This window comes from Amphiprion ocellaris, chromosome 19 (assembly GCF_022539595.1).
Source record: "Amphiprion ocellaris isolate individual 3 ecotype Okinawa chromosome 19, ASM2253959v1, whole genome shotgun sequence".
Taxonomy (NCBI): Eukaryota; Metazoa; Chordata; class Actinopteri; family Pomacentridae; genus Amphiprion; species Amphiprion ocellaris.
Genome location: NC_072784.1, coordinates 25,040,063 through 25,281,376, shown reverse-complemented (window position 1 = coordinate 25,281,376; position 241,314 = coordinate 25,040,063). Strand labels below are relative to the sequence as shown.

At 39.7% G+C, this 241,314-nt stretch overlaps 8 protein-coding genes and 1 long non-coding RNA gene across 11 annotated transcripts in view; 6 read left to right on the top strand and 3 right to left on the bottom strand.

Moving 5' to 3' along the window:
- The first annotated feature begins 49,758 nt into the window (after positions 1-49,758).
- LOC111584011 (rho GDP-dissociation inhibitor 1-like) lies at positions 49,759-108,114 on the top strand. The gene is made up of 6 exons (XM_023293263.3): positions 49,759-50,354; positions 72,683-72,856; positions 74,266-74,349; positions 99,101-99,177; positions 104,348-104,411; positions 105,836-108,114. Exons 1-6 carry the CDS (start codon positions 50,282-50,284, stop codon positions 106,030-106,032), a joined length of 669 nt encoding a protein of 222 aa, XP_023149031.2. The 5' UTR covers positions 49,759-50,281; the 3' UTR covers positions 106,033-108,114.
- Positions 108,115-123,393: 15,279 nt separating this feature from the next.
- Positions 123,394-127,176, top strand: rpusd1 (RNA pseudouridine synthase domain containing 1). Of its 2 annotated transcripts, none has more exons than XM_023293272.3 (6): positions 123,394-123,493; positions 124,794-125,050; positions 125,136-125,259; positions 125,416-125,518; positions 125,671-125,772; positions 126,207-127,176. In XM_023293272.3, exons 2-6 carry the CDS (start codon positions 124,833-124,835, stop codon positions 126,617-126,619), a joined length of 960 nt encoding a protein of 319 aa, XP_023149040.2. In that variant the 5' UTR covers positions 123,394-123,493; positions 124,794-124,832; the 3' UTR covers positions 126,620-127,176. The 2 variants fall into 2 exon arrangements, with proteins under 2 accessions (XP_023149040.2, XP_023149039.2); XM_023293271.3 differs by having other exon boundaries at positions 123,397-123,493; positions 124,755-125,050.
- A 1,788-nt stretch (positions 127,177-128,964) lies between these two features.
- On the top strand, positions 128,965-134,284 carry slc25a17 (solute carrier family 25 member 17). Its single transcript, XM_023293274.3, has 9 exons — positions 128,965-129,189; positions 129,543-129,603; positions 129,687-129,753; positions 130,710-130,861; positions 131,161-131,277; positions 131,827-131,975; positions 132,247-132,342; positions 132,484-132,569; positions 133,760-134,284. Exons 1-9 carry the CDS (start codon positions 129,127-129,129, stop codon positions 133,911-133,913), a joined length of 945 nt encoding a protein of 314 aa, XP_023149042.1. The 5' UTR covers positions 128,965-129,126; the 3' UTR covers positions 133,914-134,284.
- Positions 134,285-139,362: 5,078 nt separating this feature from the next.
- On the top strand, positions 139,363-154,881 carry znf598 (zinc finger protein 598). 2 transcript variants are annotated; one of them, XM_023293276.3, is made up of 12 exons: positions 139,363-139,625; positions 140,062-140,174; positions 140,976-141,105; positions 143,216-143,427; positions 143,551-143,768; positions 143,869-143,962; positions 148,406-148,605; positions 148,780-148,858; positions 148,951-149,834; positions 151,340-151,451; positions 152,368-152,515; positions 152,699-154,881. In XM_023293276.3, exons 1-12 carry the CDS (start codon positions 139,452-139,454, stop codon positions 153,071-153,073), a joined length of 2,739 nt encoding a protein of 912 aa, XP_023149044.1. In that variant the 5' UTR covers positions 139,363-139,451; the 3' UTR covers positions 153,074-154,881. The 2 variants fall into 2 exon arrangements, with proteins under 2 accessions (XP_023149044.1, XP_023149043.1); XM_023293275.3 differs by having other exon boundaries at positions 139,365-139,625; positions 151,286-151,451.
- Positions 154,882-155,593: 712 nt separating this feature from the next.
- On the bottom strand, positions 155,594-174,867 carry syngr3a (synaptogyrin 3a). Its single transcript, XM_023293265.3, has 4 exons — positions 174,663-174,867; positions 171,049-171,283; positions 169,574-169,719; positions 155,594-160,514 (listed from the first exon to the last, which is right to left on the bottom strand). The coding sequence occupies exons 1-4, from the start codon at positions 174,762-174,764 to the stop codon at positions 160,305-160,307; spliced, it is 693 nt and encodes a 230-aa protein (XP_023149033.1). The 5' UTR covers positions 174,765-174,867; the 3' UTR covers positions 155,594-160,304.
- Positions 174,868-179,924: 5,057 nt separating this feature from the next.
- Positions 179,925-183,679, bottom strand: gfer (growth factor, augmenter of liver regeneration (ERV1 homolog, S. cerevisiae)). The gene is made up of 3 exons (XM_023293257.2): positions 183,292-183,679; positions 180,608-180,822; positions 179,925-180,274 (listed from the first exon to the last, which is right to left on the bottom strand). The coding sequence occupies exons 1-3, from the start codon at positions 183,502-183,504 to the stop codon at positions 180,112-180,114; spliced, it is 591 nt and encodes a 196-aa protein (XP_023149025.1). The 5' UTR covers positions 183,505-183,679; the 3' UTR covers positions 179,925-180,111.
- Position 183,680: 1 nt separating this feature from the next.
- Positions 183,681-191,698, top strand: drg2 (developmentally regulated GTP binding protein 2). Its single transcript, XM_023293256.3, has 14 exons — positions 183,681-183,817; positions 184,028-184,120; positions 185,103-185,263; positions 185,404-185,493; positions 185,590-185,650; positions 185,903-185,993; positions 186,090-186,162; positions 186,672-186,762; positions 186,928-187,025; positions 187,205-187,281; positions 187,393-187,481; positions 187,597-187,655; positions 187,784-187,837; positions 191,337-191,698. Exons 2-14 carry the CDS (start codon positions 184,057-184,059, stop codon positions 191,421-191,423), a joined length of 1,095 nt encoding a protein of 364 aa, XP_023149024.1. The 5' UTR covers positions 183,681-183,817; positions 184,028-184,056; the 3' UTR covers positions 191,424-191,698.
- Positions 191,699-204,763: 13,065 nt separating this feature from the next.
- The window catches only part of myo15aa (myosin XVAa), a 105,687-nt gene continuing 69,136 nt past the window's right edge, over positions 204,764-241,314 (top strand). Inside the window, exons 1-14 of the mRNA XM_055005323.1 lie at positions 204,764-211,278; positions 211,671-211,753; positions 212,152-212,215; positions 212,425-212,534; positions 213,236-213,310; positions 228,522-228,612; positions 230,020-230,123; positions 230,210-230,273; positions 230,354-230,467; positions 230,576-230,737; positions 231,809-231,922; positions 236,814-236,872; positions 237,247-237,370; positions 239,895-239,990. Of these exons, the coding sequence (XP_054861298.1) occupies positions 205,654-211,278; positions 211,671-211,753; positions 212,152-212,215; positions 212,425-212,534; positions 213,236-213,310; positions 228,522-228,612; positions 230,020-230,123; positions 230,210-230,273; positions 230,354-230,467; positions 230,576-230,737; positions 231,809-231,922; positions 236,814-236,872; positions 237,247-237,370; positions 239,895-239,990 (6,885 nt within the window). The 5' untranslated portion in view covers positions 204,764-205,653. The remainder of the gene's footprint in view (positions 211,279-211,670; positions 211,754-212,151; positions 212,216-212,424; positions 212,535-213,235; positions 213,311-228,521; positions 228,613-230,019; positions 230,124-230,209; positions 230,274-230,353; positions 230,468-230,575; positions 230,738-231,808; positions 231,923-236,813; positions 236,873-237,246; positions 237,371-239,894; positions 239,991-241,314) is intronic.
- Positions 229,053-235,165, bottom strand: LOC129347612 (uncharacterized). Its single transcript, XR_008599800.1, has 3 exons — positions 233,501-235,165; positions 229,595-229,655; positions 229,053-229,485 (listed from the first exon to the last, which is right to left on the bottom strand). It is a non-coding gene; the product is annotated as an uncharacterized LOC129347612 (long non-coding RNA).

The following is a 241,314-nucleotide window of genomic DNA, read 5'->3' as shown; positions in this document are numbered from 1 at the left end:
AATGATCAGCCAACATGACAGCAAACTTTGTCCAATTAAAAGAAAAATCCTCACATCTTCCAGCTACAAGTTTCCTTCATCTTATTTTAATAAATCTTATCCACTCGACCAAACTGCTCCCATCCATCATCCAACAACAGTCCCAACACAGAGAAAACTGTCTTTTTGTCCTCCTCAAATCTCACAAATATTCTCCATGTGTCTCCTGAAGCCAAGAGGATGAAAACGTTGAGATAAAATCCAGAAAAATGAGGACAAACTTGGAGCTGCATCTGCAGTAAAGCAGATCCACTGAGGTCTCTGTCTTACTGAGGCCTGAACATTCTGAACATCACCATTATGACAATGAATGCATGAACATTCCGGAATATTTAAATACAAATAATCAAGAGTGTCATTTTAAACTTAAACACTTTAGGAGAAGAAATTACTGTGTGTAAAAATGCAGATTTTTGATGTGAACACACTATTTCACTCATTACCAAAACAGGGACAGTCTGTAAATTTACAGTTTAAGAAATAATTTCTCTCTTTTATATATGTTTTTTTCTCTTTCAAATAACAGCAAATATCAGTATTATAAAGTGTTTTGCTAATTTAGACACCTGAAAAGTGTAGCTTAACAGTCAAATATTGTCAAACAACAATTTATGTCATTTTAAATCTAAACACTTTAGGTAAAGACATTTCTATTTCTAAAAATACAGATTTTTGATGTGGATATTATTTACAGTTTGGGCCTGTTTTTTTCTTTTGTTTTTTCAGTGAACATGTAAATAATATCTTTCTCTGGAATTTCACTGAAAAGACAATCTGGAATTTCACAGGTGGAGAAATAATTCCCTACATTGAAATTCTTTACATACATACATTTTCTTTCAAATATCTGCAAATATCAGTACAACAAAATAAACCAAACAACAGCAAATAAATAAGCGTGACAGCAAAATACCTTTTTTTTAAAAAGCGTTATTTTATGTGAACTTTAGCTACTGTTCTGTCCTTCTTTGTTGTTTGTTTTGTGTTTAGATTAACATGTGAATTAATACCTTTTCTGCAAGATTCCTAGTAATTATCTGTAGTTTAACAACAAAGGGAAAATCTGTAACAATTAAAAATTATCTACTCTATAATACAACATTGAGTATTTGTCAATAGAGTTTTCATCTGAACAGTTTTTACAGCTTTTTTCAAAATTGTGTTTTCTTTGTACAGTCAATACTTAAATTAGTATTTTTGTCAGATAACGAAGCACTAATTTACATATTAACTGTAAAAAAAACAAACAACTGTGTAATTTTACAAATAAAATCAGGAAAAAATATAATTTTTCCAGTTTGAGAAATAATTTCACTATTTTGAATAAAAATCCGTGCAGTACAAATATTTTTTATTATTGAAACACAACAAAAAAAAACTAACGTTATGGTCAAAATTGTTACATAAGAAATTAGCATTTTTAACAATACAGATTTTTGATATGGATATTACGATCAGTTTTTCTTTCTTGTTTGTTTGTTTTGGTTTTACATTCATGTTTACATTTTTTTCTGTGATGTTTCTAATTATTATCTGTAATTTAAGAAAACTAAAAATCTGTCAGGAACAGTTACAAAATGATAATTAATTAATTAATACACGTGTTGCATTTTAAATAACGATAAATATATACAAATTAATGATATATGTGTAACTGTATTTAGAACAGGGAAGAATAGTGTGATTTTATGGTCAAACTGTATAACACAACAAATGAGTATTTGTAAAATTGCAGAATTTAGATTTGGACAGTATTTACAAATGTGGCCGTTTTTACATTTAGTTTGTTTTTACAATCAATATGTAAGTTAGTACTTTCTTGTTCTGTGAGTTTACTGGTTGTCTTCTTTATTTAAACAAAATGAAAAATATGTAAAGTAACAGTTCAACTATGGTTTTCCATTACTATGCATGATTTGTTTTTCAAAAGTTAAAAAATACTCTTTTTTTTATCCTCCTGCAATTTCACTCACGTCTTCTTACCATTTCTTAATGAACTACCATTTTTAAAAATACAGATTTTTTATTTACAGTTTTGCTTGTCTTTGTTGTTTATTTCGGCTTAACATTAACAAGTAAATTCATACTGTTTTCAGTGATTTTACTAGTTATTATCTGTAATTCAACAAAAAAAGTCTATAAAGGAGCAACTACAAAATGATTTAAAAATAATATCCCAATTTTTTTTTTTCAAATAAAGGCAAATACCTGAAAAATAGGGGAGACCGGGTATGGTTGTAACACTTTTTTTCAGCACTTTCAACTCACTGAATTTTTGAGTTCTCAAACTTTAATACAACATACCCACATTTGTTTACTAACAAGGCACCAAGTCAGACCTCTGCAAGAATATTACAGACCTGATGAGGTGATGTTAAATACGTGGTGATCCTTTGTTACAACCTACCCCACTACTGGGGTAAGTTGTAACACATGCTGGGGTAAGTTGTAACAAGTAGGCAAAAAAAATAAAAACAGTGGCCACACCCTATGATATGCTTCAATAAGAGGTTTACTGAAACAAAATTCAATTCTACTCTGGTCTCCAGTGACTAACCTCTCATATGCTTACCTCACGTGGAGTCAGTCCATAATACAGGTAGGCTGCCTGAGTCAAATAATCCGCTAACATTTCCTCTTGCACCTCAGAGAAAATTTTGTTGCTGCTCCTGTAACCTACACTGGGAAGATCACTGGACCCCTAGTCTCTCATCTTCTGTAGTGATCTGCAGTATCTGCTCAGTGTTACATGGCAGATCCCATGTGCCTTTGTGACTGATCTGACTGATTTGACCTTCTTTGTGACTTCATCAGATGTTCTTTTAAAAACATCTGCAGGTGTGACAGGTAAAAAAAAATCGATTTAAAATAAATAATCAAAAGTGTATTACACACAGATTAAATAGCAGAACTATACACAGGTTTAAAAGCTGATAGAAGAATTCATGAGTAGTTTAAAAACGAGTTAAAAAGGATTTATAATTCATAATTAACTTGTGGACATGATTGTTACATTAAGAACATTAAAAGTTTACAAAGCTTACAATATTTACAGATTATTGCGAGTTTGATGATGCATGATCGATTGCTTTTGTCTGGCACTGTGTTCCCGCCTGCACTGTCAAGCTCTGTGTTCTTTTGAATAAAGCCAAATGGAGGAAAGACGTGTGTCTCATCTCTCTCCGGGTTTTTATCATAAAAGTTCCACAAACCTCTCCCAGACTCGTGGAGCAGAGGGCACAACACAGGCACACCTCTGTCAGTCTTTCTGCCTATAGGCATTCTGTAACATGATTAACATCAAGAAAGTGTTCTTAGTTGTATGGAAGGGGATGGTTGTAACACTTTTTAAAGATGTGTTACAAGCCACTCCACCCCTGTCAACCATTGTTTAGCTAGCTGTATTAGCATAGTGGGTTGAAATTAGCAGGGGACAAATACATCACATTTTGCCCAAGAAACTACAATTTATTCTAAGTCACATGGCTTTATCTGCAATAGTAGACGTACTAAACAAAATATAGTCTTGGTCAAAAATGTACTTTCTTACCTCAAAATCAGTTTTTTCTCTATAGAATCTACATGCACCTGTTTCCGGCCTTGACAGTAACTGTGTGTGATGGGGGGAGGAGTGGGTAAATACTGAAATGATCATGTGACTCCTATCTTATCCCTGATTAGAGGAATTGGTGGTGTTACAACTCTCCCCATGTTACAACCATACCCGGTCTCCCCTGCTGATGAATATTTGTCTCTGATTTCCATTTCACTGTCAAATGTTGTAAGGGGACAATACGTATTTGTAAAAATAATGATTTTTGATGTGGATATAATTTACAGTTTTGCCATTCTTTGTTTTTTGTTTTAGTTTAAAATTTAAAAAGTAGTTGATTTTTTCCCCCCACGGTTTTACTAATTTACTAGTAGAGCTAATATTATCTGTAATTTAGCGAAGTAAGGAAAACTTGTTCAGAGCAAACGGCGGCCGCCATCTTGTCGGGACAGGACGATTCATGTTGTCGCCACAAGATGGCGGCCGCTCATTGCTTACAGATGTTTTCACCGAAGAAGAACCTACAGGAAATGGTGTGTTTGGCGCTACTGTCGAGTGTTTGCAGCTGTGTTTTGGTTGTACATATGTCCATGAGAGGGAAGCTTGGGCTGCTGTGTAATTTATATTGGTGTATTTATGTCTTTAAGCGATAGGCAGGATATGTAATGTGGCCTTTGCGGCAAGGAGTGTTGAAATAGCCTCATTGTTTGGTGAGTTTCTTACGACTTCCTTGTGTACTGATATTTATACTAGCTAGGTGTGCTAACAACAATGCTATTACATCTTAGTTAGGTAAAGTTGGCAAGATATTCACAGATTCGGACTTCCGGCATCAATAACTCATGAGATATACGTTGTAAAAACATAAACAATGCCTCTTTCAAATCGCTGTAAGGTAGACAATGTACTACAAGGCCAGTTTTATCAAAAGTCGCTGTCTTTCAAGCTGCAGAAATAACATTGATGTCTATGAGCAGCTGGCTGGGCAACGAGTGAACAGGGACCGTCTGCAAATAGCAAAACCGCTGCAACAGCGAAGAGAGACACTACACAAATATTCAATTACTTAACTTTTATACACTGTAGTTTCACCAAATTTACTGCAGCCATCAATTGTCTCCTGCTGGTCATACTACAACTCTTGGTTTGATACTAAATACAAAATCTGAATTTTAAGGAATTTTTATTATTTTATTATTCTTTTATTAGTCATGAAATTCAATAACTTCACTCTTATGCACTGCAGTATCACCAAAATCACTGGAGCCTTCAATTGTCTCCTGCTGGTCATACTACAACTCTTGGTTTGATACTAAATACAAAATCTGAATTTTAAGGGATTTTCATTATTTTATTATTATTTTATTAGACATAAAATTCAATAACTTCACTCTTGTTTACTGTAGTGTCACCAAAATCATTGGAGCCTTCAGTTGTCTCCCGCTGGTCATACTACAACTCTTGGTTTGATACTAAATACAAAATCTGAATTTTAAGGAATTTTTATTATTTTATTATTATTTTTATTAGTCATAAAATTCAGTAACTTCACTCTTGTTTACTGTACTATCACCAAAATCACTGGAGCCTTCAATTGTCTCCTGCTGGTCATACTACAACTCTTGGTTTGATACTAAATAAAAACATATGAATTTTAATGAATTTTCATTATTTTATTATTATTTTATTAGTCATAAAATTCGATAACATCACTCTTATGCACTGTAGTGTCACCAAAATCTCTGGAGCCATTAGTTGTCTCCTGTTGATCATACTACAACACTTGGTTTGACATTAAATTAAAAATAATAATTTTAAGGAATTTTTATTGGTTATAAAATTCAATAACTTCACTTTTATGCACTGTAGTGTCACCAAAATCACTGGAGCCATCAGTTGGCTTCTGCTGGTCACACTACAACACTTGGTTTGATATTAAGTACAAAATTTGAATTTTAAATAATTTTTATTCGGAATAAAATTCATTAACTTCACTCTTATGTACTGTAGTGTCACCAAACTCGCTCCTGCCATCACTTGTCTCCTGACTGTCATAGTACAACCCTTGGTTTGATATTAAATACAAAATCTGAATTTTAAGTGATTTAAAGTGATTTTGTTCACACTGAGATCATGAGCTCTCAGTGTGATGCGTCTGCTCCCTCTAAATAAGACAAACATGTCTTCGCTGTTTTCACAGTACGTGGTGCAGAGTTTGGGACAGAGAAGTGTCAAGTCAAGTCGCCACGAGTTATGGCTTTGATTTCCGGTTCTAGCGGCAGCTTCCAAATGGGAAAACGCTTTTTCTTTAGTTTAAACCTTAAATTTGTAAAAACACAGTTTGTTTTTTCACAGTGTTTTTCTTTCTCTACTTTTTGTTTTTTGAATTTAATTTTTAAACGAAAAAACAAAAAATAGATCGGTTATTTGTTTTTTCTCATTTTATTTTGAAACGGAAAAACGAATGAGCGAATCATACATGGATTAAAATGGAAAAGACAATGACAAAATGGAAAAATAAAAGAAAAAAAGAGAAAAGGGAAAAGCAAAGACAAAATTTTCCTTTTTATTTATTTATTTATTTATTGATGATGAACTTAACATCATACAAGCTCCTTCTGTGAGGAAGCTAAATTGTAGTGGAGGTGTACAATCAAAGTCCCAACACCAGTGCTTGATATGCCCAGTCCAATCTTTTCAGTTTGACTGCAAATTAATGTCAACTTATATATTCTGATTTTTTCACACAGATAACATTCATGAGCATGAGGTCAGTTTGCCTGTATGTGGATCATTTTTGCTTTGTTATTGTAAAAGGAGATCAGTTACATATCAGCTTGTGGACCCAAATGTGTTCATTTGACTCATTTTAAATCTTTTTTAATACCTAATTATTATCCAAAAGTGGACATTGACATCCAATTAAACTGTAACTGTTTTGCTTAGAGCTATTTATTCATCGATTAAGTTCTATAGTTTAACATTTATTCATTACTTTCAGCTTCCAATTTATATATCTGTTAAATGACAGAGCCAGCTATGATATGCTACGGTTGTCTATTTCCACTACCTATCCTTTACTTTTAGGTAACTGTTAATTTTTCTGCTTAAACCTGGTCTGATTCACTCAGTTCTTTAATTAAATAGTAATTTTAGGTTTTCACATGAGAACAGCTAATCTTTCCATGGATCTCCTGGCTACAGGCCAAGTTGACTTGTAGCCAGTAATGAACCTATTCTGAGGCATTATTCCATAGTTTAATGAAACATATATATATATATATATATATATATATATATATATATATATATATATATATATATATATATATATATATTAAAAAATATATATATATATATATATATATATATATATATATATATATATATATATATATATATATATATAATAGAGAGACAATTGAAAAAAATTGCAACAGTGGGTTTTATGGGGTTTTAGGGACAGAAAGTGCAACAAATAAATACATAATACATATAAATACAGAAATTTGCTGTTTTTTTCACTTGGACAATACAGTATTCCACTATTTTATTATTAGCGTTATTATTATTATTATTATTAGTAGTAGTATTATTATTATTAATAATAATAATAATAATAATAATAATAATAATAATAATAATAATAATAATAATACAGTAAACCACTGTGAAAATAGGTTGAAAATAGTGGAAATAACAGGAACTATCTTTGAATAGTATAAATAAAAATATAACCCTAATAATGATTATTGCATCATGTTTTCTATTTTCTGTAATACTACTACTACTACTACTAGATAACAAATGACAATTATTATTATTATTATTATTATTATTATTATTATTATTATTATATTTCTCATTATTTTTAAAAATATAAATACAGATATTTACTGTTCTTTTTCAGTTGGACAATACAGTATTCCACTATTTTTTAACAATAATAAGAATACAGTTAACCACTGTGAATATAGGTTAAAAATAGTGGAAACAACAGGAAATACCTGTGAAGTATTTAAATAAAAATAATATTAAAAAATAGCAATAATAACAAATATTGTACTATTTTTTATATTTTCTGTAATATTACTACCATTACTACTACTAGAAAACAAATAACAATTATTATTATTACTAAAATTCTTATCATTCTTCTTCTTCTTCTTCTTCTTCTTCTTATTATTATTATTATTATTATTATTATTATTATTACATTTTGAATACATTTTTAAAATATAAATACAGATATTTGCTGTGATTTTCACTCGGACAACATATTATTCCACTATTTTTAACAATAATAACAATACAGTAAACCACTGTGAATATAGATCATAAATAATGGAAATAACGGGAAGTATTTAAATAAAACTAATTTAAAAATTATAACCATAATAATAATTATTATATTATATTATATATTTTCTGTAAAACTACTACTACTACTACTACTAGATAATAAATAACTATTATTATTATTACTATTATTATTATTATTATTATTATTATTCTTTTTTTATTATTATATTTCTCATTATTTTAAAAAATATAAATACAGATATTTGCTGTTTTTTCAGTTGGACAATACAGTATTCCACTATTTTGAACAAGAATAATAACAAAGTAAACCATGGTGAATATAGGTTAAAAATAGTGGAAATAACAGGAAATATCTATGAAGTATTTCAATAAAAATAATTTTAAAATATAGCCATAATAATAATTATTGTATGATGCTTTATATTTTCTGGAATACTGCTACTACTACTAGATAACAAATAACTATTATTATTATTATTATTATTATTATTATTATTATTATTATTATTATTATTATTATTGTATTTCTAATTAATTTTAAAAATAGGAAAAAACAGATATTTGCTGTTATTTTCACTTGAACAATGCAGTAGTCCACTATTTTTAAACAATAACCAAACAGTAAAACACTGAAATAACAAGAAAAATACAGTCTAATGATTTAAACATTTGTTATTATTTTTCTTTTCTTTTACAGTCAATATGTACATGAATATTATTTTACTAGATGCTTTCTGTAACTGAAGAAAATAGGAGAAATCTGTAAAATAACCATTTTGAAATTATTTACCATTTGATTTCAATCCCCAATGCATATATTTTTCTCTTGGAGATAACAGCAAATATTAGTAAATTAACTATATTTTGCTAATTTAAATACAGTGAAAATAGCATACATTTAGTGTACATAATAATACATATTTTTGATGTCGACATGGTTTACAGTTTTTTTTGTTTTTTTTTTAAGATAAGCTGCTTCCTTTACACCTGCACGTTCTGACATCGTGACGTTTCCCCCCTGACGCTTCTGCTAATACTTCCATCGTCTCCATGGTTACCAAAGATACACATTTGGAGTATTTTATGAAAAATGGCCCAGTCGCCGTATTGTTTTTTAGATTTTTGATGCCAAATTATACAGAAATTATTTACAATTTCTCACTAAATATACAATACAAAAATGATTTTAAAAATGAGAAAAAGTCTACTTTTACGGTCAAACATTGTAAAAGAACAAATAACCATTTATAAAATACAGATCTTTGACGTTTTTTCAGTTAGCTAACACACAAATCATTCATTTTACTGCTCTCAGCACATTTAAATGAATCTCCACAATAAAATAAACAGAATTTTGCTTCAGAAAGTTTAAAAAGAGGCTCTGAGGACCTTCAGTGATTCACATATATGGGATTATATTTGGAGCATTTTACGAAACAAGGCCCAATTACCATCTTGTTTCTTAAAGTTTTTGACACCAAGTTATTCAGAAATTATTTACCCATTTTTAGTCTTTAATGTGCACAAAAAAAATTGTCTAATTTTCAAACATTGTAAAAGAACAAATAGCCATTTAAAAAATACAGATTCTTCACGTTTTTCACAGTTAACACACAAATCATTAACTTTACTGGTCTCGGCACATTTAAATCAATATCCACATCATAATAAACTGAAATTTTAATCAGAAACTTTTTTTAAAAGGCTCTGAGGACCTTCAATGCTTCACACACAACTGATTATTTTTGGAGCATTTCATGAAAAATGGACCAGCAGCCATTTTCCACCAAACTTTCCATGTTAAATTAGACTAAAATTCATGATCTCAAACAAAACAACAGTTTTATCAACACATTTGCCTGTACATTTAGACAGTGAAACGCAGTGCTCAGAGAAGAGAAAAACATGAAGTGAATCTTCTTACCTTCATGATGACGGTCGAGCTGGCCGACTTCAGGTGTTTCTTCGGGTGTTGTGGCTTATCCGGCATGAATCCGCTGAGGTCCGAAGTGTCCAAAGATTTCCAAGTTTTCCGACTCTCCAAAATTGCTAGCTTTGCAGCTGGCTTGTAGTTTTGCAAGGGGCCAAGTAAACGTCCGAATGCAAAATGGGAACGTCTGAAGGTCAGCAGGCCTTTTATAGGTGCGCATCACCTTCTGTTGCCATGACTTAAATGATGCACGCACGCGCCTGTGCTTGACCAGTTCTGATCTGGAGCTAAATCTATAATCCATTTCTGTTTCGTTTTTCCACATATGTGGACAAGTTTCCATCACCTGTCAGAAATGTGCGGAGCCTCAAAGCTATCTGAACCTTTTCTGACAAGATCCGCCTCTGATTGAAGCATCTCAGTGGGAACAAAGATGCTGAAAAGCAAATGATTGGACTAAAATCATCTTATAGTCCTTCTAGTAACACAGTTCAAGCAGTGCTGCGTAATTTTGTGCGTTATGGCCGCTTACCTTAATAAAAGTCTCCTGGCAGCACTGATGGAACTCAGGATTCACCCACAGAAGATTTAATACAAATAATTAAACCCTATAAACATAGAATCTGTGTGGAACAGAGTCTGGATATTATTGATCTTCACATCTTAATGAAGGCACCGCTGCTGTGACACCTCGTGCGTAAATGCACATATGAAGCACTGATGCTGCAGGTGTTTATTAACCCTCATGTTGTCCTGTGGGTCAAATTGACACGTTTTACAGTTTGAAAATGTGATTTAAAAAGTATGAAACTTCTAATGTCAACATTTTGGGGAAATTTTTGAAAATGTTTTGGTGGGGGAAAAAAAGTTTCTTTAGAGCATTCACAAAAGATCAACCAAAATCCAACGAATTTCGCTGGATTTTGGTTGATTTTTTTGTGAACGTTCTTAAAGAAAATATTAGAAATTTTACTGATTTGTATGTAATCACTTTAGATATTTTTACGAATTTTTTGAAAATATTTACACGAATTTTCTTGCCAAATTTGGGGGATTACATACATACATACACACACACAATTTTTTTTCAGACAAGGAAACAATATTTTTTGGTGCTCATAAATGAAGACAACAGGAGGGTTAAAGCCAGAGGAAATAATCTGACAACCAGCAGCTGTGGGCAGAAAACAGGACTGAAGGAGGTGTAAACATTTTTCTGCTAAATCCCAGAATTACAGTCAGCGAAACTGAGCATTATTGTTTCACACGTGAATCTAACACGTGTCAGATTTGAGTCTCATTATTATTTGTACTTTGACAGACATTAAATCAGTATGTTCTGTACTAGGTACCTGTAGGGGGCGCTGTGTCTGGGTGTCCTGGATGACTGAGTATGATGCTGAAAGTCCAGGGAGCATCACTGATGATGTGTTCAGGGACATCAACTGTATGTTGCACCTACTTCAGATCACTCTGGATAATAGCGTCTGTTAAATGAAATTGTGGAATTGTAGCAAACAGCATCAGGGAGAAACAAAACAGGCAACAATACATAATAGTAGGTTTGTGATGTTGCAGAGCTCAGGGTGTGAGCATCTCTGATGACTAACCACACACACCCTGAGGATTTCAAATCTGCAGATTTTATTCTGAAACAATCTCCAGGACTGAAGCACATAACCCTCCTGTTGTCTTCATTTACGGGCACCAAAAAATATTGTTTCCTTGTCTGAAAAAAAAAAAATATATGCATATATATATATATATATATATATATATATATATATATATATATATATATATATATATATATATATATATATATATATATATATATATGTATGTATATATATATATATATGCATATATATACATATGTTTATATATATATATTTATTTATAAAATATTATATATATAAGATTTTTTATATAAGAACATTCACATAAAAATCAACCAAAATCCAGCAAAATTCCACACCCACTTCAGCACCACCACCAATCCAATCCAATCCAATCCAACTTTATTTGTGATGCACTTTACAAAACAACACAGTTGACCAAAGTGCAGTACACACATAAAACATATGAGACATTAAAAAAAGAGTAAAACAAAACAGAAATAAAATTACAAGTTAAAATCAATTAAAAGCTAGGGTAAAAAGATGTGTTTTAAGAGCTGATTTAAATACAGGCAGTGAATCGATCTGTCGAAGGTGCAAAGGTAGTGCATTCCATAAGTTAGGACCAGCGACAGCAAAAGACCGAGCACCTCTCCTTCTCTTATTTGACTTTGGGGTCACCAACCATGAGAGGTCAGCTGACCTAAGGGAACGAGCAGGTACATAGGGTTGCACCAGCTCAGTCAGATACTGAGGTGCAAGGCCATGAAGGCATTTAAAAACAAATAAAAGAATTTTAAAATCAATTCTAAAACGTACAGGGAGCCAATGCAAAGACTTCAGAATAGGAGTTATGTGCTCTCTCTTTTTAGTCCCAGTCAAGAGCCGAGCTGCTGCATTTTGCACCATTTGTAGACGATGCAGAAGTTTCTCATCAAGACCGGCATACAGAGCATTGCAGTAATCAAGGCGGTTTGTGACAAATGCATGGATTAATATTTCAAAGTGTTTCATAGACAGAATAGGTTTAACTTTAGCCAGCTGTCGGATTTGAAAGAAACTTGTTTTAATCACGGAACTGACCTGGGCTTCAAGTTTGAGAGTGCAGTCAAGTTTTACACCGAGATTGGTGATCACAGGCTTAAAATACTGGCTCAGTGCACCAAAATCATCAAGGGCAGGGGTTCCACCACTCGGCCCAAACACTGTCATTTCAGTTTTACTGTCATTTAAAAACAAGAGATTTAAGGACAACCAGTTCCTGATTTCCTCAACACAGTCAAGTAGCTGTTTTGCATTGTTGCCATTTCCTTGCTTCAGTGGCATGTACATTTGCGTATCATCTGCATACAGATGAAATGCAATACCATGTTTCCTAAAAATTATTCCAAGTGGAAGGAGATACAATGAAAAAAGCAGGGGGCCAAGAATGGACCCTTGGGGCACTCCACAATTTAGAGGGGATAGTCTGGACTGAGAGGAGCCTATCCTAACACAGAATTCCCGATCAGTGAGGTAGGACCTCAGCCACTCCAATGCAGTGCCACGGATACCAACAGAGCTTTCTAAGCGGGTCAGTAGTATCTGGTGGTCTACAGTGTCAAAGGCAGCAGTTAAGTCAAGCAAAACAAGGATGACACTGTGACCACCATCGGTAGCTTGAAAGATGTCATTAACAACTCTCAATAAGGCAGTTTCAGTACTGTGCCTAGAATTGAAGCCGGACTGGAACACTTCAAAGACAAAATTCTCCTCTAAATATGCTTTTAATTGCTGGTACACAATTTTTTCAAGAAGTTTTGAGGTCAGTGCAAGCTTAGAGATCGGTCTAAAATTAGACATAATGTTGGAATCCAAGCCAGGCTTCTTAAGGAGAGGTTGCACCACTGCCCGTTTAAAACTCTTGGGCACACAACCAGAAATTAGACTGGTGTTAACAATTTCAAGCACATAAGGGGCGACTGTAGAGAACACTTCTTTAAACAAACGAGGTGGTAAGGGATCATTCGGTGATCCTGAAGGTTTCAGACTACCTACAATGTCTTCCAGAGAAGCCAAACTGACAGGCTCAAATCTGTGAAAAATCACAGAGGGCATGGCTAACACTGGAGGTTCATAAACTGGAGGGCTAATCAGAGCCCTAGTGTCCTCAACCTTATTAATGAAAAAGGTCAAAAAAGCTTCACACATTTCATCTGAGGGCTCAACAGAGACCGGCTGAGGAGCATTTAAAACATTGTTTATGGATTGAAACAACACACGAGGATTGTTAGAGTTAGAAACAATGATGTCTGAGAAGTACTTATTTTTTGCTGATTTAACATTTTTTTGGTGAGTACTCAAACTACTTCTTAATATCTGGAAGGAAACTTCAAGTTTATCTTTCTTCCACTGACGCTCAGCTCTCCTGCACTCCTGTCTCGCAGAGCGAGTGACGTCACTGAGCCAGGGCTCAGAGCGAGATTTCACACTTTTCATTTTCATGGGCGCTACAGAGTCCAAAGCAAATTGACATGCAGAATTAAAACAATTCAAGAGAGCGTCCACATCTGTGTTTGTTAAGTCTGTGCAGCAGGGCGCTACACCACAAAATACAGCCGAAAACTTAGCGGCAGTTAAGGGGTTAACTACCCGGCACAGTTTGACAGGAGCGCATGACAGGACTGGTTGACATGACAACGGAATGTCAAACACAACAGGGTGATGATCAGAGAAAGTTGCATCACAAATATTTACATCAGGAACCTTAAAACCATGGGTTAAAACCAAATCAAGTGTATGCCCAAATTTCTGTGTGGGACCAGACACAGACTGCACAAGATTAAAATGATCGATAAGTGTTAAAAAGTCATTGACATAAGGTTCATGCGGGCAACACACGTGAAAATTAAAATCACCAACAATAAGAACACGATCATACTTGGGCATCAGTCCCAATAAAAAGTCTTCAAATTCTCCCAAGAAGTCTTTTTTACTGCGTTTGGGTGGCCTGTAAATGACAGCGCACGCCACCGGGGACACAGCGCTCACCTCAAACAACTGTATCTCGCAACTGGAGTAAACAGATTCCAAGGTGAGCTGCTTACAGGTGAATTTACTCCTGTAAATAGTTGCTATTCCACCTCCACGGTGTCTAGAATTACGTGGGGAGTCCAAAAAGCAGCATTCTGGAGGCGACAGCTCATGCAGAGTGGCAGACTCACCAACGAGCAGCTTGGTCTCCGTGATGAAGAGGAAATCCAGATCGTTTGACATGAAGAAGTCCTTTAGAATGAAAGTTTTGTGGACCACCGAGCAGGCATTCACAAGGCCTATCCTGGCCGAGGCAGCGGGCAGCGGAGTCGGATTTGGCGTACGATCCAACGGCCGCAGGTTGTGGAAATTCACGCCGCGCTCGGACAGGCGAAAGCGGGGAGGGCGTAGGAATCCCCCTTCATCCGAGCCAGCCACTGGAACAAGACATCGGTGGATAGGGTCCCGGGAGCGCCACGGGACAAAGCGGCGAAGTGGCGGATCAATATGTCCCATGAAAGACGACGGTGGAGTGGGAGAGGCCGCGAAACAGCCCCTTAATCGAACCAGTCTTCCACTTCGCTTCCCTCGGCGGCGTCTGCGGCTTCTGCGTAAAGGTGCAGCGGGCCCACGAAGCAGGTAAGGCGGTATTCCAGAGAGGAGAGGGGGGCACGCTCTTTGGCCTGGATTGTGTCGTGGTTTTAACAGATTTTCAAAAGAAGGTCGCAGATCAAGCAAGGTCTGGCGATCATAAGTCAATAGGGAACTGACATCCACTGTAATAGTGCATAAAATCAACAGTAAAACGCTTAGAACACGGAGGGACAGACCGCGGGCCACACACACTGGCGCCATCTTGTCACGTGCTTCATGTAAGACCCACCCTTAGCATGGACCCACATGGGGCCTTGGGGTCACCTGTGGCCTTTGATGCCACCAGCGTAGCGTCTGAGCACCAGAAACATGAAAGCCAATGAATATGCTGCCTTCTTTTGGTTTTCTCTGGAGCCGCATAAAACTCAGTAACTAAAGTCCTTAATTTTGTTACTATGCCGTTGTAATCATTAAAGTTTCAGGAAAGAGTGAAAATGTATCCTTTTGTATGGTGTCGACATTTCTGATGTAAGAAAACCATCAACTAAATCCAGCAAATACTTATTTTTACAGATGTGAACCGAATTTCCTAGCTGTAGGTGAAATGCGGTTGCTGACTATAGGCACAATAGGGTGTCTTGTCAAACTGAAAAGTTTTTAGACAGTAATTCCCTAGTGGGTCTACAAGGCAATAATCTATTTTACTAAAGAGAACTTAATCTTTTTAACGAATGTTAGGAAAACCCAAGACTCAATTACGGATTTAAGAAGGACAGAATAGGAGGTCTTCCCACAGAAAATGTAAAATTAAACAGATAGAGATAGTTCAATGTTAAAATATCTTAAATATCTTGTTTTCCATCAGCCAATTCAACTGATACAAGAACAATGAGGTTATTTTCAAGAAGGCTCAGTAAAGACTATCCCCCTTGAGGAAATGTAAATCCTTTGATTTAGCAACAAGCTTCTTCAAATCTTTCTATCACCTTAGCTAGTTAGTCCATGGGCCAGACCAGATATTGGTACCACCTCAGGTGACCAAACCTAAGTGGTACTAAAATGTACATTGGGTTCATGTAAGTACATTAGGATGTGAGAGCCTTTCCACACTGGCAGCTTTATCACTTATTTGTGAAACTGTCACATTCACCATAACCGCTGTATTGCAATCCATTTAACTCTCTGAGGCCCACAGTTGTAAAATTGCAACATTTTTTTAAGGCTGTCTAGCTGTACCTATTTCTGACTGAATGTAGACAAACACTACATTTCCCAGCTTCCCACACTCTGAACTGCAAAACAAATAAATATTTTTGGCAGGAAAATATTAATACTATAAACAACATGTCTTCCATTGACCCCCAAGCTCTCTCTTCTGGAACAATTTCAATAATTTTCCAAGTACGTATTTGACCTGTAGTATTTTTTTCTTCATCCTTAAAGATGTTTAGTGATAGACAACTCAAATTATTTTTTAAAAGTATAAAACAGTTGAAGACAAGTATAATACAGTTGAAGACAAAATTATTAGCTCCCCTACGAAATTTTAGATTTTTTTCCCAAAAAATTCCCAAGTGCTGTGAAACAGATCAAAGAATTTTTAACACAGCTTTTCCAAACACCCTAGTTGTATTTTAGATGCTTGCATTGTTTTACTTTGCTCAAAAAACTAAATTATTCAACAAAAAACAAAAACTACCATGGTCAAAATTAGAAACTGTGTGTTGAAAAGATTCATTTATCTCAATAGTCAATTCATTTTCTGGCACCAACAAGCTGATGATAGTCTGGCTCTGTTGGCTCGCTATGGTTTTATTTTATTTTTCATTTTCCATTTGAAAAAAAATTTGACCATGTACAGTAATTTGTAAACTTGCATCAAGTTCATGAATAAAGAATTTTAAGATTATTGTGGTTTCCCTGGCTGTTATTGAAGTAACTGGATAGCAAAATAGTTTTATTAATATTACTGATGTCTTTAGTGTCAGTCGGGGTTGCTGATATATTTAATTTATTATACTTAAGATTTTATGATATAATTAATATTAAGTCATTTTGTTTATTGCTGATACAGCTTTCATTCTTATTTGTTGCTCTGGATGAAAGAATCCAGAGCAACAAACAACAAGAAAGCAGCCTGGAAGATGAAAGAAGTATCTGCAATTTAACTGTAATTTCACCTATTGTATACAATTTGTGTAAAATGTAGACTTCACTGCAAAGAACCGTGTAATTTGGTACAAACTACATGGAAAATGAGAATTTCTTTAAAGTGAATGCTCAGTTTAACCATAATCAAAATATAATTTGTTATTGAAGATGATTTTCTTTGTTCACTAACCTCTAGCGTGAGTAGAATTGTGAGAATTGTTTGAAAACTGGTTTTAAATTGTTCCTATTGACATATTGTTCTAATTGTAAATTCTAAATTACTATTTTAAAGTCCTGCTTTCAAAAAGTAAATGATTAAAAATATTACCCTCAAATTTACAATGAAATTGAAATATTGCAGTTGTGATGACCTCACCAGCCTGCATTAATGTAACTAAAAATTAAAATGTATCTGGAAACGGTACAAAATAAGTCTGTCACTTAAGTTTTCCACAAACAAATCTATTTGCATTTTTTAAAATAAAGTTTAAATATTCATTCCACAAAGCAGAATTACTATTTTCAGAGAAATCCAACTCTATTATAGAGCTGAAAATGTTTCCAATTAAATATAATCTGCATATTAACTCTTGTACAAGGACCTTAGCTGCACCTAATTACAGCACAATATTTTCCTGTTACATTACAGCAGGGATTGTCAACATTTTTCAGGCTATGCCCCTTTCATTTCATGTATTAAATTGTGTTTCGAAATCTGCTGGATATTGTGATCTGATTGTTTAATTTTCAGCTACATCGTTTGTTTTAAAAAACAAATATGAATATACAAAAAATATGAAGACAGATGAGATAAACGTTTTAGATAAGTATCAACTCAAACAAAAAAGTGCTTTCTATTCTAAAACTGTAATGTACTGTATTTAAAATTTAATAATAAGTTTACATGCAAGTTAAAGTGTCAAATGTAGCATAATTTATGGCTACACCACCTTGAGAGTGCTGATCCCATCAAATATTAGAAGCTCAGCAGGTTGTGGCTGGTTAGCACTTGGATGGGAAACTATGAGCAAAAACTAGGTGCCTGTGTGAGTGGTTTGTGGTCTTTAGTACAGCCGTACTTCAATAAGATTTTAACAGGCAAAATGAAATACATCAGAATGCAGGAAATGGGATCAATAATTTTCAAAATGTTCTGGGGGAGGGCCCCTAGACCCCCCGTCAGCATCCAGCACAAACCAAATCTCACTCTAAGGTCTGGTCACCAGTTGGCAGCCCTGGTATAGGTACTTCCAAAATATTCACAAGCCCAAACACTCTTTTTTATTTGAGTGTACCTGGTCTTAGCATTGCTCAGGCACCTGTAACAGTAGGTTATGGGCTTCCAGTGATCCCCATGTTGCTGGAGTAAGACGCCTCCCAGCCTGTAACTGCTGGCGTCTGCTGATCCCACGGTTGGCTTGGTGACATCGTAGATGGTGAGTACAGGAGCAGAGGCTAGCGCAGCTTTAAGTTTCTGGAACGCCTCCAGTTGTGCTGCCCCCCACAACCACTCCATCTTTGTTTTAAGTAAGTCATAAAGTGGATGACCCACTTTATGATTTACTTAAGTGATGGTCAACTATCTGGCACGTACCTTGCCAGATAGTTGACCATCCCCAGGAACCTTCTGAGGTCTGTCACATTGTGAGGCTGGGGAAAGTCCCAAGTTGCTGTGCTGCATTGATGCAGAAATTCATGGTAAAGGAGCCTTAACCAAGCATTGAGTGTATAAATTAAGTAACATACTTTTCAGAAGTTCAACATTTCTGCATTGTAAATGCTTTTAAAAATGTTCTTAGGGTGTATTCTAATAATCTGAGATAATTGGTTCCTGATTTCCATGAGCTGTAAGCCATAATCATCTAAATCAAAACATAAAAGACTTGAAAAATTTGAGTTCACATGTAATGCGTCTTGAATGAATTAAATGTTCACTTTATTAAATAACTGATGGACAATATTAAACTTTTTTGAGATCCATTAGTACATTAGATGTAGTAGTAAGTGAGTGACCAAGTGGACAATCTGATCATAACAGTATGCTGTCGTTCAGTGATTCGCCAAGTTCATATCCTTTCCTAAGACATCAGCTTTGAGTAAGAATGCTTATTTCAACAAGGATAACAATTGACATGTTGCTAGCATTGATGCCTATGTTCACAACTGTCTTATTTTTTACCATTGCTGTTTGTCCTTTATAATATTTTCTCAAAATAAGCTTCATTTGCATACAGGTACCTGCATGCTTAGTGTACATGAATAGTCATATGATAAGTATTTACAGGTATGTATGCATGGAGATGATTTCTAAAATGGTACTAAATGGCATTTGGATGGAAATTATTTTAAAATTAAAACGTAAGCTTTTGGTTTAGACTTTGCCTAAGACTACACGAAAAAAAACCCTCATCGGTACTGAAGAATAGGCAATAAAATCATTCCCAGTAACTAATTCAACCATACAGCCATCTGCAAGTTGTTTGGATTTTACAGCTCTTGCATTATGTGGTGGTAGCATGTTTAGTAATGTTGCCTCACAGCTAGAAGGTCCTGTGTGGAGTTTGTGTGTTCTCCCTATGTGGGTTTTCTCCTGGTACTCCAGCTTCCTCCCACAGTCTAAAAACATGCTGAGGTTAATTGGTGATTCCAAATTGTCCATAGATGTGAATGTGAGTGTGATTATTTGTCTCTGTGTAGCGCTGTGATAGACTGGTGACCTCTCCAGGGTGTCCCCTGCCTTCATGCTAAGTCAGCTGCAATAGAGTCCAGCCCCCCGCAACGCTATTGTGGATTAAGAGGTGTATAGATAACAGATGGATGGAAAATACTTTAAGAGTTAAGAAAACAATCACACACGTACTCTTCTGTTTTCACCTGCACTCAGACACGATAACTAAATAATAATAATATCTTTAATTTATAATGCACTTTACATATAAAATCTCAAAGTGCTACAATGCATTTAAAAGAGACATTTTAGAAACAGTAGTAATATGTTTAGACCTTAAATAAGAATGTCTGCATCACCAGTACTTGGATGACAGAGTTTCAGGGAATTAACTTGATCTATTAGATTTGGGGCAGTCACTGACGTTTCAGGGGTGGGAGTAGCTGTTTTCAGCAAGATCTTCAATATTTTGTCACACCTCACAGACACACAAAGTAGGCATACTTGTAACAAACTTGTAAATTGCTTCATCTGGAGCACAATAACAGGAATATATTAACAAACCTCACAAATAAACATGATCACCAGTTAATATGAAGTCTTAATGGGTTGCACATCAGTCATTACTTCATATTTAATTAGAACTAATTTTAACGCTGAATTTGTGGCCCCGAGTTCTGGACTCTGAGTTTAGCCTATCAAATTTAAGTAATCTGAATATTCATGCACTGAATTTTTCAACAAAAATTTTTTTTTTTTTTTTTTTCCTCTTTTTTTTTGTCTGCATTTGTTCTCATTGTTTAACTCCACAAAAGGGGAGTCAACATTTTATGAGATTGATGCATATTTTAGTCTTGCGGCCAAATATTTTAATATTTAGTGCATGTGTGTGACCATCACCGGCCCTCCCTGAAAGCTAAGCAGATATTCTTTATTAGAATTCCCTATTATGAGCCAGGGAGGGCAGTGCTACACCTCAGTGATGTGTGGGGGAAACAAAGACTGGACAGGACGAACAGGATGAACAGGGATAGAAAATAACAGGCGTTGCTATTGCAATTAAAGATTGTAAGGTGGTGTGTTATGCCCAACTACTAATTGCCCATCAATAAAAAAAAATAAATAAATAAATAAAAATTTGAAAAAAGAAAAGAAAACCAAACCAACACAAAAGAAAAAGAGATTCAATAATAAATGAACAAATGGTACTGAGCACCATAATTGTGGGTGTCTTGATAGTATAGAATAGAATAGAATAGGCCAGAAAAGGATACTAGTGCGAGAGAGAATGAGTTTAGGGTAGAGACTGGAGAAATTCTCAGCACATTCTGGCGGGACCCATCAATCGCTGAAATGGGACTCGGCAGTAGCTGGCAAGACCTGATCAAACATGCAAGTGTGAAGAACCCCGAAGCCCAGAACAGCAGTCACGGCAAGGCAGGGCCAAGTCAACAGGGCATCCCTTCCCCCGGGCCGTAGGAGCCACAGGGCGGGACCCCCAGAGAGCCACCGGGGCCACCGTGAACGACGCGAACCCGGAGAACAAGAGGGAGCAGCTACTGACACCCCCTGCGCGCCCAGACCGACCCAGGTGGCCCGGGGCACGAGGACCCACCCGCCACCCAAACCCTAACCCCGCCCACCCCAGTCCCCACCAAACCCCCCACCCCACCACCCGACCCGCCCACCCCCACCCCCTCTCCCTCCCCCGAGGGGGCCAACGGCCCCACACAGCCAGGAAGCCAGACACAGGGGCCGAGCGGCCCACCGAAGGGATGGCAACCAGCCCATCACAAGGCAGGCCACCACCGGGAGCCGGCCAGAGGAAATCGGAGCCGGGACCCGATGTGAGTCCAGAGGGTAAAAATGGACAGTGTGGTGGGGCCCGGCGACGCCGACAGGGAGGCACCCCGCATACCCCCCGCACCAGGCCCCAGGTGAGCGCAGTACACCCAGGGCCCCCACTCCCCGCAATGCGCCCTGACAACCCACCAGGACAGAGCCACCACATGCCACCAGCCCGCAGTACAGCCACAGCGCCCACCAGGACGGCCAATCCAGCCCCCGCAGCCCACCAAGAGCCATCGCACCTGCCCGGACCCGTCGGGCACGCAGGAGAACCCCCCCCGACCACAGCCCCCAGGTCCCGGGGACCCCCCCAGCCACAGCAACACGGATGATGGTCCACCCCCGCCACACCATAGCTATAAGGGGGCCGGGTCCCACCAGTGAGGCCATATTAGTGAGATCCCCCCATTACTCCCTGTTAATATGTCTCCCGATCCCAGACTGGAGACATTATCCCTGCACCGTGATCGTGTAACCCTGAGTGTCATGTGGTGCATTAAAAGTGGGGAGGCTGGGCGAGGCGTCCAGGGGGCGGGCCAGAGGACCACAGAGGATGGCTACTCTGCAGCCTACCCTGGCCCAAGTTCCCCGAGCCGTCCCAGACCTACCCCCAAGGTGTGAGTGTATGTGGTGCATTAAAAAGAAATTAGAGAGCAGGGGAGGCAAGCAAGAGGGTGATGGGGAAGAGACAAGGTCGTAGAGCCCTGCCATCCGCCCCACCACAGAGCCCATCATTCCTGCCCCCACCTGCTCTCGGGGCCCTAGCTGTTGTGTCCCTATATGTGCCTAAGACTAACTATATACAGTGACGTGTGGAGTGTGTGAAGTGCACAGTAAGAGGCAGTCTGGTGTGGATCCGGCCCATGAGGAGAGGGCAGCGGGGGAGACAGGTAGTAAGACCACCGGTACTGATGCAGAGGGCCCCCAGAGCCCAGAGGCAAGAGGCCAAGGTGAGCCCACACGAACCCGACCGGCCCGGCCAGCACCGAAACCCCCAGAAGTCGCAGCGCTAGAGCAGCGCCCCGGTAGGCGCCACAGCCCCACCACGGGCCAGCCGCATGCAGCACCCCGCCCCGGAGGGAGGACCAGGCCGCACCACTAGGAAGCAAGGGCCATGAGCCCCCACGCCCACCCCGGAGCCGGCACGTCCAGGATGCAGGGCGCCCACTCCGCAGCACCACCGAGACCCCACCCACCCCACCACTCCCCAGGACAGCACCGGGCCCGGACAGAAGCCCCCAGCCAGCAGAAATTTATCTCCAGTGGCGGCACACAGGCAAGTACCAAGGCCTGTGCCCGGATGAGCCAGAGCCACCCCCCCAGAGAGACCACCCGGCCCCCATGCCAGACCCCCAGGCAGCGGAGGGCCCCCAGCCCCCCCAGGGGAGGGAGAGGGACGAGGACGAGCGGCCAGGCAGGAGAGGAGGGAGGAGGAGGGAAGCAGAGCAGGAAAGGACAGGGGAGCGACCGGAGGGCCGACCCACCCCAAACCCCAGGGCCAGCCAGGGCGCCCCAGAAGAGACCAGCCGCCGCCACCCCCCAAGGCCCCAGGAGAGCGCACAAACCCAGCAGACCCAGGACTCAAAGGGAGAGACACCGGGGACACCCACCCCCAGGCAGAGGGGCCCAAGCCACGCAGGCCCCGCAGAGCCAGAGAGCAACCCCAAGAGCAATAGGGAAGGGACACCACCAGTGTATGCACACAGCCTTGAAGTCCATGGTGCCATCCTACTTAAAAAGGTAGAGGGTTAATAAGCTGAAATAAAGCAGAGAGAAGTCAGACCATACACACAGACAGAATAATAATTACAATTTTATGAGGGAAATGGCATACGCCCACATACAAGCGGAGGCTATAGATTAATATTTATTGATTTAATAAATGGAGACCATTTTTCTTTGAAGGAGTCCAAATGGTTTTTTCTGATAGCAGATATTCTCTCTAGTGAAATGTGTTCTGTGAGGAGGTTCAGCCAATGGGTGATGTTGAGGGCTTTCTTATCTTTCCAGTTAACTAAAATTGTCTTTTTGGCAATGGCGATAGCTGCAAGTGTGGGTTGGATATGAATGTCTGGAAGGGCTGTTTGCGTTAGATCACCAATTAGGCAAACGTTCGGGGAATGTGGAATCCCGCAGTCCAAAATATTGGAGAGTTTCTGCGTGATTGTTACCCAGAATTGATAGACGGGTGTACAAAGCCACAGAGCGTGAAAGTAAGTGTCAGTCATGTTTTGGGTGCATTGCGTACATGTGTCTGAGCGTGAGAAGCCCATTTTATACAGTTTATATTGCGTTATATGCGTTCTGTGAAGCACCTTAAATTGGATCAATTGTAAGTTGGTGTTTTTAGTCATTTTAAATGTGTTTTCACAGATTTGGGTCCAAAAATCAGAGTCAAAAGATTTGGATACGTCTTTTTCCCATTTTTGAGTTGGTAGGTGTATAGAGTGTGTCTTTGAGAGTAAACCATAAATTTTTGAGAGATTCTTCTTATTTCTTGGAGAGAGTTTCACAATGTAGTCGACAAATTCAGGTGGCTGTAAATCCGTTGGCTGTAAAGTAGTCTGAAGCGATGGAATTCTACTTGTAATAGTCTTCTTTACCTGTAGGTACTGAAGAAAATTTCCATTTCTTATTTCAAATGTTTGGAATAAGTTTATATATGTCCTAAATGTGTTATCATCCAGAAGGTGATGGAGGTGAGTGACTCCTCTCTCTGCCCATGTGCTGAAATAAAGAGCTATTTTGTTGTTTGCAAAATCAGGGTTGTGCCAGATTGGGGAGAGTATACTGGGTTTTAATTGGGAGCCTGTGGTTTCCAGTGCTTTCCACCAAGCAGACAAGGTGGAAGCGATCATAGGGTTCTTGAAGCAGGAGTGATGTTTAAGGGCAGAAGTGATAAAGGGAAGGTCAGAGATTTTGATCTGGTTACAATCTAACTGTTCTAGTGACATAACAATAGCTTCTTTGTTGTGGCGTTGCGTCAAAGAGATTAGATTTAGAAGTCTTCTGATGTTGTTGGTGGAGTGTCGGCCATTTATAAATCCTGTTTGATCGCTGTGAATTATTGATGGGATGATTTTCTCCAGCCTAGAGGCGAGAGCTTTTGAGATAATTTTGATGTCGGTGTTGATTAGTGACAGAGGTCGATAGCTAGAGGGAAGCGTAGGATCTTTGTCTGGTTTCAATAATAATTTAATTGCAGCTGTATTCATGTGCGGACTGATATAACCATTATTTTTAATCTCTGTCACTGTCCTGAAGAAAAGGGGTGCTAACATTGACCAAAAATGTTTAAGAAATTCAGCAGGGAAACCATCAGGACCAGGTGCCTTGCCTGCTGGCATACTGTCTAATGCACATGCACATTCAACAAAAATTTTTGAATCTGAAATTGTGAGCACTGGAAAATACTTGAAAATGAGTCATTTCGATCAGTTCAGTTGGTGGGACTGATTAGCTTCCACGCAATAAACAGTATAGGAAAAGCATGTCTGAGACTCCCATTTATTTGGCTACACTGAAACTGGATTCATGATTGTAAATACAATAAGGTCAAACTAACAATAGAAAAAAGGCCCACAAGAGGAGGAATGGAAATGGCAACACAATTGAACTCCATCTGAATGCAGCACCTGTGTCCTTTTGCAAAAGATTATACTGTGCATCTGTTGGTGTGCAGCGCATCCCGTTTTAAAAGTGCAAATGTTACGATGTGTATCACTTGCTCAAATAAAGATCCTGTCAACAAAAAATGCCAGTTTGAATGACAATTGAAACTTTTTACTAAATTTACTAAAAAGACAAAAAAAAAAAAAGATACTGCCTCTGAACCGGACAAGACACAACTGACAACCTTGTGCCTCACTCAGACTTACCGAGTTTCCACAAGACTCTCCAAGCAACTGCAACTGGCCGTCTATCACCATTTCATGGCCTGATCAAGAGGTGCAACCAAGCTTGTGATTTTAAAGCCACTTTACCAGGCGCCATAGGTAGGCCCTGTCTTACCATGTATAAAGTTATTTTTATTATAGTGCACAGTAGAGAGAGAGAGAGAGAGAGAGAGAGAGAGAGATAGGAAACATGGGGGAAAGACATGCAGCAAATGGCCATGGGTCGGACTTGAACACATGACTACTGCATCGAGACTATAGCCCCTGTTTATGGGTCGCCTGCGCAACCTATTGAGCTACAGGGGCACCCCAGGTATACATTTTTAACACCCGTCTGAAATTATGGGAAATCAATCCGTTGTCTCCGGGCAACTGTGGTGAGTGCCTATAGTGAGTAAATACCACACTTACAAACAGCGCAAGGTTTAAAACAGTTTTTAAAATCTGCTTTACAAATGTTTTATGGCTTGTACAACACATGTAAGCATAACTGTGGCACACAGTTATGTTTACTGTGTGCCACACTGTTTGAGAAACCCCTCAAGGCCCTACCAGCATGTGATGTGGACAGTTAGAGCCGCACCAATCAGTAGATTATTTTTTAAATGTATATCATTTTTAATTTTATAGATAATGTAATTTCACAGAAAATAAGTACTAGCAGCTCAAGGTAGCTGCATCTATGTTTTTTCATCTGACAGTTGATAAATAAGCAGTCTACCAGTAAGACAATTCACTTACAGAGCAAACCAAACAGGATAACTGGGCGTCTTGGTCAGTGGTGGAAGAAGTACTCAGATCTTTAGCTTCGGTGAATGTAGAATCATCAACATATTGCACTTGCTTCAATCTGTTGTTGCTGATTTTCTTCCATGATTGTGGTTGTGGTCGAATAAATGAAGAAACTGAGCTTGAACATTGTTCCACCAGCTACAGGTTTAATATCAGATCAGCAACAGTAGAAAAACAGAGGGGAAGGCTACCAGACAAAGAGTAGGAAATTCAGCATCATCCAACAGGCTCTTTAAAATAATTCCTCTGTACAGTATTTACACACTCTCACTGTCTCTCACACACACACACACACACACACACACACACACACACACACACACACACACATACACAGGGTACATAATAACTACAAACTGAGGTGGAGAAGCCTGATGCCACCTGACTCCCTGTCTGTGAGTCAGTCAGGATGAGGATACAGTATCACTCCAAATGCTTCCTGTTGATTGGTCCATCCTTCTCTGTGCACAGTATTCAATTTATTTTCCATAAAGCTGAGATACGTCCAGGTGAACCTGTGATGATGTCCAACCACTGGTTCTCAGAGAGGTCAGAGGCCACTGTAGATTAAGTCTCAGGGTCAGAAGCCGTTTCTGAAATATGAGAATGAAATAAAAAAACACTGAAAGATGACTGTGTGCCATAAAACGACACAGAATTGAAGGCTTGACTCCAAAAGACAGGAAGTGACCGTCTTTTCCTTACTACAAAAAGCCAGCGTGACTCTGGAAGCCCCCCCCCTCCCTCCCTTGCCACAGCAGCTCAGAACTGTCAGACCCACCCTATGTCCCACCAGCACCAACAACCATCAGCATCTCCTTGTGTCTCCACCCACCAGGTCCACTTTGTCCTCAGTCTTTGAGCCAAAATCTCTGCTGCCCACACACTTGAGCACCAAGAGTATGTTGTGGAAAAAATACTAGTTCAGCCTTGATCGATCGATGTATGAATAAAACTCTGATGAGTCCAGAAGTGTCTTTGTCTTTTTTATTTAAGCATCAAGAAAACAGGTGACATTGCAGCGAGAGAGGAACTGCAAGTGCGTCTCTCAAAAGGAAGTAACCCATTAAATACTTTCAGTTGCACATACACACACATAGAAAGTCGGTTATCTGTCTTAACTGCTTGCAGAGCAGTTTTTCTAAGAATTAAGGTAACAATGTCAGGATGTTCAGACAACCCCCGTCTTACCCCCCCTTGGAATGTCTCTGTGGTTTGTTCAGCCTTCGCTTGAACAATAAGTGTGAAATGCTTAGTTAGAAGAAAAGTGAGGTTCAATGAGGGGTGACATCCTTAGCTGCTGCTTCTAGCACCTCTTTCTACCGTGTAGTATGTCTGATAGGAAGGTCAGCAGACACAGCATTTTGGCTGGGTTATGCAAAGTTCAACAACATCAAAGGTTATACTGCACAGGTGTTACATTGAAGAGGCACAGGGGTCTATTTCTTCATTTATCAGTATCAAACAATAAAAATTTATATATCTTCAGATAGCAAAGCAGTTCTTAAATGATAAGGCTTCAAATAATAAAATTTCCATTACAAGTACTGCCTGGAACCAGCAGGACCAGCAGAATTAGGGCTTCAATCCTTTTGGTCCAGTCCAGTCCAGCAAAGGGCAACTGGACATCCAGGCAGAGATATCAAACATACACAAAACACCATTAAGCTGATGTTACAACAGAAATGCTTCCTCATGTGACCCATTCACATGACTTTGAGAGGGATGGAGGTCAGTCAATCAGGTGTGCCTGTATAAGGTGAGAGGACAACATTGGTCAAAAGGCACGGTTGCACAGGAGCACCTGCCAGGCACCTCTTTATATAGACAAATATATTACATTCTGCTGCTGTTAGTGTAACTTCATTTCTATATATACATTTTATTTTAACCTCACAAATCTTTTGAATACTTTGTTCAGCTGTGCTTGGTAGTAGTACTTCTTGCAAATTAAAGGCAGATTTTAGAATATAACAGATACAGTATCAGTATAAATGGTTATATACAGTATAACCATGCTTCCATTCACTTGTTTTTATGCATATTTTCAATTTCGCATAAAACGCCTCAGGTAAGGAGAGCATAACCTTCAAATGTCACATGTTCCACATGGCTTTCATGTACTTGAGTTTGACTGAAGCTCTGCTACAGACGTCATTTCATTGTGTCTTCTTCTGCAATGGTTTAAAGGGACCAACTCAACAATTAAATCTACCAGCTGTAAATTACTACTTTTATGGGATTGACAGCTACATAAATGTTTATTTTGGAATTTACTAGATGGACACCACTACAATGTGCAACTTCCTAACAATAAAGAAAATAAAGAGTTCTTGTCTCCATGTTGAAATTAGTTCCCACACACTGAATCCATTTTACCAAATTTACAAAAAATAAACAAATAAATTCCTTCCCTATTCCTGTCATAGTAATTTTGACACATTCTTGAAGTCCATGCATGAGTGAGAATAGCCATTTTTTGAGGATAAAAGTTCCAGGGAGTTCCACTTGCAAGTACATGTAACCTTGCACTGCCGTCAAATAACAACTGGAATGTCCACCAAATGTTAAAAACAATATAAGAATAATTTCACTTCCGTTTTAGTTCTGCAGAAACCTTGGTTTAATTGGCCAGAGATATGTTTAGCGTTTAAGTTACTCAGTCCAGTCCTTAGGTGTTCTTGATGTACAGTACTTGTATGCAAGTACACACAAGCAGGTTGTTTATATACGAAAACTATTTTTTCCAACAATTCCCAACAGCCAACAATATGACATACAGGCCATACTGCCACTCAGCTACACTGAGATACTGATTTCATACCCCAAGATGGTGCTATTGTACTGTAACATCGGAATAAAGGCACTCGAGTCAACTAGACCGAAGTGATACATGTCTGCTTCAGCAAATTCTGAATCACACAGATGACAAACATTTGTGGTCACTGCACTTGTTCTAACTAGATTACAGAGTTGTTTAAGTAAGATGGATAGAAATTGGAGAGGTCAGCTTTTAATGTTATAAGCATAGACAAGTTTAGGTGTGTTCGAGTGTGAATATAATAAAGTAAATTAAAATACTGTTTAAGAGTATAACAATCTAATACGAAAGTATCTTGATATATTCATGTGTTTCCCTATAGGTGCTTGCAGTATTGAATTTTGTTGGATTATACTGTAATCTGTGACACTGATAAATGCGCTGTACTTTTTCATTTATGTCCTGATTGTTTTGGGAATGATGTTCTTGCTATGAAGTAAGTGCATTGGGATCTCAGTGTTTGCTTTTTTTATCATTGTCTAGGGAAAGTGGCGTTAGGTAGGACCCAAAGTTGTTTAAGTCAATCCAACTGGACTTTAAGAAGGTTCCTTGAAGACGTTTCATCTCTCATCCAAGAGGTTTCTTCAGTTTTGGTGGTGGTTGATGTTGCTTCAGCTTATAACCTCTGTGAGGTGTGGTCAGTGTTATTCACATTCCGGCGACCATTGCCAAGGCCCATCTGGCTCCTCAGCGATGGTCGCTGGGAGCCAGGGAGTGACAAAGGGGGTCCTTGAAATGTGAGTTTCACCGAGCCCTCGTATGCTAATGATGGTCATTAGCATGAGCCACCTCACCTGAGTCATTCTGCTGAGTAGTTCTTTTGGGGAGTTTTAAAAGGACCTGATTGTACAACTTTGGGTAACCGTGACCTGGATGAATGAGAAACTACACAGACATGGTGTTAGGTAGGAGAAGATCCACTAAAAGGTGTGATGGTCGACCAGCCTGACTTTGGACATTTTTTTAATTTTATTTCTGTGATTCCCAAATGCATTTGCTTACATTTTGTTCTACAAAACTGTTAGAACATCTTTTTTTTAAAAATTGGCTTAGAGTACTATATGTGGTTGCCTGGGCCCGAGGGACCATGAGAGAGTTTTCCTGTCTTGATGGATATTATGGGAAGATAGCTACCTGACAGGTTTTTTGCTGTCACACTCTACAAATTTGCTGTATTGCTATGGTAGATGGGAGGGCAGATCATAATCATTCTGTATGTGACTTTCAATTGACCAATTGTAATCATGACTGTATATTTTTAACTTTTATCAAGACTGTGCTCGGTCTTTTGCTGTCGCTGGTCCTAACTTATGGAATGCACTACCTTTGCACCTTGGACAGATCGATTCACTGCCTGTATTTAAATCAGCTCTTAAAACACATCTTTTTACCCTAGCTTTTAATTGATTTTAAGTTGTAATTTTATTGCTGTTTTGTTTTACTCTTTTTTTAATGTCTCATATGTTTTATGTGTGTACTGCACTTTGGTCAACTGTGTTGTTTTGTAAAGTGCATTATAAATAAAGTTGGATTGGATTGGATTGGATTGTGTATTCTCAAAGGGGGGAAATATGTAGTATCTGACCTGAGACATGTTAATTACTCCATGTTCTGAATGTACAGATACTTTATTGCTGAGAGGTGCTCTTATGCCAGTCCTTTAACATTAGACCTTTATTTTATTAGAAGGGTTCTGTCACCAACGGAAGAACATAGGTTGAGGTTTCACAAGCACGATAAACCTATATATGTGAACACAGAATGTTAGTTTACAAGGTTCATATTGGCTGAATCCTTCCAGGCAGTCTCTGTCTGATCGATGCTGGTGTTCTTTATTATAAACTTATTATGAAGCAAGTCAGTGTCAACGGATGTTTCTTCTTCACCTGCACATCATGAATGTCTGAGAAACTACATACATATGTAATACACATAATACATGTAAGTGCAAACTGTTAAGTTAAGATGCAAGAAAAAACATGGTACCAGTAGACTATAACAAGTGTAGACACAGTATAGCAATAACAAAAAAGTATGCAGGAGAACTGATGGAAGAGTGGAGGAGGTGATGGGGGAGATGATATGGATGATGATGATGCGGTGTGAGTTAGGTGGGGGAGAGAGTGGCTGTTTCAGGGCCGACACTGTCAAACCCGTTGTTGGACTGTTTGAACTGTGTTGTCTGTTGTTCTTGTAGCCAGTGATGGTCTTCGTTCTCCTCCACACCTCTCTGCTGTTGTTGTGCTCCACCTTCACCTCCACCAGGTATGCATTTACTTTTTACCTTTCATATGGCAGTATAGTTAACCTTAAAAATAACATATTCACCCCTATGTTAAGTCACACTTTAGGTATAAATCCTTCTATTTTGTCACTGTGGTCAAAGTTACACATTTATATGAGCATCAACTTGGAGCGGTATTTTTATTTAATTAAAACTTCTACATTAGGCTCTTCAACTAGTTGTTGACGTAGATGTGATTTTGGACATCTTTGCTGAGCGGAGTTTAAAATGCAGTAGCTCTAGAGTGGAAGGATTTTATACTCACAATCAAGTTAACCTCCAGACATTCCTCTTTAGGGATCTGGTCTAGGGCTTCACAAGTAATACTACTAATAATTAAGATTCTGGGTGTTAAAATCCTGTACTGGAAATAGAAAGATGAAAAGGATTCTCCTAAAATAAAAAAAGAATACATCCATTACAAATATAAACAGAAAAAGATGAGTTTACTTCAACACAAAAAAGTCTTCTTAGAATTAAAGAGTTAAAATGAAAGAGAAATGTTCCAGAGACAAAGAAAAAAAGATGATATTTATAAAGTTCAGTATTGTTTTTAATTATAGCAACCTGAAAACTTACTGATTTGGTACTTGGTGTTGATGCTATCATACTCTGTAGTTGTTCTGTTTAACCATCAGATGTCAGTACAAGGAACAGTACAAATGAAACTCCTTCCTCACGGATAGAAAAACCACAGGCCTTTTATAGAGTGACACAGAAAACAGTATTATATGTGATTCCATACTATTAACTTCGTATATTTCAAATTTACAACCTAAAGCTTTGTCTCTATTGTTTTCTTTTAGTAAGTAAAGTATGCGTATATATATATATATAGGGTAAAAAAAACAACAACAAAACGAATATGTTATTATTATTATAACCAGAGACTGTCTGTCTGTTACATCAGTCTGAGATGCTTTACAGTTCAAACTTAAAGGGTGTGTGTATATGTGTATATATACCATAATAATAATAATAATAATAATAATAATAATAATAATAATAATAATAATAACAACAAGAAAAACACTCATAGAGCACAGTACTTTGCCAAGGCTGCTCATTAACCCATATGGCATTATCAGAAATGCAGCATTTTTTTAATTTTATTTTTTTTTAAAGAAATGTAGCATTTGTATATTAGTTATTGATGATCAGAAATCACGGCACTATAGAATGTGGCCATTTAATATAGATGCAACCACAAACAAAATGACCTTGCACTGAGCACAGGCATGTGTTATTCATGTGAACGTTATGTACGGATACTGAATTGCGTGACCTAAATATGTGGTGGGCAGCGGGGATTGATGGAAAGACCCCAACCATTTAATCAGATGTTCCTTGTATAATTTCCAACGGAAAAAATAATAAATAAGCCCGCAATGGTCGATTTGTAGTAGGATCGCAATCATGTGATGGTCATAATGCTAAAGGGCTGTAGCTGCTTCTGGCCAGTTTTTCCATCCAGTCCAACCAGCCCAGCCTGCAGGCTGCCTGACTCAACACCCCCACTGCATCCCAGATGTGCCTTTATACGTTGCATTACCCATCTGTTCATGGCAGCTGATAATAACCATTCATTTTATTCCAACACACAATTTTTCTCTGAGGTTTCATCCACTCGCCCACACCCCATTTAGCCAACACTAAGCCGCATGCCTCGGTCATACTTTGCAAGCTCCCGTAACACTAACTTGTCAGTCTGAAAAACAGCAATACAAGAAAACTGCCACGGAGCCTTTTAGTCAGCCATATATTTGCGCATAAATATATGGCTGCTGTTGAAATGCTCGGTAATGGTCACAGCCGTATCAAAGTGACTTCTCTGGTCTGCCAGGAAGTCTTGACATGTGGAAGCTGTTGTTGCAGTTTCAGCCTGAAAGCAGCTGCTGCATAATGGGATCATTAATTTCACTATTTACACACCCTTATTGTACTGTGCCGTTCATGTAAAACACTTTTCATCGTCTTGAAGGTAAAATCATGCAAATGAATTTAACAATTGAATTTCTTTACCATTTTTTTTGTGATTTTTATCAATTGACACATTTTGTTATCACCTGTTTTTAACCGTATATTGGTTTGTTCTACTACAGCGGAAGAATTTACTCATTGATTTTAAACCGCTTCATGGTTTGCATCCGGATTTTGTCTCTGAGTCAGTCCTCTATTTTCAGACTCCACAGTGTGAGGTCCTTGAGCAGAACCTTGCTGACTGTACCTGTGGCAAAAATTAACATTGAAGGAGACAAAACTCAGCTAGGACCAATTCAATCTTGTATAACAGCCTACGTAGAGTATTGGATAAAATACTGTTAGAGAGGTGTTGATTCAGCTTCACGCTCATTTCAGGAGCTGCAGTTTCCAGTGCACTGAGATGTGTTATGCTAACAGAATAAAACCCAGAATGGACTTGTTGCGCTCACATTAGGTGAGTTTCATCTTGAAATTACAATAATGAGATAAAATTTGTACATGAAAGCAACAATGTATGAGTCTGCTGTTCCTACATGCTGTTTACTCATTACAGTTTACACATAGAGATGACTGGCTGATGTATTCTTCTGCTAGTTGATGTTAGTTTACTATAAAATAATATCATGGCTGTGGTATTATTTTGTGTCGTTGTTATGCTGGTGCTTGGAGAGGCCTGTTACTGTGCCTGCATGGCTTCAACCACTTCCAGTGAAAATGGGGGGTCTCTGGCACTGTTACTTTGGGGATCGTGGGCTAAAATGCTTGGGTTAAATATTAGTGTCCGGATTGCTTGAATGTGTAACCTGTAGAATGGAGTCTCTGTGATTTTTGCATATATGTGTAATTTAGGGCTGCACAGTGGAGTAGTGGTCAGCACTTTTGCCTTGCAGCGAAAAGGTCCCCGGTTCGCGTCCCAGCCTTCCTGGGATCTTTCTCCATGGAGTTTGCATGTTTTCTCTGGGTGCTCTGGCTTCCTCCCACAGTCCAAAAATATGCTGAGGTTAATTGATTATTCTAAATTGCCTGTAGGTGTGAGTGCGAGTGTGATTGTTCGTCTGTATATGTAGCCCTGCGACAGACTGGCGACCTGTCAATGGTGTCCCCTGCCTTCACCCCAAGCCAGATGGGATAGACTCCAGCTCCCCCCACAACCCTAATGAGGATTGAGCGGTGTATAGATAATGGATGGATGGATGGATGTGTAATTTAAGATTTGTTATATTTTCCAATGTGTTTGTGTGAGAAAGAAGACTAACTGCAAGCGTGATCTGAGATCAGAGAGGGTTGGCAAAGGAACATCTGCTGCCAGCACAACAGTTGTAAGTATATTTCAAATATAAATAGATTTTAAAACCAAAGACTAAATCAAATATCGACAGATCCATTTTCACACTGATGATTGGCTTAACAGTATACAGTATAAGGAAATAATATGACTTGGTTTTTACTAGTGTTTGTGGAAAGAAGCTAAAGAAGTACAAAACTTGTGTTTTATGACCAAATACGTTTCAGATATTGGTCTTAATTCAAAATAATTAACAAATGGTAGTTTCGACCCTCTGCCAGTAGTAGAATGTGAACATCTATTTCAGACTTTGTGGCAATTCATCCAAGATATTTTAAGGCATTTCCCTAAAAATCACAAATATTCTTCACTTCTCTTCATCACATAAATCTGTCAATGTCAGGAAACTATAGAGTCAAGATCATCTTGAGGTTCTCCTTTTGGCTTTGTGTCTCTTTTCTTTGACTGCTGGGCAATCATCTCCTCAGACTTGGAGAAGTCTTGCTGCACAACATGTCTCCAACCTGATCATTCTGAGACTACAACTTCCCAGGTGTTCAGGTCAAGGCTCAAGGCCTTCAGGTTTCCTATAGATGCCCATATGTCAATTATCAGAGTTGGGGTCTGCCTGTAGTACATTCTGTGGAGATCCTGCCATCATGTGTTCACACCACGAGACTGACCAACACTGCAGGAAAAGCCAGCCGATCGCAAGAGTTGGTACAATTCACCTGCTGGAGGCCATGAATGTATGTACAGCTTTTCATGTCATTGCATTTGATTTTCTATGTTTCAGTATTGGGGCACTCTGTTACTAAATGGTTATGTTGCATAAGACATACCTGCAGTGTCCATCCTCTCTGCTCCCCCATGCTTTGCATTCACTGCCTGAATACAAAAAGGATCCATAGAAAATATAAGTCCAGTGGATCTGACAGGACTGATAACTTCAGATCCATATTACAAGCATAGCTAAAGGAAGATAAACCAATAAGATGATCTAGGATGTGACTGTAGATTATATACATCTAAAAAAATCTAACTGCAAGAGTGCCAGATTTTTTTTAAATGGACAGTGAAATACTGTAACTTTAAAAAATGCTAAAAATAGTGGAATCAACAAATACCTGTAAATTAATTGTATATTTTTTGCTGATTTAAAGACAGTAAAACAGTGTGATTTCACAGTCACACATTGTAAAAGAATATATTACTGTTTTGTAAAATTACAGATTTTTGATGTGCACAACATCTACAGTTTTGACCTGTTCTGTTTTCTTTCTTTTTTTTTTAACAGTCTACATATACATATTTTTCTGTGATTTTACTAGTTATTGTCTGAAATTTAACAAAACAAGTGAAAACCTGTTATACATTTTTAAAAAAATTTATTCCTTAATATACATTTTTTTCTTTCTATTCTTAGCAAATATCTATGATGTTTTTTTTTAGATTTTTTGCTGATTTAAATACTTTAAAACATTGTGCAATTTTACAATAATTTTTCTATAATTTATTTATAGTTATCTGTAATTCCACACCACAAAACAAGGAAAATATAAAATAACACTTCAAAAATAATTTATTATTTTTTTCAGTCCTCAATATATTATTTTAGGAAACATCTATAAAATAATTGTTTTTGCTGATTTAAAAAAGTATAATTTTAAAGTAAAATGCTGTAAAAGAACAAATTGCAATTTATAAACAGTTTTTTTCTGTGCTTTTACTAGTTCTTATCATAGTTTAAGAAAACAAGATAAAACCTGTAAAATAAAAGTTATGCTTTTTTTCTGATTTAAATATAATTTTAAAAAGTGTGAATTTCAAGTCAAACATTGTAAAGTAGCAAATTACAATAAAAAAAATACAAATTTTTTCTGCAATTTATTAGGGTCCGAGTACCGAATGGTGTGAAGACCCTACTGAAACCCCAGGGTTTATTATTATTATTTTCTGCTCCAGAAAATTGCATTGCTGAGGGCCTAAACATATTCAAACTCCCGTGAAAATTTGCACATGGAGAACAAAATGGCACCTTAGCGCCCCTAAACAGGTGAAAAAAGTGACACTAACCCAACTGGGAGGACGTTTCAACTACAGCTACAAAATTGGAGAGGCATATGCAGCACATAAGGACACACAAAAAAGTAAATAACAGCCATGCTCTAAACCCAACAGGAAGTCAGCCATCTTGCGTTAACTGTGAAAATTCTGTGATGAACTCCTCCTAGTGGGTAAGTCTAAGAGACCTCAAATTTTGTCAGTACATACAACAGGCCTTCCGGATGAAACACTTTCAAAAGGTTCCTCAAAAGCCAAAAGGTGTGGCCATGGTGGCCCCCTAAACTTTGATCCTTTCCCATGAAACAGAAAGTTCTGCTGTGCATGCTTCAATCTGCCTGAAATTTTACATGTATGATTATAGACCTTCCCTCATGACATCTATATAGTAATATTCTATCACAATCATAGCGCCACCTTGTGGTATCAGGGAATTTGACATTTTTTTATGGTTTGATGTACTGTCCTTAGCCCATTGACCAGATTCACCTCAAACATGGTGACATAAACCTGAACACACTGATGATGATTCACAGAGAAAATGGTGATTTATCATCAAAGGGTGTGTCTGTGGCGGCGTGGCAAATTTTGATGTTTTGCCATGAAAATTGAAGTTTTCATATGTCAGTTGCACAAGATCCAGTCTGCCCCAAACTTCATGTGCTGGACACCAGGCCCAGTGTGAAGACATCCACACTCAAAAATGTAGTCATAGTCATAGTGCCACCTATTGGCAGAGGGAAGTTTAGGCATTACATTTGTCCCTACCATTGCCCTAAATTTTGTCACATAATTCTGAAAATTGGTCAGCTGAGTCTTCACAGCTTGACAATGCCACAGTGTGAAGATTTCGACATTTCATACAATGCTCTTGCCTTGGCAACATGTTGTTGCTGTGACAAACAAAGTACATTTTGACAGGTAAAGAATGCTCATAAGCTCACCAAAGTTACCACACACATCACCGTCAGCTAAAGGAAGGACACTGTATGCCTCTTGGCACTGCATGTGCTATAGCACCCCCTGCAGTATTTTTAACAAACATCACTGCACCACCTTTCACCTACATCCACAAAATTTGGGAGGCATATAGAGCACATCAGGATGCACAGAAAAGTCTCTTGTAGCCATACCCTAAACCCAATGGGAAGTCCACCATTTTGAAATAATTGGACAAATTTTTTGTCATTTTCGAGAACAAACTCATCCTAGGGGATACCTCCAAGAGACCTCAAATTTGGCCGGTATATACAACACAACGTCATGATCAAAAGTTATCAAAAGGTTCCTCAAAAGCCGAAGGGCGTGGCCATGGCGGCCCCTGGAAATTTGATCCTTCACATGAAATAGGAAATAGTGAATATTTTTTTGACACATGAACCTACATCCATGAAATTTGGTATGCATATGTAGCACATCAGTGCAAACAAAAAAGTCTCTTGGAGTCATACTCTAAACCCAACAGGGAGTTTGCCATATTGAATTCAATATCAGATTTCTGGAGTTTTTGGTCATTTTCAGCAATTAATTCCTCACAGGTGGTAACTCTAAAACACCTGAAATTGGGACAATACATACAACACGCCTTCAGATTGAAAATTTGTGAAAATTATAAACAAAAGTCAAAGGGTGTGGCCAACTTTGATGCTTCACCATGAAACAGGAAGTCTTGTGTAAATCCCCTCTACATGCTGCAATCTACCTCAAACTTTACATCTGTGATCAGAGTCCGATCCTAATGAATTCCATAGACCAATATACAGTCACAATGATAGCACCACCTGGTGGATGGACAGGAAGTGCTGCATAAATAGCCTGTACATCGACCAATCTGCCTGAAACTTAACACGTCTGCTAAGAATCCAGCCCTCGTCACATTCATAGACCTAAATACACTCTCAGTCACAGCATCGCCTGATGGACATGCTTGAGGTTGCTGACCAGCAAGGATGCAAGGACCCGTTCAACGCTGCTTGCAGCTTTAATTTATAGTTATTAACTGTAACTTTAAAAAAACAGACAAAGCCAATACAGACCTGATCAAAATCTTCAGACCAGTTGAAAAATAGCTAGAATTTACCTTTTGCACATTTGGATCTTAATGAGGTTTTAAGTAGAGCTACAAAATGCAAAAGCAAGAAGGGGGAGTGAGACAAAAAGCACTTTGAAAAAGTAATTTATTGAAAACAACAAGTAAACTGAAATAGGCTGTTTATCAGCTGATCAAAAGTTTAAGACCATCGCTCAAAAAATGACAAAAAAGTCTCCAAACCAGAACAAAAAAATTCTCTCAGTAGGACTCAGTAATGAGTAGCTCCACCGTTCTTGTTAATCACTTCAAAAATTCATTTGGGTATGCTTGATGCGAGTGTTTCTAGGAGGCTGGTGGGAACGTTGCTCCAAGCGATGAAGATGGCTTCACGAAGGGCATCAACTGTCTGGAACTGATGGCCATTTTTATAAACTTCCCTTGCCATCCATCCCCAAATGTTCTCTATGGGATTTAAATCAGGGGAACATGCGGGATGGTCCAAAAGAGTGATGTTATTCTCCCTGAAGAAGTCCTTCGTCAAGCGAGCATTGTGAACTGCAGCGTTGTCCTGTTGAAAAACCCAGCTGTTACCACACAGACGAGGGCCCTCAGTCATGAGGGATGCCTGCTGCAACATCTGCATGTAACCAGCCGCCGTTTGACGACCTGCACCACCTGAAGCTCCTGTGTTCCACTGAATGAAAAAGCACCCAGATCATGATGGACCCCCCTCCACTGTGCCGGGTAGAAAACATCTCAGGTGGGATCTCCTTGTCATGCCAGTAACGTTGGAAGCCATCTGGACCGTCAAGGTTACATTTTTTCTCATCAGAGAATAAAACTTTTTTCCACCTTTCAGTGTCCCATGTTTGATGCTCCCTGGCAAAGTCCAAACGGGCAGTTTTGTGGCGTTGTAGGAGACGAGGTCTTTGAATTTGTTTTTTGTTTTTGAAACCCTTTTCCCACAGATGCCGTCTGATGGTTATTGCGCTGCAGTCGGCACCAGTAAGGGCCTTAACTTGGGTCGAGGACCACCCTGTGTCTTGACGGACAGCCAATCGGATCCTCCGGCTCAGCGCAGGTGTAATTTTTTTGGGTCTACCACTTGACTTTTTTGTTCCATGATGCTCAGGATCTTTCAAAAAATTTAGAATGACTGTCTTACTGCGTCCAACCTCAGCAGCAATGGCACACTGCGAGAGGCCTTGCTTATGCAGCTCTACGATCCGACCACGTTCAAGAAGAGAAAGCTTCTTAGCTTTAGCCATCAGGAGGGCATGACCGTGTGAATGCCTGACAGAAAAGGAGAATTTTGAGCAGATTTGGGCTTTTATAGCCTGTGGTCTTAAACTTTTGATCAGCTGATAAACAGCCTATTTCAGTTTACTTGTTTTCAATAAATTACTTTTTGTCTCACTCCCCCTTCTTGCTTTTGCATATTGTAGCTCTACTTAAAACCTCATTAAGATCCAAATGTGCAAAAGGTAAATTCTAGCTATTTTTCAACTGGTCTTAAGATTTTGATCAGGTCTGTATATACAGTTGAAAACTGTGAAAAAAATCCAATGTGTAGTGACAGAAAGTGAAAAGTAAAAAAAAAAAAAAACCTGTGGTTTTGTGTCGCATAGTTGCTCAGAGTACCTTCCTCTCCGTTTGATTACCTGAGACACTTTTTCCACGTAATATTCTCATCACCTGATGAGAAAAGCCTCTTTGTCATTCCTTCATCCCCGACAAACCTGATTACCACCCATGATTACCTTCATATCGTTATTATTGTTGTTTGAAAATCACCTTTGTGTTTATTCATTCATTGTCGCAATTTACCGCATCACATTATTATTCAGAGAATTACCATATGAGTGATTCAGTCACTCTCAGTCCGACTAATTCTGGTGGTTATGGATGAATAGGCTCCAAATGAGTTGGGTTATTCTCTCTGCAGTAAGAGGAGGTAAATGTTCCCACCCAGTGTGCTGTCAGGACACCATTTAAACACTGCTTATAAACACAGCCCCAGTGTATAGCTTACATACTATTTCTGTGTGTGTGTCTGTTTGAGATAGAAAGCAATTACCGCTGCTCATGTAGCCACAGCTTAATAGAATAACTTGCCTAATCAGTGCAGATTACACTTGCAAATCCATGCGATATCAAAATTCAATTTGAGGTGTGTTACAGTCTATGATAATTGTATTTCTTCTTCTCTTTTAAATTACATTTGACTGTGATTTCATAAGCAGTAAGATGGATAACTGGGACTGTTTGGTTTTGCTACAGCACGCAGGAGGAATGTGGCTTTCAAGGAAAATTAAAGAAAATTGAACAAGAATTTTGAAGATAATATAAGATCAGATAAGCCTTTCTTAATTTCACAGCAGGGAAATTTGTGGTCTTACAGCAGCAAAAGGAAACATCAATAGCGCTGTACTGTACAGATTCTTCCATATGTGGAAATTCTGATTTTGCACACATTCCTTTGGATGTGGAAAATAATAAAAATAAATAATAATAACTGTCATTACTGAAAAACAATGAAATTACACAGATTCGTACATTTTTAAAATCACTGAAAGACTGAAATTGCACACGTTAAATATATACTGAACAGATTTTTCTATTAGTAGACAATACTAATACTGCAGAAGAATCATTTTTAGTTCCATGCGTTCTTTAAAACCCACAAAGGTGCCCTAAAAGAACCATCATGAAACTATGCCTTTAGGCACCATAAATGGTTCAAATGAACTTCAGCAAAAACAGATTCTAAAATAGCCATTTTTAAGATGGTTCTTTGTGGACCCACATGGTTTTATTTTGATAATTGTTTAAGTAGGCTTTAAGCAAAAAAAAAAAAAAAGTCACATGTAAGAATTTGGTTTTGAATTATAACACATTTATTATTTTTGCTTCTGGACAGTTATTTAGAAAGAATGAAATTTTGGCAATGATGCAGCTTATAGTCTGGATCTACGGATTTGTTAAAGACTTCTGTATCATTGTGAGATAGCGGCACGGCATCACTGTAACTGATGATTGCGATCCTACTACAAAACCACCACTGTGGACTTATTGGGACTTATCTGTCTGAAGTGATACAAGGAACAATTGGTTAAATTGTGGCGGTATTTCCGAGTCCCATCAATTCCCGCTACATATTTAGGTTACGTGATTCGGTATCTGCACATAACATACACAGACATAACACAAGGCTGTGCTCAGCGCAAAGTCATTTTGTTTGTGGGTAAATCTATATTAAATGGCCACATTCTATGTTGCCATGATTTCTGATCATCAATAACTAATAAACAAATGCTGCATTTCTAGAAAAAAAAAGCTGCATTTCTGACAATGCCATGTGGGGGAATGAACAGTCTTGGCAGAGTACTGCGCTCTCTGAGTGCTTTTCTTGTTTTGTGGTGTGACAACCTCAGAACACGTATTCTCTAAAGCTTCACATGGGCCTTAAATTTCTGCATAACCTCATTTCTGCAAATTGTTATCTAATCACTTAGAAATAGAACAACAAAAAGATTCAGTTATATTTAAATACCTGTTTGACAAAAGTATTAAGCAATGGATTATATTTTTAGAGAAGCTGTGATTTCATAACTGATGGCAAAAAGTATTTATAACGCGAAGATAAGTGAGCACAAGAGTGGCTAATAGGTGGATTATGTACAAAGCTGTCCTGCTGTTTCCAGTCTTTATTCTAACATAAGCTAACCAGCTGTTGGCTGTAGCTTTATTTTTATCATACAGACATGAGAATGATATCAAACTTAAAGCAAGAAAGCAAACAAGGCAGCTTCCCAAATTGTGGAACTATAGCTCTAATCCTGATCTGCAAGCATTTGTGTTCAGTTGGTATTGGATGCATTTCATTGTTTGTCAGATTTGTTTACATCAGCTATGTGAGAAGCAGATGTTGGACAGGTCTAGTTGAGAGTTAAGCTATGTCATAATGTTATGAAGATGAAAGTGGAGCAGATCATTGGCTGGTGCCTGTTGAGCATTTTATTGGACTTTTCCTGTTTGAGGAGAATTGTGGCTATGCATGGCTAAACCCTGGGGGGCCTTTAAACTGAGACACTCTTTATGACACCATACGTAGTTCAAGCACACATTTTATGATACCGCTCTCCCCACCGGGACCACTACTGCTGCTGATTTATATTTCCATAAAGCAATATGAATATAATGAGTTTATAGCACCGCTTGCTTTAGATCGGAGGCTCAGTCACTGCTGACACTGTCAGGGGTGATTAGTAGGGCAAAGCAATGACATTAAACCAGCTTTTACTGTTGTTAGCCATTTGAAAGTGATGGATTTGAACAATGAGGCTTACGGAAGTTTAAGGGGATGTTTTTAATGGAGGGAACCACCTCAGTGATCCCATTCAGAGAGCCAAATGACTTGTACTTTTGACACATTTAGTGTTGTGGAACATGCCTCAGTTTTTCCTGTTCTTATCTCTGAAATTGATTTAAACTAAACAGAAATCATTGTGTTCATCAGTATTTTATAAGAGCCACTGGGATGCTTAGCCTTATTTGGTAAAATGTGCTGTTATGATGTATTATTCACATTCTGATATTACTTTATACAGGGTGTCCCTAAAGTCTGGAAACATTAGAAATCTCAATGACTATATATATTTTTGCCTCCACGGATTAAATATGGCTTTGCTTGAAAGAAGAAAGAATTGAATTGGTACTTCTGAGTGGACATGAAGGATGGACATATCGAAAGATAGGGTTAGGGTTAGGGAAGGGATTTTGGGGGGGGGGCTAGCATAAATTCTAGTCATAACCGATTCTTTAGGGTGATACAATTGGTCATCCAGAACGGGGTTTGTCCATGACACTGCCCGTTTCTTTCAACTTTTTAATCACCTTCACCACGGTGGAAAAGCCAAGTGGAATCCTCCTTGGATGATGTGCATTAAATTCATCTGCTCTATTTTGATATGTCCATCCTTCAATGAGAAGTACCAATTCAACTCTTTCATCTTTCAACAAAGCCATATTTAATCTGCAGAGGCAAAACAATGATAGTTAATGAGATTTCCTATGTTTCCAGACTTTAGGGACACTCTGTACAATGCTTGAGGTATATTCTGAATATTAGATTATGATCAAGTTATGTTTCTGTTTCTATTATTCTGTTTTAAAGTGGTAGAATCCTGTTATATTGTAGTAGTTTACAGGTGATACTGGACTTTTTGCAACATGGTGTTAATGAGGTACTTAGAAACCGGTGGATATTTGGATCGATACAACATTTTGACAGGGAGCAACCTCTGGAGCTGAAAAATGAAGCTAATATTCCACAGTTGTCTTTTCCTGCATCCTTATCAAATCTTCTTCCTGTCTTTTGGTGTGTATGAAAAGGCACAGCAATGCAAAACATGTAATTTTTTTTGACTTTGTGACCAAAGGACAAAGTGCAACTGAGCAAAAATGAATCCAATGCAGCAGTGCCAAAAACTGCAGTTCCCCAAATGGCCACTTGAGGCTCCAAAAGCAAGTCAAACCCCATCGATCACCATGTTAAAATGACCAACTTCACTGTATTTCTGTCACATTATATTCATGTCATGCATGCTAGATGTGGTCTGTGTGACCATTTGCAACAAGGGCTGTCACAAAATCTTTTTTTACAGCACAATTATCTTGACCAAAAGAATTCACAATAACCCATAACTAACCCACGTCAGGACAGAAGGGGAATCCGGAAACTGCGGGGGGGTAAGCTGGGTTGGGAAAACCGGGTCAGCAGGGTCGGCGATCTAGACAGGATTAGTACAAGAATTTCTCATGCAAAGGAGGCTAGAGCGAACTGACTGTAAGAGCAGAGTTTATGATCTGGCAGGGTGTGGCGTGAGACCGGCTTTTATTGTGTGGATGATTCTCTGGTGTGCCGTACCGCAGCTGCCCGGAGTTCTGTGGATGACAACAATAACTATGTCACTTATGTTATGATGTTAGTGTCCATTTTCAGTTGAATTCCTCACGAGTTGATCTCTATTGAATAACATTCAATTTCAATTCAATTTTATTTATATAGCGCCAATTACAGTCAAATTGTCTCGAGACGCTTTACAGAACCCATATGCCTGACCCCCAGAGCAAGCCAAAAGGCGACAGTGGCAAGGAAAACACCCTTTTAACAGGGAAAAAAACCTTGAGCAGAACCCGGTTCTAATGTGGGGGGACCCATCTGCCTGCTGGCCGGGCGGGTTGAGAGGGACAGAAGAAGTAGAGAGGTAGAGATAGAGGGGTAGAGGTAGAGATAGAGGGATACAGATAGAGGGGTAGAGATAGAGAGGTGGGGGGGTGGGACACAAGGACCATAAAACACAGCCACACATCTGAAGCATCCAGCATCCAGCTCTGGGACCAGGGACACTCGGAGAAAGGACACAGAAAGAAACAGAGTGAATGTAATGCAATAATGGTATATATAGTAAATACATAGGTAGTTAGAGAAGGGCTCAGTGCATCCAGAGAGGTTCCCCAGCAGCCTAGGCCTATAGCAGCATAACTAGGGGCAAACTAAAGGGACGTCAAGAGGGGAAGTCAGTTGTGCAAATGAAAACACCAGCCCACCCCGTCAGGGTCCCCCAATCAGCCCTAACTATAAGCTTTGTCGAAAAGGAAGGTTTTAAGCCTGGTCTTAAAAATAGAGAGGGTGTCCGCCTCCCGAACCCAAACTGGGAGCTGGTTCCACAGGAGAGGTGCCTGATAACTGAAGGCTCTGCCTCCCATTCTACTTTTAGAGATTCTAGGAACAACAAGTAAGCCTGCAGTCTGAGAGCGAAGAGTTCTGCTAGGGTAATATGGTACTATCAGGTCTTTAAGATATGATGGAGATTGGTTGTTAAGAGCTTTATATGTCAGAAGAAGGATTTTGAATTCTATTCTAGATTTAACAGGGAGCCAATGAAGAGAAACCAATATAGGAGAAATATGATCTCTCTTGCTAACTCCCGTCAGTACTCTGGCTGCAGCGTTTTGGATCAGCTGTAGATGTTTCAGAGAGCTATTGGGACAACCTGATAATAAGGAATTACAGTAGTCAAGCCTAGAAGTAACAAATGCATGGACTAGTTTTTCTGCATCACTCTGAGACAGGATGTTCCTGATTTTCACAATATTTCTCAGGTGGAAAAAGGAAGTCCTACAGATTTGTTTTATGTGCGAGTTAAATGACATGTCCTGGTCAAAGATAACACCGAGGTTCCTCACAGTAGTACTGGAGGCCAATGTAATGCCATCCAGAGTAACTATATGCTTTGAAAGCAATTCTCTAAGATGTTTGGGGCCAAATACAATGACTTCAGTCTTGTCTGAATTTAGTAGTAAGAAATTATGGGTCATCCAGGTCTTTATGTCCTTAAGACAATCTTGCAGTCTAGCTAGCTGATTAGTTTCATTTGGCTTCATAGATAAATACAATTGAGTGTCGTCAGCATAACAATGGAAATTAATACAGTGCTTCCTAATAATGTTGCCTAAGGGAAGCATGTATAATGTGAACAGTATTGGTCCTAAGACAGAACCTTGAGGAACTCCATGATTAACCCTAGTATGCTCAGAAGAGTCATTGTTGACATGCACAAACTGGAACCTGTCTGATAAGTAGGATTTAAACCAGTCCAGTGCTGTCCCTTTAATGCCAATAGAATGTTCTAGTCGCTGTAATAAAAGTTTGTGGTCGATTGTATCGAATGCTGCGCTAAGGTCCAACAGAATAAGTATAGAGACCAGTCCATTATCTGACGCTATGAGAAGGTCATTAGTAACTTTCACCAGAGCTGTTTCTGTGCTATGATGCACTCTGAAGCCTGACTGAAACTCTTCAAACAGGCTATTCCTTTGTAAATGTTCATATAATTGATTTGCAACTGTTCTTTCCAGAATTTTACAGAGAACTGGGAGGTTGGAAATTGGTCTATAGTTGGCTAAAACATCTGGATCTAGAGTGGGCTTTTTAAGTAAAGGTTTGATTACAGCAACCTTAAAAGCCTGTGGTACATAACCTGTTACTAGAGAGAGATTAATCAGATCTAACATTGAGGAATTAATTAAAGGTCAAGCCTCCTTGAACAGTCTAGTTGGGATAGGATCTAAAAGACATGTTGATGGTTTGGATGTAGAAACTATTGAAATGAGTTCAGAGAGATGTATGGGGGTGAAAAATTCTAAATATCCATCTGGTCTTACAGCCAATTCTAAAGTATCTGTACTCGATGATACATCTGTGACATTTGCAGGAAGGGCCAGATTAATTTTTTCTCTAATCGTAATAATTTTATTTGTAAAGAAGCTCATGAAGTTGTTACTGCTCAAAGCTAAAGGAATACAAGTTTCAACAGAGCTCTGACTCTTTGTCAGCCTGGCTACAGTGCTGAAGAGAAACCTGGGGTTGTTCTTGTTTTCCTCTATTAAAGATGAATAATATGTTGTCCTGGCATTACGAAGAGCTTTTTTATAAATTACTAGACTTTTTTTCCAAGCTACATAAACTTCCTCTAAATTAGTGGAGTACCACTTCCTTTCCAGCTTTCGGGACGCCTGCTTTAAAGTCCGCAGCTGGGAATTATACCAAGGAGCAGGTCCTCTCTGAGATAGAACTTTCTTTTTTACAGGTGCAACACTATCAAGTGTTGTACGCAGTGAGGCTGCACCATTATTAACAATATAATCCACTTCTGTGGGGGTAAAATTATAATATTTCCCTTCCATTATATCAGTAAGTGGTGCTGGACTAAATAGAGAGGGTATTATTTCCTTAAATTTAGTTACCGAATTGTGAGACAGACATCTACTGTAATGATATTTATTCTTAACTCCTATACAATCTATTGTTGTAAATTGAAATGTTATCATAAAATAGTCAGAAAGAAGAGGGTTCCGGGGAAATACTGTTAACTGTTTGATTTCTATGCCATAAGTCAGAACGAGGTCAAGGGTATGATTAAAACTATGAGTTGGTTTATTTACATGTTGAGAAAACCCAATTGAGTCTAATATTGAATTAAAAGCAGTCGTAAGGCTGTCACTGTCCACGTCAACATGAATGTTGAAGTCACCCACAATAATGACTTTATCTGAGCTGAGCACTAAATCAGATAAAAAGTCTGAGAATTGAGATAAAAACTCAGAGTAAGGAGCAGGAGGACGATATACAACAACAAATAAAACTGGTTTCTGAGCTTTTAAATCTGGATGAGAGAGACTGAGAGTAAGATTTTCAAATGAACTGTAACTAGGTTTAGGTCTCTGGTTCATTTTTAAGCTAGAGAGGTAAATTGCTGCCACTCCTCCTCCTCGGCCCGTGATTCGAGGAACATGACAGTTAGTATGACTAGTAGGAGTTGATTCATTTAGACTAACATATTCTTCCTGCTGCAACCAGGTTTCAGTCAAACAGAACAAATCAATCTGGTTATCAGTTATCAAATCATTTACTAACAGAGATTTAGACGAGAGAGATCTAATATTTAACAGACCACATTTAATTGTCCTGTTTCTTCGCTCAGTTGAAATAGTGGTATTAATTTTAATTAGATTTTTATGGTTACTATGTCTTTTGTTTATTTTTGATTTGCTTAATTTATTGAATTTTGGTGGTCGGGGGACAGACACAGTCTCAATAAAGCTAAGTGATTTACTGGAGGGTGACAGCTGAGAGGAAACTGCAGAGAGGTGTGGAAGACTACAACTCTGCATCCTGGTCTGAACTCTGGGTTGTCATGCTTTAGGAGTTCTAATAAAATCAGCCATATTTCTAGAAATGAGAGCTGCACCAGCCAAAGTGGGATGGATGCCGTCTCTCCTCATCAGACCAGGTTTTCCCCAGAAAGAGCTCCAATTGTCTATAAAGCCAACGTCGTTTGCATAACATTAATTGCATAACATTAATTGGTTTATGATAGCAGACACATGGTGTAAATCATTTGCCTAATAAAATGACAGCTGTAGGTTAATTAAAAAAAACATTTGAATTTAAGAGTGCCGGGAAATCTCTTGGCGGAATCGTGTTCAAATCATTTTTTCACAGCTTTTGACGAAATCCTGAATTGCCTCCCAGTTAAATTATCCAGATTTCAGCAAGTTTCAGCAAATTTTTAAAGTGTATTCACATTTGTGGGTGGCAGTCAACACCCTGCCGAGGTTCGCCAGAGTCTGAGAGAGTGAGAGACGGGGAAAGAGGGAAGTTGTCTCCCATAGCACGCTACATGACAGCTGGACGACCCCTGAATGACAAATTAATGAGGCGTGTGTGTGCAGACGTGTGAAAGGGAGTGTGTCTGATTGTCAGCTGGGAGAAGCAACCCCCTTTTTCCTATTCAGCCACACTTCAGTCTCTCTCATTGCTCTGGGGATATCTGAAGGAAAAAGAAAAAGAGTGAGGGGGAGAAAAAGACAGAGAAACAGCCATGATTGAAGCATGCTCGCTGACAGGGCGTGGTCACTGAAAGAACGGAGGGAGATAGAGAAGGTGAGGAGGGTGGAGGGGGAAATATAAAATAAATAGAGACGGTCGGCGTGACACAGTGATGAATAGATGGAACTGGAGAGTGGACGGCATGTGACAATTCATAGAAAGTGATGAAAAATTAAGTGGGGGGATACAAACATGAAAGAGTTGGAGGGTAGGGAGGGTGCGTGAGAAGGAAGGAATGAGGTGTGGAGAAAGGGAGGAGGAGGATGGGAGGAAGAGCGAGCGATGGGAGACAGGGAGGGAGGGGGTAAAGGATGAGCTCATTGCAGTCACTGGGCTGATGAAAGGAGGGAGGGAGAGAGGGATGCAGAAGGGGAGGGGTTCGCTGCTTGTCTGCAAATCGATAGCCAGTGTCTGAGCACACAAACACGCAACTGCAGACAGACTCTGCCGGCTGAAGCAGCGTCTGCCTTCCTTCCAGCATCCCTGCTTGCAAAAAAAGGGAAAAAAAAGCCTCTTTCTCTTTCACTAAACTCTAGTTTATGAGAGAGAAGAAGAAGAAGAAGTACTGCAGATACCCAGCTGCTGCTTCTCATGTCTGCTGCTTCTGCCTCCCTCCATCCTCTCTCTCGCTGGCTCACACACATCCCCATCACATCCACACCCACACCCACACCCAAGGATACCCTCCCTGCCTCTCTCTCTCGCACGCTGTTTCTCCAACACCAGCCCTCCCTCCTTAACCCCTCCAAATACATTTTTAAAAAATTCTCTGAGGAAGAGATGCTCGCCTGACACTTTTTAAAAAAATAAATCTCCGATCAAAGACTTTTCTTCTTGTGGATGCTCCTCTATTTCATCTCTTGCTACTTTGTTGCTACCTGTGGACATTCCTCGGTTCCCCGGTTCTTCTTCAGCCCTGCAGAGAGGCACCATGCTGGGATTGGACGTGTGTGAGTTCGGGGGTCAGGTGCTGGAGGTGCTGTGGCTGACTATGTGCTACAGAGGTGAGCCAGATGAAGAGTGTGTGTGAGAATTAGTACAAGTTCAGCAATTCGAGTTGTTACTGAGCTCTTGAATGATTTATTTTTTATGGCATTTAGTTTGAAGCTTTTATCGTGTAGAATTTAAAATAAAATGATGAGTATGTGTGTGTGTTGGTTTTTAAGGGTGTGTGTGTGTGTGTGTGTGTGTGTATGTGTGTGTGTGTATGTGTGTGTATGTGTGTGTGTATGTGCCATATGTCTCTATCCTGGCGGGTGTGGACATTTTTATGTCTAACATGAAGGGCTGCCAAGACAAGCCAAAGGTGGCAGATCAATAGCTATTGATCACATCCTACACCAAGCCTGTGTGTGTGTGTGTGTGTGTGTGTGTGCGCACACGCATGTATGTGTGCTGCTAGCTTTTTAAACTGTATTTCTGTTCATGCAAAAAGGGTATGTGTTTGTGAGAAATATTGGCAGAAAGAAAAAGATGACACAAGACACAGCGTATGCATGAGCCAAATTATGTCACCAACGTGCTCCTACTTCTAACATTACTTATTTATTTTTTGCTTTTGTATTCATAATTACAATAAAAGCAAGATAAGGCAGCTGTATGTGTGTTAGTGTGTGTCTGTTACACTGCAGCATTGTTGAGCAGTTACAGATGGTGCTGGGGTTTCCCCTCGCACAGGTGTGTGTATAAGAGTGTGTGCTTCATGAGATAAATTGAAAAAAGGAAAAGAGGGAGGGATGTGGATGCAAAAAGAGTGGGAAGTCATTTGAAAGAGAGAACCAGAAACAGGACAGACAGAGAGTAATGGTGATATAATTTAGATTTAGAGCCAAAGGTGCTGTGAATAATCTGTTCTATTAACTGTGAATTTCAAACAGCAATTTAACTCCTTCAGCAAGTGCAGATCTGTATTGCACCTTTTTTGCCTGTTACTCCTGCAGATTTAGTATCAGAGTTTTCCATTTCTTAAACTGGAGACAGTTGCCTTCTTACAATTTGTCTTAAAGTTAGAAATTTAAACTTAAATTAATCCAGAGGCTTTCAGAAATTGCCTTTTGTTGTTGTGCTAATACTCTGTCATGCTTTCATTCATGTGCTTGGAGGTATTGTAATGCCTCATTAATACCAGCCATATTAGAACCAATACAAAACTAGCAGGATTATTGTTTTAGTCAACTGAGAAACCTGTTTGAGACATTTCAAAGCCATTTTTGAAGCTGTAGCATTAATCACATTACATATGTAAATGCGAAAAATTTTGTATAATTTCATTGTCAAAAAGCTGCTTCTTACAAGAGAAATTTGAGTGATCACTGCAATTTATGTGGATTTTTATGACACATCAAATCTCATCAAAGGCTCTTGGCTGGGATAGAGTTTTGAAAAATGAGGAGGAGCGGGAGAGTTTGAGAGGAACGTGAGAGGTGACTGAATGGAAGATAAATAGCAATAGTGAGGCGCAAAGTGATGAGGCGAGGAGAAGAAGTAGAGAGGTCTGGAGGTGTGAGGAAAAGAGGAAGAGAAGAAGAAGAGTAGGTGGACTGGAAGATAGAAGAAGAAGAATTGTTTAGATTGAGAGAGGTGAAAGCAGGAGAGAGGATGAATAAAATAAAGCAAACAAAGGAAATATGTTGAGCTCCATGTGTTCTGTCTGCAGCTGTTATCAATGAATGAAATGAGAGCAGCTCAAGATGTTTAACAAAGTGTGTTTTGTGTTTGGTGGAGAGAGGGTGGGTGAGGCCCATGTGGCTGAACGCTTTTCATGATCTGTCAGTAAACAGCAGCTCACACGGCGAGCAGCAGGCCTTCAAACAGGCTAATTGAAATCTCTCTTCTCTTTTCTACCTTCTCTCCATCTTCATGTTGCATTTTCTAACCCACACAATTCACCATTCCTCCCTCTTTGTTCTCGTTCATTCTTTCGTTTTTCTCATCCTCTTACACTCTTTACCTCCTTTCTTTTCTTCTCTCCTTATGTCTGTCATTTATTCTTTCTCGCTCTATCTCCCCTCGCCAGATTAGCAAACGTAACCTCCACACTTCGCTCACTAATCCGCCCTCTCCTGCCTCGATTCCTTCTCCTCTCTTTATCTGCTCACTTCTACTCACGTCGACACTGTCAGCTTGTCAGATGAGAGCGTTTAAGGAGCCGTACTCTATCTGCTTCTCACATCAACCCTCCTCCTCCCTTTTTTTTTGTTCCAGGAGTGATAAAAGAGGTTGTATGGGTGAGCAGACACATACGAGACTAATCATGTCAGTCAATTAGACAACCTGCTGTCTCATCAGGGCTGACAGAGCAGCTGAGGACATATTACTCTGTGTGTGTGTGTGTGTGTGTGTGTGTGTGTGTGTGTGTGTGTGTGTGTGTGTGTGTGTGTGTGTGTGTGTGTGTGTGTGTGTGTGTGTGTGTGTGTGTGAAACATTAATAAAAGAGGACGCAGATGAAAGGGGTGGATGCGTATTCATTTTCTTCTATGTTCAGCCAGTGGGTTGTAGAACACGGTGGCACATTTAGGTGCATAAAAATGTTATTGTCTTGTGATTAAAGCTGCACTGAGGATGTTGGTATAAGTCCTAGTTGAGCTACAGTCACAGTGATTTAAATTGAAATATCACAACATTATTACTGTGCAGCAAAATTCAAAGCAGTAAAATTTTATTTACCAACAGTATTATATTATGCTCAGTCCAATAAATTAGTCTGTTATACTCAGACTATTTTGCTGGGCAGCCAAAAATTGGAAGTTGGGACGTTGGTTGTGGTCGAATACTCAAAAAAAAACTCCAAACATTTTGTTTTGTCTTTTTCCAAACACTTTTCCTTGACATCAATGGAAAATGCAATGAGGTCAAGGAAACATGAGGAGGAGAATTCATGTATACTCCAGAGTAGACAACTGTGATGCTATGAAAATCAAATACAGTCATGGAAAAAATCAATAGACCACCCTTGTTTTCTTCAATTTCTTGTTCATTTCAATGCCTGGTACCACTAAAGGTATATTACTTGAAGAATACAATGAACATGACAAAAAATGCAGCTGATTACATCATACTTTCTGTCTTATTTGACATGCTTAAGCTTAATTGTATTCCCAGGGTATATAAGAGGCCATTACATGTCATTAGCAGCACTGAACATGCAAAGGTCTGGAGTGGTTTCCTGCTGACATTCAAGCCGTAGCACAACTCAGAAGCTGTCAGTTCTCACATAACGCCTAAAACAAAAGAATTATGTGAAGCCACAAAAGCAGCCATCTTGGCACTGCTGGAAATTGGCATGAGTAAGAGGCAAGTAGCAAAAAAAGTGATCTCTAAGACATCCGTTCATTACAGTAAGAAAAAACAAGCCGAACATGGTATTACCAAACTGCTAGCTGGTCGCAGCAGGAAACGTCATTCTACCTCACGAGATGACCATGCACTCATCCGTTCCTGCATCAGGAATCGCTGTCAGACCTCCAAGGACCTTAAAAATGAGTCGGCACTGTTGAGAAATGTGACCTGTTCGGCAAGGACAGTTCGAAACCGACTTCTTGAAGCTGGTCTGAAGTCACACAGGGCAAGGAGGAAGTCTTTCATTAACGAAAGGCAGAGGAAAGCCCGGTTACTCTTTGCTGGAGATCACAAGGATTGGACCGTTGATGATGGGCTATGGTACTCTCCAGTGATGAATCCAATTTTCAGTTGATGCCCACTCCAGCCAACTTACTGGTTAGGAGGAAGCCTGGAGAAGTTTACAAATGTCATGGCCACAGCCTGAGGCTGTGGTCAGCAGCAGTGCACTCTCCTCCTCAAGCTCTATTCTTTCCCTCTCTCGCTCTCTCTCTCTCACTCTCAGGTGTATGCTGGTGCAGATGGCTGCTGCAGGTGTGTGTAATCATTGATTGGTGGATTCTGTGCAGGTGGGAGTCAAGCAATCAAGCTACTCCTGCTCCTCCTGATAATAAGACGCCACTCTGCTTTGGACGCTGGACCGTGAACAACGAATAGTTCGTGCTTTGCACAGTTCATAGTTTGTGCCACAGTTCTTATGCTTTCAGCAATCCTGTTCACTTTGTTTAGTTTTGACTCCTGCCTGCTTCTACTCCTGGACCTTCTGCTGGGTTTTCTTTGCCACCAATTCATGTGGGGTTCTCCTAAGAGATACACTATATTGCCAAAAGTATTCGCTCACCCATCCAAATAATCAGTATCAGGTGTTCCAATCACTTCCATGGCCACAGGTGTATAAAATCAAGCACCTAGGCATGCAGACTGCTTTTACAAACATTTGTGAAAGAATGGGTCGCTCTCAGGAGCTCAGTGAATTCCAGCATGGAACTGTGATAGGATGCCACCTGTGCAACAAATCCAGTCGTGACATTTCCTCACTCCTAAATATTCCACAGTCAATTGTCAGCTGTATTATAAGAAAGTGGAAGTGTGTGGGAACGACATCAACTCAGCCACCAAGTGGTAGGTCACGTAAACTGACGGAATGGGGTCAGCAGATGCTGAGGCACATAGTGCCAAGAGGTGGCCAACTTTCTGCTGAGTCAATCGCTACAGACCTTCAAATTTCATGTGGCCTTCAGATTAGCTCAAGAACAGTGCTTCAGCAGAGAGCTTCATGGAATGGGTTTCCATGGCCGAGCAGCTGCATCCAAGCCATACATCACCAAGTGCAATGCAAAGCGTGGGATGCAGTGGTGTAAAGCACGCCGCCACGGGACTCTAGAGCAGTGGAGACGTGTTCTCTGGAGTGACGAATGGTGCTTCTCCATCTGGCAATCTGATGGACAAGTCTGGGTTTGGCGGTTGCCAGGAGAACGATACTTGTGGGACTGCATTGTGCCAAGTGTAAAGTTTGGTGGAGGGGGGATTATGGTGTGGGGTTGTTTTCAGGAGCTGGGTTTGGCCCCTTAGTTCCAGTGAAAGGAACTCTGAATGCTTCAGCATACCAAGACATTTTGGACAATTCCATGCTCCCAACTTTGTGGGAACCGTTTGGAGCTGGCCCCTTCCTCTTCCAACATGACTGTGCACCAGTGCACAAAGCAAGGTCCATAAAGACATGGATGACAAAGTCTGGTGTGGATGAACTTGACTGGCCTGCACAGAGTCCTGACCTCAACCCGATAGAACACCTTTGGGATGAATTAGAGAGGAGACTGAGAGCCAGGCCTTGTTGTCCAACATCAGTGTGTGACCTCACAAATGTGCTTCTGGAGGAATGGTCAAAAATTCCCATAAACACACTCCTAAACCTTGTGGACAGCCTTCCCAGAAGAGTTGATGCTGTTATAGCTGCAAAGGGTGGACCGACGTCATATTGAACCCTATGGATTAGGAATGGGCTGTCACTTACGTTCATATGCGAGTCAAGGCAGGTGAGCGAATACTTTTGGCAATATAGTGTATCTGCTGCCAGCCGAGCCCAGCCACCCAAAGCCATTCTGGTGGACCATCACCTTGAGGAAGCCTGGACACCTTGTTGTCATTCCTCCACTCCAGCCGCTCCATCGCTGGCTTATACACCTGTGGATAGGATCTACTTACCTGGACTGGTCGTGCATGGCCTCCCTCCTTACTCTGAACTCTGTCCCTCTGAAGAAGTCAGCTAAGTCTGTTCCCGAGCATTACCAGATATCAGTAAACCTACGTTAGTATTTACAGTTTGTTTGTTTGCATGTATCCTGTAGTATTCTCTGGTTTAAGACCTAGTGTAGTGTAAATAATTATTCAGGTTCTGGGGTTAGTCTTTCTGGATTACTGATAGTATTAGTTCTGTTATTTTAGTTCTTTATTATTATTTGGGATTCCTGCTTTGCTGTTACCAAACGTGGGTTTTCTTCCGGTTCCGTTTCTGAGTTTCCAGTGTTTGGAATTATTTGTTATTCTGTAAATAAAGCATTCTAAAACTTCCTTTGTGTCTGTAATCTCTTCCCTGCACTTGAGCCTCTGCACTCACCGTAACAACAAACCAGACTGTTTTGCCCCTACAGTAAAGCATGGGGGTTGATCAGTGACGATCTGGGGTTGTTTCAGTATGGGTGGAACAGGGGAAATACAATTGTGTGGAGGGTGAATGAACCAGGTCATATACAGGGCTACTCTTGAAAACAGTCTTCTTTCATCAGTTGGAAAACTCTTTCCAGCCTTGAATGACTGAGATTCCCAACAAAACAATGCGCCATGCCACACAGCAAGGTCTGGATGGAGAACCAGAACATTGGAACCATGCCTTGACCTGCTCAATCACCAGATCTAAATCCAATTGAAAACCTGTGGAAAATCAAACACAAAATGGAGAACCACAAGCCCAAAATCACAGCAAATTTGTTTGAATTTGTGCAACAAGAATGGACTGCTGTGACAGTAGAACAATGTCAGAAGCTGGTAGAGAGCATGCCAAGATGCATGGCTGCAGTCATCAAAACTAATGGTTATGCAATCAAGTACTAATTCCTGTATGTATCATGTGACTAAAACAGAAAAGAAAACATGGAATGCCTAAAAGCACTGTTTTTGGCAGTACAATGCCATAGCTATTGATGTAAGAACTTAAGTGATTTGGTTGTTATCAAGAACTATGGAAAATGGCTGGATATCAGCTCTTAAATTAAACTCCTGAGCTATTTTTGTTATTATGATTATATTTGTCCAAACAAATGTACCTATAGTTACCAGGCATTAAAATGAACAAGAAATTGAAGAAAACAAGGGTGGTCTAATAATTCTTTCCATGATTGTATATATTTGTGAGCATGGACCCATCGTGGATGTTGTGTCACTTTTAATGTTGAGGCTGCAAGGAATTGTGGACCAGCATACATTTCTGGATCAGTGTATCCTATTCTAAAGGAGATAATAAAGGAAGCAGTAATTTGTGATGATCGGCGTACATTTGTCTGTTTGTCTGTTTCTCTCTGTCTGTCTGTCTGTGTTCACAACATTACTCAAAAATGGACTAACAGATTTGGATGACATTTTCAGAGAAGGTCAGAAGTGACATGCGGACCAAGTGATTAGATTTTGGCAGTGATGTAGCTTATAGTCTGGACCCACGGATTTGTTAAAGATTTCTGTATCATTGTGAGACAGCGGCATACAGCATCACTGTAACTATGACTACAAGTGAACACTATGTCAGCTGCCTGCTGATGATCATGTGATGATTTAAATCACTTGGCTTCAACTTTTGTAAATCTGACATTAGAACTTACTGTCGAAGTTTTGCTCACACAGTTATCTGAGCTGCAGTAACTGAATGGAGACTAGAGGCTTCACTGTGCACAACTGCTGAGTTAGCAGTTTAGGGAACAGTGGTAAATTTTAGTGTCTATTGATAAGCAGATGTTAAGAAAGTGAGGTGTTTTGGGTATTTCTACTTTGCCTCTAGGGATACACTGAATTCGGTTTATTTTGAAAGATTAGCAAGAATGTAGTGTAACATAATGTGAACACAGTGTTTTGTTTGTTTATGTGAAAGCACAATGAAAACATTTTGTCCCTTAAGTCAATGAAAAGTCGAGATAAATGATTAATTGTTTTGAAATATGCTGTTTTTTAACAGCTTATAAAACTGAGTTGACTGTAATTGTTAAGTCCATGCCTCAGAGACTGCAAGCTGTTATCAAAACCAGAGGTGGGGCAACAAAGTACTACTGGTGCGTTGTAGTGTTTTTTTCATGATTCCATAATTTTTCCTCAGAATTGAGTGATTCCATAATTTTTTTCTCTCTGCTTAATCTAAAAAAGCAATTATTATTGACTACCACAATTTTTTTTCTTGATTCCTTTTAGTGTTTCTTAAGGCCAGAAAGTTGCCATTTTAAATGACCTTATTGTTGTGGCATGTCTGTGATCTGCTCTTTTTCTACAAAATTAAACAACTGAATGAACATCCTCCAAGACTGGTGATTCCATAATTTTTGTCAGCAGCTGGTGTCATTTATTTGTGATCTCTGCCTTTCATCAGCATGGAAAAAAACGGAAACTGCAATTTCAATCATTTGCTTGTTAGTGCGATGAAGTGTTATAAGTGTCTCTGGTGCTGATGGGGTGTCAGCAGCTTCCCTTGGGAATCTCACAGGTGACAGATCAGTTATAGTCACATTGTGGCAGAAGCATCCAGACTCTGATGGCAGCAAACCTGTAGACCCCGGAAATGTTGTTGTGTTGATGATTCTTCTTTTACTACCCCTTTCCTTCATTGTAAAATCTGTTACTGGCTTTGCGGAGGCCGGCAGCTTCCTTTTTTTCTTCTGCTAGTCTGTGTCTTTTTGTATACAAGTGAGTGTGTGTGTGTGTGTGTGTGTGTGTGTGTGTGTGTGTGTGTGTGTGTGTGTGTGTGTGTGTGTGTGTGTGTGTGTGTGTGTGTGTGTGTGTGTGTGTGTGTGTGTGTGTGTGTCTCTTGGTGTCCCAGAGGTCTCGTTATAGTATTAGAACAGAGCAGTGACAGCAAGCCTCAAAGGACGATGAAAAAACAGTAAATCAACGCTCAGGGCACATACACATACACACACATATTGAAGAAGAAGTGTTTTTCTGACACAGTGAACAGTTATCTGGGTTAAAGGAAGAGGAGGCAGACAGGAAGCAGTTATGAAATTACAAGCAGGACAGCTGCGGAGGTAAAAGGGGAGCAGTTAAGCTTTGATTACTCACAATGAGATACAACATTTCCTTTTCCGTTCATGCCCTGTTTGTGACTCCATATTTTAAATAAATGTCAAAACAAATGCTTTTTCCTGATTCCATTTTCATCTCTTTGTGTAGACAACAACTGTACACACATAAACCATTCACTAGTCCTTAAAAAATGTTTTTTTTTTTTGGCAGAGAGTTGGGTGAGAAGATCAGTATCGCTCCTGTTTGTTAAACACATAGACTCTACAGAAGTGCAGAGAGACACAGACGAGTCGTTGGAAATAAAGGAGCAGATTTATTAGAGCAAAAACAAAACCAACTAAGGAGGCAGGCAGGTAACTCTCTACGTAACTAAGTTAGTAACTGTCGGGGAACTAACTGAACTCACAACGGAGGGGGGGTCTGTACCGGGAACCGGCAGCCCAGGAGGCGCCCTCTGTAGCGTGGGTCGGTGGCGGAGAGACGACCAGAGCGTCTCGCTCCAGTGAGGCAGGCCGAAGTTTCTTGGGGTGAGGGTGGCACAGCTGGCAGGGGGTCCAGAGGCTGACCGGGAATCCAGGAGCAGGAGAGAGTCCAGAGGTTTTGACCGGGTTGGCAGGCTGACAGAACCAGGCAGCGGGGCCAGCAGAATGCAATAGCAGAGTTTACTATCTGGCAGGGTGTGGCGCGTGAATCCGGCTTTTATGGCAGTTGATGGATGACAGGTGTACTGCACCACAGCTGCCTAGAGTTCTGCAGATGAGAATGCTGAGACTGATTAGTTATGTGCAACTGCTGTGGAAAGCAGCGCAGAGAGAACCAGCTGAGGGGACAGAGAGAGAGAGAGAGAGGAAAACAGAGGTAATAAACACATGAGGGAGAGGGGGAGAATAAGGGAGGGCAGGTGGGGGCTGATGCTGGGACCCTGACAAGAAGAAGTTGATATAGCGGCGCTCCAGCAGCTCTCTGGATTTTACTCAGTCTGAATCCTTACTGCAGAGGAGAGACTGGTGGATCTGACTCTGCATCTTCACATTCAAAAGGTAGTCAAGCCTCTACAGCTACTTAATCATTTATTTTCATCAAAATGACACCATAATTTACAAAATGAACATCATTCTGTGTTATAGGAGGCTAGAAACTAACAATTGAGACCATAAAGTCATCAGTAAAATGTTCACTGAGGTAACAAGTCATGGGAGAAGTAAGGTTATATTTCAGAGATTTCTTTACAATCTGACTTCTTTTTGCAACTGAAGGAGCTGCTCCCTGCTGGCTATTTGAGAAAATGCAGATTTTAGGTTCTTATGCTATTCACCTTTCAGACCCCGAAGCTTAACCCATCTTTTTTATACAAACAATTATTGATTTAATCATCACAATGTAAAAAACTTAGATTTATGTGACTATTTAGTTGCCATATAACCAACAACGAATAAAGAAATTTACTGCTTTAAGAAATCGACCATATCCAAAATCCTCTGCTATATATATATATATATATATATATATGTATATAAAAAATGACATGACACTTCCTGAAAGCCTCATTTCCATTTAAGGCTGTGTTGCTGTGGTAACCCAACAAACTCTTTCCTTTTTCCCTTTAATGGCAGCTGCTTGCTTCATATCAGACAAAACTGTCAACTCATAACACTCAATTTCTTTCTCAGTTGTAAATAAATCCTACTTAGATTTAAATTGAGGACTTTAGAGCAGAACTGCCTTCATCACTGTCTTTCACTGTTCATTTTGTGCATCACAGGTGCACTGCATTATGAGATATTTATGGTGGCATAGTGTCCAGTGCTCGTTTATAGTAATATTCCCAGTACCGGTACACTTCACCTACTACACGGTGGGCCATAATTTTCCATACATACGAAAAATAAACATTTTATGTTGAACAACCATTTTTATTTATATAATGTGCTCTATATGATTACCATTGTTTTGAAAAGACATATTAATAAGTGTTTTCCACTGTTGATGAACCTGCATTAGCACAGTTGAAGTTATGTTTGTAATGGCGTTGGTGATATGTTCCTTGAGATGATTTATGTCTCAGATCTTCACCTGATACACCATGGCCTTCAAGTGCCCCCAAAGATAGTGTCAAATGCATCTTCTAGGGTATCTGAAGCATAAAAAATATACATTATATATTTTCCTATGTATGGAAATTTATGGCCCACTCTGTATTGAATTCATACTAAGTTCTGAGACGTACTAAAAAATCTCATTATGTTAGTGCACTAAATATTATGTTAGTATGTTAGTATTTTCTGATATATAACTGCCCATAAAAAGACAAATATTTTTTTTCGTCAGTTTTTTTTTCAAATGAATCACTTAAAATGATCATTTAAATTTATTTTTTGAAGCCTAAAATGTACACACCTTTTTCTGACCTCAAGCATCATATTTAGAATTAGAAAATGAGCATGGAGTCCTCTTAAATCTTGATACGAAAGAATATTGTCGACGTGATCAGCTTCTAAAAACCTCTTTTTAAAAGAATGTTTTGGAAGTTTCAACCAACATGCCTTACTCATTGCAGGATTTGAGATATTCATTTAAGATTTCTTCAGATTCAGATTCTGCTGCTTAAGATCAACTGATTTCTTATATAGTATCAGAATTTACATTAAGCTGATTAAAGATTTTCACAAGAACATTATTTTCATTGGCATTACCTTCTGCCAAACTACTGACAGTGATGTCTGTGGATTATCTTAAGTGATGGCGACACTAGTAACGATTTAAATATCCAGTGATGCACTGAGCTACATTATGGATACAACCAAGGACAACAGAAGAACAACCTCAGTGTGTGTGTGTGTGTTCATGTTTGTGCCTTGTGTCTACATGAGCAAACCATGTATGCTTTGCAGATCTCATGTGATCAGTCCTCTCTGTATCCTTCTTCCCCTGAAGCCGCCTTTCTGCTGCCAAACAGATTGCTCTGTTGATTTTCACTAAATGTGTTGGTTTAGCTGTAAATGCCAGCAGATAAACACAAAGTCTGTGTCTCATGGTTTTACCTACATCTATACAGGCTGCTTCAGAAGCTACAAAAAAAAAATGCAATTTGGCTGAAGGTATGTGAAAATAAAAGTGTGGGAGAGGAATTTGACATTCTCATTTACTGATGTAAAAGCGAGGAAGAAAAATGATCATAGAGCTGTTAAACTGTTGGCTTTTAGCACTCAGAATGCAGCCAGAGGCTCCTACAAATACATATGAATAAGTAATATCTTCTCTTTATAGGGGTGGCAAGTGTCTTAGCCTTGTTTTGCAAGGATATGTTTCCGAGAAGCACTCGTGCTCTTTCTTCTATGAAAATTTAAAAGAATACGTAAACAAATAAATTATATTTGTCACCATTTATGATGTTAAACTTTGCTGCTGCAACAGAAAAAAGTGTGAACTTGCTTGTAGCGCATATTTTACAGAAAGTAGGCGCAATGAAGCAGAGGATGGTTTAAGGAGGTGACTGGAGTAATGAAGCGGTTTTACAAGCATCAAAGAAAAACCCATCAGCTATGATCACTTCACAGATGGAGGCTGAAACAGTTGGAAGACCACACTCACTGATTCACACAATATGGAGAGTTTTAGCACTGCGTGTTTAGGTTTAATGCAGCTGCTATGTCACTTTTGGGCAATAAAAAGAATGGATTTTTTTTTAACTTCCATCTGTAATGGAGATTTTTATAAAAATCAGTCAGATGCAGGATTTTACCTGCATAGAGCAAAAACATATGGAAGGATGAACAAATGCCAGCATCCCAGATGATAAGATTTGTTAGCTTTGGTTTCATTCGCATGAGTTCAATAACACAAAACTGCAAAAATTTGTGTCAAATAAGGTAAAACAGACTCATTGCCTTTACTGAAAGCACACAGATTTTCCACCAAAAGCCTATTCTGAGCCAGGAAATGCCAGATTTTCACACCTGATTTGCATGCTGGACATTAGTATCTACATCTTTTTCAACCATATCGTAATAAAAAGCCAGACTAACCGGCACAGACACAGTGTAACACCTGCTTTGGCCTGGTTAAAACAAAGGACACTTTACTGAGTTTCCACTATCAAATGATTTCAAAGAAATCCATATTACAGTTTTTCTCTATTGATAAGACACTGTTCCTGAAAAATAGCACACATTTCCCAAAACACTGCACCCTATTTTCTTTATTTGAACACAATTCACAAAGCACTGCACACTTGTGTCAAAAGCGCACTTTATTGTCAAAATTTTAACTTTGTTTTCAAAATTAAGACACACGAAGCAAAAGTATGACACTGCACTGCTAAATACAAAACACTCTTCTCTCACTGTGTTTTCACAAGAAGTGTAAGAAAATGATACAGTCCTCAAAAATGACAAGTTAAACACAAATGCACCCTATAAATGACTCAGAGGGGGCCATTGCAGTGCCTGACTGTACATTATAAAATAAAAATAATGTTAGATAAAAATACAGCACTGCATTGTACACAGTACAGTATGCAAATATTTACACCATGTCTGCATCAATTCTTTCAGCCTGGTCAGACCACAGGACCTCATCAACATCACAAGCTATGTTTTCTCTGGAAAGAAAGACCTAGTGCGTCTGATCCAACCCTGACATGCATCAACAGAAACATCACCACATGCCAAGACCACTGATTGAAGAGATTTTCCCAAAGTATGGCTGCTGCTCATATACCTTCCACCTCCATGTAGAGAAGAATTCTTCTATAGGATTCAGAAAGGGAGAATATGGTGGCAGAAAAACCACAATAACTTGAGGGTTCATATTGAATCATTCCTGAATCAATAGTCCTCTATGAAAACTAACATTGTCCCAGACAAGAACAAAAACCGTGTCTTCTTGCCAAACACACTGCTGCACTCATGTCAGTAGACCCTCTAAGTCCATCTAGGAAAGTCAACAAATGCTGGGTGTTCTATGGATCCAGAACTGCATGATGATCAATTACTCCATGATTGCTTATTGCAGCACAGAGGGTTATGTTGCCTCCACACTGACCTGGACGTTGACTATAGCCTGTTGTCCAATGATGTTCCTCCCTCTTCTCCTCCTCTTGGCCAGGTTGAAACCAGCCTCATCCACATAGATGTATTCATGTATTCATGTGTATGTATGTATGTATGTATGTATGTATTCATGTGTATCATCAGAATCCAACTGAAAAACTCTCTGGAACAAACGCACACCAAACAGAGAAAAAGTCAGTCATGTACACTTTCTGTAATTTTACTCACTTGTGAACCAGAATTATGCATTAGATTATTTACAGTATTCTCAGAATATTTCTGACTGCTTGCATTGTTCCAGTATGGACATGTAAATGAAGTGACAAACAACATTTACATACTATGTAAAGTGGTCCAGGACCAGGTCCAGGTTCTGGTTCTGGATGTGGTCTGGGTCGTCCACGTTCTCTTTTTCCAACATGACCTCTTGCTCCTCTGACATCCATTCTGAACAGCTAATTCTGTTTCCCAGCAGGTTTTATAGTGTGCAGTTCATTGGTAAAAGTGTTTTCAGTTTTGACCTGTTGTGTCTTAATTGTGACAGCAGTGTTGGAACAGTGTCCCAATTCTGCTTCCTAGTGTTCACTGTTTGAAAAATGTGTGCTATGAGTGAAAAAGTGTGTTCAAATGAGCAAAAAATGTGTTCACTGTTTTGCAAAAAGAGTGTAAGAGTTTTGGAAACTGTGTGCAAACTATGAATAGTGTTCAAGGTTTTGACAGCAAAGTCCTGTTTTTGAGAAATGTGTGCAGTCAGTTGGTGGCTGTGTGCAGTGAATGGAATTTAGTGTCTTATCAACTGAGAAAAACTGTTAAACACTCCAGACCATATCTCTGTGGACTGAACCCTGCCTTTTAAAATAAATGCTAATTGATTCAGATTGTGTGATAGGTCAGCAGTCTGCAGATCAAAGAGGAACTCTCATATGTTAGAGAGGAAGCCGGTTTTAATAGCAGCCCAGAAACGTGTTTACCCTGCAGTGCATGGACACATGTGCACGTACACGCTCATGTGGGGGAGGACTGCAGAGTTCGATATATAAATAATGTGATGTGAATCATTTATGAAGACACAAACCTTCCATATCAGACATACTACACCGTTTAATATATGGCTGTTTGAGTACGAGAGATTTTTCTGGTAATATCTGACACCAATAGGCTTGGATCAAAAAGTTTGCTCAATCTGTAATATGTCACAGTTGTCAACCAGTTTGGGCTTTTTTCAATGGCTAAAGCCAATGCTTCAGCCATACTTAGGGAGCTTAGTGGCTAATAATGCCAATATCATGTTGCTGTTGGGTTTTACATCAAATCTAAAACAATTGGATCATGTAAATTAGAGAAATATAATAAGAAACAAACCAGTGAAGTTAAACTTACATCTTCACTGTCTGCAGTGCACTGATTGTAAACTTTAAAAAAAGATATCCACTGAAGAAATGTCCACAACTAATCAAAAAACACTCATGAATGAAAATCGAACAACAGCATGTATCAACAGTAAGCAGCATCTCCTACTGCTCTGCTAAATTTATCATGTAACTTCCTGTTGCCAGCACACTGTGCTGTGCTACCATTCACAGATTTATCTTTGCTCATGTGTCTCCGCTGTCTAATGACACTAAATTTCTCTGTACAACAGCTAATTTTGAATTGTAACTTATACTTACTCTCCTCTGCTGTTTGCAAATACTTTTTATTTTTCACACTTTACCCCAATTAGTTGTCCAAACAATTAATCAATCTTATGTTAATATTTATTGCTATAATTCATGAGCAGCTAGAGACAATTTTAGGATTATAAGAAAGGTGCATTAGTTATCTTTGGTCTTGGCATGTATAAACTTTAAGTTCTTCTAAGGTCACTGATTAAAACCCAAAAAACTCATCTCCGTGTGTCAGCATTGGGTATTTATTTGAAAATAATCCTTCATATTACTTAAATATGACTCTGCATTGTTGCTTTGCTGTGGCTCTGCACACCAGCTCATGTCAAGTTGTGAAACTGAACTATTTAAGTCAAAATTGTTCAAACCACAAACACATTATAAAGAGGAGTAATGATATGGAAGGCACCAGCTGGCAAGCTGAAAGTATTGGTTGCTTAAGTTTGTTTCAAATGAAACCCCATAACGAATCTGTGTTTTTGAGACTGTCATTGCAGTTTCACAGGAAAAATGTTCAGTCGTGGCACTGAATCCAGTAGAAAACCCTACAAATTCACTCTTCCAGTCAAAGAAAAAAATATACATAATTTATGTTTGATCTTGATTTGTGTTCACGTAGACGATAACGGTTCATTCCACCTCAGTTCAGACAATTAAAAAAAAGTTCACCTCTGACCATTTCATATTTGTCAGATTTTTTTCTGTGCATATGGATGTTATTAAGTAAAATGTGTCAAATCTGGGGTTGCATTAGTTTCTAACTTAAAGATTCTTAAAGAGGGGTGGGGTCATGTCATCTTTTCTTTGTGTCAATCTGTGGAGCAATATTTAAAACCAGTTATATGAGGCGCAAATTTGCCCCAAAAATGTCCATGTTTTTTTCAGTTTCAATATTCCACCAACTATAAAAGTATTATTTTTCAGACTCGGAGGCTGAATTTTTTTCCTACGATTGGCACCAATAGGAGGTTTAAAAATATAGACTGTTTTGCCAGTCAGAGGCATGCTTTATGAGAGAAAAGCTACTGAAATTCCACTATTTGAACATGAATTAAGCAGGTATGGTAGGTGAAATCACTCTGGAAAAGTTATATGATACTGTTACTGGGCTAAAAGAAACTCATAGTGCTTAAAATATTTTTATGAAAAATGGTACCATAAGCAATCATGTGTATATGTCAGACATATATATTTTTTATTTCTTTCTGATTTCTTTCACCAGATCTGGTTTAATTCAGTATAACCTTGTTAGCAAAGAATTAGTCACATAGAAACACTGACTTGAGAAAGTTGGTGGCATTAATGAATGGTGCACTGACGCCGGCATTAAATCCTTGTTTTAAAGTTGATGCCAAAAGTCTAGTCAATCAATATTCACCCCCAACTGTCAAACTGAAGATTGTCAGGTGTGGAGCATATGGTGAATTGAGGCACAATGACCTTAATGTAAATCACAACTTGTGCCTCACTTAACTGATAATGATACATTTAATGAAATGGATGTGCTTTAAAGGTTCCTGCAGTTGGAAATCTTATGTGGTGCCACAGTCATTTAACCTTTAAATTACTCTCAAAAGGAGCTGCACAGTGGTTGGTGGTTAGCATTTTCGCCTAGAAGATCACCAGTTCGTGTTCCAGCCTTCCCAGGATCTTTCTGCATGGAGTTTGCATGTTCTCCCTGTGAATGTGTGTTTTTTCTCCGGGTTCTCCGGCTTCCTCCCACAGTCCAAAAACATGCTGAGGTTAATTGGTAACTCTAAATTGTCCGTAGGTGTGAATGTAAGTGTGCTTGTATGTCTTTATATGTTGCCCTACGATAGACTGGTGACCTGTCCAGGATGTCCCCTCCCTTCATCCTAAGTCAGCTGGGATAGACTCCAGCCCCCCGTGACCCTAATGAGGATTAAGCGGTGTATAGATAATGGATGAATGGATTACTCTCAAAAGGAGAAATCAACTAAACAGTGGGGTGCAGTAGTTAATTTCCTCAAACCAATCTGCCCAACAGGGCTGGTTTGTACTGTGTGGAATTTATATTCCACACAGTACACACAGGGGGTTTTCTCCAGCTCCTCCAGCTTCCTTCCACAGTCTCTCCACTTTGCTGGTATGTGTGAACAGGAGTGTGATGGGCTGTCAGTCTTTGTGTGTCAGCGCTGTGATTGACTGGCAGTCTGTCCAGGATGCAGCCCTCCTCTCATTCAGTGTCAGCCAGGGAATGGCTCTAGGTCGAGCAAACGGATGAATTATCACTTTCTCTCTTAATAAATGATGAGAAGTAGCTAGAGATGCCAAAATCAGTCAGAACAGTGTATTAAGGGATAGTAGACATCTCAAAAAAGGAGAAAAACTGCATGTAAAAGGTGTAGATTATGAAAAAACTCCAGTTTAAGAACAAAAATCAACAAGAAGGATACCATCTAGGTCAAGAAAGATTTGTGGAAATGTGCCTGCATGTGCCCAGGGTGCATTAAAACTGATACACTGTGAATCTCTCTCGCTGTATATTCACTCCTATAAAACAGATTCACAGCAAAGGTGATGTCACTGCGAAGGGAGTTGAAAGGGTTGCCATGGTGACAGGCGAAAGGCAGCCGTGTTTGGCCCTTACTGGGTGGGGTGCTGCTGTAAGTAACACACAAAACAGGCACAGAAGAGCGCACAGGTACACTTCTGTATCTGACTGTGTGTGTGTGTGTGTGTGTGTGTGTCTTTGTGTATTTTTGAGCTTCCCCTGTCATCCAATTACCTGTAAACGCAGTTCCGAGGTGATGTACACTGTGTCATCTCATTATAAGGAGTAAAAACAAAAGCAGACGTGATTACACCTTGCTGTTATAGCATGGCAAACAGACATCCACGGCGCAGTTTGTGTGCATTTCCCCAGATAACTGGAGTCTGGAGGTATGCATTGTGCATTTGAGTCTGTAACCATGTAACATCTTAATGTACGGCGCTACCCTCCTCTGTGTAGCTTGTATGTCTGTGAGTTGTAAATTACAGTTTTTCTCAATTGATAAGACACTAAATTCCATTCACTGCACACAGCCACCAACTGACTGCACACATTTCTCATAAACAGGACTTTGCTGTCAAAACCTTGAACACTATTCATAGTTTGCACACAGTTTCCAAAATTCTTGCACTCTTTTTGCAAAAGACTGAACACGTTTTTTACTCATTTGAACACACTTTTTCACTCATAGCACACGTTTTTCAAAAAGTGAACACTAGAAAGCAGAATTGGGACACTGTTCCAACACTGCTGTCACAATTAAGACACAACAGGTCAAAACTGAAAACACTTCTGCAATGAACTGCACACTATAAAACCTGCTGGGAAACAGAATTAGCTGTTCAGAATGGATGTCAGAGGAGCAAGAGGTCATGTTGGAAAAAGAGAACGTGGACGACCCAGACCACACCAGAACCAGAACCAGAACCTGGACCTGGTCCTGGACCACTTTACATAGTATGTAAATGTTGTTTGTCACTTCAGTGACATGTCTATACTGGAACAATGCAAGCAGTCAGAAATATTCTGAGAATACTGTAAAAACTCTAATGCATAATTCTGGTTCACAAGTGCTAGTAAAATTACAGAAAGTCTACATGACTGACTTTTTCTCTGTTTGGTGTGCGTTTGTTCCAGAGACTTTTTCAGTTGGATTCAGATGATACACATGAATACATCTGGGACAATGTTAGTTTTCATAGAGGACTATTGATTCAGGAATGATTCAATATGAACCCTCAAGTTATTGTGGTTTTTCTGCCACCATATTCTCCCTTTCTGAATCCTATAGAAGAATTCTTCTCTACATGGAGGTGGAAGGTATATGAGCAGCAGCCATACTTTGGGAAAATCTCTATCAATCATTGATCTTAGCATGTGGTGATGTTTCTGTTGATGCATGTCAGGGTTGGATCAGACGCACTAGGTTATTCTTTCCAGAGAAAACATAGCTTGTGATGTTGATGAGGTCCTGTGGTCTGATCAGGCTGAAAGAATTGATGCAGATGTGGTGTAAATATTTGCATACTGTACTGTGTACAATACAGTGCTGTATTTTTTGTCTAACATTATTTTTATTTTATAATGTACAGTCAGGCACTGCAATGGCCCCTCTGATTCATTTATAGGATACATTTGTGTTTAACTTGTCATTTTTGAGGGCTATATCATTTTTTTTACACTTCATGTGAAAACACAGTGAGAGAAGAGTGTTTTGTATTTAGCAGTGCAGTGTTCTACTTTTACTTTGTGTGTCTTAATTTTGAAAACAAATTTCAAATTTTGACAGTAAAGTGTGCTTTTGTCACAAGTGTGCTGTGCTTTGCGAATTGTGTCCTAATAAAGAAAATAGTGTGCAGTGTGTTGGGAAATGTGTGCTATTTTTCAGGAACAGTGTCTTATCTAAAATAATTTGTATATATACATTGTTATATCTTGGTAAATGCATGCACCTTTCTGTTAACATACAGTTTCACAGAAATTGTTGTTTGTCAACTAGTTTTGATGACTTTGTGGTCAAATCCTTCCAGTTACATAATTATTCCAGTCTGCAGGTATTCCCTCTCTGGAAGTGAGGATGAGACAGAGATTCTAAAATGAAATTCTGGCTTGCAGAACACATTATTGAATATCTATAAAGTTTCATATTGAATCAAAATCCCTGAAGAAATTAACCCGGATGGCTGTAACTGGCCTACATAGTCTCATACATGTCTGACAGCCGACACCCAGCAATCTGGTCTGTGCTACCCAGGTTTTCACTCGGTGAAATGACAGAAATACTTTCTCCTGATAAGCTCTGCAGCTCAAAATGTTTTTTGCCTTTTCCTGGCAGTTTCCAGGTGACTCAAAAACAGACTCGGAGAGGCAGTTTTTATTTTTTGGTTTGTTGACACTGTTACAGATACATGCACCTGTCAAACTTGTCAGATGGAAAGAAGCTGTAATAAACTTAGATGTTTTTAATATAATGTGACAACATTATACAGATATACAACAAATATTTTCTGAAGGAGAAGTTCGAACATTTGTGTTGCCATTTTTAATGTATTGTGTATCTAATGTATTATAACAGTTTTCTTGTAGCTTATAATGTAGGGAAGCACACACAGGAAGTTTGCTGCAAAAATTCATATAAAAGTAAGATTTTAAGTGGACACATGATAAACTGAAGGACATAAATGAAGCATTTTGCCATCTTTGCAAATATTTTGTTGCAGGCAAAAAAAAACCTGTATATGACTGTCAAGTCAAGTTTGAAAACAAACAGATATATTGGAACAGTGATGAATAAATGGTGCAAAACAGCTGACTAAAAATAAGTGATATTTCCAAGTACACATGGATAGACACATGGATCAACAGTTGAAACTGAAAGCCAAATAGTTTTCTAAAAATAATGGATAGTTGCCTAAAACATGTACTGAAATATGTTATATAGGGTGGGCCAAAAGCAGGCTTACACTTAGTAAGTAGGATTTCAGTAAATCAACCACCGAACCTGCACTTTCAAATTTATTTCTTATGCGAGTGTTAAAGGCTCCTTGCCATGATTTGTGCACCTAGTCTGTATTTTCACACTTCCAATACTGCTTTATTATTCACTTTCTCTGCTTGTGATTTAATTTGTTTGACATTGCTCACAATCCCTGTAAAAAATAATAAAAGACAAAACATAAAAATCGAAACCAAATTGGAAGAAATAGGTTAATAACATTTCCAGAACATGAATGAGGGATATGGAATACTGGTTTGGAATTATGATTTGGATAAATTAGATCTAAAATGTGAAACAAACAGTGAAACACCTCTAAACCTACTTTTGAACAGTCAGCTAAAAGTAATGGATTAAGAGTTGTAACAGAAAAGTAAGTGGATAAATGGTTGAAACTGTCAGGAAATAAACAATGAAACATCTACTACCTTCTGCTGCTCCAACAAATGCAACTAAGCTTCCAGCCATCCATTTTTTTTTATATTTGTCCGGGGTCGGAGGCAGCAGACGAAGCAGGTCATCCCAGACAATCCTCCCCAACTATACTTGAAAAACATTTTAAAAAGTCTTAAAATAAAAATGAACACTGACAGGCATATAGGAGGAAATATTTCATCAAAACAGACATGTTATGTGTTACATGTGAGCCGAAGTAGTATATATAATATTTAGTCCACTAAATGTGTACATTTACTAGAATGGACAAAATAATACGTTATTTCCACTACAGGAGAGACCTGATGGTCTCTGCAGTTGGGTGGAAACATATCCACATTAACTGGTATTGACATCAGCAATCAACCAAAACAATATCAAAAAACACTAACATAAAGCATATCAGAAAAAATCCAAGCCGTGCATTTCTCATGTATTATATACTGTAACTACACACACTTTTATACACTTTATACACATTTTTACAGTGTTATCCTGACTTGAAATGAATACAGGTGAGCACATTTGGAATATGATGGGTAGCTATCAATAAATAATACTTCTTTCTGGTACAAAGTCAACGCATTCATAGCCGTCAATTATGAATGTTTTGTACATTTAAAAATTCTGTTCAACATCAGTTCTTCTACTTATACTAGAATCTGTGCAACATTGTTATTTTTCTACTTACAAACAAATCTGTGCAATATTAATACCTCTCCATCAGTATTTCACACCACTGATATGTGCAATAGTATTTCCACATCCAGAGGAGTTTGGACAATCAATCTGAACCAGTAGTTATGTTTTTTTGCTGATATTTCTTAAATGTTTGCACCATCCCCTTTACTACTGTAATAATGCATATTTCTGTGGGATTAATAAAGGTTTATTGTAGTGTATTGCTTATTATACGACTTGACTTCATCTTTAAGGGGGTATGAGTGCGCATCAGTCAAAAAACAACGATCTAGAAAATCACCTGCAAACACTGCAGCATGTCAGAGTAAGAATACATAAATTTAATCGTCTCCTTCTGTCTCCCTGGAAGGTCTGATGGCTGACAAGAATGATCTGCCTATCGAGGAGGAAGAGAATGAGCGAAACCTCAACTACAATCCTCCAGCGCAGAAGTCACTGCAGGAGATTCAGGAGCTGGACAAAGATGACGAGAGTCTGGTGAAGTACAAGCAGACCCTGCTGGGACCGGAAGCAGCGATGGCAGGTGTGTTTGTGTTTGGAATTTACCTGTGGGGGAAGTGATGATTCACTCTGGTGGCTCAGTGTTACTGCAGCTTTAATACTGCCTTTCTATCAGTGTAACGATTCAGTGCAAACTTCTTCACAGTCATCAGATCAAACATGCACGCGCACGCACACACACACACACACACACACACAAACACACACACACACACACACACACACACACACACACACACACACACACACACACACACACACACACACACACACACACACACACACACACAGACTGCAGCAGACCTGCTAGCCTCAGCATCTCTAATCCAGCAGCAGCGGCAGCCGGGCTATGACAGCTGATATCAGTAAAATAGCTCACTGCTGTAACTCTACACCACTTCATCTGCAGCTTAGCAGTATTGAATTCAGTAGGAAAGGTTATAATGAGAGGATGGAAAACCAGAGAGGGGAGGTCTTTATTCTCAAACTGAGGCCATAAATCTAAGCAGTGAAAGGTGACTATGGAAATTTATGCAAGCACTATTCTGTGGTACATGTACTTAACTCGAGTATTTTAATTTTATGCTTCTTTCTGCCATGACCCAGCTGTATTTTAGAGCTTAAAAATTATACTTTTTGCTCCAATACATTTGTTTGACAGATGTGATTATTTTAAGCATATCAAAACAAATCATTATATAACTAATAATTTAAAATACAATGACTTGGGAAACAGCAAATTAGGATATCCTACAATATGAAAAAAGAATTCCAACAGCCGTACCGCGTGCAAAATGGCATCAATAACAGACTACAACATACCTAATTTTGCTGATTACATGCTTTGCACTGTGGGATTTATACTTGCAACTGAGTATTTTCAAATTGTGTTTCTTGTACTTTAGTGAAAAAAACAGAATACTTCTTCCACCTCTGCATCAAGTCTGAGTCTTGATATCAATTCTAAATATAACTGTTGGACTAAGCATTTCTTTTTCCATCGCTGAAACGTCAACTATGATAATTTTACATGTACAGATCAGAAAACAACTTGCTAGCATGATAGTTTTGGTCAGTCAGACTCTAATTTTCAGAGTCCTTTACATGGAGTAGGATAAAACTTGGTGGCGCCAAATCACAAATGGTCATCCTTTTTTAAAAATAATTTACCATCATTAGGAAAGAAATTTTATTTGTCTACTACAGCACCTATTAAAAAGGTGATATATATTTTAACTGCTTAATTTTCCCCTGCATTCTGCCTTTTTTGTTGAGCTAATCTAACAACAGATAGCTGCAAGAGTGGAAGAAACAATAATTAAAAAAAGATAAAATAAAGCAAATGTCTTCAAATGTCAAACTGAACATATATGCAATGATATGAAGGAAGAAATGAATGAATGAATGAGTGACTCTGTCTTTCTTCTCCAGACCTCTCTGAGCCCAATGTCAAGGTGACCAGACTGACCCTGCTGTGTGATGATGCTCCTGAACCAATCACGATGGACCTGACAGGTACACGATATTCCCCTCCATTACACTGATCTGTTTATTCGACTGTATTCAGTAATGTTTTTAAAATCATTTTGGTGTTGCTATTCAGTACTATTTTGACACAAATCACTGATGCACCCTGGAGCAGGCATCCCACCCCACTGCGCTGCAGTTCACGTGCAGTGAGACTGCAGTGGGTGTGCCGAGGCTTTGAGAGAGAGGAGACGGCTAAATGTTTGCTTAGTGGACAGTAGTGGCATTTTTTTCCCCTGAGTGAATGTGAAGGAAAGGAGAGTGATGTGTCTGTTAGTTTACATGCATGTCTGCCTTGCTGGTGATGGTGGTGGTGACAAAAAAAATTTAAAAATGATGTTAGTCTTCAGGAGACTAAGTTGAAGAAAGGATCGATTTGTGTGTGTGTGTGTGTGTGTGTGTGCGTGCGTGCGTGCGTGCGTGTTTGCCTGTCATTGATGGTGAGTGTGGCAGGGTGTGTCTGGCAAACCTCTCTCTCTGTGTGTGACTTTGCTGCATGCAAGATTTGCTTTGATTTCACCCTGTGTAAGGATTTCCCTGCCTACTGCAATCAGAGCCACACATGCATGCACATTGACACACAAAAAGACACAGTTACCGGCTGCTAATAGGAAAGGTCACCTGGTTGCTAGGCAATACTGACTCTGCACTATGCAGTTTATCTCTGATACAAACACAGAGCCACAGAAAGCGTCTAACAGCCTTTAATGCGCATGTTTCCGTGTTATAATGGAAGATCTGCTGAATGGCACAAAGTGGGAAGAGCACTCTGTTCTTCCACATCTACAGCTTTCAGATCTCATTTGATCTCAGTTGATAGAGGGATTGAAAGGAAAGGTGGATTACACTTGAGTAATCTCAGGTTGAGCTTGGGAGTTGCACACAAACTGGAAGTTTGGAGTTTAATGGATAAATATAATCAAGCTTAACTTACTTTAGAGATGGACAATGATATCAGCATGAGTATTGGCCGATAAAGGATTCATCAGCTGCTCAAAATGAACTGACAGAGAGACAAATTTACAGTACTGTTTGAAAATTTTATATACTTCCATACGTTACATAGAAGTCTAATTAGTTTTCTTTTTTTCCGCAGTGAACATGCACTTTGAAAAGCTTGTGTTTTAAGTCGGCCTGTCTTGGAGCCTGCACGATAACCGTTGGCATAATATTATGTTAATTCCACAACAGGAGAGACTCGGTGTTTTCTGCAATCAGCTGGATAAAATATGTACATATATATGGGAAGCAGCCAAAAAGAGTTGGAAGATGTGAGTTTATTGAACATCCCTAGTTTACTCATCAATAGAAGCACTAATCAGGATGTGAAAATAGCTGCATGATGCCTACTGTGTCTTTGGAGGAGCTGAGTCAAGTCTGAGAAAATGAGGAAGCCATGAGTCATCGGGATTATTGCAGCTTGGACTGAGGAAGCCTTTAGTATGGAGTGCTGATGTGGAGTTTAAAAGATGTGGGTGTTCATCAGGAAAAGAGAAAAGAAGATTTAATAAAGCTATGTCATGGGGAATTTAAGGTACAGTGTTTTGAGGGTTTTACTCATATCAAGTATTAAGGCCATTTAACAGGCTACGCTATCAGACGAGCCCAGGGGTCACCAACCTTTTTGAACCTGAGAGCAACTTCAAGGGTACTGAATAGTACAAATGCAACTTGTTTGACACAAACTTCCTCAATAGCAAACTTGCACCATCATGTTGTAATAATAATGATAATAATGATATGTAAAGACAGTAGCTAATCTACTGAGGCCTCTGAAGGCAGAGGGACATGGCGGACACAGCCAGGGACTCTCCACCGGACGTCTAACGCTGCGGATCGGCCGGCCTCCTCACCGGGGGCGGCTACCTCCCAGTCGCCGCTGGACGCCGGCGCAAAGACCACCTCCGCGCAAACGTGCGGTGGTCCCCGGGCTCAGCCTGGCTCCACCGGCAGGGTCACTCCTCTGCGGGCGACCGGCAGCACTCGGTCCTCCTCCGGGGAGCAACAAACCCAGTGGTCCCAAACCTGGATATCCTCCGCAACCTCCGACGTCTGCTGCGGGACGCGGTTCGCCGCCACTCCGCCGGGTCCGTCGGCAAAGATCTGGACCATCATGGCAGCTGTCTACAATGCGAGTTTGTGGACTCCTCATCGCTGCGTTTCCATCTCTCCACCATCACGTCCCCCCTCACCGACACCAAGCCACTGGGACAGCTGGCACCCACGGCGGCTCCTCTGCACACCAGCCCCGACGCAACCCCAGCTGGAAGCCCTCCACACCACCTCTCCCGTAAGTCCACAACCTCCCGTCCACTACTCGCCCCACTCTTCGCCCCCACTATGCTCATCATTGGCGACAGTATCATGAGAGGCATCAGGTTCTTTAATGCTATCACACTGTCATTCCCTGGTGCTACAGCTGCAGATATCGCTGTCAAAATTCCTTCCCTTCTCCGCTCACTCCCCTCCTCTGTACACCGCATTATCTTTCACGTCGGCTGCAATGACACAGCGCACCCCCAGTCTGAGCAGATAAAACGTGATTTTCAAAATCTGACGGACTGACTGAAAGACTGTGGAAAGTCTGTTTTTATTAGCGGGCCCCTACCAACGGTAAACAACAACTCTGAGCGCTTCAGCAGACTGCTCAGCCTGAACACCTGGATTAGCTCATTCTGCCGTGCCAGCAGAATTAACTTTATTGACAATTTTAACTGTTTCTGGAACAGGCCAGAATATTTTAACAGTGATGGCATTCATCCAAACGGGTCTGGCAGATCACATTTAATCTCAAATATCCAATACACCGTCCACACTTCGGACTGACTAGTGCCAGTGTTTACATCCATCTCCTCTTCACACTCCACTGAACCGCCTCCCAGCCACAGCGCCCCCCTCTGTCCTCAACTGGAACTCTCCCCATCGTCCCCTCCAGCACACCCACTGCCTCCCCTCTGGCTCCCCCTGCCTGTCACCCCCTCTCTACCAGAATTCAACAAGTTTCCAAATCCCCACCATCATCAGCTTCAGACCACCTCGGCAGCCCACCCTCAGAAACTGGCATTTTGCTAACCTTCGCCCACTTCCACGGACCTCACAGCCTTGTCCCCAGAAGCCCTCCCCTAATCACACATCCACACTTCACCTGAACTTTGCCCTCTTCAACACCTGCTCCGTCACCAGCAAAGGCCCCATCCTACAATTATTCATCCTGGACAATAAACTGGACTTCCTCTGTCTAACCGAAACATGGCACAAACCACTGGACTTCTACCAACTCAACCAAGCCACACCCTCCGGATACACGTACCTCAACTCACCCCGCCCAGAAGGTCGAGGAGGTGGCATCGCAGTCATCCACAAACAGGTCTTCACAACCATCCCCCCCAAGCCCCCCCCTCCCCCCCTCAGTCCTCATCCTCGGTTACTTCAACTTCCACATGGACAACATTCGCAGCAAATCTGCCTCTGACTTCTTAGACCTCCTACAATCACTCAACCTCACCCAGCATGTCAATTTCCCCACCCACAACCATGGACACATCCTCGATCTGGTTTGCTCCTCTGGTCTTACAGTCCTAAATATCTCCAGCTGTCATCTCTCCATCTCTGACCACCTAGCAATAACTATGGACATCAGCCTCCCCACCCCTCTGCTCAAGGAAAAACAGACAATCTTTTTCAGAAACACCAAATCACTCTCCCCCTCTGTATTCTCCACCTCACTGACCACTGCATTGTCTGTCTCCCCTCCCCCATCAACTGAAAACCCCACTGACCTCATCAACCACTACAATCACACTCTCTCTTCCTGTCTCGATCAGCTTGCTCCCCTCAAATCCAAATTAGTCACTTTCTCCCACTCTGCTCCATGGTACACCCCTGAACTCCACCTCATGAAAGCCCACAAACGACAGCTGGAATGTCTTGTCAAGAAAACAAACCTGACAGTTCACCACCAAGCCTACTCCGACTTCCTCCAACAATACAAAGATGCCCTGAAATCTGCACGGTCCACTTTCTACTCTAACCTGATCAATACCAGCTCCAACAACCCCAAGTCCCTCTTCTCAACTGTCAATAAACTCCTTGCTCCCCCGGATACCTTCTCTAACTCGTTCACCACTGACAAGTGCAACCTATTCCTCTCTTTTTTCCATAACGAAATCAACTCCATCCACAGCAGCCTTGTCACCTCTCCCACTTCACCTGATCCCCCTCTCCTCCACCAAATTCTCCGAACTTTCCCCCCCTGGCCCACTTCTCGCCCGTTTCCCCCCTGGACCTCCCCAAATTCATCACTGGAACTGAAAACTCCACATCGTGCCTGGACCCCATCCCCACTGCCCTCCTCAAAAACTGCCTCCCTGTCATCTCCCCCCTCATCTTTAACATCATCAACACTTCCCTCAGTACTGGCTGTGTCCCCTCTCCCCTCAAGCTCGCCTCTGTCTCGCCCATCCTCAAAAAACCTGGTTTGGATCCAACCTCCCCTCACAACTTCCGGCCCATCTCCAACCTCCCTTTCATATCCAAAACATTAGAACGTGTCGTCGCTGCCCAGTTGAAAACTCATCTCACCTCCAACAACCTGTATGAAATCTTTCAATCTGGATTCCGCTCTCATCACAGCACTGAAACTGCTCTCCTCAAGGTCACCAACGATCTCCTCCTCTCCTCAGACTCTGGACAAGTCACCATCCTCATCCTTCTCGACCTCTCTGCAGCATTTGACACAATCAATCACTCCATCCTCCTGTCCTGCCTTCAATCCTCCATCAACATCACCGGCACCGCCCTCACCTGGTTCACATCTTATCTCACTAATAGACAACAGTTCATCAAGGTCAACAACTGCACATCCTCCACCGCCCCCCTGCCCCTGACCCCTCAAGGATCAGTCCTTGGCCCCCTCCTCTTTATCCTGTACCTTCTCCCCCTCGGCAACATTATCCGCCGCCACAACCTACCCTTCTATTGCTACACCTACGATATCCAACTGTACATCTCCACCAATACCACCGCCACCACCACCCTCCCCTCTCTCTCCAGCTGCTTGGCCGACATTAAATCCTGCATGAGGAAAAATTTTCTCCTGTTTAACTGCGACAAGACTGACCTCATCTTTATTGGACCTAAATCACTCATACCATTTCCCCACTCCCCCATTACCATGGATAACACCACCCTGTCTCCTTCCGTTCACATCCCCAACCTCGGTGTGATATTTGATAGCAACCTCACTTTTGAACCCCACATTAATCAGATCACCAAAACTGCTTATTTCCATCTCCACAACATCACCCGTCTCTGCCCCTTCCTCTCCTGGCTTTGTAAATGTTAGTTTTCATAGAGGACTATTGATTCGGGAATGGTTCAATATGAACCCTCAAGTTATAGTGGTTTTTCTGCCACCATATTCTCCCTTTCTGAATCCTATAAAAGAATTCTTCTCTACATGGAGGTGGAAGGTATATGCGCGGCAGCCATACTTTGGGAAAATCTCTATCAGTCAGTGGTCTTGGCATGTGGTGATGTTTCTGCTGATGCATGTCAGGGCTGGATCAGACACACTAGGTCTTTCTTTCCACGTTGCCTGGCCAGAGAAAACATGGCTTGTGATGTTGATGAGGTCCTGTGGCCTGACCAGGCTGAAAGAATTGATGCAGATTTGGTGTAAATATTTGCATACTGTACTAGTTTTTTTTTGTCTTAATTTTGAAAACAACGTTCAAATTTTGACAACAAAGTGTGCTTTTGGCACAAGTGTGCAGTGCTTTGTGAATTGTGTTCAAATAAAGAAAATAGTGTGCAGTGTTTTGGGAAATGTGTGCTATTTTTCAGGAACAGTGTCTTATCAATTGAGAAAAACTGTAATATTAATTAATGCTAATGCATAATGAATACTGCTTCTTATTTTCTGACCTGCTTGGAGCCTATCCCAGCTGACTCGGGCGAAGGCAGGGGACACCCTAGACAGGTCGCCAGTCTGTCGCAGGGCTACATACAGAGACAAACAATCACTCTCACATTCACACCTATGGGCAATTTAGAACGATCAATTAACCTCAGCATATTTTTGGACTGTGGGAGGAAGCCGGAGTACCCGGAGAGAACCCACGCATGCACAGGGAGAACATGCAAACTCCATGCAGAAAGATCCCGGGAAAGCCGGGACGCGAACCAGGGACCTTCTTGCTGCAAGGCGAAAGTGCTAACCACTACGCCACTGTGCAGCCCTAAGTAGCTTTCCATCATAGTGTATTTTCTATTGCAAACTGGTTGTATATGAGCTTTATTTTAGCACACAGTTTGGAATACTCATACCAACATATTAATGGCATATGAATACTAATGGAGATCCTTGCCAGTCTTGGACAAAGTGATCTGACCATCTTTAGGCTGAAAGCAACTAACAAGTCATTTTCTCTCATTTCAAAAGGCTGCATGTAAGCACAGCTCACAAATTGCTTTTGTGAAACAGTCTCCTTATGATTTGAAGAAGATTAAAGGTTGGTGGAGAGTCCCTTCTGTATGTGGTATTCTGTGTTATCTGACTTCCTACAGTGAGGGAGACAAAAAGCCTTCAACCCAGTTCAGGAAATATTCTTTGACAGTGGAGGCCTTTTTTAGAAACACTTTATTTCATTATAAATCCAATGCACTGTATATGAAACTTACTCTAACTAGTGTGATAGTTGTGCCCAGTTAACGGCAAAGCTGCAGATCTTCTGTATATTTTCTGTGGAATCTGTTTAAGCAAGGATTATTTTTAATTAGAATGAATGTGTGTTGTTGAACTAAAGGGGAAAAAAGAGACGCAGTGTGAGAGGGAAAATATCTTCCATTATAAATCTGTAGAGTAACTGCAGTGTAATAATCCACCATATTGGTGTATCATGTTGCAGTAAGATAGCCAGGCCTGCTGGACTTGATGCAAAATGGACTTTCCATTATACACTATGGGCTGCTAACAGTGCAGCTGTGTGTGTGTGTGTGTGTGTGTGTGTGTGTGTGTGTGTGTGTGTGTGTGTGTGTGTGTGTGTGTGTGTGTGTGTGTGTGTGTGTGATGAAGATGAAGAAGAAGGGATGGAAAAACACAGGGAGAGATGCATTGCAGCAGAGTACAGATGATTGTTGTGGATGGAGAAGAGAAAGGAGACAGTCTCTGCATGCTTGACTTGTCCCATCACAAACCTTTCACTCCTGCAAGGTTGTTTGAGTTTCTCTCAACCTTAACTTCTCAGATCATAACTATTCCCTCGTGCACTCAGAGGGTGTGAACTATCTGTTGGATGTAACCTCTGAACATCTGTTACAACAGCAGGACAGGTGGAAAGAAGTCGAGTGCTCTGAGCTTTTGCTCTGTGGTCCAGTTTGAACAAAAAAAAAAAAATTCATATCTGTAACAAATTTAGATTTTAACTAAACTTTTATTTGATCAGTACATTTTCTCAGGATGGAAATGACATAAACAAGTGACAAAATGTATATATTTTTCCCAACATTACTAAAAATGCCATGTGTAAAATTCTTCGTACCATCTCTCAGTAATCACAGCGATCAAACTGTTCTTATAATTGCTTACAATTTTCATTCTGCTTATCTCTGCTGGGATTTTGCTCCACTTCTCTTTTGTGAGGATTTCCTCTGAGCTTTGAAGACTTCTTTGCCATCACTCTGGTCTTCAGTTTCCTCCACAGACTCTTGATGGGATTCAGCCCTGAACTCTGGCTCCAAAATGTTGATATTGTTTTCTCTTCACCTTTTCTTCACTACATTGACTGTATGTTTCCCATTATTGTCCTGTTGGAAGGTCCAGTGCTGCCCAAGGCCAAGTTTTTCTGCGGACTGCCTGATGTTTTCCTCCAGAATCTTAATGCAACCCTATTTTTTCATTTACTTTAACAAGGCTGCCTGACCCACTGAATGAAAACGCGACAAGGTTGTCACATTCTCACCACCACGTTTGATTGTGAGGATTGCGTTCTTGGGGCTGAATGCTTCTCCTAAAAGTGAATTTTGGGCATGGCATTTTTGATAAAATCATGCTGGAACATTATAGGTGATCCTTAAAATGCACATCTTACCTTCTTTTGGTCTTGCTTGTGTCATTTCCAGCCAGAAAAAACCTATTAGTCCAACTACAAACTAACTATAAATCAAAACTTGGCATGGACATGAGTAATTTTGGGCTTTTCTGTATGTCTATGGATGCATTTACACATTTGTTTTCTTAAATGGGAGTCATTCTGACCTCTTATAACTGACTCACGACTGATAAATGAATCACAGTTTTGTTGATATAAACTAAAAACAACTAATCTCAAAACCTTGACCTCGGGATAATTCCATAGTTTTTTACAGCTTTTGTTTCTTCCTGTAGTTTTGGCCCTTATTCCTCTATAATCATAGCACTATACTCACCAAGGTAATGTCTTAGATCTGGAAAAGTCATTCACTAAAATCACTGAAAAAGAATCAGATGCAACAACAAAGCCTAGCAAGCAAACTCCACGGTTTGAAACACTTACAATATGTATGCCCGAGCTTATGTGCAAGGAGGGATTATTTACAACATCCATTCTTGTCCTGTTGGATCTCATGTTGCAAAGTGCAGAAATCTTGGTTCCCTAAGCAAAAAAAAAAAAAAAAAAAAAAGGCGGCCAAATAACAATAATAAAAAATAATAAAACCCAGACAATAAACTAGCCTGAATTCCCACTTTTCTGACATAGAAACTTTCATTGCTTCATTGTATTGATCCTCATCTGTCATATGCAGTTATTTGGTGTTTCTAATTTTGAACATGTCACTCTCTGCTTTAAATCTCATCCTGCATATGCCTATTTTATCAATATCTCTTTACATGAGAGCACAGGTCTGACTATCCACAGGAACTGGCAGTGTTTCTCTGTCATTTCTGCTCTTTCTGTTTTTTGTTTCTTGCATTTAGATCAATGGGAATGAATGTTTATCCACTGAAACATGAAAAATGCTTTTTGTCAAGCTGAGCCGGCAGCACAAAAACAGCTTGTGTCTCAGTAGCTGCAGCAGTAAGAAAAGCAGGGAGAGAGATTTATTTCCAAACGTGGCCACCCATGGAAAACGTGGGCACATACAGTGACCTAGATTGGTCTAAAGAGTTTATCGTATGTCAGATTTTAAGCAGAATTACCACCAGCTACATACCTCATACTATCTCGTAGTAAGGTTTAGTACACTCTAGTAAATATACAAACTGTTGTCAGACCACACTACACAGAGCAACATCTGCCTTGACTGTGACATGTCAGTACTCTGGTGCCTAAATGCAAGTCTAACTTAGTTAAACTTTCATGCTCCCAGGATTGTTTTCGTTGAGCACTCAAGCATCATGTATATAGTCTCTACACGGCATTTAAAATAAATAAATAAATAAATAAATCATCTGTATATAATGTTATCTGCAATTTTTGCACTGTTTTTTTCTTATTTATTCTTGCACTGCCTTTATACTTTTATACTTTTGCTTTGGAGCTGCTGTAACGGTGAACTTTCCCCACTGTGGGATCAATAAATTTTATCCTTATCCTTATCCTTATACACTTGATACCAAGCAGTCTCAGTAACATTTGTCCTGCATTGTGTGTAATATGTGATCCCTTCAGTGCTACGTTGTGTGTGAAATTCATATAATAATGGGAGGGATCTTTAAAAAGTGTATTAGAGGTGAATAGGAAACATGGTAATCGATTCAAAAAAACTGGATGCTTGCCTGAATTTCCTCTGCCATTTGAGCAGCACAGGATAAAACAGTCCCTGTGCAAACAAGCAGAAGAGGAAGAGTATAAATGATTTTAGAACAGGCCAATATCTAATCTGCCTGTCTGCATATTTGCGAGATGTTAATGATTTGTTATGCTGTGATTTTAGGTCTAATCAATGCACTGAAACTGTGACAACGGGATTCCTAAACACTGCCTGTGGTGAATCAAGTGTTAAATCTTGTTAATATGTCCATATGGTGTTTTTTTTATATGCTGGATAGGCATCATGAGGGAAATAAACAACTGCAGCATGCCAATGACAATCTCAAAGACATGGATTCAGACTTCAGGGGTTTAATAACAGACTGGAAAGAGGCTTGTTCTGCCTTCACTGTTCGACATGAGCACAGCTAAGCAGACAGATAAACTCCTAGACAGAATGACAGTTGTATTGTCTTCTTTAATGAGATGTATCCTCCATAAGCCAACAGAGTAAAACTGTAAGAAAAACAAAATCACATTTTTCAGGCTCTGGGCCATAGTATAATAAGCATGAAAATAACATTTGCGTGTTTTAACTGTTTACAAATAAATATCAAGATGACATTTTCTGGGAGTTTATTTTTCCAATCTACACTGCAGGAATACGTATTACATGTGAATCAGTCATTAAACAATGTTAACGACTAAACAGCAGATTTACTGTTTTCTCCAGTTTAACTTCAGAGACTCAGCAGATATTCAGGACTACTGACAACACAGACCCTTAACCTTACTGTTTTAATCATATTTAGGTTTTCTAAACGTTACATTAATGTCTCCACTGACAGTTTTATTAACTAAATGTACCACATTACACAAGCACAACACAATTCAGCTGTTTACATGAAACTCAGCACAAACATCGTTAGCTTAATGCTATACTAGCTTTAATCAGGCTATGACTGAGCAGCTAGCTCGATTAGCATTGCTAATTCACATTAAAGCTAATATTCACTGGATACTAACTCTCTTCTCTGGTCAACACACAAATAAACTCCATCAACATCTGGAGTGTATGGTATACATTATATCTGACATTACAGATGTATATAAAGTGCAGTAAAACTGACACCAATAAGAAAATAAACATTTACTTACTGAACTATCAGAGTCCTTTCAGTGTCTGCTGGTAGAATCAGCCGAAGTGCTACGGTGACATCACTTCACTTTAGCCGTGCTAGGAGCTGGCGTCAGGCAGGAATCCTGTGATCAGGTATTGACTACTCACCCTGGACAAAAAGCCCCGCCAAGAGCCATTTGATTGACAGCTCAATCCATCAAGTAAAAGCAAAGGCAAAACGGAAAAGGCAATGACAAAAGGAAAATGCAATGACAAAAAGAAAAGGCAATGACAAAACGAAAAAGCAATGACAAAATGGAAAAATAAAAGAAAAAAAGACAAAAAAGGGAAAAGCAAAGACAAAATTTACCTTTTTATTCATTTATATATTTATTTATTCTTTTATTTATTCCCCTTTATATTTACACATTTATTTCCTTATTTTTTTTAACAGATTTATATTTTATTGTGGCACTCCTGTGACTCCATAACTCCCATCCTGTTACCTGACTAAGTCATTCTTATTGGCTGTAGCAGTGAACAAAGAATGAGCATAAAACTTCACACCACCCCCTGCTGGCAGGATCCATGTCTGCCAGCACACTCCCCGTCTGACATCTAAAAGATGTCATAATCACTTGTCCTGTGGGTTGACCGAGTGTTCCTCGGGAGGAGTACAATGTCTGTTACAGGTCTCAAGAAGTTCTTGCATGTTCCTCCATAAGAAACCTTGACTTCTACTTTCCTCACCTTTCCGCCACGACTGGGGAAGGTTTTGTCCACCACACCCAAAGGCCAGTGGTTCCGCTTAACCTGGGCATCCTTCAAAAACAAAAGGTCCCCTTCTTCCAGGTTAGGTCTCTCAAACTGCCATTTCCTGCAGCCTTGTAGGGCTGAGAGGTATTGGCTCTTCCAACGATGCCAGAAGACATTGGAGAGACTCTGTACCTGCCTCCACTGGCATTTGTACATGTCGCTTTCATCAAAGTTGTCAGGTGGAATGGATGGAACTCCAACTTTATGGGTAAGGAGGGTAGCTGGTGTCAAGATGAGAGAAAAGCTAGGGTCAGTGGATACTGGGATGAGGGGTCATGAGTTCACGACTGTAACCCCTGCCAAGAAAGTGCTTAACACTTTATGGGTCAGCTGCCTAGGTGTAATGGCCACAAGCATCGAATCAAGTATCCCTCTGGTCACACCAATTGTTCGCTCCCAGCTACCTCCCATGTGTGAAGCATGAGGTGGGTTAAACACCCATGTGCATCCATTGTCACTTAAGAACCTCTGTATGGTCGGATTGTTGCAGTGTTTTGAGTCAATACCAAGGTTTTTGCACGTGCCCAAGAAATTGGTCCCACAGTCAGAACGCAACTGCTTCACTGGGCCACGGATGGAGAGGAACTGACGCAGTGCATTAATGAAGCTTGAGCACTCCATCGACTCAATTACCTCAATGTGAATAGCTCTGGTATTCATACAGCTAAAAATGATTGCCCACCATTTACTATTGGAGCAGCCTCCTCGTGTTTGGCGAGAAGTGATTGTCCAAGGCTCAAACACATCTACCCCAACACAAGAAAATGGGGGGCTGGTGGGTGCTCAGACAGTCCGATGGTAGTTCAGCCGTTTTTTGTGTCTCTGTTCTCCATCAGAGTTTCTGGCAGGTCACACACGTGCGAATGATGGCACTGATGCACTGCTTTCCACCGATGATCCACAGACCTGCCGACCTCACCGCTCTCTCTGAAGTGACAACCTTGATGTTGCACTTGCTGGTGGTAGTGTCGAACTAGTAGGGTTGTTAGATGGTGATGATGAGGAATAACGAATGGGTTCCTTTCGTCACTTTCAAAATCAGCCTGTGACAAACAGCCCCCAACTCTGAGGCAACCTGTTTTATCCAGGTATGGACACAACTTACTGAGCTGGCACTATTTAGGGATCTCGTTCCCTACCTGAATGCATGCAAAGATTTCAGGCAAGGCTTTGTATTGAAGACAACGTATGATGACACTCTTGGCTCTGATGAGGTCTTATGGATAGAAACTTCTGCATATGTGCCAGCCTCGACGGTCACTCTTGCTATTTGCTTGCTTAAAGGAGTTAGCTATGTGGATCAGCCTGGATATAGTCCTTACAAGCAATCTCCAGGAGGAGAATGACTCAAAGCGTCTTGGATTCAAAGGAGTCTCTACAACCTGAGTGACTGAAGTTACCATAGAAGGACGGATCTCAGGGTCAGACTCAGGGTCAACTAGAGCAAAGGATGCTTTGTTGTCAGCCTCCTTTTTTTTCTGGTTTCAACAGGAAGTTTGGCCCTTTAAGCCACATGCTGGATGATAGGGTGTTTGCAGGGATCAACCGTGAAGCTTGGTTGGCAGGATTTACATATGTGGGAACATAATTCCATTGTTCCGGTAGGGGTGACTTCCTGATCCTCTGCACACGGTTACTGACATAGATGTAGAATCTCCGGGATTCATTGCGTATGTAACTGAGGACAACTTTACTGTCAGTGAAGAACCTTACAGAATGGCACTGGACACCCAGCTCCTCTGCAAGCATGTCTGCAATTTCCACAGCCAGGACGGCTGTGCAAAGTTCAAGCCTAGGTATGGTCACCTCTGGTTGGAGTGCAAGCTTGGCCTTGCCGAACACAAGTCCAATTTCACTCTTGCCTTCCGTATCCACAACTTTAATGTAGGCTACAGCTGCTATTGCCTGTGTTGATGCATCACAGAAAATGCAAAGTTCCCTGTTTGTGGAACTACTTAGGGAGAAGGAAGTGAATGTCCTTGGAATTCTAACATGCTCAAGTTCCTTTAGGGAGTCTCTCCACTCATGCCATTCATCAAGCTTTTTCTCTGGAAGTGGGTCATTCCACTCACAGACCTCTGTAGTAAGTTCTCTTAACAAGGCCCTGCCTCGAATGATGACTAGAACTGCAAAACCAAGTGGGTCATATAGACTGTTTACAGTCGACAGTACTCCTCTCCGAGAGTAAGGCTTCTGCATGGCAGACACCCGAAAAGTGAACTCGTTTGTGGCAACGTCCCAGTGTATTCCCAAACTTTGCAACATAGGTGAAAAGTCTGCTCCAAGGTCAAGGTTCTTCAGGCCCTTTGCCAGATCCTCCTAGGGAAATGCCTTCATTACGTTGACACTATTAGAAGCAAACTTGTGCAACACTAAATTGAACGCAGCCAGCGTTTCCTTTGCTTTCTTGACAACGGCAACAGCCTCTTCGTCAGATGGGAATGACATAAGACCATCGTCCACGTAGAAATGTCATTCCACAAGGTTTCTTATCTTATGGTCATCATCATCTTGATCTTGGGATTCTCTCCTGAGTCCATAGATGGCGACAGCAGGTGATGGGCTGTTCCCAAAAACATGTACTCTCATATGGTACTCCACAATAGGTTCCTCCATGTCATTGTTTTGATGCCAGAGGAAGCGCAAGAAGTTTCTGTGATCTTCCCATACCACAAAACAGTGGAACACCTTCTTGATATCAGCAGTGACTGCCAATGGCTCCTCAAGGAATCTCATGCTGAGCAAGCTGTTGTTAAGATTAGGGCCCATAAGAAGACATAATTTAGAGACATCCCATGATGCTGTGCACTTGAGTCACATACTTATATTATCCGGTCTGGCTTATGAGAGGGATAAACCCCAAAGAAAGGAAGATGTCTTGAAAACGCTTGCATTCTTGGGTTTATGAGCCCCAGCAAGACAAATGTCACCTACAATTACCAACCCCAAAGCCAACCTCTGTGCATAGGGAGCATTTGGAGGCCAGTTCTGCTGATCAACCGCCTTGTGGGCCCGAATAATATTTCTCCCAATTAGCAGTAGAATGTCAGCCTGAGGGTTGAGTGCTGGAACGTCTGGTGCAATGTCTTTGAGGTGTGGGTGAGAGTGAGCAGCTTCAGGAGTTGGGATTTCATCCCGATTATCAGGGAGCATGTCACATTCAATCAGCATAGGCAAGGGAAAACTTGATCGTCCATCAGCTGATTCCACAATGAAATTACTCGCTCTCCTCCTAGTCATCTCAGTCACCCCTGCACAAGTTTTCAGAGTGTACAGGGAAGAGTTTTTGCAATGCCAAAGATATCAAAAAAGGAAGACCTGACCAGAGACCTATTGCTTTGGTCATCCAGAATCGCATAAGCTCTAAGTCTCTTGTCGCTATGATCCTTTGGGTAAACATAGAGGAGACACATCTTGGCACGAGTGTCCACCAATCTTGTTTCCACACGTCTGCGTGCATGTGGAGGTGGCAATAGATGGAGGCGACTCCTGCTCCCCGCCATCATCAGTAACAGACTCCGTGGCAGGGTGTGTAGTCCATGCTAAATGGGAGCTTGTCCACTGTGGGATGGATTCTGCGTGCCGTGTCAAGGTAGAGTAGTCCTGGTATGTGGCCTTCATGCTTGGCAGAGTTTACTTCTGAAAGAAGGTCCCCAAGGTCACATAGTAGATGAGGGACCTTGTATGTAATTTTGGGAAAACGTTCCAGCCTATCAAACAGAGTATATTCTATGGCTTTAGGAGAACCACAACACTCTTGTAATCTCTCCCATGCTTTTGCCAGTCCAAAGAAAGGGTTGTTGATGTGCACTGCTCTGAGGCATTTCACATGTTGCGAGGATTCCTCACCTAGCCACTTGGTCAATAAGTCAAGTTCTTCACTAGCCGTTAAGTGTAAACCTCGAATAGTGTGTTTGAATGAGGATTTCCATCCCCAGTAGTCAGCTGGCTTGTCACTAAACTTGGATAAACCTCCAGAAAGCATCTCACATCTGGCTAGAAATCTGGTAACGTCAGACATATTTGAGGTGTCTTTGTGAGGGGATCTGAGGTCTGGAGAATGTAGGTGACTCATGCGCCACAAGATGCTGGAATGGTTGTGAGATACTATTGTTCTCATTCTTTATATGATTCAGTGAGCTGTTGGGTCCAATACCAGGATTGGACGCATCGACTTCCTTATTGAGTGGGAAAAACGTTGAACATTTTGACACCTCTTGAGGCCTTGTACCGTCTTGTCGAGCGAATTCCTCATTTCAGAAGAATTGGTCTTTCACGTACCGACTGGTGCGTTCCACTGAACGCAATGTCTGAAGAAAGCCGCAGCTTAAGCGATGTTCATCTATCTCACTAGCTGCAGCTTCGCATACGTTAGCTTCAGCGAGAGCTGCCTCTGCATCACGTTGCTGATGAAGTGCTTCCAATTTGGCTTCCAGATGAGTTTCTTCCACTTTAAGCTCTGCTTGTCTAATTCTCATTTCAATTTCTTTTTGAGCAAACAATTCTTTTGTCCGCGCTGCCTCTGCTTTAGCATGCGCATCAACTGCAGCAATGCTGACCGCTGACTTACTGTAGCGCTGTGATGATTTAGATGCATGACTGTGCGTCGACATGACTTTGTGATCTCATGATTGAGACATTCTGGGTTCTGGGTAAGCATGTGTATCCACGAGAGCTTTGTTGCTGTAGACGGAATATGCCTTTTTACTATTCTGCCCTCACTGTTTGACGTGAGCACAGCTAAGCAGACCGATAAACTCCTAGACAGAATGACAGTTGTATTGTCTTCTTTAATGAGATGTATCCTTCATAAGCCAACAGAGTAAAACTGTAAGAAAAACAAAATCACATTTTTCAGGCTCTGGGCCATAGTATAATAAGCATGAATATAACATTTGGGTGTTTTAACTGTTTACAAACAAATATAAAGATGACATTGCAAAATGTAGACAGCAAAACAGACACTTAGCATATCAAAAGGTTTTGTGTAATAAACATATGCTTAAACAAAACATAATCATTGCAATATCACAATAATCACTGATATAAGTGAAAATACTCACAGGCAATGCTTTCCTTAAGACAACAAAGAAGGATGGATGCAGATTTAACTGTGATAACTCTGACCTCTGTCCTTGACAGCTACAACTGAACGCATAAGCCGCTCCCATCCTGTTACCTGACTAAGTCATTCCTATTGGCTGTAGCAGTGAACAAAGAATGAACATAAAAAAACAACAGCACCCCCTACTGGCAGGTCCATGTCTGCCAGCACAAGGCTAGTGGGGTGGGACTATTGATATTCTTCTTCACAACTGGTTTCTAGCTCCAACAGGCATGGCTGAATTACTTCAATATTGCAACTTGCCATTGTAAGGAATGACAGAATCGTTTTCCGGTGTTTGAGCAGAGTTGTGGGTGAGCTGGTGTACTCAAGCTTCAGTGAGCAGGGAGGGAGGGTTTAGAGGGATCATTTTCATGCAAAAAAACCCCTTCTTAATATGTCACTTTGATATGAGGAGATGCCTTTCAAGGGGTTGAAACAACAACCAGAGAGGAATTTAAACTGTTGGCATGAACTCAGGCTGATCTGTCTGTTGTGTTTGATACTATTAACTGCCATATTCTTACACCTACCAAAAAGTACTGCTCAATTCCTTTACTTAACTAAAAAGTGTCAACATAGTTTTAAAAGAATAAAAAACAAGTCATTCAAACTTACACTACTGTTCAAACATTTGGGGTCACCCAGACAATTTCATGTTTTCCATGAAAAGTCACACTTTTATTCATGTGCTAACATAATTGTACAAGGGTTTTCTAATCATCAATTAGCTTTTCAACACGATTTGCTAACACACTGTACCATTAGAACACAGGAGTGATGGTTGCTGGAAATGGGCCTCTGTACCCCTATGTAGATATTCCATTAAAAATCAGCTGTTTCCAACTAGAATTGTCATTTACCACATTAGCAATGTCTGAAATGTATTTCTGATTCATTTAATACTATCTTCACTGAAAAAAAACTGATTTTCTTTCAAAAATCAGGTAATTTCTAAGTGACCCCAAACTTTTGAACAGGAGTGTATATTTATATGTCTGTATAAGGACAAAAGTCAGCTATTAAAAATATATTCATGTTTGACAGTTTATTGCAGCAGCATTCCTGTAGGCAGCATTTTTAGTCATGCTGGGTGCATGGCTCTAAGAATGGCAGTGTTATCAGTCCACTTTGGTAGACTGAAATGTCTCAACAACTATATAATAGATGGTCATGAAATAAGGTTCAGACATTCAGCCTCTGTCAAATATTTCCACCCTGTTACTGCGCAAAGAAAAAAAATCTGGTAACTTGTGCTGTACTTTGGTTCAAGACCAAACACCATTTTTCTCAAGACACCACTGTACAGTCAAACAAAGCACAGTCTCACAAACTGCTAATGGCTACTTTATATACTGTTGGGAGTTTAATCTGTCATAATGCATAACATAGAAACTAAGCATTAAACTTTAATAAAGTAGCTTTGACTGTCAGATAAATAGCTGGAAAGAAAAATGATATTGCTTTTCTGACATCACTACAATATGCTTTGGTTCCTGTTATTTTAATAAAATAAAGACAAACCACATCCTGACCCTTACATGGCATTTCTAATAGTCTTGCTATATTTTTTAATTCACTATGTACATAAAAAAAACCTCTGCATTGTGCAGTTGTAACTTCTATCTTTATGCAGATGATATAGACCTTGACGTTTCTATGTTCTATTCTATTTCATCCTCCATTCTGAACCTACAGCTTTCATTTAACCTCTGTAAAAACACAACTTTATAATACTATCCTGCTCTTAAATTGTGCAAAGATAAAAAAAAATTTAAAACGGATGCTGTTTTTGAACGCGAGAAATATTGACAATGGTATTCATTTCACCATTCACCATAATACAGAGGGTGCAACACTGTACATATCTAGGCATTTGGGGTAATGAAAAATGACTTCCAAAGTCTATATTTACATGCTGTTATCAAACCTGAGATCAAAACTGGGCTTTCTGTTTAGAGATAAATTATGTTTTCTGTTATTTAAGAGAAAGAGGCAGCCAGTTCCTCACTCCAGCCTTTAGTTGCAGTATATCACATACCTTAAGATTCATCACTGGAGATAGTTATTGGACTTGCAGCACTGCAGTATATCAAAAAATCTGACTTCTCTGCTCTGTGAGAGTGAAGGGATGAAGATTTAGGGGGAAATATAGTGTTCTTTTTTTTTTATTGCCGTTTGATTTTCAGTGTGTCTGCATTCAATGTATGTGACCTAAGATTAATTTGAAAAGGAAAATAGAACATTTGTGGTATATTTTGTTAACTAGATCACAAAAATAAACTTACATGGGTATTTTATTGTGGGAGAGAAATGTTTCTGCTTATTTATTATCTAGGATTTTTGGTTGTCTCAGTGCAATATTTGCCAAGAGTGCGGTTTAAGCTGGAAAAACAGTGTCTGGATTTGCCTATAAATGCACATCCTTGCAAGCATACTTGCATGTGTTCATTCCCGTGTGGCTGAGTGTGAGGAGAACAGGTAGACAGCTCTCCACGCTGACCTATTTTCTCAGTCAGACGTTCTTGGGGGAGGCCAGCATCTTTTCTCTTCTCTGTCTCCTGAGACAAGGAAGGGAGAGAAGGAGATGCATCTGGAGGAGGATGGCTGAGAGGGGAGTTACATTCTGCAATTCAAAGAGGGAGAAGGGTCGACTGAAAGAGATGGGGCCGTGAAAAATCTCCAAAATGTCAGCTACTGGGGAACAGCTTTATCAACTTAATGACGTGTTTGATTTTATCTAATAGGGATTTTAAGTGTTTCATGTGGCGGCATAAAAGCTCCCAAACTGCAGGGCGACGACCAGACATGACAGTCAACACAAGCGCGCCGAGGAGATCAACAGCAATATGTTGTTTGTCTTTGGCTTTTACTTAAAGTGCCTAAATGTGCCACAAGTGCATATATTTTTAATGTGGGGGGACAGCAAACCTCTCACCCTGTACACTGCTGTAGCACTGTTTGTGTCCTTCATCCTTTTTCATGTTTGACTCGCTTCCTTCTCACATCGGTTTTTTTATTGACCTCTTTCCACCATCTCTCCTTCATCTGCTTTCCTTCCTCTGCTTCTCTCTGTCCATTAGGAAGCACTCAGGACAGATGGTTGGGTTTAAATTGACATAAAGTGATTAGCCAATGGATGAATTTCTGATTGCTCTGTGCTTTCACAATGGACCAAGATGCTTTTCAACCCTTCAATATCAACTCATTCAACCGCACAGCACAACTATAAGACAATTTTAATGTACAATGAAGCCATTCTGGTTTTACCAATAAAAAACAAATGTAGAATTTGCACTGGGATTGAAAGTAAGTAGTTTGATATTCTTTCCTCCCGATTTAGCTGAAATGCAGTGTGTAATGCAGTGAGCACTCATGATAAGAAAATATGCAGGTGCATTTTTCCAGTGCCTTTTGTATTAAAGTTGCTGTATTGCCATATTCTGTATTTTTATAGAATGTATTTGAGTAATTTGCTCAGTCTTCTATTGCTGTGCACACAAATACAAATGTATATGAAGAGGAATGAGGAGTATATATGCGTATAAAAACAGAATAAGTGGCATAGCAAATATAGATATTTATATTGGTTACGGCTCACTAGTGAGGCTCAAGTGTAAGGGAAATGAGAAACGACACAATGTAAAAATACAAAGATTTATTTACAATAAGCGAATGACAGAGAGCAAAGATTACAAATTTAAACAAAGAACTACAAACGGAAGTGATCCAAGGTCACCGCTAACTACGGAAGTCGGAAGGACGCTAAGGCCCACTAGCGGATAATTACACAATGGCAGAAAAACACACAAGCTAACCTACAGAAGGCAAGACCCAGGCAGGGGAGACTAACAAGTTAATGAAGAGAAAATTAGCTATACAGAGAGAAGTATCAACTGGTGAGATAAACCAGGAATTACAAGAACTATTCTATCAGAATAGACTGGTGAAACAAGTCATGAAATATCCCGAACTACACTACCGGAAAAGCGACTGGTAAATTTAACCAGGAAATACACAAACTATGCTATCAGAAAGTCAACTGGAATTAAACCAGGAAATAACACGAACTATACAAGCTAATCAGACTATCGAAACAACTACAATAAACAAAGCTACAGTCTGGCTCCGGAGTGGTGGGACTTAGCTGACAGGAGGGAGATGAGGGGAAGCATGGCTCTAGTTGGGGGGTCCTGAGTCGAGGAGGGAAGGTGGCGTGGTCGAGGCAGGTGGCGGCGTGTGGAAGGCAGGTGGTTTTCCGAGGTTGGCAGGTTGTCTGGTTCACGAGGTGGAGAAGTCCAGGAGTCCAGATGGTGATGGAGGCCAACGGCCGTGGTATCGGTCCAGGGTGAGGCACGAGCAGGCGGAGACCAGACGGTGGTTGTTCACGGTCCGGCGTCGAGTACTGACTGCAACCTGCTTTTATGGTTGAAGAGTGGTGATTGGATCCACCCCCACCTGCTCATGCTGATCAGGCTGATTGGACAATGAGACACACCTGCCGCTTCCAGCGCCACCTGCACACCCCTGGTTGGAACAGAGGAAGAGGGAGGGGAGAGCACTGCCACTATCTTGAGCCCGAGGCTGCGGGCATGGCAATATTCTGATATTTTCACTCAAAGCAGACTAACCAGAGTGAGGATTATTTGTTGATTATGTATATTACAGTTTTTCTCAGTTGCTTTGGTACATTTCTCAGATCAGAATTAAAATTCTCAAAACTACTTGTTCAATCTTCACATCATTGTGTCACTTGTGCACATCAAAAAAGCAGTTTCTCATTTCTTTGAACAAGTTGCAAATGCTTTGGTACATCCATGCAAATGATTATGTACATTTCTCTGTTGTTTCCTATATTATCAATTGCTTATGTCATGTTGATCAAAATGTATTATAATGGGCCTCTGTTGAATAGTCTCACCCCCCACAATATTTAGACATTAGTTCATTGCATAAGTCTTTACATGCAACAATGGTTGAACAGTTGTCATAATATGTCAAGGATATTTCTATACATTTCCATAAGACTTTTTTCTAAATCTTTCCTGAATTTTTAAATTGCTCCCAGGTGAATCTTGACTTTCTCTAACGAAGGGAAATGTGAGAAGTGTTAGAGTTTCCTGAAATTGCTCAAAGATGCAAGAAAAGATATTCATGATGTGGATGAGAATTTGTGGCCCAACAGACAGGAACATCAGGATGTGTAGGAAGACTGCACTGTAATTCCTACAGTATGTACAGTATCTACAGTATGTTTTCCCTAAGGAGATTGTCCTATCATCACATTTCTACTTTTGTTTTTTCGTTTGTTTCTTTGTGCTATGCAGCGCTGTTTTCCTTTCGGTATCGCAATGACGTGGTCTGTCAAAAAATTACAACAGTAAAAGCGTAAATGTGAATCTTGTCCAGTCTCTTGCAATCAATCTCCCACATACACTAAGGTGTAACTTACAATTTACAATAACTGTCATCAAAAATTTAGTCATAGTTTACATCAGAACATCCCTCAAGAGTACACTGTTATAATGACAACATGACGAAGCAATTTGTTCTGTCTTATCCACACAATGACACAAGGACTTGTCATTCTGATTGTACTGACATGTTCATTGACACAGATATTTACTTTTGAGAGATGAACTAAGGATTTTGAACAAGAGACCGGCTTTTGCAGGTAATCCATGGTGTTTTGCTATTTGTACAAATTGTTCTGAGAAATGCACTTACTGTTTTGCAAATGTCAACGATGATTCGAGAAATGTACCAAAGCAACTGAGAAAAACTGTAAATGAGGGTATAGTGAACAGAAAATATTTAAATTGCAGTGAAGAAGAAGAAACTCACAGAAGGAAAATTGAGGTCAGTGTACATCAAGACAGCTAATTAATTAAACTGACACATGATTAGAATTGAACAATAATGATAACACACACTCACATCGTGTCATGATCCCTGCTCCAGCTCCTGTTTCTCTCAGTCTTCCTCCTGTTTTCTCTGTATCTGTCTATCTCTTTTGATCTGTCTCTCTTTGGCGCCCTGTCTGTCTGTCTGTCTGTCTGTCTGTCTGTCTGTCTGTCTGTCTGTCTGTCTGTCTGTCTGTCTGTCTGTCTGTCTGTCTGTCTGTCTGTCTGTCCGTCATCTCTCCCTCCTGTCTCTCACTCCCTGTCACTCGCCCTCTTGCTCTCCCTGCTTCACCTGTCTACACTCAGCTGATTACTGCAGGTGACTCACATTGCAGTAATCAGCTCAACTGCCCACAATATCACCCGCTCACTATTTAAGCCTTGTTCATTCACATACACTCCGCTGGATTATAAAGAACCACATCCCTTCCGAGACCTTGCGCCCCTTTTGGATCTTGTTCTCCCCACCGAGCCCTACTACCTCTCCACTGCTTCAGCCCCCATGGACTCTGCTCCTCTACCCTCAGATTCCCTGAGCTTGCTTCCCTGTTCCTTCCGCCTTGTTTTTTGCCTGGTTTGTGAGTACTCTGTTTGTTTAGTGTAGCTGCTAGTGTTTGGGTTTTTTTTCCTTTTGACTTTAGTGTTGGATTTGATAGTTTTGTTTGGTTTTGCATATTTATATTTAGCTAGATTTGGGTTTCCCCTCAATCCTGGTTCCCTTTGTATTGTCTTAGCTCTTGTTTAGTTTAAATAAAGTTCTTCAAAATATTCCTCCTGTCTCCCCGTATCTGTCTGCGCCTGGGTTCTCTGACCCCCCTGTAACACATCGACCCCACAATACTTTCAATTCATACATAATTCTTGGTTTTCTTGCTTACTTTTTGCTTTTTTTGAGGGTATTTTTTTCTTTGTCACTTACACAGATATCATGATGCGTCATAAAAGATTATCTTGCAATATACTGAGTATTGTAGAATTACTATATTGTAATACCATCGTAATCATAAAACCACTATAGTATATGTATTTTATCAGTATATTTTGTAAGTAACTTTAGTATAACCTAAAGCTTTCAAACATTTAGCTGCCTCAAGCAAAGAAAAATAACAAACTGTTCTGGTCTGATTACAGATCTTCCTGAATATTACACTAGAGAAAAATAAAGAAACTTTCCTTTTAAGAACCAAGCTTACAGTGTACTTTAAATTAAAAATTTGTGTTCATTTCAAAACAGCACAATTCATGAAATTGAAAGAAAACTGTATTGCGTTGCACCATTTTATATCACATTATATTGTGTAGTATTTCTTGGAAAGTCTATTAAAAAAAGACCCAAAACTGTCTGCTAAAATGTCGTACAAATACATGTGATGTTTAAGGCTGAAGATGATGCTCTTTGTGAAAAATGTGAGCTACATTTCTTTATATGCGAGTCAGACCTTTAATGACTATCTTACAATTTACTGAGTGTCATGACATTGCTGTATCGTGATACTGTCATTATCAAAGGAAATGTATTATGATTGTATCGGTCATATTGTAAATTTCTATGGTTTCTAACAATATATACTGTAAGGGACTTGAATATAACCAAAAACTTTCAAATATTTGTCTGCCTTAAGCAAATAAAACGATGGATACAGATTGCCATTATGTTACAATTGATATAAATGAAGACACAATTTCCAAATAATGATTAAGTTTCAAATGTAGTGTAAATTTAATATATGCACATTCATTTGAAAAAAATAATACCATATTGCATTGCTTCATAATATATCATATTGTATCAAATTGTATTTTATTAGTAAAATCAGATGCTACTTCTAATCTACTATCTGCTAAAATGTCATGTAACAATACATGCAGAGTTTGAGGTTAAAAATGATGCTTTGTACATGTTTGTGAACTCCTGCTATGAAAAATGTGAGCTACATTTTTGTGTGTCAGCGACAGTGTCACTCTATAATGAGTCACTGTGCATGTCATCATCATGCAGACATAGACGAAGTCATACGTGTCATTTAGAGCATGTTTTATTGTCTCTTTGTTGTTGTTTGTGCAGGAGACCTGAGTGCTCTGAAGAAGAAGAGCTTCACCTTACAGGACGGAGTGAAATACAGATTAAAGATCCTCTTCAAGGTAAGATGGATGCCGCAGACGGAGGGATTTACTGTGCATTAAACTTCAGATGGATTACTGTGTGTATGTAACAGACAATCAGGTATTTACTGTAATTGACAAAGAGACAGAAAGGGACTGTGCTGAGTAAGCCACCATCTCGTGAAGTATAAAATCAAACCACAACATCAAACACGATCGTTATCATATTTAATGAGTTTTTTCAGTGCTGTTGAATTTTATAGTGCCAGTAAGGGTTCCTGGATATGCTATTTAAGTAAGTTTCTCAGTCAGACAATTGATTATTGTTATATTTCTAAAAGCAGAAAATAATTTTTTAAAATGTTCTTGTTAGTCTTTTTTGGGGGGTTGGGTTGTCAATCGATGAGAAGTCTTTCGGTTTGTCAGTCGACTGATTTTGGTCCAGACTGAAACATCTCAACAAAGTTTGACAAATTAAGATGAAATCTGAGACAAAAATTCATCGTACAGAGGATGAAGCCTGCTGACTTTATCTCGTTCCTCTAACTTTCAGCATCACCGGTGAGTTGACATCTTTATTTTCACCCAAATATCTCAACAACCAAATTATGGATAGCAATGAATTTTGTACATCCATGCTGGCCAGATGGATGTGTCTTAATATGCAGGTTTCTACTGCAGGAACTCAAGACAAGGGCAAAATGGCACAAACATTCAATATGAATGGATCCCTAATCGGCCATTTCAGCTTTTCTGTTTCCATTGTAGTGTAGAACCCAACAGCTTTTTCATCATTAAAGTCCTGACAGCAGACGTTATTGATGAAAAAGGACACAACTGGCACAAAAAATATCACTTGCTGTTGTCATCTCTGAGTTTAACCAATCAGGATGCAGCTCTACCTGACAGTTTTCCAGTGTATTTACTTTTTTCTGCCAATAAAAGGCCCTGAAAGAGGTCATATAGGGATCCTGCAGTCTTAGCGTTCATTAAGGATATTCTAAACTGTCCTGAGAGCTCCTCCAGTGGAAAAAAAAAACAGCCTCATGACTTTGTTGATCCTCCAAATTTTCCTATAGTACCATGAAATTTCCATTTGTGGCTAAACGTCTCGGCAGCTATCAGCAGGATGCATCACTGTGAAATGTTGTGCATGACATTCATGTTCTCCTCAGAATGAACTGGAATGACTTTGAATATGACTTTTCTTTTAGGGCCATTATGATGTCAGCATTTTGTTTATGACCAAACACGGGCAGAGCTATAATTTCATTCCCCCAGATATTTGTATTTGCACACTAAAGCTAATTTTATCTAACCATGTACAATATTAAACATAAATGTTACCATTTGATGCATTGTACTAGAATTAGCCGAAAGCTCATTTTGATGTGCATTTCTTTGGAAGGTCATGATTAAAACTTGGATCACAAGGCAAATAAACACTAAGCAAATAGGACATACAAGACAAAATACATAATACAAATTACACACAATGATGCAAAAACAAACAAAACAAAAGCAGGTTGTTTAAGAACCAAACAAAACATACCAAATAATAAAAGACAAGTTCAGTTCAGTTCAAACTTTGTTAATCCCAAAGGAAATTTTTGTGTCAGATATTGCTTAGAAACCTTCCCCAAAAAGTCATAACATAAGAAATGCAGTGCCCAAAAAGTAGAAAAACAATAAGATATACACAACCATTCAAAAGTTTGGGGTCACTTATAAATGTCCTTAATTTTGAAAGAAAAGAAGTTGTTCTTTTCAATGAAGATAACATAAAATTAATCAGAAATACAGCCTAGACATTGTTAATGTGGTAAATGACTATTCTAGCTGGAAACAACTGATTTTTAATGGAATATCTAAATGGGGGTACAGAGCCTCATTTCCAGCAACCATTACTTCTGTGTTCTAATGCTACATTGTGTTAGCTAACGGTGTTGAAAGACTAACTGATGATTAGAAAACCCTTGTACAATCATGTTAGCACATGAATAAAAGTGTGGGTTTTCATTGAAAACATGAAATTGTCTGGGTGACCCCAAATGTTTAAATGGTAGTTGCATTACTAAAATAAAAATAAGTGAGCTAAAATAAGGCTAGAATAAAATGTTCTTATTGAGTTCTGGTCTTAGAAGCCTACTAGTGTCGCCTCCTATAACTACATTAAAGCTAGAATGCAGGAAGCATCCAGCAGAGTTATATTTCCTCATTCTGACAAAGGTAACAGCCTCTAATACGACTCAGTTCACGTGTGATATTTCAGTGTAACTGCTGTTTAACTGGCAACAAGGTGAGTCAGCGAGAGCTGTGACTTAATCCCAAAACACCCATTGAGGGTCTGCTGCTTCTTTCCTCTTTCTTCTCCTCTAAACAGTTTTCTATTCTAACACAACTCTACTCAGCATCTCTCTGTCCCTTCCTCTGCATCCTTTCTTCCCAGCGTCACCTTTTTTCTCACTTCATCTGTCTGTTCTCTTCTTTTTCACTCCAGTCATCACTCTCCACACTTTCTCACACCTTTTCCTTCTCATCCCCTTTTCTTTCTCTATTACAAATAAACCACCGGTTTTTGAACACATAGCAGCTTTTTTGTCACATCCACAATAAACAGATACAGACCTGGGAGTGAAGAAATGTATTCAAATGCACATGATGAGTCCTTAGAGCCTAATGTGCAGGATTTTGCAACTATTATGATATTTTTATGCTTTTCTTAAATGTATTATTTGCCCGTGTTTGCCAGAGGAATCATAAAAATGCACCAACAACAATATCAAGCCACTTACAGTGTAATTTAGGGGTGAGTTTTCAGTAGGAGCGACACATGATTCAACAGCAGAAATTCTTCATCATATTTCTAAAACTCTAAAAGTGGAGCTGCAGTGAGAAAACTCGGGATTCAGCAGAATACGTCATCTTAAGGTCATTCAACTGGTGGAAAATGTTCCTGTATTGAATGGGAAACTGATCTCTGTGAGACTGTTATGATATATAGGTTGATTTAGAGAATTTTGGCATAAATAAAATGAATCATTAGAGGCCAATTATTGCTACATTGCTTAAATTTTTGTTCTTTAAAACAAGACAATGTAGCTTTCGCAAGAAACAATGTGTTGGCCTTGAAGGTAAAGAGACTTATGGGAAGAATAACCAAACAGGTCACTGACTGCTGTGCTGTGAGGACACTTGCTGGACAAATAGCATCACTGCAGGCTGTTTAAAGTGTTCCATTCACAGATGCTTCAAATCATCATAGGGTCACGCTGAATTCACTGCCATGTATGTAAAAATAATAACAATAACAACATTTTTTTCTCCAGTTGTTCCCCCTTTGACATGTGATTCTTTTCACCTTATTAAAACCAAGGTTGGGTAGTAACGGATAAAACTGTAATCAGGATTAAATTATGAAATCAGATTAACAGAATAAGTAGCTATCAGCAGACCAGATTAGAAAAAATATCATCCAGATTATAGTTACATTGGAAGGATTGCCTCACTGCATCTGGTTTTAAAATGATAAAACTTTTTCTGAATTATAAACAATGTTAATAACTGAGAACCTAAGAGCACTACTGTATTTCAATGTACTCCACTCAGGCTGCCAGTTTTGGTAACTTAGCAAGTTTTTGATTTAGTTTTTTGATGATGGTGTTTGGATATTGAAGTTTTTATTCCTTTTTATTTGCACTAAAATGGAAGATTAACAGTTTTGAGTAAGTGCTCCTCTGGCGTTACAAGAACAGAGTCCTTCGTGTGGCCTTAACTTTTGCACCTGTAGTTGTGAGAAAGTAACTTGACTTAACCAATGGTACATTCTGAATACCAAAAATTGATTTTACTAGCAATAAAATGAAAATTCTGTGGCATCCATTTTTAGTATAAACTGCAATGGAAAGTATTCAGATTGCATTTTCTTGTAGTCCAATGGATTACATTACAGTTTCTTTCAGTCGCTTTGGTACATTTCTCAGATCAGAATTGAAATGTGAATTATGCATCTTGTCCAGTCTCTTGCAATCAATCTCCCACATACACTAAGGTGTAACTTACAATTTACAATAACGGTCATCAAAACTTTAGTCATAGTTTACATGCAAACATCCCTCCAGAGTACACTGTTATAATGACAACATGACGAAGCAATTTGTTCTGTCTTATCCACACAATGACACAAGGACTTGTCATTCTGATAGTACTGACATGTTCATTGACACAGATATTTACTTTTGAGAGATGAACTAAGGATTTTGAGCAAGAGACTGGTTTTTGCAGGTAATCCACTGTGTTTTGCTATTTGTACAAATTGTTTTGAGAAATGCACTCACTGTTTTGCAAATGTCGAGGATGATTCGAGAAATGTGCCAAAGCGACTGAGAAAAACTGTAATTTAAAGTATCGTATTTCAAAGTTATCCAACCAAACTCAGATTTAAATCTATTATGATAAATAACACTTAAGCAATAAGTAGTTAACATAAATTAAATAGAATTGTATTTAGTTTGTGTTGTTGTTGTTGTTGTTGCTGTCATATGAGCAACACATAAAGGAGTATATCTCATTTGTTTGCGAAAAACACCAAAAATGTTCCTTATATTATTCTGTTACACTTATGTCTGGGGTCAGCTAGACCCAGAGGTTGATCTCTCTCTGTTATATTTAAGGAGCAAACTGTTCGGAAATACAAATAGACTAGATTTAGAAGGAATACTACTGCATAAAAACAGCACATGAACAATTCACTTCAACAGTGTTTTTAGCTGTGGTCTAATCCGAAAAATATCATCAGCCCAAAATCTTACTTGATAGCTGTTAAAAAAGGTCTGGATGAATATGTGCAACTAAAAAATTTTTTTCTCAAGTTATTAAATGTATAATTTTGTTGTGTTGAGTTTCTGTGGGTCTAAATGTGTCTGTGGATTTAAGTTGCATTTTCCACTTTCCTCTGACAAACACCTAAACTCTCCCAAACACTTTGAAGTGAAATGGACACTAAATATGATTTAAAGGGTGTTTTTCTGTCTGTCAGCCATGTGATCAGCAGGTAAACTCTTGTATCCAACCTTTTGCCTAAAATCTATTGGGAGCAAATAAGCAGATTTGGCTTGTGGAAGGCAAACATGACCTGAAAGCATTGAAGGGAGAGTTTTATTTTCATGTCTCAACCAATCAAAATGTTCAAAACTGTGCTTGACTGCAGGTGAACAGAGAAATCGTATCTGGCCTGAAGTATCGTCATGTGACTTACAGAAAAGGAGTAAGAAGTGAGTTCAGCTCGGTCATTACACTTGCGAATGCATGATTAAATGAAATTTACCATCATGTGCACTTGTAGAGGAGAATAAGCATGTTTCTAGTTTTATGGCCAAGAAAAAAAATCATTTATTCGTCAAGATATGCCTTTTTTTCTATCACGACACATCCTTTTCAGGATCCTGTTTTTTCTGAGTAGGTGGATGATTTCTTTACGTGCAGGTATACAAGAATGAAAGCACAACAATGTAAAGACGATGTGACAGATTTTCCAAGTAAATGAGTCATAAGTTTGAGAAATCATTAGCAATTTAGTCAGCAATCTCTGTTTAAATATCTAATTTTAGTCTTTAAAAAGATTATTGTTTGTGCATTAATTCTAATTTGTCTCCAACAGCACTCCATCTAAAGCCTGACTCCTGACTGGATTTTTAGGGCCGATAGTGATACCAATTTAAGCAGTAACAAAATTCTGATATTGTTGTATCAGTAATAAGACGCCACTTGGCTCTTGCACCACTGTGTGCTCAGGTGTGATATGTACTCGGCAGCACATGCAGCCGACAGCCCCGAGAGTATTTTAAGCACAGATTTGGAGCTGCTCTGCTATAAAAAACTGCACCATTTCTAAATTATCAAAAGCATCTTTTCCTGCGTTACGTTCTGTAAAGGTAAAACTTTCACATCGATGTGTATCGGACAATATTGACACTGATATCAGAACACAACAAGCCACTATATATCTTATCTATATTGTCTTGAATTAGCTGAAATTAAAGGAAGAAGAAAAGCAAACAAGACTTCTAATGAGATCCTGTTCTATTTGCCAAAGTAGCATAAAAAATATTGCAAATGCACATCAGTGCTAGTTCCATTTGAAGTGTTTGCATCCTGAATGAATGGAGAAAAAAGTAGCAGGTAACATCCTGTCAATGTTCAAATCAAATTGCAAATAAATGAAAAAGGTTACATATTGATTCGGTGTGTTCCCACCTTTTTTGATATCTAATCTAAAACCATTTTTAACTATAAGATATGAAAAAAGCTGATTTAATTCTTATATTTAAAAGAAACAGAGATTAACATTCTACTACTATAATCTTTGAGACTCAAAAAGGACACGCCTATTTTTAAAGATAAAGATTTGGATGTCACAGTTGAAGATTTGGATGTTTTAAAAGCTAGTAGCCTCAAGCAGAGATGAGCAGCTAATTTCTTTCTAACTCTATTCACAAGTAACATTATCAGATTACATTATCTGATCATATTATCATATTTCACTCTGCTTCCTCTGGAGCAAGACAAGACTATTTTTTTCATGTATGCTGTAGTCCTCCCCAAGTCCGATAAACAGATTTGTCAGATCATTTTACATTTACTAGTATGATCATTGCAAGCTGAGGTCACTAAACCTTCATTTTGTACCCATCTTCAGTGAGCAAGGTGGTGTGCATGGTGGGAAGTTACGGCCCTCGGGCAGAGGAGCAGGAATTTCTATGCCCTGCTGATGAGGCTCCTAAAGGCCTGATGTCCCACGGCCAGTATCAGATCAAGTCCTGCTTCATCGATGACGACAAGAACGTCCACTTGTCCTGGGAGTGGAACCTCAACATCAGCAAGGACTGGAATTAATGGAGAGTGTGAGAGGGAGACGATGTTTCTCTCTTCCCTTCTTTAACACCTATCCTTCATCCCCTCTTTTCCTTCCTCTCTCTCACCCTCTTTCTCTTCATCCTATAGAGCAACCTTGCACTGGCCAAGACAGGTAGCTCTACTCCTCCTCTTCCTCCTTATTCTTCTCTTCTACCTTTTCCTCCTGGTCTGTTTAATGCACTAAATGCAGTCCTCTAAAAGTCCGACTGGGACTTTTAGAGAAGAGAATCCCCGTCTCTTTTTGCCTTTTGTCTTTGCATTATAATTACATGTGATCCAATCCATCCTGAATCATCACATACTGAAGTCTCCCCCTTCTATTACTTTCAGTTTCTTTGAGCTTTCCTCCTCATCCTGTCAGGTATACACACTGAGCTTAGTCAGTTTAGGGTGCAAAGGGAAACAGAATATCAACACAGCAAAATCATTTTTTACAGCTGAAATGAAATAAACACCTCAGCAAACTGCAGATGCTGCTGCTGCTGCTGTAGCCTGGAACATCCATTTGTTCTGATTTATTGCAACATTGTTCAGCATCCTGAAAGAAGATGCCCTGAACGGTGTGAAGCAGACATTGAATATCTGACAGGCAAAGTTTCCTAAAGAGAGGAGATTAAATATGTAAATGCAGAGTGCATTTAGAGAGTCAGGAAGAAATCTGGATTCATACATAAGCAGATTTGGTTAAAAAAGGAGGCTGCAGGGTACAGATGAGAGAAAAAAATACATGCTGGTGTTGCACAGTTAAATACTGCAGAAGGAGGCAATTAAGCTACTTCAAAACCTATTTTTTCATTCAGTGTGACATCTGCTTAGAGAATAACCATCACATCTGATGTTCAACACAAATTAACACACATAAAGCAACTTAAACATGATAGAAAAAGACTCCTCATAACTCAGGTTTTATGTTATTTTCTTCCATTTCAAGTAATGCAGTGACAGTAAATGATAAAAAATGATAATTCTGACCTAACTTGCTGAATCAAAGGCATCATTATACCTCCTGGTTAAAAGTAATGGGGCATTAGAGGATTAAAGAAACAGATAAGTAAATGCAATGTTTTTTTTACATATTTTATTTGCATCCTTCTTTCTTTTTTACTTTTTCTACATCATTTTCTCTCGCTTTCATACTATATAATGCAAACAACTTTTTTTCATGACTTCTACTAAATTCCACATTTACATGATTATTCCCATTTTACATATTAATCATCTTTTCAGAAAGTAAAAAGGAAAGTTTTAGAACACTAAAATGAAATTAGCCTCTGACTAAACCGTCATTGTGTTTTCAAACCAGAATGAAAACACCAATAACCTCTTTTTACAAAGATCTTCGACTTGTGTTTTATGGAACTTGGATGAGCTGTATTTTGAAATTTCTGTTTTCTTTCGATGCACCAGTTTTCTCAATTTTTTGTAGAGCTTTTTTCGAAAGAGCACACCAATGAACGACTGTAACTGAACTGTGTATATTGTAGAAAGAGATGCATGTGTGTCCTTTAGGATTTGATACTACTCACTCCATAACAATGAACAAAGTTAGCCCTTCCTCCTGTATCAAGGACACAAGATGGGAATAAAACTCTGCTTTGATGCTAGAAGATGCTGGAGTTGACAGAGAAGTATATCAGGGGACAAACTGAGGTCCCTTAAAAAATAAGGAATATCATTATTGTGTTTAGATATGATATTGTCATTGTAGCTGAACATATTGAACAATGAAATACCATTTGAGTGAATCGTTGTGGTCTCAGACTAACTGTAAATGTTGGCTTGTTGAGTGTTGCATGGTTTAGCAAGATTCTCTCTTTCCTTTTTTACAACTTTACTCTAAGATTTAATGTGATTAAAAAAATAAATAAAAAATACGGACGCAATATCCAGATGTCAATGGTTGCCATATGCTGGGATAGTTTTAAAAATACCGATGGCTGGAAGAAGCTGTGTGTATTTCAAGCCTCAGCCTGTAACAATTAAATGCTGCATCTTCAAATATTGGTGTCGAATCTGGTATTCTATATCTTTTAATAAAGACAATTCAAGCAACCAGTAAAACGCCTCCTTTGGGGTATTTATTTCGCAGAATCAAGAAGCTTTGCAAAACGGGTAACTTTTTTTTTTTCATGGCCTATTAGTGATTGAAGAAATATATTACATTATTTACTTAGATAAAAGTGCAAATACCACACTGTAAAGGCACTTTATTACAAGTATATGTTCTGAATTTAAATTGTTTTAGGTAAAAACAAAGTATTAAAAGCACAATAACTCAATACAGAAAAATGCCTCTGACTGTTATCCCATTATATATTAGATAAAACCTTTATTGATCCCGCAGTGGGGAAATTTACAGTGTAACAGCAGCAAATAGAACAGTTTGAAAAAAAAAGAGAGAGAGAGAGCAGCACACAGTGTATAGATATAAATATTTTCTTCTAGAAGAAAAAATACATTTACAGCAAAATTTCTATGAAATTGCACAGCATAATTATTTACATTTTTTATTGCACAGTTTGTAAGTGGGTGAAATGAAACTACTGGGAGCAGATTCAGATACAGAAAACTTTATTTGTCCCCAGGGGGCAATTAAAAAGGTACATAGAGCAGGCAGTGCAACAATGATGTAATATTCAAGAAATAGGGATAAATATATATACACAAATCTATAGCAAGTAGTATAGGAATAAAAAAAAAGAGAAATAAGAAAAAAAACACAGCTTGGTGACATATTAATGCAAATACATCATAAATCGTGCAAATATGAATGAAAAGTAGGTGCTATATGGCAATGAGGTAGATACAAGAATATATCAGGTCGATATAAATTGCAGAGTGCAAAATTGCAGAGTTCAGAGGTCCATGTTAAAGTCCATGTGTGGTGGTGGTGGTAGGTGTTATGGTTTGAGTTGAGGAGTTGGACTGCCCCAGGTACAAAGGTAGCCCTTCTCTGTCCTGCATGCAGGGCAGCGAAGCAGTCGATCAGAAGGAAGCCACTCAAACAAGAAGAGATAAGATGAACTTTATTGATCCCACAGTGGGGAAAGTTCTGTTACGGTGCATGCAGAGGCTCAAGTGCAGGAAATAAGATTGCAATTAAGGAAGATTCACAAAAAGTATTTATTACAAAGAATCCTAAATTTACACAACTACAATTCCCAACCCGGAAGTGACTGGCAAACCAAAGTCAACAAAACCACTTCTAGTGGACTAACTCAAGGAACCCCCTGGTGAACAGGAGGTGAACTACACGAAGTAACAAAATCTAAAATCTCGCAAACCCACATATGGTATCACCAAGGTGAGAATACAGTGCATAAAGTAATAAAACAGAACCCAACCTACAGTAATCCCATTTAGTCAGAAACCCAAAGCTAGAACGGACTTTTCACTGAACTGAATCTACAAGTGCTGACAAACTGTAACAACTAACAGACTATCAAGACTCTAAACACAGACTAAAAAATACGACACAAAATTAGAAGTCTGGTACTGCTTGGGTCTAGGGACTTAGCTGATGGGCCTCCTTGGAAGACCAGAATCTTGCCACTTCCTCAACAGTCCTGGAGCAGCTGGTACTCTCTGAGAGCTCTGCTGTGTTGGTGCGGCTGGCGTCTATAGGGAACGGTGGCTTTTTCCCCAGAGGACAGAAACAGCAAGCATCTCGTTAGGCATCCGTGGCGGAGGGACAGAGGATTTGGGCCAACCTCTTCATCGAGGACGTCCAGAACTGGGACGATGGAGAAGGTAGGTCAATAGATAGGTCCAGATGGCACAAACAGCGGATAATCTGAACAAAGAGAAACAGGATTACTTGGTGGCACAGGAGAAACGAACAGCTCAAACAGAAGCATGCATAGCACTAACTGTTGATGTTCCTTGGTCCAGCTCCGAGTAGCGTGTGGAGTCTGAATATATGGAAAGATGAATGAACACCGAACACCTGTCTCTGCTCTGACTCCACTGATTATCATCCAAAACACCTGCCGCCCGGCCTCTGTGCACAACGCACACCTAGAGAGGAGAGGAGTGGGCACCATCACTGGCCACAGCCAGAGGGTGTGACCATAACAAGTTCACCATTACAGCAGCTCCAAGTAGAAAAAAAATCCAGAGAAGAGAGCATGTGAGGGGTCACGGATGATCCAGTTTGTCAGTCTACTTGTTAACTGTTCATACACTGCAGACAGATTTCTGAGAGGCAGTCTTTGATTTTTGAGCAGACAGTGACAGTCCTCTGCAGGGGGTTTCTGTTCTGGAGGCTGATAGAGTAGAACCAACAGGTGATGGAGAAGGTGATGATGCTCTCTATGAAGGAATAATAGAATGTCTGGAGAATGTTCTTATTTACTCCAAAAGAGTTGAGCTTCCTTAGGAGATACTGCCTCTGGTGACATTTCCTGATAATCTCCTCTGTGTTAGAGGAGAATTTCAGCTGGCTGTCAAAGATGGTACCCAGATATTTGTACTCCTCCACAAGCTCAGCAGGCATTCCACAGATGGTGGTGGTGACAGCTGTAGCCAGCGCCATCTGCTTGTTGGAAAAGGTCACCACCATCTCCTTGGTTTTTTTTAACATTCAGCTCCACACAAGAGTTGTCACACCAGTCCACAAACTCCTGGAGGACTGAGCTGTGGGACTGAGAAGGTCCTGACAGTAGAGACAGGAGGACTGTCGTCTGCATATTTGACCAGGGGGGAATTGGGCTGTGTGGATCTGCAGTCATCCGTTTATAGGATGACGAGTAGCGGAGAAAAGGACACAGCCCTGAGGAGAACCAGTGGAGGTGTGTTACAGATCAGAGAAGGTGTTGTTGACCTGTACCCTCTGTGATCTGTGGGTTAAAAAGTCCAATAACCACAGGATGAGCTGATCATCCAGGTGGAAGCGGGAGGAGAGTTTGTGAGCCAGAATGTGAGGCTGGAGGGTGTTAAATGCCGAGGAGAATTTGGCAAACAGGAGTCTTGCTGAGGTGTTTGGGTGTTCCAGGTGACTGTGTAAAGTGTCCAGAATGAATATTTTGGCATCATCAACACCTCTGCTCAAATGATATGCAAATTGGAGAGTGTCAATCTGTGAGTTAGTAACTCAGATGACGTGTTGTTTCACAATTCTCTCCATTGCCTTCATCACGAGGGAGGTGAGAGCCACAGGTCTGAAATCATTGAGTACTTTGGTTGTACTCTTCTTGGGGATGGGGATGACTGTGAAATGTTTCCACAACTGAGGAACTGTACAGCTGTCCAGAGAGTTTTGAAAGAGGGCCTGAAAAACACTTCCCGGCTGTTCCGCACAGTGCCTGAGCACACGACCACTGATGTTGTCCGGGCCGGGTGAGCTGGTCTCTCTAGTTCTCCTCAGGGCTCTCGTCACATCCTCTATGTTGAAGGTGAGTGTGCAGTCAGCGGGTTGAAGTGTGGTCTTAATCTCCTCCAGCTGTGCGGTGTTGTCTCATTCAAATCTGGTATAAAAAAAGTTGAGGTCATTGGGAAGAGATGCAGGGCTGCTACCGTTCACATGGATGGTGTTTTGGTAGTTGGTAGCAGTGTTCACAGCAGCCATGTTCTTCAGGCCTTGCCATGCTGAGCGGAGGTTCCCCTGTGTGAATTTATCCTCAACTTTGCTTTTGTACGTCAGCTTGGCTGCTTTTATGGCACGCTTAACTTCCCTGTTGACCTCTTTCTTCTCTTGTTCAGAACCAGCGAAAAAGACCCTTTTCTTCTTGTTAAGGATTTCTTTGAGTTCCTTGGTAATCCATGGTTTATTGTTGGGAAAAATTGTGACAGTTTTGGAGGGGATAATGCTGTCCACACAGAAAGAGATATAGGAAGAGATGGTGTCGACCTGCTCATTGATGTTGTTGGAGGGAGTTAAAAGGTTATTCCAGTCTGTGGCCTCAAAGCATCCTTGTAGGGCTAGAATGCTGTCTTTGGTTCACTGCTTGATGTTACGGATGACTTTATTGGCTTTCAGTATAATGGGAATGTATGCTGGAACGAGTAGCACAGTGCTGTGGTCAGCAGAGCCTAGAGGAGGGAGAGCAACAGACCTGTATTCATCTGGAACTGATCCGTAGCATTTGTCCAGCATCTTCCCCAAGCATGTGGTAGATGTAATATATTGTTGAAAACCTTTTTAGGCTTTCCCAGGGGAGCAGTGGTTGAAATCACCTAGGATAAACTTTGGTGAGTCGGGGGAGATACGTTCCAGATTGTCCAGTGAGTTCATGATATGTTCAGTGGCAGTGGTAGCATTAGCTTTGGGACTGATGTAAACCAGAATGACAAAAAGCTGTGGAAACTCCCTGGGTAGATAGTAAGGGCGAAGCGAGACAACCAAGAGTTCAATGTCTGTGGTGCACAGTTTCTCCTTCACAACAACAGTGGAGCACCAGCGTGTGTTTAAGTACAGACAGACACCACCCCCATGTTGTTTACCGGTGAGCTCTCTGTCCCTGTCCAGTCTCAGAGGGGGAAAAAAGCCATCGATATGCAGCAGGCTGTTAAGGTCGTTCTTATTTAACCATGTCTCTGTGAAAGCTAGAATCAAGGCAGTCCTGTACTCATGCAGGTGATTGATGTTAGCTTGTAGCTCATCTAGCTTGTTACGGAGCGAGCGCCCGTCAGGGAAATTCAACCTGTACGTGGGGACAAAGTCCCACAGGAGAAGAAAGTGCAACAGAAGTAGTGCCCAGAGAAGTTGTTGTGTGTCCATGGTGAGGAGAATGTTCCGAGAAAAAAAACAAAGTAGAATCCGTGGTCGTAGTGTTAGCGGAAGGTGGCTACAAGCTAGTGCTAGCGGGTCTACTGCGGTGGCGAGAGTGTGTTCTCGTCGTGTGTTCGCGGAGTTAAAAAAAAGTTTTCCAAGTTATTAAAGGTTGAAAAACACATATGATACTATGTACTGACTACTCCGACTAGACAAAGACGCGAATAACAGCACAACACTATAAAAACACTATAAAACACTACAAAAACTGCTCTACGAGCCGACCAGTCAGCCACATGAGCAGTGACCCAGAACTGGAGGCAGGCTTGATTGTATAGTCTGACTGCAGCAGGAAGGAAGGACCTGCGCTATCTCTCCTTTAGACACTGCAGGTGAAGCAGTCTGTCACTGAAGCAGCTGCCCAGTGATGTTACTGTTTCTTGCAGGGGGTGGGAGGTGTCCCTCCATGATAGATAACAGCTTTGTCATCATCCTCCTGTCTCCCACCACCTCCACAGGATCAAGGGGGCAGCCGCAGAGCTGACTTTCTTCACCAGTTTGTTTAGTCTCTTCCTGTCTGCAGCCATGATGCTGCTGCTCCAGCAGACCACTCCATACATGATGGCTGATGCCACCGCACAATCATAAAAGGTCCTCAGAAGTGCTCCCTGTACCCCGAAGGACCTCAGTCTGAGCAGGTGGAGTCTGCTCTGGCCTTTCTTGTAAAGTGCATTGATGTTAGTAGTCCAGTCCAGTTTATGGTTCAAATGAAATCCAGGTACCTGAAGAGTCCACAAAATCTCAATGTCCGTTCCTTGGATGTTCACTGGTGAAGAAGTGTGTCTGTTCCTGCTGAAGTCCACCACCATTTCCTTGGTTTTCACCGCATTGGTCTGGAGGCAGTTCAGCAGGCACCAGTCCACAAAGTCCCAATTAAGTTCTCTGTACTTTTCCTCATCTCCGTCTGTGATGAGGCCGATGATGGCGGAGTCGTCAGAGAACTTCTGAAGATGGCAGTTTGTGGTGGTCGTCCGGTCTGCTTGCAGCAACTGAAAGCCGTCCAACACAACATTAAGGCTGGGTTAAGCCTGTTTGATGCTTACCGCGTCCACAAGGTCTGTACGGCTCCGTGCGGACAAATTGCGTCATTTTAGCAGCTACGCCCCCTCAAGCGGCTCTTCTCACGTGGAAAATTTCCACGCGATGCACCTCCACATTTTTCTAACTACGTGGACAGAGCCGCACGGAAAAACATGGCAGAGGACCAGGACCTATACTACTCGTAGCTGAAGTCTAGAAATACGGGCACTTACACAATTCATCACACAGAGATCACCGTGACAACCGGGTTATGAACAATTCATAGTGTGAAATTAAAACTAACTGCTGAAACGCAACTATTCGGTAAAATGCCATTTTGTAAGTGGTGTAAACAATGGCAAACTTCTTCTACTCTTGTTTAGTACTAAAGTAGACTAGGTAGACGTATGTTTGCGATACACTGCCCCCCTCGAGCGGCCGTTCTCACGCGGAAAAGTTCTGCGCCGTGCGCCTCCACATTTTTCTAACTACGCGGACAGAGCCATGCAGAAAAACGCATAAAACAGGCTTTAGAGTCCGTTGTTACCTCCGTTAGCCAGGTCTCCATCAATAGCATGATGCTACACTGCCGGTATTCCCGCTTGTGTCGTGTTAGCGCTGAAAGCTCATCCATCTTGTTGCCGATGGATCTTACGTTCCCGGTGATGACTGAGGGCAGGACGGGTTTGTACCGTCTCCTCCTGTTGCGGCGTTCTCCCCCCGTACGGCTTCCCCTTCTCCTCCTCTTAAGCTCGCAGGGGTCATCAGGCCTCTCACCAGTTAGCCTCGCAGTGCTACGGAGGGCTAACAGCTGGTCTCGAGAGTATATATCATTTATATCATTAGAATATTACTTTACTTTACTGTTGTAGTTGGTTGAGGTTGAACTACATTTCATATCCAACTACAACAAATTCTTATTTACATTTTTTGCTTAATCTGCTAGTTATCCATTGATTTCTTACTAATTGAATGCTTTAATATATAAACATTCTGTAAATAATGATCAATTCTGTCGCAAGTGTTTTAAAAGATTTTCAAAAGTTGCCAATTTTCTGTTTATCAATTAATATATCAATTGATTAACCATTAAACTGTATTCATTGTTGGGTAATTTAATTTACCAGAAAACAAGTTTCTAGATTCTGTGTACATCTAAATTTGCAAAGTAGGTAATAACTAAAGCTGACACATAAATGTAGTACTGTAAAAAGTACATTTTTTCTCTCTCAAATGTACTGGAGAAGAGGTAGAAAAGAAAAGACAGAAGTAAAGTAAAAGTAAAAGTGCCTCATAAAGCCTTGGCATGGAGGATAAATTCACTCTGATGCACTTGTGAAATTTCTATTTGTAATGGAAAGAAAATCAGAGGAAACTACCATTTTATTGTCTGCCTTATTTTATCACATTGTCATAATGTGAAATATGAAGACAATCACTACTTAAACTACACAGTATAAGTATACTATATATATATATATATATATATATATATATATATATATATATATATATATATATATATATATATATAATCAGACAGTCAAGAAATTCATATAATTCATGTATTGCAGTGAGATAGTTTTGTGAATTATGCATTAAGGCATTTAAAGGAAACAATATCGCCGGTTCGACCTCAAGAAACTGTCCTACCTTTAAAACTTATATATATTCAATCAATTAATCAAACTTTATTTATACAGCACATTTCATACAATTAAAATGCAACACAAAGTGCTTTACAACATTTAAAAACATTAAAAACAAGAAAATCCCTCCCTCCCTCCCTCCATATATACACACAGCTACACATGCACACACACACACACACACACACGCATGCCCACACATACACACACATACACACAAACATGTACACACACACACGTACGCTCATCACTGACAGTAGGGAGACATGGCATGGCACTGACGATTGTGAAAAACGCCGCCATTGGGGCCGTCCACACCGGGAGGAGTTGCAGGTCATGCCCGCCAAGGGGAGCTGGCACCTGGACCCGCCTGATCCCGACAGACAGGGGGACCCCCACACCGAGGTGGGGAGCCCCCCAACCAGCCGGGCCAAAGGGACCCACGGACAGCACCCCCAGCAGCAGACCGGATAGAGCCCCCACTGTAGAGGACCCCACTGAGGAAACACTGGAGTTAAAAACTAAAAATTTTAAAATATAGGATAGAATAAAAGGCCTGATGTAAGAAAAGTAAAAAGGTGAAAAGTTGAAAGACAAAAATAATATAAGATAATATAATGACATAATGATAAGAACATAAGAAGGATTTAAAAGGTCAGTTAAAAGCCTGATTAAAAAGATGCGTCTTTAACCTTCTTTTAAAAACATCGCCAGTCTCTGCAGTCCTGAGGGTCTCCGGCAGGCTGTTCCACAGGCGGGGGCCATAGTGGCTAAATGCCGCCTCACTGTGGGTTTTAGTTTTGGCTTTTGGTATGGATAAAAGACTGCTGCCGGAGGACCTCAGGATCCGCGAGGGTCGATATGTTAAAAGAAGATCAGATAAATAAGAGGGCGCAAGGCCGTTAGGATTTTTAAAAACTAATAAAAGAAGGAACACGTATCCATACTTACATAAAAACATCGGTCTGTGAGGTAAGAATTGAACCAGTTGAAAACAGTACCCGAGAGGCCGACCAGGTGTCTGAGTCTGTTTAATATGTATGTAAAATGTCATGGTCTACTGTGTCAAAAGCGGCACCTAGAGCCAGTAGAACCAACACTGAGTTTTTTATTATCCAAATTCCACCTGATGTCGTTTAAAATCTTTAAAAGTGCTGTCTCTGTACTGTGGTTCATCCTAAAACCAGACTGATGTCTTTCTAAAATGTTAATTCTATTTAATAAGTCATTGACTTGGTCAAAAACCAGTTTTTCTAAAATTTTACTTAAAAACAGTAAGATGGATACATATTGTTCTCATTCTCTGACTAACTCACTTTGCATGTTCGCAGCTCCAAGTTTTACAGTACAGATGTTTCCCTCCTGCCTGCCAGTTTTCAATCCAGAAAGGTTTCTGTACGTACATTTCCTATCTATTAAGGCAGTCTTAATGAAAATTCACACTTGGAATCGAGATGATCCACAGTATTTACTCTATGATAGTCTGTGCAGGAGGCAGCTGTTCTTGTCCACCAACAAAGCATCTGTCAGTATTTCCATCTGTGAGTCAGTCAGTCGCAGCAGTGGTGTTGTTGCTGCTGAGCGCCTGCTCCAGCAGCGCTCGCTGGGTTGCGGCCGGCAGGTAGATGAAGGAGTAGATCAGAGCCAGAACCAGCAGAGCCAGAAGCAGAGGGACACCCCAGTCCGAAGTCATTATCGGCTCCTCACAACGAGCCTGCAGGTATGATTTATTATCCAGGGTGGACAGACAGTTTACAAAGCGTCTGCTGAGACAACGGTCTGTTGAGAGATGCAACATCTTGCCAAAATGAAGGTGTTCCAAAGGGCTTTCTGGTTTTTCATGAAATTAATAATTCTTCTAGAGCCTGTATCACCAACCAAACTAGGTATAATTCACTCTAATTAAATACACTCTAAATAGACAACCTCAATCCACCTGAAGTCACATCTGTTGAGGGAGCAGACCACAGCAGTTTCAAATGAGATCTCCCAAAAAGCTGCTACTGCTGACACATTCAGACTGGTTCCAGTCTGCATCAAGACCTCCAAACTTGCAACAAGTGCAAAAGATAAATCCAAGGTGGAAAAAGTTGGTTTAGAACACATGGAGTCTGCAACATCCAGAGTAATAAAAAATCCACACAAGTCTTTATTCACGTGGACCAAACAAAAAGCTGAAAAACCCATGTACGTGGACCAAAGAGAATATAATATATCCACTAATAGCTTAATTTGAATGTATCTATCCTTCTGCAGAATCGACCAGTTCAGCCCATAACCTCTTCATCTTCTTCCTCCTCCATCATCTGACTGAAACATTTTTCCTGAATCCTTTTTTGTGGTAACATCTGACACATTAATACGCACACACGGGGGGCAGATTGGCTTATGAAATGCTACTTATGTAAGAGTAATAGAAATTCCAGGTAGGTCTCAGCTTAATTCCTGATCTTCTTAGCTCCAGACAGATTTATACCAGGTGGTGTTTGGGGATTACCTATTGGATGAGTCTGCACCAACGTGACACCAGCATGATTTTGCACAATATGTTCCAAACAGTTGTCACGAAATGTTTTAGCTTTGACCTAGGTCATAATATGACAAGGAATTAGTTTGGAGAAATGATTAATGTTGGGAATAGACATTGTTGCAGAAGTGTTTTGGGGAGCTTCAGTTGACATTTTAATGCTTTCTTTGGCTTCACTCTGAACGTGCATTCAAGTTTTCCATCGCCACCTCAGGGATTTTGTGTTTAGAGGGAACGTGGTAGTGAGTTTAGCAGAAGGGTAAAGAAAGTGTTTACTGGTCCTGTGATGTATGTGCACAAATTGTCTTAAGTTGAATTGATAAGTAGGATTGTGGCCCAAAGAGTTAAAGAAATAGAGAAATGGCCAAAGAGAAAATAAGAGAGGGCCTGTGAATAAAGAATAAATAAAGAGATATAAATATGGCCCAAAGAGTTAAAGCGGTAGAGAAATGGCCAAATAGAAAATAAGAGAGGGCCTGTGAAAAGCAAATATCAAAACACAAAGCAAAACTAGCACAATTTCAGCCATACAACACAACGCAGAGCAAAGACAAGTCTTCTGGAAGAGCTAAGGTAATCAGAAATCATTGAATAAACATCTTAAATTTAAATGATCAAATTGATCTCATTTATGGTTTTGTAAGTTTTTTTCATTATATGGGTGGTTGCCTATTTACCTATTGTTAGGTGGCATTTAATGTTTTCAGTGTTCTATTAATGAAGACAACATGTAACGTGAGAGTTTAGATAGTAATATTTGTCTGAGTATCTCACTACACAGGTGAAGCAAAGCTGAGGACAAAGTGGCAGAGGAGCCTTCAGAGGAGGAAGTGAGGCCAAGTCTGAGATCTCACACCACCAGAAGACACACTTCACCCTTCTTAAACAAAGGCTTTGAGAACTGCACTGAATGGGATAATCCAAATCAATGGGTAAGAAACTGCCCGTGAAAATTTACCAAAACTGAACTAAACCCTGCCTATGGCACCTCCATTAAGCAGTCAGAAGGAAAACCAACAATCTCCACAGCACAATCTTTAGAGCTGCTAGGACAGTAACCAAATTGAAACACTTGTGAATTAAGGTCCACTATTTCATTTGGAAAAAATAAATGAAGAACTGCATTGTTTCCTTAAAGTGAAATCTCATTGATCTGAAATCATCCAAGGAAACTAATAGCTGTGGGAGTTGGAGGCATTTCCATGTGTTAACTTGTCCCTGCCTTTGATGATCTGTTTGATGGCTCTCTGCTGGATCGCTGATGGCTTCTCAAACCGTCGCGTAGACGTAGGTGTAGATGCCGTGGAGCAGGTCCTCCCGGAGCCCCATAGTGTTGAACGTGGGGGCGACGTCCACCTCCTCTGGCCATAGACAGGGTATGCAATTTCTGTTAATTTCCAAATTATTCAAAGTGCCACCCTGCCACTCTCCAACTCCACCCAAGTAGCTGAGTTGTTCTCTGATGAGAACCTTTCGCCTAGCAGAAGGTAAAACTGTTGCCATCTAGACAAACCTTACAGACATCAGGCATTGACTGGCCTTGTTTATTCTACTGAGGTTGCCCTCACACAAGAGAGCACTGATGTAGAAGGGAACAGGTTAGGGATCCTCCATGCATATATCTAAATAGTTGGTGTCTGCAATGTTAGCCTTATTGTGGACCCCACATTTTAGATGACGTAGTTTCTTAATTTTTGTTACGGCCTTGGGCCGCTGCGCTGCTCCTCCTATTTTGATTTCTATCGTGAACAGCTGTGAGCAGTCTGCCGTCGACCATCCTAGACAGTCAGGTTGTAACAATTTTACTATTATTTTTGTATGAATTTTTCATGTCATATATTTGTTTTTTATTATTTATTTTTTTGTTTTTTTAAAAGGATAACACAAGTCAAAAGACAATATAACACAAACTGTTTACAGAACTCTGTTGCCTCCAGTCACTGACAATATCACCAAGATCTATTCCAATAAGGTAAAAGCTGTCCAGTCTTTTTCCAGTGACAGACTGTACCATGATATCCAGCTAGAAGACTGGAACCTAATCAGAGAATTCCATCACAAGACATCCTGAATTCCTGCTGGTCTAAACCATGCAACATCCTTCTCACCACCAACACAGTGTCAAGTATAACAGGACACACCTGACCACAGAGGACTTCAAGAGGACAGCTTCCCCACCTTCACCAGAGATCAGCAGGAGGGCTCATCACCACACGGGTCCTCTTCCTCATCACCTTTGGAGACCTAGAATGCTGGGTCCACCCTTCAATAGAGCTTTGCCTACAGAGGAGCAGTGCAGGCACAAAGTCCCAGAAGCAGACGCAGGACATCTACAGCTGACAGAACAACAGGGGAGCAGCACGGACACTGGAGTCCCAGAAGCAGAAGCAGGACACCTACAGCTGACAGAATAACAGCGGAGTAGGGAAGCCTACAGGCTACTACGCCTGGGGGATAAAAATAACTACAACAATCAGAAAACACGACTTGGTATCAACAGGGGAGAATAGAGGAGTAGGTACTGTGACCATAAAGTGTAAATCATCTCCGTACTACGGTGGCCGAGAGGTGCAAACCAAATTTACATAATGCAAAACACTTTTACAACCTCCAAGACAAATTTACAAGCGACAAAACACTTTTACAAGTCTAAAAACACTTTTACAAGTCTAAAAACACTTTTACAAATCCAAAAACACTTTTACATAATGCAAAACACTTTTACAATCTCCAAGACAAATTTACAAGCGACAAAACACTTTTACAAGTTCGAAAACACTTTTACAAGTCCGAAAACACTTTTACAAATCAAAATGTAACCGGAAAGGGAATGTCCCAACTCCAGGGCTGAAGCGGAAGTGACGACGAGGAGCGGCTAATGCAACGGACAACGAGCGGGTGATGTTTTGCCCGTTTTGTGGGGAACATATAAACCGATTGACGCGGTTTTGTTTTTCGTGTGGTCGGTCTTTAGAGTGTTTAAATGGCGCAGATCAGACCGACAGAGTGCATTAGCCGCTCCTCGTCGTCACTTCCGCTTCAGCCCCGGAGTTGGGACATTCCCTTTCCGGTTACATTTGGCTTTGTAAAAGTGTTTTCGGACTTGTAAAAGTGTTTTCGAACTTGTAAAAGTGTTTTGTCGCTTGTAAATTTGTCTTGGAGGTTGTAAAAGTGTTTTGAATTATGTAAAAGTGTTTTTAGATTTGTAAAAGTGTTTTTGGACTTGTAAAAGTGTTTTGTCGCTTGTAAATTTGTCTTGGAGGTTGTAAAAGTGTTTTGCATTATGTAAATTTGGTTTGCACCTCTCGGCCACCGTACAGTACTGGATAAAATACATGAACAAAATTCTAAATACATTAGAACTTCATCATTATCTCAAATATCACATGCTCATAATACCAGGTTGTCTCTGGAGCCGTTGACCCCAGTCAGACAGAAGTGTTGAGGTGAGGTCGAGGTGAGGGATTATTACCATCACAATTATGGGTGAGTCACCTGGAGCGGTACTGACAGAGCGGAAACAAATAACACAAATTCAATAAACATAATCCCCTTTGTCAAAATGATGAACTGTTACATTTCAGGTTGCCATAATCCCAAAAGCTCATTATAGTCCATAAAGAAGATTAGGATTTAGGTTTTCAAAATACTGTCATTGAAGGCAAAGTAAATGGTTGGTCAGGTTTGTAACTGTATGTATATCCCGGACACTCCCAATTTGTTGCAGGACTGAAGATAAAACACATTCACAGCTACAGACACACAGTCTTTCTAGTGTGTCACTTAGCTTTTGATAGAGCTCTGACCAAAGTCCAAATGCCACACAAGATAGTCAGCGATAGCAGAGCCCTTTAACTGGGTATCTAAATGCAATGCACGCACTAATCAGTGGTGGAGGAAGTAGTTAGATGATTACTCAAGTAAAATTAATAATACTGCACTGTAAAAGTTTTTTTTTTTTTTACAAGGTCTGGCATTAAAAGCTACTTAGTCTGATCAGGGAAGCAAAATTAAACTACTGTAAAATAAAAGTACTTACTACTATTATAGATATACTTCAGTATTGAAATACTCTTAGTCATGTCTTATTGAAAAAGATTTTACTGTTGTAGTTGGATGAGGTTGAGCTCATTTTGAACTATTCTATATAGAACTACAACTAATGATTATTTTCATTATTGATTAATCTGCTACTTGAGTGATTGTCTGGTTTGTAAAAAAAAAAAGAAAAATCTTAAAATATATGAAATGACATCACAGTTACCCAGAGCCAGAAATGACACCTTTGCAATGCTTGTCTGGTCCAAACCTTAAATTTATACAACATAATTAAAATATCTAAATAATTACATATGAAAACAACAAATGTTCTCATCTATGAAGCTGGAACCATAAAAAATTGTAGTTTACAAGATAGGAAGTATGAAAAAAACCATATCCAAGTGAAATAAACTTAAGTGGAAAAATCACTCTAGTGTTGAAATCTCCACAAAGCATATAACATAGACAGCATGTGGTGAGAGGCTACACTGCATAAATTGTTTTATTTTGAGGGATATTGAGGTGAAAAAGTCGGAAACCTACATTAATTTAATTTATTATTTGTCAAATTTCTAAATAGGGCTGCACAGTGGCTTGGTGGTTAGTACTTTCACCTTGCATCTAGAAGATCCCCGGTTCGCACCTCGGCTTTCCCGGGATCTTTCTGCATGGAGTTTGCATGTTCTCCCTGTGCATGTGGGGGTTTTCTCCAGGTACTCTGGCTTCCTCCCACACTCCAAAAACATGCTGAGGTTAATTGGTAACTCTAAATTGTCTGTGATTGTTTGTCTGTATATGTCGCCATGCAATGGGCTGGTAACCTGTCCAGGGTGTCCCCTGCCTTCGCCCTAAGTCAGCTGGGATAGACACTAGCCCCCCGCGACCCTATTGAGGATTAAGCGGTGTATAATGGATGGATTGATGAAGTTTGTAAATAAGTAAATATGTCAATTTTTAATTTGTTTGGAATAGCTTCCTTGTTTAAAACTCAGAAACCCTTCATATCTGATAATATTGACTGATCTTTTAAAAAAAAAATATATATATATATATAAAATTCTTTTGTGGATAATATTCTTTTTCTGCTTCAAAGGAATTTCCATAGACTGTACACTACACAGCCTATTGTTGTCCTCCATACACAAGGATTTGCTATTTATATTTTTATTGCAGGCTAGCTGAATGAAGACATTTCAAGAGTATTCTACAATTAAGTCGGAAGACAACTCTTTCCTACTTCTTGGAATAGAAATAAACAAAGTTGTTGTGATACACCCTCCAGTAATGTGGTGGCGCTGTTTACCGTCCACTTTACTATTTTACTAGAAGAAGAAGAAAGTTGCGACTGCGCAGTTCACTGTATCACTCGTGGATTTGTTTACATCTGCCAAAAATTATATTTCATAAATTCGTTTTGGCTCCTTATTCGAGGTAAGTTCTCCGGGTAACTGAAATTATTCATAATTAGGTATATTACTCAAATAGTCCCAATATTCGATAGCCACAACGAGTTATTTTATGATGTTAGCATATGGAAGCTAGCAAACCAATGGTGCTAACTAGTTAGTATATTATTTGTTGTACTTAACACATTCATGACAGTTTGCTGCCACAAAACCAACAAGCGTCCGAAAAAGCCACAAACATGGTGGTGTCACTTTGTAGAAGTCATTTATTTCTTAGATTTAGAGACACGAAAATGTTCTGTTCTGTTCCACTCACAGTCTGGAACAAATTGACGCACTGCGGTGAGACAGTTAAACTAGTTTTGCTGAGCTGGGACACCTTGTTGTCCTCTATGTTGGTGGATTTCCAGTGATTGAACTGAGCGCATTTTCTCTTTATACTTTTAGAAATAGCATTGGAACTACATTTCATAGAGCAGTATTTTACTTTTCACCTCACGGCATTTCTTTAACACTTTTGACATGCCAGATTAATTTTTTTTTAAACAATGTGGTCATTTTATAAAACATAACACGTTGTTATAGTTTGAACTGTACTTTAGCATATCAGCAATAGTAAGACAACATACTCTACTAAATAATACAACAGTATGAAAGAGGCCATGAGGTATTGTAAATTCTTATACTTTACCTACTTTATGTATGTAGGAGTTTTGCATGAATGTAGTATTTTCATATTATAGAATTTAAACCTTTATTTCAGATTCAAAGCTTCTACCCTGCCAGATTGCTCAAAGTGACAGAAAATAGAGTCAGTTGCTTGCTTGACTTATACACCATATAAAGTACTGTGCAAGTTTTACGTACTAAATTACAGACAGACACCTCAAATATAGTGTGGTGGAAAAAAGCTACGACTGTGAGCACAAAATACACTTTACTGGTCCTTAGTAAGTTTAATATTGTGTGCTAAATGGAGAGTAACAGAGTTCAGGCAAGTAAGCAAAAAGCACAAATGTGACAGCTGTAATAGTGTACAGAAACACAAGACTTCCTTTCAATTGATTGGTAGTATATACTTCTGTAAATTTAACCTGTGGTAGCCTCTAATTAGATGGAGCTGGAGCCTTTTGATCCATTTTCTTGGATTTTTATGTAACATACACTGAGTAGGTTTAAAGACACTCCACTCAAATCAAGCAGCAAACCTACCTCCAAATTTGCATAAATATGTAATAAGGAAACAGATAATCAAAAAATGTAAAAGATGACTTTTGTTTCCACAGTGATGTGGCTTGACGGATAATGTTCTAAACCTTGTGCAGAGAAATATCAACACAACCACGTTGTCCCTACGGGCCTGTATGAGTTGTGTTAGTTTATCGCTGCACATGATGACCACAGAGCCTGCTAGCTTGGAGAGCCTGCGTGTGCTGTACCAGAGTGATGACTACATTGTGGTGGACAAACATTGGGACATCCGCATTGACAGCAAGATGTGGTACGAGAAACAGACTGTGCAGGCACAGCTTCGGCACCACTTCCCTCAGCTGGCAGACCCTAGCACCTACTATGGATTTAGGTCAGAATCACATTAATTTATGTACTCAAATACATCATAAAGAACAGTAGTCTCATTATCTTTTTTTTCCCCCTTCCTTCTCCAGGTTCTGTCATCAGCTGGATTTCTCCACCAGCGGGGCTCTTTGTGTTGCCCTCAATAAGGCTGCTGCCGGCCGGGCTTACTGCTGCTTCAAGGATCGCACTGTCACCAAAGTCTACCTTGCTCTGGTATGGAACCCAAACATAGTGACCTGCAGCAGTGTTATTACCATCATCTCTCATGATACTATCTGTATGTGACACTGTAATGAACATTTTTTCTAACTTGTATGTTCATATAAATGTCTCAAATAATGAGTTTTGATTTTTTATATTACTTTCCAGCTACGTGGGTGGATTGAAGAGGAGACACAAACTCTGGACTTCTCCATTGGCAAGAACTCCACAGAGGGACAAACACATATGATGTGTATTGAGGGAACAGAAGGTACACTGGTTCGCACTTCTTTGGTGGCAATTCAGTAAACTGTGATGCTTTACATTTTAGAATTGGATAGCAAACTGTGAAATTTATTAAATCATTTTTCATTCTTCCAAGAAACTTAAATGTGCTCATCTTTCCCATCCTTCTCTCCTCAGGTTGTGAGAACCCTAAGCCTTGCCAAACTGAGCTGACAGCGCTGGAATATGGGATGTATGATGGAGATCCTGTCACTAAGGTGCTTCTGCAGCCACTTACTGGTAAGTGCCCTCATTTGGTCACTTTTATATTAGAAAAAATTAAGAATTTCTCTTCACGATGAAATATTTAAACTGCAATGAAAAGAAACTTATTGCACTGACTATTTTTCACCATGACATTTATTTAGAAACAATCAGTACTAAAGACACTCTTCTTCCTGAACAGTTAAACCTATTTGGTTTGGAATTCATCTATCAAAATAAGCCAAAAAAAGTATCGTAACATGAATCTGATAGATGAATAATCCGTCACTGTTTAGTGAAGAGTTACACAAATGTAACATGTTGCTCTGTATGCTAACAGATTCATACTTACAATCAAGGGACTGTAGGGGATTATCTAGACCTCTAGGTACTTTGTTTATTTCATGAAAATGCTGTCACAGTTGTGAAACATCTGTCTCCCTCTCTCTCTCTCTGGTGGGTTTTCTCAGGCCGAACCCACCAGTTAAGGGTCCACTGCAGTGCTATAGGTCACCCCATCGTCGGGGACTTTACCTACAGCTCGGGAACAGACGACGCTCCGTACCGCATGATGCTGCACGCTCACCTCCTCCACATTCCCCTGGAACACCAGCCCGTGCACGTCACTGCTGGAGACCCCTTTGTCCCCACAACAGATCCCAAGTGGGTACCAGAGCATTCCTTACGGACACTGACAGCTACTGTGGAGAGTCTGCTGGAGCGCAGGGTGGAACAGGACAGGAAGAGTAAAGAGGAGGAGAGAAAGAGAGCGAGGAGAGAGGGGGAGAGGAGGAAACAAAGCAAGGAGCAGAGGACTGAGGAGGAGAACGATGAGCAGAGGAGGCGGTGTCAGGAGTGGCTGACCGAATGGGCTGGAGACTGATGGCTTTTTCATTTTTTGTGTTATTTATTTATTTTAGCTGTCTATTCATTCAAGCCCTGTTCAGCATGCACACTCTCTGTCACCACATTTGTTACATTTAAGTGCAAGGAAGTGGGTTAGCACCTTAATTCCCTCACAATCCCTCCCCCAAGTTATATGTGAGGATATTATGTGTGACTCTGCAAACACTTATTTATACTTTGCCCCTGAGCATCTCCATTGCAACAGCTGAGGAATAAGTGCCTTGCTAAAAGTCATGTTAACAAGTCAGATGTTCAGTTTATGTTGTTTCTCTAATTCTCCTGAGAGCTTTTAATTAACAACTTTTTGTCTTATATTTTAAAATCAACTAACAAAACATAGTGTCTACAAATAATTTTAGGTTAATGTGCCAAATTTGTGACATATTTGCCTCTGATGTGAACAGCAGCAGTTGTTGTGCTCTGTGTCACTAAGTCTATGTGTGCTGCATGGCACTGACGTACATGAAACCTTATGCAAAGCATATTTTTCCTTACCGTTTAACTTACTGTGTCTATTAAAAAGTATTCATTCCCCTTCTTGGTCTTTCTCATGCTAGAGGACATTTGTACAGCTTTGAAATATGCCAACTGATGTGAAAAAGCATTTATTTAAATCTTAGTTTAGTATTATTGTAAGATGGTTGTTTATAGAGAAGTGCAATATGTTGAATGTAGAATAAATATGTGTAATCAAAGATTTTAGGCTGCATATAGCTGCATTTGGAAACTGCTGGTTTGTCAATTTCTTGTCAAAAACTACATCACAAGATGAAGAAGCTCTCCAAACAAATTTGTGGTAAGTCTGCTGAAACATATCAGTCAGGAGCAGGGATGCAGGGACAATTCCAGAACACTAAATATCATTTAGAGCACAATAACAGCAGTTTGAATAAAACTGTCTGCAGTTTATCTCTCAACAACAGGCTGCCCTCAAAAAGAAGTAGTCAGGCTTAACAGAGGGAACCAACTGTTCCTGATAACAGATACTACATGTTGCTGCAGTCACAAAACCATCACTTCAATGCAATAGACTGGTTTTGCAAGCAGATGTGTTTGTTAAACTACCCAAGACAGATGCTTCTGCTTAGCTTGTGTGGTTTCTCAGACATCAAGGGTGTGAAGATGTTGAAGAAAATGTCCGTTGACACTGATTTGTTTGTTTAAAAATACGTTTATTACAAAGAAGATCAGGATCAATCAGGCACCATGGATACCCGGGAGCATTCTCAGCCAATATGAACAACTCAGCTTGAAACAGAGAAAACTCACATATAGGTTTGTGTATGGGAACATAGCATAACATACGGCTTCCTTCAGTGACAGACCCCACTTCACTAATCTCCCAGGCACAGAAGCCTCTTCAACATAAACATTCTCCAAACTAAAATAGAAAAACACATATCAGTCACTACCTGTTTACTTAGAAAGAGGAACTCTGTGATTTCCACATATCGCTGGTCTGATACTATACTTGCCACACACATCATCCCTGCTACCTGTTGTAGTGCATCACATTAGGTAGCAATGACATACATCTCAAAAGTTATAAAATTATTTTGTGAAGTGACTTAATTCTGCATTGCAGTTTGATGCCCTTCTGATATTGCCCCGAGTTCCAACTTTTTAAAAAGCCCCAATTAATGCTTCTTTACCCTCTACATATGCACTAAGGAGTCTTTAAGATGTCCAACATGGGAGTGCTCAAAACTGACAATAATCACATTTTATTGCAACAGATGCATTGTTGCTGTTGCATGTACCTGTGCAGCAATTATGTAGTGACATATAAGTGAAAGTGACATGACTGGATATCTGCAAAAAATAAAAGAGTAGATTTTCTTGCCGAAATAGCACTTTTTTCACGGCTTAAAGATTTCAGGGGAGGACCAAGATTCTTTTCTGTCCAATATGACTGCTATACCTCTAGGAGAATGAAATAAAAGCAGAATGAAGTGAGAGGGAGAAAAATACAAACCATGAATCACAGTGTGAAGGTGTGGAATAACAGTTGTACAGATTACAAACAATAAAAAAAATCAAAGGCACAGAAAAGTGCATATATAAGGAAAATCAATCTGAAAGTGACATTATTTATTATTTTAAACCATTTTATTATTTTTAAGTTTTTTATAAACCTCCTCCCAGAATTACTGCATATGCTGATCCTGTAAATATTCCAAAATGTTAAACAGTAAGGAACTGCAGGAATTAAAAGACATATTGATTGCTGAACTGAAAGTGGATTTGAAGCTCAAACTAACGCCAGTGTTGTGTGGAAGAGAACTACATTACCCATGATGCCTTAGCGGCAGTAAGCCACAAGCCACAAGGAAGCGAGGGCTTAAAAACCCGAACAGCTAACCGCAGCAGACAGGAGAAACGAGAGAGAAGGAGGGCAAAGAAACTGTTTTCATGAGATTTTCATGAGAAAGAAGAGTTTTTATTCTTGTCGCGCAATATCTCGGACACACACACAAAATAACAATGACAATGGCCTCCGAGGTTTTTTCATATGAGAGCTTGGTTCATGCTGTATCAGGAGCAGTGGTAAGTAAGTTTTAATGTCACTACTTATTTCTGTAAAAGAATAGTGAAACTATATAAACGGCAGTAGCTATAACATTAGTTCTAGTGTCAGTGTTTGTATCTATCAAGAGAAAGTTAGTTCAAAATTGATCGTGCACTCGTGTTTTGAACATAATGGACCAGATGCTGCTTATAACACCTGAACAGTTTGAAATGTTAGCTTTAACCTTTCAGTAAGGCAATAATGGAGTTTCTCTTTCTCTCTCTGTCTCTCTCTCACACACACACACACACATTTTCTATATGGAATGAAAGTGCAAAAGTGCATATACAGGCTTGGTCTTTCCAATGAATTATGACTAACCTTTTTTTAGGGAAGTGTGACTGCAATGACAGTATTCTTCCCTCTTGATACTGCCAGACTAAGACTTCAAGGTAAGACAAGTTTTATTAGCAGTAGTTTAAGAAATCAGTGAAATGTATTTGCCTGAAACAGCTTCTCCTTTGTTTGCATTCAGTGGATGAAAACAGGAAGGCCAAATCAACTCCAGCCATCCTGGCAGAAATTATCAAAGAGGAAGGACTGTAAGTAAAATGAAGAAATTGCTGATTTAATGTGTTTGCTTTCCTGGCAGATGCATGTCAGAGCGTGTGTTTTTGCATGTGTTTGCTGGGAATTTGGAAATAATATTGGGTTGCACCAGAAATATTACATGATTAATTGTGCCATTAAGTCATGGTTTAACTCCAAATTATGCTGACCTTTTCTCCAAACAAATCTGTCTTTAAAGTTCAGTTTAGTTTTTATTCTAAACCTACATTAAATAGTATTATTTTGCTCCAAAACATTAAACCCCAATTTAAAATGTGATCCAGTATTAACTTTAAACTTAGACTTGAAGTTGTTACTTTGTGGAGTAAATTGAGCAAAAAATAATGAAAATTCTCAAAGAAAGTTAGGGAACAGACTCGAACCAATTGAGTTTTAAGATGCTGCTGAATTTCTCTCATGATATCAGTTAAGCAAGAAAACTGTTAAGGAGCTGCAGGATAATTGGATCATTTGGGAAACGTGGAAGTGGAAGAAATACAGCTGTACCATTAATGCTCCAACTCATGTTGGCCCTGAGATTTTGTACCACTGGATGTTTCCAGTGCGTGGATGAGGATCTCTTTGGCCAAACACAGCTCTACTGTCAGCAAAGTGTTTAGGGGAATGAAGGTCTGCTTAATTTTAAATCATGATTTAATAATTTTAAACCTAGTTTTGCTTAATCGTGACTAGAACACATCTTAGAATAAATACATTTTTGTTGGTGCAACGGAACCTTTGTTAGTTTAATCCTTTTTCTTTTTTTGGACCACATATTATTATTGCTGACAGATTGTTAGTGCTGACACATTTTAGGCCAGTACTATTGACGTAGTTGTCAAAGTCATTCATTAGAAGTTATATATTTTTCACTCACAAATCATAATAGAGTGTAGCGAGCAGGGGAAGGGCTCTAAGCTGTGTCCCTGTGTTTGTTTCCCCCCCACAGACTTGCTCCCTACAGAGGATGGTTCCCGGTCATCTGCAGCCTCTGCTGCTCCAACTTTATCTACTTCTACTGCTTCCACTGCCTAAAGGCCAGCTGGCAGAAGGGAAACCAGTCAACACCCAGAACTGACTTAATCACAGGCATCGCTGCAGGTGAGAAGGTCACTGTCCAGATCAAAAAACACACTTTGTGTTACTTAGTCAGGACAAGAAAATCTATCTAATTGGAGATTTAACTCCCACATTTCTTTTCCCATGACTGAGCATCATAAGACAGTGTATCGTATTAAATCTTGCAATTTTAGCTCCTAATCACTCTTGTATATGTAATGATCATGTCAAAAGATTGATGCCATACATCTTAATTTTGTCTTCCACATTTCCTTGTGAATGCTACAAGATGTGCAAATGTTAAAAATAGCCACCATTGATTTTCCTCCTTGTCTCTTCAGGTATTGTGAATGTATTAGTGACCACCCCTCTGTGGGTGGTCAATACCAGACTGAAGCTTCAGGGCTCCAACTTTCGCAATGCAGACATCCGGCCCACCAACTACTCTGGCATTCTTGGTAATTGAACATTATTTACATTAGCTTCTGTCTATATTTTTATTGGTACTTACTCACATATCTGCACATACAGTAGCATTCAAAAGTTTGGGGTCACCCAGACAATTTCATGTTTTCCATGAAAACTTACACTTTTATTCATGTGCTAACATAACTGCACAAGGGTTTTCTAACCATCAGTTAGCCTTTCAACACGATTAGCTAACACAATGTAGCATTAGAACACTGGAGTGATGGTTGCTGGAAATGTTCCTCTGTACCCCTATGGAGATATTCCATTAAAAATCAGCCATTTCCAGCTAGAATACTCATTTACCAATTAACAATGTCAAGACTGGATTTATGATTAATTTAATGTCATCTTCATTGAAAAAAAAAATTTCTTTCAAAAATAAGGACATTTCTAAGTGACCCCAAACTTTTGAACGGTAGAGTTCATGACAGATGCAGTAATATATTATTTAATAGCAAGCAATGCTTGGATGCCCATAGCATATGATCTCCTTCACTTTCTCTTTTTTAAAGTTATTTTATTTTTTGTTTTTGCAGATGCATTTGTGCAGATCATCCGTGATGAGGGTGTGGGAGCGCTGTGGAATGGGACCTTCCCATCCCTGCTGCTGGTGCTGAATCCTGCCATCCAGTTCATGATTTACGAAGGCCTGAAGAGACAGCTAAGAAAAGGAGTTCCCAGAGAGGTGAGTGAGAAACAGAGAGGTGAAAGAGTTGTAAGAGTATACAGACATTATTTGGATGAAAAGACACTCGGTATGCCGACACTTGGTAATTCTGTTCACATGACTTTTTGCGTGGATTAGGGAGAGGTTAGAGGTTAGCCTCCACATGTGCACCTGCTCTATTTCACACCTCATGCACTTTGGCATTTTGCAGTCTGCCAAAGACTTGGCACCACATCTCAGGATTTTTGCCAGAACAAAATGTGCTAAGTTTTCTTCCGTCTCTTCAAAGCTGTCATCTCTGGAGGTCTTCTTGATCGGTGCTGTTGCCAAAGCTGTTGCCACCTCTGTTACGTACCCACTGCAGACGATACAGTCAGTTCTCAGGGTAGGTTTTGTGTCTTTGTCATGTGTTGTTCACGTCTTAAAATTTAGATGAATACATTTATGTGCATGTACTGTATAAATTTGTATGCAAATGCTGTAACCCTATTTTAATATTTTTCATACATTTTTAAATTTACCACAGTTTGGTCAGTACAACATGTCAACAGAGAAGTCAAAGCTACTGTCCGGTCTCAGGGCTGTCAAATGTCTGCTGCTCAATAGGGCGAGGTGAGTATATACACACACAAACTGCATGTTGAGTTTTCATATTTGATTGTAATTGTCTAATTCTATGGCTCCATTTAAGCTCCTCTATTTAGATATCGGGTATAATGCAATGTCAGAGCATTCATTTGACTTAGAGTGCTTGTAGCATGCAAATTACAAGGAATCAAATTTGAAAAAGGAGTGGCAAGCCAACTTTGGCTAGCAGGCCAAATCTAGTTTGGGCATAACTTTATCAGAATCTCTGTGTCTTTGGGTAATTGGGATGACAACTACCAAATAGAATATTTTATTTTTAACCACTCATAACAGAGCATATCTCTGTATTGCTCTCAAACCATGCTGTATATTTAAAAAGACACATACAGTAACTTAGAGTACAATTAGTCAGTATGACTTTGTATCTATTAAATACATCTCTATTTTCTAACCAGCAATGTTTTTTTATTTGAAAATCTCATGTTGGAATGTGTAAATGCTGTATGTCCATGTTGCTACCAGAGAAGCCATTGCACTTGCCTGAATCCATTAATCTTCCCTGATTACATGCAATTAACTCGAGACTTAAACTTGAGGAACTCATTTAAAAATCAATTTTTAACCATTATATTACTTATATCAATGGCCATATATATATATATATATATATATATATATATATATATATATATATAGAGAGAGAGAGAGAGAGAGAGAGAGAGAGAGAGAGAGAGAGAGAGAGAGAGATATAATCATACACTCGATTATGCATGTCATTATCTTTTCTATGTGCATTAGTTAATTTAACCTACACTCTAATAAAAGCATCTACAACACAGATAAAAAACATGGGCAGTTCATAAAATACAGTGAGAACCACTATAATACACCTGAAAACACTGATATATTATGAGCGTAATCTTGTTAAAGTTGGAAGAACACAGCATCATGGTCAACAATGGGGACCCAATAACTTATTTCTTAAAAATGCTTAAATACACAATAAAATGAGGACTGTCAAAGTGACTGTGGTATTAAAATCCACTGATGTGATGCTCTGAAGGACAACATAAGATTCAATATTGTAACATGTAATCTATATTAATTTGTACCAACAAGCGTTTACTCTTTTGCTTACTATAAACTACACTTCCTGAGAGTCATGTGTCTATTTAACACAGTTTTGATGTTCTGATCCTGATTTTCTGCTGTAGGAGGTACGGCATGTTGGGTCTGTTTAAAGGCCTGGAGGCCAAGCTGCTGCAGACAGTGCTGACTGCTGCCCTCATGTTTCTTCTCTATGAGAAGATTGCCAGCTGTACCTTCAGAGCCATGGGACTGAGCAGCAACCACTACAAGAAACGTTAGCTGGCAAAACATTTTACAACCCAAGACACTTGAGAGCATTAAAGCACTGATGATCTATAAAAATCACTGCTGACCCCCATGATACAGGCTTCAATTCTGTGCAAACCTCTCACTTTCTTCCAAACAGTGAATCTTTAATGGTGACCTCATATTGTAAATACTCCGTCCAATAAAGCGTTCCATTCATAAAGCGTCCAACATAAACCTTTGTGTGTAATTACACCGATTCCAGTTCTTTGGGAAGTTTTTTCTGTAAAAATGTGTCTGGTTGTGTGGCAGCTGACATCTGAATCTCAAATTAGATTCCTGGATTGTTTCCACCACAGTTGGCTTTTCCTCTGCACTCATATAAAAGTCCAGCTCAATGTTGATTTGTCTCTCTTGGTTCTGTCTTCAAATTGCCTGAAGAAACAAGGCAGTGGGTTAATGCATCACACATCTCTTTAGTTAAATATGCACAGACAGCCTGACCTTACTGGACCTTATTGGACCGGTGCAAAAATAAAAAGTATCCTGACAGAGATTCACTGTTATCACAAAGTCATGAGTACAACATTCCTGTTACTCCTAAACCTTAGTGGCTTCCTAAAACCACAAATTTTAATATCCACGTATTTGTTTCAAATACAGGTCGTGGTTTTAGGAACAACCCACAGACAAAAAACTGTTTTAGACTGACTTCTCAACACACTTAGGATAACCTCAAAATAACTGGTAAATTTATGAAACTTATCTTGAGTTTCATTTGGTATAAACTGGTGCCAAGGTGGAAAAAGATCCTTTATGTGAGTCAATGTGCTACTACATCAATGTAGAAATACTCCATTATATGTAAAACCCCAGTATGAAAAATCCCACTTCAGCAAAAGTATATAAATATTAGCAGCAAAGTGTAGTATATGGTAGTATAAGTGGTGGTTTGGTCCCTTTGACTGATATGTTATTTTATATGACATAATGAGATTATTAATAGTGATACATCAGTGTGTCAGCAGCATGTTACTCTTGTGGCTTCTGCAGGTGGAACTAGATACTAGATATACATACGTGGACAAAATTGTTGGTACCCCTCGGTTAATGAAAGAAAAACCCACAATGGTCACAGAAATAACTTGAATCTGACAGAAGTAATAATAAATAAAAATTCAATGAAACTTAACCAATGAAAATCAGACATTGCTTTTGAACCGTGGTTCAACAGAATTATTTTAAAAAATAAACTCAGCAAACAGGCCTGGACAAAAATGATGGTACCCCTAGAAAACACTGAAAATGATGTGACCATAGGGACATGTTCAATCAAGGTGTGTCCTCTAATTAGCATCACAGGTGTCTACAAACTTGTAATCAGTCAGTCGTCCTATTTATAGGGTTACAGTAGTCACTGTGCTGTTTGGTGACATGGTGTGTACCACACTAAACATGGACCAGAGGAAGCCAAGGAGAGAGTTGTCTCAGGAGATTAGAAAGAAAATTACAGACAAGCATGTTAAAGTTAAGGCTATAAGACCATCTCCAAGCAGCTTGATGTTCCTGTGACTACAGTTGCACATATTATTCAGAAATTTAAGATCCATGGGACTGTAGCTAACCTCCCTGGACGTGGCCGCAGGAGGAATAATTGATGACAAATGGAAGAGATGGATAATAGGAATGGTAATAAAAGAGCCCAGAACAACCTCTAAAGACATTAAAGGTGAACTCCAATGTCAAGGTCCATCAGTGTCAGATTGCACCATCCGTGGTTGTTTGAGCCAAAGTGGACTTCATGGGAGAAGACCAAGGAGGACACCATTGTTGAAAACAAATCCTATAAAAGCCAGAATGGAATTTGCCAAACTGCATGTTGACAAGCCACAAAGCTTCTGGGAGAATGTCCTATGGACAGACGAGATGAAACTGGAACTTTTTGGCACATCAGCTCTATGTTTACAGATGCAAAAATGAAGCATATCAAGAAAAGAACACTGTCCCTACTGTGGAACATGGAGGAGGCTCTGTTATGTTTTGGGGCTGCTTTGCTGCATCTGTCACAGGGTGTCTTGAATCTGTGCAGGGTACAATGAAATCTCATGACTATCAAGGTATTCTAGAGAGAAATGTGCTGCCCAGTGTCAGGAAGCTTGGTCTCAGTCGCAGGTTATGGGTCTTGCAACAGGATAATGACCCAAAACACACAGCTAAAAACAGCCAAGAATGGCCAAGAGGAAACATTGGACTATTCTGAAGTGGCCTTCTATGAGCCCTGATCTAAATCCTATTGAACATCTGTGGAAGGAGCTGAAACATGTCATCTGGAGAAGGAACCCTTCAAACCTGAGACAACTGGAGCAGTCTGCTGATGAGGAGTGGACCAGAATACCTGCTGAGAGGTGCAGAAGTCTCACTGACAGTTACAGAAATTGTTTGCCGTGATTGCCTCAAAAGGTTGTGCAACAAAATATTAAGTTAAGGGTACCATCATATTAAGTTAAGGGTACTCTTTATTGCTATGCAGTGTATGAATGCTCTGAACAAAATGTCGTTGTTTTATTGACAATGACAATAAAAGATTGAATTGAATTGAATTTTTGTCCAGGCCTGTTTCATGAGTTTATTTTTTAAAATAATTCTGTTAAACCATGGTTCAAAAGCAATGTCTGATTTTCATTGGTCAATCTTCATTGAATTTTTATTTATTATTATTTTTGTCAGATTTAAGTTATTTCTGTGACCATTGTGGGTTTTTCTTTCATTAACCGAGGGGTACCAACAATTTTGTCCACGTGTGTTTATACACCGTTCAAAAGTTTGGGGTCATGTAGAAATGTCCTTATTTTTGAAAGAAAAGCTGTTTTTTTTTCCAATGAAGATAACATTAATCAGAAATACAGTCTATTGTTAATGTGGTAAATGACTATTCTAGCTGGAAACAGCTGATTTTTAATGGAATATCTCCATAGGGGTACAGAGGAACATTTCCAGCAACCATCACTCCTGTGTTCTAATGCTACATTGTGTTAGCTAATCGTGTTAAAAGGCTAATTGACGATTAGAAAACCCTTGTGCAATTATGTTAGTACATGAATAAAAGTGTGAAGTTTAATGAAAAACATGAAATGACCTGGGTGACCCCAAACTTTTGAACAGTAGTGTATGATCACATGATATATTTTAGAAGAAAGAAGAGAATACTAAGTCCTGATTCATACATCTGTTTCCGATTATTGGATCATCTGAACAACTTCTTACATGAAGTCGTATAAAAATATAGAGAGAAAAACACTATGTCATGGAACTGCTAACAACACAAACGTTTGAAATGTGACCCCAACAACATACTGCTTTCTGTAAACCATCGGAGGCCAAAAAGCTTGATATATTTACATTTTAAAATAGGAGTATTTTCTCTTAGTTGATTAAATACTCGCTGCATCAGACAGCAGTAAGATCCATATGAATGTCTCCAAAAAGAAAGAGGTGATGTCTTTTATGAACAACACAGCACAGCAGCAACTTCATTAATTATTTCTAGTTCAAAATTAACCGTAAATAACACTGTGTACTTTTTCTTCATCTCTGACAACTGAGCTGTCACACAGAGTTTCAGTTTATTAGTTAAGTCATTAGTTGCACAGTTGAATCCTGAGCTCCATCACAACTGCATATGATCCAGTTACTAAACTAAAAACATTTTTTTGTAATATAAAGCTGTTTTATTCTTTTTAAAAATGTTGTTGTTTTTTTTTAAATTAGGGATATTTTGTCACTTGACAGCAGTGACATTAATGTGTTTATGGATCCAGTTAAGAATCTCTAATCATTAAAGTAACTACCAAAAATATGGCAACCTTGCCTAGTAACAATGAAAACACATTTTATTGTACCATAAGTTGCTGTCATTAGATAAATTATCATCACACACGGACACAATTTTAAGCATTGAAATCACAAATAAACTATAGATGTTTAGCCTGTAGGTGGACTTTCATCCCTCAAATAGACCAGTATCTTTATTCCTGGATGATTCTAAACCAGGAGTTTCAAACTCATTTTAGTTCTGGGGCCACATTCAGCCCAGTTTGAGCTTAAGTGGGCCAGACCAGTAAAATTACAGCATACTAACCTATAAATAATGACAATTCCAAATATTTCCCTTTGTTTTAGTGCAAAATAGTCCATTCTAAAAATGTTCACATTTACTGAACTATCGTTTTTACAAAACATTATGAACAACGTGAATTTTTAAAAGAAAAATAAGTGCAATTTCAACAATATTATGCCTCAATTTATCATTTACATATTACAACTTACAGATCACAGCGTATCTACAAAGGCACAAAAGATTTAGTCGCACATATCTGGAACTGAATGATGTAGTATTTTACTTTAAGGTCAAAATGACAAAAGTCAGATAAAAAAGATAAAAAAACAAAAACAAGACAAAATATTACAAAAATGAGACACAAAATGACAAAAGCGAGAAACAAAATGAGACAAATGACACGAAACAAAACAGACAAAAAAATTGATAAAAAGTTATAAAGCCACAAAAAATTACACAAATGACACAAACGAGACAAAAAATGACAAAAGCAAGAAACAAAACAAAAAAGTAGACAGACAAGCGAGACAAAAAACAAAATGACAAAAACGTGAGAGAATCGACAAAGGTCAGACAGAAGTCAGACAAAAACAACTAAAACAAGGCAAAATATTACAAAAACGAGACAGAATACTACAATGAGCAACATAGTATTTTATTTTATGATCAAAACAACTTGTCAAGGTATACAAATTATTTTAAATTTACAGTTTTACAAATTTACAATTTCCAGTTCATGTCTTCTCTGTAATTTTTACACTTTAGAAAATCTTCCTGCGCGCTGGACTGGACCCTCTGGTGGGCCGTTTTCGGGCCGTGGGCCGCATGTTTGACACCCCTGCTCTAAACAGTGGTCACTGTAGTAAACAACACGAGAACTGAACCTGTATTAGACTATGCACATCAGATAATTCGTAATGTTCACTGTAAAACCTGAAAACAAGGTGAATATATCAGTATGTGATCCCTTAACTCTCACACTGACATGGTTTTTAAATAACCTTAGTACAACAACAGCATTATTGCAATTCCTGAAATTCAGTGGACCCATGTGGCCACTAATATGAGACAATTCTATTCTTAAAATGTTATATATAAGCTTATCTAACGTTGACCTATGTGTGGCTTGCACTCAAGGAATCTACCAGTACACACCTACTTTCTCGGCACATGTGACTATTTTTCAAAGTACAGTACCTGCTATCAGCACAGACACCGGTTACGTTCACACGTGAAACACTCACGATCACCTGCGTAGATCGCCACCTGTGTGATGGGAATAATCGCCCATGTGGTGAGTCCGTGTCGGTACATCCTCATGTTTTACACGTCGGAGCTCCACCAGTGACGTGACGCGGCAGTGGCTTTCAGACTTTCATTATTACGTAACCACTTCAGCGGCTGTGGCTCTTCCAAATAGTATTAACGTTCATTATTTGTGCCTTTACGCCGACATGGATTCAACACCCACTAAAGATACCGAGAAGAACTGCGTCCTGTGCTGCCAAGAAGTCGACATCTTCGCCTTAGGGAAATGCGACCACCCGGTTTGTTACCGCTGCTCAACCAAAATGAGGGTGCTGTGCGACCAGAAGTACTGCGCCGTCTGCCGGGAGGAGCTCGACAAGGTGCGCGTTGCTCCGCTACTGTAGCCCGAGGATTGAGCCAGGTGGAGCTACCTAGGCCGCAATGCCCTGGTAGTCATATTGTAGGGGGAAATGAGCATAAACTGTATTATTTTATTAAGGTCTCTTAGTTGGGGTCATAATGAATTAAAAGTGTTACTTGGGGAAAAACAGACAGTAACGAACTTTGTCTACTCACTGCTTGGACTACTTTTTACTCGCTGTCATTAGCTTAGCTAAGCTAGCTGTCGTTAACGTTAGCAAGTCCCTCAGTGTAGATTAGCTTGTCAACTCTACCTGAAGTCAGGAAGAGTTAAGAATCTTGTACATCATTCATGCACTACAACCGTTTACGTCGACTTTTCTCCCGAATCTGAGCGTTTCTGTGCCTGTTATGGTTGTCAGGTTGTTATGATCTGACTTGACATGTTGTTCTCAGGTGGTGTTTGTGAAAAAACTGGAGGCCTTTCAGACTCTGCCCTATCAGCAGTTCCCCTGTGAGAAGAAGCATGACATCTATTTCGGTGACGAGAAGATTTATGCCCAGTACAGGTACTGGACGACTTTCTTTATGATTGTGTTGCCCGTTTATTGTTGTTGCGGAATCATTAAGGACTATAAAACTTTACTATTGCTAGACCTTCAAAAATGAGTTATTAAGTAATCAGAAACCCTTGCAATATATGTACTTAACCACGATTACGGTAACTAAGGCTGCAGCCCTTGTCATCATAGCAAACAGCAACCTGATTAGTTACTCATGGTGGAAATGTATACAACAACCATGTACATAAATGAGAAGGCTGGTAAATTCAGTTAAGTTTCATTTTCCATTCTAGTGGTGCTGTGTGCTTGTTTTTCCCAATTACTCTTCAATATCCCACTTCTTCATGTTTATAGTAAAATTAGTATGTAATGACCAATGATATGGTTAAGATAGTGAGTTTGTTTTATGTGAAAATCTGTTGATTAAATCAACAAACAATAGTATGAAAAGATTGGTAAATTCAGAAAAAGCCTGGAGTTTTATTTTCCTTTCCAGTCATGCTGTAATCTTGTTGTTTTGCCTACTTCACATTCTGTTTCCTACTTTTTAAAGCTTAATGTTCATAGTAAAGTAAGTGTGTGATGATCAGTGAGATGGTTCAGGGCGTGAGTTTGTTCTATGTGCAAATCTTATGATTAAATCAGCAATAGAGCCTTTATCTTAGCTATGAGTAAGCTAAGCTGGAAAATAATGAGTACAATTGTTGTTTGATTGGTAGTGTGTATATAACACGCTTTACTGCCCTTAGTGATGTCTTTATTTTCCTTGACTCAAGCTGAAATTTCTCCTGGTGTGTGTCTCACCAGGCATTTGCTCTTGGCAACATGTCCGCGCTGTGCAGAGCCGAAAGTTTTCTCCAAATTTGAGGAGCTCGAGCAGCACATGAGGAAGCAGCATGAGCTGTTCTGTTGCAAACTCTGCACAAAGCATCTCAAGGTATGCTCATCCCTAACTGGTCCATCCAGGGGTTTAACAGTCACAGTATCACATGATCGCTATAATACCACAGATATACAGTAGGGCTTTCCATAAGATATGGAGTAGCCAGCGAATGGTGTCAGGAGGCAAATCTGGTGCCCTGTGGTACGTCTTAATGCCACTGTTCCATTAGTATTATTATTTTGTATTTATTGACACAGTCACTATAACATTTATCAATATATGCCACCGTGATGGTATTTGTATTGTTTTACTATAAACATGAATGTATTGTTATCCCAAAAAACTAAACATGGTTAATCTTAAAGGTGGGGGCATCTTTTTAATCCCATGTCTTATCCAGCCTCTGTATGGGTTTCAGATTAAATGAGGTACAAAATGAACCTTTTATAATTAAAACATGTAATTCCACTCACTCACTGGAACTTCTAGTCATGTTCTGCTGGAAAAAGCACAATGTAAATAAAGATATTTCATTCATTTCTGGAAAGCTGTTGGTGGGCTTTATAATACTGACTGCACAATCAAATGTCAGCTGTCTGTGTGATTAATGCAATTCTTAATGTGTTTTGTTATTAGTTTTTTTGTGAATATTTATCAAACACTTAAGATAACTGTGGGCTGCACAGTGGCGTAGTGGTTAGCACTTTCGCCTTGCAGCGAGAAGGTCCCTGGTTCGCGTCCCGGCTTTCCCGGGATCTTTCTGCATGGAGTTTGCATGTTCTCCCTGTGCATGCGTGGGTTTTCTCCGGGTACTCCGGCTTCCTCCCACAGTCCAAAAATATGCTGAGGTTAATTGATTATTCTAAATTGCCCGTAGGTGTGAATGTGAGAGTGCTTGTTTGTCTTTGTATGTGGCCCTGCGACAGACTGGCGATCTGTCCAGGGTGTCCCCTGCCTTCGCCCGAGTCAGCTGGGATAGGCTCCAGCCCCCCCCGCGACCCTAGTGAGGATTAAGCGGTGTATAGATAATGGATGGATTAAGATAACTGTCTACTCCTTACTCAGCAGGACACAAACACAGGTTTATATAAAGCATGTGGGGCCTATACTGATGCACAGACAGAGGCACATTTCTCTATCATCATGTTTGCATTATTTCTGAATTCAAGATAGTGTGTGTACGTGCTCTAGCACTCTAGCAAATTGGAACCAAAACATTATCAGAATCCAAATTTAATACAATACTGTAGCCATCTGCACTTCAGTGAGTAGTTGGCTGCTTGGCCAGAGACATACTTTGTGGAAAGTTGTCATATGCAGCCCTTGTAGCACAAGCAGTTCACTTCATTTGCCACCTGAGGGCATCAAAACATTGTTCTTGTCAGTAGTATTTTGCTAAGCCATGACAAAAGTTCTTTCACAGTACAGTTCCATCTTGGATTATAATATATGCTGCAAAACCAAGTCCCTTTCTTTGTCCAGTATTTAATTATGATGATAGTAGCTGTGATGCAATGAAAGAGAAATCCTCACACAACCGTTGCAGACAAGGAAAGGTTTTCTTCACATTGATATTTCAGTATTAAGAGCAAATATTGATACAGTAATGGTTAAAAGTTTTAGAACATACGCACATTTTCCTTTTCTTTTTCAACAGTAAAGTCAAGTCCAGTGAATAAGCTACAATGGATTAAACTGGTAGAAGATAAAAACAAAACATTTAGGTCACTGAAAACAAAATAATGGCAAGCTCAAAGTTATAAAGAAAAAAATAACTTTTTTCAAGGAACAAGTAATGGGTTAACAACTTACAGCTTTTCTCCAGCAGTTAAATATTTACAACATTTATTTACGGACAGATCTATCACAAAACAAAAACAATCCAGGAAATTGTCACACATAGGAACAGAAAGTATGACATATTTATTAGAAGTTACTTGCACATTTGAAAGAGCTTTTGTCTAGATGATGCTCATTCTAAAAAACATTTTGTCTTTCCAGGTATTATTGATATTGAAAGCTCACTTTTCAGTACTCTGAAGCAAGCCAGATGCAAAGCAAACTGTTTATATTGTGACGAGGACTTTTGTTAGCCCATCCTCTTAATAACAGCAATACAGGAAATCAAGCTCACGGGGTATCACCTTTTCATCTCTCTCACCAGATCTTCTCCCATGAGCGGAAGTGGTATAATCGAAAGGAACTGGCACGTCACAGAGCGCACGGAGACCCAGATGACACCAGTCACAGAGGACACCCACTGTGCAAATTCTGCGATGACCGTTACCTTGACAATGACGAGCTGCTTAAACACTTGCGCAGGGACCACTATTTCTGCCATTTCTGTGACGCAGACGGGTCACAGGAATACTACAGGTGTGGATAGTCATTTATATAGTCCTTTTTGTTATCGCATCATCATTTTTGTAGTCGCTGCAAAGTTTTCTGTTCCATTAAACCAGATGATTACATTTTTCTCCCAACCCCTGCTGTCAACAGTGATTACCAGTATCTAAGCGAGCACTTCAGAGCGAGTCACTATCTGTGCGAGGAAGGTCGCTGTGCCACAGAACAGTTCACTCATGCATTCCGCACCGAGATCGACTACAAGGCCCACAAGGCTGCAGCACACAGTAAGAATAGAGCAGAGGCTCGACAGAACCGCCACATCGACCTGCAGTTTAACTACGCCCCAAGACAGCAGAGGAGAAATGAAGGTCAGTGCAGTTTCATGTTGCCATGCCACTCAGATTACTGTTAATATAACTGTTGTTTCAAGGTAGGTATTGTGAATAAAATGTGTGTGTGTGTCCTTAGGTATGGTTTCAGGTGAGGACTATGAGGAGGTTCGTCACAATCGAGGTGGAAAGGGAAGGCCCCAGGGGGGACAGAAGAGCTGGAGATACTCCAGGTGAGTCAAAATGACCAGTAACATTAATAATAAGTTAAACTTCATCCTGTTCATTTTCAGGTGTTATTTTAGGTTTTGGAGTTGGTTTGGTTATTTTTGTTTTGTTTTTTTTGTCTTCTGTGTTTTACTTTCTCTTTAGCCTTTATGATTGTGTGGCATGTCTGAAATACAGCAGATAAATAAATAAGATTGGAAGGGAAATTATACTGCGTTTCTCTAAGTGTCAGAATTAGAAGTGGTGACTAAACGGAAAATTTTTATGTGGTAGAGCTGCTTACGCAAAAGCAATAATAAGCCTAATAACTGGACTGCAGTGCAACCAATGCTATCACTAAGGATTGAACATGAAGAATACCTTATAAGTATCTGTGTGATTATGTCAAAACTCAATGCGCCATAAGCTTGTTCTGTTATTGTGTATATTGCTTGTGTATGTGTATATGACATTTATGTGCAGTTTTAGTTAGGGATGGGGCTGATTTGATCCAGTGTCGGTATTGGGTTCCGATACCAGTGTAATTCACGGATCGGAAATTTCCGATCCAACCTGCAGACATTTCCGATCCATGAGCCACGTCTGTGTTTTAATGTTGTCTGCTGAAATGAGTCCACGAGTGATTCCCTGCCTAGTCCTTCCAGAATTTCATGGGCGTTTTTCGAGATTGTTACAGCCGAAAATGCCTGAATTCGTGGCAGCTTTTCTAAAAAAAATTGCGATGTAAGTTGCAATGTTTTAAGCATATTTGTTGCGATGAAATTGCAGGAGACAGTGACTGTTGCTAAAAAGTTGCATTTTTTTCAGCTTTTAGAACATGTTTCAACATTGTAATTGACAATATTTATTCCAAAATTAATTATTTAACACTCAAACCCATTTATACAAAAGCTGGCATACCATGGTGGGAAATTAGCAGCAGCCAGATACTGGTTTGACATGAAGTGGTTGTTAGATTTAAGGCACAAAATGATAATTTACTATTGAATGAATCACATTTGGATGTATCTGTCAGTGGCCTTAAAAGTTAATTTCACTTCCTGGCACACAAGTATTCACGCACATGTACTCACGGCTTGTCACGTCAATTAACAAGAAAAGCATTCAGAGAGCACAGTACTCCACCAAGACTGTTCATTACCTGACCTTGTGCTGAACACAGGCGTGTGTTATGCATGTGTACGTACCGAATCGCGTGACATAAATATATAGCAGGCGGTGGGAATTGATGGGACTCAGAAACACCCCCAAAATTCAATCACTTGTTCCTTGTATCATTTCTGATACGTCCACAGTGGTGGATTTGTAGTAAGACCGCAAGGATGTGATCATCAGCAGGCTGCTGAGGTAGCGTTCACTTATTGCCGTGGTTACCGTGCCGCTATCAGACGGCATGCCGCTATCTCAATGGGAAATCCTTAACAAATCAGTGGATCCAGACTTTAAGCCGCATCACTGCCAAAATTGAATTACTTGGTCCTTGTGTCATTTCTGACCTTCCCTGAAAAATTCATCCAAATCCCTTAGTCCGTTTTTGAGTAATGTTGCGAACAGAGGAATGATTCATGCATGCTGATCGTCACATAACTCCGCCATGTTCCTTGGCGGAATAATTAATCTAACTTCCCTTCATTCTTTCAGTACTCCAAGAGATCTGGATACAACAGTTTCCATCACGGTGATTTGTCTGGTCTGTGGTCCGCTCGTTTCAGCCATTCTCCTAATATGTTTTGTTTTAGAAAAGTGTTTATCAATCAATGTTTTTTTTTTTTTTTTTTTTTTTTTTCTTGTATTTCACCACAATATTGCATGGGTCTAAAAACAGTTTATTTCCGCTTTGGTGAAGAACATCAGGGAATTAATTGTTTTGCACAGTCTTCAGCAGAAATTTTTGTTGGTAACTGAGAGACATTAGTATCACACATGTCTGCATCTTCAAACCAAAAACAAGGAAGTGAATTCGGTGACGCACGTGCATTACGTTTGTGCTGGGGACTGCTATGATTGATAGAACTCAAGGGGGGCTGGCCAAAATTGCGGAAAAGTTGCCGTGATTGGACAAAATAGCTAGGTCGCACAGAATTCGCGGAGATTGAATTCGCGCAATCGCAACATCATGAATTCCTGGAGGGACTGCCTACCGGTTGTTCTGCTAGCTGGCTGCAAAATGTGGAATGGATTTACTGAATGGAGGCGTGTCTCAATGAGATGTGGAGTAATGAGACACATGCCTCCATTCAGGAAATCCATTCCACAGTTTGCAGCCAGCTCACAGGCGAGCATTGGGCAGCACTGTGGCTAACCAACTTTTCATCACAACGTGTCTACTGTGTGGAAACATTTTACACCAGAAACACCGAAAAGCAAGACAGCAACGTGCAATGTTTGCAAAGCCATTGTACTGAGAGACAGAAGCTCCGTCGCGACCTACAATACAGCGAACTAGGGCTGGACATGTTGTGGTGGTATCCGAATATTAATTTTGAGATACGAATACTCGGCTCCCCCGCCACCGTCAAGTAGCTGCTTTACTGCCATGAAGCATTGGTATATGTGCGTCTTGTGGACTGCAGTGACGTCTGGGGTCAGCATTACTTTTGAGTGGTCAGTTGGCTCACGTAGACCTACTAAAGCTTGTTTGATGCTTGCCGCGTCCGCGAGGTCCATGCGGCTCCGTGCAGACAAATTATATAATTTTAGCAGCCACGCCCCCTCAAGCGGCTGTTCTCACGCGGAAAATTTCCGTGTCGTGCACCTCCACATTTTTCTAACTACGCGGACGGAGTCGTGCGGGAAAACATGGCAGAGGACCAAGACCTACTCATAGCTGAAGTCTAGAAATATGGGCACTTACACGATTCATCACACAGAGATCACCGTGACAACCGAGTTATGAACAATTCATAGTGTGAAATTAAAACTAACTGCTGAAATGCAACTAATCGGTAAAATGCCATTTTGTAAGTGGTGTAAACAATGGCAAACTTCTACTCTAGTTTAGTACTAGACTAGGTAGTGTATTTGCGATACACTGTCCCCTGCAGTTTGGGAGCAGACGCTGCATGGAGTAAAAGCCACACACATTCTCTCGCGCGGATTTCCACGTGGCTCGTTCATGCGGAAAGCATAACCCAGCCTTAACCCAGCCTTGAGTCTGACATCACGCTTCACTTTGTCCGTGTGTGTAAAGAAACACCAACAAACAAGTTGCTCCGGAGTATAAGTCGCACCAGTCAAAAAATGCATCATGAAGAAGAAAAACATATATAAGTCGCATTGGACTATAAGTCGCTTTTTTTGGGGAAATTTATTTTACAAAATCCAAGACCAAGAACAGACATTTCATCTTGAAAGGCAAGTTGTAATAATAACAATAGAATAAAGAACAGCAGGCTGAATAGGTGTACAGTATGTTAATGTAACACATTAATGGTCATTCAGCTACTTGAAGCATAAACCACAAACTGAATAGGTGTCTGGTATGTTACCGTAACATATTAAATTATTCAGATACACTATAGCATAAAGAACATAACAGTGAGGATGAATAGGAGGAATAAAAATAACAAAGTCATGAGTCCAAAAAGCAAGTTTACCAAACTCTCGATCTCACTCCAAATCACTAAATCCATTGAAGTCTTCATCCTTGGTGTCACTTCTGAACAACTCCGCCGCGTCTTCTTCTGCGTGGCTGTTGTCAGGCTCAGCATCAGTTCCAGTTCCAATTAATTTGGCCTTTCTGAATCCCGACAGGATGGTTTCGGTTGTCACTGAAGTCCATACTTTGTCGATCCATCCAATGACCTACAGGAAAGTTGCATGGCGCATCCTCCTGGTTGCCGTGAAGTAATGTTTACTCCTTGGTCATGTCGGTCAGTGTGAAATAACATTTAAGAACAGGTGAAATTATATATTTCAGTATATACAAGTCGCACCTAAGTATAAGTGGCAGGACCAGCCTAACTATGAAAAAAAAATGAGACTTATAATTGGGAAAATACGGTATATTAATGTTGTTAATATAATTCATTAGATAAGTGTGTCATTTTCTAAATTGGTATTTAATTTGTATTTGAGTATGTTTAAATGCCCTTTACCATGTTAATAAATAAAGAAACAATATAAATAAATGAACAACATTCTGTTATTATGCCGCCCCTCCCTTCCCCAAACAGCAAATAGAGCTGTGGTATCGAAATAGTATCGGTATCGGCAGATATCCAAATTCGGGTATTGGAATTGGATCGGATCAGAAGTGAAAAAATGTGGATCAATGCATCCCTAGTTTTAGTACCGAAATGTAGCATTTGGCAGTCTGTGAAGGCTTGTTGCTGTTTAAAAGTAATCAATTTAAGTAGCAGACAAAATCTATTCTATCCGCATTTGTGGTTCTTTTTTGTCATGCTGTGAGTTTCTTCTTGCTTTTGACTGTTTGCTTGACCATGCAGAGAAGAAGAGGACAGGCAGATGGAAGCTGCTATGAGGGCATCTATTGCGATGCGTAGACAGGAGGAGAGAGGAGCAGTGCAGGAGAGGAGCGCTCCCAAACACTGCAGAGAGGAGAGGACAGAGAGAGCAGAACCAGAAGAGCCCAGACACCGGACAGGACATGTTAAACCAGCAAGCAAACCAGTAAACAAACCTCCAGGTAAATAAGCTGCTAATGTGTTGCCAGATATCATGCATGTGTTGTATTTTTGTTTGTTTTACATTTGGTTTTGTTACACCGCTTAATTGCATCATTAATTCCAGTAATTTGGCAAGACGGATATAAAAGAGATCATAGTCAGTTCCGATGTTTTTATTGTCACCTCTTTAACAGTAAGAACAATGAAGAGCACTAATCCAGGGGACGAAGAGGATGACTTCCCAGCTTTAGGAGCCACAGCTGCTGCACCCATGTAAGCTTCAGCACATGGTACAAACAAAACCTCTCACCACATAGTCTGATGTGTGCAGAAATGTTTGATTGTTTTTTTTTTTTTTTTTAAAGCCCCTCCAGTGTAAAGTCAGCTCCTGTGGCGGCTACAGCAGTACATGCAGCACTAAAAGAAGATGACTTCCCCAGCCTCTCAACTGCAGCAGTTTCATCCCCCATAACCCCAGCTTACTCTGCCCAAACCAGGAAGACTTCTTCTTTTCAAGAGGAGGATTTCCCTGCTCTTGTCTCCAAAATCCGACCCCTCAAACCTACAGCGGGCGCTAGCTCTGCTTGGTCCAACCATACTGCTGTAGCTAAACCCACCGCTCATCCTCCTCCTTCCTCCAGATCTGCCCCTCCTCTCTCATCCTCTGGCCCTCAGCTCCTGTCCTCTTCAACCTCGTCGTCTTCACGGAGGAAAAAGAAAGTAGGGGACAATGGAAAAGCAGCATCTAGTCACTCTCCTGCTCTTTCTGATGATGAGAGTGGAGGAATGACACAGCAGGAGTTCCGCTCGGTGCCCACCATGTTGGATATCTCTTCTCTGCTCACTGTTAAAGGAGGTGACAGCAAAGCTTCCACTGCGCCCTCCAGCTCTTCAAATCCAACCCCCAACACTGATCTCTCTACCTCTAAAGCCAACAAGAAGAAAAAACAGAAGAACACCACTGCGCCCTCTACATCTCTGTCTATGGCGTCAGGGACATCAGTAACTGTAAATACAATCTCAGTGGAAACAGCAGCACAAAAGGAAAATGTCCCAGAGAAAACTTTGAACAAACCGCTTTCCAATTCCATCTCAGCAGCACTGACAAGCGAATTGGCTAATGGCTACTCTGAGAAATCGCCTCCTGTTAGCAAAGATACGGCTGTGGTAACCCCTAGTCCCATTGCAGAACCCACTCTTGAGCCAGAGGAGGAATTCCCTGCGCTCATGACCAAGAAACCACCACCAGGTACAGCACAGCAGGACTTTTCCTCTATTCTTTCATGCTCATTTCTTTTCTCCTTAGAACTGTTTTTGTATATTGTAATGCTATTAATTCTCAGTCATAGTATACTGTCATTTTTGGCGACATAATTCACAATAAGTTGACATCCAAGCAGAAACAGTAGGGACTTCCTCACAAGTAGTCCCTGTACAGCAGGGCAGGCACTATATTTGACACAAAGAATTAAAGCTGAATGTACAGCTGCTTTAATGGCTCATAGATGTTACAGCAAGGGAAAAAAAACACTTTCTGGAAGTTATTTGGAAACCTTTCAACTTGCTTCTCAAAATCTTTAGTCAATAAGTATCAAAGAAAGTCGGGAGGCTCCATAGCTAATCTTACTTTTCCGCTATGTGGCTGTTTTGAAATGTATTGCTCCATCAATATTGCATTTTAGAGAGGTCTGTGATTGCTGAATATGCAGCTGACTGGCATACAGACAGGCAGCATAGTACAAAGTAGTGAACCCAGCTTCTCCCACCATCCTCTGTGAAGTTACAGACACTGCATTCAGAACAGTCTGTGGCTTAATGGTGTAAACACAAGGTGTGAAAAGCTTTGATGCATTTTGTTCTCTTGGGGGAAGAAACAACACATGATGTTGCTAATAAATTGTGGACAATGGTTTAGCAGTCAAATTATGCAGTGTGAAAATTTTGAAAAAGCTGGAATTGCAGCTGCGGTACACCGTGGTGACACAATTAGAGGTCGACGGATATATCGGCCGGCCGATATTTTGGGCCGATATATGGACCTTTTTCAATATCGGCCATCGGCCGATATTTACAAATAAAAAGCCGATTTGTGATCAGGCACCCGTACGGGCAGCTGCCGCGATCGCTTTTCCCTTAGAAGGACCCCCGGCACTCAGAGAGCGGAGCATGAGCGGAGCCAGTGAGCCAGGCAACAACAAGCCTAACCCTAACCACTTTCAGGTTACTTTTTAATTGTATTTTTTGTAAATTTTAAGTATTTTTTTTATGTTACTGTAGTTTTTCACTTTTTGTGTTCAATAAATGTTAGAGTTCTACTAGTGTATTTAATTTGTAATATATACATGTATATACTTTTAGTGTTTAAATTTCCTTTTGTAATCTATGTGCTTTTAAAAAAAAAAAAGGATATCGGCCTTAAAAATCGGCTTCTACGATTGGCTTTAGATATCGGCCATCGGCTGAAAATTTTTTTAAAAATCGGTATCGGCATCGGCCTTTGAAAATCCCATATTGGTCGACCTCTAGACACAATATCTCACTTCGTGGTGTTTACATAATAGTTGCTATTTTGTTTGCCTAGGCACAACAGATGTGATATTGTTGGCTGTAGCAGGCCAGCAGACCTTTTTTTCAGAATTAATAGCGCCTTTTCAAGTTTACTGCTGAAGTGGGAGGTTTCACACTTTGTTTATCTCTCAGGCTTCAAGACTTCTTTCCCACTGAAGGCCTCAACTTCTGCCCCATCCTCCACAGTGCCCCCTCCTCCACCGGGCCTGGGGATCTCTGCCCCTAAGCCTCCACCAGGATTCACAGGGATCCCTCTCAACAGCAATGTGGTAGAGCCTTCACCATCTGCAGTCAACCCGTGAGCAGATCTCACTTTTCATACAGTATATGTAGGGCTAGGCGATCTGACTAGAAGGTCATATGATAAAATTTTGGGATACAATCACTGAATCCAATTAATTCTGAAAGTTATAACTGGGGGTGGTGGTTTGTGTTTCCACTTCTTTGATGCTTGCTCAGTTTCTGTCCTGTAAGGCTGGCTGGGTAATCAGTATTGATTGCTACAGAGCTCCAAACAGAGAGAACAGAGTCCCCATATGATGTTTAGCTTCTTGACAGGAGAAAGAATCCGAGGTGGTTGCTTGATGATACATCGCTGTGGTAGCTTGTAAAATTAGCCCACAAAGAAAGGGAACATGAAAACTGCCTCCTCTGAAGTTGCAGCATTTCTGGATGAACATCTGACAATATCCAGATGTTGGTAAATTGCTGCTTTCAAATGCACAGCCCAAACTAACCCCGTATATTCAAACAAGCTTTAGAAACAATGACAGCACTATACTGTACATCAAGCTAAATTAGATATTAAGCTTGCCAGTGTATGAAGAAAAGACAGTTTAACCAAAAATAAACACTTACACACCACGAAGAAACCTTACACTGTCTCTGACCTCTGCATCATGAATCTATCAGCGGATTAAGCAGAATGCTGACAAGGTACCAGAGACAGAGCTCACATGATTACCTCATGCACCTCTGGTAAGCAGTAGTTATGTGTGTTCACAGTCCATACAGTTTCTAAAATGAAGAATTCACAACAACACTACTTTCAGGTTGCTGGTCCACTTGCTGCTATTCTTCATCCACCTGCTATGTTATAAAAACGAAATCATGCTTCAAAGTAGATTAAAGATTGTGAGGTCAAATTTAGTTGTTTTCCTTGTCTAGTAGTCACTGTTGGTGTTTTTAAAAAATATATACATATTCCTTTTCAGCCCCTCCAAGGTGTGGAGTAGTGGTTACCTGGTGCCAGAGGATTTCCACCAGAGGAACCTGGACCTAATCCAGTCCATCAGAAAGTACCTCCACAATGATGAGTCAAAGTTCAACCAGTTCAAAAACTACTCTGCCCAGTTCAGACAGGTACTCGCCACACAGAGGCTAAATGTTGTGTTTGAACCGAGTACTTTCTTCTTCTAATAAGTGGAACAGCAGCTGCAACTTTGTGTTATTTAAACGCTTGAGTACAATACAGAAGAAATGATGTTGCTAGTATGACACTCTTACTGCTCACTTACTTTGTTCATCCTCACTCTTTCTTTCCAGGGTGTGATATCAGCAGCCCACTACCACCGCAGCTGCAAGGACCTTCTCGGTGATGATTTTAACCGCATCTTTAACGAGCTGCTGGTGCTCTTACCGGACACCGGCAAGCAGCAGGAGCTCCTGACTGCTCACGGAGACTGTAAGGCACGAGAGAAGCAGTCTGGGGCTGGAGGGGGAAAGAAAAACAAGAACAAGAAGAACGCCTGGCAGATGCCTGCTACAGTGGTGAATGCAGTAGCTGAGCTGGACTGCCAGGTCTGCCCCACCTGCAGACAGGTACTGGCCCCCAAAGACTTCAGCTCTCACAAAACCATGCACATCGGCGAGAGCGAGGAGTTCCCTTCCCTGCAGTCAATTAGTCGTATCATCAGCTAGCCCCCCTCACTCTTCTTCTGCTCCGTTGGCCATTTTGGGGCAAATCTTCAGTTGCCCCTGCAGTTTGGTCAAAGCCCTGCAGCACCCAGTGTGGGGAAACAGCTGCCTGTTTCCTGATTGAACACATCCCAGAGGAGTCTGAGGCCTTTATCCCATAACACAGGAAGGTGGTTTATGGTGTTAGTAATTTCGAAGGAGGATTATATTGATAGGATTGTGTGAATGGTTTTACAGTTTAGACACACAGGGTCACTCCAACTTAACTCTTCTTTCAACTCATATCCTTTGAGGACGTCTCCAGCTGGCACTGGCAACATCTAATTAGAGTTCCCAATTTATTTAATGAAAGTGGAGAGTCAAGCTGAGGATTTACTTGAAGAATTCGTTGCTCCCTAACACAGATATTACGTTGATTTTACATTTCTACCTTGCTTTGGGCTTTCACTTTATCAGATCACACAATGTCTTGTTAACATCAAAGTTAATAAAGAATGCATGATTCTCCAGCAGTGCTGCTTGCTTAAATAACAAAATAAACACGTTCAATTCAAATATTTAGCACCATTATTTATTTAAGTCTAGTTCTTTAATCACTTTTAATTGTGCATTGCCTCATGCAGAGGAAGGCCCGGTAACATCTGAGAGAATGGATCGTCTGAGGCTTCATGTAGGAGGATAGTGACAGAAAGTAAGCTACTGCTGAAATTAGAACTAATTTTGTTTCACAGTTTGGATGTTTTTCCTGGGTTTCAAGGCATTATAAAGCATTAATAGTCATTAAATTGATTTTGTGAAAATTAAGGCCTTAAATGGCATTAAAAATCATTAAATTTGATTCTCAGTGGCATTAAAAGTTCTTTCTGCAGTTTTCAAGAAAAATATTTGATGATAATAATATAATAATATGTAATTGTAGACTGCGATTCATCAGATACGTGCATCTGTGTAAACATGCCGAAGCATTGTGATAATTGTTCCGGCTGGTCGGGTACAATTGCCAAAACCTGCATGTTTGGAAGGTGGCCGGCAGGTTGGACCAGGTGGAGGATAGCAGTGAAATGGGGAAATGAATATTCCAGCAAAAATAGCTAGAAAACGTGGAATTCAGAGAATGACTACAGCCCATGGGTGGTCAAGGGTGGTTTCCGGATTCAGAAATAGTGAACTAAAGGGACAGTTTTCATATAAAAATCATCTTTTACAAAAAAGCAAACCTGTGTAATTTGTTGTGTTCACAGCCATGGCAGTAAATTTTTACTGTCTAGCATTAAAAAGCATTACATTTGACTGGCTGATTTCTGCAGAAACCCTGTTTTCAATAAATAGTTCTCCTTTATTCCATTCACATCACTCATCAGTAGATTTGGTTTGCTGATTGATGGACTGGTTAATCAGGGCTGTGGTGTTGCACAACGGTTCAAATGGAAACTAAAACAACAACGAGAGTGTCTTCCCGTGTGTTACGTTTAATATTTATAGCCTTTTAAGGATCAGTGTCGGTAAACACTAAGGTCAGGGGTAGCTGCGTTTGTATTTCCAAATTTTATTAGAGTAAACATTTAGTCCTAATTAAGAAACTCTAAGGCCATGTTTATTCTATTTGTTCGGGGTGACTGGTTACATCTCATCAAAATCAGTTCATAGTCTCTCTCAGGACCCTTAGCTTGCACTGCGGCCCACCTGGGTGTCCATCTGTCCTGTGTTGTCTGCTTGAGTCGGTGTGTGTTTGTATATAGAGTCGGTCTACACATCATACAGCAGCTTACTCCATTTTCTGTCGGCCTTCAATAAAGCGTTTTCTGTCTGCACTGTGCGTCCTCCATCGTTTGTGGGCACGTATTTCATACTTCTTACAGCACTTCTACATCTTCATTACAAAAATAGTGATTGAGAAATAATTCAAATTCGGCTCATAATTTGGATTTTTCTTGTCCTTAAATTATTGTAATCCATAACTTGTAAATGTCATTCCAAATCTGGCTCAGCATTTTATGTGATTTAAACCTGCAATAAAAGATTTGTGGCCCCTTGAGATGGTAAACACAAGACTCAGGTGAAAAAACTTGCTCATTTACAAATCCAGCAGTTACGGTGAAAAAGTCTGAATTTTAGAATTGTGTTTCTAGTGAGTGTAAGTCACTCACTCTTCTTTAGTTATGTTTTTGGTCTTTACCAACTCCAGAGAGAAATATTTTGCTTTGTCGTTTTCCACTATGCTCCCCAGCTTGTTTGTTGTTTATCTGTTGTTTGGTGCTGACCAGATGTGCAGTGAATTTTTCGAGCTTTTTCCACTGAAACCTGCTTCATACTGCTGCTGAAAATGAGTTGTAGAGGGTGAACCAAAACTGTAAATGTGTTGGCCAGACAACTTATACTGCAAAAAGCTCCTTAAAGCCAAGAGATGCTGCAGATTTGGGTGAGTGTTCTTTCTTCTCATTTTCATTTGATATTGTGCTTCTACAAGAGTAATTGGTATAGCAACTTTTAAAATGATACAAACGCAGGGACAGAAACAGGCAGTCCAAAACATGTTTTCTTTTTTATTGAAGTGACAGTCAGACTGCAGTCCAGAGACATTCAGGTAATAGACAGTGACACACATCTCTGTACACAGCGTTTTTACACTGAAGAGGTCAAACACCTTCAGAACAGGAAGAAACAACTCAGAAGAAACATGTTGAAGGGGTAGCACGCTACAAAATTAATGTTTGCTTGTTCATTGGTTGATGGGGGTTCAATTTTTATCATCAGTATTTTTGGGGAAGGGGAATATTATAACATCCATGCAATGTATCGTACTGGAAACCACACAACTGATGGTGCCAGCGTTACTACATATCATAGCCTTTGTATGAAGAAAAGCATGATGGCATAAAACTTTGATTTTGGCCCCTTTTTAGAATGGTTGAACAAAGTGTTTCCAACAAAGAGTGCATTCTATTTTAATAAATAATCATTATTGATATTTTTTTTATTCAGTAGTACAGGACAAACCAGACCCTGGACAGCATCACACACAAGTTCCATTTACTTCAATAACATACTGAATTTTACAATCAACCAATACCACGGTAGTGTACGTGGGCCAGAGCACAAAACACAGAGAATGCTTGTATTATTATTTTTATCTACCACACTGAAGAAGAGACTGAAGCACTGAGAACAATAATACAACCTGACCTGACAACACCCCAAACTACTTAACAATACCCCAACAGGACCTAATGCCACCATCAATACCCACAGCCTCACTCAGTTACCTGCCCTGGAAATGATACTGAAGACTTAAAGGACTGCATAGTGCATTTTATTGTACTGGCCATTTTCCAAAGCATGCCATAAGTGGATATCCTTATTTTAAGACTTCATTTTATATATATTTTTATACATAATCTTAACATGTCAAAGTTTTATGATGATGGGTTGTAATCTAACATTTGTAAGCAGGGGCTAAAGTACTGCATGTTGTCACACAGTTAAACCTGAAAAGTACCACTATATTTGCATCATTTTAGAATTAAGAATAACCAGTGGCTGTGCAAAAGCTAGGAAATCACTGAAAAAGCATCGCATGCTTCAGAAAATAGAGATTTTCACTGTGCACAACTTGCAACCGATGAGGTAAAAGACAGACAAAACACACTGCGTTGTCCTTTAACTTCAACAAATAGGCTTAATGGTACCCCACCCGTATTATCTCCATGTATCCGTCCCATCCCCTGTAACAGTCCAGCACCCGACGGTGCTGCACCCTCTCCCAGAATAAAATCCCATGACTGGATCATCATCTCAGTTTTAAACAAATACTCAACAAATCACACGCTGACAGACAGTCTGGTGAATAAAATGTAAATAAAAAAAATAAACCATGCAAACGGTTAAATTTGTATTCTTGGCTCTGTTTTATAAGACTACTTTGAAATAGTTCTGTGCTTTTCAGCACAGGAACAAAGGACAAACAGAAATTCTATTAAGGGCTTCATTTCTATTTGCCTTAACTTGCAGAATAACAGTTTTATATATCAAATCATCAAAATCAGACATTACTTAAACACTCAATGTTTTTTTGTGTGAATAGATGTGTTTTGATTTAATTTTATAAAGTAGATAACTTCACTTTTTAACATTAAACCCTCTTTAGAACTGGAACACGTTAAAATTTTCAGTCCGTTACCATTCTGTAACTCCAGTCCTTGAAATCTATGATCAGATTCAGATTTTTTTTTCACAACTGGTTAAAGGTTTTTGGCGCAGAAAAATCTGACCTCTGAAACGATTTTATCCTGAAGCTTTGAGATTCGCACACACTTGTATACGAGTGATCACCAGGATCATGTGAGTTAAATAACACTGAGGAAACAAAGCTGTTTGTTCCCATTTCTGAAAATGAAGAGTTATTAACAGAATACAGCTGCACTGATGGCCGTCAAGTCTCTGCAAAACATCTTGGAGTGAACTTAAGAATTACATAGTATTCAGTATATAATGAATTCTACACAACAAATTCATGCATTGCTATCATGAGAACTTCTAAAAACTCTGAGAGTCCCAGTTGTCCTGCTGCTTGTCCTACCATCTCTAGTCTGCAGAGGTAACTGATTAAATCCATTAGAAGAGTAGAAGAGCAGGCAAGGCATTCTACAGGTCAATTATATTACTTTTTATATTTGACTCTGTTCATTACAAAGACAAAAAAAAACTCCTAACTTCATACTTTTCTTTCTGATATCTCAACAGTGATACTGATAATACATTTAGCTGAAAGACTTTTTTTATATTGGGGGGTAAATTATTAAGTGACATAACAGATTTCCTCCTCCTGCGCATCAACATATACATGTTCAAGAAAATAACTTTTATGCAGCACAAAACTTAAACTACACACACTCACACCTTTTGCACACGGACACGCAGACCTACACTTCTCTCATGCACGCCAACCCACGTGCACATGTACAGAACGTTGCACGTGGACGCACTCGCTTGCACGCTCACCAAAAGAACAGATTCACTGATGCCGAGCGTACGTGAACCACAACACAGAGATACTGCTACACACTGACATCGTTGGCATGGTTACTATCTACATCAGGGCCCTCGGTGACCCACATCCGCCAAACCCTGTCCCTGTCGCCATGGCAACTAATTCTGACCTCCACCCCTCACCCCTCACCTCACCCTGCCACCCTCTCCCTCAATGACAGGATTGCAGGATTAATTAATTAGCCAGCTAGCAATCCTTAGCATCCCACAACTAGATTTTTCTGTTTTGCCTGAGGCTGAACTGAATCTTAAATCCACCCGACCTCCCTCACTTAACAAGAGCTCATTGCCCCCCCTGAAAATTAACGACATAGTGGTAACGTGGTAATTGGAATACCGCAATAAGAACACAGGGCAGTTTGGCAGCTTCTAAAACGTAAACATAAAACAGACTTAATTTATCCAAAATATCCCCACTCGCCTCGTTTTGTACACACAACACTCAACAGTGGACACTGTCTCAAATAACACACTACATACATTCCCTGGCACTGGGGATGGATTATGAAACAGTTCTGTTACAGGCCCTGCTAAGACCTCCAGGTTGTGTCTTTTTTTATGTAGTCTTTTTATAGTCGGGTAATTGACTTTTGAGCAAGGAACTGGAGACTAACTGATAGATTGGTTGTCCAATATACACAGATATAACATCATAATACAGAAATAGATGCTTTGAGTAATTTTGAAATGTTTTTCTAACAGCAGTTTCGACTCCATTCTTTGCATCACTCAGCACTGTCTGCAGCACATGTAGCAGATAACGTATCACAGCTGAGCAGACGGCACTGGAGATGCTGGCTAGTTTGTGAAATGGAGTGCTGCGGGAAAGTTAAGACAATAACCCTATAACTTTGCCATTTTTAGTATAACATACTATATGTATATGTAGTACATAAGCAATACTGGACGATAAATTTATGTCTGAATTTGGTACAACCTAGTATCGGCCCAAGAAATCCAATATCGATCGAGAAATATTAATCACTTCCCAACCTGCTAGGCCTGTTTAACAATCCATCCTTGCCTGAAAAGCGATTCACTGCAGATTAAGGTTTCCCCAGTGAATTTTAAGTGTCAACTGACCTGTATTCATGAATGAACCAAATATAGATTCTTGTGCTGAAGGTATATTTTGCATTGTGACAATGATTTCCTTTAAAATAATGAACACCATTCTGGACATCAAGGAAGACCCAAAAAATGCCTGAAAAGATTAGCTTATTGAACCATACTGATTATATTGAAATTCTGTAGAGGAGAGTTTCTGTCTGGAGCTGTGTGATCATCTCGTACAACTTTCATGTCTTGCAAAACTTGCAAAGAAGTCCGATCAACAATTTAATCCTGGAAATTTGCCTGAGATTTATTTGGACAATTCGAAGACTTGTATGTAATTTGAGACAGTGCCTAAAAGTCACCTAATCTGCTGCTATAACTAGCCTATCTACAGTACAGTACATACCTATAAGAATGTGAGATATTGCACTTGGTCACAAAACATTGTCGTCGTTTTTTTGTGTGTTTTTTTACAGCATGTGGAAATCTACTAAATTAAGTCACTGTCTGAAACACACAGTACAGTATGGCACTTAAGTTTGGAAACATGCAGATTCAATGCAAATGATCACTTTTAACTGCAGCAGGGAACAAAGGGAGGAACAACCAGACCGGATTGTAGCTAAAGAAGAAAAACTCCCCACTGTGTTTGCCATGAAAGGGAATTCTATCACCTAAATGAATGAAAATAATACGATGAAGGTGCTGTATGAGAGTGCCTCCTGCACTATTTTTATTAATCTTATGCTGCTTTGTTGTCATGGAATCACTCACTTGTTGATCCCTTTGTCTCTTTTTCTGTCAGAATAGTGTTTGAATACTACAAGGCGGCCTCCTCTTTTACATTTCCTCCTCTTGTTTTTCTTATGTTTTATCTGTACTGATGCCAAGACACTGGATTTGCTAAAGTACACACAGGTCTAGAAGAGTGCAGATAAAGCTGGAATGTTAAGGAAGAAAAAAAAGGGAACGAGAGGAGGAAACAAAAGAAGCAGAGACCTTTTTTTTTTCAATGATTACTGAAAACTCAGCCCAGATCGACACATTAACAACTGCACGTGTAACATCACAGAAAGCAATTTCCTCTCATCTGTATCTCCACCTTCCTCTTCCACCAGCGGCTCTATCTCTCTCAGTAAATGGGAACCTGGTATGTGGGTGCTGCGTTGTTCTCGGTGAACGGCGGGCTCTGGTACTTCTCTGTGGTCTCGGTGGTGCCGGCTCCTGGCGAGTTGGAGGGGTACGGCTGGGTGGGGGCGCCGCCATCCATGTGCTCGGTGGTGAACAGGGTCATGTCTGTACCGAGCAGATACTTCTGGACCGCACGCACTGTTAGACCAGCCTGCAGAGAGGAGGGCAAAACATGGAGCAGGTTAGAATAAATGACAAACTAAGCTGGAAGCTGATCTAAAGGTCATTTCAACCACACATGGCTTAGAAAAACATTTGCACAAGCAGGATTTAATCGTTTGTTTTACATTCTCGAAGATAAATCAGTGACATTATCAGGAAAAAGTACTAGCAGCTCATTTTTTGTCCCCGTAACTAAATAAAAAAATAGACATTTTCAGTTAACTACCAGTGTCCACACTGAAGACAGTAAAGTAAAAAAAAAAAAGGCACATTTCCTATATTTTAATGATGAGTCTATTGTAAAAAAAAAAATTACAAATCTTATATTTTTTAATAGTGTTTCTATTGTGAAAAAAACATTTTCTGTAAATTCATGGTCCACCAACAATAAATTTTTTTTTTTTTTTAAAGTTTGTAATTTATGATGAATTTATAATAAAAAAGTGACATTTGCTGTTATTTATTGGTGTAGCTATAGTGAAAAATTGGACATTTTCTGTCATGTAATGGTCTACAGTGTAAAAACTGCAAATGTTAAATAAACCCATAAAATAACAGAAAATGTCCTGGTAGCTCATTACCTGGATTTTGTCCCCATAATTTAAAAAAAGGAGATTTTTTTGGTTAAATACCAGAGTGTCCACTGTAAAAATAAAATAAAATAAAATTAAAAAAAAAAAAGTCTGGACATTTTCTAATTTTTATTCTATTATAAGAAAAACTAGAAATGTTCTATTTTTAATCGTGCAACTATTGTGAAAAAACTGGGCATTTCATGTCAATTAATAGCGCATGAACACTAAAAGACGACATTTTGATATATATATATATATATATATATATATATATATATATATATATATATATATATATATATATATATATATATATATATATATATATACACATGTATTTTTTTAACGAACATTTACTATTATTTATTATGGTTAATAATATTATATATATATATATATATATTATACCACTACGTCCACAATAAAACAAACAAACAAAAAAGGACATTTTCTATATTTTATTTTATTATAAGAAAAACTAGAAATGTTCTGTTTTTAGTAGTGCAACTGTTGTCAAAACTAGTGGCCATTTCATGTAAATTAATAGAGCATGAAAACTAAAAAAAATTGTCATTTTGTTCTTATTTGATGGTAAGCACAATATTTTTAAAAAAATTATAAATGAACATTTCCTATTATTTATTGGTGTGTCATTAGTTTTAAACATAGCATGTTCTATAAATTGATGGTGTACCAACAGTAAAAAAGAAAACAACATAACTTTAACTTTGTAATTTATGATAACTCTAGAATACAATGTAAAAACATCCATCCATCCATCCATTATCTATACACCGCTTAATCCTCACTAGGGTCATGGGGGGGGCTGGAGCCTATCCCAGCTGACTCAGGCGAAGGCAGGGGACACCCTAGACAGGTCGCCAGTCTGTCGCAGGGCTACATATATAGACAAACAATCACTCACACATTCACACCTACGGGCAATTTAGAGTAATCAATTAACCTCAGCATATTTTTGGACTGTGGGAGGAAGCCGGAGTACCCGGAGAGAACCCACGCATGCACAGGGAGAACATGCAAACTCCATGCAGAAAGATCCCGGGAAAGCCGGGACGCGAACCAGGGATCTTCTCGCTGCAAGGCGAAAGTGCTTACCACTACGCCACTGTGCAGCCCCAATGTAAAAACAGCATATGTTAAATAAATCTCATGTGTGCGTGCGTGTGTGCATGTGTTACATGTGTGTGTGAAATTTTCTGTTAATTTGTTTTTCATCTGGTGTAATTTTGTTTTTAAAAGCCAAAGAAAGTCAATATTATACCTGCAGCAAAATGTAAGTTTTCTGTTAGTGAATGATGTACCTACAGTAATAATAAATATTCTGTGCTAAAAGCACTTTTTTTTTTTACAACATAGATGTCTTTTTGTCACATTTAAAAATAAAATTAATTCATAATTATACATCTACGTTTCACATGCTATGAACAATTCCTATTAAAATACAGTCATATATACTTGATGTAATAGAAATGATAATCTCTCAACCGTGCCATAAAGGAAATATGCAAATTTTCTTTATGGCAGGAGGCAAAATGAAAAGTTTAACTGTATTTCTACACTAAATGCAAAATTGCAGCCAACAGCTGGTTAGGTTAGCTTAGCTTAGCGCAAAGCCTGGAAGATGGAAATAAGTAGCTTGGCTCTGTCTGAAAGTCAGTAAATGCTCCCATCTGGCAGCCAGAGGAAACTTCAGGAAATTACTGCTTCCAGCCAAGACCCATTCCAGAAGACAAGCCCCATAAATTATTAATAAAAACTATAACAGATAAATCAGGGAGCTTTAGAAGTGCTAGTAAGCAGATTTAGTCAGAGCCAAAGAAGTGGTGCCTCCACTGTTTGCCCTGTTTGTCTTTGAGTCAGAGACATGACTGTGGTTTAAATTTTCTCCTCTAATTCTCTGACAAAAAGCAAATTTTGTGCCGAAATATTTCTTAAAAACAAGTGCCAGAAAATTGCAATAAGCCTATGTATTTATGATGTATTTTTTAATATCATGCATTCTGTTTTATTGTGTTGCAGTGCAGCTCGATGTCTTGCCTTGTCTAATTCAATTCAATTCAATTTTATTTATATAGCGCCAATTACAGTCAAATTGTCTCGAGACGCTTTACAGAACCCATATGCCTGACCTGATGTCTAAGACAAATTTCTCCCATGGGAGACAAATAAAGTGAACTTTAAACTTTGAACTAATCAAAGTGGGTTGGTGTAACAGGCCAGGTTAATCCTCTGGCCAAAGTATACCCCAGGGGCTGCCCAGAATATACCTCTTCAAGCCAAAATATACCACATGTACAACAAGATTACATCACATATTTAGGCAAAAATACAAAGACATATTAAGCTGATATAAGGACTGATTTATGTAGCACAAATTAAGTTAATCTTAATGTAAGCACAAATCAAAGACAATACAAAGACATACTGAAATCTATTATACAGAAACAATTGAAAGTAACACCAGCCAATGTGGAGGTTCTTTGATAATGTTTTGCTTACAGCATGGATTTTTCTTGGTTTTCAATTCAGTTTTTCCTTTGATTTGAACTTTTTCAATTGTAACTAGCTCAAGGACATTCTAGATATGTTCTTTCATAATGATTTGCTTGCAGAGCAGGGGTGAACTGGCCATCTGGCATACCGGGCAGTGTCCCGGTCAGCCGGTGTCTAGCGGGGCTGGTCAACAGGTCCAGTAATCAGTAAATTGGGATTTTAAATTTGACGGCTCACTTCTATTTTACCGGCGCAGCTTTTCCAGTGTTTATGGCATTGGTTATCAGCTCAGGAAACACACAGACCAATTACGTATGAGTTCAGCCATCCCACATGACACTACTCAGCCAATGAAGTCTTACCACTGCAGCTGCTAAACATCGCAGTTCTGCATTCAGAAAACTGTTGAGAAGCGAGGGACAGACAAAAGGAGGACAGACAAAATAGAAAAATTAGTAACGCAACACCGAGAAGAAAGTAGCCCTGCACATGCTGACCATGTTTGTCTCAACATACAGCTGCGAGGCAGCTTTCTCAACCATGAACATAATCAAAACTAAATATCGTTCCAGACTGACCAGTGAGCACCTCCAAATGTGTTTGAGAACGACCCTGGCACAATTCAGGCCACAATTCAAAATAAAGTACTGGCAGGGCAATCTGCAGCTCAGTTCCCCCATTAAGCAGCAAGGATATCAGGGGAATGATAAAAGACAGGAAAAATGTAAAAGTGTTTAATTTTTTTTTAGATTTAGGTATTGTTAAATATGTATATACGTTGGTTCAGGTTGTTCAGTCATAATTTTTTCAAGTTCTGCACTTTATGTTAAGATATACAGTTATATCAAAAGTTATTTATTAATAAATGTTGTCAAAATGTTTTTGAACCGTACTGACTTTATTTGATTTCACGGTCAGTTATTATACGGAGACGCTACTAAAACTACTAATCACACTAATTCAAGTTAGACATTATGATGTTCTGGACCTTTGCTTTAATAAATTTTCTCTGACTGGACCTCTTTGAAATTTAGTTGAATACCCCTGCGCTACTGGATTGCAATTTTTTTCCAACTTGTCAACAAGTTTGTCTAGGTCTCTAAAAATGTTTTTGAATTTTTGTTCCGAAAATCTGACCTTTCTGTCATTTTTTGTCCTTGCATTCAAAAATCAGTGCTTGATTCCACCAACTGATAATGTTGTGGGCCGGTCTGTGCCAAAAATGCCAGGGCTGATTTTTTTGCTCCAGTCCACCCCTGTTGCTGAATATGCCTCTTTGTAAAAACAAACAAACAAACAAACAACAAAATAACTATATATATACTTTGGCCAGGGGGTTAACCTGGCATTTCACACCGGGATCATTTGAACAAGGATGACGATGCATCTAAACTTGCAATCTTTGTGGATAATTAAAGTAATTCAAATGTAGCACTATTCAGTCTATGCACGGTCCGTTTCCTGTCTTAAATTTCATCAGAAATGGATCAGTGTTTATAGCTCAGGTCACGGATGGATTATCAAAAGAGCCCACTGTGCAAATGTGCTACAAGTAGCCGGGAGTCCATTACTTCTGAGTCTCTGTTTGAAGTGACTCTTATTAATTTTTCTGTTTGGAAACCCAAAGTGTGGGTGTCCTGATCATACAGACAATTTCCCCCCCAACACAACCCCCACCCCCCTTGCCCCACCCCCATTTCACAATTTCTATCATAGTGAATTATTGAGTTTCTGCAGGCTGCGCAGAAACTCCAGCTGGTCTGGATATCAAGACTCATTTTTCCACGTTTGTGTTTTGTGTTTTGACAAGGGAATTGTGATCCAGGATGGAATGTTGAAACCAAAAGTGCTTGGTTCTGTGATCAAAAACAAGTTCTGGTACTAATGGTGCTGGAACAAAATTGTAAAAAAAAAAAATTGTAAATTGTGCACTGTCTTCTTTCATGTTTGAAAACTTCTAAACTGGTTAGTCGTCTCCTATGTGGCTCTATGGGACGTACCATCATTAGACAAGCGAGATTTGACTGATACCAGCTGATCATTAGTGTCTGTTATGTTTAGTATCAACACTCCAGAGTTATCTGTATTAGTGGTGTTATATCCACATATGTGATATTTATTTAAACTTTACAGAACAGGGATGTGAACACATTAGCTTTTGTTATCAAATGTTATCACGTCGGCTACATAGATAGCATAGTACAGGGGTATTGTACATATATAGTATAGTACAGGAGTACTGTACATATATGGTATAGTATGAGGGTATTGTACATATTTAGTACAGTACAGGGGTATTGTACATATATAGTATAGTACAGTGGTATTGTACATGCATAGTAGAGTATAGTACAGGAGTATCGTACATATATAGTATTGCACATATATAGTATAGTAAGAGGGTGTTATACATATATAGTATAGTACAGGGGCATTGTACATACATAGTACAGTACAGGGGTATTGTACATGTATAGTACAGTACAGGGGTATAGTACAAATATATAGTATAGTACAGGGGTATTGTACATACACTATATTGCCAAAAGTATTCGTTCACCTGCCTTGACTCGCATATGAACGTAAGTGACATCCCATTCCTAATCCATAGGGTTCAATATGACCACCCTTTGCAGCTATAACAGCTTCAACTCTTCTGGGAAGGCTGTCCACAAGGTTTAGGAGTGTTTATGGGAATTTTTGACCATTCCTCCAGAAGCACATTTGTGAGGTCACACACTGATGTTGGACCAGAAGGCAAAGAAAGCTGAAAACCACCTTCATACCTGTTAACTGTGACTGAGGTTTTGTTTTTTGTCGAGCCGACTCACACAAAGAAAGTCTGATTATGTCAAACTGCCTACATAGTTCAGCCTCTGATCTGCTAAACCAACATTGTAAACACTAGAAAAGCTACTCCAGTTAAAATAGAAATGTCCCGTCAAATTTAAAATCCCCTTATATTTATTGATTATAGGCCCAGGTTCTTATAGGATGAAGTCTGGGTCCGCCAGTTAGCGACCTGACGTCTAGTATATAGTGGAATAAACAATGCCTCAATTCAGAGAATTTTGCCTCGAGGAATTTTAGTCATCAAATTACTGGAATAACTCAAGGAATCATTTCAGCCCTATATATGAATACACATTTGTCAAAACCGTTGTCAGATCTATATTTCTTATTGTTATACCTGATCTAGTTTGGCTATTTTACAACCTAGTTTTGTTTTTGAGGCATGTTTTTTTTAAAAAGTTGCTCTGAATGATACTGTATTGGACAAATAAATATATATTCTTTGAAAAACTTATTTCTCACTTTATTAATTCACCTGCAAGCTGCTCTTTAAGTTTCTATTTGAAATCCTCAGGACTAACTGCTCCTTTTATAGACTTGTTGAACTGATTCAAGGGATTTGGTGAGAGTTTCTCAAGATCAGTGTCAACATACTGATCCTAAAATCATGCTGTGATGCAATTTAAATATTTTGCACATTAATGCAGCGCTTAAGGAAAATGTAGCACTCGTTTCTTGTATTGTGTCTCATCGCATTTATTAAATCTTTAGAGAAGAGCAGTAAGAAGGTTGTCAGACAGCCTCACTATCTCTTGGGGCTTGTGTTGTTAGGTGTGAGGGGAGCCTTTCAGGATTCTGTTCTCTATTTCATAATACTATGAAATCTTACTGTCTAAACCTCCAAACCCACCAGCTGGTTTGAGAGGCTCTCTGTGTTTTAGAAATCAATAGAATTACGCCATTTCTTAGAGTCAGAAACTGTAAAAACTGAAAGGATAATTGGATATTCAACTTTTGGTCCTCACTGTTCCTCAACTACGGTACTCACCCGTATTGTGCCATACTGGAAGTTTAAAATCATCAAAGTCTTCAAAATCACTATATTCTAAGTGTTTCCATTTTTTTAAAAAATGGTCAAAACTGATTTAGTAACAATCTAAAACTATGCACTGCACATCTAATAAGCCATTAGCCAAAAGTTACATGAAACCAACAGTTATGTGACAAAAATTCAGTGGTTTTTCAGTTGAACTGCAGGCTGTGTTTATATGAATCAGATAGCAGACAAAAATGTAAAAAAAAATCAATAAATAAAATGGCAGTAAAACATCTATCATATTTATAGTCACCATTTTCACTCAGTACTGGTAACACCTCTGAGAATTTTTTTTTTTTTCAGTTTTTGTAAAATAAATAATCAAAGAAATACAACTTAAATTTATGGCTTTATAACTTTGTCATACTGCAAAAAGACATGTTTGAGTTTTGGCTACTTCTAGCCACTTATAATTGTGTATCTCTGAGGGTTTTTGTGTCTCTTTTAGTCTGTTTGTGCCTTTTTGAGGCTGTTTTGTGCCAATGTTAGACTGTTTTGTGGCTCAGGTCATTTTGCATCTCTTTTAGGCTGTTGGTGATCTTTTGAGACCATTTTGTGTCTTTTCAAGGTAGTTTTGGGTCTTTTTTAGGCAGTTTGTGCCCATTTGAGGCTGTTTGTATCCTTTTGAGGCTGTTTTGTGACTTTTCAAGGCTGTTTTGTGTCTTTTTTAGGCAGTTCATGCCCTTTTGAGTGTTTTGTGTCTCTTTTAGTCTGTTTGTGCCCTTTTGAGGCTATTTTGTGACTCTTCAAGGCAGCTTTGTGTCTTTTTTAGTCTGTTTGTACCTCTAGATTTTTTATTGCATGGAAAAATGAGCCCACAGTGAATAAAAATATGACAGGATTTCCTCCAGTCATATTTTTATTCACTGCGGGCTCACAAGCAGCCAGAAATTGCTTGGGGTGGTGGTGAAAGGTTTAAGTAATATTTTACATTTACTCAAAAGATGAAGGCTTTGATTTTTTATTGATTTGAGTCTCAAAGTATTTGTGTTACTATTTTGTGTTAAACTTTTATTCTATGCATTTTTGATTCAGATTCAGATAACTTTATTTATCCCCTAGGGGCAATTCAGTTTGCAGACATGGGTCGCAGCAGGACAGGACATGAAACACACATTCCACATACATTTGACTTGGATCTGTCAATAGTCAGGGTTCAGCAATAAAGTGCAACAGTGACAAAGTGCAACAATATCAATATATACCTCACTACATTTAAAACTACATGTAGAACTACAAAGCAACACGGTCACTGTCATTTAAAAGCCTAATGGCGGAAGGAATAAAAGAGTTGCCGTATCGGTTTATTTTCCTCGTGGGAGCGAGATAGCGCCTCCCAGAGGGCATCAACGCAAACCTGTGTTTCAGTACATGGTCAGGATGTGCAATAATGCTCTTAGCTTTGTGGAGCACCTGCCTGCTCCATAGAGAGTGTAGGTCAGTAGTCTGCACACCCATGACTCTAGCACAAGTCCCAACTATGCTGGACAACGTGTTTTTGTTTTTTACTGACAGCCCATGAAACCATGATATAAAGGAAAAAGTTAAAAGACTCTCAATAAAAGAACGATAAAAAACAGATAAAATGGGTTTAGATACATTAAAAGAGTTCAGTTTCCGCAGCAGGTAAATACGTTGTTGGCCTTTTTTTGAAATGACCTCCATGTTTTTGTCAAACTTGAGGTTGGAGTCAAATGTTGTGCCCAAGTATCTGTAGGTGTCTACAATTTCGACCTCTTGTTTGTTTATGATGCTGACTTCCTGTTTTGAAGGTTTTTTCCTGAAGTCAATTATCATGTCTTTTGTTTTTGTAACGTTAAGATCAAGATAATTGTCTTCGCACCATGTGATAAAATCAGACAGGGCTCTGCCATGCCCTGATTCAGAGTCCTGTAGAAGGGACAACAGAACAACAGAAGTACCTGCCCTGCTGACTGGTTCTGCAGGCGTCTGTATACATGATGTACAGCAAGGGCGAGAGAACACAGCCCTGGGGTGAACCAGTGTTTTTGCACCTGTGTTGTGAGTTTGTACGCCTGTGTATGTGTTGGCGAGTGTTCATGTTCTTACCCAGGTGATTATGGAGAAGAAAGAGAAGGCAATTGCTGCTCGAGCTGCATCTGCCCCCTGGTTGAGCGGCAAATCGGCAGTTTCGGTCCGAGACCACTGACTGGCCAGGAAGCAGAAACTGACAAAGTACAGAAAGGCCCAGAAACCTGCAAGAAACCAGCGGAACAATGAGTCGTTATTTTTCAAGTTAACTTTTCACACAGTTGAGGCAAATAAAAAAAAAACACAAAGACATGTACATGCTAATTTCTCCAATCATATCCACCCGAAGTGCTTCTTTTTTCCTTTTCAAGTTTAAAAATACTCTCATTTCTCCTATACTTGATGCTACTTCACATGTTTCATTTATCTTGATGTCTTGTGGTGCAGGAAAGCAGATATCTGAAACAAAGAAGCTTGCCTAGGCGGCCCACATCTTTGGTATTTTGGGGAAGCCCAGCCTTTTGAATCCTGTGTTTGGTTTCACATTCCTAAAAAAAAAGCTTCATAAGCATTTTAACCTTTGAAACCAAAGCAGTTTCTTAGTGTTTTTTTTGTGCTTATGTCACATTTTTACTCACTGTGGGCTCATTTTTCACTGCAATGTAAAATGCTCACAGGTTTCACCGGTGCTGGAAAAAATGGGAGCTCAAATACTATAGATGTTATACTACGGTGTAAACACTTCTGTATTTAAGCCAAAATGTCTGAATTGTACATTGTTGCACAGAGGATCACAGAAGTTTTAATTTCTACAGAATCTGGTTAGAGACATTTATTTTGGGATATGATGAATAATGATGCATAAGAATAAAAAAAAATCTGTGTGAAATATCACAATTTTAAGCCTAAATTGGGTTAAGCTTCCACATTGAAGTACGTATCACCAATGAGTAGTTCAAGGATCAGGAGAAAGTTGAAAATCTCAGGATCCTTTTTGTTTTTGCCATTTCAAACTCTAATATATGATGCAATTTTGCAGATTCTTTTCAAAGATAACATGCCCTTCAGATCTACCAGTTGATTCTGGGGTTCAGGATACTTCATACTTTCATGGTCTTTTGGCCATTTGGATATTTGTGATTTGTCAAAGTGCAGTTCAATTTTGAGCAAGAGCTTCAATGTTTTGTCATCATTAGTTATTATATATTTAATATTGTTTTGTCTATTTGGTATGTAATTGAAATAATTTAGATAATTTGTTATATTGTACTATTTAGGACCCCCAAATCAAATTTTCCAAGTAAAATTAATGCATTGAGGATACTTTAACAGCATCATTGTATCATACATTGCTGGTCACAAAATATCTAAAGCTTATTGTTCATAGCACTTCAGCATTTCATTTAAAAGAGAGCAAACTCACAAAAAGAGAACATTCCAGAATCACTCAATTTGTGTTGGCGCTTTGAAATCGTTGATATTAACCAGAGACCTACGAACAGTCTGAAAGTCTGTTCGCTGTCTGTTTACGTTTGTAAAATCTGCATCTTCACCTGAGAATCCGATCTCAATCATCACAGCCTTCTTCCTGTCTTTAACAGAGCTGATGGAGGCGAACTTGTAGTCGAGTAGGAAGAAGAAGGAGCAGGCCAGCAGGCCCACCAGGCCCACAAACACACCATAGTTACACGCATCTGCATTCTTGTTGAAGACACAGTGGAGGCGCTCACTGCCCAGGTTAATGTAGCCCTCGTTCACGATGGAGGCAAAGACCACCAGGGAAAATATCTGTGCATGGAACAGGAAGAAAATAAGAGATTCGATAAGAAAAACACACAAAACAACCATCTTAACTTCTTCTTTTTTTCCGTCTTCAACACACACAAACACTGTTGTAGGGATTGTGGCTGCGCTACTCAAAAGCATCTCTTTGAGCGTGCTCAGAACCAAAGGCATTAACCTAATTTCCTGCCTTTCTCCCTGACTGAATGACTGAAGAGATGGATGCTTCACTTCCCCTCAAGAATCACCCTCAAGAATCACTGAAGCGCTTTGGCTGTTTGTGCATGTAAACCATACAGAAGTTAGTGCGATAGCAAACTATAGCTGTACATTTTTTCTCTCAGATCATCCCTATGTTTTTCCCAACAGGCTGATCTCTCCAGTTAATTCTTCTTTCTTCTTCTCTCTGTTCTCGCCTTGCATGCTGACACTGATCAGCTGACTAACACTTGGTGGCAGAATAGGGCCATGTGACACACACACACACACACACACGCACACAGAAATGCGCTCGTACTGGGGGGTCTGGGTCATATGATGGTGGACGGACACACAATGGGATAATGTTGGCACCACGTTTTAACTAATCACATGTGCGGATATAATCTGAGCAGATACACACTCAGGTGCTTTTAGCGCATCAGCGTGATAAAGCTGCTTATATGTCAAAGTGCTGCATCTCCAAATGATTTTTTTCACTCATTTTTTGGCACATTTTTGACTTTTTTTTTTAGCTCCCCTCTGCCTGATCATTTTGTAATTTGTTTTTAATTGTTTCTTAATTAGGAATCTTTCTTACAAGCTATGAGATTTGTGTAAAACTGAAGAAGAGGAAGAAGTTTGTTTCTAGATTCGATAGCTAGATTATTTTCTTCTGTGGTTTCCCGATGGTGGATGAGTTACCAAACTCTGCTCGATCTGCAGAGTCCCTCTCAGTCTTTAGAGAAAGACTAAAAACCCAGCTTTTCACTGAACACCTTTGCACTTTACAGACTGCAAAAAATAAATAAATACATAAAAATTCTCTTATGTCTGCACTACCTGTAAACACCACAGCCACATGATCACACTTGAACTTGTTTTATGGCTCTTATCCAGGTTGTTTTCTCCTGACCAGATCCTTTCTTGTGTTCTATCTACTCTCAGATCTACGTCACTTTGGATAAAAGCATCTGCTAAATGAAATTGTAGAATTTTAGAATTGTTTCTGAGTAACTCCAGTAGCAGAATGCCCCTATGTTGCAATGCATTTGGTTTGTTGAGGAATCCCACAGCTGATGAAGTGGCTTCTTATTGATTTCTCGCACATTTTTCAGGAAGTGGAGGAAAGTAGCTAAGCACATTTACTCAAGTACTCAAGTTAAGTATAATTTTGAGGCATTTATGTGCCACTTTGATATTTCCATGTTGCACAACTTTGGATGGAAACACTAGATAAGACAATGTTAATGTGCATAAAGTAGATTTTAAAAGGCTTTATCTTGGCTACAATAGTAAAAGCGGCTGTTTTTCTGCACATACTTTTTTAAAAATCTTTTTGTATATTTTTTCTAATTATATTCAACCAGGATCAGTGTTCAATTTACTGTGTGTAACCGGTGGTCTCTCTTCTCTGCGTTGTGTTTAGTCAGCTGAGACACAGGCTTTCTTGGAGGCGATCGCCGTTTATTACAGCCTGTCTCACAGAACACATGAACAAAAGGGTGCCACATAAGGCAGGAAGCATTCAATGCATGTACAGTAGATGTACAGTACAAGACGGAACACATACCTTGACAGCCGATAAAACAAAACACAAAGATCTTCCATCAATTTACAAGACTTGTACCCCTACAGAAATGAAACAATGCATAACCATATTAGACTGGGAAAGGGAACTTATAACTAGAACTACATTATATCAAAACACACAAATTGCAACAGCACAATCTCGCTCACCTCTCTCACACAACGTAAAAACAAAAGGCGAGAGGTGAGGCGGGAAAAACTCAGTTATAGGACGGGGTGGGGCGGCTGAAAGCATGTGTAGGGGTACAGAGACCCCCCACTGAAGGTTCCACACAACTACTGAGAGTCAGACCAAACTTTGTAAGTGTAACAATAAACATAATAACAATAAAATATATATGTTATTTCATGGGCTGCACAGTGGCTTGGTGGTTAGCGCTTTCACTTTGCAGCTAGAAGATCCCCAGGTCATGTCCCGTCCTTCCCGGGATCTTTCTACATGGAGTTTGCATGTTCTCCCCGTGCAGCATGGGTTTTCTCTGGGTTCTCTGGCTTCCTCCCACAGTCCAAAAACATGCTGAGGTTAATTGGTAACTCTAAATTGCCTGTAGGTTTGAATATGAGTGTGACTGTTTGTCTCTTTATGTAGCCCTATGACAGACTGGTGACCTGTCTAGGGTGTCCCCTGCCTTCATCCTAAGTCAGCTGGGATAGACTCCAGCACCCCATGACCCTAATGAGGATTAAGAGGTGTGGATGGATGGCTGTTATATTATATACTACCAATACACTAATACATATACAATGAACCTAACACCACTGCTGCACCACTGACCCTGTTCACTTAAATGAAACATCTGAGTTGCCATTTCTTCACATCTGTGATTCTACACTTCGGCCAACACTGAAAACACAATGAAGCATTTACACCAGAGGTTATTTTAAAGCCATTTACTGCACACTCCTCCTTGGTTTTGTTTCAGAAGATCCCCGCACTGCTGAAGAAGACCTTCTCTGTGTCACCCAAAGGTGATGCGTTGCATCAAACGTCAGGACACTACGCGTCTCCGTGGCCCTGCGTGCGTAATGAGGAACGCGGACCAATCATGGGTGGGATGACGAATGACGACGACCGTTTAGGGTAAATCAGCAAAATCACGAACAGAAAATATGATTGGCAATATAAAAGGACGAGGAATGTCTTGTGAATGAAGCGGTAATGTAATGGACAGAAATATATAATTAGGTGGCAGAAACACAGGGAGCCTGATGGATGAAAATGGATCCGTCTTTTCTCATTTTCACCACCAACTGCTGCACATCTGCTGTGTTTATTAAAGCACTGCCGGGAAATAAAAGGCTGAGAGGACCGCTTCTGCTCCAAAAAACATCTGGAGTGAAATGAATCTACATGGTCATGGTGTCAGATAACCACCAGGCCTTGGTTACACCCTGAGCGCTTCATTTCTGCCATATTCTCCCATAAATAAGCGTTAATTCTGAGATTCCCATTCACACACTGCTTATCAGCTTTCGGCGGATTTCTAGACTCTGTATTTGCAGTGAGAACACGTCACGGGTTCCGCGCAGCAGCGACAACAACAGAGCGGACCCCCCCACCACCACCACATCCACACACAGTAAAACGCGCTCTCACCCAGGACAGCGCTCTCAGGATGGTCTGCGGCTGCTTGGCGAAGGTAATGGGGTCGATAGTGGACCCGGTCCGGCCCGCTCCGAACGATCCCACTCCGTCCATCTTCTGTAGCTCTCTGTGTGCGCTCCTCGCAGCTCCACGCTCCCAGCTCCACGGCAGGATGGATGCGCTGCTGCGCGCTGCTGTAAGGACGGGTCCTGCGCGCTCCCAGAGGCGCGCCTGCGCTCAGGCGGACGTGCAGGGTATGTCGTGCCCGCGCTCCAGAGGAGATGAGGCCATTTAAGGCACTTCAGTGCTTTCACACAAAAACTAAAAATTGGATTATAAAGTCAAATGACAGGAGTCTAACGTGTGAGACTACAAATAACACACACACACACACACACACACACACACGTATTTTTTAACTGTATTAGTTTTGAAAGCAAGTTTTGTAAATAGCACCTTATCACACACAAAGATTATTCAAAGTGCTTTACAGGCAAAGACCGAATACAAAATACATCCATCCATTATCTATACACCGCTTAATCCTCATTAAGGTCGCGGGGGGGCTGGAGCCTATCCCAGCTGACTTAGGGTGAAGGCAGGGGACACCCTGGTCAGGTCGCCAGTCTGTCGCAGGGCTACATATAAAGACAAACAGTCACACTTACACTCACACCTACGGACAATTTAGAATCATCGGTTAACTTTAGCATATTTGTGGACTGTGGGAGGAAGCCGGAGTACCTGGAGAAAACCCACGCATGGAGAACATGCAAACTCCATGCAGAAAGATCCCGGGATGGATAAAATAAATGTATTAAATAAAACATATTAAAGTTCACAAAAATTCACAGAATGGTTCAAACTGATTGACTAAAGCAACAGAAAAAACAAACTTACAAAAAAGAACAATTTAAAAGATGAAGAAGAGGAATCGTAGAGAATCTCTGCGATTTGAACTCATCAGCATTATTCTCAATGCTATAAAATATGTGTTCTTTTAGTTCTTTTTCCAACATGAACTGAACGTTACAGTTTTTGATTTTCCCCTTTTAAGTGTGACTCAGTAGAAGTTTTTCACTCGCAGGTAGGTCGGACGTCTGGTGGAAGTTTTTAATAAACTGAACTCCAGCAATGAATGGAAAACGGTGGAAGTTGAACTAGTAGATTAAATGGAAATGTGCACAAAAGTTCATTAACAGTGCAGACAGTTTTGACCAGCTGTAATTTAACTTGAACTTTTTTTTTCAATCAATCAAGTATGAGTTTGTTGGGGCCTTTAAATGCTACTCTAAAAATATAGCATTGTGGCTAACTCACTGAATAAATGATAAAGAATCAATGCAACAAAGTCAAGGGTTTCCTCACTTTTAGTTGGAGGGGCCACACCTTCCTGTCCTCCTTAAGTCTTTGGTGAAAATTTGAAAAAAAAAAAAAAAAAACGCTCTTAGATGTCTGAAATCATAATCATCTTCATTATTATTTTTAGACTCCCATCAGAACCATAACTAATTTTCACATACTGCCAAGTCACAGCTATTTATATAGCACATTAAAAACAATAGCAGTTCAGCTAAAGAGTTATGCAAATTAACCCAACAAATCAAATATTAGGATTAAAAGTCAACATACAAAAGACACATTTTCCTGCCTAAATAAACACAGAGGTTAAGACTCTGCACTATTATTAATTATGGCTATTTGCCTGACTAATTAAAAAATTAACATTACTAAAGGTTCCCTATAAGCAGCATATTTACAACAAGGACAAGGAAGAAATAAATGTTAATTGGTAGAGACTTGCGGCAGAACCAGAATCAGGGAGGGCGGCATCTACCTCGACTGTTGGGGTGAGGGTAAAGGGGAGGGATAACCTGATAGCACATACAAATCAGAAAATAAACGAGAACACAAACACTTGACAGGCTGATGGGACCAGATTTGTTCAACTCTAGAATCAGAAAGAAGACACAAAGTTAATAACATGCAATAATTATTGGGAAGCAACTTCTCTGCCCTACAGTGTACCTGCATTATTATTTTTTTTTTTTGAGTAAGTTTTCTAGGTCAAAGTTAAATTGGCTTATTTACATTATAGACTGAAAAGCTCTTTGTGGCAAATTTGTGATTTAAGGCTACATACTGTTAATAAACTTACTTGGCTTGTCTCCAAAAGTTTGGGGTCACCCAGGCAATTTCATGTTTTCCATGAAAACTCACACTTTTATTCATGTGCTAACATAATTACACAAGAGTTTTCTAATCATCAATTAGCCTTATAACACAATTATCTAACGCATTGTTTGAAAAATGTTAGAACACAGGAGTGATGGTTGCTGGAAATGTTCCTCTGTACCCCTATGTAGATATTCCATTAAAAATCAGCCGTTTCAAGCTAGAATAATCATTTACCACATTAACAATGTCTAGACTGTATTTCTGATTATGTTATCTTCACTGAAAAAAATGCTTTTCTTTCAGCAATAAGGACATTTCTAAGTGACCTCAAACTTTTGAACGGTAGTGTACCTGGTGGAGAAAATGTACCAACAGTACCAACAATATCTATGACAAGATGTCAGTTCTGTAGTTAGACCTTTAAGAAATGTGCCATATAGAGGCGAAAAAAATGCAGTCAACTGTGAACAACTTGCACAGCCAGACATTTAACACACTAATAAGAATGACAGAAGTGTGGAGGAGACTAAGTCAAATCAAAACAAGTGAAAACACCGACCATGGTTAGGCCCCATGATTTCTGAGTCTGGATATAGTAGAGTCAGCTTATAAATATCTACAGAAGGATTGTTTGAAATTGTTGAACTTAAACTCCCCTCAAATTTCTAGAAGCCACAGACTTCCAGGGGAAAAAAAAACTAAAACACTGGGATTGATTGCACTGTCCTCAACATTATCTACAGACCTAGAACTAATATACGAGTTCAAAATAAGTTAGACTTCCAAATAAAGACATTTGAGCCTCAAGGACTCAAAGACCATAAACAATGTACTCAGTGAAAAACTCCACAAAAGAAAAGTCTCATGATGATGTAGCTGTGCCAGATACCACAAAAAGTATAGTCACAAGTCGTTTATCATGGGACATTATTAATTACTGTCAGTGGTGGAATATAAACTAAATAAACTAACTAACTAAACTCAAGTACAAATCTGAGGTACTTTTACTTCACTGGACTTTCTGCTTCTGCATTTCTGCACCACTGCATCTAAGGAGGGGAAATATTGCATTTTTTTTAATGATTTACAATTATGTGACAGCTTTAAGTGTTAGTTTACAATTTACAATTTTTTGTACACAAAACATGTCATATATACTATATGTTAAACCACCCACTAGTTTACACAAGTACAAATAAAGTCAATTAATCAGCTGTGACAGAAAGAAAGTGACAGGAATATGGAAATTATTTTGATAATCATTTTAAAGCACTCGTGACAATATTCCTCACTATTTTCAGTTGAAAAAAAACCAAACAATTAATGAAAAAAATAATTGTTATGAAAAGAATTAGTTGCAGTTCTAAATTGTTTACTAGTGCCACCTCCATAAAATCCAACACTAAAATTCTTCTTTTTCATTTTACATGAGTAATAATAATGTAATATATACTAATTTAACAGTCATATGTTTTTGTATTGAGTATTTCTGTTACTTTTAAAACTTTAAGAACTTGTTTTCTGATTAAGCACAGACATTTTTACTTGAGGAGCATTTTCAGTGTAAGACTTACTTGTAAGAGAATACTTTTAAGTAATTTTACAAAAATAATGGATGTAAGAACTCAACAATTGAATTATATACTGTGTTAACATAACTTACACATTATGAGTCTTACCACAGTCCTAATGCAGGTTGTGAGGTGTTTCTGTCAATTATGCACTCACTCCTTGAGCATACATGTGATTGCAGGCTATATACTGAATAATTAAAATGAATTTGACTTGATTGTCCTGCCGATTTCCAACAAATATTATTATTACATAGTAAACTAAACCCAGTACTATCTACATACTATTATTTTAAAAACGGACTGTATCATTTTCACTACTTACAATTCCTGAGCTGCTGTGAAATAAAGTATAGTGCAGTCATGTCTCATACCACTAGAGGTCAGTGATGTCTTCATCAAACTCATTATGTTATGTTCAGTAATCTTTTAGTATAATCACACTAGTACTGTAAAGAAAACTATTTAAACCAGTGTCGAGATGTAGCAAAAACAATACCCATTTGAATGATTATGACAGCAGTAATGTAAATATGAGCTGTGGAGGACCAGACCTGATATGTTTGTTCTGCTCTAGCTCTTGAAATAGCACTTTCAGTATGAGAGTTTATTGATAACACACATAAAGCACAGCAGGTCATATGGCTGAGGTGATGGCCTCAGAAGCCCTTAACTTTAAAAAAAGCATTAACATAAGGGTACAACTAATGTGTGCTGCTCTCCTTTTTATTCTGTTCCATTTGCTGCTGTTACATTGTAAATTTCCCCGCTGTGGGATCAATAAAGGTTTAATCTATCTATCTATCTGTCTGTCTGTCTGTCTGTCTATCTATCTATCCATCCATCCATCCATCCATCCATCCATCCATCCATCCATCCATCTATATATCTATATATCTATCAACTATTTATGATTTAGTGCCACTAATTTGTACCTGTATATTATTTCTATAAAATTGCAAAGATTAGTAACAAATACCAAAATATGACCATGTTTCTTCAAAAATGCTTTTATTGACAGTTAACACCGACTTGAAACGGTTCATAGTTGAGAAGCTGTAATCATCAAAATATTTTCGTCTAAATAAATATTAGTCATCACTAAATTACGGCAAATAAATTAACACTCCACAAGTATACCACCCCACAACCCACTCAAACTGATAAAGATGGCAGAATGAAAAACAATCAGAAATTATCAGTATATAATATATATTTCTCCGACATATCACAGTGTTTCGTGAGTGATAGTTCTAACATAATGAGATTCAAGATGGAGATATTTTAATGTAGTGGATACTGGGTTATACAAGCCTTCAAAACACAAGATACACCAGCAAATCAAAGACACATTTTAATTCCTAAAGTCATATATGAAAATGTGCCAGAAGACGACAAAGAGAGGATTTTATACCAAAAAATGCTAGTTTGTAGTTTTCAAAACACACTTTAAAACTCCTCATTTACCAGAATTAACAGCTTTAGTCAAACGTCTTAACTTGAGAAACAAAGAGGAACACTTCAATTGGTTTTATATCCTTTATTTTATCACCAGATTAGTTACACATCTTGCACTTCTACACCGCAAAACAAGAAAAACTATTTCGAACTTTCTTTACATCATAAAGCGTGGGCTCAGTTTTAATGGTGTTTTGGAGGATTTTTCCCTCTCAGTTTTGTCCACACATCTCTCAGCACTCAGCTACAATCGCTCAGTCACAGGAACCGTCTTTCCATCCATCTTTCCACCTCTCGTCCACACGTGAACAGTCAAACTCAGGCTTTCCCAGCCGGACGTTGATGTCATTATGAAGATGACAGAGCCACTGAGACAAAGCGTGACGGCTGCTAGTGTCCGGCTGATTGGTTTTCAATCTGTGGAGAGATGATAGATGTTGACCATCACCTTTTGGTCTAATAGCATCTTGAAATGTAAGATCTGCTTGCTTGATTGTGCTAAGATTAAAGATAAGAAGACAACCGAGCTGCATGATAAAGCAAATGTTCTGTAACTAAAAACATCAAGCAGCATTGTGCTAGAACCTATCTTTCTGGAAGGTAACCATGCAGATAGAACTCTACTAACCAACTGATTAGTAGATAAGTCTTCTTTTATGTATAAACTTTAGTCAAGATGCTGCAGAATCTGACATGTGATTGTCTTGTCCTGTTCTTTATATTAAATCTAGCACTGCACTGTGGTCTGACCTGCCCCTGAGGTCTTCTGCACATTCATCACAGGGGAAGAACTTGGAGAAAAGGTTGATGAACTGTCCCATCTCCTGCTGCTGGGTAGAAGACGGATGATCGGGGTAATACGCTGCCATGGTGTGTAGAAAGGACCAAGTGTTGCGTCCCAGCTCCTGCCTGTCCAGTGGACACTGTGGATCTTGTTCTGGCTCTGATACAGCAGCACGACTCTCCTGGAGGATCAAACAGGACATTTAAATATACAGCAGCACAAAACATGGTCAGTCAGCTGGCAAACTCAAGAGGCAAAATTGGAATGCCGCACTATGTTTCTGATTTGTAAATGTTGTGAATGCGGTGGATGTTGTGATTGGCTAGATAGCTAGATAGATTAAACCTTTATTGATCCCGCAGCGGGGAAATTTACAGAAAGTGATAGGAATATGGAAACTACAGTCAGAGGTGAGGTCAGGATTCTCTGCCATAAATATGAGCTCCAGCAGCATGCTAGCTTAGCTTAGCATAAAGAGCTGCTAACCACTAACAGTCCAAAGAAAAAACAATCTTCAGGGATCCCAGTGAGGTTTGGACAAATTTTTGGTTTTCTTCACCATTTTGGGCATTTTTTCATTAATGTTGGATGAGTTTCACATCATCCTGGATGAATTTCTATTATTCTGGATAAAGTTTGAGTCATTTTCAACCATTTTTGACTCATTCTGGACACATTTTTATTAATTCTAGGCAGGTTGTCAGTCATTTTTGACACAAGTTCAGTGATTGCGGACAATTTTATGTAATTTTGTACAAATTCTGGTCATTTTAGTCAAATTCTCCAGAGTCAGTTATTGTCTCTCTCAGTTTGTTTGGCTTTGAATGTACGTGTCAGAGTATCTGTGATGCGTTTCTGTCTGGTCATATCCAGAGCAGATAACAAACATAAGGACAAGTTTGCACATTAAAGCTCTAAGGAGAACAGCTCATAAACAATCTTCTTGTCAAGCAATATTGCAAAATTGAAGTGAAACAGCACTGAAATGTCAGAAGCACTGAATCTGCACTGACACCCAACATTTAAAGTGTTTTTTATGATTGATGTTGAATAAACATCAAAACTTCACCCTTAACTCACACTGAATCAATACTGGTTCAACCATTACCTACGAAGCCAGTTACAGCTACTGTAGCTAATTAAATACTGAAACAATGTGACAGAAGCAATACTGATTGAACCATCCTCTAAACAGCAATCTGTATCAAATTTTTATTTGAAGCAAAACTATTCAAATAAGTTACTTTGAAAGCAAGTTTGATGACATCTTACAAGTTTAAAAATAAGAAATTTAATATCCCTAAAATACTGTCCTGTATATGAAGTGGTCCAAACCTGTAGAAACATAAAACACACCAAGTCATGTGTTGTTGGCAGATATTAAAACAGACATTTTACAGTTGTCAGTAAAAATAAAAATCAAGTGTACAACCATTTAGGTCATTTGAGTGCTTACATATGAGTAATATGCATGTCGAAATGTATAATGACATATGCTAAATATAATGATGGTAAATAATCAGTGGGTTGAAAATCATAATATTCGAGAAAGAGAACTGTCCAATACAGTTGATACGACTGTTTTGTAAAACCCGTTTTATTTTGCCTGATGAAAGGCCAGAATGTTCAAGACACAAGACAGGCTGAACAGAGGTCGGAAGAGGTCTTGATGTAAACACGACATGCAGCTCCTGAACACGAGGGGAGGATAAGGCGATTATGACCCACTGGGCAGGTCAAAAAATTAAAATAAGTTCATGCATTTTGTGACCTTTGACCTCTGATCTTTTTAATCAGTCTTGGGGCCATGTGGCAGACAGATAAATCCCTCACCACAAATATCTGAAAAAATATGATGGAAAACACGCCAGTAATATCAAATTTCATCTTAAAAACCATAACATAACTGCAGCACTAATAAATCACAAAATTATCCTTTTTAAAGATCCCCTCCAGACAAATTTTTAAGACCATCTTAAGGTTTTTAATCTTGTTAATGTGTCCATATATATATATATATATAAAAAAATTTTTATTATCCCTTATTAATCCCACGAGGGGAAATTCTGATTTTCGCATATCTCCCCAACTGGGGGAGTCAGAGCGACGGGTCAGCCACAGTACAGCACCCCTGGAGCAGGAAGGGTTAAGGACCTTGCTCAAGGGCCCAACAGTGGCCGGATCGGGGCTTGAACCTCTGATCAGTAGTCCAGAGACTTAACCGTTGCGCCACCACTGCCCCCAGGCCAGTGGTGGGTCTTGAACCTACTACCTTGCACTTGGTAGTCTCTCTTCTACCCCCTGAGCTACTTGCTCAGATATAATGTTTTTATACGCTAGAGGACACACAATGAGTGGGTTATGGCTGAGTGTTTCCACCTTGAAACTGCAGTCTACTAATGACACACATACACAGAACACTGAAGCAACATTGAGGACTTTATGGCAATTTAATTGTCTAATAAGTAAATTAAACCACAACACAACACTGATTCAACCTCTCCTTTGAGTTGAATCACTATTGCTTTTAACTTTTACTGTAAATCAACCCCCTTTAAGCATAAATCAATGATAAGTGAACTACTTTTGCTCCACATTGTCAAAGTCATCCCCTTAGATCCCCCTAAAACCCGCCTTGACGTCATGTCACCTGTGTAGCAGCTGTTGTCTGTTTCTTCTGTAACTTCATCCACGATTTAAAGTCCGTACAAGCTCTGCATGGCTTCTTCTTCCCCTCCCCGGTCTGCTCCTGCTCCTTCCCGGTGCTTTCCTCCGGTGCTCTGCTGGCCACTGGAAAGGGGAAACCTTCAAACCCGGGCGGGCTGGAGGCTGAGGATCCTCTCGGTCCTGTGGGCGCAGCCATGTTCGCTCCGTATCTTAGTTAATAACTGATCGACCTGCGGTATCGATACATATTAGGACTGTTCGGCTGTTGACTTACAGCTGCCTCCGAGAGGACTCATTATTGCCTGTTAATATTTGATCTACCGTGCGGTCAGTGCCATGGCCAAGCAGCGCACTTCCCGGTTGATGCAGTGCTATGGATACTTGGGGAAAACGTTCTCGTCCTCGTGCGTTTCCGTGTTTCTCCCCGGACCTTTTACGGAAACGAACCGAGTTCCGGTTTCTGATGTCAGTTACCTGTGCATGCTGTCGAGTGTAGCTTCTTTCAAAGTGTAAATAGCTTTAATATTATCACATTTTAACACATTGACATTGCGTGTGTTGTATTCGGATGCTCATTTGCACCTTTATGTGTTAATTTGCTGCTTTTGACGCGGTTTCTCAACTGTTCTGTGTCACTGGTTAGCCGGTTAGCCTGGCGGCTAACAAAGCTAGTAACTGTGGAGTGACACGTTTCTGTTTCTATTTTGTCCTCCTGACAGTGTAGCTGTAGCCCACCTCAACTTCCACTATGGGCATCTTGGAGAAAATCGCGGAAATAGAGAAAGAAATTTCTCGAACACAGAAAAACAAAGGTAAGAGAGGGCAGTTGTAATGCTAACTGTTAGCTACAAGGTAGGCGAACTTAAGAGCCAACTGAGGGTGTGTATGTCAGCTGTGAGTGTTATGTTACTCATAAATGTCACAGAAACTTGACACTGTTAACAAGTTGATGAAAGCCAGCTGTAACACAGATAAAGACAACACAATCCTCCGTCTGTTTTTTATCTCGAAGTAGTAAGGGCGAAATAGAATTAAAACAAACTCCACTGTGCTAGTTGTGTTGTTATTATAAATTAATAGCACCCTGTCTTCATCTTCCACCCACTGCTTAGTCAAACTTGTAGTTGTAGTAAAGTCACATATTTGGAATTTTTTTCCAATTAGAAATATCCTCTTTCTACTTTAAAATTGATTAAATGTAGCTACACTGGTGCACGGCTGCGCCCATCTACATTTGCAGCAGCTCCAGCACACCAGCTCACAAATAACACTGCTCACACCCTGTAAAATTACTCAGACAACGGAAAATTGTAATGTTGGAGCAACTCAGCCATGCCAGTCTGAGCCAGAAACAGATTCTAACAGAGAATAATACAGAAAGTCCCATCCTGCAAGAAGACAGGATTGGTTCCTTAGATGTTGTTACATATGAAACCCCAGAAGTCTAAATCCATGTTTTTGAGACTGTCACTGGCACATTGCAGTTTTAAAAAGGAAATACTTAGCCATGGAACTGGCTGCTATAAATCAAGACATTTGAGATCACTGATCAACATTTTTCACCATTTTCTAACACTACATAGACAAATCAACCAATCATTTATTTTAGAAAATAACTGATAATGAAAATAATTGTGAGTTTCAGCCGTAATGTGTGTTAACAAGGCAAAAAACGTCTCTCAGAAGTGGGTCCTTGATACACTTAAGTCTTTCAGCTCATCACACTTGTCAGAATGAACCAGCTTTGCTCCTTTTGAGTCGCTGCTTTTTTTTTTTGTTTACTCATTCCTCCAGCCACTGAGTACCATCTGGGTTTGCTCAAGGCCAAGCTAGCCAAATACAGAGCTCAGCTTCTGGAGCCCTCCAAGTCAGCGGGGCCCAAAGGCGAGGGCTTTGATGTGATGAAATCAGGAGATGCTCGCGTTGCTCTTATCGGTTTTCCCTCTGTGGGTAAGGTACGTTGACATGGTGGGTGATGGATTGGGTTTATTGGTCTGGATTTATACCGTACATTTTTCTCTTTATCCTGGCAAGATAAATGGCATGTATTTTTAAGATGTGTTGGTTTAATTTAACTCTCTTTCGTGTCCTGCAGTCCACCTTCCTTAGCTTGATGACATCAACTGCCAGTGAAGCTGCTTCCTATGAGTTCACGACCCTCACTTGTATACCTGGTGTCATAGAGGTACACACACCTACATCAGTACAAGTGTTTATGTTTTTGGTTTTAGACACCATGTAAATATTTGTCTTGAACCCTGTTATTTTTTTTGGTCTGTAGTACAAAGGGGCCAACATCCAGTTGTTAGATCTGCCAGGAATCATTGAGGGTGCTGCCCAAGGTGAGCTTAAGTTCCATGTTGTTTTATTTTGTGAGGTTAAGCCCAAAGTGAGTAGACATTGGTGATTTGTAGTATGTTTGAGATTTTTCCAGTGTTCAGAATTGTTAATAAACTATAAAATATGGATACTAAAGGAATATGAAGCTAAATATATACGTTGGTGAATGTTCATTATTTGTGGTAAACACTGACTCCTAAACATGAAAAAAGCCTTATCGTGGTTGTGTTGTATTGACCTTTAACCTTTTATAGGTAAGGGTAGAGGTCGACAAGTCATCGCTGTCGCCAGGACATCAGATGTCGTCATCATGATGTTGGATGCCACCAAAGGAGATGTTCAAAGGTTTGTGATGCACACTGTTTGTGAATGTGAACAATCTAGAAGGGGTTTGATGGGACACTTTTTTATCAATAACTTATGCTTTAAACTTCTTTGTAGGACACTTCTAGAAAAAGAGTTGGAGTCAGTGGGCATCAGACTCAACAGAACAAAACCAAATATTTATTTCAAGGTACCATTTTTATTTTCTTTTTGCATCACTTGGGGGCATCATAGGACCAATTAGTATTCAAGATGTAGTGTGTTAGCTATGGGAGAAATTTGGCTTGATTGTGGTGGTAGGTAAAGATGCTATCAATCAACTCGGTGGCTCTAAAGATACCAACTCCAAATTACTCCAAATCCAGCTTATCACCTCTTGAAATAATTACTTAAATTCAAAATCAAATCTTCATTTACATTGTATCTTTAGTACAAAATTTCAATGTCAGGTGCTTAACAATGAAAGAAAAATACATCAGTACAAAACAAGATATGTAGAAATTAAAAAGATCCATATAAAAAAAAGAAATGGTAAAATAAATCATTAAAATGAGACATTTAAAAAGTTATTAAGGATTGGAAGAATGCTTAGCTAAAAAGAAATGTCTAGAGGTTTCTTTCAAAGTGCCTGTGTTAAATATACAAATGTTAAATATTGTAATATTAACTATCAAAATGTTTATTTCTTTTTCTCTGTAGCCCAAGAAAGGTGGCGGCCTCTCCTACAACTCCACTGTTCCTCTCACTCACTGCTCAGAGAAGCTCGTTCAGCTCATTCTTCACGAATACAGTATCCTTCACTCCGCCGGCACCAGAGGAGACAAAACACAGAAGAAAAAACAGTCTCTCCCTTCAAAATACTTTTTCCTTTTCCAGATCAGTTATGTTTTCTAAGAGCCAAGTTTCTAAATGTGTCACAGAAGTATCGGGTTCATTCTTTAACTCTTCTCCCCAGAAATCTTTAATGCAGAAGTCCTGTTCAGGGAAGACAGCACACCAGATGAGTTCATTGATGTCATCGTTGGGAACAGAGTCTACATGCCTTGTTTATATGTATGTAAATACAGTCATCCCTAAAATTATACCTGTTTAAAAGGGTCCTTTTTTGTTTTTTAGAGTTTTCCACAAGTCCAGAGATTCTTTTTTTGAATTTTCAACCTGTATAAAATGTATCGTCTTGTCTCCTTATGTTGTGAGGTTTTTTACCCTCATATTTTTTTTTGTATACTCAGGTGTACAACAAGGTGGATCAAATCTCCATCGAGGAGGTGGACCGTCTGGCACGCAGACCTCACAGTGTCGTCATCAGGTCAGATATCTGTGTGTGTAAACTGCAGAAATCATCTTACTCTTATTTATGTATATTTGTATGTGGAAGTTAATCAGCCTCCTCCGTTTTCTGTCCACATGTGCATTTCAGTTGTGGGATGAAGCTGAACCTGGATTACCTTCTGGAGACGTTGTGGGAATACTTGGCACTGATTTGCATTTATACTAAGAAAAGAGGAGGTACACACATGCAGACGCCTCATTCATGCATACAATTATTCATTAAGCTGTCACAGCAGCACCAATAATACATAGGTCATCTAACTTTATCTATGTGTTAATTTCTTCTTGTTAGAGCGCCCAGACTTTAATGATGCCATCATCATGAGAAGAGGAGCAAGTGTAGAACATGTGGTAAGTAAAACTCACATATACTGTACCTGTCAAGAGTAATGCTTTTAGATCATTTGTACATTTGTAATCAGTAATAAGCAAACCTTCTGCATTGCACAGTTTCTAATTATGTTTTTAAATATCCACAGTGCCATCGAATCCACAGAACCTTAGCCAGCCAGTTCAAATATGCCCTGGTTTGGGTAAGTACAGTCAAGCTGTCAGAGGCAGTGACCTTCAGAAACATGTTTGAACTGACTGTGTCAAATTGTTATGCTGAGCAGAATAAACACAGTTTGTTCATGTAATGGTTATGTTGCCTTAGACGTACAGTTACTGTTACTGATACCATTTTAAAACAGTCTTTCTGAAAGAGATCTAATGGAAGGCAAAATTATCAGTTCAATAAATAATGCAATTTTGAGGTCGAAAAACAAAAACGTCTTTTTCCTTTTTTAAAAATTTTTTTTTTTACCTCAACAGCCTTCACTGTGGGTTAAAGGTCATAAGTGGCCACAGAGTAAGCACAGTGGTCCTCAAGAACTTTTTACTTTCTGCAACTGACTGCGGTAGCGTTTACAGTAACAAATGCGCTCATGTGTAATACTTAATTTGATGGTCATATTTCTCCCTATGTGACTGTTGTGTTTCCACACCATTTTGACGAGAAGTTAGTTGGTGTCTGTACTAGTGCCCTGAAAATCCAACTCCATGTTAACATTATTGATGTCATCATGGAAAAGAAATGTACGCACAGCTGTAAAAAAAAATATATATATATATATATTTATCTATTGTAACATATTGCTAATGATGGTGTGAAGTAGAGGCTGGCTGATGCTGGATTTTTGGTGGTAATGCAGATTTCAGAAAGCAAAAAAAAATCTAATCAATATTCTTTACATTTATGTTGAAATTAGTGTTGTCAAATGATTAGTTTTTAATCGGATTAATCACATGGTTGCTGTGGATTAATTTAGATTAAATCACGATTAAATATTCATTTTTTAATCTAAATTAATCATGTTTCATTTTGCATGCGCAAACAGACTCAAGACAGAAGAGAATATATATGAACTTATGGTGTCTATCGAACACCTTTAAAGGTTTATGTTAGAATCCCTGACTCATGCATGCTTTGCATTAATGTGGTACTTTAAGCTGAAATTGCTTCGGTGAAAAAAAAACCTCCTTCCTGAAGAGTGTGCATATTACTGTATGTCGGTCAACTGTTCCGTCTTGGGGTTTTTTGTATTCAAATTTCCCACCAAGAGGACGAACATGCTGTTTAGTACGACCGACTTGCTAGGACATTTAACTGTTTTACATTACTTTGTCTTTTAGTATTTTTTTTAACTTTACAACAGAGAGGAATTTTCAAGTACAAAAACATGCAACAAAGCATTAAACCCCTGGGAAATTATATTACCTTTCAAAAAAAGTCAATCTATAAATGAAGTTATGAAATATATATTGTCTTGTACTTGTTGCTGCAAATTAGAGGTAGGTTATATATGTATATGTATATATATATATATATATATATATATATATATATATATATATATATATATATATATATATATGCTGTATATAAGCAACATAATTAGTGAAATTACTTGCAAAACATTATTTCTGCAGCCCTCTGATGCCCTTCAACATTAAATCACATTTTCTCTACTCAGTTAATTTCTTTGCTGTGAAGTTAGGACTCATATGAGCCAAAATAAAAACCAGAGACGCCTTTCTCAGATGTCAAAACATGTCGTCTTTGACAGAGTCGCATTTTAAATATATAATGGTCACAAATAGTCCGACACTAACGTTACTCCATAACAACACACACAGTGAGTTGCTGTTACAGCCTGTGTCACTGTGTTATAGTATTTTCTGACAAAGTAAAACTAAGAGTGACATGATGTCATTGACGGTTGCTGAAGACAGATAGTAATGTTAATCATTTTAACTTTAACTTTTTCTCATAACTGAAAGAGGAGACATGAGTCATTTTTAATTTCACAACATCGTTTAAACTTACGTGTCGACTCAGCCCACTCCTGTAATGTTGCCTGGCTGTAACTTAAACGGCGCAAGGACATCATTCTGCGCAACTCTGACACTTAACAGCTTTTACTGTTTTATGAGAAATCAAGAATATATCGGCGTTTAATTGGCAAAAGTCCGGCTGATGATTATTTTGGAAAGGGTTATAATCCGCTGATTTAATCGGCCAGTCGATGAATCAGCCGGGCCCTGCTGTTTACCATCTTCCATGTGGAGTTGCTTGTTCTGCCACTTTCAGATCAACTGCCTAAGTGTACTTGGACAAACTGCCCGAAATGTGTTGCCAGAGACGTTTCAGGGATTTTGAGTCATTCTGTGCTGCAGATGCGTTAATTGTGTTAAAATTTTTAATCTGATTAATCATGATGATGGATTAATCTGCGTTAACGGGTTAATTTTGAAGCCCGAGTTAAAATAAATTTGAATAGACAAAATGACAGTTTCACATTTTGTGAACATTTCATTAATGTAATTCACAAACTAGTTAACAACTTAAATTGTCCCAAGCATCTTTTTCTGAACTATGTTTTGTTTAAAAAAAGATTTTCATATTGGAAAACATGTTGGTACCGATGTATCTGTGATAGGCCGATAAAAATCCATCCAGGGATGCAACATAGAAATTCATTAACATATGGTAACATTCATTAACATAGAAATAATACACTGAATCCTTTTTGTTTGCTCTTTTTGACACTCTCAAACTGAAAATTAGCTTTAGCTTAGATTCTGACTATTGGAGCTCAGCTTGTATTATCACTTAACCATTAATTCATTTCATAATGACATAGTAGCTCAGTGTCTATCACTAACAAATGTATACCTGATATTGATATTCCATGTACTATATACACAGTGTTTGGGCACTGACTATAAGAGACAGTGACTGTATTTCAGCTTCGTTAAACTTTGAGTCTGTGATTCTGGAGAAAAATTGTTGATGTTTAGCAAAGTTAGCTTAGTTAACATGTACCAGGTTTATCATCTCTCTAGCTTTCACTGCCCCTTTTTGATCCATGACCTCTCCTCTTTACCATTGTTTGGGTTTGACCACAAGCACACATGACACAGTAAAATAATGTTGTTTGTTTTCCATTTACAGTATATGAACACACACCTTCATCTAACACACAAACACGCAGCCAGTTGACTGTGACCAGATATTTACTGAATTTGACAAAAAGTGCATCCAATTAAAATCGCTTACTCCACCTTTCAACTTCCACTTTCATTGTGTAAATTTCAGTAAACACAGCTGCAACTCACTAAATAATAATTGTTTACTTTAGGTTTGGTGTGTTGGCTGACAGTAATCCTCACTTTGGTCAGCGCATGCTCAATTTTACTCTCTACGTTCACCCTTTCAGTCACAGCTGTGTTTACTGCACCATGACATATGAAAAAGCAGAGTAGAGTGGATGCATAAAACAGAAAAAAAATATTTCAGATTCCATAAACATAGGGTAGTGTTCTCACAGATACGTCTGTTTGTACAATATCATTGTAGTGCCCTGGCTGGGAAATGTTCCACGTCACTTTTTCAGTAACTTATGTTCTGTTCACTGTTCAGTAATTCTTTTTAAACACAAAGCTTTTATTTGCAGTGGATTTGACCCGTGCTGTCTGTTGGTCTTTCAGGGAACGAGTACCAAGTACAGCCCTCAGAGAGTGGGCCTAACACACATCATGGAGCATGAGGACGTCATCCAGATCGTTAAGAAGTAAAACAAGCTTCTGACTGGACAGAAGAGATGCAGGAGAGGATTAACAAATTACCTGTACAGTAGCTTTACAGCAAAGAAAAATAGCCACCATCCTTATTTTGTATATGAAATCTAACAGGAACTATGAATTGAAGATTCATTGAGACCGACTATATCAGAGTTGGTTGTGGACAGAAGCTGGTGTATTTTACCTTTTGATTTGACAAAGATACAAGATAAGAGACACTGATTCAGAGCAAGAAAAGGATGGAATAAAGTCCATAAAACATTTAATAAGTCCATGTGTTTTTTATATAGTTTTATTCTTATCTCCATCGCACCTTGATTAGATTCAATCACTTACAAACACCTAATATCAGAAGATTTGACATCTTTTACAGCAAACTGCTCTTTGTCTTTCAGAATCGAATTGTGGAGGGTAATTGGATTATTGTGTCCTGGTTGTTGACCTGTTTGTTTCAGGGAGTTATTTCCAAATGAGCCTGATTTGTCGTAATCATTGGATCATAGTCACCTTTATTTTTTTGTCCAGAATTAAGATTGCTTTTTTTTTTTTTGAATTCATTTATCTTTTCGCATTCAGTTAATTTATAGCTAATAGTGTAAAGATTAGAAACTGTTGGATTATGTCATCCTAATTGTTTCTGGAATGGTGGCAGGAACCTCACATTAGAAGCAGTATCACTGCATAATCCTGACATCTTTTTTTAAATTTTTTTTTAAAATAAAATTCACATTTTTACTATTTTTTTTTAAATTCTTTGGCTTCCTGTGGATACCCTCCCTGTGAAGTTTATTATTATTTTATTATTATTTTTAAATCAGTGTACAGTAGTGGAAGAAGTATTCAGATCCTGCTCTAATCTTTGATTTTTGGGAGGAGTTATTTCGGATCATTTGAACATTTTTTGCGTGTGAGAAGTTTAGAGAGAGAAAAAAAAATCACTATTTGGTGGAGCTCATAGACGTCTGAGCTGTGACCCTGATTACGAACAGCTCTTTTCTGATTTAATCTTTAACAGTGTGTTGTATTTTCAAAGCTCGCTGTATTATCCACTGTGTAATATTATTATCTTTAACTTAAGATGTCAGACAAACGTGACGGAGTAAAAAAGTGCAATATTTGTAGCGGAGTGGAAATATAACAAAATGGAAATACTCAAGTTCATGCACCTCACCAGAAGTATGTTTAAATCATCAAATCATTCATTCATTCATCTTATTACTCTACAAGTAATAATGTGTTATGATGTTTTCACTTCCATCCACTGAAGGCTTAAAATTTAAACTTGCAGATAAATTTCTTTAAGTTCATGCATATTGGAGGCTCTAAGTCACAAGGGTGTGGACCATGACCCTCTTTTTAATATCTCAAAACTGTGCTCCTACATATATCATCTTAAACTTTTGAAATTTAAGATGAGAAAAGACAAACTTCCTTCAGTGCGCAAATTTAAAAACAGCCTTGTCGTGTCAAACTCCATCATCCTGAACAGCGAAAATTAAACATGTAAGTGAAGGAGCCATGAGCAAACAAACACAGATAAGAACAACTGACTATTAAAGCAGACTGATGTTTTTATGATGTGAACTTTTTTTTTTTTCACCTTGATGCCTTCTGCTCAGTAGGTGAGGTTCAGTCACCTCTGACCCCTCCGTTCCTGCAGCCCAGCTGTTTGCTATCTCCAGAGCTCCAAGGCATTTTTCTTTCAGAAAGTATGGCTTCCCCGTCTATGCAGCCCATTCACTGGCACACACACAAGCACAATAGCACCATTAAATATTCACAAGCATCTCTTCAGTCTAGGAGAGGGGGACTGAGTGGGAGGCTTCATGCGAGCGAGCGAGAGAGAGAAAGCGAGGGGCTGAGTCAGCGAGGCGCTTGGACTTAAAGATGCCCTAAAGATGTCTCCTCCGATCGCTTTGTGGACGAAGAGATTCTGCTTTGGCATAACCTGAAAAGGCAGGCAGAGATGGTGGGATAATATTGTGGAGCACAAGAGGAAACAAAGGTACGGTCGACTGGATGTGTATTGTGTGGGACAGGCATGACACTTGATGCTGCTTGGCTCCATATGGCATAGCTAAGCGTGAGTGTGTGGTGCCAGAATACATAAGCTGAGGTTGTTATTAGAGTTTTTGTTCATTAGGAAGCTGTTTAAGGCTGTAAGCTGCCTTCATGGAAGTAAATTTTGTCTATATGAGTTCAAGGTGTTTGTATTCGGGCCTCTCACCCACTTCATTTCAACTAGATTAAATGAAAACTGGGAGTATAATCAACTTCAATAGTTCTATTTGACAGTATTAGTCAATTAAAACACAAGTTTACTGAAATCTTAGAGCTCCTGTCTCATCAGGACCAGCTTAACATGGATGTTTCCCGAAGTAATACTAACTTTTACACAGTTTTATGAACTAATCAGTATAGAAGTCTGACTGGATAAAAAGCTGAGCACCAAGAACTAATAGCTTTTTAACTCATATGGTGGTTTTATAAACTAGACCACACATCATAAGCAATATAAACAGTGACCACCATGGCTGTGCATTTTCAAACTGCAGGCAATCAATGACAATGCCCAAAACACAAGTTCAGACTTAGAGGTTTTGTATGTAACAAACCAAAGGAACTAATCTGGTCAACTTCAGGCTTTTCTGTGTCATTATTTCTCTTCAGATTTCCAGTTTGAACATGTGTGAGTGAACCTGCCCCCATGTAAAGTAATTTTACAGTGTCTGAGCAGAGTCATAGGTGAGCTGGTGTGCTCGAGCTGCAGTGAGTGGCAAAGGGGTGGGTGGAGATAAAGGCAGGGACTTTAAAGATGAGGCAGAACGGGGTTATTTCATGGAAAAACCTTTAAACGTGTTTTTATGGCTTTAATCAATGGCAGGAGAGGTCAACCATAGTTAACTGATTCTTTTTACATAAAAAAGAATGGTTACATGCAATCAAATTTCATTGCTAAATATGACTTCACTGTTTGTCAAATCACAATAGAAAATATTTCCAAATTGCCTGGAAATGTAGGAAACTTGAACTTCTGAACTCAAGGTGAAGAAAAATTAAGTTATGAAGCAAATTTTGTTAAGTTATTACAACTTGAATTTAGTTTTATATCAACGAACACGTACACTACCATCCAAAAGTTTGGGGTCATTTAGAAATTTCCTTATTTTTGAAAGAAAAGTGTTTTTTTCAATGAAGAAAACATTAAATAAATCATAAATACATTCTAGACATTCGCCCCGAGTCAGCTGGGATAGGATCCAGCCCTCCACGACCCTAATGAGGATTAAGTGGTGTATAGATAATGGATGGATGGATGGACAGTCTAGACATTATTAATATAGTGAATGACTGTTTTTAATGGCTGATTTTTAATGGAATATCTACATAGGAGTACAGAGGCGAAGTGTGAGTTTTCATGGAAAACATGAAATTGCTTGAATGAAACCAAACTTTTGAATGGTAGTATAAATTTGAGTTCAACATATGAACAATGTTAAGTTGGTGCAGTTAGCGGCATTATTTTGTCAACCCAACCCATTAAAAATAATGTTTCTGACTTTAGAAATTTATCTAAATCAGTAAATTTGAATCCTTATGCATTTAATTAAGTGCTAGAAATTGGCTCCTTGAATTACTTTTCAGGGTGTAGACAACATTTTTCATCAGGACTCTGATTACTCTTAGTCTCTGCTGCCCTCTTCTGCTTCATTCTGCTCATTACAGGAAGCTTCTTACCTGAGAATCCTATCAGATGATCACAGTCTGTGATCTGTTTAAACAGTATAAAGCTAAAGAACATAGAGAAAGGCCTGATTTACCTTCTCATAATCACAACTCTGCAGTGTCTGAATGTTGTTTTCACAAGTTACAATTCCTTTAAAATGGACCAATCCAGTAACGTATTATCACAAATAATCCAGCCAAGTAACTACTGTTAAGAGTCAAGAATCAAGCGTCTTTATTGTCATTATGTTTTCACAGAGCAAAATTTTGACTGGCGACTCCCGGTTATAGATAAAAAAAAAAAAAAAATAGAAAAAGGCACACCACATTCAAATAAAATAAAATCCTTAAAAGATATAAATATGTAAAAAGAATTAGTGCAAATGAGCAGTGAGATGGGTGGTAAAGTGCAGTCCAATGCAAGACTCAGTTCTTTATTACACATAGTGCAACTGTTTGTGTGTGCAGGGGGGAAATGGATTCGACAGCTCTGGGATAAAAACAGTTTTTCAGTTGGAAGTTAGAATTTTTATGTTTCTGTAAGGTTTACCTATATGAAGCGGCATAAACAGTCCATTTCCCGGGTGGGTGGGGTTAGCGGCGATACATAGGGCCTTCCTCTGGACCCGGCCAGCGTATATCGAGTCCAGGTCTGGAAGAGGACTTCCCACAGTCCCTTTTGCTGTTTTCACCACAAGGATGTATTGAACATCTGATGTCATGACAGCCTCAGTGAAGACAAAGAGCAGATTTAACCACACATTTATGCACTCAGTCACTTATGTTGTTTGTTCACCCTCTTAGCAACAATAGAGCTTTACTTTTTACACAAAGTTACACAAGAGACTCAGCATGGACATGCGTTCAGCTTATATGCTGCAGACGTACAGGGACTGAATGAACAGATGAATGAATAGTCTTGTTTTTGTGTGTGTACTGATCAGATGTCCTTTTATCCTTTACATAAGGCTGCTAACCACCTGGTGCATTGCATTTGTCTTTTTGTGAAGCTAATTTCAGTGCTTCATATGCAGCTTTTGTCTCTGGTTTAAAACAAAACCTTTTTACATTTTACATGGACCGTGATCTCTACTGGTTTGAGATGCACGCAAACACAAAGGACAGTGTTTTTTTTTAGGAAAATCACATTCAAAACTTGAAGCGTAAACCTGTAAGCACACATTTATCATATTCTATCATCCCTTGTGAATGCGCTATATGGAAGAAGGAGAGTATTTGGTTACTGTTAGTGTTTGAAGGAGTTTGTTAATCTGTGAGATCAATGAGAATCTCAGGAAGATTATACTGTTCATGAGTAACTGAGATTATTGTATCAATGTTTACACTTACCTTTTTTTTCCAGTAAAGACACCATTAAACATATGCATCACAGTTAATATACTATTCAACTTTTTTAACAGTAAATACACCATCTAACATACCTTTTCACAGTAAGTCCACAATTTTATATATTTTTCCCAGTAAATATACCATTAAGTACACTGTTTTCAAAGAAAATACACCATTTAATTTTTATTTCAGTGCTGCAATACTGCAACAGACATCATTTTTCATAGTAAATACACTATTAAACATACTTTATCACAGTGAATCCACCATTTAATATACTTTGTCACAGTAAATCGAACATTTAACATGCTTTTTCACAGTAAACCCATTTAAGATACATTTTCTCAGTAAATACACCATGAAATGTATTTTTTTCCACAGTGAATACAGAAATAGACCTGCTGTGCCACAGTAATTACATCATTAAACATACTCCTTCACATTAAGTCCATCATTTATTATACTTTTTTCCACAGTAAATTCACCTTTTCACAGTGAATTCACCATTAAACATACTTTTTCCACAGTAAATCCACCATTTGATATACCTTTCTCACAGCAAATGACACTGTACTTTGTACTGTACTGTTCCCAAAGTTAATCCACCATCATTCTTTGTTTCTATGTCCTCAGCACTGACAATGCCGAAGGGCAAGCAGCCACCAGGTATTAAAATCACTAAACATCAGTGAACTATGAAAGGCAGTCACACATTGTTTGACAATTAGGAAAACAGCCTGAAGTTCAGATTGGTGGCCCAGAACAATCTGTATTAATACAGATCATTTACATAAAAATCAGAAATTTGTAGATGATACACAAGGATGGCAGTGATAATTAACTGCTGATAATTTAACTGAACTTCACCCCTGTCGTGTGTGTGTGTGTGTGTGTGTGTGTGTGTGTGTGTGTGTGTGTGTGTGTGTGTGTGTGTGTGTGTGTGTGTGTGTGTGTGTGTGTGTGTGTGCGTGTGTGCGTGTGTGCGTGTGTGCGTGTGTGTGAGTAGTTCTGATAAGGCCTCCCAACGCACAAATACACAAATGCCTCACAAGCTATTGTCATGCAGGGGATTTTTAACCAATCACTCCTTAGGTTCTGACATTGGGACGCAAGTGTGGGAAGATGATAGTGCTATGGGTGTGTGTGTCTTTCTCTGTCTGGGTATATGTGTGTGCGTATGTAATCCTGCCATTAATGCACAATGGATCTGCCTGGTTGTTTACCCTCGTGGAGCTACATACAGACATGTACAAGTAGCATGTTTACTAAGAAACCTAATCGCTGCACTACTGATGCATGGATTGATGCGGAGTCTCATAGCTGAACCTCCTCAGCTCTCCGTCCTGTACATCTGATCTGTGGATGTACAGGTAATTACTGAAGCAACAGAGGGTATGTTTACCACTGAGGGCCCATTGTGTGTTCAGATGGTCCGTGCCATTTAATGAAAGTGATGTGGATTTCGTGTGTGTGTGTGTGTGTTTGCGGGTGTGTGTGTGTGTGTGTGTGTGTGTGTGTTTGCGTGTGTGTGTGTGTGTGTGTGTGCAAGTGGGTGGGTGGGCGCTATATAAAATATTAGCTGGGACAGGAACAAGGAACAGGAGTCAGTGCAGCCACACTGCAGACAGCATGTGGCTTTATCAGGTATTGGATGGCTGTTTGTGGATACTAAGTGCTCTAATATCTCTAAATATCAAATACTGCCACTCAAAAGAGCAGACAAGGTAAGCAACTCAATAAATTTGATTAGTGTATTAGTAAATGGCATAAATTTGACAAAGGTATGACATGAATTGTATGTATAATTGTCTAATTACAGCTGTGCCATGTCATCTTATATCATCTTGTCTTCTGCGGAAACAGAAAAAAGAAATATTAGGAAATGCCATTGTCAGATTTTAAGATGTCTCCTAACTGCATAAATAACTTATTGTATTTACTGTTGTCTATCAATTTATGTAGTACATATTACCACCCACTGACAAAATAAATTCCTCTTGAAGTGAATCCTTTTAGCCAGTCAAAGCTTAGCAACTTTGTTGAAAGCTTAAAAAAAAAAGTTAAGTATTTGCTCCACAGAGAAATCCAGCTGTTCTTCAAACGTATTTATTTGTCCCAATAAGAGTGCTGTTATTTCCCATTTCAACATGAATGCACAAATCAAACAGCTCCATGCTCTCTGCTGTTTTTGTTTGTAGTCAGTTTTATTCAGTATTTTACATATCATTCATATCATATTATTAATATTAAGGATAACTCCTCCTTACATTTTAATTAGCTGACAAGTTGACCAGTTATTGACCAGTTAGTCTTAACTGAAGGGGTTGCTTGAAACCATTTCAAAACAATTACTCTCCTTAAAGCACCTACAAGTATTTTTAAAGACATGTTTCTACATTGCTGTAAATTTAGCCCAGTTGTTTCGCCCAAATATTACAACAAAGGTGAAATCAACTTCTCGCCATAGTGGACATTCGCCAATATCTCTTTCGTTTTGAAGCTAAAATATTATTCTTAAATGTTTGTCAATTAGAATTATGCCAGAACTTTGAATTTGTATTCTATGACTATGCTGGAGTATTAAAAAATGCAAATAAATCAGTCCTGACAGCTGTTACATCCATCCTTAACTGCCTCCAGAGAGTAAAGTGCTAGATGGCAAATTTAAAATTGTCTTCAGCTAAATGACAGTAAGACAGAAGTGACTGAGGTTTGGATTCATCCAGCCTCAACGACAATCAGTATAACTGTATACTGAGGAGAACCGACACCAAATCTTCAGTAATCTTGGTATCATCTTTGACTCAGCACTGAAATTTGACAAGCAGATTAACTCTGTGGTGAAAAGATGCGACTGTTAACTGAGGAACGTTGCCAAATTGAAATCCATCCTTGTCTCAGTGACATGACGACTGTAACCACTGCATCCATCTTCTCAATGGTGCATTACAGTAACTCTCTGTTTCTGGGTATTGGCCTCACCTCACTGTCCTGTCTATAGTTGCTGCAGGACCCCTAAGTAGTCCTGAATAAATGGAAAGCATCAGACCTATACTAGCATCCCTGCACCAGCTGCCTGTTAAATAAAGAATTTTAGGGGTTTAAAAGTTCCTTTCTTAGTGAGCTGACGCATTAGTTGTGTTGTTTATCTAATTGTTACCTGGACAGTGGCAGTCTGGCAGTCTTTGACTATGTTCACATAAAGTTTGAATGTCCAGAAAAGATTGTCTTTAGATGTGAAATTGCAGTTTTTTTTTAAAATTAACTTGTAACAAGTAAGTCAGAGTGTGAGTATTATTTTCGGTCCGTCTATTTATAGCAGTCTGCCCAACCAATAGTTGACGTTTGATCCTCTGAGGCAGATCTTCAGCATGTCAGGGGGTAGCTGGCATTTCTCTATTGTCAAGTCACAGGTTAATCCAACAGCGAAGGTTAAAACCTGAATGGAGCTTAAAAGCTTACAGGAAACCTGAGTCCAGCATCCGCATCCTCCTGCTACACCATCCCTTCCTGAAAGATGCCCTCTGTATTTACTTCTATCTCTGTCTTTCATTCTGTCCTCCTTATGTTTTTCATGGAATTTTTCAGAGGCAAATAAATGATTCCAAAGGTTGAGGAGTGTTGACTAAATATTGATGGGTTCATTGTCTTTTACCTTTATGGCATTTTATCACAGTTTATAATCATAGTGGCATAAATCAAGAGCTCTGTTGGAGGGTCGGTTCACCTCCTTGGTCAAAAATGTGAAAGTCAAATTTATTGTCAATTCTGCCATATGTACAAGAAACAGACAGGATTGAAATGCCGTTTCTCTCAGACCCCAGTGCAAAGATGCAAGGCACAGTAGAAAAACAATAAAGACAAAGACACTAAGAAACAAGACACTACGAAATAAGCAATGCACTACAACGCATAGAGCAATGGTGTAGTAAAAGACTGCCTGGCTGGTGTGCAAGTAGATAGATATTTACAGATGTTGAGTAGATAGGTATCTATAGATGACAGTGCAGTATATTTACAGAAAAAAAGCAGTATAATACATTGTAATTGGTGCAAAATGTGGTAATAGGTGCAAAATATGCAGTGATAAAACAGTAGTAGAGCCAACAGACGTGCTGGCTGTAAATATCTCGACTACTCTAGAATGGACTGACATGAAATTTCGGTACTGATATTCATGGGTGTTGAATTCGAATGATTTTTGTTATCACTTGATATTTTATCTCAAGCCATCATCATCAGGCCAGAATGTTACTCAAAAAACTCACCATCTTGTTTTGCGGAAGCTCTATGCTGTAGGTGTCCAGGTTTATATAGTAAAAAGCTACTCAGCCTGCTTACATTACACGTTCAGTTTAGCTTAACCATACAAGCTAATTGTAGGAACCAAATTGTGATTTGTGTTGATTTTCACACATTCCTTCTTTTTATTAGTATGTTTATGTGAATGGGAGGAATGGGAGAGAGTGTGTGTGTGCAGGTGTGCCCTTGAGGTAGCTGTAGGTGGAGCCTAAGGTGAAGGTTTCAAGACCAGCTGCCACAGCATCTGGGTGTGGCTGAGGAAGGAAAAAGTTTTTTGACTATGTGGCTGCAAGAAGGAACGAGGCCTTGTAAAGACTCTTTAGTTCAAATCTTTGCTATTTTATTTTTCAACATCTGTAAATTCATTCAAACAATAAATGGTCATTGGGAAGAACTGGAGCCACTACTCATCTTTATCTGCATGTGCCAAGACACAAATCCAACTCAGCCATCAGTAACAGTCAAACAGCAAACCAAAGGGGTTGGCTGAAATTGCTATTACACTAATGGTCTTTTACTTTTTTTGATAATATTTCTTTTTGTTTGCAATTACTAATTTTCTCTGTAAGTGATCCTTTTACATGCAAATATAGCAAACATCACAGTACAGCAGCATCATTTCTGACACGTGATGAGGTGATGTCACAATTATAAAATCAGGAGATCAGCGGTGCAGAACAGCAGCTTGAAAACAGTTTTGTATTGATTGCTGCTTAATATGTAGTGCCAATAGACCACATTTTAGTCACTATTTTATATTCATTCAGTCTTCTGACAACAAAAACAGAATGTAAATGAGAACAACTTTATTGGGAATTGACCCAATTTAATTCAAATTCGAAAAGCCTACGCACAGGAGAGGTTTGTGTCAGAAGTACAAGTGAGAAGGCAGACTGTCAAAGCCCCCGGTTTTGACCCCCCCTTTTCTGCCGTCTGCCCCTCTGCTGCGGGTGTGTCTCTCCACTTGCTGCATCCATGCTGCTGGAGAGCAGCACAGACGCAGAGCAGCTGTGGGAGCCGCACACCTGCAGCTCACTCTCCAGCAGCAGTAAAGAGCAGCTCCACACTGCACTCAGTGTCGGAGCCTACTGACTTACTGCCTGTTAACTGCCGCAGGTTCAACCCCCACCCCAATTGCTTTAAGGATTGATTTATTTTAAGATCGGCCACCTGATCTCTCGTTTTGACCATAACAGCTAACAAAAAAAATCCTGAGCCGTAGAAAAGCAGTCTATCAAATTTTAGTTTTTCCTGTGTAGTATTGGGGTCTATGGAGCCAGAGCTTTTTGGAGCCAGCCCCTTGCGGACGGTGTGATATTGCAGGTTTTTGACACTTCCTGTTAGGCTTCATTTTTAGAGCCAGGCACTTTGTCTGTCTTTATATACAGTCTATGGTGTTATGCGATTACAATAAAAAAGAAAAAGTTTCCAAGTTATAGGTTTGACTTTTGAGATAACCTCTTTTACTCCAGTGAGTTTTGTTCTCACTCAAATTCATGTTTTATTATATTTATTTATACTGACAAAAATCTGATTCCATGTAGAATACAGAATCTGTAATAACATGTGATTCTGTAATTGTGTGTCTCACTGAAGTGGATGTTTACATAGATGTAAAGTATATGGCATGCAGTTTGGCTCAATCTCCCAGTGTGTGTGATGTATTGTATGCAGCATGTGTGTCTGTGTGTGTGTGTGTGTGTGTGTGTGTGTGTGTGCGCAGATATATTGCTTTTGCAGCACTGAGGTGTGTGTGCTCTCAATTCCCTAATTAATATGTATACTGTGGCTGTGAGTCTCCAGATAGTCTCTCCTACCTTCGGTGATCACATGCAGTCTCCATTATGACACATACCTTTGTGTGTGTGTGTGTGTGTGTGTGTGTGTGTGTGCGTGTGTGTGTGTGTGTCACTGAATGAGCGTGTTAGCTATGCCCTGCTTAGGTGATGTTCTTTATTACCGTCGTGTCGCTGAGTGCGTCTGCTGAAAGCATGTTGTCAGTGATTGTCACGCTGGTGAAGAGACTCTCGTCTTCATTTCTCACTCCTTCACTTGTTCTCTGCTGTCACTCTCTCTATCTATCCCTCTATCTCTCTACATCTTCAGTTTCTCCATGTTACCATCTTTCGTTCTCATTTCTGCCTTTCCAGCTCTCAGATGGAACTAGTTGTGCTTTTATCAGTTCTCCAGAACTCCTCTTTTACTTTTCCTCTCCTTCTCATTTACACTTCCTCTCAATCCTACTTTTCCGTTCGGCATCTCTCAGCATTTAGGTAATCTGCAGATCATTCATCAGCAGTTCATTGATGCACCTCTCTTCCTGCCTCCTCCTCACCTTTGCTCACCTCCCGCTCCCTTTTCTCCACCTCCTCCATCTCTGTCATCTGTGCTCTATTCATTAGCAGTTCACTCAGTCAGCAGACCACGTCAGCCAGACAGCAGATGCATATCGCACATATCAAATACATCTCCGTGTGTGTCTCCACCTGTTTGCTGACCAAAAACGTTCACCGTGTGTAGCTGACGAGGAGGAAGGAACTTTTGAACTCTCGTCTCTGCCCACTCTCTGTCTTTTAACCTCTTATCTCTGCCTGTAGTTGAGAGTTTTGTTATGGTCACTGGCCACAGGGATACGTGATACAGATTTCTGCTCAGATCCCGTCTTAGGTCAAAACTATTAGTCCTGCTAGCTCAAGTTAGCAGACAGAAAGCCTGGTAACTAACTGACATAAGTGATCAAGATCTCTGGTAAATTAATCAGAAACACTCTGCTATTATCATGTAGATAGCTGTCAATAAAGGTTTGTATTAAATTACAAAATGATGAAGCTTTCTGTTGTTGTTATCCTCCATCTACTCTGTGGTGTCTGGCTGTTAACCCCTGACACTAGCCTGCATGTATAATACATTGGTTGGGGAGCAGGCCAGAGTGGGGTTGACCCTTTGTGATATATTTAGAGGAGCTTGTGATGAATGTTTTATCCTTGCTACATAGGAAGAACACAGGGGAGTCATTAAACATTCATATCTGCCACTGAGATGACCTCCTGGAATAACAGCCCATCATCAATGAATTAGCATCAGGCTGTCATCCATGAGCTAGCATGAGACTGTCCTCAATGAATTCACGACGACCTGTGTAATGCCATCACACCTCATGCTTGCAGCTCCGTGTTGCTCATTGTACTTGTACTGACAGGCCAGAGGTGTATGTGTGCATGTCTGGTTTTTGGCAGAAAAAATGGTGGATACATACTTTGTAACAATTCCTTATATTTTCCCTCATAGCTGTGAAATGGCACACATGATGATTTCTGAGAGATGCTTAAGAAATTATAAAACAGAATGAGGATTTATTATTTCTCTTATCTAATTTCTAGGGGGTGGTTTAGGATTTAGGTGGAGAAATATGTACGCAATTGCTGTAAATTAATGGCTAGAATGAATGATTATTCATCTTAGATCCTTGTTTTACCCAAAGAATCCGCCTAAGTTGACAGTGTGAGGCCCTAAACTGCATCCTCCTTCGTCAAATATGTGTATATGTAAACTGTTGGCTACTTGTGTGAGCATAATAGCATGCATAACTCTCAGCTGTGGTCCATGCTGCTACTGGTGTGTGTGTTTTGGCGCTGTGTGGCTTCGCCTCTCAGACACAGTTTAGCAACAGCTCAGCCAGCTTGCATTATTCATACAGGAGTGAGCCAGCAGATAGTGTTACCGTGAGGCAGTATAGCAGGTGCATTAAGGTGCTCTTTGCAACTATAACTAGGGGATACTCACTCTGCTATACATACACACACAGACATACAATACATATGCTCATATGTGCTTGCAGATGCATTGAGGATATGGTGAGGCCTCGAGTTTAAGGTTAACAGGAGCATGGGAGCTTCAGTAACCAGAGAGAGATAGAGAAGGTTGAAGGAGGTCACAAAGGCAAGCTGACGTGGATGTGGGAGGATACAACCACAAGTGCAACACACATGCACACTCACTCTCAGACAAAGAGGAGGACATCCCTGAATACTGAGACCAATACCAACGCACTCACATCAGCTCTCCTCGTTGGGGGGACATCCTGCCAAAGTTGGTGTGGCGGCCAAGATGAGGATTCACTGCCGGACTCACAGGACGAGCTAACAATGGGAGACACACAAAGGACTACACAGACTCTGTCACTGGGATAGCAGGGTCTTTTATTCATCATGTGACCCTGGGAAGTTACTTACAAACTTATAAAGAGGAACAAGACCAGGACCTCCCTTTGCCATGGTGGATACTACATTATTAAGAATTTAAATGAAATACTCAGTGAGCTACAAGCAACAAGTGGGTAAAACTGAGTGACACTGTAATGAGTAAGACATTTTTTTCTTATGTGACAGTGAAAATTATATGAACATCCACTGTTTTTTTGTTGATTTTTTTTAGATTTTAACACTCTTCAATAAGTGTCTGTCTCTTTTTACACAAACACAGACTCTTTTGCAGAGGATTGAAGACGTACTGTAATGCGAGTGAGCACTGATGGCTGAGATTCCGACTCCATTACTAGATTGTGTTTTGAAGCACAGTGGTTTGTGTTTGTCTCAGTGTGCATTATAGAACAACTGACTTTGGACAGAGTGCGCTTCATTGTGTGTTTGCAGGGTGTCACAGAGATGAATCAGATGGAGGAAAAAGAAGAGAAGACATGAAAACAGTTGGGGATAAAAGATGTTGCTCCTGTTGGAACTGTTATTCTCATGACAACATATCAACATTTACAATCATACTGCCCTGCTTTAGCACACTTTTTGCAACTTCCTCATCTTGTGTAGAATGATTTGAGGTAGACTACATCATGCCAACCAAAAAAGGTGACGCAAAAGCTGGCAAGAAAGGCAAGGCAGAGGAGCCAAAGAAGGGAGGAAAGGATGATAAGAAGGGAGGGAAAGATGACAAGAAAGGTGGTAAGAAGACAGAAGAGCCACCAGCTAAGGGGAAGGGGAAGGATGATGGAAAGAAGGGAAAAGGAAAGAAACCTGTCAGTGAGTCAGAGGAGGGGTCAGAGGAGGAAGAAGAAGAGATGAAGACTGAGGAAGAAGAGGAAGATGAAAGCGAGGAAGAAGTAGTAACCAAGAAGGGAGCAGATAAAGGGAAAGGGAAAGCAGCCCTAAAAGGTGCATCCAAGGCTGTGGCTATGAAGGGTTTCAAATCTCCTCCTAAGCGCTCCTCTCCATCGAATGAGGAGGAGGAGGAGGAGGAGGAAGTGAAGGGGAAGGCACAAACAAAGAAAGGTATGGGTGCAATGAACCTGAAAAAGATGAGTGATGTCCATATCAAAGGAGCCTCCAAGGCCATGATGGGCTTTGCTGCTGAGGGACAGAAGAAGAATGCAGGAGCAGGAAAAGCACAAAAGACAGTAGATGTAAAGTCTCACCTCAAAGGAGCCTCCAAAGCCCTGTCAGGCATCTCAGGAAAGTCATCTCCCTTTAGCTTGCCCTCTAAAGCACAGCAGCCAGAAAAGGCAAAACCAAAGAGAAACCTTAAAAGCACATCCCGCCTCTTCCTACGGCTGTCCAAGAAAAAGAAACCCCCTGCTGGGGGTAAACCACTTCTTGGCACAAACAAACTTTTTGCTGGTTTTGGGGGAAAATCGGCTGATAAAAAGCCAGGTCTGTCTGGTTTTAGCTTGTTTAACAAAAAAGATGAACCTACAAAAGACACCACACCATCTAAAAAGACAATAAACCTATCTGGTTTAGGGGGTCAGGGGAAAATGGCAACAGAAGCAAAAGGACTGGGAGGGAAGTTTAAAGGCATGTTCGGGAAAAAGAAGAAAGGATCACAGTTTAAGACTAAAGGCTGGATGTTAGGAAGGATAGCTGCAGCGACTAACTGGTTGACAGGGAGGTTCCTGACTTCTAAGAGTCAAGGTCAACTTGGAGGGAGGTTAGGAAGACGGGGGCAAAAGAGGCTGTCATTTGCTAACAGAGGCACTAGAGGGAGACAGGCACATTATTACAATGAGGCCTATGAGTATGATGATGAGTATGGCTATGACAATTACCACGACAGGGGGAGAAATAGAGGCTTCATGGAGCAACGTATAAGCTATGACCCATATGACCCCTACAGAGAGGAAAGGGATTATTATGATGATGAAGAATGGGAAGATGAATATGGTTATTGTGATGATGAGGGCAACTTTTATTATGATGATGAGTATTACTATGGTGATGATGTGGATTACTATGGTTACCCTTATGGCTATTATGATGAAGAGTATGAAGATCACTATGGTGATGAAGGGGTGGAGTATTACTATGGTGAAGATGGGATGCTGTATGCAATAGAACCAGCGCCACATGGTTACTATGGTGATGCCATAGATGGTTTCTATGACCCATATTACCCCGAACTGTATGAAGGTTACTTTGACCAAAATATTGGTTCAAACTATGGTATGGTAGAATCATATGGCATGATGGGTGCTGATTTTGGTGCTGTTCAAAGCCAATATATTGACCCAATGCTGGGGTATACACAGTCTCCTCCTATTTATAACCCCTATCAGCAGCCTTTCCTTATGGATCCTATGATGGCTCCAGCTGCAGCAGGACAGCTATATGTACAGGAACAGCTGTCTTATCCTCCAGCTGAGCCAATTTTAGAAGAGCAGTTCAGAGTCCCCAGGCCTCAAGTTAGACTATTTGGAAAAGACAGACTAGACGTGGAAACACTGCCACCGCCTCCTCTTCATTCTCGCCCCTCCTCCCCAGTGTTTCCCCCTCCCTCACCAGCTCTTGCCCTCAACAACCTGGAAATGGTGTCAGATATACAATATGAGCAACCCATTCCTGCATACCTTCCTGCTCAGCCCCATCACCCCACTGTCATGAACCAGCAACAGCTCCCCATTTTTCCTGGACAACCTCCCTCACCAGCACCTATGAGCATTCAACAGGAGCAGTTCCCTCTCCCTCAGCCTACTCACCCTCCTCTCACTCTTACTCAAAGTCAATTGTCCCCACCTCCCTTACCACCTCAATTCCCCCCCCAGATGTATCAACCATCCCTCCCACAAGACCCACAGATGTTCCAGATAGGTCAAATGGCACCAGTGGTTCCCTCAATGCAGCCAATGATGCCTCCACTTATGAATTCACCACTGCATTCACCAGCAGCCTCACCCAGACTGGTGCGACGAATGATTCCCTTCTCATTCCCACAGGTGTCAATGAGACCAGGATCCGTTAGGGGAATAGTACCTTCCTCCCACTTCTCAACACATCACATGGACTTCCAAACAGGCATCCATTCAGACCCCCACCTCTCCTTTCGATTACATAGGCGTGGGCTCTCTCACCAGGCCTCAATGGGGCGCCAAAGGCCAGCTTCACCAGTTGACAGGCAGAAAACACCCAGCCCACTTTCTTCTCCAATACACCACAGGAGAGGGATGTCAACAACAAGAGCTCAGCCATCCATGACAAGAGGAAGGGGAGGCGCTGGGTTACACAGGGCTCCCTCATCTGTCCGACCCCAATCCCCATTTTCTAGCCCCCTAGCTTCACCCCGGGGATCACTGAGGAAGAGAGTTAGCCCACCACCTTCCCCAAGACTTTCTTTCAGACAGCAACCACCTCCAGATGCAGTTCCCCTGCCACCTACCAGGCCACCTTTGTTCAAAGGTAGAAAGCAAACATCTAAGATGAGGCGTTCACCTTCTCCCCCCCTACCATCCCCACAAAGACAGAGCCCACTTCAACCTGAAAGATCTCATTCCCCCCTACAATCCTTCCATCCCACCTCCCACCACCGTCCTCCCTCTCCTTCACCATCACGTATCACCAATCGACCCCTCCCCACCCGCTCCTCTACTCGCAGGATGAGAGGTAGTGTTGGAGGTCAAAGTCATGTGCCCATGGGAGCTGTGAAACCCTCCCCAGCTAACCCCTACTTACAGAGACACAGTAGACATGGGCCCCCTCTCACTCAGCAAGTAGCCCCATTCAGGTCTTCCATACACAGTGGCCCTGCACCTCCTGCAGGACCAATTGGGGCTGGAGCTGGAACACCCATGTTAGCCAGGGCAGGCTCCCGTCCCACAGGGCTAAGAGAGTCAAAGCAAATTGGCACACCCCAAAGAGGCTTTCACAGACCCGTAGGTAGGGGGCAACCATTAGTTCGAATGCCCAGAACCCAGCCCTCTCTTCAGTCTAGGCAGTCATTCAGATCACCTCCTCCAATGCCTCCTGTCTCTCCACAACCTTCTCTGAAACAGAGTGGCCCTCTTTCTCCCCAGCCATCAGTACGTAGGCTACAGAGTAGACCTCAGTCTCCACTACCACTGCAGCATCATTCTCCTCTGCATTCCCGTTCAGCCTCACCCATGCACTATCTATCTCATCCTCCCTCTCCCCTGCCTCACAGGTCTATGAGTCCCCAGAATCTAGGGCAAGCCTCTTTTCAACCCCCAGTAGCTCACCCAGGTCTTCCTAATGGTACTTTCCTACCATCACAGAGTATCACCCAGTATGACTACTCAGTGATGGAGCCAGGCCCTTCTCCAATGCTTACAAATGCATTACCAAACCCTCAGGTTGTAGGTGCTCCATTTCCTCCCTCTATGCCTTACTCCACCACTGCTTACGCCTCTCCTTTACAAAGACCCATCTCTCCCCAAACACACCATGAAGTCTACCCTCAAACCCTCCCTCAACATGCACCATTATCACCGAATTTGGGACGCACACTCCAGAACCCTTATCTGCAGAATGCTGGAAACACCACACCTTTACAGAGGAGCCCTTCCCCCATACCTGGAATGCAGGGGGAGATATTAGCTAATGTAGAAGAGAGCCAGACAGTGAGCCCATATGCCAGTCTTGGTCTTTCCAATGCTTTGATGCAGAACTCCCGCCTACGCAGTGCTTCCTACTCATCTCCTCTACAACGCAATGCCAACCTCTATACAACTGTCCTCTCACCCCCTGAACTAGCAGCCCCTCCTGCACCCTCTGCACTTTCCTCCCCACGGTTGTCTTCTTCTATGCTTACCTCCCAGCTGCGTAATGCTTCCTTTGCGTCACCTTTTCAACAAAATCCCTCCCCCCCATCTTCTGCCACATCTGCTCCTCCTCCCACCACACCTCAAAAAGGAGGTATTAGAGGTTCCTCCTCATTTCTCTCTGGTGGACTGCGGACTGCTCAAATCCAGGGGTCTATGTTTAAGCTTCCAAGTGGCACTTTGACAATGTCCCGAGGCCCAGCTGAGCCTCCAGCAACCACTGTTGGTGTTGGTGGTGGCGGGAGGCTGTCACCTTCTATGCTATCCAATGCCCTACAGAACCCGAGTCTACGTCAGGCCACTTATCGATTACCTGATGGCTCACTGGTCACCAGAACTGAACCTGCTGAACAAATCTCAGGTTCATCACACCTCTCCTCCCCTATGCTGTCTTCTGCATTGCTCAATCCCAGTTTACGACAAGCCACATATCGTTTGCCTGATGGTACTCTTGTAACCAGGACAGAGTCAGAACCTGTACTCTCCTCTTCTTCTTCTGTGCTCTCCTCAGCTCTTCTCAATCCTAATGTTAGGAAGGCCTCTTATCGATTACCAAATGGTTCATTTCTATCATACCCAGGAGGAGAGACAGAAAGTGCTGAGAGTGCAATATCATCACCTGGGCTATCGAGTGCCCTGATGAATGCTAACTTGCGCAAGGCAAAGTTTCAGCTCCCGGAAGGATCATCACTGTTTTCACAGAACCAACCTCAAGCTCCTGCCGCCACCGGTCCTGCCCTTTCTGGTGCCTTGCTAAACACCAATCTCCGTGGAGCCTCTTATAGACTCCCAAACACATCATTTTTGAGGCAGCCTGGGGCTGCTGATACCTCTGAGCAACGCTCTCTTGACCTTTCCAATGCTCTCCGCAATCAGAACCTCCGTTCTGCCACTTACCATTTGCCAGATGGAACTCTCATCACCCGCTCTCAACCTGGCTCTGAACAACAAAAGCTTGATCTGTCTAATGCTTTATTAAAGAACCCAAACCTTCGTGGAGCAAAGTACCGTCTCCCTGATGGTAATATCATGACACGACTTGGTGCCCCTAGCACCCCAGAACGTCGCTCATTCAACCTCTCTGGCGCTTTGCAGAACCCGAACCTCCGTGGTGCCTCTTTCCGCCTGCCCTCCTCATATGCAGTAGTATCACCTCAGGTGCAGGGATCTGGTCCTGAACAGCACTGGGCACAAGGTTCTGATGGCTATGGAATGCAACAAGATCTAGATGTCTGGGGTGCAGAGAGGGTTCTACCTCATGGGACAGTGCAGAACCTTAATAAGTGGTCCATGTATAGAGATGGGGAGCTACTGGACCCCCAGAGCCTGATGGGACAGGGACACATGGGGCAAGAACCTGGGGAGTGGAATCTCAGCAGGGAGGGGGAACCACAAGGGAACTGGTTTGACAAGGTAATAGTTCTTAAAGTTTTCTAAATTACGCACCAAAAGCATCAAGCTGTAGTTACTAATATGCTGCAAACCTGTAAAATGTTACTATGATCTTGCAATAGGAAGTGTAACATCAGAAAGTAAACCAGTCCTTTATGGAGGTGTTGATGGTTTTAGAAAGAGCACAATGTTTTGCACTGGGGCACAATGAGCACCTGATGTCAAATCTGTAACACACTTTTGATGAGAAGCAGCCAAGGGGGCTCTCGCAACAAACAATCCTAGAATGACTGATAAAAGAGAAAATCGACATTCCGCTGTGAGGGAGTGCATTTTTTATGTATAAATACATTGTGCAGAGACTTATGTACTTGCATCATGTCCTCATTTCTAAGTGTGCATATACATTTTAGATGTACTCAATCAGAAGTCTGCCCACTGTGGTTCAACGGGAGCAAAGAAAGGAGGATGGTGTGGAAGATATGACACAGCTGGAGTAAGTAAAAAACAACACATATGGTATTACCGAGCTAACTCTCTTTCAGAGAAAGACAGAAAAACAAAAAGTCAGATCCAAGGCACTCTATCACTTACAAAAAGTAGTCTGTTTAACTATTGGTGATTTGAATTTATTAGATTATAAAGGGTCAAGAAATTCCACTGCAGTGCACTCAGTGAAGCCTCAGACATGACAATACTGGCTGACTTCCAGAAGTGAAAAGTGTTCTGTCTAGTGGTAGGACATAACTAAAGAAAGATCAGGGAATTTGGGAAAGTCATTTCTAAGGAAAGGCCAGCTTTGCATTCAGTGTAGCTTAAACATGCAAAAATGTTTAGTGGGGTCATACTGTGTTTGGAACATCCTTAATTAATTGTCTTTTTTCCATTTTCTAGGGAGATGCATGAAGGAGCTGTTCTGCTTAACCTGAGGACAAGGTTTGAGAGAAAACTTATTTATGTAAGTATCTGAACAGTCCTCATGTCAAATGCACATCTAACCACCTACGTACACTCAGTATATCAGTCTGTTATGAATTTGTTTTCACTTGATTATATTTTCATTTTGGTTGTTACAAATTCTATCTTCATCTTTTTGCTTGATTTCCATTTCTTTCTGTTTCTTTCTCCATCTTCATTCCCTGGTTTTTTTTTTGGTTTTTTTTGCAGACATACATAGGTAGTATTCTGGTGTCTGTGAACCCTTACAGGATGTACAACATCTATGGGACGGACTTGGTGATGCTGTACAAGGGTTGCGCTTTGGGAGAGAACCCTCCGTACGTCACACTATGGGCATGTAAATTGAAATAACTAAGGAAAGGTGACAAATGAAAGGGAAAACCTGAACCCTTGACCCCTACAGTTGAGGGATCCAATTGCTCTGTTATGGTGTGGGGACATTTTGCTGGCATGGGTTGGGTCCATTTATCCTTTTTTGAGGGAAAGTTGTTCTGAGTGATCATCATTGTTTATATGATGAAATATTTCTATCCTGATGAGATAGGTCTCTTCTAGGATGGCAATGCCTCAATCCATAGGGCACGAGAAATCACTAAATTGTTTGAGGAAAAAGATGTCAATCATTTGCTATGGCCTTTGCAGTCACCAGATCTCAATCCCAATTGAACACGTAATGGACATTTGTTTAGTGATACGTGCCACAGCACTTTTCATCACCATCATCAAAACACTAAATAAAGGAATAAAATTTTGAAAAAATGGTACTCATTCCTAAAGTAGTGTTCAAAGACTTGTAGAATCAATGGCAAAGAGTAATGAAGCAGTTCTGGTGGCTCAACACCTTTTCTAAGACATTTTATGTAGGTTTTCCCTTTAATTTGTTGCCTATCTGCAGATTTGTCAGTGACCTAAGTAAGTGTTATTCATACTAAAAAGTATTACTAGAGGATGGAAAGAAGGGTGAGAAGTCTGAGTTTACTGCTGCCAGCTTTCAAGAGGTTTGACTTTTCTCTTTCAGGCATTTGTTTGCCATAGCAAACGCTGCTTATTCCAAAATGATGGATGCCAAACACAACCAGGTCATAATAATCAGGTAAGAGGCTGACTCTATTTTAATCAGTTTCTGCATAAATGCAAATCAGACATCAAAATTTACCAACCATATCTGATTTATACACATTCTCATTCATGAGAACTCAGTTAGCTCACTGTTGGTTTCATGTTTCACTCTTAACACTGTACGCTATATTGAAGAAATTTCACTCTTAGTTCTGCAAAATTTGCTGTAGTGGGGTGTTTATTGTTATTCCGGCATACAGTAGGCTTACCAACACAGAACATGAGCCTGTGAAGGTAAGCCGACCCCCAGCATTTTGAGAGTACTCATTTTATAGGGATGTCAGAGGGTGGATCAGAGGGTAGGGAGGGGGCCATATGTAAATGCAAGGGTCAAAAGAGGGTAAGACAAAAAGAACAAAGAGTAATTCAATCAAAGGATCTGGCATACAGATGCAAATGGAAAAGGTGCTACACCAAAAGTTAAGGGGGTCTGACAGACAGTAACAAATAAAGATAACAGAATTGGGGATAACCATGGGAAATGGACTGAAGGGGGTGGCACGTGACACTAGTACCAATAGGTGTGCTATTTTCTTCATCAGCTACATGCACACAGTGAAGAAAACATTAAACTTTATTTTTAAATCTTCATCTTGCAAAGTTATTTTTGTTGTATCATTTGGTGCATAATTAGTCAGGGTTTTATAATGGTGTACATGTGGTGCACACAGTGTCCATGAAGCTTCTTGGACTGTCAGGTTTCCGTCTACAGTTGGATTAGTGTTTGTAAATTCATGAGTGTCTGTCTGTGGTTTACTGGCCAGCAAACTTTAGACAGAGCCATCCCTCACTTCTCTCAAGCTCCATCTATCTATCAGAGATGCCTCACTCCATTTAAAAACTGATCCCTTGGTGGAACAAACACACACACCAGTAAATTTACAATTTAATAACTGTGCGCACACACTGAATCCACACACACATTATGCATCCACAAACATTCACATGCAAAGATGTGTGTTTTTAGATGAGACCAGAAATAATCCAAAAATTCACATCTACACTACCATTCAAAAGTTTGGGGTCACTTAGAAATGTCCTAATTTTTGAAAAAGAAAAAACAGTTTTTTTCCACGAAGATAACATCAAATTAATCAGAAATACAATCTAGACATTGTTAACGTGGTAAATGACTATTCTAGCTGGAAACTTCTGATTTTTAATGGAATATCTCCATAGGGGTACAGAGGCCCATTTCCAGCAACCATCACTCCGGTGTTCTAATGCTACATTGTGTCAGCTAATCGTATTGAAAGGCTAATTGACGATTAGAAAACCCTTGTGCAATGGTGTTAGCACATGAATAAAAGTGTGGGTTTTCTTGGAAAACATGAATTGTCTGGGTGACCCCAAATTTTCGAACGGTAGTGCACATATGCACACACACTCTGACACACCTGGAACACTCTAGCTGTGCTCGGAAGGAGACACCTGTAAGGAAAGCCCAGCCACGTCTGGGCCAGAACCAGGTTATATTTCAGAGGTGAGTGCATCCGAGTGCACGTGCGTGTTTGCATGTGTGTGTCAGCGAGTGCGTGTTAAGGGGTAACTGAGGTCTGGTGTACAATGACCAGTAATGGCCCGGTTTTTAAGCTAACCAGCTCTGTGAGCTGAAACCTTATGCTGGAACGTGGTGAAGGTGCAGGTGTCCCTCAATACACACAAACACACACAACTCTGCTCCCCTTTGGCCAAGCTTGCATAATGGCGGTATTTAGTGCTAAGCTGTTGGCAGCGGCGAAGCGCTGGATGTGCGTGTGTGTGGAAGACTGTTTCAGGTGGTTTACCGCAAAAGTGGAATTGAGGCCTCGCCTAATGCAAGACTAGCCTGCTCTCACGTCACTTAGTCAATTAAGTCAAACACTCCAAAGGTGCCCGCAGTGAGGTGAAACGGATCAAATAATGGACTCTCTAAGTGATTAATAATAGGCGTCTGTAGTCGTACTTAAAGTGCGGATAATGTTCACACTTAGTACGCTTCTGCTGCCATCAATGATCCTGGATTTTCCAATACTTTATTATTTAGATAATGGACTTTTGCAGCCCAGTATAGAAATTCTGAAAGTTAATTCTGCCTAACATTAAAGAATACTTTTACAAAACTAAGTGCAAAATTGCACTTTTATTGCATTACTCACACATGTTGCACTGGTGGTTACAGGACTTTAATTTCGTCAAAACTGGATATTTTTATTGTTAGCATTTGGCACTTTATGTTGCATTTTTTAGCTTAGTACATTTTTCATGCCCTTATGTTGCCTTAGGGTCAAAAATGACCCGGCCCCTATATTTAATAGCAGAGAAAACCCTCATAATGACATTTTTTCAACATGACATTCGATGACATTTCCTAAAGTGACCCCAACATTAAAAACCAAACTGAAACACTGTCTCTATTATTGCATCTTTCATTTTATTTCTTATTATTGTCATCAGTTATGCTCCTTGTGGGTGGGAGCAATGATTCTGAAGATGTGAGAAGACTAGTATTTTATATCCGGCCCACCAGAGGCTCCAATCCAGCAAGCGGCATGACTTTGTAAAGTGTAAAAATTACAGAGAAGACAGTAACCACAAATTATAAATTTGTAAAACTATAAATTTAAAATAATTTCTAGACCTTGACAAGTTGTTTTGATCATAAAGTAAAATACTATATTGCTCATTGTTCTTTTTTCATTTTGTGTCTCATTTTTGTAATATTTTGTCTTGTTTATTGTGGGTTTTTTGTCTTTTTTTGACTTTCGTCGTTTTTATCGTTTTGTTTCTCATTTTTGTCATTTTGTGTTTCCTTTTTGTCTTGCTTGTGTTTTTTGTCTCATTTTTGTCATTTTGTGTTTCCTTTTATTCATTGTTTTGTGTATCGTTTTTGTTGTTTTGTGTTTTTTTGTCTCGCTTGTGTTGTCTATTGTTTTGTCATTTTGTTTCTCACTTTTGTCATTTTTTGTCTCGTTTGTGTCATTTGTGTAAATTTTTGTCTTTTTTGGTGTTTGTCCATTTTTTGTCACTAACTTTTTTGTTGAATTTTTTCTCTGTTTTGTTTCGTGTCGTTTGTCTCATTTTTTATTTTGTTTCTCGCTTTTTTCATTTTGTGTCTCGTTTTTGTCATTTTGTGTCTCATTTTTGTAATATTTTGTCTTGTTTGTGTTGTTTTTTGTCTTTTTTTTGTCTAACTTTTGTCGTTTTAATCCTAAAGTAAAAAAAAATATTATTCAGTTCCAGAAACCTGCGACTAAATGTTTTGTGTCTTTGTAGATACTCTGTGGTCTGTAAGTTGAAATGTGTAAATGATAAACTGAGGTATAATATTGTTACTCCGCCAAGGAATGGCGGAGTTTTGTGACAATCGTCGTATGTTTATCTGTCAATCTGTCTGTCTGTCTGTGTGAAACATTACTCAAAAATGGACAAACGGATTTGGATGAAATTTTCAGGGAAGGTTAGAAATGACACAAGGACCAAGTGATTAGATTTTCACAGAGATGCGGCTTATAGTCTGCATCCACAGATTTGTTAAGGATTTCCCATTGCTAGATATAGCTGCCGGCACGGCGTCGCTGTGACCATGACATGAACAGTGTGTCAGTTACCTGCTGACGACCACGATTGCGATCCTACTACAAATTGACTGTGATTTATCAGTTGGAAATCATACAAGGAACAATTGATTAAACTGTGGGATGTTTCTGAGTCCCATCAATTTCTGCTGCTTGTTACATATTTAGGTGCAATGTAGCAAACCCCACTCAGACAAAATAAAAGTATCGAGGGAACGGTTATTTTAATACTAGCAAAACAAAGGCTTGCCTAAAGTGATGAACTGATCAAGAGACTTTTATAAGAGTAATTTACATGCAATTCGGTATCCATACATAATGTGTACATGCATAACACATGCCTGTGCTCAACGCAAGGTCATTTTTTATTAAAGATTTCAGAAATGATACACCAACTGAGAAGCCTTTGTGGAGCACTGCGCTCTGAGTGCTTTTCTAGTTGAAAATGCACTTATTTTTCTTAAGAAATTTCAGATTGTTCATAATGTTTTATAAAAAATAGTTCATTAAATGTGAACTTTTTTTGCACTAAAACAAAGAAAAAAATTGGAGTTGTGGTTATTTATCGGTTATGCTGTGATTTAACCGGTACCACACACTTGAGATTAAATTGGACTGAATGTGGCCCCTGAACAAAAATGAGTTTGACACCCCTGTTTAGAGGCTCGATGGAGGCGGGTCATTTTTTAACCGTTAGGACGAGGGGAGTGTGCAGGATGCTAAGACCACATGAGGGTTAATTCATAGTATATTTTACACTTTACTGTGCGTTTTGTATCCTAGTCTATGTTTCTGTTGCATTTCTATTATACTTTGTATTTTCTACTGCGGTGGTGGTCACTTTACTCTTTTTTCTTGCTACTTGGGAATCAATAAAGTTTTTTTTTTTTTAACTTTTATTGAACACTCCTTGACATAGTCATACACATGTAACAAATATTGATGACATAGAACATATGTTATACTATCACATTATTCAGGAAACATCATTAATACATCTGCAATAGCCTGATCTGAAGTGTTCTCCGACCCCAAACTTGCCATCTAGCTGTACCATCAATAAATTTCTACCATTAAAAACCATTAATTCTTGTCTAGGTATGCAATTACAGATGACCATCTTTTCAAATAATTGTCCTTCCTCAGTCGTAGAACAGCAGTAATTTCCTCCATATAGTGCAGAGATCTCAGTCTTAGCATCCATTGTTTCAATGTAGGTGAGTTGGGTGTAAGCCAATTAGCTGTAATTACTTTGTGAGCAACAAGCACCAAGACATTTAGCATATACATTTTATCATTTTCCCAAACATCGGGTATGTCACCTAATATGACTTGATGGATCTTAAATGCAAATGGTACATTCAACATCTTTTTAATTTCTTTATTCACTTCTTCCCAATACTCTTTTACTTTTGGGCATTCCCAGAAAATGTGTGCAAAGTCACCCAACTGTCCACAGTTTCGCCAACAGCGGGCGCTGATGTTTTTATCAAAGCTGGCTGTAATAATTGGTGTTCTAAAATATCTCATTCTTAATTTCCAACTGAATTCTTTCCAACTTGGACTGTTTAGACATTTGTGCCACTCCACCCATGAATGGTCCCAATCAGAATCATTGATCATTGTATTGAGCTCTAATTCCCATTTATTTTTCACATCAAATGTGTTTTCATCCTGTTCGATGCGAATAATTTTGTATAGAGAGGAGATTATCTTTTTTTAAGACTTTTGTGTTTTCCACCAGATCTATCCAGTACTGTTCGAATTCTATTGGTTGCTCTCTAACTTTTTCAAGATCTTTATGCTTTTCTAGATAATGTCTAATTTGGAAAAATCTGAATAAATCACCACCAGGAAGATTAAATTCAATTTGAATCTGAGAGAAGGATTTAATATTGGTTCCACTAAACAACTGATTTATTGTTATTAGGCCATTATTTGCCCATCTATCATAGGCTTTATCCATCCTTGCAGGTAGAAAATCAGTAATGGTTGTTATTTTAGATGCTCGTGACAATGAAAGGGGCAATTTAAGTCATTTTCTGGCATTTTCCCAAACACTTAGTGTAAACTTAATCCACTCGTTTTGAATTTTGAATTTTTGCCGTTGTTTAGTATCCATAAAGATTAGAGCTGATATTGGTCTATCTAACACTGAGCTTTGCTCCAGCTGAAACCACTTTGTATCCATGTCCATTCTAATCCATGTGGTCAAGGCTTTAAGCTGCGCTGCCCAATAGTAGCTCTTAAGATGTGGGAGAGCCAAGCCCCCATTCCCTTTAGGAGAGTTCAGGATTTTAAGTCTAACCCGGGGTCGTTTGTTTTGCCAAATAAATTCTGATATGAGTTTTTCTATGAATTTAAAAGTGCTATTAGGCACTGGGACTGGAAGAGTACTAAAAAGAAAAAGAAATCGTGGCAGCACATTCATTCTTATAGTTTCGATCCTGCCAGTTAGAGACAAAGGAAGTATTTTCCACCGTTGTAAATCATTCTTGACCTGAGTAAGGAGCTTGTCATAATTTTGTTTATATAACATAGATGAATTATCAGTTAAAATCACACCAAGATATCTAAAGCCAAGTTTTGACCATTTAAATTTTACTCTATCGTTCAGCTGGCTTGGCCATGACCCATTGATCATCATTGCTTCAGACTTTGCTTCATTTATTTTGTACCCAGAGACGTCACCAAATCTACTTAGACATTGCATAAGAGGAGGAATAGAGAGTAGAGGGTTTTTTTATATATAGGAGTATATCATCAGCGAACAAGGATATTTTATGTTCTGAACCGCTTTGGTCTAGTATTCCCTCCACCTGTTTATTTGTCCTAATCCACTCTGCTAAGGGTTCAATACAGAGGGCAAAGAGAATAGGGGCTACGGGGCTACCCTGGCGTACCCCTCTCTTTATTTGAAAAAATTCTGAACAATAGCCATTAACTCGAATTCTTGATACTGGATTTTTGTTTAGAGTACTAATCCAACTAATGAAAGTGAGGCTAAACCAAAATTTCTCTAAGGTGTAATTGAGGTATATCCAGTCCACCCGATCGAATGCCTTTTCGGCGTCCAGCGCGAGAAGCATTGACGGGTGGACGGAATTTTTTGCTATAGATTGAACATTTAAAGCTCTTCTTATATTGTTAGAGCCTTGTCGCCCTGCAATAAACCCAGTTTGGTCTGGTTTAATTAGCTTTCCTATATAAGTTTGCATCCTATTTACCAATATAGAGCCAAGGATTTTCACATCTGTTCCAAGCAGGCTGATTGGTCGATAAGATGCACATTCCTTTTTATCTTTTCCCTCCTTGTGTATTACTGTTATTATCACCTCTGACCAGCTTTTTGGTGGGTCATTAGCATTCAAAGCGTAATTGAAAACTTTGCACAATTTAGGGGTAAGTTCTTTTGTAAATGTTTTATATAGCTCACCACTCAATCCATCAGTGCCTGGACTTTTGTTATTTTTTAATGAACAGATAGTTGTTTCTATTTCTTTTTCTGTGATGGGTTTGGTAAGGTTTTCTGCCTCCGTTTGTGATAGTTTTGTTAAATTTAGTATTTTAAAAATGTCTTCCATATCAGTTATGTTTTGAGATGTATCTGATGTATATAGATTTTCGTAAAATTCTCGAAAGGCAGCTGCAATGTGTTTTGGGTGTGAAATTTCCTTTTTAAATGAGGGGTGTTTTACTGTAGATACAACCCGACTAGCTTGTGCTTTTCTAAGTTGGAAAGCCAAAAGACGGCTTGCACGGTTGCCCATCTCATAATATTTTTGCCCAATGAAGCGCATAGCTCCTTCTGCTTTATACGCAAGTAATTTATCAAGGGCATTTTTCTCCTCAAGATCTAATAAAACTTTTTGATCTCTGTTAATTTTATGTAATTTTTCAAGTCTTCTAATTTTGTTCTCTATCTCAGTTTGTTTAGCTAACCTTCGTTTTTTTTGCTGTGTTGTTAGATCAATGCATCGGCCCCTCAACACTGCTTTAGCTCCATCCCATAAAGTGGAAGGGGACACTGTGCCATTATCATTAAGTTGAAAATATTCCTCTATTGTTTCTTTCAATTGTTTGTGAATTTTTGGATCGCTAAGTATTGAAACATTCAATCTCCAATATTTAAAATGTCTTTCTGCATGTAGATTCAGTGACATCCCAACCGGCCCGTGGTCGGATGGAGTTATAGGTTCTATTCTCACATCTATAACTCTATGAAGATCTTGTTTGGATAAGCATATCATATCAATCCTTGAGTAGGTCCCATGTATATTAGATAAAAAAGTAAAATCTTTACTATTTGGTTTTAACGCCCTCCAAGTTTCAACAAGTCCCAGTTCCCTTAATAAGTATTTTAGGGCTTTGGTTTTTTTGCTTGGGGTAGTGTATTCTGGGGGTAACTTATCCTGTTTCAAATCCAGCACACAATTAAAGTCTCCCCCAAGAATAATCATGCCTTTTGATTCTTTAGCCAAAACATCTGCGATGTTTGTAAAAAATGAGGGGTCATCTTCATTTGGCGCGTATATGTTCATGATAGTCATATCAATTCCCTTTAAAGTACCAACAACCCCAATATATCTACCTTGAGGATCTTTCACTTCCTTTTGTAATGTAAAACATGTATTTCTATGAAACAAGATTGCCACACCTCTCTTCCTACTCTTTGGGCAGCTAGCAAAAAATACCTGATCTATCCATTCTCTCTTTAATTTTTTGTGCTCAGCATCATTAAGATGAGTCTCTTGTAATAGAGCTATTGAACATTTAAATGATTTCAGCTGGTTCAAAATCTTTTTTCTTTTGATAGGATGGCCCAATCCTTTCACATTATAACTTGTTATTTGTGCCTCTGTCATGCAAGTATATTTTATTTCTCTTTTATAAGATTACTGAATGTTAAAGATATTTGTATTAACATTGTTATTTTTAACAGCTCCTCTCAGCTTTTTTGTAATGATAAACATATATTCCAAGTCCATTTTGCGTGGTGTAAACAAGTGTATGGACATGAACATGTCAAGGATTTTAAACAATGGAACAAAGAAATTTTTTGAACACAAAAAATAAAAGTGGCTTCCACACATCCGGCCAGTCACTCTAAACTCTGGTAGGCAGAAAGTTAACTCAACTTTAACTGGCCCCTGCTGTACATCAGGCAGAGCGGTGTGGCATCTAATCCACTCTGGGAAACTTGCACTAAGTGCGCACCAGATCACAAACCAAAATGGAGACATGCTCCAGTGGTGAGATCTAAAACCTGACCTAGGTTTCATAATGAACAAGAAATTGTATAAATGCCATTGGCTTCCCGTATTAACAAAAAATATAACGTTGTGGCAGCAAGAAGTAGAACAAGCTAGTTGCAAGTAAGCCAACTTTATTCTTCTTAAGCCAGAGATAGACTGTATGAACCAAAACACATGTGCCTCTCCTAGGGTCTTGTCCCCTCCCCTAAACCCCCCGAACCTCTGGGTGAGAGACCCTGTATAACCTGTACACCACACAGCTCCCCCCCGAACACCCAGAAGGGAACATGGCACACAAAAACAAATCAGTCTCTCAACGGGGGCTTAATAGGCCTGCCGAAACGACTGCGCCGAACCACGGAGTCAGGGCGAGGAACCTGCAAAACAGAGTGGTCATCAGTGGAGCGCACAGGAACAGTATGGTTCCTCACAGGCGGGGAGACACAGTCAGCAGCAGGAGACAGAGCCAAAGGTCTGGTAGGAGGACGGCCACGACGGGGAACCTGACCGGGTAACACAGTCTCACCTGCTACAACATAGGCCGGCTTAAGGCGATCCACAGTTAACAACTCTTTACGCCCACCCATATCCAACAGAAAACCCTTGGCACCTCGATCAAGCACACGAAATGGACCATCATATGGAGGCTGGAGGGGGGGAGCGGTGGGCATCGCGGCGTACAAAAACAAAACGAGCCGAATTGAGTGCCAAAGGCACAAACGACCGCGGAAAACAATGATGCATTGGACCAGGAGCCGAAGAGCCGCCGGAAAAAAAACTGTCCATAGAGGAGCGGAAAACCGGAGCTGCTGATTCTGACAAAAACTCACCCGGAATACGAAGAGGCTGACCAAAAACTAACTCTGCAGAAGACGCATCGAGATCCTCCTTAGGGGCTGAACGCAACCCGAGAAGGACCCACGGCAAACGGTCCACCCAACTGTCATCGACAAGGGAAGCACGCAGAGCCGCTTTAAGAGAACGGTGGAAACGTTCACATAGCCCATTAGCCTGAGGGTGGTACGCTGTTGTACGGTGAACTTGCACCCCTAGGGAGCACGCCATCCCTGTCCAAAGCTCTGAAATGAACTGGGGGCCCCGGTCAGAAGTAATATCCGAAGGAACACCAAAACGGGCAACCCAGGCCGAGAGGAAAGCGCCAACCACATCCGCTGATGCGGTGGATGAGAGGGGAACCACCTCAGGCCACCTTGTAGTACGAGCCACCATAGTGAGCAAATGAGTAAAACCCCTCGAAGATGGGAGTGGGCCGACCAGATCCACGTGCACATGATCAAAACGCCTGGCAGGGATCGGAAACGGTTCAAGAGGAGCTTTAGTATGCCGATGCACCTTAGCACGCTGGCACGCAACACAAGAAGCTGCCCATCCCCTAACGTCTTTGCGCAAACCTGGCCAAACGAAACGGAAACTGACCAGCTTAACTGACGCGCGCACACCAGGATGTGAGAGAGAGTGCACGGAGTCAAATACCCGCCGCCTCCAACCTGCCGGAACTATGGGGCGAGGTCGACCCGTGGACACATCACACAGGAGAGTCGGACCACCTTCGTGCCACACTGTCTCTTCAAGCTTCAGCCCTGAACCCGTAGAGCGAAGGGCAAGGATATCCGCATCCTCGACCTGTTCCGCAGCCATAGCCGAAAAATCTGTCCCGAGAAGCACAGGACAAACCAGCACGCGTGAAAGACAGTCAGCGACTGAATTGGATTTACCGGCAACGTGACGTATGTCAGTCGTGAACTCTGAAATAGCCGCAAGATGACGTTGCTGACGCGCTGACCAGGGATCAGTAACTTTAGACATCGCAAACGTCAGCGGCTTATGGTCCACGTAAGCGGTAAAAGAACGACCTTCCAACAAAAAGCGAAAATGCCGGGTAGCCAAAAACAGAGCCAACAACTCGCGGTCGAAAACGCTATACTTCCGCTCGCAGTCCCGCAACTTACGGCTAAAGAACGCGAGAGGCTGCCACGTACCAGCCACGTGCTGCTCAACAACAGCCCCGACTGCCACATCAGAAGCATCCGTTGTCAGGGCAATACGTGCATCCGGATCAGGATGAGCAAGGAGAGCTGCCTCAGCTAAGGCAGACTTAGCCCCATCAAAAGCAACAATCCGCTCTGAAGTCCAGACAACAGGATCAGTAGCTTTCTTAGAACGCAAGCCATCATAAAGCGGCTGCATAAGATGGGCAGCGTGCGGAATGAACCTGTTGTAGAAGTTCACCATGCCCAAAAACTCTTGTAGAGACTTAACCACAGCCGGGCGGGGGAAATCTGTAACAGGCCGTACCTTGGCTGGCAATGGAACTGCGCCACTTGCTGAAATCCGATGACCCAGAAAATCGATCACCGGCAACCCAAACTGGCACTTTGCGGGGTTAACAATCAGGCCGTGGGCATCCAAGTGCCGGAAAACCTCTCTGAGGTGCGCGTGGTGCTCTTCCAGAGACGAGCTGACCACTAAGATGTCGTCAAGATAGACGAACACGAACGACAAACCACGCAAAACCGAATCCATTAACCTCTGAAAGGTCTGCGCTGCCCCCTTGAGTCCAAACGGCATCCGGAGGAACTCAAACAGCCCAAATGGGGTGATCACTGCGGTCTTAGGCACATCATCTACGTGCACCGGAACCTGATGATACCCGCGCACCAAGTCCACTTTCGAGAACACGGACGCACCAGACAACCGAACCGAAAAATCTTGAATGTGAGGGATCGGGTAACGATCCGGAGTTGTCACGTTGTTTAAACGGCGAAAGTCACCGCATGGGCGCCAGGATCCATCAGCCTTAGGCACCATGTGAAGGGGAGAGGCCCAGGGGCTGTTAGAGCGCCGCACTGTTCCTAACCTCTCCATAGTAGCAAACTCCTCCTTGGCGCAGGCCAATTTTCCCGCGTCAAGACGCCGTGCGCGCGCAGAAACCGGCGGACCGCTTGTAGGAATGAAGTGCTCCACTCCGTGTTTAGCAACCGCAGAGGAAAAAGCTGGTGTGGTTAGAGACGGAAATTCAGCAAGAAGGCTCTGAAAAACATCGCCGGACGTTGAAAAAGTTGCGTGCGGAACCGACCCAACACCCCCAGACTCGCAGGGAAAAGTAGCAAAAGTCACAGCGTCTATGAGTCTACGATTAGCAACATCAACCAACAAACCATGAGCACACAAAAAATCAGCACCAATAATTGGAACAGTCACAGAAGCAACTACAAAGTCCCACTCGAAATCACGCCCGTGGAAACAAACAGTTGTCCGTTTTGTACCAAAAGTGCCAATAGCAGAGCCGTTAGCTGCGCTTAGCTGTGGGCCGCAACCACCACGGGTCGCCATGTCGTGGCTCGTGGGGTGCAACAAACTCTTCTGAGAGCCAGAGTCGATCAGAAAACGACGTCCTGTCAGTGAGTCATTAATAAAGAGCAGCTCATCTCGGTCACCAGCGCCCACAGCCGCCACTGCGTTCCCAGAAGAGTCAAAAGTACATGGCGGGACACAGCGCCTAGCTTTGACGCCAAACCTCCGGTGGTAGAAACAGAGGGGGCTCCCACGCCGAGTCCTCGCGCTGACAGCCGAAACCACCGCGGGGTCCGTTGGGGACATCTGCTGGGGATCCATCGTAGCACTTTGGACCATAACCCGTCTGGAAGCCAACAGGACACGGTCAGCCTCCTCTGCTAGGCCGCGGAAATCGCCAGTGGCTAGAAGCGGGGAGTTAGCCAAAGCAGCCCGAACTTCACGTGGGAGCTGCCGCAGAAAAATATGAGGAAAAAGGAAACCGCCTTCGTCTGAGCCCAGGAGCGAGAGCATGTCGTCCATAAGGTCCACCGCAGTACAGTCTCCCAAACCGGACAAGCTGAGGAGTTTATCCGCTCTCTCCGCGGAAGACAGACAGTATCTCCGCACCAGGAGCTGCTTGAGAGCGGCGTATTTCCCACTGTCAGGGGGGCTACGCAGCAGCGACATCACCCGGCGAGTGGACTGCTGATCCAGGGCAGCAACCACCAAGTAGTACCGGGAGTCATCCGCGTCCACACCACGAAGATGGAATAAAGCCTCAATGTGCTGGAACCATGAAGCCGGGTCGCTTTGCCAGAAGTCCGGAAGCTTCACTGCGGTGGTCGCGGTAGCGGACGAGGCCGGCTGGGAGAGTTGGAGGGAAGTCGAAGCCGAGTCCACAGCCGAGGTCGACGATGAAACACTCTCCGAAGACGGTTCAGTCATGTTCAACTCAGGGGTCACCAATGTGGCAGCAAGAAGTAGAACAAGCTAGTTGCAAGTAAGCCAACTTTATTCTTCTTAAGCCAGAGATAGACTGTATGAACCAAAACACATGTGCCTCTCCTAGGGTCTTGTCCCCTCCCCTAAACCCCCCGAACCTCTGGGTGAGAGACCCTGTATAACCTGTACACCACAACGTACACTTATTAAGTACAGTGACATTGGTCATAGCTATGTGTATCTTACCTCTATTGCAAATAAAAATGCTTGAACATGCTTTTATTTTACATTAGTCCTGGATCCCTTCAGTCCAATTTGGGGTCTCAGATGTAGGCTCGTAAGTCATTATCAGATATTGATCCATTTCCTCCTCTTTTCCCATTTTCACGTCTGCTCCAGGGCTCCCGAGAAAGCTCCCTTTCCATCTTCTCTCTTTCACTCACATGTACGGAAACGCCCAAGTCGTGCAGTGTTTGTATGGCCTCGACGAGTGTCGGGAAGGTTTTGGGACCGTTTTCCAGATCAAGACGAAGTTGTGCGGGGTATCGGATTTTGGCTCGTACTCCCTTTTCCTTTAGCTGCTTTATAACGCCGCGTAGCCGTGCTCTCTTTCTTTGCACCTCTGGCGAGTAGTCTTGGTCAAAGTATATGGTCTTACCATGAAAAACCACTTGCTTTTGTGCCCAAGCCTGTTGCAAGATTCTTTCTTTCACCGCGTAATCCACAAAACGCACAATTATGGATCGAGGTGAATCTGTGTTGGTTGTAGTCGTCCTCACTCCGAGGGCTCTGTGGGCACGTTCGATCCGAATGTCCTCATGTGGAAAGCACAACACTGTTTTGATAAGCCCTTTCACGAAGGCGACCATATCTTCTTTCTCGCTCCCCTCTGGGACTTGATAGATACGTAAATTGTTTCTTTGCATGCGGTTTTGTAGGTCATCGTACTGGTTTGTAAGCGTAGCCTCTCTTCTTAGCAAGTAGCGTAGCATTCTCTCGTTCCTTTGGCTAGCATCCTCTGTTGTGCTAATCCTGGTTTCAGCCTCTTCAGCGCGATTTTCGAGGGTTTTCAGTCGTTCTTTCACATCTTTCATAGCGTCCTCGAGCCTGACAAGTGATGCCTTTGTCTCCGTGAAGGAAGTCTGGTTTTCTCGTCGTAGCTCTTTAAGCTCTCGAAAAATCTCCGCCATGTTTAAGTCATTAGTAGAGGAGCTAGTTTTAGCGTCAGCACTCAACTGTTCAGAGTCCGTTCGCTCCTTACTTTCCTTTTGAGCAAACTGCTTCGCGGCAATATTTCTTGTAGTTGTCATTCTTCTTTTTAACTTGTCTTATGATGTTAGAGAATCCAATATTTTACTGTTAATTGACCAAATTGTCACCGAATGTACGGGAGCCACGACCACCTCAGAGCATGGCACCACGGGAAGTCAATCAATAAAGTATTTTTATTGTGAATTCTATTCTTATATGAAAAGTTTAGATTTTGTCTGTAGCTTTTAGCCTGTTTGTTCCCCTATTTGTTTCACTTTTTTGGATTTATATGCACTATATTGTATCTTTTGTATCTTCACATAGCAAATGTGTGTAGTTTGGTGGCTTAAAAACTTTATTTTCTGCAGGAATCAAACCAAAATCTTAATTCCTTGACGTCTGAATTTATTTACAATTAAATTTTTTAAAAAAATGTGTGTTTTTGCTTTCCAAATGATGCTAAAATAAGTGGAGATTGTTAATTTGTCTATTACACATAGAACAGATATATAATAATATTAATAATAACAGATACAATAATAACTAGGTCCCACTCCGACTGGTCCTACGAGAAACCAGTGCTTGCAAAACATTACGTACTGAATATGCCCAAACCGGCATTGGGGGAATGGATAAGCTATCTTGGCTGCAGTCTGAATGATGCAAATTTGCGACAATAGGCATCAAGGGGTTAAAATTATTCCTCCTTTGTTTGTATACCAATAAAAATGCTGTGTATTCGTTAAGGCTTCAAAAGCAGTTTGTTAAGCACTAATGTTCACAATTTCATGTGACTCTGACATGCAAAGATTTTTTTAAAAAGCTGTCATCTCTTCACATCAACTGAGAAGTGAAAATGTGCATTTGTGTTGCTGTGTTCCAGTGGGGAGAGTGGGTCTGGAAAAACAGAGGCTACCAAACTCGTCCTTCGCTACCTAGCAGCAATACATCACAAAGCTAATCTTGCGCAGGAGGTACCCACTCACATACCTACATTTGGATATTTAGTAGTACACACAAACCATATTTTTCTGTTTTGAAAGATGAGTAATGCCTCTGTGTATTTTTTCCCTTGTCCGGTGGCTTTCCTCGGGTGCAGATTGAGGTAGTGGGGTTTCCTGCATGACTTGTGCTTTACATTTTCATCTTCACATATGACCATAAGAATAGCAGGTTGCTGTGTTTTGCTGTGGTGTGGGAAAATACTCTTTGGAAATACTGTTTTTTTCTTGTAACTTTTTTTAAATGATGAACCTAAAATGGGCATTAAATTCTGTTATTTGACTAAACCTGATACTGAAGCAGATGCTGCTTTGCATTTTATTTGTTTTTGACATGTTGGTGCAGTAAAACAATGTGTAAAACCTGACATGCTTTACAGAAAAACAGACAACCGGGAATATATATGGTTAAAATTAATATTTATTCTTCACGATACAAGTATTATAAGATCACAATCCCCTTGTCCGAACAGAGTCCAATCTTTTCCCCTTGAGGCCGATCACATAAGAGCCTGATGAAATCAAAGGTGAATAACAAATCACTGCACTCTAAAATGTCACTGCATCTCCAATAGCCTACATACCATCACACTTTACATCGGGTTTCACAGTAATTAGGTCAAGGCTGATTATTATCTGAAGCTGATCTAAATAAGGAAGTGAAATGAAACAAATCCCCCAAAAATTAACAAAATAGAAAAGTTAGTCCGCTCTCACACAATGCATCCATGTCTTCTAGTGTACGGGCCCTGCAAGGCTGAGCGGACTAACTGAACGAAACAAAACCTACAAACAAAAACCCTAAAACAGGACAGCAGGAGACAGTTTAACCCCTATGAACCGTCACTGCAAAACACAAACAATAAAAACGCAGTTTATTAATTATATGAATAATAAAACAGGTCCAAGCTGAATAAAAACCCCATTTAATAAACAGCTTTTTAAAACCACATACCTGCTACACCGGCATCTCGGTCGCAGCAGGAGCTCCCTCACCCCATAAAACAGTGGTCACACTGCAATATTCAAAAAAAAAACACAACTATTTAAAAAGGCACATCTTAAGATTTGTTAAGAAACTACCTCTAAAAGATAGAATAACAGGCATCTTACCACAAGTTACCGGTGATGCCTCGTGTCAGTCAGGCCTCTAACAGAAAATCATCTGCATCTGCCTACTCACCTGACATACTTTATCACTGCCTGCACCAATCAGAGGCAGACAGCGGAGGACCACCAAGTGCCACTGGTTGCAAATGCTGTAGACCAGTCTGCTTTGAACAGTGGTGCTAAAATTGTTGCTATATGACATATTTTCAGTGCATTTGTCACACACCTGATAAAGGTTGCTGATTTACTGTGTGTTTGAATCACTGGTAGATACTCGAGGCAGCTCCTCTGCTGGAATCTTTTGGAAATGCCAAAACTGTGCGGAATGATAATTCCAGTCGCTTCGGGAAATACATAGAGGTCTTTCTGGAGGAGTGAGTATGAAACAAGTGCACAGTTCTCATCTGAATCTGTGTCCTCCTTGATTTAATTCTAATCTTCTGTTTCCTCGTTTATTCAGTGGTGTGATCAGTGGTGCCATAACCTCTCAGTATCTACTGGAAAAGTCCCGTATTGTCTTTCAGGTGAGACATGAAGAGAACATGTTGACAACTTCTTTATGTTTTACTGCAAGCGTTGAGGTAAATGCACATTTCCACTTCAGGCCAAAGATGAGAGGAACTATCACATCTTCTACGAGATGCTGGCAGGTCTTCCTTCACAGCAGAAGCAGGCTTTCTATCTACAAGAAGCTGAAACTTACTATTACCTCAACCAGGTAGGAGACAGTGAAGTGTTCAGCGTAATATCAGACTTTTGGGCATTTTCAGGATGGTTATGAAGAGGCTCAGATCAATATACAGAATCTTTCTCTCTCTTCTCACAGGGAGGGAATTGTGGGATAACAGGAAAGAGTGATTCAGAGGACTTCCTACGTCTTCGTGCTGCCATGGAAATCCTTCATTTCACCCCAGATGACCAGTCGGCCATCTTTAGAGTTCTCTCTTCCATACTGCACCTGGGCAACGTCTACTTTCAGAGACATGAGGTAATATTTCCGAAACGATCTTCTTCATCTTTTCATCATTATTTTTTTACTTTGCTTGTAATTTGTCTTGGAAAATACTTGCGCATTTGCACTTTATCTGAAGATTTATTTTCCTTGAATGTTAACCAGACACACTTTAGCTAATGACCAAGTACAGATATCCTCATACATATTTCATGGACTGTAAATATCTAAATTTTTAAAGCTTTTTACTGTAGTTTTGTTTGGTCAATTTATTGTTATTTTACCTGTTTTGTGTAATTACAGATAATAGTGAAATCACAGGAAAAAATTGTGAATTTGTATGTTGACTGCAAAAAGCCAAAACTGTACATTGTACATTGAAAATGCTCTTTTGCAATGTTTGACTGTAAAATTACAGTTATACCATATTTAAATTAGCACAGCTGTCATTATTTTACAAATATCTGCTTTTATTTGCTAGAAATTTTGAAAAGTGGTAAAAAGAAAAAGTGTTATTTTACATCGTGTATTTAAGAAAATATTTTATTAAATTACAGATAATATCTGGTAAAACAAAAAGATGTAATTTACATGTTGACTGTAAAAATGCACTAATAATAATAATAATAATAATAATAATAATAATAATAATAATAATAATAATAATAATAATAATAATAATAATAAAATCAGGACAAAACTGTTAATAATGTCCACATAAACCTTTATTTTTTCAAATACATTTTTTTACATTTTGTGACCACAAAATGACAAAATTTTGCTGTATTTAAACCATTTAAAAATAACAATATTTTTCAGATGTTTGCTATTATTTTCACAGTTTTTGAGGGTTATAAGGTTCTCTAATTTTTGTAAAATTTTTTTCATGACATATTTTCACTATTTTCCCCATTTTTATATATTTTTTCTGATTTACAGTGTGTAAATACTGGTAGTGCATTGTTGTCAGAAAAACACAAATCAGGCATTACCTAAACTTCACTAGGACAATAAAGAGAAACATAATGGGAACAAGGAGAACAATGTATTGTTTTTCTATTATATGTAGAGTAACTTTTTGCTTTTCTCTGTCCTGCTGCCCTATAGGCTGATGGCCAGGAGGTGGCGTCAGTGGTAAGCGCTCAGGAGATCAGAGTGGTGGCAGAGCTGCTGCAGATCTCCCCAGAGGGACTACAGAAAGCCATCACCTACAAAGTTACAGTCAGTATTAAAACCTACAGTCTGTGTCCTTCCTGGACTTGGTGGTTGGTTATTTTATCAGTTATTCTCATTACATTTACTATTGAGTCTGACAGGCAGATAAAGTTTCTAAATGCCCGAGTCTCTGTTTTGCTCATACATGTGTGGTTATATTAAAGGCTTTGTGTTGCCCTCGGTGTTGCTTACGCACACATACAAAGGAAACGTGTGTTGATCCCACACACAGAGTGGAAGAAAGAGAGACAAGAAAGATGCAAACTGCTGTCACTGATCTACTTTCATGGCATGTCTTGTTCTTCTGAGCTCCTTTGACAGAGATTTCTATACATCAGGGGTTTGAGGGTCATCTCATCTTTTATAAGAAATCATTCACGTAACTTAAATTTTTCCTAGATCATCATACTGCAGGAGAGAGTGTCATTAAATTACCTGTTTAAGGCTCATTTACTGATAGCTTCAGTCTTTCGGTTGCATAGATTTTTTTTTTTATTTTGTGTTGGAAGTATTTTTCATGATTTTGATCGATTTTTAATGAAAATCTTCAGTGTTTTTTTCTCAGATGAGAACTGTCTTTTCTTTTTATCCAGAATCATTGTTTTCTGCTTCTATTTCAAATCATTTAACACAATTTGGACCAGAAAAAGTCATATGAAAGTTCTGAAAAATGAGGTAAAAAAAACAGGAAGAATGCATTAATTATATAATAAGGTTCCCTGTACCCTTTAAAAACAATATAGACTTGAACTATAAAGTGCTGCAAACTGTAATTTGATTCTCTAATTTTCACCGTGATTTTTCTATTTCTTACATTTAATTAAGTGTCCAAGTTTTTCAAATGTTTTCTTTTTAAATCAAACTGAAGATAATAAAGCCAAAGCTGGTCAGTATAGTGAAGTATAAATACTTTAATGCTTCTTTATTCAATGGCCACTGTTCAGATTTAGATTTCAGTCTGCATCAAGTGTCTAACCTCTGACCTCCCACTATGCTCTCCATCATTCATTCATTCATTCATTCATTGGGCTTTGAAAGACACATCTCAGATCAGATGTTGTGATTCTGGATTCTGTTTTTATCTGGTAACAGAATCACTTCATAATCCAATTAGAACAGTTTATATCAACAAACATGTTCTGTAACTACAGACGGAATTAACTATGTGGATATATCAGTGACACTCTGCACGCACACACACACACACACACACACACATATACTCCGGCACACATCTCATACAGTACACAGATAAAAATAGACACACAGCTTTTACACACTTACTATTGAGCCATGTTATGTCACACAATCAGAGAGAGGCTTCTGGGAGTGAAAGCATCTCTTGATTCATTTTGTTTGCAGTCAGTGGAGAGTAAATGTCTTTATGAATAGCCACACTCAGCCTGCAGCTTGAGGGACTTTTCTGTTACAATTTTCTTGTTGGGACTTTTTATGCTTCCACGCGAAACAAAATAGGAATCCTTCTTTTTTTTCCCCAAAGACCAACAACAACAACAAAAATCTTATTTATGTGGGAATTTAAAGTTGAGGGCTGCACAGTCGCTGGGTGTTTAACACTGTTACCTTGCAGCTAGAAGATCCCCGGTTCCATCCCTGCCTGGGCCAGGGATCTTTCTGCATGGAGTTTGCATGTTCTCCCTGTGCATGCGTGGGTTTCCTCCGGGTTCTCCAGCTTCTTCCCACAGTCCAAGAGCATGTTGAGGTTAATTGGTGACTCTAAATTGTCCGTAGGTGTGAACGTGAGTGTGATTGTTTGTAGCCCTGTGATAGACTGGTGCTCTGTCCAATTTATCCCCTGCCTTCGCCCGAAGTCAGCTGGAATAGACTCCAGCACCTCTGCAACCTTAATGAGGATTAAGCAGTGTAAAGATAATGGATGGATGGATGGATGAATTCTAAGTTGAGTAGAATGTCCAGATTTCTATATGTTTTGTTCTCTGTCACAAAAACAAAAGGAGGAATATATGAAATCTTCTAAAGTCCTTCAAGGTGCTGCCTGGCAAAAATCTTACATTAAATTCAAAATATAGGACAAGTTCTAATAAATTATTTCAGATCTCTATTTGAACACAGTAATCAGTCAGACCAGTAAAAGGGGGAAATACTTTTTTTGTAGATGCCTCACTACCAACATATTTTACTCATTTGAATCAGGCAGACTTTGATGGAGATTTTGAAAGAGTTCATTGTCAAGAGGGTGACTGAAGGACTTCCATAGGATTGTCTGCATCTTCCTTTGCATCTTCTTCTGTTATCCTCCTTAAACACCAGTACAGTAGCTATGATGCACATTAATGTCATCTGTGAATCCAGGGCATGTCCAGGAAGCTATGTATGAATTTCCGTGCTGATATTGATGTGTCTTAAAACCAAAAACACCCCAAAAAAATATTCATCTTTTTATCCCAGTGGCATAAAAAACATGCTCCAGTTATCTGTTCGTTGTATTTCCGTCGTTATTTGATTCACAAACATAGTGGAAATCCTGGAAAACAAACAAAATATTCAGTTCAGCAAGGGTCATTTTCCTCTTAAAATCCGCTTTTCGATCCATATTCTGTCATGTATCAGTGTCTGATTGAGCAAAGTCTTGCTTTTCTGTCCAGTTTAAGTGGTGACTCGACTCACCGTTGCCGTCTTGTGATGCTTCTGACAAGGAGTGAGGGTGATGAGAGAGACAACGGAAGGCTGAAGAATACATTAAAAATACATCTGATCATGAGGCGCTTTATATCCCCCACATACACTCTTATACACTATGCAGGAGCCTTTTGTATAATTGAATGTCTAATTCCATGCCTATGTAACAGGAGAGGAGTCGACCGTATACCCACTCATTTCCTCTGGATGGATGAGGCAAGGCAACACATTAGTGTGTATAAGTCATTCAGACTGGAGAAGATCTCAAGTCTCAAAGCTCTTCTTTATCGGATCAGCCCTCATGTCGCAGACACGTGAATGAATAAGAGAGTAGGAGGAGGAGCTGGAAGGAAGCAAAGTGTCTAATGTTGGTGAAGTGAATGAGGATAGATGGTGATAAAAATAGGAAATAAGTGAGCAGATGGTGGGAAAAGGAGAAAGGGTGCTGGAATACGTATGAAGTAAAACTGAGCCCTGCAGTCATATTGCCTCATCTGTCTATAGAGGAAGACTTTAATTTGTCTGAAAAATTTTTGGGACTGTAACTGAATATGTAACATTGAGCTTTGCCTGCAGCAGCCTATGGAATCTAACATACGCTGTACCTGAGCTCAGGTGTCAGTTTGCAAAGATAAGCTGAAGGTTGTCTCAAGGATGCACAAATATTGCTGATCCTTCGACATGAGCGTACAAATCAGGATGTGAACTCCTGTACCATTTTAGTGCAACTACTGTATACTGTAACTGTTCACCAAAAGTAAGAAAAAAGGGGATGGAAAGTTTGTAAGTATTGTGGATAATGTACGATTTTGACCCAGTGGCAGCAAAAGATGTGAGAGAGTTAGAGTGATCCATCCTGATGTTTTGTGGCAGTTTTCCAGTTTTTGTCAAAGTAGGTTAAGCAATACCCAAAGTGAAGCAACAATATGGTAAAAGGAAGTTTGTGATCATATTTTACTTTAATGTTCATCCTCCGGTAATCACAAAGGCCTGTACAAAATTTTATGTAATTTTTTTTGTTATTTCAGTCTGGATCACAATGGTTGATTGACTGAACATCCATCCATCCATTATCTATACACCGCTTAATCCTCATTAGGGTTGTGGGGTGGCTGGCGCCTATCCCATCTGACTCATGGAGAAACCAGGGGACACCCTGAACAGGTCACCAGTCTATCACAGGGCTGCATATTTTTTATTTATTATTTATTTAATTCTTTATTTTACCAGGTAAGCACAGTTGAGAACAATTTCTCATTTACAATGATGACCTGGCAAGAGGCCCCAGCAGGAAGAAAGCTAACAAATAAGAAAGTACATATACAAAAAATATATAATACATATATGTATATACACATATACAAATACATATAGAGACAAACAATCACACTTGCATTCATACCCACGGAATTTAGATTTAGAGTTACCAATTAACCTAAGCATGTTTTTGGAAGCTGGAGTACCCAGAGAAAACCCACACATGCACAGGGAGAACATGCAAACTCCATGCAGAAAGATCCCGAGAAGGCCGAGATGTGAACTTCAAATCTTCTAGCTGCAAGGCCGAAGTGCTAACTACCAAGCCACTGTGGAGCCTATTAATTCCTATTAATAATAATATGAACAAACCACTGAGAGTTACGTTTGTTCTCCTGTTTTGTTTTACAGCGTTGAAAAAGTAATTTTTTCTGATCTTGGAGTTAAAGTGAGAGACATTTATAATATTGCAATGCCAGGCTGCATACAGTGATGGCAAGAACAGCATGCATGCAGATTATTAAAGTAAATTAGTGATGAATCGCTCTCATGCATGAATCATACATCAATAATAGCCTGATTTTATGCAGGATCCCCAAAGGTGAAGATCCAGAAAAATAGAAATCACAAATTCATGTGTCTATCAACTAATCTGCCTTAGGAAAAACCTGTGTGGACTGGCTCATTGACACAGTTTACTGGGATGCTTGAATAGAACAGAATCAAGTAATAATATCTGTAGTAAGAAAGGCCAGACATTCCACTCTAATAGATTCAACAAAACTAAAAGGAGAGGAAGGGGGCTGTCACCTGAGTTCAGGAAGCACACAGCTGCATGTGTGGAAAAGGCTTTAAATATTTAAATTTGAACATTATGCTTTAAACTAAGAAGCACAATGAAATGAGATTTGAGTAGCTGTACATTATCGAGTAGATGCCAATATACATGACTGCTAAGTCACTCCTGTTATCTCTACAGGAGACGATGAGGGACAAAATCTACACCCCTCTGACTGTAGAAAGTGCTGTTGATGCCAGGTAAGAGACAACTACATGAAGGTAAGATTTTTCTGTTGATGCCAGGTGAGAGACAACTACAAGAAAGTAAGATTTTTTGCTCCAGATGCATTTCTGAAAGGAGATTTTTAGTGAATTAAAAAAATTAGAGATAAAATAGAAATTTCCCCACATCTGTTTCTAATAAAACACATAAATCCTGAGGTCTTGATGCTCTGTTTGTCTAATAAGTTCTGGCTAACAACTATACTTACGTACATCATGTTAAACTTATAACAGAAATACGTAAATCTGGCCTTGACCAACATGTCAGTTCCTGGAATATCAGTCTCTCTTTCTCCTTCTGATATCCAATATTTCTGTCCATCCTTTGCACAAAAATCTTTGTTCTCCAGAGATGCTGTTGCCAAGATCCTGTATTCGCTGCTCTTCCATTGGTTAACAGAAAGGATCAACGCTCAGGTGTACCCTCACCAACACACCCTCTCCATCTCTATCCTGGACATTTACGGATTTGAGGTACGCAAGTTGGCTCAGGTGTTTGTCATCCTATTAGATTCCTTCCAATTTTCTTTCTTTATTTAAAAGTCACATAAGGTTAACTTTTTGGGGCAGATGCAGAAACTGATTTTCAGAAAGTAATTTTTTTTTACTATTGATATATTGGCTGCTGTACTTTATGTTATAATAAAAAGGGAAAATGATGGACTCATTGTTTATTAACTTTCCAATTTTCTAAACTAGTGTAAGATATACAAGTTTATAATTCATGTTTTGGTAGTAATTCATACAGGTAATTTACTAAGAATGTGAATATTTACAGATTTAAATATTGTTAGTGTTTACATATTTGTATTTACACATTAAGCATTTAGATAATTTTATATTACGTTGCACATTACAAATTTATGTTTAAGAAGTTATGTTCGTCTCTTTAAGCAAATTAAATTCACAGTTACCTCAGTCTAAGCCTTTCATGATTCTGATTGGTGATGGTGGTCACATGAGAGGCAGAATGAGGAAGTTGTTCAGAAGCTGAATAGTAAAGGTGTGGTGCTAAAGTTATTCATCGCCATCGTGCTGTTTCTCTTTAGAAAAGTGATCCAACCACCACACATTAACATTACACTAGTTAGCAAACATATCTTTAAGGCACCGCTTGACTCTGAACTACCGTCTGCTCAGCTGTGATGCGTTCTCTGCTACATGCACTTCAGACAGTGCTGATATGCAGGCATCTTTTTCTGTATTGTGTTTTCTAGAAAGCAAAATTTTGAAAATGGCGTCTAACAGATTGCATATAAGCCAACATCACTACATATATGACAGGCCAGTATCGGTTTCTGATATGTTGGTTGAGCCTTAAACATATTTCAAATAGTCACAGAAAAGACAGTAATATTTTACAAATGTGCCACAGAAGAAACTAGAAAAGCGCAGTACTCCACCAAGGTTGCTCAGTTGACGTATCATTTCCGACGGATGAAATCTTTAATAAAAAATGACCTTGCACTGAGCGCAGGCATGTGTTATGCATGTGCATGGGCATGTAAATTACTCTTATAAAGGTCTGTTGATCAGTTCATCACTTTTGGCAAGCCTTTGTTTTGCTAGTGTTAAAATAACCGTTCTCGCCATGCTTTTATTTTGAAGGCATATTTTTAAACGTTTTACAGGCTTTTATTTTGTCACCATTCCAGTGGCACAGGAAGTGTTTATCTAAGAAGCAGTTTCTTGGACGTGACGAAGACGCTGCCGAAAAATCCGAAAATTCCCATAAAGATGAAAGCAAATGGTTACGCTGTTGCAATCTAGCAAAGGATGTGTATAAACTTATAAAAACCTAGCTGCTATGGGGACAAGCTCTTACAGTGAAGAAATGAGTGAAGGACAGAAAGGTGAATTTGTGTTCAAAATAAGGCCTGACGGCTGAATGTAAATAAAGACTTAGTGAAACATCAGGAGCTTCACCATTGTCTGACTGGGGTTTGCTACATTGCATGACCTAAATATGTAGCCAGGGGCAGGAATTAATGGAACTCAGAACCCCCACAGTTTAATCATTTGTTCCTTGTATGATTTCCAACTGATAAATCACAGTCAATTTGTAGTAGGATCGTAATCATGTGATCATTAGCAGGTAGCTGACACAGTGTTCACATCATGGTTACAGCAATGCCGTGCCGGCAGCTATATCTGACCTACCCTGAAAATTTCATCTGAAGCCGTTTGTCCGTTTTTGAGTAATGTTTCACACAGACAGACAGACAGACAGACAGACAGATGGATTCAAAGATTCACAGACAAACATACATAGATCGTCACATAACTCCGCATTTCCTTGGCGGAAGTAATTAACAAAAATTAACCTAACAAACTCAACAAATAGCTGGCAAGCCGCTGAGTCCAACACTGTGTTATTTATGTGCAGACGTTACACCGATGTCTGTCACGTTGAGGCCCAACAATTGGACATCAGAAATAATAACAGACTCATTTATAAAGTGCAATAGCATTTTCATGAGAACAACATTGCTATTGCAAATGCAGCATCACTAGGCTTTTCTTCAGGCATTTTTGGCTGCAGCACTGTAGAGTTTTGTCTCAACCGTTCTTCCAATAGAAATACATTCTATGCTGCATATCATCCATATCAGTCTTAAATTCAAGGACTAGTGCTAGTGCCACACTTAAACTGCAAAGACAAACCTCTAACAGAATTCTAGTTATTAAGATTATGAAGATTAAGACTATTAAGATTTATTAGAATAACTTTGGGGGTGACAATGAACGACACTCACCACACAGGATGGCAGAAAGAGCATCTTATTACCCATCTGTAACTTTTTTGTTTCTTGTGTTACTCCTGAACAGTCACTCTTTAGACATGCAGATGAGACACAAAGAATCACCATGTGTGTGTGTGTGTGTGTGTGTGTGTGTGTGTGTGTGTGTGTGTGTGTGTGTGTGTGTGTGTGTGTGTGTGTGTGTGCGTGCGTGCGTGTGTGTGTGCGTGCGTGCGTGCGTGTATGACGGGCAACAGGATCTGGCCTTCAACAGCTTTGAGCAGCTTTGCATTAATTATGCAAACGAGTACCTGCAATTCTTCTTCAACAGGATCGTGTTCAGAGAAGAACAGGTGAGTCCACGTCAAACCTGCAGGCAGACGCTGCTACACACTTCACATCAGGAATGCAGACACAAGATACACTTAAATGGAGGGCTGCAATGCATATCACACTGTGCTGGATGTGATCCCCATACAGGAGGAGTACAGCAGGGAACAGATCCCCGTGGCAGGACATCACATTTAGTGACAACCAGCCGTGCATTGACCTCATTGCCGCTAAGCCTCATGGGATATTGAGGATTCTGGATGACCAGAGCTGTTTCCCTCAAGTGAGGAAGGACACAGAGTCTGAGCACATGTGCACATCTGGTTCAAGCACTGTACTGGTCACTTAGAATCTGATCTTTTGTTGCCAGGCAACAGACCACACTTTCCTCCAAAAGTGTCACTATCACCATAGCAACAGCCCACTCTATGAGAAGCCAAAGATGCCTGTTCCAGAGTTTACTCTCAAGCACTTTGCTGGTCGAGTCACCTACCAGGTACTCAGCTCCTCACTAACTCATCAGTGGCTTTCTATTGGCCAGTTAGTTACGAAAATGTATCTGATTGGTTGAAATCCGTTAAATCATTGATAACATTTTTCGGAACAGAAAATATGCACCAACAACTTTTGAAAACAGACATTTCTGGTGGCAGAGAATGAATCCTAAAGAATTAGATGATCATATTTTCTCATTGCTCCACTCTGAAGTTGACATTTATGGTTTTCAGTGAATTGTTTCAAGAACTACAGGAGCTAACTGCTAATGATGTTTGGTGCAGATGTTCCTCAGGTTGAATTATAAACATTTCTGTTATGGTTAAAGATTTAATCTGGTAAAATTAAAGTGTTTCACATAGTTAACATGTCCCTATGGTGTTTTTCTTCATATGCTGGAGTCAATAACAATAAACAAAATAAACAATCAATACCATGGCTGAGCAGTTAAACCTGCAATGTTCTGATGACCATATCAAAAACATAACAAACCTAACTAGCCAATCTTGTCACTTTCCAGAGAAGTTTTACAGTGCTTGAGGTGTAGGTAAGCTGGTGTGCTCTAGTTGCAGTGAATTGGAGAGGATGTGTGGAGAGACAGGCATGAACTTCAGAGATTCACAAAGATTCTAGATGAAGCAACAGGGTAAAGTTACATCTAAGCCATTTTAAGACCGAAAGGAATTCATTTCCCCAAAAAATCTTGCACTTTTTATGAGCAGAGATGAATTTTTAGGGGTGTAATCAATGATCCACGAGGAACTTTGAATTGTCTTCTATCACAAAATCAGTATTTTCAATTTGTCCATCTCTGGTTTTTGACCCCATTTGTAAATGTTGACATGGCAAACT

What these genes read in the sequence shown, in the direction of transcription:
- syngr3a (XM_023293265.3), bottom strand. Translation starts at nt 174,764, where the DNA reads ATGGACGGAGTGGGATCGTTCGGAGCGGGCCGGACCGGGTCCACTATC. An exon ending in TCCTGAGAGCGCTGTCCTGG is followed by an intron (nt 171,284 to 174,662) that starts GTGAGAGCGCGT and finishes TTCCATGCACAG; the next exon opens with ATATTTTCCCTGGTGGTCTT. An exon ending in TCTTCTCCATAATCACCTGG is followed by an intron (nt 160,515 to 169,573) that starts GTAAGAACATGA and finishes TCCTCTCTGCAG; the next exon opens with GCTGGTCTAACAGTGCGTGC.
- rpusd1 (XM_023293272.3), top strand. Translation starts at nt 124,833, where the DNA reads ATGAGTTGTGTTAGTTTATCGCTGCACATGATGACCACAGAGCCTGCT. An exon ending in CCAAAGTCTACCTTGCTCTG is followed by an intron (nt 125,260 to 125,415) that starts GTATGGAACCCA and finishes ATTACTTTCCAG; the next exon opens with CTACGTGGGTGGATTGAAGA. An exon ending in GCTTCTGCAGCCACTTACTG is followed by an intron (nt 125,773 to 126,206) that starts GTAAGTGCCCTC and finishes GGGTTTTCTCAG; the next exon opens with GCCGAACCCACCAGTTAAGG.
- drg2 (XM_023293256.3), top strand. Translation starts at nt 184,057, where the DNA reads ATGGGCATCTTGGAGAAAATCGCGGAAATAGAGAAAGAAATTTCTCGA. An exon ending in CATTGAGGGTGCTGCCCAAG is followed by an intron (nt 185,651 to 185,902) that starts GTGAGCTTAAGT and finishes AACCTTTTATAG; the next exon opens with GTAAGGGTAGAGGTCGACAA. An exon ending in TCAAATATGCCCTGGTTTGG is followed by an intron (nt 187,838 to 191,336) that starts GTAAGTACAGTC and finishes TTGGTCTTTCAG; the next exon opens with GGAACGAGTACCAAGTACAG.
- LOC111584011 (XM_023293263.3), top strand. Translation starts at nt 50,282, where the DNA reads ATGCTGGGATTGGACGTGTGTGAGTTCGGGGGTCAGGTGCTGGAGGTG. An exon ending in GCTGACTATGTGCTACAGAG is followed by an intron (nt 50,355 to 72,682) that starts GTGAGCCAGATG and finishes TCTCCCTGGAAG; the next exon opens with GTCTGATGGCTGACAAGAAT. An exon ending in GATTAAAGATCCTCTTCAAG is followed by an intron (nt 99,178 to 104,347) that starts GTAAGATGGATG and finishes GCTTGACTGCAG; the next exon opens with GTGAACAGAGAAATCGTATC.
- znf598 (XM_023293275.3), top strand. Translation starts at nt 139,452, where the DNA reads ATGGATTCAACACCCACTAAAGATACCGAGAAGAACTGCGTCCTGTGC. An exon ending in ACAGCAGAGGAGAAATGAAG is followed by an intron (nt 143,769 to 143,868) that starts GTCAGTGCAGTT and finishes GTGTGTCCTTAG; the next exon opens with GTATGGTTTCAGGTGAGGAC. An exon ending in GCCACAGCTGCTGCACCCAT is followed by an intron (nt 148,859 to 148,950) that starts GTAAGCTTCAGC and finishes TTTTTTTTAAAG; the next exon opens with CCCCTCCAGTGTAAAGTCAG.
- slc25a17 (XM_023293274.3), top strand. Translation starts at nt 129,127, where the DNA reads ATGACAATGGCCTCCGAGGTTTTTTCATATGAGAGCTTGGTTCATGCT. An exon ending in AATCACAGGCATCGCTGCAG is followed by an intron (nt 130,862 to 131,160) that starts GTGAGAAGGTCA and finishes TTGTCTCTTCAG; the next exon opens with GTATTGTGAATGTATTAGTG. An exon ending in CTGCTGCTCAATAGGGCGAG is followed by an intron (nt 132,570 to 133,759) that starts GTGAGTATATAC and finishes TTTCTGCTGTAG; the next exon opens with GAGGTACGGCATGTTGGGTC.
- gfer (XM_023293257.2), bottom strand. Translation starts at nt 183,504, where the DNA reads ATGGCTGCGCCCACAGGACCGAGAGGATCCTCAGCCTCCAGCCCGCCC. An exon ending in AGACAACAGCTGCTACACAG is followed by an intron (nt 180,823 to 183,291) that starts GTGACATGACGT and finishes TTGATCCTCCAG; the next exon opens with GAGAGTCGTGCTGCTGTATC. An exon ending in GCAGAAGACCTCAGGGGCAG is followed by an intron (nt 180,275 to 180,607) that starts GTCAGACCACAG and finishes ATCTCTCCACAG; the next exon opens with ATTGAAAACCAATCAGCCGG.